The sequence below is a fragment of the Geotrypetes seraphini genome, chromosome 11, assembly GCF_902459505.1.
Source record: "Geotrypetes seraphini chromosome 11, aGeoSer1.1, whole genome shotgun sequence".
Classification (NCBI taxonomy): Eukaryota; Metazoa; Chordata; class Amphibia; order Gymnophiona; family Dermophiidae; genus Geotrypetes; species Geotrypetes seraphini.
In genome coordinates this window covers 70,684,771-70,928,563 of record NC_047094.1, presented here as the reverse complement: position 1 = coordinate 70,928,563, position 243,793 = coordinate 70,684,771, and the positions used below count along the sequence as shown (strand labels likewise).

The 243,793-nt window shown below is 44.9% G+C and overlaps 2 protein-coding genes across 2 annotated transcripts in view; one reads left to right on the top strand and one right to left on the bottom strand.

The window, feature by feature from the left end:
- Positions 1 to 3,809: 3,809 nt before the first annotated feature.
- Positions 3,810 to 211,453, top strand: ARHGEF1 (Rho guanine nucleotide exchange factor 1). Its single transcript, XM_033962587.1, has 35 exons — positions 3,810 to 3,934; positions 27,787 to 27,877; positions 91,766 to 91,863; positions 92,151 to 92,243; positions 100,752 to 100,865; positions 101,270 to 101,293; positions 102,232 to 102,330; positions 109,931 to 109,966; positions 110,308 to 110,414; positions 117,386 to 117,526; positions 119,037 to 119,066; positions 119,956 to 120,058; positions 120,198 to 120,297; positions 121,284 to 121,319; positions 124,200 to 124,367; positions 124,485 to 124,596; positions 126,476 to 126,491; positions 128,017 to 128,471; positions 128,918 to 129,102; positions 129,219 to 129,362; positions 129,446 to 129,525; positions 141,673 to 141,798; positions 141,947 to 142,061; positions 149,836 to 149,936; positions 150,890 to 150,967; positions 151,292 to 151,367; positions 154,698 to 154,865; positions 155,167 to 155,254; positions 158,636 to 158,746; positions 165,146 to 165,213; positions 171,218 to 171,403; positions 184,455 to 184,685; positions 185,609 to 185,757; positions 209,000 to 209,077; positions 209,523 to 211,453. The coding sequence occupies exons 3-34, from the start codon at positions 91,837 to 91,839 to the stop codon at positions 209,069 to 209,071; spliced, it is 3,639 nt and encodes a 1,212-aa protein (XP_033818478.1). The 5' UTR covers positions 3,810 to 3,934; positions 27,787 to 27,877; positions 91,766 to 91,836; the 3' UTR covers positions 209,072 to 209,077; positions 209,523 to 211,453.
- A 31,239-nt stretch (positions 211,454 to 242,692) lies between these two features.
- ERFL (ETS repressor factor like) overlaps positions 242,693 to 243,793 on the bottom strand; it is a 15,766-nt gene continuing 14,665 nt past the window's right edge. The window contains exon 5 of the mRNA XM_033962951.1: positions 242,693 to 243,432. Within this exon, the coding sequence (XP_033818842.1) occupies positions 242,891 to 243,432 (542 nt within the window). The 3' untranslated portion in view covers positions 242,693 to 242,890. The remainder of the gene's footprint in view (positions 243,433 to 243,793) is intronic.

Sequence of the window (243,793 nt, the reverse complement as noted above, 5' to 3'; positions counted from 1 at the left end):
AGCTGAAATAGGAAGGTTTTAAGTTTGATTTTTAAATGTGTCGAGGGATTCTTCAAGGCGGAGGTGTAATGGCAGAGAGTTCCAGAGAGCAGGGGCTTAGCGGAAAAGATGATGTTTCGAGTAGAGAGTTGCGCGGGGACAGAAATCCCACCCATCCCTGCCAGGACCCTCTCCGTCCCCACCTGTCCCCGCAAGGAATTACCTCCATCCTCGCCCATCCCCATAAAAAGCAGCAATTACTTCTGACAGGATCATCAATTCCAGTTTCTTTTGTGTTTGCGCTGCCGTTTTCCTTGTGGAATCTCTTTGGTGGAACCCTTTTTTTGTTTTCTGTTCAGGTAATTAACTTATAAACCCCCTTTTTTACTAAGGCTGACGTGTCCATTATATTATACTAGTATTTTAGCCCGTTACATTAATGGGTGCTAGAATATATGTCTGTGTGTCTTTATTTCTGTCTCTCTCTCCCTCCCGCTGTCTGTCTCTCTCCCTGGCCCCCTTTGTCTGTCTGTCTTTCTGTGTCTCTCCCTGCCCCTGTGTCTTTCTTCTTTTCTTTCTATTTATCTGTCTCTCTCCCTGCCTCCTATGTAGCAGCATTTCTCTCCCACCACTTCCCTGTGCAGCAGCCACAGCAGCATTCCCTCCCCCTCCATTTCCCTCCCCCACCACTTCCCTGTGCAGCAGCAGCAGCATTTCCCCTACCCCCCCCTTTCCCTTCCCGCGGTCTGGCCGGCTCCCTTACCGCCCCCCCTTCCCTTCCCGCGGTCCCGACAAACCTTCCGATTCCAGCAGCGTCTGCAGCACTGTACACATGCTTCTTTGGGGCCTTCTACTGCCCAGCAAATCAGGGCAGTAGAAGGCCCCGAAGCAGCGTTTGTAGAGTGCTGCAGATGCTGTTTGAATCGGAAGGTTTCAGGACCCGAAGTGAGCTCTGGGGGTTTTTAAGTCCGTTGGGGGGGGGGAGGGGAGGAGAGCAACTCCTCTCCCTTCCAGCTCCGTGCTTCTTTGCTTTATCCTTCAAACGGCAAGAGCTGCTGCGGCCGACAGGCTCCGCGCCGCCACGCGCATGCGCACTCCTACCTGTGGGTCCCTACAGCGCATGGAAAACTGGAGCACGCAGGTGGGAGTGTGCATGCGCGCTTAGGGCTTTATTATATTAGATGGACGAACCCTGCTTCCAAAGCCTTCCATCCCTGTGGGAGTCTCTTTGGCTAGAGGGGGGTCCCCGTGGGAGTCCCGCGGGTCAGAGGGGAGTCCTGTGGGAGTTCTGTGGGTTAGGAGAGATTCCCGCGGGACCCCCGTGGGACCCATGGGATTCCCGCAATCCCCATTCCCGTGCAGACCTCTAGTTTCGTGTATAGTAAAGTTCATGATTGGGGGAACAGTCAGCAGATTCTGATTGGTGGATCTCAGGGCCCGTAAGGATGCGTAAGGGATGAGATATTTGTCCAAGGCTGGGGAGTGAGTGTTTTATGGCAGTGTTTTGGATCAGTTGTAGTGGACGGATTTCTTTTTGAGTTATACCATGATTTAATGAGTTGCAGTAATCAGTATGCCTAGAACCCACCAAAGAGTTAATCCTGCCCTACTCCCCCCCCACGTGGCCTAGAACCCACCAAAGAGTTAATCCTGCCCTACCCCCCCCTCCACACACATACACGTGGCAGAGGGTTGCTAACTAGCTTTATTTATTTCAGGACAGGTTGAGCCAGTACTGGTTTTACCACGTTACATGCAGGGATTTGTAGTTTTAATTACCATAAGGTCCAAAAAGGACTACTAGTCCCAGGACTGCATTAGGGCAGTGACTCCCAAATCAGTCCTGGGGGACCTCTGGCCAGTAGGGTTTTCAAAATATTCACAATGAATATGCATGAGGTGTGTATTCAAGGATATCCTGCAAACCTGTCTTGATTATGGATTTCTCAAAATAGGTTTGGAACTATCAGTACACTAGACTGGCTTGTCCTGAAACATTGGAACCAGTTAGCAACCTGGAGCTGTACATATAAAGGTCCACAGTTCTGTAATATAGCTCTATGCATCTGCCAACACTAGGAATAGCATATTTTTTTCTAGAATGGGGGAAGGTATGACCACATCAGTTCTCTAGAGCAACTTAGCATATGAAGGACAGGAGTCTGTCCTTGATAGAATATGAAAACAAAGCTTTCAATTCTCAAGGCAATACTTTAACAGTTGCTGTATGAAGGTATTAGTTCCAACGATTCTCATAACATAGTAGCAGAGTAAATGACAGTACTGTAGATGAAAGAGAAAGTCCTGATAGCAGTTAATTGAAAGATGAAAGAGCAGCCTGGAAAAACTGGACACTTCTCAAACATCTGTGGGTGAGCTGAGCACAGAACAGTGTGGACTTGGAGTTCTGTGTCCTACAATGAAACTTAGTTAAAAGTAACAGGTTACATAGTATGATATCCTATTATATATTAACCAGCTACATTCCTTTATATTTTACTTACTAGCCTAACAGGAAGGTAATGAATTTTGGAAAGGAGTGAGCAATATCACCCCCTACGCACACATATTTATTTTACAGTAGCTAAGCAATCTAGTTTTGGTCTTCTCCTAGTCTTTTTTTTCTTTTCAATCTTTATTTACTTGAGTGTTTAGTCTATTCATTTTGAATAATTCAGTGTTGGTTACAACAAAACATAAATATTTCCAGAAATTTAGTAACAACCCTCGTTTATTACACACACACAAAGTAGTCAACAACAATTTTAACAGTACAGAAGAGCACTAGAATGGATAAAGGGAGAGTTGCCTACAGACTTTCCCCTCTAACCAGATCCAAAATAGAAAAGTCCTTAAGGGTTCATCTTTGTCTTTGGGGGATTATTCACAAGGATTTAATTTTTATTGTTTGGACTTTATATCATTGTTATTCTAAGATATAAGCAGTGATCTTTATTAATATTGTTATTGCCTTGGTTTTACTGAATGATCACAATTATAATTGGAAAGTTATGAGAAATATATTTATTATTATTTTATTGGGATAACATTTTCTTTCTTATGGACTAGGAGGGGGTATTGAAAAGTTCTCAGCCCATCCAATCAACCTCCTAAATTCTGAGCGTTATTTTGCTACTGTAGCTGAAAAGAGTGTTAGCTTATTTCGCTAAGTGCCAATTTGCAGAAACGAAATTCTCTGGGTTTTTTTTTAAACATTGTTTCAGATCAGAGATTGAACCATGTCCATATCCACATCATTCTCATCTTTGGTTGGGCTGAGAATTTTTCAGCACCCCACCGCTCGTATTTTGGCAGTTAACTTGGCAACTTTCTCCTGTTTCTTGGGGGCTGTCAATTCATTCGGAACCAGACTATATTGGTTTCCCCACTATTTTTATTACCCGCCATACCCGGTCAGCGATCGGAAGCGGGAAGCCAGAAGCCTCAGATGTGGCTTGAACCCAGTTAACGGGGGGACACAAAGTTTGTCCACTTGGTGCCACTGTTGAGCAACATCTCAGATTCCCTTTCTAGGGAAGGGCTGTGCGTTGCGGCCCCTCTACGGCACCCCAGTTTCCAGTAGCCAGGGGAAAGGTGACCCGAAAACGAAGTACAAGTTCCCAATATGTATTATGAAGTGACGGGGATCCATCACAAGCACATATAGATTTGCTGTGGCTACCTCCGACCCCAGCATCAAATGGTGCTCAAACAATACATCCTGCACACACAACCATTTCCCTACCGGGCAGAAACGCGCCCAACTGCGCCGAAGCGTGAGGTGGGGGCGTGGCCACAGGGAGGGGCGGAGCGTCGGGTGGGGCAGCGCGCAGTGGTGGACGGGATTGTGGCAGACTGGACTTCCAGGTCGCCGAAGGAAAGTCTGCGGCTGGCGAGGGAGGAAATAGCGGCGCCCCCGGCCTGGGGAGCTGACCCTGGACTGGGAGAGTGCACGGTATGGAGTCTTTTCCGTATAATAGCACGGGCGCTGTGCGGAGTGTTAGGATAGGCGGTACTGTGGACGGGGTGCGGGACGGTGATATGCTTCCAGCGGTGTTAGACTGTTATTATTGCATTGAGTGCTGGCAGGATGAGGAACGCTGGATCAGGCCTCGTATTTATTCCGTGTAGTATAAAGATGTTTACAGATAAAGACCTACTTTGGCCTATCTAGTTGTCTTGGGCAACACTTCTCTAGCCTGGGTTATTTCTCTGGCCAGCTCTTTACCCTGCCCATCGAGGAAGTCTCCCAGCTGGCAGCTGTATAACTTGACCGTCAGTTAGGGATTGCTTTTTAGTACTATTAGTTGAAAAGTGTTACTAAGCCATCCAGCTGTCTATTCTAGGCAGTTTGCCACCTCAGTTTGTTACTTATAGACAATTGCACATGAGGCTGAACCAGTGCCCTGCTGTCATTCATACTAGTCACCCTTGCCACACATTCCTGGAATCTTGATGCAGTTCTAGCCCTCCACTGGAAGTCGTGAGTGCATGTATGTATTGGTAATGTCCCATGCTTGGCCACTCTATCAATCTGAGTATTTGGGAACATTTGTTTCCATAGGTGGCATGTATGGGGAGACTAGATAGCACATGACAGCAGACTATAAATCCTACATCTGTTTCATAGTAACATAGTAGATGACGGCAGATAAAGACCCGAATGGTCCATCCAGTCTGCCCAACCTGATTCAATTAAAAACATTTTTTTCCTTAGCTATTTCTGGGCAAGAGTCCAAAGTAAAGGTCTGCACGGGAATGGGGATTGCGGGAATCCCCCCTAACCCATAGGACTCCCATGGAGACCCCCCTCTGGCCCACGGGACTCCCACGGAGATGGAAGGCTTTGGAAGCAGGGTTTGTCCATATAATATAATGGACACGTCAGCCTTAGTAAAAGAGGGGGTTTATAAGTTAATTACCTGAACAGAAAACAAAAAAAGGGTTCCACCAAAGAGATTCCACAAGGAAAACAGCATCGCAAACACAAAAGAAACTGTGGAATTGATGATCCTTTCAGAATTAATTGCTGCTTTTTATGGGGACGGGCGGGCATGGAGGTAATTCCTTGCGGAGATGGGTGGGGACGGAGAGGATCCTGACGGGGCCGGGTGGGGACGGAGAGGATCCTGATGGGGACGGGTGGGGATGGAGAGGATCCTGGCAGGGATGGGTGGGATTTCTGTCCCCGTCTCTCTAGTCCAAGCTCTACCCGGTATTGTGTTTGGGTTTCAGCTACTGAAGTCTCCATCAAAGCTCACTCCAGCCCATCTACACCCTCCCAACCATTGAAGCCCTCCCCAGCCCATCCTCAACCAAAAGGCTATATAAAGACACAGACCGTGCAAGTCTGCCCAGTACTGGCCTTAGTTCTTCAGTATTTACTACCCTGTTTCCCCCCAAGTAAGACCTATTCTAAAAATAAGCCCTAGCGTGATTTATAAAGATACTCCTAATATAAGCCCTACCCCAAAATAAGATCGATCCCTGACACTCCTTGACTCCATCCCTGACACTGGTGCTGCCTGATTCACTGAAAAAATCAGACTCGTAAATTCAGCAACCCCCACCCCTGCAGCTTTAGGAGGCCTTGGAGTGGAGGTATGTCAGTCTCACGGTGGGAGGGTCAGTGGAGTTCTGCTGCATAAGGGGATGGGTGAGAGGGGAGGAATGATCCTGCACATGGGGGGGGGGGGGGGAGAGAGGGAAGAAAGGAAAAAGAAAGAATTGGGATAGAGGAGATGAAGGGAGAGATGATTGTAGTAAAAAAATAAGACATCCCCGAAAATAAGCCCTAGTGCGTTTTTGGGACTCAAAATTAATATAAGACACTGTCTTATTTTCGGGGAAACATGGTATTGTTTCAGATTTTATCTAGATCCTCTGTGTTCATCCCATGCTTTTTTGAACTCTGTCACCTTTTTCCTCTCCACTACCTCTCTTGGGAGTGCATTACACCTTAGTCCTTGCTCTTTTCTTTGCCCTACCTCCTCTTTGCTTTCCCTTAGCAGTAGTGGGCCTGTTTGTCCTAATCATGTTTATTAATTCCACTTTGATATACCGCATGTTGGATGGGCTGTGCTGCTTAAAATCATCTTTCCTATTTTTTACACTGGTTGCTCATACCTGGCGTATCAAATTTAGACCTGGAGTTATTAAAGGTGTGGTAAAATGACATATTACTAAAGAGTTCACTAATCTGTGGTATCTCAATACTGCAGGTTAGTGATTTCTGTAGTAAATATAATTTTGTGTTGCTGTAGCCTTGAAAATCTTGACCTCTGCAAATATAGTGGGTCCACTATCATTTTAAAGGACCAGAACAGTGCTACTAGTACCTCCACACTCCCTTCCTCATTCCCTTGTACATCCCAGCATCCTGTCACACCTACATGTACTCTCCCTAGTGCAATGTTTTTCGGTATAAGGCCTGATGACCCCCCCCCCTCATCATTCTGGCTGTTTTTCTGCTACTCTTTGCCTCTCTACCCAAGCTTATGGCACAAAGAGGAAAGTGGATGGGAGGAAAAGCCACATGCTTGAGGGAGAAGGCATTTCTCAGTAGATGAAGAAAATTCATTTCAAAATGCCTAATTTCTTCAGCATGCGCACAATAAAAAGTCTGAAGACAGGCTTGTGGGGTAGATGTCACTGACACACAGCAGTGGTCAGCAGTGTCATAGCCTCACATGGGAAGATAGTTGACGGCTCTCCTGCTCAGTTGGATCCAAAGTGGCTCCAGCTTAAAAATTAATGAAGTTTCTCCATACAGTCTGTGTCTTAAGTTTAGCTATCAGATACTCTCAATGAGGAAATATAACCACTTCTTGGTTATCTTTTCTGTGAATAACGCTGTTTACAAGATTTAATGCAAACTGTGTTATTCATCTTGCATAATGAGCTGCTTTGCATGCATTTGCTTGTTTTGGATCTATGATTTTTTTTTTTTTTAAATTACAATGCAATCTATAGCAAAAAAGATAAATATAAATTCACCCTTACCTGTTCATAGCCCAAAGCAGTCATGATTACTGCCACTTCTGCAGGGCATTCTCCACCCTCTCAGCTTCCAAGTTTCATTAGTTATTCCATTGAAGCCTGCTAAATATTTAGCTCTTCTGTTGTCTTCTCCCTGCTGTCTTTTCTCACTACATTTTTAGGGTTGTTTTTTTTGTTGTTTTTTTTTGAGATCATGCCTTTCTCAGTACTTTAAGGCAAGTTATATTGAGGTAAAGTAGGAACAGTAATTTCCTGTTTCTGTAGCATTGCATCTGAGATAGTGGAAAGTTAAGTGACTGCTCAAGATCGCAAGGAACTGCAGAGGGATTTGAACCCTAGTATCCCTGGTTCTCCATTGAAGTCTGCTAAATATTTAAGTCTTCTGTTGTCTCCTCCCTGCTGTCTTTTCTCACTACATTTTTAGGGTTTTGTTTTTGGTTGTGGGTTTTTTTTGTTGGTTTTTTTTTTTAGACCATGCCTTTCTCGGTAGTTCAAGGCAAGTTATATTGATGTAAAGTAGGAACAGTAATTTCCTGTTTCTGGAGCATTGCACCTGAGGTAGTGGAAAGTTAAGTGACTGCTCAAGATCGCAAGTAACTGCTGAGGGATTTGAACCCTAGTATCCCTGGTTCTCAGCACACTGCTCTAAACATTGAGCTCCTCCTCCTCCACTCTCTATGTAAGGTTTCTGTTGCAGATCCATCTCTGTTTCAAGACTAGATGTACTCAAACCCTTTGCGGGGCCACATTTTGGATTTGTAGGTACTTGGAGGGCCGCAGAAAAAAATAGTTAATTTCTTATTAAAGAAATTACAATTTTGCATGAGGTTAAACTCTTTATAGTTTATAAAACTTTCCTTTAACAGTTTTACCTTATGCAAAATTGTCATTTCTTTAATAAGACATTAACTGTTTTTTCTGCGGCCCTCCAAGTACTCTATTTTTTCTACAGCACTCACATTTAAAGTTTAATATCTTTTCTTTCTCAAAACTGGCACATTTCTATTACTAAATTGAAAATAAAATCATTTTCCTACCTTTGTTTGGTACTTTCATCAGTCTCTGGTTGCACTTTATTCTTCTGACTGTGCATCCAATATTTCTTCTCTTCTTTCAGCCTCCTGTACGCTTCCTCTCCTCCAGACCTCATTCCCTCCCCCAACTTTTTCTTTCTTTTTCTATGTCTGTCTTTCTCTGATTCCTTGTCCCATTTTTTGCTTTGTTTCTGGCTCCTTGTTCCCCCCCATCTTTCTTTTTTCCTTCTGGCTCCCTGTCCCCCCCCCTTCTTTCTTTTTTCCTTCTGGCTCCCTGCCCCCCTTCTTTCTTTCTTCCTTCCTGCCCTCCCCCATGCCACTGCCGCCGGGGAATAGGCTGCTGCTGCTGCTGGCGCCATCGGGAACAGGCCGAGATCTCCACAGGGCCGACCAACTCTCGCTGCCCGACGTCAATTCTAACTTCGGAAAGGACGTTCCGGGCAGCCAGGCAGCGATTGGCTAGCCAGAACGTCCTCTCGACGTCAGAATTGAGGTCGGGTGGCGAGAGAAGCAGGGAGATCAAAGAGCATGGTGCCAGCGGTGAGAAGGGAAGGGAAGCAGTTGGGCACCCCTGCTCTAGACGAGCTGCGAGCCGCACTCTATGAAGAACAGTGGAGGGTGACCAGTTGTGCGGACCGCCCACCCCTTGGTACGCCACTGGAGCAGCAGCGTGTCTGGCCGGCTTATGCAGGAGCGAATAGCGCAAGGAGCCGCCAACCCGCGGCTTTGGGAACGGAACGAACCGGCCAGACCCGCTGCTGCTCAAAAAGGAAGGAATTATCCAGTCCAGACCGCGGGCCGCAAATAAAACTTGGAGAGCCACATGTGGCCCACGGGCCGCGTGTTTGAGACCGCTGCTGTAGATCAAGGTTTCTCAACCTGCGGTACATGTACCCTAGGGGGTACGCAGACCGCCTGTTGGGGGTACACAGGCTGATCCGATTCCTCTTCCCTCCCGGTCCGCTGCTGCCCCCTGCCACCCGCATTTAATTATCCCCCGCCGCAACTCTGGGAAGGGAAGGGCCATGCGCGTGCAGCAATTGCATGCCGCCGGCCTACAAGCCTTATCCCCAACATAAATTCTGACGTCGGAGAGAAGGTCCAGTCCAGCCAATCTGCTTGGCTGGCTCAGACCTTCTCTCTGATGTCAGAATTGACATCAGGGGGGGGGAAGGCTTGTGGGCCGGTGGTGTGCAATCGCTGCACATTCCTGGCCCTTGCCTTCCTGGAGTTGTGGCGGGGGATAATTAAATGCGGGGGAGGGGGGGAGGAGGCGGACTTGGGGGAGGAGGAATCGGAGAGAGGCAGGCTGCGGCATGGCAGGCGGGCAGGCTTTGGCGAGGGAAGAAGGACAAAGGCTGGAAGGCAGTGAGGGGGAGGGGGCACGAACTCGGGACATAGGAGGGAGGGAGGAAGAGGGCACTATCTTGGAACATAGGAGGGAGGGAGGAAGGGGGCACCAACTTGGGACATAGGAAGGAGGGAAGGAATAGAAAGGGACAATTGTAGGGCTTGAATGTGTGAGTGAGATGGAAAGAGATTGTGCACATGGGGAAAGGAAGAGGAAAATTGGGCATAGAGGAGTGAGGTAGAGATGCATGGGGAATAGAGGGATGAGAGGGAAAAATGTTGGATATGGTGGTGGAGAGGGAACAGAGGAATAGATTGAAGAGGATGCAAGGGGAGGAATATTGGGCATAGTGATAGAGGGAGAGATGTGGCATGGTGTTGGAGAGGGGTGATAGAAGGCGAAATAGGCATGGAGCTGGTGGGCAGTGGTAAAAAATTATCTGGGGAATGAGAGAGGAAGAAAAGTTGGACTCATGGAGGGCAGAGAGAGATGTTGGTTGGGGAATGGAATTAGGTCTGGAGGAGAGGAAGCATGCATGAGGCAGAAAGAAAGAAATATTGGATGCACAGTTAGAAGGAAGTGCAACCAGAGACTCATGAAATCGCTAGGCAACAAAGGTGTAAAAAATGATTTTATTTTCAATTTAGTAATCAAAATGTGTCAGTTTTGAGAATTTATATCTGCTGTCTATATTTTGCACTATATTTGTCTATTTTTCTATAGTTGTTACTGAGGTGACATTACATATTTTAAAGTCATCTGCCTTGACATCTTTGAAAACCCGCCAAATATAAATGATAATTAACATTTTCTCTGCATACAATGTGCTTTGTGTTTTTTTAATTTTGTGTTTACCCTTATGTATTAATAAGATATTGTGTGTTTATGAAAAATGAATGGAAAAAATTGCATTGCAATTAGTATTATTTTTATGGGGGTGGGTCTGGGGCGGAGTTTGGGTGGGGTACGGTATTTGTTAGGCTTAGGGGGTACTTGGCTTGAAAAGGTTGAGTAACACTGCTGTAGATACAAACTGGGAACAATTCTTTATTGCATCTGGTCCTTTAAGGGGAAAATGTTTAGTACCAAGTCCCTAATAACAAAGGTACAATCTCTAGAATCAAGTTTGGTGCACGAGATGGATTCTTACTAGTGATCTAAACAGGGGCATTATTAGCTCCTTTCCCATAGCTTTCTTTATGCAGGCGGTTGCATTTAGCTTTCCTTCTATCATTATGACATTGATTGACAATGTTCAGCCACCACCTAGGATGAGGAATTAAGATTTTGTGTGCTGGTGCATACTGTGCCCTGAAGGACAGTCTCGGCACCGGCTCAAGGGGCTGTGGCATCCTGAGTTATATTTTGGTTTTGTGCTCCATCTTGGTGTCAGTTTTGCAGTATGAACCACAGCATCAGCCCCACCCCCACCTAGTATAATCCTCTCTTCAAATCCTTCCCAAAGTCCTCCCCTTTCAATCCTAGTATCAGCCACCTTTCCTAGTCCCCCAGTATGAACCCTCCCATCATTAGCTCCCAGCCCAATCCCAAGCATGAGCTCTGTTTCAGATAGCATTAGATCCTCTTCAGCATCAAACCCCTTCAAGTCAGGGCCCCCTAATCATTAGCCCCTTCCAATCAAAGCTCCCTCCCATTAAGCCTTTACACAGTGGTAGATGTATACTCCTTCACTTATGCCACTGTGCTGTTCTGCATTGTGCTAGTTTTAAACACGAGAATCAGCACTTTGTTGTCTTGCCAGAATACAGGAAGTATTTTTCATGTTTAAAATCAGTAGCAATGCTGGTACCTGCACCTACACCAGCATAATACAGAAGAAGAGTCCAATAACAGGAGTGAAGGAATCAGCTCCCACTCGTGACACTTTTCCAGTCCGAGTATTGTCCATTCACCCCTACTTTCTGCTTCCTAGCTGCCAACCAGTTTTTAATCCACGTGAGTATATCACCTTCTATTCCGGGCCTCGCAATTTTCTGAAGTAGACGTTCATGTGGAAACTTGTCGAACACCTGAAAATCTAGTTATATGATGTCGAATGGATCACCTTTGTCTATCTGCCTATTTACTCCTTTGAAGAAGTGCAGTAAATTTGTCAATCAAGATCTTCCTTTGCTGAAGCCGCGCTGGCTGGTCCTCATCATTTTGTGTCTGTCAAGGTGATCGATGATGCAGTCCTTTATCAGAGCTTCTACCATCTTTCCTAGTACTGAAGTCAGACTCGCTGGTCTGTAGTTTCCTGGATCTCCCCTCGAACCTTTCTTGAAGATCGGCATAACATTCGCCACTTTCCAGTCTTCTGGAATCTCTCCTGATTTGTTTGACAGATTGGCTATTAGTTGGAGCAGTTCAGCTATAATGCCTTTCAGATAATTACCCTCGGGTGGATGCCGTCCGATCCCGGGGATTTATCATTTTTAAGCCTATCAGTCTGTCTGCATACCTCTTCTAGACTTACCGTCATCCCTGTCAGTTTCCCGTCTTCATTTCCTGTGTATAGCCTGTCGGCTTCAGGTATATTGGATATATCCTCTTCGATAAATACAGACGCAAAAAATGTGTTCAGTTTGTCGGCGATGGCTTTGTCCTCCTTTAGTACTCCCATTATTTCCTGGTCCTCTAACGGCCCCACCGCTTCCTTTGCGGGTTGTTTCCCCTTAATATATTGAAAGAATGGCTTAAAGATTTTGGCCTCCTTGGCTATTTTTTCTTCGTAGTCTCTTTTGGCCCCTCTTACCGCTTTATGGCACTTGCATTGATGTTGTTTGTGCGTTTTCCAGTTTTCTTCTGTTTTTGTCCTCTTCCATTCCATAAACGAAGTCTTCTTGTCTGTGATCGCTTCCTTCACTACTACAGTGAGCCATGCCGGTTCCTTGTTCTTCTTCCTTGTTGATACGCGGTATATATAAATTTTGCGCCTCTGTGACTGTGTCCTTAAAAAGGGACCATGCTTGCTCTAGCTTATGTACAGTGCTTATCTTCTTCTTCACCATGGCTCTCGTCCCTTTGTAGTTCCCTTTTCAGAAGTTCAGTGCCGTGGCTGCCGTTCTGGATCGATTTTTTGTTCCTGTGTCTAGGTTGAAGTAAATCATGTCTTTTATTTAAGTTCCGTTTGCTGTCTTGCTTATAAAAGTATTGAATAGGACTGATTCTAGCATTGAGACCAAAGTGCCTACTGGTCACTCATCAGGTGAACTCCATTACCAGAACCTAATGTAAAATTTTGGTGTCAATAGGCAACAAGGGCTTCCCTCTCTTGAAGTTCGGAAAACAGGAGAAATCATCCCCTCCCCAGATGTGAGAAAAGGCTCATCCTTAGTCCATCAGCACTGCTCCTTGTCCTAAGCGTTTGGTACCTTCAAAATTTAGAATCCAAGGCAATTGCCTACCTTCAGACCTGTCTGTTTATTCAGCCTTCTGATTCCTCACCAAGTTAACAGCTTTCTTTTGGTCGCCTTCTGATTAGAGTGTTTATTAGTGTTCTAAGAGAAACTTTGTGAAAGACCTTCAGGCCACATTCATTGCAGTCCCTGATCTTTCATTTTTATCAGGTCATCAGAGATCACATTCAAGTACTTCTTCCAGTGTATCTTGGGTCTTGTAATTTCTTGTTTCAAGATACTATACTTTTTTTATTTAGTAGTGTTTGCATAGGTCTGTAATTATCTTTAATCTGCACCACTGTAGTCCACTCATGATTCCATGGTTTATTGTTTATCATTTTTTTCTAGTTTGCTAAACTGCCGTATTTGTAAAACAAGATGGTTTTCAATTGTGAAATGGAATAAGGAAAAGAACTCCATAACAAGGGCTGTAGAATTATTCTCTTCCTGCAGAACTGTGTGATCACTTACCGAATCATGGGAGCTGAGGGTTGTCAAGCATGCAGGTAGGCACAATCCCACCCCCTTCCCACACTGAGAGATTGGGAGGAGAGAGCAGTGGTGCCTCAGATTGCGTCTTCCTTCTCTAATGCCCAACCAGTTTAATTCGTTTTCCTTCTCTAATGTGCTTCTGTTGAGGATACACAGGAGTTCATACTTGAGCTATTGATTCCCATTTCCCATGAACTGCAGAAGGATATCCATTTAAGAACTTGAAAACTCCTTCTCTTCTGCAGTGGAGCACAGCACCCTCCTGCAAGTGAACTCAGAAGGTGTGTTTTGCTCTTATGGCAGTCATCTTGGATTTTTAGCAATTTGATCTTAAACTCTTTTTTCCTACTTCAAAACTGCTCGTTTTGACTGCCTCTGTTGGATGCCCTAGGCCTTTCTAATCCCTGATCCTGGGTCGGTTGTGCAGAGTTGCCTTTTGAGAAACGGCCATGTTTCACATGCTGAGGGATGGGAGCTTCAGGCTTGGCCCCCAGTCAGTCCTCCAAGGCCTTAGAACCCCTGAAATCTCAGAAGAACCGGTCTATAGGGAAGAGATCCTGCTCGGAGAAATGGACAGTGATGTGACAAAATGTAAGCGTGTGGTGGCAGAAGATGCATCTCCTCTCCTCAAGTCTGGAGTTACACAAGAAACCTCAGGTCCCCCAATGCAAGCCTTATCAGACTTTATCATCCTTTTATGGAAAGCCTATTTAATGAGATCAGTAAGTGCTGCCTATAGGCATGCCTTCTTTATCTAAAGGGGATCCTTTTCCATGCCTCATACCATGCTGGCTCCCAATGTTAGTGACCCTTCAGAGCAGGATTAGGATGATTGAAAGTTCCTTTCCATGCCTTTGTTTTTGCAGGACTCTTCTGTGATTGTGGATGATGTGGGATCCCTTTTGGGGTCCAATATCCAGTAGTGCTGCCCAATTCAGGGAAAATTTTTCATTTTGATTTGGCCTGTTGAAATGATTTTTCGATTCGATTCACTTTTCCTGCCCAATAGGGTATTTTTCTCAAATGGATTTATTTGAGAAAAATAAATCTGGCGGATTTATTTTGTAGCTTCTTCACCTACCTGGAATGGTTCTCTTCTGCAGTCCATGCGGGTAAAGGGAAATATCCCTATGGTCTAGAACAGTGGTCTCAAACTCAAACCCTTTACAGGGCCATATTTTGGATTTGTAGGTACTTGGAGGGCCTCAGAAAAAATTGTTAATGTCTTATTAAAGAAGTGACAATTTTGCATGACGTAAAACTCTTTATAGTTTATAAATATTTCCTTTTGGCTAAGTCTTAATAATAATATTGTAATTTATAGCCTAAAGAGACATATGATCAAGAAACTGTTTTATTTTGCTTTTGTGATTATGATAAACATACAGTGGTGCCTCACACAACGAACTTAATTGGTTCCAGGAGCAAGTTTGTTATGTGAAACGTTCGTTATGTGAAACGCGTTTTCCCATAGGAATACATGTAAAAAAAAATAATTCGTTCTGCAGCATAAAATATGCTAAGATGACATAAAAAAGATAAATTTTTTGTTATTATTTTTATTTAGATACATCTAAAAACATACATCTCCCTGTCCTTTTACTTCCACTATCTTCCTATCCCATCTCTATTCCCTTTTGTCCCTCTCCCCATGATCAATCATCTCACCACCTCTCTCTGCCCTCACCCTCAGGGTTCAAGATTGCTTCCACTCTTTTTCCTGTTGTTCTCTCTGCCTGTCACCCTATGATTTAGCATCCCTTCTGCCCTTGTCCAATATTTCCCCTTCTCTCCCTCCCTCTCATCCCCTGCTCCAACATGTGCTTTCAGGGGCCTTCTCCCCCCTTAAGCGTCTTTTCTTCTCCACTCCACCTTTCCTCCCTCCCTGCCTCCACCTTTGTGGCGCTTTTGCACCCGACCGACAACAGAACAGGCCCGGTCGGACAAATCTCCCTGTCCTGTAGCCGCGAATCTAAATTACCTTCTTACAGCAGCTGGATTATTGAAGCTGCTGTAAGAGGTAATTTAGATTCGCGGCTACAGGGCAGGGAGGTTTGTCGGCCGGGCCTGTTGTCGGTCGATCGGGGGACCTGACCAGCTGTGCACATTCTTCGAGGCGGACCGCCCCCTCCCCCCTCTTTCGTTCGCCATTGCCTTCTTCCTACTCGTAGACACTTCTCAATTCTTATAAAGCAAAAAAGTATTTGGCTATTAGTACTTAGCTTTTATCCGGGGCCCAGGGCAACTGATGATTAAACGCTCAACGGAGCGTCTCCGTTTCGCTCTAACTGTAGGTTCCTCGAGAGATGAAGTCTTCCTGATGTCAGCGCTGACGTCGGAGGAAGGGAGGGCTTTGCTTAAGCCCTCCCTCCGACGTCAGCGCTGACATCGGGAAGATTTCCGTTCGGCTGTGTGCTGCGACAGGGCAGGTAAGGAGAAGGAACCCCGGAAGGATGCAGCTCGGGCGACTTCGTTGTGTGAAACGAAGTCCGTTGTACGAATCACGACATAAAGTTCGTTGTGCGCAGCGTTCGCTGTGCGAGGCGTCCGTTATGCGAGGCACCACTGTACTGAGGACCTCAAAATAGTACCTGGCGGGCCGCGATTTTGAGACCACTGGTCTAGAATGTCTCACCTATCTACTGGAAAAGACCTTACATAATGTTTTACATAAATATCTCCAAGCTATAAATGCACAGGAGGTGGGCCTCTTTCAGTTGAAAGAAAGCTCTGGTACAAGGCGTTATAAGATGTAGGTGAAAGGGGTAAGGCTCAGGAGTAATCTAAGGAAATAGTTCTTTACTGAAAAGGTTGTGGATGTGTGGAATAATAGCCTTCTAGTAGAGTTGGTTAAGACAAAGACAGGATCTGAAGTCGGAAAAGTATAGACAAACAGAGATCTCTGAGGAAGAGGAAGGGATTGTAGCGCTTTAGTAGTGGTGTGGACCGGCAAATTGGATAGGCCATATACTGTACTCTTTCTCTGCCATCATTATTCTGTTTTCTAAGTTATGTTTTAGGTAGCAGAAGGTGACGGACACAGGCTAAGACATTATCTCTCTTCCTCCTGCTTGTCTGTAAAGCATAGGTTAAGAGAGGAGAGAGCAGAGTGAGTTTGGGAATTGGCAGGGGAAGATGACGAGGAGGAAGAAAAGGGGATAGGTCACACACGATGATTGTGTGAGAGAGGATGGTCTTGAGGGGGAGGTGAGAGAGAGAGATGGTAAGTGGTAGTGTGTATGTGTGCATGCTTCTGAGAGAAAGCGTTTGGTTCCAGTCTGTGTGTGTGAGGGGATATCTACCCTCTGTCCTGTTTTCTCTTTTCTGACACTATTCCTCTATCTCCAAGCCGATTCTTCTCCTTATCCCTGATATCCCAGAGAGCCCATTCTTACGTTAGTTCACCTTATTCCCTTCACCGCATCAATCACTACAAGCTTATTTAATCTATCTAACCTACCCTCCCTGTCAAAGTCCAAATTAACAGAAGAGGTCCGAGAGGTAAGGAATGTTGTTTTTATCAAGTAAAATAGTTTGTTTTTAATAAGCAAGTATACTGACTAATTGTATATATTTTATACATATTTGTTGTGGTGAAATCTGTTTTCATGTGCCTTCTCTCTGAGGGAACTGTATTGCCCTACGAGACTGGGTTGTTTTATATCCATTGCAAGGTAATTATTGATTTGTATTTTATTGCCTTTATTGTTTAAGATAGGTTGCTTATTAACTACCAAGAAAGGAAGTGAGTTGAAATGGTTGATTGTCTGATGAATTTGTTAAGGTTTTATAAAACTATCGGCCTTTTAATGGTCTTTACAACAAGACATTCTTGTAGTACTCACTTACCCAAGTATTCCTTGATTTCTAAGTGGAGTGTGTACCAGTGTTGTCATGTTGTCTCTATGTTTTTGAGATTGTGGAAGCAGGTGAAAACCAACCTGATTATTTTATAAAGCATTTAGGGGTCCTTTTACTAAGGCACACTAACCGTTTTAGCGCGTGCTAAACACTAATGCGTCCTTAGGACATTAACGTTTAGCGCACCTTAGTAAAAGGCCCCCTTAGTTATTTTTTATGATTGTATTAGAATGGCAGTGAGATAGGTCAGCACAATTTTATTTCTGGAAGGGGAGAACAGCAGCAGGAAACAGCCTGGTGGTAGGAGACATGGCTACATGAACCCTGACACCTTACAGGTACACACTTTCTTATCTAAAATTCTGAAAATCAATAAACTCTCCAAAATTATTTCCAAGGAAATGCCAAGAATGGGAGAGCTGTAGGGAAGATGCCTGGGGGATTGTTAAGGAGATGAGAGAGAGGATGAAGCCGAGTATAGAGGGTAGAAGTACAGTAATGGAACGGAAGAAGGGAAAAGACAAATGAACAGCACTCACTGGAAAAAGAGTAGAAGACAGGAAAAGAGAAACTGAGAGCATGATGCTTGGAAAAATAAAATTACCAGATATAAAAGGAAGAAAATATGTTTTATTTTGAATTTAAGTGGAATACATTAGATTTTGGAAAACTTTGAGAAATGTGCATCGTGGATTTCTTTTTGTATATTCGTTCAGTAGAAGAGGAAATGCATTTGTTTATATTTCTCCCATTTTTTGATACAAGCCTAGTTTGAATACTTTGGGTTCCCATGTTAATTCTTGTCTTCATATTTCTAATTTGTAATGCTTGGTTCTTTATTTGGTGAGGATCTGTCTGTAATTTGCATGTGAGCTAGGTATGGTATTCTGTTCATATGTAGTTTCTCTGTAGAACTGTGGAGCAGTTCCTCTTCTGTTTTATCAGTAGTAGGTGTATTGGTGTTTTAGAGCAGTGTTCTTCAACCTTTTTACACCTATGGACCGGCGGAAATAAAAGAATTATTTTGTGGACCGGCAAACTACTAGGACTGAAATTTTAAAAACACGTTTACGCCCCGTCCGCGAGCTCGGTCCCCGCAAACCATCTGATCCCATCCGCACAAACCTCAGTTATTTATATTAAATGTATTTTATTAAAGTACTAAAAAAAAACAATATTCTGTACAATTGTCATTTTATAAATACAAATAATACAGAGCAAGGATCAACAAAACCCCTGTCTCCCCTCCCCTTCACATATATCCCCTCTACTATCAAGAAAACTGAATAAGCCAAATTATTACAGAATGCTACACAGAAATACCATGCTAATAGAATACTGCAGTCACACATGTTAGAGGACTGCAACTAGGGCAACTGCCCCCTGGTCAGAGAGAACTCTAAGCCAGCTGAAAGCTAAAGAAGCATTGCCTGGACTTTGCAGTCCCCAGTTATGTCTAACACCTGCTCTAGCAGGATATATATTTCAAATCTGATATATTCTAATCACAAAATAGAAATAAAATTATTTTTTTCTACCTTTTGTTGTCTCTAGTTTCTGTTTTCATCTTCTTTTCACTCTCTTCCTTCCAGCGTTTGCCCTCTCTGTCTCTTCAATCCAGCATCTGCCCCTTCCATCCAATGTCTGCCCTCTCCCCCTTCCATATGGTATCTGTCTTCTTTCTATGCCCCTCTCCCCTTTCCATCCAGCCTGCGGCCCCTTTCTCCTTTTTACATGATTCATTCCAGCTTCACTGCTGTCATTTTTATCTCTCCTACACCAGAGCTAGCATCTTTGTCCCTCTCTGCTTATTTCTCTGCTGACTCCCTTCCCATCATCAAGCTCTCTACTTTCTCATTCCTGTCTTTCCCCTTCCCCTCTTCTAATCTCCCTGCCAGCTGTTTCTTTCCTTTTTTCCTTCTCCCTTCCCCCCTCCTCCTGTCCAGCAGTAACTCTTTTCCCTTCCCTTCCCTTTCCCTCCTCCCCTCCCAGCAACATCTCTCCTTCTCCCTTCCTCCAGGTCCAGTAACAGCTATCCCTTTATTTTCCCTTGTCCAGCATCTTCCCAGATGCCTTTCCCTCCTCCCCTCCCAGCAGCATCTCTCCTTCTCCTTCCCTCCAGGTCCAGTAGCAGCTGTCCCTTTTTTTCCCTTTTTCCAGCAGCTTCCCAGCCTCCAACAGTGGCTTTCTCCCCTCCCAGCAGCTCTCTGTACTTACCAGCGCAGTGATTCACTAAGGCAGCCTTGGGTCCTTTGATGGGTCGCGCCGCCTCTGAGGAAAGAGGAAGTTGCATCATCAGAGGCGGCCGCGACTCAGCAAAAGCCCCAAGGCTGCCTTAGTGAATTGCTGCGCTGGCAAGTATTGAGAGCTACTGGGAGGGGAGAAAGCCACTGTCGGAGGCTCCCCATGATCTCGCTGGCCCTGCGCAGACCGGCAGGAAATTGCAGCTCGTCGATCTCGCCGGCCCTGCGCAAACCGGCAGGAATTTTCTACAGACCGGCTCCAGTCCACGGACCGGCGGTTGAAGAACACTATTCTAGAGCCCTGTGTAACATTTGTAGTCTGACTTTAATAGGTAGGAGGGAACTGTTGTATGAATCAAATGAGCTAGTGCTACAGTTGTATGATAGATTTGGTACATATAAGTTCAGTTAGGATACTTTGTGACTTTGTTTATCACAATGTGCCTGTTAGTGGTGAAATTTGTTATTAATCAGAAGACATTTATTTATTAAGATTTATTAACTGCCTTTTCGTGAAGAGATTCACCCTAAACAGTTTACAATATATTGAATAGGGAAAATACTTGAGTACCTATTACTATCTGTCCCGGCAAGCTCACAATCTGACTGTGGTACCTGGGGCAAATGGAGGGTTAAATGACTTGCCCAGAGTTACAGGGAGCAGACTGGGATCAAACTCACAACCTCAGGGTGTTGAGGCAACAGCTCTAATCACTAGGCCACTCCATCCTCTATGAGACTCAGAGTGTGTCACACACATACAGCTGAAGCTTCTCTTTTCATTTCCACCTTATTTTCAAGCCTTGCTCAATTGAATAGATGTCCACACCACTGACACAGAGGGAGTGTGGTGGTATTTCTCAGTTTATCTGTGGGTTTTTGGTTTATTTTTCAGACTGCTTCTAGCTCTCTCCTCACATCATTTAAGAATCTCTTCTTTGGTTGTCATGCCTGATCTCTCTTTTTAAGCAGTAGTTTTCAGACATTTTTCCATATAAGAGCATTGCCGCCTTTCTCCACCCTCACTTCCCATTCTTGGCATCCTGCTTCTCTCTAACCCCCCCCCCCCCCCCAATTCCCTGTTACTTCAGGCTTCTGCAGCTCAGCATGGCTCAGTCACTTGAGCTGCACAGTGTCTGTATCCTTGTGGTTCTTGTCCCTCATCATGAGAGCAACCCTTAGTACTGCAGGCTCTAAATTCCTGAAAACCATATGGAACAAAAACTTGGCAGCTGAAGCTACACTTTGCTCAGCAACAGTAACCTAGTCACCAAGTGTGTCTTGATTCCTGGGTTGAACACCACTGTTTAGTGTAACATTTCACACTTGGCCTACCTACCCTGTCCTCTAGATTTGTGCATCCACTTACCACTTAAACTGGTCCTCCTGTCACCCAGAGCAGATGGCAGAGGAGCTGGTTTTGTCTGGGACTTTCAAGACAGCCTGAGATTTTTCAGCCTTAAGGAGAAATCTGTGGAAACATTAAGAGCTGAAAGCAGGAGTTAGCATCAGCTGGGGAAATACAAGCAGCACATTTCTTGTGAGTGAACTCAAATTCTAAGTACCTCTGTTTGCAGTGCTGCTGGGGTGGGCCGTTGCTGGGTGTTTCTGGAGTTTTGAATATGTGTGTGTCCATTGACTGGCGTCCTGGCAGCTGAGCTCTGAATGAACAAAGGTGGAAAAAAAGGCTAATGTTGATCCAGAAATAGCATATCATCTGGGGACTGGGAAGGGATTTCTCAAAGCAGGGGTCTCTTAGACTCTGTCACCTTTGTAGTTTCGTTAGGGTCCAGGTGGGCTTGGGGGGGGATGGTAGCTGTATCAGACTTATATGATTCCTCCCTAGAATGTTGATTTGCTAAGCACCGTGGCTGGAATTCTATAATTGACATCCAAAGTTAGTCACTGGGAAGATTCTTGCTAAACTAGTGTTCCGCAAAGGATGCTGTCCATAGATTGCCTTTTGCAGAATACTAACTTATTGTGGATTTTGTACCTAACTTTGGTTGCGAGCACTTACTCCTGCCGAAACCTGGTGGAGATGCAGGACTAATGTCAGTTAGGTGAATAAATAACCATATTCTGTAACATTATGCCTCAAATTCTGGGAGCACCCCTGACATGGCCAAGCCCCCTTTTGAATTGTATGCTACAAAATTTAGGTGCGCATTTTATAGAATGGGGCAGATCTACTAATTATTGTAAATGGCTCATTAAAATTAACTAGTTTGCATGTCAATCTGGGATCCATGCCAAAATTTGGGTGACTTACATAGAATCTGGAGGCTAGTTTTCTACTCCCAAGCTAACCTCAGATTTCTAGTCAAGAAAGGGTGGCCTGAGTGCCTATGTGTACCCTGAGCATCTAAGCTGACCTTTGCTCTCTGCTTGAAGGCCAGTGACCTGCTGAACTCTCAGCTCTTACAGTTCACTTTTATTTCATACTGGCTGATCACCCGGCGCTGCCCGGACATCCCAATCTCAGCAGCAAGAATGGCCCTCTCTAAGGGGCTGAACTTGGACTTAAACGACATTGGAAGAGTCTCAGCGAGCCCAAAAACTATGGATTAGACACTTATCTTTCATATTCTGTAGTTGGGCCTCATGCTGCTGTACTGTCTCTGAAGCTCTACATGTAGCAGCTCTCTCTTTCATATCCTGTAGTTGGGCCTTATGTTGCTGGACAGTCTCTACATGTAGCTGTTGGAAACTTGCTTTACGTTTCTTTGGAGGTATTGTTATAGAAATGAAAAAACAGCACAATGTGACATCATTCCCCAAGCTTCACACAATTGGTCAAAGCAATATCTCTCTTTTTCGATGATTCTTTACATGTCACTCCTTCCCAACCCCACAGTATTTTTTCCCAGATAGTAATTGATATGTATACTAAGTTTGGCTGAAATCTGTTTATGTGTTTTGGAGTTATGCTGGAACATACATACATCTGATTTTATATACAGTCAAACCTCGGTTTGCGAGTAACACGGTTTGTGAGTGTTTTGCAAGCAAAACACTCGAGCAAACTGTAACTTGCAAACTGAGCGTTGACTCGATTTGCGAGCCCCCACCCCGGGAACCGGCTTTACTGCTCCCCCGAGGCCCCTGGCGCTGCTCCCTCCCTTCGCGACCACGATCTCCTCCTACCCCCCCACTGACTAGACTGGCCCTAAAAGTGCCTGCCGCTGGTTCTCTGCTGGGCTGCTGCAGGGCCTTGAGAATCTGCACATGCTCAAGGCCTTCTGGCTCTCACCGTCTCTGAAATTCTCATGAGATCTCAAATCATAAGTCAGTGAAATGAATCATCTGAGTTGCCATTATGGCCTATGGGAAAATTGCTTTGATATACGAGCACTTTGAATTGCGAGCATGCTTCTGGAACAAATTATGCTCACAAACCAAGGCACCACTGCATATATATATAGATACTGTACTGCCCTTCAGATTTTGTTATAGGTTCTACCCCAGCACCAGTTTTGAGGCTATAAGAGTAATTTTAGACTGATAGAAAAATGAAAACGAAGTTCTGGTATAGATACCTCTAATGTAGTTTATGATTGCTTTATATGTGGTAGAGTGACTGTAAGCACAGTTACTGTTCTTGAAGTGAAGCAAGAGTGCTATATATTATGGGATTTTTTTGATGGTGGGGAAAGGGAGGCTGGGAATTAGTTTGCCTGCTGTGCTGTATTTGACACCCTTTGCTTGCTCTGGAGGCGTAGCCTAAAGCTTAGTGCAGTGGGCTGAGAATTATGGCAACTAGGTTTGGTTTTCACTCCAATTCCTTGTCTGTAACCCTTGGCAAATCACTTAACCTTGCATTGCCTCAGGTACAAAATTTAAGTTGTGAACCCACTAGGGACATAGAAACATGATGATAGATAAAGGCCAAATGACTGGATAGTCTGCCCATCTGCTGCATCCACTATCTCCTCTTCCTAAGAGATCCCACATGCTTGTCCCACGCTTTCTTGAAGCCAGATAAGCAATGGAAGTAAGGAGAACAGATTGAGACATCTTGGTTGCTTTCAATGGAAGTAAAACCCGGATGTCTCAATTCGTCCCTTTTTTTCTGCCATATGGTCACACTAGGTATGCTGAACCATAGGGTTATCCATCTGTGCTCGCAAGCATACAACAAACGATGTCAATCACAGATTTTCAACTCCTCCTCCTTCTCCATGATCTCTGTTGCCCCCTTCAGTTCTTCCTTCTGCAGGTGAGCATGAAGGTGATTTGATCTGTTTCTTGTTATTTTGGGGGGCTTTGGGGGGTTTTGGGGGAGCTTTTTTGTGAAATTTTTGTGCATTGTCAGAGATCCTGGTTCAAAGGATCTACTCTGCCTGCTCAGAGAGGAGCAGACATTTTAGTCTGCAGCTGGCAGATGTATCCTAAAGGGACCCATACAGCCAGCTTGCTGAAGATTTGTGGATCTCAGGGTTCAGGGATCTCAGTGCTTGCTTCCTTGACTCAGCCAGGAGCTGAGTATAAGATGTTAGGCATCAATAGCAGTTCTGTTATATCCCTTCTGGATTCCATATGCTAGGTGTTCAATCACAACCTGCAGTCTGGGTATTGCATAAATCTACAACTTTTTTGAGCACATGCTCCACCCTCTTAGCCTGAGAGCTGTTAAACCAGGGTCTCAAAGTCCCTCCTCGAGGGCCGGAATCCAGTCGGGTTTTCAGGATTTCTCCAATGAATATGCATGAGATCTATTAGCATACAATGAAAGCAGTGCATGCAAATAGATCTCATTGGGGAAATCCTGAAAACCCGACTGGATTGCGGCCTTCAAGGAGGGACTTTGAGACCCCTGTGTTAAACAAATCCAGTTTCACTTTCTGCAAGCAGTCTGTGCAGAAGTCTTTTGCAGTTGCTCTGCTTCTATTTCTTATTTTTTGCTTAAAGTTTGTTTCTTGGTGGCTTCAGTACCTTGAGACCCCTTCCCAGTGGTCCCCTGTCGGAGCAAAGAACGCAGTTCCGTGGTGCCAGACTGCAGTTTCATTGAGAAGCTTTGGTGGTCTGTGGAGCCAGCCTGCTGTATGCCACCATTTACAGTCGATTGCACTTAAGTGCATGTTGGTTAAGCGCACGCTTCGGTTATCCGCACCTGACCACCAGGGCCAGTAGTTTTTTTGATTTTTTTTTTACATTAAGGTCAATTGACGTAAACTCTGGATATTTGCAATTCTGATAAGCACACAATCTGCTTATGCACACTGATGTCATAGGTCCCACACTATTCTTTCACATTACATTCACTCCGGTTAAAAGCAATCATGTTCTGACGTGGATGAGCCATGTGTTTCAGAATAGCAGTCTAGGCCTGGTCAGGTGTTTGAAATTTTGGAACTGCACCATGGTGTCACATGGCCTAAAATCATTGTCTTTAGCTGAATGTGTCCACCATAAGGCTGGAAAAGTTCAACAGGCATTGCTGCGATGGTTTGCTGAAGCTAGAAGTCGACAAGCTAGAAGTGGACCTCTGCTGATGGAGAAAGCGGCACAGTTATATGAAAAACTGAGCTTAGAAGACTTCAAAGCAACAAACGGATGGTTAGAAAGGTGGAAAGTTTGTAAAGGCATAAAATTTAAGAAGCAGCATGGCGAAAAGCAAGACGCGGATGAGTTTGATGCAGAAAGATGGGTCATGAAAGATATGTCATTGGTGGATATGAGCAAACAAAGCAAAAGCCCAGATGTTCCAAAGTCAGAGTGAATACTGACCAGGACCCCTGAAGAATGCTTTTTGCCGAAACATTGGCCGTGTAGGGTCTGTATCAAACTACACATCAGTATTCATGAAGTGGAGATTATTTCAGTTTGGATTTGTACTTTTATCTGATTCGTAATAATAAACGCCTCATCAAGATCATTGTTTTCCGCAGTCTGTTCTTCTTTTTTGTGTATTGGTGGATAAGAACCATGTGATGTTTTCAACACCGATGAGATGGGCCTGTACTGGCATGCCATCCCTGATGGAACATTGGTTTTCAAATGCAGCAAAACTGTTGCTTCAAGATGCCAAAAGAACAATTGACATTGCTATTTAGTTGCAATTTGGACAGTTGTGAAAAGCTCGAGCCACTGGTGATTGGGGAGAATTGAAATCCTTGGTGCTTCAAAAACATTAAAACGCCTGCCTGTTGAATATGAAAGCAACAAAAACGCGATTGGGAAGAATCGAAAACCTCGGTGCTTCAAAAACATTAAAACGCCTGCCTGTTGAATATGAATGCAACAAAAACGCTTGGATACAGAGACATTGTAGATTGAATGGTTGCAGAAGCTTGACAATCTGATGAGAAGGCGTAGAAGGCACATTGTAATGTGTGATAACTGCACAGCACATAGCAATGATGTAAGGTTAACCAACGTCAAACTCGCCTTTCTGCAGCCAAACACGACCTCTTTGATCCAGCCGATGGACCAAGGGATAATCACAAACTTCAAACGTCATTATAGGTCACTCGTCCTATGATATGTGATGGCAGTGATTAATGCAAGCACGGAATCCAGCCCCCGAGCAGCTCAGCTCGTGAGAAAAATGACGGTGCTCGATTCTCTTCATATGGTACGAGGGGCATGGAGTCGAGTCTCATCAACGATTTCAAATTGCTATCGACAGGTGAGTTTCATTCATGCATCTGATAAGACAACTGAAGCTGACACTTTGTCCATTGAACTCCCAGTTGGACTCTCGTCACAAGAGTTTGAGTTGTATGTCGCCATTGACAACGATTTGCCCACATCATCTGACAGCACTAATTCCGATATCTGTACAGTCTTAAATGACACTGCAGACAACCAGGAGTCTGATGAGGATGGAGATACTGCTGCTGTAATCACAACTAATGAACCACCTGCAGAGATTGTTTCCTTCTCGGACGTGCTGAAGTTCCTACACACGCTGCGTTTTTCTCTGGAGATAAATGGATATCACAACTATGGACAGTTTTACAGCATCAGTAGTCAGAAACACAGCCTGAATTGTGCAATCTGCGTGCAGAAAATGACAATTGATTATTTCAGTAGAATGTTGGTTTAAAAAAAGGTTTACATTGTATTGCATTAGATGGAACAGTGCTGTTTCTATAACTGAACCGTATTACATTGTATTCGGTGTGCTTTTGTTGAATAAAAGTTTTATTGCATTTGAATACAGCGTACTGTGCTTTTTCATGACTAAAATGTATTACTCTGATTAAGCGTACACTCCATTTAAGAGCACATGGCGATCCAGTCCGAAGAGTTTGCACTTAAGCCAAGTCAACTGTATCTGCAATCAGGTCTTTATCAATTTGCTGCGATTGAGTTGGAGGTCTGTAGACTTAGATAGAAGTTCCATCTTCTCTTTTCAGATTGATCCATATCACTTCTTTCTCTCCCCAGGTCCCCTGCATTTCTGTCGCTTGGTTATCGATCTTTACATAGAGAGATACTCTTCTACCTTTTTGACCATAATATGTAAACCACTTTCATTGTACCACAGAAAGGTAGTTTATCAAATCCACAACCCTTACTTTCTGGCCCTGGACACTTCTCTGTGTCATGGGAACTGCTCCATCCTTTCTAACTCCAACAATGGTTCTTTCAGCACCATTATTGGAACTTCTGTGCATATACATCCCACTCAGCCTTTCCTCTGCTGAGCCTGGAATTATTTTTAATGTTATTTTTATTATTTTTTTTAAACTGCTTGATATAGTATTGTAGCCCTTTATTTGGCATTGTTGCTCAGAAGCAATGTGTGTTTTACATGGCTCTTATGGGAGATTTGCATTTTCAAATGCCTGTTACTTGGTACTGTTGCTCCCCTTCATCAAGTTACGTAAAACAGCCATTTAAACATCTGCCAATTAAAGGGTTAACCACAAATAATACCAAGGTAAAAAAATGACATGATGTGAAATGATGTTGGGCAGCCAGTGCCAAGTTTAAAGTGTTTGAGTGTCCTGGTACCTAAGCTCTGAAATAGCACCTGGCAGATGAAGTAGGATAGTTTTTTTGACTGAGTGATCATAGGCTTGAAACTAGGGAGGGCACTAGATATGGAATGCTTAGATTTCAACAAGTTCTTTGCACAGTTCTGTATAAGATGACATAAATAAACTTTTCTGGGCCCTAAAGTGACTTACTGACTGGGAAGTGACAAAGTACTCGTAGTAGTAAATGGAATTCATGCCAAGGACAGGGAATTACTGGTAGTTTGCTGCAGGCATTGATCCTCAGTTTGGATCTTTTCAACATTTTTTAAAAATTTTTAGGAAAAAAAAATAAAAAACAAGCTAAAAACTTGGTGTTTGGTACAGTATTGGGAGGGGGAGATAGGAATGAGATTGGGATGAATATATTTTGACTTTGAGTGGGACTGTTTATGCCTGAGATTTTTACTAATAATATTTTTATAAACAATATTACAGAAGGGATTTTTGCATCTGATACCAAAATCTGGAAAATTTGGAAACCATGAAGGAGAATCTTACAAACCTTGAGGAATGGTCTATAGCAGAGGTGAGCAAATTATGGTTTGCATGCGAAAATCAGCCCATGGAATCTGACTTGTCCATCATAAAAAAATCATTCAGATAAATAGGGTCATTGGTCTGTAAACTAGTAGCTACATGACTGTTCTTAAAGGCCTAACAATGCCTAATTAAATCTCTCTCCATTTCTTCTGGTTGTGAAACAGATCTGCATAGCATTCTAAGTTGTATATATCATTCCCTGGGGTGCTACTTTCTTACTTCATGAGGTCTAGAATTCTGTTGCTTTAGTATTATGTTTAATATAAAATGACGCTCCTCCATCTTTTTTTTTTTCTAATCTGATCTGTTTTTTTTTTTTTGTATACCATGTCTGTGTAACCACTGTTAAATTCAAGCCATCCTTTCTTATTAGGAACATAATAAAAAAAATAAATTATGTCCCAAAAAAACCCACTAAAATTGGCATTTGGACATCTAATTGCTGGGATGTCTAGACTGTTTTCCTGGAAATCTAGCAAGACATTTCCTCCGCTGTGCATCCAGAATTCAAGGGGTTGAGGTGCTTTGGGTAGCTTATGGGCATGCTAGACTTGAACTTCTCTTGTTAGGATAATCAAACCTTTCCCAAGACTTCATAAGCGTAACTTAGACGTTTGGGCTAGACCTCTTTTTGGAAGCATCTAAGTGCCAAAAAGATACCCAACAGGTGACTAATGGAGGGATTACGTAATGATCTTCGCACTCCCCCAGTGGTTACTGACCCCCCTACTACCACCCCAAAACTCTGAATAAAACAGTATATACCTGTCTCTGGAACAGCAGCATCTTCTATTGGAAATCCTAGTAGAGCATCACACAGGTGTCTTAAGTAGTCAAATGGGTGGGCTAGTGAACCATAGAGAGGAGGAGCCAAACCCATAAGGCACTCTAACCACATCTATGATGTTAATTATGACCCCATTAAAGCCCACCAAAACCCTACTACTGTATACTGCTTGTGATGGGGTATATATCCCATCACCAGCCAGCAGAGGGAAGTCTCGGTATTAGAAGAAGGAGCTCATTTGCATAGAAATGCTGCAAAGACACTTGGGAGCTGTCTAAACCTTGAGTGAAAAAGAGAGCTGAAACCAAATGTCCCAGAACAACGAGATGGGAAAAGCAAGAACTCTTCCTTAGGTGACCCTCGAGGGGAGGAATACTGGCAAAAGCTTAACCCTCAGTAAGTCTAACCTTGGCTGGCCGTGCCTGATAAAGCTTGGAGTAACTAGGGAGCGCTCAAGCTTGATGATTGACCATGTCTAGAGGAGAGTGTCTGAGTGACCAGGAGTGTCCTCATGGAGTGACTAGCGGCAGGAGGGTCCTCATGGAGTGACTAGCGGCATTTGGGTGATAGCCCAAATGACAGGGGCTGGTGGAATGACCGTTGGGGAGATCAGTGATGACCAACGGAGGAATTAGAGTGAGTGACCAGTGGGGATCAGAGTGGCTGGCAACTAGAGGGACCATTGGTATCTAGGACTGGTGGGGATCCGAGGTTGTGACTGAGAGTGTAGCGGCTGCTGTGTTTGGGTCCAGTTCTGCCCTGTGCTCTCTCTTCTCATCTTCTGCTTGTTGGCTGCGCTGTGGATGCCGCTGTATGCATTGAACACTGAGTTGGAGTGGTTCTTGGGGACTGCAGCTTCCCTTTCGTGCTGGTGGGACTGCGTTGTACCTGATGGCTGCACTGTTGGCTCCTTCCTTCTTGTGCCAGAGATTGTTGTGCACCACTTTTCTGGTGGGCTGAGACCAAGGACAATTGACGGAGGCTGTGTTGTTGGCTTGCATCGGTGGGGCCTGCCTGGATGGTGTGTAGTGAGTTGGTGACAGGGTGGGATGACTTTTCATGGCCTGCCTCTTCTTCCTGGTTTCTTTGCCTTCTGCTCTTGGGCCCAGGTTGCAGCTGTTGATTCCTTCACCTCTTGCAGGGATGGCCCCACAGCCCACCATCACTTTTCTGTGTCGATCCTTCCTTGCAGATGTAGAGCTCTATTGTACCGGATTGATGATTGAACTTAGCACCAGATTGGAATTTATTTTGCTCAATCTCCAATCTCTTAAACTTATTTGTATATTTAAATTTTATTCTTTTTAATTTAATTTTTTTTATTTTTTATCTTTATCTTTTTTATTATTTGAATTGTACCTTTCCCTCACAATTCTTGGAATTTTGTTATATCTTTTCTATTTTAATAATTGTTTAAATTAGATTGTGAACCTTCGAGACAGATAGGGAAGTTCTATAAGTACCTGTATTTTATTGTAAACTACTTAGATCTGTAATATGCTTAAGCGGTATATCAAATATTAATAAAACATAAAATTAGCAACTAGAGTGACCAGCAGTGGCCCCAGAGTAAGTGACCGGTGTTGATCATGAAGGGACTGGCCACCAGAATATCCAGGGATGACCACCAGTAGTGCCCAAAGTGACCAAAATAACACCCAGAAGTTCCATGAGGCTGGAAAAGGATCTGGTGACAACCAGAGGAGCCAGTGGCAACTGAAGCGATCTTTGGTGGCCAGAGTGACCAGAGAAGTGAGTTCGGAAGAGCCTGGTCTTATGGAAAGAAAAGAAGACCAGAGGAACCTAATGGTGGTGAAGTGATGGAAGTTGACCGCTCGACCCATTCACACAACCATATTACCGTATTTTCGCGGATATAACGCGCACCATTGTAAAACGCGCACAGGGGTATAGCGCGCAGAAATCACGATGATATGTACAAAAACTTTTCTATACCGCGCTCAGGCATATAACGCGCATGCTGCCCGACTCTCCTCTGGCCACCCCGACTCTCCTTTCGCTCTCCCCGACTCTCCTCTGGCCACCCCGACTCTCCTTTCGCCCTCCCCGACTCTCATCTGGTTGCCCCGACTCACCCTGACTTTCGGTGCACTGCCCCGACTCTCCTCTGGTTGCCCCGACTCACCCTGACTTTCGGTGCACTGCCCCGACTCTCCTCTGGTTGCCCCGACTCACCGTTCACCCGCCCTGACTTTCGGTGCACTGCCCCGCCTCTCCGTGCCTGTCCCCCTTGAAGTCCTGTCCCCCCTTGAAGGTCTGCCTGTCCCCCCTTGAAGGTCTGCCTGTCCCCCCTTGAAGTCCTGTCCCCATCCTGAAAGCCTGATGCCCCCCCTCGACGTCCGATTCTTCTCCCCCCTCGGCAGGACCACTCGCACCCCCACCCCGAAGGACCGCCGACTCCCCGACAATATTGGGCCAGGAGGGAGCCCAAATCCTCCTGGCCATGGCGACCCCCTAACCCCACCCCGCACTACATTACGGGCAGGAGGGATCCCAGACCCTCCTGCCCTCGACGCAAACCCCCCTCCCCCCCAGCCGACCCGCGACCCCCCTGGCCGACCCCCACGACCCCCCACCCCCCTTCCCCGTACCTTTGGAAGTTGGCCGGACAGACGGGAGCCAAACCCGCCTGTCCGGCAGGCAGCCAACGAAGGAATGAGGCCGGATTGGCCCATCCGTCCTAAAGCTCCGCCTACTGGTGGGGCCTAAGGCGCGTGGGCCAATCAGAATAGGCCCTGGAGCCTTAGGTCCCACCTGGGGGCGCGGCCTGAGACACATGGTCGGGTTTGGCCCATGTGCCTCAGGCCGCGCCCCCAGGTGGGACCTAAGGCTCCAGGGGCCTATTCTGATTGGCCCACGCGCCTTAGGCCCCACCAGTAGGCGGAGCTTTAGGACGGATGGGCCAATCCGGCCTCATTCCTTCGTTGGCTGCCTGCCGGACAGGCGGGTTTGGCTCCCGTCTGTCCGGCCAACTTCCAAAGGTACGGGGAAGGGGGGGGTGGGGGGTCGTGGGGGTCGGCCAGGGGGGGCGCGGGTCGGCTGGGGGGGCGGTCGGAGGGTCTTGGGGGGGGGGGCGGTCGTTGGAGGGAGGGGGGTTTGCGTCGAGGGCAGGAGGGCCGGGGATCCCTCCTGCCCGTAATGTAGTGCGGGGTGGGGTTAGGGGGGCGCCGTGGCCAGGAGGGTTTGGGCTCCCTTCTGGCCCAACTACACAAAGTACGGGGAAGGCGGGCGGGGGTGTCGTGGGGGTCGGCCAGGGGGGTCGCGGGTCGGCTGGGGGACGGGCGGAGGTTCTTGGGGGGGGGCGGTCGTTGGGGGGAGGGGGTTTGCGTCGAGGGCAGGAGGGCCTGGGATCCCTCCTGCCTGTAATGTAGGGCGGGGGTGGGGTTAGGGGGTCGCCGTGGCCAGGAGGGTTTGGGCTCCCTCCTGGCCCGATATTGTTGGGGAGTCGGCGGTCCTTCGGAGTGGGGGTGCGAGTGGTCCTGCCGGGGGGGGGGGGGATGTATCGGACATCGGGGAGTCGGCCGGGCAAGAAGGCTTGGGCTCCCTCTTGCTCCGATCGTGGATGCGGGTGCGGGTGGGAGCGCGTGCGAGCGGTCGTTCGGGGGGGGGGGTGCGAGCGGTCCTGCTGGGGGGGTGAATCGGGCGTCGGGCGGGGTGGGAACTATGTTTAAAAACTTTTGTATACCGCGCTCAGGCATATAACACGCGAGGGGTATGCGCGGTACGTAAAATCACGTATAACGCGCGCGTTATATCCGCGAAAATACGGTACATCCATAAGAGCTATTGGGGTGGTAGGCAAGTGGTTATAGTAGGTTATAAGGAGTATATGATGAGATGTATATCTAGTACCATTTTTGTGAAGTTCACAGCAGTGCCCGACTGCTCTGCTGGCATGTCCATGTGATATGGCCCTTCCTCTGCAAGGGTTTGTTTGCCTACCTTGCAGCTATGTCCACCCAGCCCTAATAATTCTCAGGGAGCTTGCCAATCTGTTGTTGGAAGATGCTTCACCTCTTTCAACAGGTAAATTCCTCCTCCTCCTCTGCTTTATTATCTTTGGAATATCATTTCAGGATTCAGGAAACTGAGATGAGCTTGTTTATACCATCTATGCAACCATGCATTTTTCTTTACCTTCTGTGCCTATTCTTTTTCCTTGCCTAGGGTATTAAGAAGCACACCATTTCTGCACCTATGTACTTCATCTTCCCTCCCAGATTTGTGAAGTCACTTGTGATAATGTTTGGGAGATACCTTCTCAATAATGCTGTCTCTCATTGTTAGGACTCAAACAAATTATTCCCGTACTTATAATTACCTTAGATGTACTATGCTCTGGTCATTTGTGTTCTTCTTTTGTTTTCTTGTTGATAACTACGAACTCTGTACAGCGCTGCACATGTCTGGTAGCACTATAGAAATAATTAATAGTAGTAGTAAAACTGGGGAACTTACCAGTGTCCTCAGGAATACTTGGTAAGAGGGGAAGGTAAAGAGGGAATAGTTATGGATTGCATTGCTAGAGCATTGGAGTGGTTTAGAACTCCATGGCAGTTATGATTTGATACACAAACAGAATTCTGGGACTACGGAGGTCCTGGACACCATAGCTCAATGGAGGGAGAATAAGGGCTGGGGTGTTAAGAAATTACCAGGGTTTATGTCAGATAGGTGCTTGGTAGAGGTAGAAGAGGGTGGACGAGAGCTACATGATTGTGAGTATTATTTTCCCAATTAGTGATTTTCTACCTTGGCAATTCAGGCTCAGAGAGATATCTTTCCCTAAAGATTGAGAATGTGGTCGATCCTACACTAGGCTAGGGATTATTAGAAATAGAGCAGGGGTGCCGAAACTTTTTTGGCTTGCGAGCTACTTTTAAAATGACCAAGTCAAAATGATCTACCAACAATAAAATTTTTAAAAACACAAAGCACACTGTACGCAGAGAAAATATTAATTATCATTTGTATTTGGGGTTTTTTTCAGAGGTCAAGGCAGATGACTTTAAAATATGCAATGTCACCTCAGTAACAACTATACAAAAATAGACAAATATACCCCCCTCCCCCTTTTACTAAACCGCGATAGCATTTTTTTGCGCAGGAAACTGCGTTGAATTCCCCTTGCAGCTTCTGAAACTCATAGGCTCCCTGCACTAAAAACCACTATCATGGTTTAGTAAAAGGGGGCCAGAGTGCAAAATATAGACAGCAGATATAAATTCTCAAAACGGACACATTTTGATCACTAAATTGAAAATAAAATAATTTTCCCTACCTTTTTGTCTGGTGATTTCATGAGTCTCTGGTTGCACTTCCTTTTTCTGTAAATCCAATATTTATTTATTTCTGCCATTCTTCCCCCTACCCTTTCCTTTCTGTCTCTCTTTCTTTCTCTCTCCCCCTGCCCCCTTCTTTATTTCTGTCTTTCTCTCCCACTTCCTGCCTGTCTTTTTTTTTCTCTTCCCCTGCCCCCCCCCCCCAAGCCACCACACCAATTTCTCCCTGCTTCCCTGAGCCAGGCCAAGTGCGTACAAGCACTGGACCCACAAGCCTTCACTTCCGATGTCAATTCTGGCCAGCCAGGCATCAATTGGCTGGCCCAGAACTTCCTCTCCGACATCGGAAGTGAAGGCTTGTGGGTCCGGCGCTTGTATGCGCCTGGCCAGGCTCGGGGAGGCAGGAAGGACAAGATCAAAAAGGCAACACGATCGACTTGCGTTGCCTTTGCGATCTACTGGTTGATCGCGAACGACCATTTGGGCACCCTTGTTTTAGAGGATAATGAGGTGTTGATGCCAAACTGTGAAAGTTTCAGTGACATCTATAATAAACTGTTTAATGTGTTAAAACGCAAGCAGATTGTGAAAAACTGCAGGTAGACCTTAGGAAATTGGAAGACTGGTTGTCCAAGTAGCAAATGATATTTAATATGGACAAATGCAAAGTGATGCACATTGGGAAGAATAATCCTAATCACAGTTACTAGATGCTAGGATCCACCTTGGGGGTTAATGCTTAAGAAAAGGATGTGGGTGTCATAGACAGTACGATGAAACCTTCCGCCCAATATGTGGCAGCGGCCAAAAAAGCAAACAAAATGGTTAACAAGATTAAAAATGTTATAATGCCTCTGTATTGCTCCACAGTGTGACCTTACCTGGTGTATTGCGTTCAATTTTGGTCTGCTTATCTCAAGAAAGATATACTGGCACTAGAAAAGGTTCAAAGAAGAGCAACCAAGATGATAAAGGGGATGGAACTCCTCTTCTCTATATAAGTAAAGACTGAAAGGTTAGGGCTCTTCAGCTTGGAAAAGAAGGCTGCAGGGAGATATGATTGAAGTCTACAAAATCCTGAGTGGAGTAAAACGGGTACAAGTGAATCGATTTTTCACTCCATCAAAAATTACAAAGACTAGGAGACACTCGATGAAGTTACAGGGAAATACTTTTAAAGCCAATAGGAGGAAATATTTTTTCACTCAGAGAATAGTTAAGCTCTGGAACGCTTGTCAGAGGTTATGGTAAGAGCGGATAACGAAGCTGGTTTTAAGAAAGGTTTTGGACAATTTCCTGGAGGAAAAAGTCCATTGTCTGTTATTGAGAAAGACATGGGGGAAGCCACTGCTTGCCCTGGATCGGTAGCATGGAATGTTGCTACTCTGGGTTTTGGCCAGGTATTAGTAACCTGGATTGGCCACTGGGCTTGATGGATCATTGGCTGAATCAGTAAGGCTATTCTTATGTTCTTATAAAGTTCAAACTCTTACTGTTAGATTCACTAACTTTCCAATCCGTGGGCGATTGGAGGCAGGCCAACCGATTCACCAACCATCTTCATGCAAATGGGGGTGATCGGAGGCATGCCCCCCAACCGACTGCACGGATTGCTAGAGCCTTGACAGCAGTGACAGGAGAAGCAGCCTCCTGTCACTGCTGTCAGGGCTTCTGCCGGCTTTAAAAAATTTTTTTTAATCGGGCAGATATTTTGCGTGTTATGCACACGCAAAATAGCCCGATTTAAAAAAAAAAAAAAAAAAAGATTATACCCCCCTCCCTCTCCTGACAAGTGTCTTGTCCCCCCTGAACCTCCCCAAAAATGTGCCCCGCCGCAGCCCTTTAAAATTATGGCAGGAGGATTCCCACTCCCTCCTGCCATCGGTCCCACTCCTGACTTCCCCACCCACCCACCAACCAAAAAACAAATTGCAGGAGGGATGCCAATTCCCTCCTGCCACCCACCTGATGCCCCGTCCCCTCCCCACCCCTCTCCCCATATCTTTAATGGAGCAGGAGGGGTACTCAATCCCTCCTGCTCTAATGCCTCCCGCAACGAGTCTGAGGCCTTAGGCCCCCCCCCCCCGCCTTGGTGCATCATGTGATGCACGGAGTGGGGCCTAAGGCCCTGATTTGCTAAGGCACCTCAGGCTCCTTCCTTGGGAGGGGCCTGAGGTGCCTCAGCCAATCAGGGACTTCCTTAGTGAGTACCTTAATGAGACCTCACCAGGTCGCTTGTTTTTGGGTTGGTCAGCCAGTCGGTGTTCCAGAAAAATGTTTAGTGAATCAAGCCCCTTCCTACTTTGCATGCCGTTTCTCCTCATTTGTGTGCATGGATCGGAATCGGATCAGATCGGAGGAAAATGGGGTCGCAAACTGATCGATACATGATCGGTTTGCTTAGTGAATCTAGCCCTTAGCAGCTAGGAGTTTGTAGCAGTTAGAGTTAAGTTAAGTTAATTAGAGGCATAGGTGGGGAGGGGTGATAGACTAGTGACTCTTTATATCAGAAGAAGGTTTAAGAACCTAATTATATAGGTGAGGCTAATAGGGTGTATATTTGGATGCAGTTCCTGTGACCATAGTTATCACTATTTGGTACAGCAAATCAGGGTCTTTTCCCTTTTCTAGAGATGAGCTGATAAATTTCCTCTTTAAACAATTTGGCCTGGCCAAGAGCAAATTCTTTTAAGACCAAAAATGAAGTCACATTGGCAGATAAAGCAGAGTGTGAAAAATGTAGACCCATCACTATCCAGCTCTTTAAAGCCAAATTCTTAGAATAGTATACGTTCAATTAAAAGACTTTTTGGATAAATCACAGGGACCAGGTGTCCATCAAGTCAAGATTTAGGAAAAGTCATAGCATTGAGAGAGTACTAGTAGCAATAATGAATGTGGTGATATGTTTGATCAAGGAAAGAAAGTATTGATGATACCTCTCCTCCACTATGTTATCCAAGTCTGTTGATGAGACTGCTCGTCGTTCAACTCCATTCTCTCCTCTGCTCTAGATACCCTTGCTCCATCTGTTGTCCGCTCTGTCAAGCATACCAAACATCAGTCTTGGCTCATTCCCAGTATCTGATACTTAGGTTCAAGTACCTGCTCTGCGAAGCACTTTTGGCTTAAATCTCACACACTTGCTGACTTCCTTCACTTTAAATTTATGCTGACCTCCTTCAATTCTGTTCTAATGCTGGCCAAGCAAAACTGCTGCATCCAGTTAACTAACTACTTTTCTTCCAATCCCTTCTGTCTCTTTGCCACGCTGAGCTCCCTCTTCAAAGCACACCCTTCTCTGTCTCCCCAGACGATGTCGGAATTCTTACATGACAAGGTTCACAAGATTGCCCTTGAATTTGCTGCAGTCACATCCTTCTCCCCAGTGGTGTAGTAAGGGAGGGCGAGGTGGTGGTCCGCCCTGGGCACCATCTTGATAAGGGCATAGGCACATGTGCTCCTCTCTGCCCCCCCCCCCCACCACCACCGTGTGTGTGCACTGCTTCCCTTTCCCGTACCTCTGTAATGTTCCTGGCACGAGCAGCAACCCCCCAAGCTGCTGTCGCACCAGCGTCATTTCCTGGACCTGTGCCTAGGAAGTGATGTCAGAGGAAGAGCCGATGCTGTCGTGGCAGCAGCTTGGGGGGTTGCTGCTCATGCCAGGAACATTACAAAGGTATGGAGGAAGGGAAATGGCATGCAGCAGAAGGGGGTGGGGAAGGAATGTGAGCAGGTTGGGGGGTGTAGAGAAGAGGGCGAGGGAGGAGCAACACTGCCCTGGGCACCTCTCGCCCTTGCTACGCCACTGCTTCTCCCCTTTCCACCATTTGTTCTCATGACCTTCCAGCTTCACCATCTCCTCTTCCATCACTCAAATAACTCAGGAGAAATGTGCACATCTTTCTTCTCCTGACCCACCTCCCCTTGCCTGATCCCACCTTCTCAACCCTCCTTCAACTTTTGTTGAATTTTTTTTTTTTTTCCCTTTTCTGAAATCACGGGGGAAGAAACCGCACAACTTCTGTCCTCAGCCAAGCCTACTACATGTTCCGCTGACCCTATTCCCACCCCTCTTATTTACCCCCATCTCATATACCCATTTCCACTGCAACTGTTCCTGATGCCTTCAAAAATGTGTTGGTTAAGCCGCTTCTCAAAAAAACCCCTCACTGGACCCTACCTGTCCCTCCCAACTATCATCCTGTCTCCCTTCTTCCGTTCCTGTCCAAGCTACTCGAGCACTCTGTCCTCCTTTGCTGCCTTGACTTCCTTTCCTCTTAACAGATTCTTGATCCTCTATGATCTTGCTTTTTTCCCCCTACATTCCACAGAGTCTGCTCATACCAAAGTCTGTAGTGACCTGTTCCTGGCCAGATTTAAAGGCTTTTTCTATCCTCATCCTTCTTAACCTGTCTGTTAACCACTGCTTACTCCTTGATACTATTAACCACTGCTTACTCCTTGATACGCTGCCCTCACTAGGTTTCTGCAAATCTGTCCTCTCCTGGTTTGCTTCCTACCTCATCCATCACAAATTGGTCCTCGTCCATGCAGGATCTATCTCAATCCCTGCTCCATTCCTGCAAGCTCAGTCCTCATTGATATTGCTGCCTGGATGTCCTGCCACCACCTGAAACTAAACATGTCCAAGACTTAACTGCTCCTTTTTCCTCCTAAACCCTCTGCTCCTCTCTTTCCATTCTCCATCTCTGTAAATAATACTGTTATCATTCCTTTCTCCTCCAACAGACTGCTAAAGCTTGTCACTTCTAACTCTACAACATCTCCAAAATTTGTCCATTCCTCTCTGAACACACTACCCGAACCCTTGTCCACACACTCATAATCTCATGTTTAGACTACTGCAATCAGCTTCTAACAGGTCTCCCGCTGAACCGCCTCTCCCCCCGCAATCTGTACAAAACTCTGATGCATGACTTATCTTCTGCCAGCCTCGCTACACTCATCTCACCCGTCTCTTCAAATCATTTCACTGGCTTCCTATCTGCCTTTGTGTATAGTTCAAACTCCTATTACTAACCTACAAGTGTGTTCATTCTACAGCCCCTTAGTATCTCTCCTCTCTTGTCTCTCCTTATACACCTCCCTGAGAACTTCATTCCTTAGACAAATTGCTTTTACCTGTACTCTTTTTCTCCACTTCCAATTCCAGACTTCGTTCCTTTCATCTCGCTGCCCCATTGCCTGGAATAAACTACCTGAGTACCTCCACCATACCCCCTTCCCTTGTTCAAAAGTAGGCTGAAAACCAACCTTTTTGAGACGGCCTTCAGCTCATAACCCTACTCCTCAGCAGTTTAACCATCTCCTCTAGCTGTAACCCCTACCCTGGCATCCTATTTGACTGTGTTGATTGTTTAGATTGTACAGCGCTGTGTACGTCTGGTAGCACTCTAGAAATAATTAATAGTAGAAGTAGTAGTAGTATTATATTTCTCCAGTGCTTTTGACCTGGTTGATCTTCAGGTATTTAAACACTCATACTTCTACTGAAAAAAAAAAAAGCCAAAACATATACAGAGATCTAGAACATAAATATGCCACCAAAAAATTACATGAGGAGTAAAAAGCCTCAGACCTAGAGAATGACACTTGGATAAATGTGTTCTTGTCCCTACGGGATCTGTCTCCATCCTGTACCGTCTCTACGAGTTCTGTCCCATCTCTGAAAGCTCTGTCCTCATCTGCACAAACCTTGAATGAACCCCTCTACTCAAAATCCAACCTCCACCCTACAGAGACCAGATGGTAGGAGTTACAGGGTAAAGCATCTCATAGACATAAAAATCCCTCCTCAAATATAATTGAATTGGTGGCTCTGCAATGCAAAAAAAAAAAATCCACTGATCTAACAAGTGAATCACTGTGCTTATCTGTACCTACTAATTCTCTTGTTAGATCAGTAAGTTTTTTTTTGTTCGTTTGTTTTTTGTTTTTTTTTACTACACAGAGCTACCAATTATATTTGAAGAGTTTTTTTTCTTGCCTAAGAAGTGCTTTACCCTTTAATTCCTGCCACCTGTTCTCTGCAGTGAAGGTTGGATTCTGAGGCTTTTTACTCCTCATGTGATTTTTTTTTTTTCTGGCATATGTTTGTTTTAGATCTTTGTTCCTGTTTTGGGGGTTTTTCAGTAGAAGTGTGTGTGTTTATATATTTAAGTTGCCTACTCTCTTGGATTGGGTTTTGCTATTGATCATCAGGTATTGACCTCTAGATATGCAGCTTTAGGAATTTAGAGGAACAGTGGCCAGTTTCTCTTCTAACCAACAGATAGCTGGTAGAAGTATACAGGTATAGCTCAGGATTTGGCTCTCCCCTTGCCTAACGTCTATATATATATTCTTCAGAGACTTTGATGAGAGGATGGGAGACAGATAAATTACCTCTGCAGATGTCCTTCAACTCATCGTTATCCCTACCCATGGAAAGCGATTTGGAAATGACTAGGATGAATGGATTTACTGTATATAGTCAAATATAATCTGAGATTTTTGGGCCAAAAATAGGGGTCTCAATTTATATTTGAGTTTCTCATCTCTCCATGTCACCCAATGACCGGCATTTTCCTTCAACCCCACCCCATTGTCCTGCAGTTGTCCTCATTACCATTGCCTCCAACCCCTTCACAGCAACCAACATTTCTTTGTCAACCTCACTTCCCCTGACTCCAACACCAGCATCACAGTAGCCAACATTTCCTACCTCCAACAGTGTACAAAACCAAGCCACCCTTACTGCTGAAAACCTCATTCCAGCTCAGAACAGGTTTTAGAGAGGATTTCCCACGATTCTGTCTTTAACATCTTCAGGATTTTATTTAATTTAGAAGTAGAAGGAAGCCCATGAAAGCCTCTAAACACTGGCAGTGAGATTAATATGTGCGAGATCGAGCAAATCCAAAACTAAAAGCGCACATTCTGTTACATAAACATAGGAGTCTGTACTTGAGGTGAACATCCTCTGGTCGTGAACTGTTGCAGAAAGATGTCAATCGAATCTTTCAGCTCCTCCTCCTTAACTGGTGGAGTATAGTGCTTCTTCAGTTTTACCTTGTGCAAGCGAACTGAGAAGGTGTGTTATGATCTGCTTCAGATATTTTTTCTATCTGTTTTATGAGGCTTCGGTGTCTAGAGGTCCTCAATTTGGGGCAGCTCTGCCTCAGAGAGGATGCAGATTCCGCTTACAGGGTACCTGTTGAGCCAGCCTGCTTGGTGCAATTTGGAAGCTTGGGGCTGTTCTCCTGGGACCTAGCTCATCTTCTGATTTATCAGAGACTTGAGTGCAGGCTGTGGGGCCCCTGTATGAGTCCCTTTGTGCTTCACAGAGACAGCAGTGTTTTTCACCCCCCCCCCCCAACATGGCACAAGGATCTGTGGGGGTTGAGGTCTCAGTTGGGTCTGGTTCAACTGGCAACCCGAAGATCTCCAGTTTTTGATCCATTATGGAAAGAATTTGAGGCAGAAAATATTCTCCCATCAATCAGGCTGAAGGAAAGCTGTCAAGGCAGACACCAACACAGCACTTTGAGTACAGCCCATTATTCCCTATGGGGAAAATTTGGGAATTAAAAAAATTTGATTTTTGAGGGTTTTCTGGGGCCAGAGTTAGGGTTGTCCTCTTCTAAAACCCCTTTCCCCCCAAGGGCTGTTTTTGGTGTGAATTTGCTGGCGGTGGCCATCTTGGATTTTACACAATCCTTTTTTTTTTTAAAATAAAGCTTTCATCTGCCTCAAAACCCTTCAATTTGACTCAAAATCAATTGGGATAGACTCCTCAGGCTGTTCTACTCCCAGTTTTGTGCTGGATAGTCGGCTGAGGAACATCCATGTGCCACGGGGCACGCAAGGGAAGGGTGGAAGCCTCAGGCTTCGTCTCCTCTGAGTCCTTTAGGGCTTGACAAAAAAGATTGTGGGATTATGTACCCCATACATGTTTTAACAGGAGTCATCTTTGAAGGAAAATATCAAGTGGGAGGCAAATTAAAAAGCCATTTGCTTGTGTATGACTAGCTAGCCAGGTAAAAGAGCATTTAAAAAATTTGCCATATTTGGATAAGAGCACCCCTCGTAGAGCATTGCTTGTTCTTTTGCCTGCATTTTGAGGCATCGTCCCCAGTAGGGTGGTCCAAAAAATCAAGTTCATGGGACATGACCTCCAGAAGCCTATTTTTGTTCTTTGTTTGGTTACTGTTAATGGTACCAAATTATAAGCCTTTTGAAGAACATTTAGAGGTGCTCAACAATTTTTAATTTAATACGTAAAATGCAAATACAGAATTTATATTAATTTTTCATCTTAAACCTGAATTGTGAGCAAATGCAAATTGAAAGAAGTTAAAACATTGTTACAGCTGAAAATAGGCTTGTTGGTTTAATGATCTTTCATGCATTGTTCAGTGTGCAGTGATGACTGGTAACTAATGTTGTTCCACAGTAAATACAAAATGTTTATGTTCAAATGTTGAATGATAGTCGTACATTCAGTCAGTATTCATCAGTGTGGCTTTGGAGCAAGTTGGATAGGTCTTTCCATGCTGAGCAACAAGGTGAAGGAGGAGCTGCTTCTGCCCCTCATTCTTTGTGAGACTTGAATTACCGTATTTTCACATAGATAACGCGCACCCGTGTAAAACGCGCACACGGGTATAGCGCGCGGAAAACACAAATTTATGTACAGAAATTTTTATATACCGCGCACACCCCGTATACCGCGCATGCTGCCCGACTCTCCCGTCGCCGCCTGACTCTCCTTTCGCCCGCCCCGACTCTCCTCTGGCCACCCCGATTCTCCTTTCGCCCGCCCCGACTCTCCTCTCCCCCTTGAAGTCCTGTCCCCACCCTGAAAGCCTGATGCCCCCCCCAACGTCCGATTCACCCCCACCCCGAAGGACCGCTCGCACGCACCCCCACCCTGAAGGACCGCTTGCACCCCCACAGCCTCCCGACCCCCCCCCCATCATGTAGAAGCTCCTACTGGTGTCCTGCTTCCTCTTGGCGGTCCCGCCCTTTCTCTGACGTCAAGCCCTTTTGCCCCGCCGACTCCCCGACACGATCGGGGCAAGAGGGAGCTCAAGCCCTCTTGCCCCAGCCAACCGCGGCACCCCCGACACGATTGGGGCAAGAGGGAGCTCAAGCCCTCTTGCCCCCCCCCGACTCCCCGACATAATCGGGGCAAAAGGGAGCCCAAGCCCTCTTGCCCCGCCGACTCCCCAACTCCCCGACAATATCGGGCCAGGAGGGAGCCCAAGTCCTCCTGGCCCTGGCGACACCCCCCCCGCTAGTTGTTCGGGCCAGGAGGGAGCCCAAACCATCCTGGCCACGGCGACCCCCCTACCCCCACCCTGCACTACATTACGGACAGGAGGGATCCCAGGCCTTCCTGCCCTCAACGCAAACCCCCCCCCCCCCAATGACCGCCCCCCCCAAAGAACCTCCGACCGCCCCCCCCAGCCGACCCACGACCCCCCTGGCCGACCCCCACGACACCCCCACCCACCTTCCCCGTACCTTTGTGTAGTTGGCCGGACAGACGGGAGCCAAACCCGCCTGTCCGGCAGGCAGGCAGCCAATGACGGAATGAGGCCGGATTGGCTCATCCGTCCCAAAGCTCCGCCTACTGGTGGGGCCTAAGGCGCCTGGCCCAACCCGACCATGTGCCCAAGGCCCCGCCCCCAGGAGGGACGTAAGGCTCCTGGGCCTATTCTGATTGGCCCAGGCGCCTTAGGCCCCACCAGTAGGCGGAGCTTTGGGATGGATGGGCCAATCCAGCCTCATTCCGTCGTTGGCTGCCTGCCGGACAGGCGAGTTTGACTCCCGTCTGTCCGGCCAACTACACAAAGGTATGGGGAAGGTGGGTGGGAGTGTCGTGGGGGTCGGCCAGGGGGGTCACGGGTCGGCTGGGGGGGGGCGGTCGGAGGTTCTTGGGGGGGGGGCGGTCGTTGGGGGGAGGGGGGTTTGCGTCGAGGGCAGGAGGGCCTGGGATCCCTCCTGCCCGTAATGTAGTGCGGGGTGGGGGTGGGGGGTCACCGTGGCCAGGAGGGTTTGGGCTCCCTCCTGGCCCGAACAACTAGCGGGGGGATTTCGCCAGAACCAGGAGGGCTTGGGCTCCCTCCTGGCCCGATATTGCCGGGGAGTTGGGGAGTCGGCGGGGCAAAAGGGCTTGGGCTCCCTTTTGCCCCAATCGTGTCGGGGGGGGGCAAGAGGGCTTGAGCTCCCTCTTGCCCCGATCGTGTCGGGGAGTCGGCGGGGCAAGAGGGCTTGATGTCAGAGAAAGGGCGGGACCGCCGGAAGAAGCAGCGCAGGTGCAGGGCTCACAGAAGGGCTGGGACCGCCAAGAGGAAGCAGCAGGACACCGGTAGGAGCTTCTACATGATGGGGGGGGGGGAGTCCGGAGGCTGTGGGGGTGCGAGCGGTCCTTCAGGCTAGGGGTGCGGGTGGGAGTGCATGCGAGCAGTCCTTCGGGGTGCGGGTGCGTGCGAGCGGTCCTTCGGGGTGGGGGTGCGAGCTGTCCTGCGGGGGGGGGGGGTGAATCGGACATCGGGGGGGGGGGAACTATGTAAAAAAAATTTTGTACAACGCGCAAGGGTATGCACGGTATGTAAAAACCACGTATAATGCGCGCATTATATGCGAGAAAATACGGTATATTGCTGCATTAAGGCAATTGCTCTTTCATCACAGTCATTGACTATTGTCATTGATGAAGCTGACTGCTTCAAAATCTGGTAGTCTGGATCATCTCTCCAGTTTTGCATGATCTTTAGCTTGAAATTCTTAGCCTTTTTCTTGCCCATTTGGGTCAAGAACATCAGAGAAGACATAAGTTCTCTTTGTTATACATGATGCCATGCTGATGGGACCGAGTGACTCAGGAGGGCAGTTGAGATGTTTGTGGATTGTGGAAGTTGAAGGTTTGCCACCAGCTTGGACTTTACTTCATTGCTTAGTCTATCAAAAAAGGCCAGACAAGCCAAAATTTCTGACAACAAGCACAGATAATAATAAATAATAATAGTTTATTTTTATATACTGCCAAACCATCAGTTCATGGCAGTATACACAATAATAATTACACTAGGCAATTAGAAATGCAAAGCCATATAACAATTATTATAAATGAAAATAACAGTTCAGAATAAAATAGCAAAATACAGCCCTATAAAAACTATAAAAGATAGTAATTACACAATACAAGTTGATTATATAAAATAAATAAAAATAGTCTGTAGAATTGTTTAAATGAATGATCATGAGATAGTAGAAACTGACTACGATAACAAATTTAAGAATAAAATCTATACTGTGTTTTGTATTGTTTAAATAGATAAGTTTTGAGATCTTTCTGAAATTGATAATAGGTAAGGGATGGGGAAATGAGAGCATTCAAGCATGAATTCATTACTCCTGCTTGGAATGCCAAGGTCCTATCCAAAATTTTTTTATAACGGCATGTTTTTACTGAAGGAAAATAAAACCAACCGGATCTACGAATGTTTTTCTTAATAGTAAGAAATCTAAAATGGGAAGAAAGATAAGATGGTGCTAGATCAAATAAAACTTTAAAACAAATGCAACCAAATTTGAATAACTCTCTGGCCTCAAACGGCAACCAGTGGAGCTTTTGATAATATAAACTAATATGATCGTGTTTTTTCAAATTAAAAATCAAATGAATTGCTGTATTTTGTATTATTCTTAATTGACTGATTGGTTTTTTTGTATAAGCCCAAGTAAATGACATTTTTTTAATTTTTTTTTTATAACCCCATTGTATTATGTAACATCTTTCTTCTCTCATGTATTCTTTCCCCATGCTTCTCCAATTCATGATGTAACTCCATTTTTCTTGCATTTTGTAAATCGCTGATTGTCCAGCCTTCTTTCTATGTGAACCACCTAGAAGTCAATTTGATTATGGCGGTATAGAAAAATAAAGTTATTATTATTATTATAATATTGAAAGAATTGATGATTGAATCAAAATTTTAAATGATATAAAATCAAAATATTTTTTAATAGTAAGCAACTTAGTAAGCAACTTCCAAAGTACAATGAAGCATCTTTTAACCAATAAATCTGTATAGGCCTTGAATGATAAAGAGCGGTCTGATGTAACACCTACGGCCTCTTTTACAAAGCCACGCTAGCGGCTGCGCTGTGCTAACGGCCCCGAAGCCCATAGAAATTTAAAAAGCCGCTTTGTAAAAGAGGCAACTAATATTTTTAAGGTGGGAACTCTTGGATAATTTTGACCTGCAACAGAGAAGAGAGATTACTTGAAGTTCCAAAAATTAGGCATGGAACTGGCAAACAGAAAGCTGAAGCCTGGCCTGTCTCACAGCACTGGATGAGTGGAGTCTTTGGAGATGAGGCCGGGGACTGGTGTTTGATACCACTGCGAGTAATACAGGCTTGAAGAATGAAGCATGCAGATGTCTGGTGAATGCTATTAATTCAGCTTTGGGAACAGCCCTGTTCAGATATTTCTGGAGTTCTGAAAGCAGAAGCAAGTTACCGAGTGGTTCTTTTACAGGTCAAGGTGCTTCATGCCAGTAGCGGATGTAGATGAGGCTAACAAAAAGAACCATTTTTTTGATGCCATGTCTTTCTTTGGCAGTAATAGAGAACTGCTGGAACAGAAATATCTAATACTTAATAATATTTAATATTGTAAATGGCCTTTACCATCCACCTTTCATGGTGGAAAGCCCTGAGTGCTTGAAATGATGGCTTCACTTTATCTCCATCCAGACAGCCACCAACAAAAATTAAACAGAGCTCAAGAAGCTCTTTGTAGTCTTCCATGGATGTGACCATGGATGTGATGCATTCAAGGCTGTTCTGCAGAACTTAGTAATTTATTTCTGAAGAACTGATATGTCTGCATCAAACATATCGTCTGCAGCAACCTCATATGAATCCTGTCCTGTGTAAGGCCAGTTTTGCTGAAATCTTTTGAATACTGCAACATCTGATCCTCCACTAACTCCAAATAGTTGGGTGAAGATGCTTCCAAGCATCAGTTCCATCATATGATGTTGACAGGCAAGCCTTGCTGTCTCTTGTCTTACCAATGATTCAGTGAAGCTGCATGCTTCATTCTTAAAGCCTGTATTCCTCGCAGTGGTATCAAACACCAGTCCCTGGCCTCATCTCCAAAGACTACTCATCCAGTGCTGTGAGACAGGCCAGGCTTCAGCTTTCTGTTTGCCAGTTCCATGCCTAATTTTTGGAACTTCAAGTAATCTTTCTTCTCTGTTGCCAGTGACAAGTAATGCAATTCTGTCAACCATTTTTTTTTATAACTTTCAATAATGTCCAGGAGGAGATTAACATCCAAATTCAGCAGTAATGCAGTTTCTGTTGTTTCATTAAAGAATTTATCTTTCAGAGTGGCTGCCTCCTCACATTTCTTGCACCGTGAATGTCTGAGTGAACTTCTTGACAATGTCATTTCATTTACGTCATGGCCATGTGCTTTGGCAACCGATGACAAATGTGGCACCCCTGTCTAGCAAATTAACATGATCTAATGTTCCAGCAAATTCAGGATGTGCAAGAATGTTTACCTTTGGCTGTTTTGACTGAGAACTGGAGCAAGGGGTTTTGCTAACTTCAAAATCAGCATCTGAATGTGAACAACTGTCAGTCAACTTCAGCAATATTCTTGGAATCAGATAATCCACTAGTCAGAGAGAGAGAAGTAGCAGTTGGGTGTGTAGAACTACTGACAATGACATTTTCAGTCTGTACTTTGACTGCAAACTTACTAAATCGTTCTTCTCAAGCTCTCATCCTACTTCTTTGTAAGTATAGTATTAATGCTGGCCATACTGCATGACGAAACATCTTGCCTCTGCATGATTAGAAATTGCATGTGTTCTTTGATTTTCATTGTGACTAATACATCACTGGTAGCAACAGCAAAAAGATGGACGAGACATTCTTTGAAGGCTTCTTGATTCATTAGATCACATTTGTTGCATCTGTGCCTGTTCTTTTTTAAGTTCTCATATTCATTATAAAGCTTCATCAATGTGCAAATCCCTGAGTCTATTCGCTGATGTGATATTCTTGCATGCTGCCAAATTTCCAAGCCCTTGAACTTGACCAGATGAACTGCCTATTTCAAAGTAGCCTTTTTGTCAGTGTTTAAGTACATTGTCAATTGAAGAACATCCTCATTGGTTGGAAGATGTGAACTGAACAGTTCATAAGTGTCCTTCCCTAGGAGCTGTACTTCAGTACTGCTTCAAGTCTTTTGGCATGTTTTACTTCTTAGTTTTCATTCTAAAATGTGACATCAACTTGGTTTTCAACTGCCTATTTACTAACTTTCTGCTTTGCAACAGTGCTAAGTTGTTGTTATTAAAATATTAATAAAACTGTTGTTGTCAATAACAGCTTCAAAGAATAGCTATATAGTATCCAACAAATATTAGGTAACAGTTTCTAACCATATTACCACATTGTTATGAATAGCCTAGTCAGCTGCATTATGAGGATATTGTAGGACTACAAGTGACCTTTAAATTTCTCCCATACTATTTCAAATTTTAACCATATCTTATCTACATGAGGTAGAACATATTCAGACTTGTGGAGGCATGTTCTGATAAAGTTGAATTTTTAACATAGTCTTATCGACTACCCTAAGGCAGAACTTTTACAAAAGTATAGGTGTTGGTGTTACTAGAAAAAATACAGGCAGAAAAAGGAGCTGGAGAGGGATCTAATGTAGCCGCCTGAAGGGTGTGGCATGAATGAGCGTTGTTTCGTGCGTGTTCCCTGTATTTCCTGTGAAGAAGCATAAAGGGAAGACTAGGGACTTTCCCTCCAGAATCCCAATTTTCTTCAGCTTACTTGCAAGTGACAATCCCAGAGTTGCTTCTTCGGTTTTCTGAATTTGAACTGGGAAATTCTGGCTTGGACCTGAAAAAAGCATCTGCTCTTTCAGATGCTGATACCACTCTCAGCTCCAACCAATATGCAGCCCCTCCTCCACTGCAGACTGTGTTCTCAGACCTGGAATGTTTCAGTACTACTTGGTGAGCAGTTCTGCAGACTATGAGGAGGGAGACAGACGGATTGATTTTAAGTCACTTGGGGATATCAGCTGTGATGGAGAGAGACTAGAACATTACTGAGATAGATGTGGGGCTGATCGTAAGTACTCCTGGGACATCTTTGAGAAGTGGAGAGAGACATGGTCCCCCTACTGTCGATAGACTATGACTTCTTGGTCGTGTGGTTATTTCCCTTTTGGTTAAACCTGAAACTATGACTATGCCTTCACCATGGGTTCTACTAGCTAGTGTATTAAGTGCTCTTACTAAACTTGTTACATTTATGTGCTCAGCTTTGGATTGGTTGTTAAAGATACAAAGAAGTCTGAGCAAAGGAAGGACACTTTGGAAGGTGAGACTGCTGAATTCAGAAAGCAGAGATTTATTTCAGTAAAGATAAGGAGAAGGTTAATTAAAAAATGGGAAAATATGGAAAATGATTTACGTTTCTTAACTTTTTATCACTTAAATTTTCCTAAACACCCACTGATGCCTTCTTAGGATTTGTTAAAAAAGTAAATGGAAGAAGTTCTCCATAGTCCAAGAGATTCTTTACCACCTTTCTCCAAATCTCACTATGTACCACTAACAGTTAAAGAGCAGCAAGAGACTGCTTTAGAGGGACCTGTTGGTGGTAACTCACAGAAATTCAGTGATCTCTGTATAAATAGTTTGGACTTAACAGCATTGCGTGGACAAAAATCATTGTCTTTGGCTGAACATGCAGATGTCTTAAAAAGACCAAAGGGAGAGTCGGGTCTCTATTGTACAACATTACAGCGTTCATCCTAGCCAGATTTCTTGAATTTACAAAAAAAGCAAGCCATATTGAAAGACTGGCAAAACAACAGCAATCCTACCAGAAAACGGAAAAGAATTGGGAAGGCTGGAAAAGTTCAACAGGCATTGCTGTGATGGTTTGCTGAAGCTAGAAGTTGACAACTGCCAATCAGTGGACCTCTGCTGATGGAGAAAGCAGCACAGTTATCTGAAGAACTAGGTGTAAAAGACTTCAAAGCAACAAACGGATGGTTAGAGAGGTGGAAAGTTCATAAAGGCATAAAATTTAAAAAGCAGCATGGCGAAAAACAAGATGCGGATGAGTTTGGTGCAGAAAGATGGGTCATGGAACTGTTGCCATCAGTCATTTGTGAATATGAACCATGTGACGTTTTCAACACCAATGAGACGGGCCTGTACTGGCGTGCCATCCCTGATGGAACATTGGCTTTCAAATGCAGCGAAGCTGTTGGCTTCAATGTGCCAAAGGAACAATTGACATTGCTGCTCAGTTGCAATATGGACGGTAGTGAAAACCTCGACCCACTGGTGATTGGGAAGAATCTAAATCCTCAGTGCTTCAAAAACATTAAACGCCTGCCTGTTGAATATGAATGCAACAAAAAGGTGTCAGGTCAAAAGCGCGCCGGGACAAAGGCACGCGCAGACAACTGAGCGCAACGTGGAGGCGCGCGCCGAAGAAAATGACTGTTTTAAAGGGCTCAGACGGGGGGTGTTAGGGGGGAACCCACACTTTACTTTATACAGATCGTGCCGCGTTGTGGGGGCGTTGGGGGGGGCTTGGGGGGTTGTAACCCCCACATTTTACTGAAAACTTCACTTTTTCCCTAAAAATGAGGGTGGTTACAACCCCCAAAACCCCCCCCACAACGCTGCTGCGATCTGTATTAAGTAAAGTGGGGGGGTTTCCCCAACAAACCCTCCGTCGGAGCCCCTAAAAACACTCTTTTTTTCGGCGCGTGCTTCCATCTTGCGCTCAGTTGTCGGCGCGCGCCTTTGTCTTCGGCGGTTTTGTCTATGAACCCAACAAAAACGCATGGATGACAGCGACATTGTGGATTGCCTTCCAGTCCGGGAATTTGAATTTACCTCGAGTAGTGTCTACCAAGAACTGTCAAAACTAAAGGTTAACAAAGCTATGGGCCCGGATAATCTACACCCCAGAGTGCTTCGAGAATTGAGGGATGTCCTATCGGAGACGTTAGCCGAGATTTTCAATCTTTCCCTTAGCAAGGGAAGAGTTCCCTTGGACTGGAAAATTGCCAACGTTATTCCGCTTCACAAAAAGGGATGTAAGTCAGAGGCTGAGAACTACAGACCAGTAAGTCTCACATCAATAGTGTGTAAACTAATGGAAACGATGATCAAAAACAGATTAGACACGTTTCTGGATGAGGAAAAATTAAGGGACCTCCCACCAACATTGCTTCACAAAGGGTAGGTCCTGTCAATCCAACCTGATAGGGTTCTTTGACTGGGTAACAAAAAAACTGGACGGGGAGAGTCCCTTGACATCGTGTACTTGGACTTCAGTAAAGCTTTTGATAGTGTTCCACACCGCAGGTAATTGAACAAGATGAACGCAATGGGACTAGGAGAAACGCTGACTGCATGGGTAGAAGATTGGCTCAGCAGCAGACTTCAAAGGGTGATGGTAAACGGTACTGTCTCAGAAATGTCAAGAGTAACCAGTGGAGTACTGCAGGGCTCGGTCTTGGGACCAATGCTATTTAACATCTTTGTAAGAGATCTGACTCAAGGACTTTGAGGCAAAATTACGTTATTTGCCGACGACGCTAAACTGTGTAACGTTGTTGGCCGGGCAACAGAACCTAACTGCACAACCACGCAAAACACTATGGAGCAAGACCTACTTTTACTAGAACAATGGACCAGTACTGGCAACAAAATTTCAATGCCAAAAAATGTAAGGTAATGCATCTTGGTAGCGGGAATCCTTGCACTACATACACCGTAAATGGAGAAAAATTAACAAGAACTGAAGCAGAAAGGGACTTGGGAGTAATCATCCGTGAAGACATGAAGGATGCAAATCAGGTGGAGAAAGCCTCAGCAAAGGCTAGACAAATGCTTGGCTGCATCAGAAGAAGCTTTATCAGCCGAAAGCCCAAAGTTATAATGCCGTTATACAGATCCATGGTGAGACCGCACCTGGAGTACTGCGTCCAGTTTTGGAGGCCATACTACCAAAAGGATGTGAAGAGAATTGAGTCGGTTCAGAGAACGGCCACAAGGATGGTCTCAGGACTCAAAAATCTTCCATATGAAGATCGTCTGAGCAGGCTGCACTTATACTCACTCAAGGAGCGCAGAGAAAGGGGGACATGATAGAAACCTTCAAATACATAACGGGCCACATCGAGGAGGAGGAGGAGGAAATCTTTACTCTTACGGGTCCCACGGTGACAAGAGGACATCTGCTAAAACGTAGGGGAGGAAGATTTCATGGGGACAACAGGAAATACTTCTTTACCGAGAGGGTGATTGATAGATAGAATGGTCTTCCACGTCAGGTAGTCGAGGCCAGTAGCACGCTAGACTTCAAGAGACGATGGGACAAGCAGATGGGGTCGCTATAGAGGATAGTTTCTCGAGGGTGGGAGGGATCTTGATTGGGCAGACTTGTTGGGCCACCAGCCCTTTTCTGCCGTCATATTCTATGTTTCTATTGAATGGTTCCAAAAGCTTGACAATCTGATGAGATGGTATAGGAAGCACATTGTAATGTTGTGTGATAACTGCACAGCACACAGCAATGACGTAAGGTTAACCAACGTCAAACTCGTGTTTCTGCCGCCAAAGGCTACCTCTGATCCAGCTAATGGACCAAAGGATAATCACAAATTTCAAACATCATTACAGGTCACTCATCTTAAGATATGTGATGGCAGTGATTGATGCAAGCACGGAATCCATCCCCCAAGTTACTAAGCTGGCAAGAAAAATGACGGTGCTTGACTCTCTTCATATGGTACAGGAGGCATGGAGTCAAGTCTCATCGACGATTTCAGATTGCTATCAACATGCGAGCTTTGTTCACGTATCTGATGAGACAACTGAAATTGACTGTCCATTGAACTCCCAGTTGGACTCTTGTCACAAGAGTTTGACCTGTATGTCACCGTTGACAAAGATGTGCACACATCATCTGACAGCACTTCCAATAATTCCAACATCTGTACAGTCATAAAAGACACTGCAGACAACCAAGAGTCTGAGGATGGAGATACTGCTGCATCACAACTAATGAACCACCTGCAGAGATTGTGTCCTTCTCAGACGCGCTGAAGTCCCTACACACGCTGCGTTGTTATCTGGAGATAAATTGATGTCACGACTATGGACCCTGTTACAGCAGCAGTAGTCAGATACACAGCCTGAATTGTGCAATCTGCATGCAGAAAATAATGACTGATTATTTCAGTCAAATGTTGGTTTAAAAAAAAGGTTTACAGTGTACCGTATTTGGTGTGTTGAATAAAAGTTATATTGCATTTGACTACAGTGTACTGTGATTTTTCATGACTAAAAAGTGGTATTCCAATTAAGTGCTCACTTAAGCGCATGTGGCAGTCCGGTCTGAAAGGTTTGCACTTATGCTGAGTCAACTGTAGTGACTTATATTATGTATTAATTGGTTGGTTTTTAAAAAAATATATATATATATCTTGTTCATGGGCCAAAGATTTGAATTTTTCCTAATTTGGCTAAAACTACACAGGATTGAAAGAAAAAGTTTCTGAACATCAGGCCACAAATTTTGTATCCTGGTGATAATTTTCAGTTACGTTTTACATGCAAATGTTTGGTTATTTCCTCAAAATAATACATGTTCTATGAACCAGAACAGTTGAAATTTTTATTAGATGCTGTTTGTCTAGTGAGTCATGGGGCAGGTTAGATCCTAGGGTAATATGATCAGATATTCTTCCTTTTTTATATTTCTCCCAGCAACAGGGATTTTCTAATTTTGGATCTCCATATATTATGGTCTAATTAGCAGATATACGAGGGTTCTTGAAAAAGATTTTGCACTTTAATATTTTTGCGGGAAATGTTTGAGGCAGAAGTGGTAAGAGGGTGTGTCATAGAATGTCATGCAATTAGGCAAAACAGGGTGATTATGTGGAAAAGTGGTGTAATTTGCTTTTGAGATATTTAATAGTGTTTTTAAAAAAATAAAAGTGCAGAAAATTTTTGAAGGTCTCTAATATAATTTCCTCTGTTAACTTTACCTATTGTCTTTTAGTTGGATAGTGTTTGTCATTATTGAGTATTATCTGCTTGTGTAATTTTAATTTGAATAAAAAACAAAATAGCAAGGCACTGGAGATTTTGCAGACATTTCTCCTTGGGCAATTTTTCAGAGGGAAAATATGCATGTCCCTTTCCTTTTGAAAATGGAAATAAAGTTAAAGGGTAAAATATCCATGGTATCTACACCAGTACAGATAGTCTTGAAAATTGTCATTGGTTTGATTGGTGTAAAGTAGACTCTAAATTGTCATTGGTTTGATTAGTGTAAAGTAGACTCTGTGGTGGAGTAGGACGCTTTTTCATCTTGTGATTCTTGTCTGCTTCAGGAGCTGAAGCAGGAGGGGAAAAGAAGATCACAGGATGTCTCTTACTCAGGAGGTGTATGTGTACTGTATATGAGAGTAAGAGGGGCATTCCAAAAATAGACAAAACCTGATGTAGGCATAAGCTTGATCAATGTAGTGTTAAGTGCTGTACTTAGGAATGCTGCAATTTGGACTTCTATATTTGTTCTTTTTTTCTTATGAGTTTGCGGTTTTTTATCAGCCAGGAAAGAAGAGCAGAAGTAAGAACTGGGTAGCACAAACGGCCACAGCTGGCACTACTGCTTCCATATCCATGCTTCTCTCTGACCTATGTAACCTGCACCTCTTTTCCAGCCCCCTTTAACTCCAAAGCCATTCCTGTCCCCTGCCCAAATGTAAAATTTTATGCTTATAGAGGCCTTTACTAATGATAATCTGTGTGGACAGCTTTGGAGGTGGTATTGGTGAGCTGTTAACAGTGGAAACTAAAACACCAAGCAGGCCACCTTTGCCTTAAGGAGTATTCTTTCTTCAAAAAACTACATTGGCTACCAGTATCTTACAGGGACAGATTTAAAACTCTGTCTTTGATTTTCTAGGCCCTAAAGTCCTCTCAAGGAGCATCATCTGTACCCTTATCAAAAGAAATTACATAGATGTGATACCCACCAATGAGCTGCCTCAGGAGAGGCTCCCACACTCTGGATCTTACTCCCAGAGGGGTTATGCCAAACTCAAAATTACCTTTTACTTCAGGAAGAAGATGAATGCTTGGCTCTTCTCCCATCTTTTATACATGTGATGATTGACTATCCATTCTCTCCACTCCTGGACTAGCTTGCTGCACATACAACTCAGACTGTATCTTATCAAATATACCGTTTATACTCTAATATAAGTCGAGGCCCCCTTTAACCCCCCAAAAAGGAGGAAAAAAAATAAATAAAAATATGGTTGACTCGAATATAAGTCGAGCGGCTTAATATTCAAGTGCCCTACCCTATCAGGCTCTGTACCCAGCCCCCTCCCTCCCATGTCAGGCACTGCACCCAACAAATTATCCTCCCTCCCCTGTCAGGTACTGCACCCAACACCTTTCCTTCCCTCCCTCCCTTCCCTGTCAGACTTTGAACCCAGCACCCTTCCTTCCCCCCTTCCCTGTCCAACTCTGCACCCAGCAGCATTTCCCTCCACAACTTAAGTGCAAAAGTCTTTCCCTGTAATCAGGGCCGCTATTAATCTACAGGTTTTTGGCCGGGAGAGGGAAGAAACGCATGCACGTGTACCTGTTACCAGCTCCACAGCTTTACCATCCTGAAACCCAGACACAAACACTTCCACCAAGCCCCACACTCCATTCTCTTCCGCAGCCTGAAGGAGAGGGGCGGGGGGGAAGGAGCCACGGCTTGGAGGCGTACCAGAAAGCGCAGCAGCAAAGGCACCGTCCATAGTCGGTGAGGTCGTACGTCGGGGTGAAGAGCGCTCTGCGCTTGTACCTCTCACGGAAGTTTCTTGCTGACGGAGAAAGTTTATTTTTTAGTTCAAAGCCGCCGCCGCGGCTCCTCTCTCAAGCCGCACCTGCGTCGGAGAAGGCTTCCGATGCAGACGTGGATCGAGAGAGGAGCCGCTGCTGCATCTTTAAACTTAAAAATAAACTTCGGCCAGTAGTGCCAAGGCGGGCAGGAAGGAGGAGACTGACGGTTGAGGCTCGGGAAGGCGACGGCAGGACTCCGTGTTCGCTCCCTCTGCAGCCTGTGGTGACGTAGTAAGCGTGCATGTGCACTCTTGCCAGCACAGCGCGACAGAACAGGGATCAGGGAAGCACACGGTGAGAGTGTGCATGCGCGCTTAGCGTTTTATTATTATAGATTGTGAGTATCATATCTGTTATATGAATGTTCTTCCCACACTGTTTATTATGTTATCATTTGTATTTTGCTCTCTGTATATATCTGTTATGTGATTGTTTTAAAGATACTGTTTCATGTTTGAATCCTGGTAACAGGACTGTCTGCCATCCCCACATTTACATGGTTGATGGTGTTTTGCTTTTATTTGGTTATTTTACAGTACTATTATGTCAACAAAATTGTAAGGTTTATATCGAGCTGTGTACCGTGTTTCTCCCTAAAAGTGGTTAATGAATTCCAGTAGATGTTGCTTGCAGGCTCCTGCAGATATTGAGTACTAGTATTTGTGAATTAAAATATGTCAGCACCAACCCGTACCTTGGTCTTAGAAGTGCAGGACCAAGCAGGAAGTGCAAAGGTTCCGCTCCTGCGTTGTGTGTCGCTTTTCTAAGACCAAGGCAGCCGTCCAGGAGACCGCGCTGGACCACCATCACTAAAAGGGGGGATGCGGGTGGTTTCGGGCTTTGTGTGGCAGCGGGCAACTTTGGGCTTCCCAGCGCACCAGACACACTTACGTGTAGAGGAGGAAAAACCAAGGAGAAAAAAATTCTGAACCAAATTTTTTTTTTCTTGGTTTTTCCGCCTCTATAGGTGGGTGCATCTAATGGTCCAGTGTGCCATATGGTCCGAAAAATACGGTACTCTATTAAAGCCGTTAAATGTATTTTACCTTTATTTTTTGGTTTACCCTCATAATTTTGCTCACCATCTTGGGACCTACCCACCAGGCTGTGTTGATCCTCTGATGTGGGATAGTATCAGTAACTTTGTTGAAATCTAAATAAACCATATCCCAGGCCCTTCCCTAAACTAATTTTCTCACCATTAGATTTGTCTGACACAATATCTCTTTTGTAAACCTATGCTACCTATGCCAGTAATCTGTTTTATAAATAATGAAGCATCTATACCATCGTACGTATCCCTGCCACCTATCAGTGGTCTTTCAAATCCTTTGGTGCACATTGTGTAGCATTTCTGCTTGTTTCTCATCTTCCTCCATTTCCCCTTTGTCTTACAAAACCCACCTCTGTATTTCCTCCTTTCACTGGCTCACTTGAAAAAAAATCTCATCACCAAACTATATTTTCTTCTGCTCGCATCTTTGTCACTTTTGATTACCTTCCCTGCTTCCTTCAGCTTTTGCAGATATTCTTTTGTGGCTTCCTTTTTGTCCTCCTGGATCCCCTTTTAAACCTTTGTAATGCTAATCTTTTTGGTCTGACTTTTTCAACTCCTTCCTTTCAAAATTCCATTCTCTCTTCCTCTTATATACTTTAACTACTTATCACTTAAGATGTTGCCCGACCATCATAGCTCCTTTTAAATTTAGCCCACTGTTGTGTCTCACATGAAAAATGTCCCACTCAGCCGGCCTCCTTCTGAAGATACCCCCCTCCTTTTTTTTTTTTTTTTTTTTTTAATAAAATTTATACAATCACTTCCTTTCCCACTTAAATGCTTTATATAGTTTCTGCCTTAACAGTCCTTTTGCTCTGTTGAGCATAAACACCACAACCTCTAACATAGTTAAGGACTTAAGCCATCATGGGACTAATCTCTTGTGGGAGAGCAAAATTTCTCAATTCCAGAGAAATTCAGCCAAAATGCCCTTTAGCCTTTTCTCTGTTGAGCCAGAACTGGTTCTGATTAAGTGCTGTCTGTAATGCCCCTAAGAATCTGAAACTAGGATACCACATAACACCATAAGGATTTGGTCCTCCTAGCTCATCCTCCTCTCATGCTCTGGCATGATTTTGAACTGATCTTTGCTTTTTAAATTTCCAGTTTACTCTGTTGTTCAAAGAAGACAATGCTTAGGGAGCTTTAAAAGGCACTACTGAAAACAGAGCAGCTGGAGAAACAAGTTCATCCTTTTTTGATCGCCTGATCACAGCCAAGCCAGCTCAGATGTGTCCTTAATCCATTTTTGCCCATCTGACCTCAAAGCTGAAAGCAAAGGGAAATAATAATATACACTCAGGTACTTCAGGATGCCTGTAACATCTGTAAATAGTGAATTATTCTGCACCCTGAAAAACATTAGAAATTTATTTCAACCAAATAGACAACATTGTATGTTGTAAGAGGGTTTGTTTTTTTCTTGTGTATATGTGTATTTTTGTAATGTAACTTTGTGTATGCAGGCATTATGTAATTTAACTTATAAAAATTACAGGCTTTGCAATTTATGACTATATACCTTTTGTATCATATGAAAAAGGATGTTCATGTAACTCCATTGTTCTGTCATCACTGGAATTTAGGATTCAATTTAAGGTTTTATTTTTGACACTTAGGGCTAGATTCACTAAAGGTTCCAGTCTTGTCCCGACGATTGCAAAACCGACCCGATTCGCTAAACTGCTGCCCGATCATTCACTGCTCTGATCTGATCCTCCCATGCAAATTAGTAAAACCCCATGCAAAATAGCCAAGCGATTGATTCACTAACAATTGCTTGGCTATTTTGAATCAGGTTTTACTATTGTCAAACCCGACTGCTGCAGACCTGTGCTACCGACAAGTCTGCTGTTTTTTTGACAAGCCTGCCTGGCTTTTTTTTTTTTTTTTCTTTTTATTCATTTTTTTTCCATAGCCCAGATATTTTGCGTGTGTTACACATTCAAAATATCTGCTTCATAAAAAGAATTTTTAAAAAAGACAGGTAGACCTGTCAAAAAAATGTGCCCCCTGACAAACGCGCCCCCCCCCCGACTCACAAATTGCAGGAGGGATACACAAATGTGGCCCCGCTGCCTTCCCTCCCCCAAAGAAAAAGGCAGGAGGGATGCCGACTCCCTCCTGCCATCGGTGCTTCGCTTACAGCGGGCCCAGTCCCTAAAAAAAAAACATACATTCCCAACGCTGCCCCTGCCCCCCATCCCGCAAGAATATAGCAGGAGGGTATGCCAACTCCCTCCTGCCGTCGCCCATCCCCCTCCTCATACCTTTTAAAGTTGGGAGCAGGATGGGTGCTCAGTCCCTTCTGCTCCATTGGGCTCTTCTGTGCAAATGTGGGGTTAGACCCCACCCCAGTGCATCATGTGAAGCACGGGGTGGGGCCTAAGACCCTGATTGAGTGGTCTGCAGTGATTTTTTAGTGGCAAAATGCAGGTAGCAGGTGATGCTACCCAAGTAAATAATTTGATGGTCAGGCTAAATATTTTCAGTTTCCTCTGAAACTGCAAATAATTTAATTTCACTGTGAAGGCCCTCTTGCTGAGAATTCCATTCTACATGTTAGTTTTGCCATCTGACCAGGTGGGACCTGCAACGTTTGTTCTAGAACTCAAGGTATATGCCCTAACCGCTGTTTAACCAGCATCCTAGCCAAATAAGCAGGTCTGTCGCTATACAAAACCAAATGAACAATCCATAGAGCTTGTAAACTATCCTCTGAGTGGCTAGTAGCCAATGTAGTCTCTTCAGATTGCTTTTGCAATGACTGAATATTTCATTTTCTAGATGGAGTTAATGTTCTCGGACCTCCCTCTGAATGAGAAAATCAGAGCAGCTACTGTATTTGTGTTTTGTTATATAAAAATACAATGCTGTAAGTTGCTTCCCCTGCTGAATCCTCACTCTGCTTGCTCACACTGTGCTCTCTTTCTCGGCAGCAGGGACAGCATTTGGCCCATTTCCAATAATATTAGCACTTTCCTGTTTTGGACTAAGGATTTTTTTTTTCTTCCTATTTTCCATACATTGGAGGCAGAGCACAACTTGTATCAGCCCTCACCACCACCACCTAACCTGGCTCAGATTCTGTCTCTGAATCCAGGAGCTGCTGGCTTGACAAGGCCTTCTCTTGTGATTCTAGGCAGCCCTTGCATGATGTCAGGGGCATGCCGTCTGGGGCTGTCCAGGAAACAATTCCACCTACTGTTTGAGGTGAGAGAGGAGTTCCTTTACAGCTGCCCAAGAGGTATCCTGCCTGGCAGGGTGAATAGATTTCCTTTCATTAAGAGGAAACACAGTTTTTTCTGTCTTTGTATACAGGAACACTAAGGTCTTTCTGCTAAATGGTATGTGCTATTAAAACATTCAGTCCTTGCTGTCTTAATAGCAGATAGTTACAGGAGCATTGAGCTCTTCTCCAGAATCAATAATTTTGCCTTTTTTTCTCTGCTTTTAATCTGTTGGATTAATATATGAGGATCAGTTCAAAGCAATTTCCACAGGTCAAAGGTATGTCATCCATATAAACTGGCTGGTCAAAAATTGGAAGAGATGTCGAAGAGGCAGTGAAAGAAACAATCAAATGAAATACCACTTGGAGTGGCGGCTCCAGGAGGGCCTGCAGTAAAAACACCATAAAACATCAATACGGCAACAAGGACAAAATTTATTAGCATGTTTTGGTATCTGCCTGCATTGGGGTAATAGATCTTATTGGATGAGAACGCAGTGCACTGTTGACTATATAGGACTTGACTGAGAATCTTCTGTTCTCAGGTAAAGCTGCAATTCAACCTCAGTATGGTTAAAATTTCTGGGCAGTCTACCATAATAGTCCACAACAAAAACACCAACAGGTTCCACAGAGCAACAAAGGCAAAAAAGTACCGTGGAAACAATGGGATCCTTTTACTGAGTCACACTAGCTGTTTTAGTGCGTGCTAAAATGGCTAGCGTGCCTCAGTAAAAGGATCCCAATGTTCTTGGTGTAAAGGTTTATTAAAATTGTTCATAACAGGTAAAGCTGATCCCAAGTAGTGCAGGAAATATAAAAGTTGACACACAATGATCCACAACTGAAGTATGGTGCAGGACCCGGCATGGTCTATGTTTCGGCTAAAATCGCCTTCCTTAGGGGTCCTTTGAAAATACGTGGATTAGTGCTGCCCGATTCACGATTCAAATCGATTCACCGATTCATTTCGGGTGAATCGATTCGAATCGATGTACCCCCAACAAAAAATCGGCCTTCCGATTTGTTGACTGACCCTCCCCACTCGCCCTCTAAAGCAGGAGCGGCAGCGCTGCCTTTGCTGGCCTGCCGTTCCTGCTTTAGAGGGCGTGTGGGGAGGGTCAGTCAGGAAGTAGGCTGAACCGAATCGAAATTTTTTTTCCTGAATCGGGCAGCACTAATGTGGATGAGATGGATGTATACAGAATGCTAGTAAAGGATGATTGTGAATGATGCCATGACTGAAATAGTGAGAATCATGCACAGAATTGAAACTAATAAGCTGCAAATGAATAAACAAAAATGAGTGTGAAAGTGAAAATGTGATGTGTATGATGTAATAATTTAGAAAACGCTTTGCCAAGCAAAAGTGACTAAGAGTGACAACGAAAAGCTGTTACAAAGGAAAATGGATAAGAAAAGACTAAAAAGAAAAGTGAAATAATATTGTCAAACAGATGTGAATAACTAAAATTGAATAATTAAAACTGAATATTAAGCCAGGGTGCAAAGGTGAAAAACATAAATGTTCAAATTGCTGAATGACAAGCAAATGGGTACTTAATGCATATCATATTGAAAACACCAATAAGTGCAGGTTACTGGATAAGGAGATGGTAGGACTGAAGTGCCAGTCAGGAGCAGAAGTGCTGGTTAAGCCGGGAGATGTAATCTTTGGAGAAACGGTATTTTGATTTATATTAGCTAACATTATAGAGGGGAAAAAAGGGTTTAGAGCAGGGGTAGGGAACTCCGGTCCTCGAGAGCCCTATTCCAGTCGGGTTTTCAGGATTTCCCCAATGAATATGCATTGAAAGCAGTGCATGCAAATAGATCTCATGCATATTCATTGGGGAAATCCTGAAAACCCGACTGGAATACTGCTCTCAAGGACCGGAGTTCCCTACCCCTGGTTTAGAGGGTTGGGATCTAGGATTGGAATATTGGATTTGCAGGATAATTGTTGTCAATGCATGTCATTGTGATATGTTTATGCTGTTTTTGCTCATTCACCATGATATAGTCTTGTCAACACTGATCTTATCAGCTGATTCATTTTTAATATGGCACAATTTCTGTTTTTATTAATTTACCGATTTATTTAACTTTTCACTTAATGATATGTATATTTTACTCTGTAAGGGCATTTTTTATGATATATCGAGTTCATTATTGGATTTATTATTGAGCTATTCATTTATTTGTTTTTAAGTAGTCATACTTTAGTATTGTGGTTATTATCGTATTATATATTGTAATACTATTATTTTTAGTTTATATTTCAGCTATGCCATACATTAAGTGCTTGATTTTATCTTTGATTTGTGACTTTTGTCCATTTCTCTGTGTCTTTTATATGGTGTTATATAGAAAAACGTTTCTCTGTTTTTAAGGTTATGTCAGGGAAGCAAAGAGGTTAAGAGGAGAAATAGTAAAGTTTAATAATATATTAAAACTTATGGCAAGAATGTTTAATCTTTGTAGATTAGCTCATAGTGATAATCCAAATTTCTAACCTCGGTTTATATTCGTCAATCTCCACCCCCCTTTTTTTTGGAGGGGTGGGGGAAGGTTACCACCATTTATTTTCAGGTCAGTTTATATTTGAGTATATACAGTAAGTTTGTTTATTTATTTATTCATTCATTCAAATTTCTATAGCATTCTCCCAGGGGAGCTCAGAACGGTTTACATGAATTTATTCAGGTATTCAAATATTTTTCCCTGCTCACAATCTATCGTACCTGGGGCAGTGTAGGGATTAGGTGACATGCTCAGTGTCACAGGGAGCAGCATAGATTTGAATCCACAACCTCAGGGTGCTGAGGCTGTAGCTTTTACCACTGCGGCACACACTCCCCCAACATGCATATTTTGCATCTGCAGCAATTTTTAAAGAGAATCTGCTGCAAGGCCTGTGGGTAAAAAGTACATCCAGGACTTATTCAACTGCAGAGAATTTCAAAATTGCTCACAATATGAATATAATATGCTGTCTGTTGCAAAATCCATACCCCATAAAACTGCACAGCCATATGAGATCTAACAGTCAAGATTTAAAAAAAAAATTTATCCTATCTATCTACTATGTTGATGGTGGAGAGCAGCTGAACCTCAGCAACAGCCAGAATGGCTCAAAGCAACAAAAAATGAAGCACACTGTTTATTTATATTATTCTTCAAACACTGGGAGCATTTCAAAGCCTGCTATTAAAATAGCACTGCCCGTCACTCCCCTCACTACAACAATACCAAGGCAGAGAGTAGCTCTCAAGGGTGTGCTGAAGCTCTCTCCTCTCCCCCCTCTCTGCCTTCACATCCTGGAAGAGTCCTCTCTTGCTCACTACCTTGGCAACTACTGGAATAATCGAGGAGTAGCCTAAGTGTTAAAAGGTAATACAAAAAAATCTCTTGTAGCTGCTACGATACGGAGGAGGCCCGGGCGTGTCATAAACTCCACATTGTGTTCGAACATTATTTGAATTTTGGGTGGTGATTGTGCCACTACTTGTCCTCATTATCACTGTATGTTTTTTAAATTATTTTTTTGCACATTTGTACACTCATATTCATTGTTAGCATACGAGAGGGTCCTATGATGGTGTGCGGGTTCAAGTAGGCTAAACACTTTGAACCTTCATTCAAACGCTGGGATGGTGTTTACCACCCCTTATGTTTGCCTTGTCACACTTAGGACCATTTTCATCAGGATTATTATTATTATATGCTTCAATTATTATTGTTAAAAGTTTTGCGAGTCTATTGAGGACAATCTAGTGCAAGTGGAGGTTTATGCTCGCTTGTTTTTTTGGTAAGTGTTTAAAGGAGCAGACTAGTAACTAAGGAAGCTAGGCTTCAAATCCCACTGATGGGCAAGTCATTTCACCTACTCAGATACCGTTGTAACAGATAGCAGGTAAAGAATGGCATGGTTCATCTAGTCTGCAGAACATGCTGGTTATCTCCTCTGTACTTTTGCTTAGGGTTGTACCTGATACTAGGTACAGGTTATACCTCTTCGTGTAGGTTTTTTGTTTTTTTTACCATCTCTCTGTGCTTTTGAAGTGTGAAAGTCATTTATTTTGCTTTGATCCCCTCTTGCTATTTAAGGATCATCTGCATTTATCACAACCTTTTTGAGTTCTAGAAACAGAAACATGATGGCAGATAAAGGCCATATAGCCCATCCAGTCTGCCCATCCACAATAACCATTATCTCTTCCTCTTTCTAAGAGATCCCACTTGCCTATCCTACTCCTTCTTGAATTCAGACCCAGTCTTTATCTCCACCAAGTAGCAGCACTCCTCACTGAATTCACCCTGTGTATATCAAGACTTTTTGCAACTCTTTATTATATATCAACCATTAACTTCTATTAAAACCTAGTTTAAACTTCTTTTATCTAATATATTTATCTCCCATTCTTTTCATGTTTTCAAACTTCATGTTGTTTTTTAGGCTTATTCTTTTTAACTTTTCAGTCCTTAACGTTCATAAATAAACACATAATTGCCAGTATAGAATTAATGCTTAGCATGCAGCATCCTAGCACCTAAATTTTGGCTACACTTTCAGAATTACCCACTTAGTAAATAGTCTGTATTGAAAATAATGGGTCTTTGTTGAGTAAAGTATGCTAATTCAAATTTTAACATGCTAACACAATTTATTAAATGAAGGTTTTAGAATGTAAACTCTATAAACGGGGATAATCTATACCTGAATATAATACCTTGTATTGCCAATGAAAAAGTGTGAGCTAAATCCAAAACTAAAATAAACAGATGGGGTGTAAGAGTAAAAGGAATTCTCCAAGGACAAGCAGGCATTAATATTCTCGCATGTGTACAGCCAAGTGCACTATCACTTTAAATCTTTGAGTTGGTGCCTCCATTGTGTACAGCATCTTCACAGGTGTTGGCATCCTTGATGCACTGAGGAGCACTTGCCATTGCTGCAGATCATACCTCAACATCGAGGTCTCCTACGCATAGACAACCAGTTTTGCAGATTGCTTCCAAACCAATGTCTCTTCAGGTACTGATGCTGACTGTCTAGGAGAAGATCCAGGCTATGCTCAGACAAGAGCTTACGAGCCTACTGCAGTCACATTCTTCACAATATTCAAAGGGGAATAAGCCTGCTTCGGCCCAACCCGAGGATACGTTGGAGTGCTGATCAAGGAGATAGTCATGCACTACCACTCGACATCAAGCATTGGGATCAGCACATACCTTTTCGAAGCATTCATCAGCAGCAGCAATGGAGTGTCTTCTGGGTCAGAGAATCGACCCTTGCCTCGATGCTCTTCCACGCAGAGTAGACGCTCCTCTCGATGTACTCTTCCTGACTCCCCTAGAAGAGGATACTTTGAGGAGTCTGATTTTGATTATTCACAGCACTCAGTTCAGGACCTGCCAGATGTTTTGGCTGAAGAGTCCTATGGTGTACCTTCTGATCCTCCTCCACCACCTCAAAGGTGTAAGTTTCCACCAGAAAGCATATCTTTCACTGACTTTGTATGTCAGATGGTACAGGCCATACCTTTTAAAACGGAGACAGAGGAAGAACCCCACTCTGAACTTTTTGAGCTCCTTGACTATGACATTTCTAGAAGAAAATGTATAACATTACCTTTGCATCATGTAAGGAAGTTCTTCTTCACTAAAAGAGTGGTAGAAAACTGGAATGCTCTTCCGGAGTCTGTTATAGGAGAAAACACCCGCCAGGGATTCAAGACAAAGTTGGATAAGTTCTGCTAAACTGGAATGTACACAGGTGAGGCTGGACTCATTTAGAGCACTGGTCTTTGACCTGTGGGCTGTCGCGTGAGTGGACTGCTGGGCACGATAGACCACTGGTCTGACCCAGCAGCGGCAAGTCTTATGTTAAAAAATGGCCTATCCAGTCTGCCTATCCGCAGCATCCACTATCTCCTTCCCTCCCTAAGAGATCTCATGTGCTTGTCCCATGCTTTCTTGAATTCAGCTAGTCTTTGTCTCCATCACCTCTAGTGGGAGACTATTCCAATCATGTACCACCCTTTTTGATGTCTCTTTTTTCAACCATCTGCAGTAGCAATGTATCACTTGTCTTGGCTTAGAATCTCTGATGTGGAGAACTCAGTTCAGAAATGCTTTTCTGATGTTTCATGTAAATGTGATAATTTGTTCAGAGGCAAGGTTGAAGAGATGGAAGACCTAATTAAAAAATATGCAGACATCATTACAACCTTATCTAAGCCACAGGTCTCCACATCTTCATCTTATAAAAGATATACAGCCCCCATCCAGATGCTCATATTATTATAATACTAAGCATTAACACTTAGTATTATAGTAATACTAGTCTTTAAGCCCGTTACATTAACGGGTGCTAGAATAGAGTGTCTGTCTGTCTGTGTTTCTTTATCTCTCTCTCCTTGGCTGCTGTCTGTGTCCTTCTGTCTCCCCCCCCCCCCGAGCAAAGCTGTCTGCCCCCAGCACACACCTCCCACCCAAAGCAGCCCCCTTTCCCTCTCCCTATCTCTCCATGGCCCCTTCTGTCTCCCCCAGCACACCCCTCCCCCAAAGCAGCCCCCTTTCCCGCTCCCTGTCTCTCCATGGCCCCTTCTGTCTGCTCCCAGAGCAAAACTGTCTGTCCCCAGCACACCTCCCCCCCAAAGCAGCCCCTTTTCCCTCTCCCTATCTCTCCATGGCCCCTTCTGTCTCCCCCTAGCATACCCCTCCCCCAAAGCAGCCCCCTTTCCTTCTCCCTGTCTCTCCATGGGCCCTTCTGGCTTCCCCCCAGAGTAAAACTGTCTGTCCCCAGCACACCTCCCCCCCAAAGAAGCCCCCTTTCCCTATCTCTTCATGGCCCCTTTCCCTCTCCCTCTGGCCCCCTGAATTAATCCCCCTGCTTACCTGGCCTGCTCCTCTTCAAAGCAGGCCGTGATCGTGGTGGCCGGCCCCAGCGAACTTCGCAGGCCGCTCCCCATCCCGGAAGCACGCTCCCCCCCGACGCGATCCCGTGCGTCAGAGGGAACGTGCCATCGAGGCCGGAAAGCGGCCCGAGAGGCCCGCCAAAGCCGGCCACGATCGCAGGCTGGCCAGAAGAGGAGGATCAGCGGCAGTGACAGCAGCGGTGAGCGAGGGCGGGAGGTATGGTTCCAGCTTGGTGAGGTGAGGGCGGGAGGTCTGCTGAGCTTCCTTCGGGTTGGTGAGGGCGGGAGGAGGGGCATGGCCAGAGTGATCATTGGCCGGGTTCTAAAATGGAACACGGCCACGGATCACACACCACAGCCGCAGTAATCACGCTTTTTTAAAAGCGCATGCTCCACTAACCTTTTATTATATAGAATAAGCCCACTCTTGCATCTTCTAGGCTTACTAATCAATGCCCTAATGCAAAGTAACAAAAGGCTCAAAAATCCCAGGCTCAGCCTTCCTTTTGACTCTTTCCTAGAGAGCATTGCCAGGATTGCCTTATCGCTACTATGCAACCTTCCCATTGGGGGCAGGTTATTGCTTTTTCACCACAGATCAGTGGATACTTGTACCAAAAATGGTTTCAAGGGTGATGATGCTGAGGAACCAAAAGAAATTTCAGTACATCTTTCAGGATCACTGAGCCAAGAAGACAAAGGCCCAGATTCACTAAAGTCAGCGATCATAGGTTTAGCAACGATTGCTGCTAACTGACCCAATTCATAAAATGGCCCACCATGTGTTTTTCCCCTAGATCGCCCATTTTCCAATCCGGCCATGCAATTAAGTAAAACCACATGCAAAATAGCCAAGCGATTGATTCACTTACATTGCTTGGCTATTTTGCATCGGGTTTTATGATACTAAAACCCAACTGCTGTAGACTTGTCAGTAACTGTGTTGCCTCTCAAGAAAAAAGGGGGAATAATGGATGTTTTAACTATACTCCTTTCCTATCATTTTATTGTAAATCACTGCTATGAAATTATTTCATATTTCAAAACATGACATGCAGTTTTTAACCTTTAACCCATTCTCATTTTATACCTTACCTGAGTATCTAGATTCAAATAGGAGGTTGATATATCATATATAACAGGTTCAGTTCATAGGACCTCCTATAACTTATATGTTATTCCAAGTCCGCATCCTGTATGATGACCAGAATATAATCATTTATATCACAGCCTCCTTCCCATCCCTTAAATAAATATGATTACTTGTAAATACAGTCAAACCTCAGTTTGCGAGTAACGTGGTTTGCGAGTGTTTTGCAAGATGAGCAAAACACTCCCGCAAATCATACCTCGCAAAACGAGCGCCATCCCGATAAACGAGCTCTCAGCTCCCGAATTAAGCCGTCCCGATACTGTGTGAGTCACGTGTAAGCAGACGTTGTGCGTGCTTACACGGGATGGCGGATGGCTTAATTCGGGAGCTGAGAGATGGCAGAGGCATCGCCCTGAAGCGGGTGTGCAGCTGTACGGGGACCCTGAAAGAAAGAAGTCACCATGCTGAAGGGGCTGCGGCACCCAGGCATCATCCAGGCAGGTACCCACCCCCGGGCCCCCATAGTTGTGGAACGAATCATCTGAGTTTCTTTTATTCCCTATGGGGAAATTTGTTTTGCTATACGAGTGCTTTGGACTACGAGCATGCTCCTGGAACGAATTATGCTCGTAAACCAAGGTACTACTTTAAAAGTTCTTCAATAATGTAACTCTATGAGTCTATGTTATTGTGTGTAAATGAGGACTGCAACACTTATCTTAAATGGCTTAATTTGCCAAGTCCAATGCTGGTATCTGCTAGAATGCCTGACGCTCAAGTTTCCTCAGAGTGTTTCAGTCTATAAAGACCTTCATCGGGGGAGAACATAAAATTGCTATGAAAAACTAAAAAGATTTTTAAATATACATAAATATCAATGTATCACACCCTCTTTAACTAACACACAACATAGAGTAAATTGTATCCTTACCTATATAGAACAAACCCTAACCTACAGTGACGTACAGTGAAAGATTAGAGAAACTGGGCCTTTTCTCCCTCGAACAGAGGAGATTGAGAGGGGACATGATCGAAACATTCAAGGTACTGAAGGGAATAGACTTAGTAGATAAGGGTAGGTTGTTCATCCTCTCCAAGGAAGGGAGAACGAGAGGGCACTCTCTAAAATTGAAAGAGGATAGATTCCGTACAAACGTAAGGAAGTTCTTCACCCAGAGAGTGGTGGAACACTGGAACGCTCTCCTGGAGGCTGTCATAGGGGGAAACACCCTCCAGGGATTCAAGACAAAGGTAGACAAGTTCATAATGAACAAGGAGGTACGCTGGTAGGACTAGTCTCTGATAGGGTGCCTGTCTTTGACCAGAGGGCCGCCGCGTGAGCGGGCTGATGGGCATGAAGGACCACTGGGGTGACCCAGCAGCGGCAATTCTTATGTTTTTATGTGCATGTACAATCTACTCTAAGTTCTTCGTCGCACATTTTCTAACTATCCGCCCTTGTGTGCATTTTCACTAACTATCCGCCTTCCGTGGTTTCCCACAGCCTCTTCATATACTCAAAACAGCTCTTGTATTGGGGAATCCTGTTTCAAATCACAAAAAGTGAATCTAGATACTCGGGTAAGGTATAAAATGAGAATGGGTTAAAGGTTAAAAATTGCATTTCATGTTTAGTCACGTTTTGAAATATGAAATATCACAGCAGTGATTTACAAAAAAATTACAGGAAAGGAGTATAGTTAAAACATCCATTATTCCCCATTTTTTCTTGAGATGTATACTGAGTTGGGGTGGGTGTATGTCTGAAGATCCAATTTCTTTGTATTTTTGAATGGTAACTGTTACCGACAGATTGCCGTTTTTGGGTTTTTTTTTATAAATCTATATTTTAAAACTTTCAACAAATGTAACATAAGATACAATCATTTTATACTTTAACATCACTTAATATACCATCAAAGTTTGACTCGCATCAAATATCCCTCCCCCCTTATACCCAAAAATTGTACTTGAGCATAATAAATCATAAAGTATTCCCTCCCCCCTCCCCACCCTGGACGTTTATGAACAAAGGGAAAAAATAATATTCATTCTGTACAATATTTTGTTAATGGCTCCCAAACATCCCTAAATTTCTTAAAATGCCCCTACTGTATTGCTATTACCCTTTCCATTTTGTTTTTAATGGCCCAGATATTTTGCATATATTACAAAATAAAATATCTGCTCAATTAAAAAAAAGAAAAACCCTCCTCAATGACCCATGACAAGGCCCCCCTTCCTTCCCCGAACCCCCAAAACCGGAATAGGCCCAGTTGCCTTAGGCCCCTCCTGTGGGCGGGGCCTTAGGCACATGGGCCCAACCCAGCCCATTCTGGGCCAACCAGAAAAGACCCAGTTGCCTTAGGCCCCTCCTATGGGCGGAGCCTTAGGTACATGAGCCCAACCCAGCCTATTCCTGATGGCCCAGGCACCTCAGGCCCCACCTGTGGGCGGGGCTTGAGTCACCTGGGCCAATCAGGCCCTAAGGCCCGCCATTCTGAGGATGGCGGGCCTACCAGACGGATGGGCTTGGGACCCATCCATCCATCCAACTTTCTTAAGGTACTGGGGGGGTGTCGGGGGTGTGTGCCGTGTAGGGGGTCCACAGGGTTCAGGGAGGCCGAATAGGGGTTCGGGGTGGGGGGCGATCGGGGGTGTGTGATGAGAGCAGGAGCGTCTAGGATCCATCCTGCCTGTTTCTTAGAGGAGGTGGGGATAAGGGGTATCACCAGTGCAGGAGGGCTTGGGCTCCCTCCTGCCCGACCCGATCGGGGGAGGAGGGGGGATCACAGCAGGAGAGATTGGCTATCTCTCCTGCCGTGATAGCGATCCCAAGTGCTGCGGTTGGCAGCACTTCGGGATTGTTATCGCTGCAGGGGAGATGAGCCATCTCTCCTGCCGTAATGGTTGCGGTGGAGGGTGGGCAGGTTGCCGGGGCCGCTGAGCTCATCACGGCAGCCGCAATCAGCACAGCAGCCCCTTTTTCGGCACTTATACCTGTTTTGACTTGGTCTAAGTCAAAACGTATAAGTGCCGAGTTGGCAACCTGTCAAATGTTTTGGTTATACCTGCTGTACCACTATGTCTAGGTCGGCCCACCTCCTGCCCTTTCCCCTCCTCTAAACACGCCTCTTTTCGCTCTATGCTTTTAGAGGCAAGGGAAAGGCCTAAGCTGGTTTTACATACGCCTAAAACCAGCTTTTGTTATGGGTACTTGGACGATCAGGCTTTTTGATCATCCAAGTACCCATTTAGGCCACTTTGTAGATGTTTTTAAAAAAAAATGTATTATGAGCCCCTTAGCGCATATGTTACCTGGACTCACCTTGGAAAAACTGAAGGCAGGAATTTTCGATGGTCCACAGATCAGATAACTTATAATTGACTTACATTTTATAGCATCAGAGATGAAATTTAATCATATGCCTGGTGTTCATTTGTTCTTGTTTATGAAAAACTTTCTTGGCAACAAGAAGGCAGACAATTACACACAGTAGAGGATATGCTGTTTCATTTCAACAGGCTTGAGTGTTAAGTCCATTCTGCACTGACACTTAGATCACAGTTTCTGCTCTGATCTCTTGTATATTTTATTAATATCTTATTAACCGAGTTGAGCGTTTTGTTGGGATAAATCAGTATATAAAATCAAAGATTAGATTAGATCGCTTTCCAGAGAACCTTGGTGATTTAAGTGAAGAGCAAGGTGAAAGATTTCACCAAGACATAAAAACAATGGAAGCCAAATACCTAGGAAGATGGGATGCACACATGATAACAGACTATTGTTGGAATCTTATTTGGGATTGTATTGGCAGATCCCACTCTCGGAAGCCTTGCAAAAGGAGTTTCTTGTGTGTCGAATGACTGGAAAGTTTGTATCATAAACTTGTGCTTTTGGTATGAAATAAGTAGATTTTCATGTTGAACGCTTTTCTTTTAATTTTTAATATGTTTCCTTCATGCTTAAAAAGATATTAATTTAAACACTACATTAAAATATCCTGATTTTAATAGGCGAGCAGCGTGAAGAGTGATTATATGGCACATGTTCTGTATCTCAAAAACTAGAACTGATAGGAGAAAACTGGTGCCATTTTTGGAATCAGCAGGTCAAATATACTTAGAAACAGGTTCAACATTTGAGATACCAGTATGAGTGTTGGCCAGTGTTACTTTCTAATCCCTTTCAATCCCTGTTGCCTGCCATACTGTATGCTGGCATAAAAACCATAGCCATATCAAATCACACAGCAATTATGCTAACACTACAGCTTTCACCAGCAGTACCCAGATGTCGGAGATGACATTTTAATCCTCAGTTGTTAGAAGATGCTGCTTTTAAGGAATATATTGAGCAACATGTGAAAGATTTCAATTCAGTAAGGCAGGTGATGTTTTACAATTTCCTTGTGGGGACAATCATGTATGCCAGTGGGGTAACCAAGCTAGAAGAACGCATATAGGACTTAATTCTGTAAATGGTGCCCAAATTTAGGTGCCTATTAAAAATTAGCACCAATGGCTATAATTAAATGCAGTTCAGAATAGCATGCCTAATTTGGGGACCTGAAACCTGGTATAAATTCTCACACCTAAATTAATCTACCAGTTAAATGACCTTATCCATCCAATATCAATTAGCAAAATGCTGGAGCTACCTACCACTTACACTATGATCTTGTGACCACTATCTCGGGTTCAGAAAATACACTGCACAACAATTTTTTGGTTAAGTCTTGATTCCTGAAAAGTTTTTGGTGATTATGACAGGTACCAACTTGGTATGCTCAAATATGGTTTTGGTTTTACTGCATCACGTAAGAACTATGAGAAATAGACATTTTTATGTTTACTGACAATAAAATATATAGTCAAGTTTACGTTTCGCACAAGCGACTAAATGAAACAGAATTAAAAGTGTTTTGCTCCCGAGTTTCTTTTATATTCAGTGTCTGGTGCATCACGTTGTAGCATCCAACAATAGTCGGCAAGCATTGACGGATTCCAATTGCCCTGGTATCGTTTCTCCATCGTAGCTATGTCTTGATGAAACCTTTCACCGTGCTCGTCACTCACAGCACCGAGATTTGCGGGGAAGAAGTCCAAGTGTGAATGGAGGAAATGAATCTTGAGTGACATATTGCACTTCATTCTCTTGTATGCTTTGAGAAGTTTGTCTACCAGCTGAATGTAGTTTGGGGCTCTGTAATTGCCCAGAAAATTGTCAACAACGTCTTTCAAGGCTTTCCAGCCAATTTTTTCCGGCCCAACTAACAGATCTTCAAATCGCTTGTCACTCATAACATGTCTGATCTGGGGGCCAACAAAAATACCCTCTTTGATCTTGGCATCAGTTATTCTTGGGAACATCTGTCTTAAATAACGAAAACCTTCCCCTTCCTTGTTCATTGCTTTCACAAAATTCTTCATGAGTCCCAGTTTAATGTGAAGAGGAGGCAAAAATATCTTTGTCGGGTCAACAAGCGATTCATGTGCTACATTTTTCTGTCCTGGAACTAACTTTTTACGGAGTGGCCAGTTCTTTCTAGAATAGTGCGACTCTCTGTCTCGGCTGTCCCATTCGCAGATGAAACAGCAGTACTTTGTATAGCCAAGCTGCAGTCCTAGTAACAGAGCAACGACTTTGAGGTCTCCACAGATATTCCAGTTATACCTGGTATACTGGACATACTTTAGTAACATTTCCATATTCTCATATGTTTCTTTCATATGTTCTGCATAGCCAACAGGTACTGAAGGATAAACGTTGCCATTGTGCAACAGAACAGCTTTCAGGCTTAACATTGACGAATCAATGAAAAGACGCCACTCTTCCGGGTTGTGATCACAACCAAAGACCGAGAACAATCCTTCAATGTCACAACAGAAACAGAGACTGTCGACTTGTGCAAAAAATTTGGTTATATCATGATGCCGGTCTCGAAACACAGAAATTTTCGTACCTGGTGATAGCAAACACCATTCCTGCAGTCTCGAACCTAGCAGCTCAGCTTTTGCTTTTGACAGACCCAAATCTCTGACCAAATCGTTCAATTCGGACTGTGTTATCAGATGTGGATCGCCTGATGAGGATGGTTCAAAATCCGGGTCAATGTCACTGTTAGAACCCTGCACTGCAGTTTCTTCATCTGGTTCGTCTAAGGTCCAATCCTCTGGTGGTTTCGGAACTGGAAGACTGTCATCATGTGGCATGGGTCTCATTGCTGAAGGCAGATTAGGATATTCAATTGACTTCTTGTTTTTGGCAGAGAAACCAGACACATTAGTCAAACAGAAATAACAGTCCGTCACATGGTCTTTCTGTTCTCGCCATATCATCGGAACAGCAAATGGCATCGTCTTTCGAGTACCTCTGAGCCAGGCTCTCAGACTAACAGCACATGTCGCACAGCAAATGTAAGGCGCCCATTGCTTGTCTTGATCACCTATTTTGCAGCCAAAATACAGATGATAGGCTTTCTTTACAAGGGCAGTCATCGAACGTCTCTGAGGCGTAAGTGTATATTCCCCACAGATATAGCAGAATGTGTCGCGGCTGTTATGACACCGACGAGACATATTGCCCGACACCAAAACGTCTATAGCATCAAGCTTACTTACTGTTATATTGCTACAGCTACTATACTACTATACTTTACTATACTGATACTATATACACACACGGACTATCTATATTAACCAAATGAGCAGGATCGGTGTATGGAAGCCACCATTATAGCATGGTGAGACAGCGCAAGCTCGTTCAGACCTGCCCAGACATGCCCAGGATGTCATCTTCCATAAAACAGCTTCCAACCTGGCTAGATTTTATGCATGGACATACCCAGGCGGCACAAACCGTTGTTGATAAGACACTTATGGGAGAAAAAATTGTTTGCATCCAAATATAAGAAAAAATCACGACAAAATTGAAGATTTCTCTGAAATGGTACGTGATGGGTAATTTTTGATGTAATATTCATGATCAGCACCCAAAATTCTATAAGAAACACCCAGCAGTGTTCAGGAAGCAAAAACTTTGTTGTGCAGTGATATTTACAAGCATTTCTAAACCAAGTCAGGGAGCCAACCCTGAAGTAACTGAAATGGTAATTGTAAAAGCACATTTCTAGACTGTCTAATGCAGGGGGTCCCCAAAGTCCCTCCTTGAGGGCCGAATCCATTCGGGTTTTCAGGATTTCCCCAATGAATATGCATGAGATCTATGTGCATGCACTGCTTTCAATGCATATTCATTGGGGAAATCCTGAAAACCCGACTGGATTTGGCCCTCAAGGAGGGACTTTGGGACCCCTGATCTAATGCAACTCCTGGGACATAACGATGAGACAATGATGACCTACTTGAACTTGTAACTATATATTTGTAACTATGACCTAACTGTATTAGTAACTATGACCTAACTGTATTAGTAACTGTACTGATCTACCTGTACTAGCAACTGTCTTGAATGTCCATGTCAAACTGTCCATTGTAACTTCCTGGGTAACTGATCCAACCTCTTGTAATGTAATCCAATCTTGAACTGAATAGGTAAAGGCGGAATAGAAAACCTAATTAACATAATATTCCCCCAAATTCTATAACTGTATGCAAATTCCAGGAACACCTTGATCCACTCATGCCCCACCTATGACCCCACCCCATTTTTGGATCCACACACATAATTTATGCATGGATCCTGGGCCTAAAGATATGCATGCAAATTTTAATTTTTGTTGTTACTGTCAAAGCAGTTTACATATTATTTATTATATACCTGAGCCAATGGCGGGTAAAGTGACTTGCGCAGAGTCACAAGGAGCTGCAGTGGGAATTGAACCCAGTTCCCCAGGTTTTCAGGCCATTGCACTAACCAATTATTGCTGCTAATTGGCTCATTTATCAATTAAATTGCATGCCAAATTTTGAGTGCCATATATAGAATTAAAATACAAGAGACTCTTGAGTCTAAAATGGGAATCCACTTCTTGCCTTTGATTGGTTCTATGGAACGTTGCTACTATTTGGGTTTCTGCCAGGTATTTTGACCTGGATTGGCAATTGTTGTAAATAGTAGACTGGGCTAGATGGACCATTGGTGTGACCCAGTATGGCTGTTCTTATGTCCTTAGCAGCACATTCAGACCAGAAGCCTTGCTACTCTTTTGGCACTCCCAGCAACTTCAATAGGACTATAACAGAGCTTTGAGCAGTCAGGCCAGCAATACAATATTCATATAAAAAGCTAGCTAAATATAACAAGTGCTTATCTCCTTGTCTAATATTTGAAAAATAGAAGTATAGATACATGATAAAAAGCCATAATAAGATCAGCTGGTAAATTGATTTTGAGAATTGCAACTAAAATATAACTTGCAATGCAGTTATTTCAGTGGCTGCGACTGGTCCATCGCATACATGGTGCCAAGATACCCCTCCAAGACTTGGAAGATGATACAGATATTTTCACAAGTAAAAATGTGTTGCCATCCTCTGGGTAGTGTTTGCATTATACAAGCTGTTCCACGTCAGAAGCACTAGACCTTGTATTGGCACAGAGAAAGTTTGAGAAAATGAGTGCATGGAGAAACTTGATGATAAGGCTTGAAACTGGCTCTGGTGCAAATCAATTAATCATTTCTTTTGGCATTCTTGACACAGTCATATTTTATGGTGCACAGATCAGTTTTGGTGCTTTCTAAAGTAGCAAAATTGTCTAATGCTTCATAGTAGAGAATGACACGGTGAAAAAATTGGTCCCCGTCACCGCCCCGTCCCCGTCTCACCATCCCCGTCACCGCCCCGTCCCCGTCTCACCATCCCCGTCACCGCCCCGTCCCCGTCTCACCATCCTCTTCACCGCCCCGTCACCGCCACTGCCACCCCATTCACCGCCCCGTCACCGCCACTGCAATCCCATTCACTTTTCTTTATTTACGTATAAAGGAAACATTCTTTAAAACTTTAAAACTTAGTTAAATATTTGTTAATAACTATACAAAAACAAAACACGCAGAGAAAAAATTAATTAATATAAATTCCCTGACTTCCCTGCACTGTCCCCCCTTGAAGGTCTGTCCCCATCCTGAAAGCCTGATGCCCCCCCCCCCGACGTCCGATACATCCCTCCCCCCGAAGGACCGCCGACTCCCCAACAATATCGGGCCAGGAGGGAGCCCAAATCCTCCTGGCCACGGCGACCCCCTAACCCCACCCCGCACTACATTACGGGCAGGAGGGATCCCAGGCCCTCCTGCCCTCGACGCAAACCCCCCTCCCCCCAACGACCGCCCCCCCCATCCGACCCGCGACCCCCCTGGCGACCCCCACGACCCCCCCACCCCCCTTCCCCGTACCTTTGGTAGTTGGCCGGACAGACGGGAGCCAAAACCGCCTGTCCGGCAGGCAGCCAACGAAGGAATGAGGCCGGATTGGCCCATCCATCCTAAAGCTCCGCCTACTGGTGGGGCCTAAGGCGCGTGGGCCAATCAGAATAGGCCCTGGAGCCTTAGGTCCCACCTGGGGGCGCGGCCTGAGGCACATGGTCGGGTTGGGCCCATGTGCCTCAGGCCGCGCTCCCAGGTGGGACCTAAGGCTCCAGGGCCTATTCTGATTGGCCCACGCGCCTTAGGCCCCACCAGTAGGCGGAGCTTTAGGATGGATGGGCCAATCCGGCCTCATTCCTTCGTTGGCTGCCTGCCGGACAGGCGGGTTTGGCTCCCGTCTGTCCGGCCAACTACCAAAGGTACGGGGAAGGGGGGTGGGGGGGTCGTGGGGGTCGCCAGGGGGATCGCGGGTCGGCTGGGGGGGCGGTCGGAGGTTCTTGGGGGGGGCGGTCGTTGGGGGGGGAGGGGGGTTTGCGTCGAGGGCAGGAGGGCCTGGGATCCCTCCTGCCCGTAATGTAGTGCGGGGTGGGGTTAGGGGGTCGCCGTGGCCAGGAGGGTTTGGGCTCCCTTCTGGCCCGATATTGTCGGGAAGTCGGCGGTCCTTCGGGGTGGGGGTGCGAGTGGTCCTGCCGGGGGGGGGATGTATTGGACGTCGGGGAGTCGGCCGGGCAAGAGGGCTTGGGCTCCCTCTTGCTCCGATCGCGGGTGCGGGTGGGAGCGCGGGCGAGCGGTCGTTCGGGGTGGGGGTGTGAGCGGTCCTGCTGGGGGGGTGAATCGGGCGTCGGGCGGTAAATAGCGGTTCCTAGAAGGGGGTACATTGGCCCGCGGGGACAAACCTGTTCACCGTTTCCGCGGTCGGTGAATGGCCTTGTCCCCGTCACCGCAGCGACTGCTAGTTTTCTTCCCCGTTTTCGGCGGTGACCCGCGGCTTAAATGCGGTGGCCGCGGGTAAACCGTCACCGTGTCATTCTGTACTTCATAGCTCAAATGTAAGCTGTTCTGGTGTTTTGAACTGAGCATTCACAAAAATTTATATTTGTAATTTTTAGCTTTTATATATGAAGTTTTTTCTATAATAGCTTTACTTTCTTTGAATTTTGATATTTAGTATTTTGACTTTTGAAATTCAATTGTTTTAAACAGTTTTTGTTCTCCCAATAATTCTCTGATTGGTTGACTCTGTAGTCTATAGCACAGTTCTTCAACCGCCGGTCCACAGAAAATTCCTGCCGGTCTGCGCAGGACCAGCGAGATCAACTTCTTCAATTTCCTGCCGGTCCGCGCAGGACCGGCAAGATCGAGGAGCTGTCCTTCGCGCAGGGTCGGAAAGATAATAGGGAGCCTCACACTGTGCTTTCTCTCCTCCCAGTAGCTCTCCTTACAAACGCAGCGATTGAAGAAGGAAGCCTTGGAGCTTTTGCTGAGTTGGGCCGCCTCTGATGATGCAACTTCCGTTTTCCTCAGAGACGGTGCGACCCAACAAAAGACCCGAGGCTGCCTTACTGAATCGCAGCGCTGGCAAGTAAGGAGAGTTGCTGGGAGGGGAGAAAGCTGCTGGGCATGGTGAAAAAAAAAGGGACAGCTGCTACTGGACCTGGATAGGGAGAAGGAGAGATGCTGCTGGGAGAGGAGGAGGGAAAAGAGTCTGGGAAGCTGCTGGGTAAGGGGAAAAAAGGGACAGCTGCTACTGGACCTGGAGAGGGAGAAGGAGAGATGCTGCTGGGAGAGGAGGAGGGAAAGGAGTCTTGGAAGCTGCTGGGCAAGGGGAAAAAGGGACAGCTGCTACTGGACCTGGATAGGGAGAAGGAGAGATGCTGCTGGAAGGGGAGGAGGGAAAGGAGTCTGGGAAGCTGCTGGGCATGGTGAAAAAAAAAGGGACAGCTGCTACTGGACCTGGAGAGGGAGAAGGAGAGATGCTGCTGGGAGGGGAGGAGGGAAAGGAGTCTGGGAAGCAGCTGGGCAAGGGGAAAAAGGGACAGCTGCTACTGGACCTGGAGGGAGGGAGAAGGAGAGATGCTGCTGGAAGGGGAGGTGGGAGAGGAAAGGGAATAGAGTTACTGCTTGACAGGGGGAGGAGGGAAGGGAGAAGAAAAAAGGAAGCTTGCAGGGAGATTAGAGGAGGGGAAGGGGAGAGACAGGAATGAGATGGGAAGGGGGTCAACAGAGAAATTGAGAGGGACAAAGATGCTAGATCTGGTGTAGGAGAGATAAAAATGAAGAGAGCAGTGAAGCTGGAGTGAATCGTGTAAAAAGGAGAGAGGGGCATAGGCTGGATGGAAAGGGGAGGGGGCATAGAAAGAAGACAAATACCATATGGAAGAGGGAGAGGTCAGACAGTAGATGGAAGGGGCAGATGCTGGATTGAAGAGACAGAGAGGGCAGACGCTGCAAGGAAGAGAGTGAAAAGAAGATGAAAGCAGAAACCAGAGACAACAAAAGGTAGAAACAAATAATTTTATTTCTATTTTGTGATTAGAATATATCAGATTTGAAATATATATCCTGCTAGAGCTGGTGTTAGACATAACTAGGGACTGCGAAGTCCAGGCAGTGGCTTAGGGCTCTCTCTGACCAGTGGGGCAATTGCCCTAGTTGCACTCCCCTAACCCTATTCCTGCTATGTGTGACTGCGGTATTCTGTTAGCATGATATTTCGGTTCATAGACAACCCCACGAAAGACAAAGGCGCGCGCCGACAACTGAGCACAAGACGGAGGTGCGCGCCAAAGAAAATTACAGTTTTTAGGGGCTCCGATGGGGTTTTTTTGGGGGGAGCCCCCCCAGTTTACTTAATAGAGACCGCGCCGGCGTTGAGGGGGATTTGGGCGGTTGTAACCCTCCACATTTTATTGTAAACTTAACTTTTTCCCTAAAAACAGGGAAAAAGTAAAGTTTTCAGAAAAATGTGGGGGGTTACAACCCCCCAACCCCCCCCAACCCCCCCACAACGCGGCACGATCTCTATTAAGTAAAGTGGGGGGTTCCCCCCCACCCCCCCCGCCTGAGCCCTAAAAACAGTAATTTTGTGCGGCGCGCACCTCCGCACTGCGTTCAATTGTCTGCGCACGCCTTTGTCCCGGCGCGCTTTTGACCTGACACCGATATTTCTGTGTAGCATTCTGCAATAATTTGGCTTATTCAGTTTTCTTGATAGTAGAGGGGATATATGTGAAGGAGAGGGGAGACAGGGGTTTTGTTGATCTTTGCTCTGTATTATTTGTATTTATAAAATGACAATTGTACAGAATATTGTTTCTTTTTATACTTTAATAAAATACATTCAATATAAAATCATAACTGAGGCTTGTGCGGATCAGATCAGATGGTTTGTGAGGACCGAGCTCGTGGAGACGGGGCGGAAACGGGGTTTTTTAATTTCAGTCCTAGTAGTTTGCCAGTCCACAAAATAATTTTTTTTCCCCCGCCGGTCCATAGGTGTAAAAAGGTTGAAGAACACTGGTCTACAGGATTACTAGCAAAAAGATGTAGAAGAAACTTAGTATGGTCTTTTCATTTAAATAAAGCATTACAGTTTAAGCATAGTATGTGGAAATTCCAAGCCTCATCAAGATGTCCTTCTAAACTTTTCAGTTTAAGTCCAGTGGCCCTTCAGATTATCTTACATATTTGGAAATCTAGTTTACACATAGAATATAATGTTTGGTGGAATATGATATCCCATGTTCAGCTACCACCATCACTTTATGCTTATAAGCAATGCAGTCAGAAGCAATCCTTTCCCAAAATGTAGGAACCACTGAATGATGGAAAATTCTCGTGTAAGTTTGTATTGCACCAGCTAGCAACTCTATTGTACATGCCATGTGTGTGTTGGTTTGTTTGTTGTTGAACATCCACAATAAAAAATTGAACTAAAATATGGTAGTGGAAGAGACCCCAAAGAAATGTCATGCTGTTCTTGTCTTATTCTCCCCATGCCCTGTTTTTGTGCCCCAGGGTTCTGTGGTTTACCCCTCTTCCGTCCCCAGGTGAGGCTGTGATGCAGTGCGTGTCTTGAAGTTATTTTATTTCTCACTAAACACAGAGTTCCTTGATATGATTAATAAGGCAGGCCTCTGTTTCCTGCCCAATCTGCTGTTGAGATCAGTGCAGTGGGGCTTGGCAGAACAAGACTGTGGTTTCAAAGAGGAGAGGAAACAGCTCCCCCACTGAGAAGACTGTGGCTTCAAAGAAGAGAGGAAACAGCTCCCACACTGAGCAAACTTGCCATGACTCTGTTGCACATCATTGAGCCCAAGGCTCCTACACTGCACTAATCTGTCTTAGCTCCGCTAAGCAACGTGATGCTCAACAGCTTATACACAGCATTAACAAGCCACAGCTCTGTTACACAGTATGACCCTCACAGCTTCTACATGACTTTAACAAGCCACAGCTCTCACTTCATTGAGGCACGGCTTCACAAGTAGTAGTTTACTTTAAGGGGTAAATTGGAGACATGTATGTTTGATCATCTGTGCCTTAGGTGAAATCTATTCATGCCAAGATAAAGAGGGAGGTCAGAGGTTAAAGCATTACATTCTGTATTTACAATGATCAGAATCATTTTGTACTCATGTTAATTCAAGATCAGTATCAACCTCTGGAGTTCGTGTTATTTTTTTTTTTTCATTTTTGGAGACCTCATCCAAGTGCAGGGTGAATTGACTTGCTCAGGGTCACCAGAAAAGGTGGACTGAAGGCAGGAGAGATCATGTCCGCTTCCATTTTGCCTGTGAATGAGATGGAGAAGCATTTTGAGGGCTTGTTGTTTTGCTGGGGTGTGGTGTTAGAATCCCACCCAATTCCCTGCCTCCTTCTGTAAACATTGAAATCTATATATGATTGTTCACTACTCCAAGCTCAACACAGCACCTGTATTCATCAGTTCCTATCATTACATGCCAGGTTAATAGGGCCTTTTGTGAGTCTATATTATATCCACTGCATTTTCCTTCACTCATAAAATTCCTCACATACTTGGAACATATTTACCCTAAGTGTACAAGACCCCTCTCTCTAACTCTGTATATACTTCTGTGGTGTATATGTACCTATGTGCATGCTTCTGTGTTTATATATCCCTATTTATTTATTTCAAAAATTTCTAGACCGCCTATCCCTAAGCAGTTAACAATAAAAACATTCACAATAGTTCAAGACAGTATACATAAAAACATTTTCAATTACAGTACATATAAATGACAGATTCTTAGTTAGAGGTAGCAGAGGGCTGCACATGAACACTCGGAGAAGGTATGTGTAGATTATATTATACAATAGTACATATATGATGTCTCCTAATTCAATCTGTTGCCAACAAATAGAAATCTATGTAGTACAAAGGCAAGCAATACAGTTTTCATAAATTCATTATTCTTATTATGCTTTTTTATGTCTTCAGTTATTGCCCACCACCAGCCTGTCCATTCATGGCCGAGGTCTTTCATGGCATCAGACTTATTTTGTTGCTGATTTTTGAAAATATTTGAAAACATTCTATTTCTATTAAAGTGCTATTTATAATAATCTTGCATAAAAACTTTCTTCAATTGTACTTAGCAAGTCAGGAAGCCACGGATCATAACACTGAAGGGGGGATCTCTTCTTGATAAAGCCAATTGGCGAAACATGTTGGAGTACATAGGTCCTCACCCGACACTACTAGAGAAAAGACATAAAGCAGAAAAAAGCTGGGGGCCATTGATTGCATATTCTAATGATTAGACACCTTGGACACCTTTTTATTACATAGGACTATATTTAATGTGGGGATGGGGAGGTATGTTATGTGATTTAATGGGTTTATTCCTGATGAATGGGATGGGTGGGGGAGGGGTCTTTTTTATATGCATTTGACAATAATTATTAGAATGTCAAGTGATTTGTACGAATTATCTGATTGAATATTGTACACTTGTTGCAAGAGTTAAAACTGAATAAAGAATTTTTTTTAAAAACCCAATTGAAGAAAGTTGTGATGCAAGATTATTATAAATAGCACATAGCACTTTATTAGAAATAGAATGTTTTCAAAAATCAAAAGCAACAAAATAAGTCTGATGAGGATGAACTTGCCATGAAAGACCTCAGCCATGAATGGACAGGCTGGTGGTGGGCAATAACTGAAGACTTATTTTAAAAAAAGCATAATAATAATAATGATTAAATTATATACACATACACTCAAGCATGCATGTGCAGCTATTTGCTACCTCCAGCTGAGACTCTCATTTACACCTATGCCAGGAATGTCTGAGTAATCTTTCTGAGAGCATGTTGTGAAGGCTGGGGAACTGAGCAATGTCTCTCTCCCCATTTCATCACAGTACTTTAATCCAGTCCTAGTTTTGTAAACACCTCATCCCATTGCAAACTGCACAGGAATGGGATTTGAATAAGAGAATTGAACTCCCAAATTAATTTGAATTTATCCTAATTGGGTTTTTATTTGTTTAGTAGGATTGATGTTTTGATGAGATAGAGTAGAGAGTACCATTGGGTGTTTAAGGAAAGGGGAGGGGATGTAGACAGTATTATATGTGTTTGTTATATTATTGTATTTGATGCATCATTATTGTATTTAGCATTTGTGTCTTTTACTGTATTTGTGTCTTTTACTGTATGTGTTTGCATCAATAAAAATTATTTAAACCTAAAATCACTCACCTTTTCAAATACAAGTTGAAGGTGAGTTGCATTCAGGTACAGAGCCCGAGGCCTTACAATGTCATCGCGATGTCTATTAAGTAAAGTGGGGGGGTTCCCCCACACATCCTCCGTCGGAGCCCTAAAAACAGTAATTTTGAGCGGCGCACGCCTCCGCGCTGCACTCAATTGTCTGGGCGCGCCTTTGTCCCGGCGCGCTTTTGACCTGATATCGTGTTTCTGTCATACACAGGACTCCTTGTACCTTTGGCAGTGTCTCAGATCAGCAGAGTTCCTCTCTTGCAAGTACAGGGATATGACTGCAGCACAACAAAGTCTTTATCTTCTTTTTGGAGCTGTTTAAAAAAGTCATTAGTTAGTCAAATGTTATGCTCGTGGCTTATCAGACTTTGTCATTGGTTTCTGTGTGCAATCTGTTAAGGTACATGACTGTATTTTTTTTTCCATATTCTTCCAAGTGTTATTTTGTGTGCCTATATGTGTTTTGCTCATTGTACTGTATACTGTAAGAGCTTGGACACTATAGGACCTACTTGGCTGATGAAACTGGGCTGTGTTCTTCTCTATATACCTCACCTGGTGAACCCTAGGCTGTATTGCTTATCAGTTATGTGTTGTGATATGATGAGCGCTACTAAAGAAATTTCTAGTGCAGTGTGTCTAGTGGTCCTGAACACTAAGATCTTGTATCTGAACTAGCAAGTTGTTTGGGGACAACTGTCAACAATATTTTCCAACTCCACCTCCTTCCCAGGGAGCTTCTCCTGGCCCCTCAGTTTGTTTTCTGCAAGCAAGTTGATCAGAAGTGTTTATCTACCTTACGGTTTTATTATTTTGGGATATTTTTTCTCAGTGTTCTTGTGAGGCTTAGTGCCTGGAGGTTCCCACTTGGTGGGACCTCTTCCTGGGAAAAGAGATAGACTCACACAGCGGAAGTCTGCTACTAGCAGGATTAGCCTTTGGGGACACCTAGCTAGCCAGCCTGCTTTTATATTTTTTGAGCTCGGGGGCTATCTCCTACATAGCTGCTCACATCCCTGATTTAGAGTCAAACAATTTTTATTGATGCATACAATATCAAAAACAACATAAGAGTATCACATTATGTATCACATTATGTATAATACAACATAAGAGTATCACATTATGTATAATGATATAAAAGAAGAAGCAAAGGAGAGGTGATGTTAAAGGATCCAAAGGACCACAAAGTGGACTTGCGTCTCAAGAATCAATTTGAAGCTTTGGCCCTAGGAATTAAAGTGGCAGCTGTGACTTCCTTTGTGGCATGTGCTTGTCACACTTTCCTGTCTCGGGCCTCAGACTCGATAGATGGTGAAGATTCCCAAATGCTCCTTTCTGGGGTGAATTATATTACGGATGCTCAGATTATCTTATCAGAATTATGAGCAAGGTCTCGGCCTATGCTATCTCTGTCCAATGGATGCTCTGGATCAGACAGTGGGTAGGAAATAATACCTCGAAGCTGTGCTAAGCAGGCTTCTCTTTCAGGGGCAGATGCTCTATGGCAAGGGCCTAGATGACCTGATGGCCAGTGTGATGGACCGTTACCCCAAATCTTTACCAAACAGCAGACCCCAGACAGTTCAGAGTTCGAGATGAGGCAATTTTCAAGGCTCCCGAAGATTTTGTATGTTATCAAGAGGCCAGATGATGCAAAGGCCCTTTCTTAGATCACATCAGAGATTCTGTCAGGGGCAGGAGAAAGTAAGCATTAGACTCTTGCCCCTCACCAGCCACTAAAAAAGCACAGTAATGTCAGGCCAGGGGCTGATCTTCCTCAGATAGGGGACAGCCGGTCAGCCTTTTGGTTGGTTTAGTCTCAGATTGGCGCAGACCGCTGGATTCTATACGTAATATGGGAGGGTTACAAAATAGAGTTCTGTGCTTCCCTGCCAGACCATTGTGTAACATCTCTGGCCAGCCGGAGAGAGCCCTCAAGGTTCGGGCTATGGTAAAAAAGCAACTGGCTCTTCGGGTCATAGAATTGGTCCCGGTTGTAGACTTGGCTCGGGTAGATACTCCATATACTTCATCATGACAAAGAAAGGCTCATCCTACTGCAGATTGTTTCTAGACCTCTGGTCGGTCATTGTGGTTCTGAAAATACAGCTCTTCTGCATGGAGACCGTTCGGCCAGTCATAGCAGCAGTGAATTTCTTGCCTCCTTCGATCTGACAGAGGCCTATCTTTACATTTCCATTTTCCTGGCCCACAGGATGTACTTGGCAATTTCATGTGCTGGAGCAACATTTTCAGTTCTCTATGTTCCTCTTCGGCCTGACCACAGCACCTCACACATTTACCAAGGTGATGATGGTGGTAGCAGCGCACCTCCACAAGGCTGGGATTCAGGTGCACCCATATTTGGATGATTGGCTTATCAGAGCTCCATCCAAGAAGGAAAGCGAGTTGGCATTTTTGAGAGTGGTGCAACTCTTTCAAAGCTTTGTCTGGATAGTCATCTTCAAGAAGAGTCAGCTGGAACCAACTCTGTGCCTGTAGTACCTGGGAGTCTTGTTCAACATCGCTTTGGACCAAGTGTTTCTTCCAGAGCCATGCAGAAGCCATGCTATCTCCAGAAGCAAGTTTCAGAGCTGCTCCAGAGACCGGCTCCCACAGCTTGGCATTATCTGCAGATCTGAGGTCAATGGTGACGACCACTGAGGTGGTTCCTAGGGCCCAGAGCACACATGAGACCTCTCCAAGACTCTTTCTCTCTCTCTCTCTCTCTCTCTCTCTCTCTCTGGTCCACTCAGTTGGACTTGCTGCAATAGCCAGCAGTGAAGGCCAGCCTGTGGTGATGACTGAGGCCAGTTGCCCTTTCCAGGGGCATGCCTCTTTGCATCTCCTCCTGGGAGATTCTAATGACCGATGCCAGCCTTTACAGCTTGCTTATGTGTGTGTGTGTGTGTGTGTGGGGGGGGGGGGGGTTGTCACTGCAATGGACACCCACTCCAGGGGCATTGTACTCTGGCTCAGCAGAAGTGGTCCATACATCTTCTGGAGCTCAGCCATTCATCTAGTGTTTCAGCCACTAGAAAAGTCTCTGGAGAGCAAGGCAGTCAGTCTTCTCAAACAATGCGGTGAACACCAAGGCGCCTCATTTTTACAGCTGAAGACCCAAGCTCAGAAGCTTGGTAAGCCTAGTGGTGCTTGATTGACCTCACAGACCATGGTATGTGGTCTTAGTTTATCTCTGGAGGGATAAAGGCTTCAGACTTCATCTCTGGAGGGATAAAGGCCTCAGACTTCTGGTCCAAGTGTATCTTCTCACTCAGAGACCAGTCCTTATCAAGAATCAGGAACACCTTGGGCTTATGCAATGGCTCTTGAGTGGGCGGCCCTGACAAGCAAGGGTTATTCGGACATGGTTGTTACCATGTTGCTCAGAGCAAAGAAGCTATCCATGATGTCAGCCTATGCTAAGACCTGGAAGTTCTTTCAGCGCTGGTATGTGACGAAGGATGTAGGGCCCTGTCGTGGACTTTTTGCAGGAGGGACTTCAGAAAGGGCTCTCAGTAGGTTTCTGAAAGTGCAGGTAGTAGGTTTTTCATGTTTCCAAGCTCAGGAAGAAGCTCCCTGTTCTCTAACCCAGATGTTGCCCAGTTTACTAAAGGGGCTCTGCGGTTGTGCTCTCCAGTGCATTCCCTTTTCCCTTCCTGGAACCTCAACATTGTGTTGCAAGGTCTCAGAACTGCTTCGTATGAGCCCTTATGGGAAGCTTTCCTTTTGGATCTTATTGTCAAGACAGTGTTCCTGGTGGTGATTACATTGTCGAGACAGGTTTCTGAGTTACAAGCTCTTTCCTGTAGGGAGCCGTTCCTTAGGATCACAGAAGCAGGGCTCTCCTTATGCATGGTTTTGTCCTTTTTACACAAAGTAGTCTCATCCTTCCACATCAATCAGGAAGTCTATTTGCCCGCTTTCCACCCTACAGAGTTATGGATGTCTAGCGTGTGCCAGTGAGTTTTACCTTTCTGATCACCTTTTTGTTCTGACCGGTCATGCTAAAAAAGGGAGGTCAGTGTCTAGGGCCTTGATTTCAAGATGGATCAAAATGGCCATTTCCTCTACATATGTGGGCTGTGGTAAACAGCCATCGATCACGTTGAAAGCAAACTCCACTAGAGGAGTTGCTGCCTCTTGGGCAGAGACTAGGGCTGTCTCGCCTGAGGAGATTTGTAGAGCAGCTATATGAAAAGCATATCTTTTTTCAGGTTCTATAGGGTGGATGTAGCAGCCAGGAAAGATACCACTTTCAGGTCCTCCATTCTGAAGACATCTGCAGCAGTCCCTCCCTAGACTCTGGGGACTGCTTTGGTATGTCCCTAGCATTCAGGACCACTAGACACATTGCACTAGAAAGAAAGATTAGGTTCTTAGCTTGGAACCACGGGGTGGAAGGGGATGTCTACTGATGGATTAAACACTGGTTGGAGGGCAGGAAACAGAGGGTTGGAGTAAAGGGCCAATACTCAGACTGGCAAAGGGTCACGAGCGGAGTTCCGCAGGGGTTGGTACTGGGACCGCTCTTGTTCAATATATTTATAAATGACCTGGAGACGGGGACAAATTGTGAGGTTATAAAATTTGCAGATGACACCAAACTCTGCAGCAGGGTTAGAACCGCGGAAGACTGTGAGGACCTCCAAAGGGACCTAACTAAACTGGAAAAATGGGCAAAAAGTGGCAAATAAGCTGTAACGTAGAGAAATGCAAGGTCATGCATGTGGGGAAAAAGAACCCGATGTTCAGCTACAAAATGGGGGGTCATTGCTAGGGATAAGTAACTTTGAAAGAGACCTAGGTGTGTTGGTGGATACAACATTGAAAGCATTGGCACAATGTGCGACAGCCTCAAAGCAAACAGAATGTTGGGTATCATCAAAAAGGGTATCACGACCAGGACGAAGGAAGTCGTCATGCCGCTGTATCGTGCAATGGTGTGCCCCCATCTGGAGTACTGTGTCCAGTACTGGTCATTGTACCTCAAGAAAGACATGGCAATACTTGAGGGAGTCCAGAGAAGAGCAACTAAATTGGTAAGAGGTATGGAAAACCTTTCATACATTGACAGGTTAGAAAAGCTGGGGCTCTTCTCCCTGGAAAAGCAGAGACTTAGAGGAGACATGATAGAAACCTTCAAAATCCTGAAAGGCATAGAGAAGGTAGACAGGGACAGATTCTTCAAACTGAAGGGAGCCACAAATACAAGGGGGCACTCGGAGAAATTGAAAGGAGACAGGTTTAGAACAAATGCTAGGAAGTTCTTCTTTACTCAGAGGGTGGTGGACACATGGAACGCGCTCCCAGAGGATGTAGTAGGGCAGGGCACGCTACAGGGGTTTAAAGAAGGTTTGGATAAATACCTACAGGATAAGGAGATTGAGGGGTACAGATAGACATAGAGATAGGTACAGGAAAGGCAGGGACACTTAGCATGTCATGGACCTGATGGACCGCCGCGGGTGCGGGCTGCTGGGCGTGATGGACCTCTGGTCTGACCCGGCGGAGGCAACTCTTATGTTCTTATATAGATCTCTCTAGTGGTCCTGAAGCCTTGCCTTGTGTATGGGCATTGCCCACCTTCTGCCTTAAGATCATTCTAGATTTGAAGAATTTTCTGTTTGAGGAGCTGGAGAGGATTAAAAAAAAAAGAAAGAAAGATGATGCTTAGGTAAATCCTCATCATGTGAGTGGTTACGAGCTCTATACATAGTTAGTGCTGGTTGCACAAGCTGGGATGTTAATAATGTTATTTCCTGTGTTTGTTATAGAGTAGTGTTGGGGATTTTTCCCTGTTTTCCTCCTTTTTGTTATATCTTTTATTACAGCGCTACTTGATTGCTTTTGTACAAAACCGAGGAGGTAGGAGCAGCTCCCTTGGAAGGAGGTGTAGTTGGAAAACATGATTGACATCAAGCAACTTGCTAGTTCTGCAAGCAACTTGCTAGTTCAGAATCAAGACCCTAGCATTCAGGATCATTAGGCACATGTACAAGAAAAATTACCAAGATAAGAACCTAATCTTTCTGTACTATTGTAAAGGTGAACTTCATACTGTAATGTGGCAGGCACTAAACCACATAAATAATGGCCACTATGTGGAACATAGTGGTGGCCTGAGATATCCTAGGGGCCATTATAAAATCTAGTCCCTATCACAGAATTACGAGATGAGGATAACTATGGTGAAGTATCTCTCTAGTCTATGCTCACTCTGACTTATCCTAACATTTTCCCCTTCTACTTACTCTTCCCCCCACCAGCACTTTCTTTCTCCAAGTACTCTGACTCTTACCCTCCTCTTATCAATCAAATCTCTGGGGAAGCTTTCATTCATATTATCTGTAGGAGAAAATTGCAGACAGAGAGGGGGAAGAGAGGAAGTGGGTTGGAGTACAGCCTTTAAAGGCTCTGGCCCCGATGCTCAAAAGCTTTCCATGCCAGTAAGGCTCGCTAAAGCAGTCTTACTGACATGGAAACACAGCTGATGATTCACGAAAGGGTTCTCCATGAGAACCCTATGTGAATGCATTACAAAGAGCTCATTACTATTGTAATGAGCTCTCCTTGTGAGAAATTTTCTGGCAGTTCTGGAACTGCCGGTAGGTGTTGTATGAATGCACAACAGCTGCACCCCTCTTAAAAAAAAACAACAAACCCACCAAAAAACTAGTCTGCATCTACCTGCCCTTTTCCTTCCCTCTGCCCAGCTGATGGCAGCTCTGGAGCTGCCATCAGCTGAGAGCTGGCAGAGAGGAGAACACAGCTTTGTTCCTCCTGCCCTCTGTTAAACCAAAGAAGCTGAGGAGGAGTTTCCACTGAACGAGTCATGTCTTTTTCCTCTGTTTCTCTTTCCCTATGGCTTTTCTTTATCCCTCTATCATTTATCCTCTGCTCCCTTCCCCCAGCAGATTCAAAGTATGGTACTTAAGTGCTATGCAGCTACTGGAAGCAATATGCCTTCTGCAGCTTTTCCATGTGTCGGCTGCCCTCTGCATATTTTCAGCTGCTGTACCTACAAAGCAATGAATTCCCAAGCTTTGCACTCCCCTTGTAGTAGATCCAGAACCCTGGGGCTGGATCTTTCTGTGCACTATGTGCTTGCTTTTGTCCTACAGCAAAGATGACTGAACTCCCAGCTCCTGTAAAGCACTATGGAAGTTTGTTTTTGTTGATCAACTAGTACTTCAAATCCCAGAGTGCAATGTGGCAGAAGTTGTCAAACTGGTGCTTACTTCAGTAAACATGCTGTCATGCAGTCTTGTGTGTCCTGATCACAGAATGAAAGCAGCGGCCTTCAGCAGTATTCACAAAGGGGATTCTTGGGGAAGGTTTTTATGAATTGAGGCAGATTACTGACTATGACTATTGTTGGCAGGTTTGAGGTGTCTATCTGTCCTGTGACTGATCTTCAGGTGAAGGTACAGTTTACGCTTCTGGAGTGGGAGGATGGACTCTGAGGACACTTATAATGGCGTAAGTGACCTGTTTTGCCTGATGTTCCTTGCCCCATGAAGGGTTCAACCTCTAAAGAAACTTCCCCTTCAGTCTTCTATCTTCATGGGGAAGAGTATAAGGAGATACAAATGAAAATCTAAACTGTTGTTAAATAGATAAATTTAACTCTAAAATGCATATTTCTTAGGTTGCACATGGCCTGTGAATTGGTTTAGCATCCTATCCTAGTCTTGTAAGGATCTGCCTCTGCATATAGCCCTTACTGAAGCACTAATATTTAGTTTTGTTTCTCTCATTCTTCACAGAGCCTCGTGTTTGGGGGCCATGTGAAGGGAACAGGGTCAGCCATGGATATCATTGGGGCTGAAGACGAAGACTTTGAGAATGATATAGACCCAGTAAGACATTCGCTATTTATAGGGAAAGGATCACAGGGGTGAAAATATATTTTAGTAAACTTTGGGGCTGGTCAAAAATTAAAAGTTTGAGAGATATTCATTCAACTTTTTTTTTTTTACTTTTATATTTCTGTTTTGCTTTTGCTTTTAATTTTTATCTGTATTTTGTTAAAATGTGTTTTGGCTATATTTTTATTTATTTATTTATTCAATTTTCTATACCGTTCTCCCAGCAGAGCTCAGAATGGTTTACCTGAGTTTATTCAGGTACTCAAGCATTTTTCCCTGTCTGTCCCAGTGGACTCACAATCTATCTAATGTACCTGGGGCAATGGGGGGATTAAGTGACTTGCTCAGGGTCACAATCCCAGGGTGCTGAGGCTGTAGCTTTAACCATTGTGCCACACTCTTGCTTTTCTGAATTTCATGTTCATGCTTGATACAGCTTCTCAGGCTCTCCTCCCTAGCTTCTGGAAAGAAGAGCAAAATATTATTGGCACCCTGTCTCCAGAGGCCTGGGAAAAAGTTAAAGAACTATTTTAAAAGGGATTTCTTAAGTACAAAGGTGTTTACCCGTGGGAAAAACCCACTTTGAAAATTTCCATCCTCCTTTGTGGAGAAAAGTTGCAGAGCCTGAGATGGACTGACTAATTGTTCTGCAAGATATGGAGCGCTTTGGTGTCATGGCATGGGTCTTGAGTGCTCAACTTTGAACTGGAAGGGCTAGTCAGATATGCAGCCTTTTGAGGGCCAAGAAGCCTGCCAAGGCATGGGATATCTTCCAACATTTGTGCCACAAGGGACAGCTGGACCCTGCCACGGCTTCACTGTCAGCTGTTCTGTCCTTTCTTCAAGAATGTTTGGATATGGGGCGGGTGATTTCCTCACTGAAAGTTCAAATAGAGTTTCCTATTTCTTGTCCCAAGTTACCAGATGTTCTCCTTTTTCACACCTGGATGTTGTCAGATTCTTTTTTTTTTTTCCCCAAAACTGTTTATTGAAATGACAAAATACAAACAAACAAAGCATTTGATATAGCATTTGCAATATACAGAGCACAAAACAATGAACCACCAAAACAGGCGGGGACCTTCAGAGTCCGAGTTGGGTTCTTATACCTGGACTCGACCAAATCCCATCCTACAGAAAAAGCCTCTCCATCCCTCCCACCCACCCATCCCACCCTTAACCCACTGGCAACACGGGTACCACTGGCTTCTGCAATCGGTTGATTACTTGGCTTTTAATCAGAGGGGGTAAAGTATCCAAATAAGACGCCTAATGGACAAGAAAATCTTACTAGAATGTCTAGAAAATCAAGTTGACAGGGATTCCCAGACCTTAAGAAGGTAGAATTTATTGCGCCAATTCCAAATGGTGGGTGGGGAGTCCTGAAGCCAATGATTTAGAATACATTTCTTAAATATAGCCCTTACGAATAAGTAAAGAATCACTCGCAGAGAGCCCACCTAGATAACCCTTAGCCAAAAAGAAGATCCCCTCAACCTGCGAAGGAAGAGTATAACCCACCAGGGTCTGCAAATAACGGACTTCCAGCCAAAAGACAGCACTAACTGCACAAGACCAAAGACCATGTGCTAGAGAATTATCAACCCAGTGGCATTTCAAATACGTAGAGGTAGAGGCACACCCAAAGTGAAAGGCCTGCTTCTGGGAAATATAACCTCGATGAAGGACCCGAAATTGACATTCCTGGAGCTCAGCGCTCTGCACCACCCGAGGGATCTGCTGCACCAGAAGAGACAAGGATGCAACCCAAGGGCGGCAGCCCAAGTCCTGAGTCCACAGAGACAGAAGCTGGTGACAGTCCCTCCGCGGCTGCAGAGCCACCAGCCAGTGATGGTATTGAGACATCGAGAGCCAATCCCAATCATCAGCAAAAAAGAAATCCTGCAAGGTGACCAGAAAAGCCTGCTGTAGGGACTAGAGAGCTGCACGGGAACGAGGACGACGGGAATCCCGCGGGACCCACGGGCATCCCACGGGTTCCCCCTTCGGGTCACGGGGATCCCATGGGGATGCCCCCTAGGGTCGCGGGAATCCCATGGGGATGCCCCCTAGGGTCGCGGGGATCCTGTGGGGACGACTCCGAGGGTAGCGGGGTTCCTGCGGGGCTGGATGTACTAAGTCACGCGGCTTTTCTCCCTACCTGTTCTGCTTGCAGCACAGAGCCGAACGGAAGTCTTCCCGACGTCAGCGCTGACGTCGGAGGGGAGGGAGGGCTTAAACAAAGCCCTCCCTCCCTCCGACGTCAGCGCTGACGTCGGGAAGACTTCCGTTCGGCTCTGTGCTGCAGGCAGGGTAGGTAAGGAGGAGTAGCCTCGCGGCTCGAGTGGCTACCAAGGGAGGAGGCCGGTCCGCCCCGCCCCGGGTGCAGCACAGCCGGCTAGGTCCCCTTACTTTTGTGGCGCTTCCCTGACCGACCGACAACAACCCTGGTCCGACAAACCTCCCTGCCCTTAACCGCGAATCTAAATTACCTTCTTACAGCAGCTGTAAGAAGGAAATTTAGATTTGCGGTTAAGGGCAGGGAGGTTTGTCAGACCGGGGCTGTTATCGGTCTGTCGGTCGGGGAAGCGCCACAAAAGTAAGGGGACCTGGCCGGCTGTGCTGCACCCAGGGCGGGAGAGAAGGAGGGGGGAGAAGGACGCTGAAAGCACTGGGGAAGACAAAGGGTGGAGAAGGACTCTGAAAGGCCATGGGGAAGACGGGGGGGGAGGACACTGAAAGCATTTGTGGAAGACAGAAGGAGGAGAAGGACGCTGACAGGACATGGGGAAGACGGGGGAGGGGGAGAGAAGGACGCTGAAAGCATATGGGGAAGACGGGGTGGAGAAGGATGCTGAAAGGCCATGGGGAAGACAGAGAGGGAGAAGGACGCTGAAAGGACATGGGGAAGACAGAGGGGGGAGAAGGACACTGAAAGGACATGGGGAAGACAGAGAGGGGAGAAGGACACTGAAAGGACATGGGGAAGACAGAGGGGAGAGAAGGACGCTGACAGGACATGGGGAAGATGGGGGGGGAAGAAGGACGCTGAAAGGAAATGGGGAAGAGAGAGTGGGGAGAAGACGCTGGCAGGGAAGAAGACAGAGATGCCAGACTATGGGGGGAGCGGAGGGAAGAAGATGGGTGCCAAACCAATTTGGAAGGGGGAGAAAGGGAGAGGCACAGTAACAGAGCAAATGGAAGATGCAGAAGGAAGAGAGACATTGGATGGAAGGAACTGAATGAGAACATGAGGAAAGCAGAAACCAGGCAACAAAGGTAGGAAAAGAATTCTATTTCTTTTTTTCTTTGCTTCAGGATAAAGTAGTATATTAGTTGTGTTGATAAAAATTTATAAACAAAAGAGGCTATGGTAGAAACCCGTTTACAAAGTATGTATTCTTCCCAATTAATATTTCCAAATTAATAAAGTCTTTTTGCTTATTTGTAAATGGGTTTCTACCAGAGCCTTTAATTCAGTAGCATAATTAAATGAAATAACTATTTCTGAAGTTTATGGGGATGGAGGGGATTCCTCACGGGGATGGGCGGGGACGGAGGAGATTCCTCGCGGGGACGAAGGGATTCCTCACAGGGACGGGTGGGATTCCTCCCGGGGACGGGTGTGACTTTGGCGGGGACGGGTGGGATTTCTGTCCCCGCGCAACTCTCTAGTAGGGACTCCCTGGGCAGAGTAGCAACATAATGAGAGAGCTGCCAGAATACAAAATGATCCAAAACACTCAGGAACCTGGAGAGCTGGGAAAGGAGAAACTCCCATCTGCCTGAAGAAAATGCCCTAGATTACAGAGCTCCTTTCACGACCTTTGTTTAAAAACAACATTATTCTGACCTGGACAAAAGGCCGCATTACCCACTAAGGGCAGTAGAACCGAGCTAGAAGACGAGTGGCCCCAAAACCGCAAACGCACCTCTAAGCCCTGCGCAGTGGTCGAACCAAACAGCTATGAGCCCCAGGGCCCAACTGCTGCTTCCCATCCTAATGTAATAAGGCAAAGCCCAGGGGAAAAAATAATCAGCCTCCAAGGCCACATTAGTGAATTGAGAACCAGCGAAAAGCCAGTCCCTCAAGTGGTGGTGCAAACATGTCAAATTTTAAAGATGGACCGAGGGAAACCCCAAGCCACCCATAGACCAAGATCCATAAAGAAATTTACTGTTCATCTTACCTTTGTTGCCCCTCCCCCCCCAAACAAAAGGAGAGAACCAATCTCTGGAGACTTGCCAAGTCTTTTTTCAAAAGAAACAAGTGAAGTGTTTGTAACAGATATAACCACTTAGGAAAGACGGCCATCCGAAATAGATGAACACGACCCATCAATGAGAGAGTAAAATTCATCCAGCAACACAGGAGCCCCCTAGTCTCAGTCAACAAGCTATCTACATTCAATCAGTATAAGGCCCTAACATCCACAGACAACTGGATACCAAGGTAGCGTAAGGAACAATTTGCCCAGTGTAAGGGGATCCAGGTCCCCAGCCCTCTCGCAGAGAGTCCGGAAAAGCAAGAGCCTCCGAAAAATCCCCATACTCCTGAAAACTCTCCAGGCTTGAGGATCAGTCAAATATACCAAAAAGTAATCTGCAAAGGCCAGATCTCTGCTCACACCATCAACCGCCCCCTGTAAGGTCTCCAGCCTTGCGTCGATACTCTGCAGCTTTTTATCCAGCACGTATTCCATAATTTCACGTATTCATAATTTTTATCCAGCACGTATTCCAGCACGTGCTGCCATAATTTCTACTGTCACCTCGGGGACCCAGGAAGAGGCAACAGGAGAACCCATGAGACTTGAGGTGTGCGCCATCTTACTTTCCTGAGCGCGGATGCGATCCTTATCTTTGCGCACAGTTTTAGTCGCCATCCGGCATCTCACACTCAAAACAAAAGAACAGCTGGGAGCCGGAGGCGTTCAGACGCCAGAGAGTCCTGCTCGTAAGAACAAATGCAGTCAAAAAGACGGGATTGTTATGGGTTGGCGGCCGGAGAGGAAGCACTCAGCCTCCTCCCCAGAGCATGGCATCATGTGCTCTGAGGTTGCAGCCCCTGGTTTGCCAGCCCTGTCCACCCTGGAATCTAAACATAGAAACATGATGGCAGATAAAGGCCAAATGCCCCATCTAGTCTGCCCATCCGCAGTAACCATTATCTCTTTCTCTCTCTGAGAGATCCCACATGCCTATCCCAGGCCCTTTTGAATTCAGACACATTGTGCTGGAAGGGCTCTCTCAAGTTCTCCATTTGAGCTCTTGCAGGATGCCATCCTCATGGACCTGACTATCAAAACGGTGTTTCTGGTTGCCATTACTTCTGCGAGGCATGTCTCTGAACTGTAAGCCTTGTCATGCAGGGAACCTTACCTGTGTGTTATGGAGACCAGAGTCTCCTTGAGGACTGTTCCCTCTTTCTTGCCAAAGGTGGTTTTCGGCATTTCACATCAACCAGGAAGTTCGACTTCCAGCTTTCCAGCCCTCAGGATCTAAGAAGAAGGACAAGGTCTTGAGGGTGCTGGATATCCGAGGGCTATCTTGCATTACCTGGTGATTATGAATTACTTTCATCTCTCGAACCACCTCTTCGTGTTGACGAATCTGGCTAAGAATGAGAGGCCAGCTTCCAAGGCTCCCATTTCAAGATGGATTAGGCCAGCTATTTCATCCTGCTACGTTGTCTGCGGTAGGCAGCCTCCCTTCACCCTTTCAGCATATTCGACGAGAGGGATTTCCTCTTCCTGGGCTGAAGCCAGGATGATTCCACTGGATGAGATTTGCCAGGCGGCAACCTGGTCGTCCCTTCACACCTTCACTAAATTTTATAAGGTGAAAGTAGCAGCTCAAGAGGCATCTCTTTTAGAGCCTCAGTTTTGAGGGCAGGCTTATCTTTCCCACCCAGGGTTTCTTGGACTGCTTAGGTACATCCCTTGGTTCAGCATACCATCCCTATTGAACTGGAAAAAGTAATTAGGTTCTTACCTTGATAATATCTTTTCCAGTAGATAGGAATGGTATGCTGAACCCCCTGCCCATCAATGTCTAGGCGCCTGCTTAGACATCCTTCTACCTGAAGGCTGTGTCTCTGACCTCAGCTATTGTAAATTGGTAGACATTGTTTATTGAATGTATATAGTTACTTAGGGGTTCTCCCTGAGTTCCACAGTTTATTATGGCTTCTGATTAATAAAATAAAGGTTGTCAAGTGCTGATAAATTGAATTTCTGGACATATGCAGGGACTTTTTAGGCCTCTGAATGCTGCTGTGCGCCCAGAGCTGAAAGAGGCGTATCTGGAGGAGTGGTTAGGGCAATATTTGGGTGGGATGTGGGCTGACCTAGACTTAGTTGTCCTGCAGAGATAATCGAATGTTTCACGAGACTTCCTCAACGAAACTTACACATTGTGATTTAGACAATGTAAAAGCAGGTATAAGTGGCAAAAAGGTATCCAAAATGACCAGATAGCCACTGCAGAGACAACCTAAAGACCCCCATACACTCCCCCAGTGATCACTGACCCCTTCACACTGCCACAAATATCAGAATAAAAAAGTACATACCTGTCTCCAGAACATCAGCATCTAGAAAGAATAAATTCGACCACGTGACTCCTTTGCTTTTATCTATACATTGTCTTCCGGTTTATTTTTTAGAATTCAATTTAAGTGTTTATGTATTGTTTTTAAGATTTTAAATGGTATCTTAGCTCCTCTTGTTCTTCTGCTATGGAATGTTTATAGATCTTCATATGCGAGAGGCATACATCAATTTAAACTTTCTCTTCCTTCTAGGAAAGGAATTCAAGGAGTTAAGAATTTTAGCAGCTCTCTGGCGTTTAAATTTCCCCAATTATGGCATGAACTTTCCCTATTTTTGAGGTGTCCCAGTTCCATCCAACTCTTCCGTAAACTTCTAAAAACTTTTTTATTTGCTAAACATTTTGAAAACTAACTCTTGTTTACTTTATTTTTTAAATTTATTGTTAACCGCGTCGAGCTTCCTTTGGTTGAAGACCCGGTATATAAGGTTAAGTTTTAGTTTAATTTAGAGCTGCACACAGAAGAAACATGCAGACTACAACTCATCCAAAACACAGCTTTAAAACTAATATACAAGGCAAGGAAATACGATCACGCCACCCCTTTACTCTGTGAGGCCCATTGGCTCCCTGTATCGTACCGGACAACCTATAAAATACTTCTACTCTCATTCAAGATCAAACTTATAAACTCACCAGCATTTCTTGATAGATATCTTATCCCTTATGTTTCCCCTCGAGCACTACAATCTTAACAGTCAGAATTTAACTATTCCATCGATTAGGGAGTTATTTTACGATACTACGCATAATACTATATTCTCAGTCAGAGCCCCCACTCTATGGAATGCTCTCCCATTGGATATCCAACTGGAAGAATCATTGGACAAATTTAAGACCAAACTAAAAACTTTCTTATTTAAGAAACGTATTTCTAACCTAAGAATGGGCAATTCCTCTAACTTGCTTATTCCGTTCACAATAATGAATACCAACTGCTCTTAAGAAATGCAATCCCTCCTATGTTTTTTTGTCCCTCCCCACTTACCACCCTTTTTTATTTATTTTATCTCAATGTATTTTACTCTTGCCTCCCCTTTGATCCACTTGTTTCTGTTTGTCCAGGTACTAGTTGATAGACAATATATCAAGTGTTGAATAAACTTGGAGGAGGACCCAGGCCCATAAGCCACTCTAACCACTACATTCATGGTGGAAAATATGAGCCCCCCCAAAACCCTACTGTACTGCCATAAAGGTGCCACCTGCAGCCATAAGGGCTATTGGGGTTGTAGACAGGTGGGCTTGGGGGGGCTCACCATAACCTATAAGGGAGTTCTGTTAAGATGTTTATGTGGCACCCTTTTTGTGAAGTTCACAGCAGTGCCCTATAAGGTGCCCCACTGCTCTGTTCCCATGTCTGGGTGGCCAGTCCATTACAAGATTTGCCCCTCCCACATCTAAATGGTCTTGTTCTGGGCGTTTGGGACATGGATGACAATTTGGTCGAAAATGTGATATAAAGATGGATGGACGTCCAGATAAGACAATTTTCGGGGAAAAAAAATTCTAGACATATTTTTCGAGACTGGGCGTTTTTCTACTGCCAACTTTGGGTGTCTAGCGCTATATGACCAAATTCAACTTAGAAGTTTGTTTTGATTATACCCCTCCATGTGTTTGAATTTATGAGCAAATCAAAGTCTTGTTGAGGGCCTCCCCATTCTCTTTCTCCTGTTCTCTCCTTTAGGGCTGTCACCAGCTTTGAAACTAGTTGATTGGGGCAGCAGAAAGCAGGGAGAAAGAAGAGGTACTGAAAACAGTGATCAGTATCTCCTGTAGCAGACTTGCGGGTATGGATGCCATACCCTATCTACTGGAAAAGATATTATCAAGATAAGAACCTAATCTATTTTTGTTTGTTCTTTCTTCCTTCCTTCCTTTTAGGCAGTGGATGACCAAAGCAGCTACTTCCAGAGCATTGAACTGGTAAAAGAGCATCCAGCCTACATCATGGTCTTCCTGCAACATGTCGTTCTACAGTTCGACTGCAGTCCTCTGGTAAATTCCTATTATGGGTCAAAGCAAGCCAACCTATTGCATATGTAAACTTCTTTTGGGCTTACATCTGACATACAGATACATCTCTCTCTCATGATCTCTGTGACAGCCTCTTCCATGCAAAGGGAGGGAGGGAAGGACAGCTGGATAAGTATAGAGATTTAACAGCATAAAGTACTATCTCTCTGCATGTCACTTTAGAAGAGAAAGTTGTCTCTTGTTCTCTTCCCTTTTGGGGCTCTCCTAGTACTGAGAACTGCCCACTGCATGGAATAGGGGAGGAGGCAGGAAAGTGGCTCACAGTGGATCTTGTACAACTGTGGTTTTGAGGGGACACCAGGTCAAACCGCTGAGTGCATTGTCTTCATTGCTATCTATTTTTGTCCTCTCTCCCTAACTTACAGATGAAACATCTTGGAAAACCTCAGGTGTGCTGTGTACTCTTGTGTGTGTTTATGTATGAGAACTATAGACATGCACTGAGAGTGTCCAGGACTCTGGCTCACATTTTTTTCTGTTAATGGCGTGAGCTCGGTTTTAGCTGTTTCTTTATTGGAAAGCTGCCTCCTTTCTGTACTTTTCTGCATGGTGGTGGGATACTTTCACTGCTCCGAATTTGCATTGCTGTGATGGGGGAGTGAGATAATGGGGAGAGGCTTTACAGGGTTATAATAATATTCTGTGAAAATCATGTTTAGTAATTACCTGGGGATGGAACCCTGACAGTTTCTGTTACAATTGTAAGTGTATGATGTTCATACCATAGAGCAGAGTTTTTCAACCCAGTCCTTGGGGCATAGCAGACCAGTCTGGTTTTCAAGCTATCCACAAGATAGATTTGCATACAATGAAGATAGGGATGGGCAGACTAGATGGACCATTTGGGTCTTTATCTGTCGTCATCTACTATGCTACTATGTTTAATGTATGCAGATCTCTTTCATGCATATTAATTGTGAATATCTTGAAACCCTGACTGGGTGGGTGTGCCTCAAGGAGTTGGGCTGAGAACCCCTTCCCTAGAGTGTCTGCGAAATTTGATGGCGCCGATGCCTACTTTTGCATATCCTGCTTTATAGAACTGTAGACCTAGTCATGCTGTTTGGCAATTTGGTGCTGTGGGCATTTGTGGCCTGTGGATTTTGTTTGTGTGTTTCTGCTTTGTTGACTACCTAATTTGGCTTCTGCAACAAAGTTCTTCCCTTGCCCTGTAGATGGCAGCTTTCCATATGCTTGTTTTCCTCTTGATTCTGTACTGAAAGTACAGCTGGGTTAAGGATTTCAGTGACAGGGGATGTCACGACCTCCACCAACACTGTTTATGTGCTTTCATGTATTTAATTCCTCTTTTCTCTCTCTTTCCCAGCTCTGCTACCTCCATGCAGAGCTAATGAAGAACCTCAGTGCCAAAGAAAGCAAGAAGCAGTTTGTAGATTTTTATCATACGTTTTTGGATAAGGGAGCGGTGAGTATTGAAGCCTTTGCTTCATATAATGACATAAGACCTCTGTCTGTCCTCTTCCCAGACATAGTAATATTCTGGAGGCAGACGAACACCTTTTCAGTTGGAAGGACTAAACAAACCAATCTGCAGCCACATCCCCAAGCTGTGTAGTTGTTGATGCTGTGTTGGGCAAAATAGTAGTAGGGCTGTGGCCCCAGGGACCCACTCCATTTTGCTGCCTATGTATGATGGATTAAATGTTGCCTTCCACTGAGTGGAGGTGTGACACAAGTCATATAAGATTAAGGGTTGCACACCAAACACTGTACACAATATCTAGAGGCTGTGCCATCTTTAGGATGAAGCAGGGCCTAGTATTGTAATGAACTGCAGATAACAAACTAGGGTGTGTCTCTTCCTGAAGTCTTTAATCCAGACTTGGATTGTCGTGTGTGTGAGAGAGAGAAAAACACTCTTCCTGCAAAATTAAGAGGGCTTGCTATATAGTGCAAGATCTGAAAGTAACTTTCTATAGTGTCCCTCCTGACTGACAAAGACAAATGGGTTTATGCACTTCTACCAGGAGGTGGAGACTGAGAACAAATGATAAGTATAAGTAGGCTGTGCATTCTTCCTAAAGGCATTCTCTTCTCAATCTCCAGCAGGCGGAGGTGGTAAGTCTGTGCAGTCCCCATCTGTGTTGGCCTGGTTTACAAAGAGAGGATTAGGATTCTGTCTCAGTGCTAAATTTATTCTTTGGCTGGACGAAGGCAGGAGTCTTCTTTGACCTCGGGGGTGGCCAGGTTCCTTCTCCCCATTTCCCCACCTCCCGAATTCCTTAGAGGTGCCTCAGCTGCTTGCTCACTGCCTTGGGCTCTGACAGCAGTTTAAAGAGCCATGCAGTTTTTTTTCCTTCAGGCCTTCTGAGCAGATGTTCTGCTTTTGTTTTATGTTTTGTGATTTCTTCAATGTGCGGTGAGAGACTCAGACAGTGTTCAGTCTGCTCCTGGCGGGGAGTGGAGGTGTCTGGTGTCTGCAAGTTCTGTGCAGCATCGGAAGCTGTTGGGCAGTCAGATTCAGCAGCAGCTCTTGTGGGGGTTTCTTCTAACCGTGGGGATTCCTTTATTGCCGTAGCTGCTGGAGGTACCAGGATTCACTTTTTGCCATGACTGAATGAAATCAGGGGGAATTCCCTTTCTGCCAGATGTGTAAGTGGTTGCAGGGATTCCTCGAATGCTGCAGTAACAGGGCAGGCCGAAATGGCAGTTTCTTCTTCTCCTCCTTTTTTGGCGGGAATGGCCACCATTTTGGCAACGGCTGCTGGCACTTCAGGCTTGGATTGGGGCCCTGGTCTAGAGCAATCTGCAGCTCAAGTCCAAACTTCTCTTCCAACAGAGCTAAGGGGGGACAGGTTCAGGACAAATATCAGGAAGTTCTGCTTCACGCAATGAGTGGTGGAAACCTGGAATGCTCTCCCAGAAGAGGTAATTGCAGAATCCACCGTTCTAGGATTTAAGGGTAAGTTAGATGTACACCTCCTTATGAGTGGCTTAAGGTGACATAGGTAAGGGTAAGCTAGATGTGCATCTCTTATGAGAAGCTTAGAGTGATATGGGGACTAATATTATGCCAGGGTACACCTGGCGGGGCCTCCGCGTGTGCGGATCGCCGGACTTGATGGACTTAGGGTCTATTCTGTTCACTTATGTTCCTCGGTAGGGTTTTCCCCAGATTTTGTTTTGACTATGTACAAAGCTTTATTCATGCAGGCTGTAGAGTTCTGTCCTAGTTCGGGGGGAGGCCTGTGGCCTTTCTGCCACTTTGGCCTCCCAGACTTCTCCATCTCCACCTCTCAAGCAACAGCATTTGTCCTAGGAGGAGGGCTGTGAGATAGAAGATGAGCTTGAATCTGGAGAGGATCCAGAAGACTTGGCAATTCCTCTTGGGCTGGGAGAGTCTGGAGCACCCAAAGTATGGTGGCAGACCCTCTGATGGAGGAGGATTCCTCAGTGATCCATATTTTTCACAGGAAGGAGCACCAGGAGCTCATTGACCAGGTAGTGCCAATGTTACGCTTTGAGGAAGAGCCCAAGGAGGCTCTGTGCATTGTGAATCTGCTCAGTCAGAGAATTCGTAAAGTTTCCAAATCTTTCACGATGTATCATATCATCAGGGATATAATTCAGATGCAATGGAAATCTTCTGATGATCCTTTTCAGGTGCCTATATCATATCCCTGAATTGGACCCCTGTGGTCATATCCCTTGTGGCCCCCTGTGGTGGAAGTAGTGGTTTAGGCTATTGCTAAGAAGAATATGGTTCTGTTGATGAAGAAAACGGTCGGGCATTGGTGCCCCCCCAGTGTATATTTGTAGAGCAGTGAATTGGTCGTCTCTACATTCCTTTGTCAACATTATCAAGTAGACATACAAGTGCGACAGGAGGCAGCTTTTGGCACACGGGTTCTTCAGACGGGCCTCGTAGGTCCCACAAGTAGCGGTCACTGCTTTGGTACTTTCCATTCATCTTGCTGGTCTAGAGAGACACTATAAAAGAAGAAATTTGGGTTTACCTGCTAATTTTCTTTCTTTTGGTCCCTCCAGACTAGCACAAGACCCACCTGAAGATTGGTCATGAAGTTCTTTGTCAGTGATCTTTGTCAGGCCCTGATGTTAGAGACAGACTTAGATATTGTTGCTATCACAGAGACATGGTTCAGTAATTTCCATGGATGTGATGCTAACATACTGGGCTAGAATCTTTTTAGAAAGGACAGGGATGGCCAAAAAGGTGGAGGAGTAGCTCTCTGTGTGAAGAATAATATTCAAGCTACTGAAATGCAGGATGCCTGGGGAAAGGAAGAAGCAATATGGATAGCTTTGAAAAGAGAATATGGAACTTCTATCTATATGGGTGTTATCTACAGACCTATGACAACAATCGGAGCAACTTGATAAAGATCTGGTTGCAAATATCCAGAAGTTAGGCAAGAAAAGGGAGGTGCTACTGCTGGATGATTTCAACCTGCCGGATGTGGATTGGAAAGTTCTGTCTGCGGAATCGAAAAGAGAAAGAGATCGTGGATGCCTTCAAAATGCTCTTCTCAGGCAATGGTTGTAGAACCCGTGAAGAAGGAAGCAATGCTGGACATAATGCTCACAAAAGGGGAAAGTGTCTCTAGTGACCAAGTTGATGCCCACCTGGATGGTGGTGATGATCAAACGGTTTGGTTTGATATAACAGCTAGAGTGGAGGGCGGCCACACAAAACTCAGTCCTGGATTTCAAATGTGTGGACTTCAGTAAAATGAGGGAGTACCTGAAGAAAGAGCTGATTAGGATGGGAGGATATAAGAGAAGTGGAAAAATAGTGGTCCAAGCTGAAAGGAGCAGTAAAATTGGCCACCGACCTCTATGTGAGGAAAATAAACAAAAGCAAGAGAAAAAGGAAACAGATCTGGTTTTCCAAAGAAGTGATGGAGAAAATAAAGACAAAGAGTTGACATTTACAAAATACAAAAAAACTCAAGAGGAGGATCATAGCAAGGAATACTGGATAAAACTGAAAGATGCCAAAAGTAAGATACGTCTGGTGAAAGGGCAAGCAGAAGAGCAAATGGCTAAAAATGTAAAAAAAAAAAAAAAAAAGGGTGACAAAATTTTTTTTCAGGTATATTAGTGAAAGGAGGAAGGCAAAAAATGGAATTGTGAGCTACCAACCACAATGTTGAGACTGATGAGGAAAAAGCTAACTTATTAAATACTTCTGCTCTGTGTTCACAGAAGAAAATCCTGGAGAAGGACTGTGATTGACTGGCAAAGTTACACATGATAATGGAGTGGATACAGCAACCGTTTTTATGCAAGAAAAATGTATATGAACAACTTGAAAAATTGAAGGTGGACAAAGCCATGGGACTGGTCGGCATCTACCTAGGATATCAAGGGAGCTAAGAGAGGTTTTGGCAGGTCCTCTTAAAGATTTGCTCAATAACTCCTCGGAGATGGAATAGGTTCTATGGGACTAGAGAAAAGCAGATGTGGTCCTTCTTCACAAAAGTGGTCACAGAGATAAAGCAGGAAACTACAGGCCGGTAAGCCTCACTTTGGTTATTGGAAAAATAAAGGAAAAATTGCTGGAGGAAAGGTGAATTTCCTAGAATCCAGTGGGTTACAAGATCCCAGGCAACATGTTTTTACTAAAGGTAAATCATGTCAAATGATCTGATTGAATTCTTTGTGTGACCAGAGAATTGGATTGAGATGTAATTTGCCTAGATTTCAGCAAAGCCTTTGACACAGTTCTGCATAGGAGGCTATTAGATAAATTGAAGATCAGAATTTAGGACCCAAAGTGGTTGAACTGGATTAGAACTGGTTGGTGGAGAGAAGCCAGAGGAAAGAAAGGTGAGAAGTGGGGTGCCACAAGATCAGTGTAGGGGGCCAATTCTATTCAACATATTTTGTGAGCGACATTGCAGAAGGATTAGAAAGGGAAAATTTGCCTTTTTGTGGATGATACCAAGATTTGTAACAGAGTGGACAACCCTGGAGGAAGTGGAAAACATGAAAAGGGATCTGCAAAAGTTAGAACAATGGTCTGAATGTTTGATAACTAAAATTCAATGCGAAGAAGTACAGAGTGATGCACTTGGGGAGTAGAAATCTGAGGGAACTGTATATACTAGGAAGTGAGAGACTGATATGCATGGACAGGGAGAGGGAGCTTGAGGTGATAGTGTCTTGAGGATCTGAAGGTGATAAAAGAGTGTGCCAAAGTTTGGCTGTAACCAGAAGGATGCTGGGCTGTATAGAGAGAGGTGTAACCAGCAAAAGAAAGGAGGTGTTGATGCCCCTGTACAGGTTGTTAGTGAGGCCCCACCTAAGAACATAAGAATAGCCTTATACAATAGTCCATCAAGCCCAGTACCCCGTTCTCATGGTGGCCAATCCAGGTCACTATATGTTCTTACCACATCCGCTGGCAATGCGTTCCAGAGCTTAACTATTCTCTGAGTGAAAAAAAATTTCCTCCTATTGGTTTTAAAAGTATTTCCCTGTAACTTCATTGAGTGTCCCCCTAGTCTTTGTAATTTTTGACAGAGTGAAAAAGCGGATCCACTTGTACCCATTACTACTCCACTCAGGATATTTTAGACTTCAATCATATCTCCCTCAGCCGTCTCTTTTCAAGCTGAAGAGCCCTAACCGTTTTAGTCTTTCCTCATATGAGAGGAGTTCCATCCCCTTCACCATCTTGGTCGCCTCTTCTGGATCACCTTTTCTAGCACCACTGCATCTTTCTTGAGTACTTGGAGTACTTTCTTGAGTACCTGGAGTACTTTATTCAGTTTTAGAGGCCATATCTGGCTAAGGATGTAAAAAGACTGGAAGCTGATCCAGAGAAAAAGTGATGAAAATGATATGGGGCTATGTGCCAAAAGATGTACAAGAAGAGTACTGGTAGATCTGAATATGTATACATCTAGAGTAGAGGGAGAGAAAGGACAGGTGAGATATGCTATAGATGTTTAAATACTTTGAAGGTATTAATATAGAAACAAATCTTTTCCAGAGAAAGAAAAAGGAAAAAACTAGAAGGTATGAATTGAGGTTGTGGGGTGGCAGACTTTGAAGTAATATTAGGAAATTTTTTTCATGGAGAGGATGGTGGATGCCTGGAATTACCTCCCAAGGAAGGTGGTGGAAATAGTAACAGTGATAGAATTCAAAAAAGCGTGGGATGAACATGAGAATCTCTAATTAGATTGTGCCTCAGTGGCAACTCCAGCAGCGGGAACCTAAAGACAGTACCAGGCAGACTTCTTTGGCCTATTGCCCAGAAATATTAAAGAAAAAACAATTTAACCATGAGTGTAACTATTGGGCAGACTGAATGGACCGTTTCAGGTCTTTATCTGCTTTCGTTTACTATGTTACTATGATCGTGGAATTTTCAGTGTAAGCGCATGGTAGATGAAGACTTTCTCTTTTCTTTCTTTTGCTGTGGAGAGTGAGGTGCTTCTTTCTGGCAGCAGCCTTTGCTCTACTGGTTAGCTGTGGGCTTTTATTGCTAGGAAAGGGATTCTTGGGGGGGTTTCACTCTGGTTTATATTGAAAATAGAATAGCAATAAAAAAAATTCTGTATTGGAGACTATTGTATGCGCTGGGCTAGCGGGCAGCTTAGTTTGCTGCTTGACTGTTCGAAGACTACTTTAGGACAGTGGTCTCAAACTCAAACCCTTTGCAGGGCCACATTTGGATTTGTAGGTACTTGTGGAGGGCCTCAGAAAAAATAGTTAATGTCTTATTAAAGAAATGACATATTGCATGAGGTAAAACTCTTTATAGTTTATAAATCTTTCCTTTTGGTTAAGTCATTAATAATAATATTGTAATTTATAGCTAAAGAGACATATGATCAAGAATACTGTTTTATTTTACTTTTGTGATTATGATAAAACATACCGAGGGCCTCAAAATAGTACCTGGCGGGCCGCATGTGGCCCCCGAGTTATGAGTTTTAGACCACTGCTTTATGGGGGACTGCACAACCCACTTATACTTATCACTGAAGTCATTTGTTATCGGTCTACCACTGCTGGTAGAGGTGTGTAAACTCATTCATCTGTGCCGGTCTGGAGGGACTAAAAGAAAGACAAATAGCAGGTAAGCACTAATTTCTCCTTTTTTTCATGTCACTTCTTTCTTCCATTGCCACACATTTCACCTCTCATTATCCCAGCATATCTCTCACTTTATCCACATCCCTCCCATCCTATCTTGTGTGTCCTCCTTGCTTCCTCCTAATCATCTGTCTTTACTATCTCTCATCTCCTCCACTACTGTATCTCTCTTGAGTTCCCCTTTCATATCCTTCCCACTGTATCCATCTTCTCCCAGGCTAGTTGTGATATAACACACTAGGGCAGGGGTAGGGAACTCCGGTCCTCGAGAGCCGTATACCAGTCGGGTTTTCAGGATTTCCCCAATGAATATGCATGAGATCTATTTGCATGCACTGCTTTCAATGCATATTCATTGGGGAAATCCTGAAAACCCGACTGGAATACGGCTCTCGAAGGACCGGAGTTCCCTACCCCTGCACTATGGGCTTACAAGTGGCTAGTTCTGTCAACTGAGCACCTTTCCACAACATGACAGTGGCAATGACAGTATGAGTACAGCAAAAATGAATGTGCTCTGACATTGTTTTGCTTCTTTCCTTTGTTGTACTTCTGCTGCTGGTACTCAAAGCCCCATATTTTAGTTTTGGTACATCTACTCTCCCTAAGCAGAAGTTAGCATGATCTCCCCTCTCTTTTCTCCCAAGGGCCCTGTGCATGAGTATGTGTGCTCATTCTCCCCATCTTTCACTCCTGTGCACAGAAACTTGTAGAGCTATATTTAGATTACTGTGGTTGACCACTGTAGGGCTTGCTGTTCCCAGAGAAAAGTCCCTCTCTGGAAGGAATTTCTGCCTCAGTACTCAGTTTTCCTGTTTCCCCTATTGTACCTGGATTATAACTCACCTTGGGAAAAGGCATGAACTAAATGCTTTAAACACTAAAGCCCTCTGTTATGTGAATTGCTTTCTCTCTCTCTATCTCTCTCCTCCTAGATTCTACGTGTATCCAGTACCACCAAGTGTTTCCTTTGAGCTGGGTAAGGAAGTTCTGTATTCACCAATATTGCAGAAGAAAAACTGCATTCAGCAACCTAAAGACTGTAGAGCTAATTAATCCAGTTTTAAGAGAATGATATGATAGTTGTAATCCTCTGCACATGTCTGCTGTGTGGACTGGTGAGACATCCAGTGGCCAGAGCTGGAATTAGTCTGAAGTCCTTGTCATGTTACAGAACATGCAACATTAATTGGCAGGGGGCATTGCAGTGTTAAAACTCAGGCTGATGGATAGCAGAGGTGGAAGCTTAGGCTGCCAGGGTTTAGCTCTGTGGAGTGTGTGACTTGCACATTCCTGATCTATTTCTATATAGATCGCAACAAGACCAGATCTGATTCCTAAGAAAACTCAGAAGAAGTACATCCAGTCAATTCAGAGCCATCAGTTCCAGGAGATTAACCGACAACTGGAGGATTTTAGGTACATTTGCAGGAATTTTTGGAATTGGTATGTGAACCTGTTATTCTTTTCCCATAGGCTGCTCAATAAGGAAGTCACAAGTGACTGACATCATCTGATGGTGCTCTGTAGAGCTTAGAAACTAGTGGAAAACTTTCTGAGTAGTGTGCTGCACCCAGGGAGGTACCTATATTTTCTTATCAGCTTTGCTGAATTAACATGCTGGAAAACTTTCTAAACTCCTTCAATCTTTCTTGTTTTGGTGGGTTTTTCATCTTTCTCCAGTCTTTTTGTCATTCCAAGAAACCCCTCCATAATAATTTCCATTTGTCTCTTCAGAATTACTGTGTTTCCGACTGCTGAATTCTTTGACTTGTCAAAAGAGCAACTGAACTTCATGAGGTGTCTCCTCACCTGTGGTAGAAAAATGGGCCTAAAGTTCTAGTACATAATGTAGAGAACTGCTGCAGCTATAGCAAAAATGTCTGAGGGCCTTGCATTTTGGCATGTTAAGCTGGAAGAATACATGGCATTGGAATCTGCTGCAAGAATATAGGCAGTAAAGTCTTGAATTGTGAAATGTTCTACATCACATGAAGCAATTGGGATGTAGTCATTGTCCAGCACAATCAGATATCAGCAGTATGCCATAACATTTTCATAAGAAAGTTTGTGCCAAAGATAGATGCCACAATATGTACACTGCATCATGTATCAAACTAGTAGGGGCTGCATCCTTCAATGCAGAACCTGGGCATTAAGGTCGCTGAGCAGACTCTGAGAAGAGTCATTCCAGTCACAGTGCAGAACTACAGGTGTGGAAACAGATTTGGTCAGGCACTGAGACTCCTGAGGCTAGGATACAGATCAACTGGCTCATATGAAAAAACCAAAGGCAGGTGACGCGTGATAGGCTAACTACTTAGGCATGAGCTTTTGAGGACCAGAGTTCACTTCATCAGACAAACTTCCATCAACAAAGTATCATAGCAATGTCATAGTATTAGAGAGATCCTTTTTCTTCCAATTGTCCTTCCACTTCATATTCAAATCGTGAACTTCCACTAATGAGTTCATTAAAGGTGCTCTTTGGTTGCCTGCCCCTTCCCCTCACCCCGGAATCTTAACACCATATTGCATAGTCCTCGGTGGATCTCCATATGAGCCCTTGGGAAGGAATTCCCTTCTGAATCTTAATGTAAAAGAAAGAAGATTATTGTGGTAAGAACCTAATCTTTCTTTATAGCAGGGTCCTGGAAGCAGCAACAGGTCTCCTTCCAGCTGGTGGTTTTAGTTTTTCTAATCATTGGTGAGAGTTGCAGGCAACATGGGCCTAGAGTTTGCCTGCCTGAGGCATGTCAGTTGGCGTAGCAGCTGCCTTAATTGCTTTTGTGCTAGGAGCGGCTGTCCTGCTTTCCTTGCCCCACAGTCATCTTTTTTTCTCGTGGTCATGCAACTGCCTCTCCCATCGCACCTTTAGTGTATGTGCTGGTGGGTCTTCCTCTGCTGCTATCCTGCTAGCAGTTGGCGTACCTCAGGGCTCTGTCTTAGGACCTCTTCTCTTCTCTTTCTACACCTCTTCCCTCAGTGCCCTGATCTCCTTCCATGGCTTCCAGTATCACTTATATGCTGATGGTTCCCAGACTGACCCTCGGGCCTTGCATTGAGGAATGCTGGTGTAGAAGGACTGAGGTTGAGATAGACACAAAAGAATAACACAGGATTGTTTCCCGCGGTTATCCACAGGGACGGGAACAGTGATGAATTTTGTCACTGTGCCATTCTCTATGAGAAGGGCTAAAGTGGCTAGGGAGTGTTTACTCTTCCAAAAATATCAGGTCTAGGGGGCATGCAATGAGGCTACTAAGTAGTAGGTTAAAACAAACTGGAGAAAATATTTTTTACTCAACATGTAATTAAACTTTCAAATTTGTGCCGGAGAATGTAGTGAAAGCAGTTAGCTTAGAAGGGTTTAAAAAAGATTTGGATAATTTCCTAAAATAAAAACCCATATTAAGATGGGCTTGGGAAAATCTACTGTTTATTCCTAGGATAAGCAGCATAAAATCTGTTTTACTCTTTTGGATATTGCCAGATACTTGTGACCTGGATTGGCCACAGTTGGAAACAGAATACTGAGCTTCATGGACCTTCAGTCTGACCCAGTATGGCAACTCTTATGTTCTTATTTCTTTTATTATGTCCTATTCATTCTTACCCAGGATACCTTGCAGAGAGGTGCTAGTATCTTTGAGTTTTCCCCAAGGAAGCACATTGCTAATTTGGAGCCCTGAATTGTCTTCTCTGAATTTTTGAATGGAGGAAATTAGTTTGGTTAGTCCACGTTTGCATTTGTTTATAGGAATACTGGTGAATTGTGCCTGCATGGTGCCTCTTAATAAGGAAGAGCTCATACTGTAGCTGTCTCCATCTCCATCTGCATGTTGAGAGGTACAACCTATGCATTCTGATTGGTCTGGTTAGACTCAAGGAAAGAAAATTAGCTGAAAGGATCAAAATTGTCCCCTTATCAATTGGCCTATATGGTACTGCTGCTTCTACCTCTTGTTTCTTCACTAGAAATTTGTAGTTGTACAGGGATGCCTCCTTTTTTATTTTTAAATTAGTAGCTGTGTGCACCAGATCAGATACCATGCAAGTTACTCAGATAATCATCTACTTTCTTCAGAATCTGGATTTTTTTTGATAACTTGCCAAAAATTCAATCTCACAACCTCCAGGAAATTAACATTCATAGAGCTTGAGCTAAACACATTAAAGGCCAAGGCTTTTCTGTCAGACAGCCAAATGAAAGATCCACTAGAATGCACCTAACCAGTTACATCTGCCACCAACGTAGACAGCAATATCTTACACGAGGATGCATTAAGATGCTGCACTCAGCAATATGACCTATGTCCTCTCAGAGCTGCATTTGTTCAAGATCATGTAACATGAGGAAAAGAAAGTGTGAGGATACTGAGGAAGAGAGGATAGAGTACCTCTACAACTTGTTCCCATAAAGCAGAAAAAATGTGAGAGAAAGTCCTGAGGACATCAGGGTCTGATTCTATAAATGGTGCCCTAACCATGGATGCCTAATGAAAATTTGCATGCAATGTTATTTAATTGGATTAATTGACATGATAATTGACAATGCCATTAAAAAAATGATTAAAAATATGAAAAATTAATTAATTAGGGTTGCGCATGGATTACTGCATTGGCGCCTAACAATGCTTAAGTCAAGGTGCCTACCTGAAAAGTAGGCATGGCTAGAGGTGGAGAATAGCATGGTTGATTTAGGCTTTCGCTAGGCATCTGTGTTAGGCACCAGTAAATTAGGCCAGGAAGCCCTGGCCTAAAGGACACCTAGCAGCACCTAAGTCAACCATGCCTAGGCACCACTAAGCGTGATTATATAAGAGGCGCCTAGTGGTTGATTGACAACCGCGCTGACTGGTGTCTACAAGTTAGGTGTTGCTTAAGAATCAGGCCCTCTTTCAGGTCTGTGCTTTTTAGTCAGTCTTAACACATAGAAAGAAGTAAAGATTTACACTAGAGACCCCCTCACCCCCCCCCCCTTTTTTAAAGAGGTAAAGATTTACACTAGAGTCCCCCTCCCCCCTTTTTTTTACTAAGCTGTGATAAAGGTTTGTACTGCAACCTGGAGCGCTAAATGCTTTGATGCTGGGTCTGAAGCTCACTGAATTCCTATGTGCGTTGGAGCAGCGTCAGAGCATTTAGCGCCCTGGGCTGTGGTAGAAACTAGAGAATGACACGTGACAAAATTCATCACTGTTCCCGTCCCCGCGGATAACTGCGGGAAACCATCTTCATGTCATTCTTTAAGGAGAGAGGGAAGAATCAGAGTATAATTGGGCACAACCACTGACCCGCAAGCTTTGCTTTGAAGAATGCTGGTGTAGAAGGACCGAGGTTGAAATAGACACTAGAAAATGACATGAGATTATTTCCTGCAGTTATCCACGGGGACGGGAACGGTGATGAATTTTATCACCATGTCATTCTCTAGTAGAAACCTCTATCGCAGCTTAGAAAAAGAGGGCCTAGATGAAGAATAACACAGTGGATCAAAAGAGGGCAAGCCAAAACTGGGTAAAAACCTTTTATTAATTAAAATAATTGGAACCCAATATGGACATATTTCCAACAATCTTCCTCAGCATTAAAAACTGTAAATACGGTAACAAAAACGAATAGATTTATACTACTTGCTTAAGTTATGTGGACACATGGTAGCTAGACGACAAGATTTATGTTAATAAATTTAAAAACATCTTATACTAAATAGCAAAACTGTGCTTACCAGTTGTTGCAAGATGTTCATTCTAGTCAACTTATCGTTTATCATTTTATTGTCATTTATTAAAACTTGATATACCGCCTTAGTTGCAACACAATTCAAAGTGGTGTACTTACCAAAAGAATAGTATACATATCTACCATCAAACATTTCCTCAGAAATACATATACATTTTTTAGTTGTTCTACTGCACAGTCTTTTGTGACATCTTTTTATAATCATTAAAAATTCTGTAACATATATGCAAATTGGAAACGTGGAATTTTATTATAACTAATGCTTCAAATAGTTAAATATAATTTAATCTATTTTTCCTCCTTTTTAAAAGAAAGCTAAAAACTTAAATAAGCACTGTCTTAAAAGCAATTCTGATACATCCCACACTAAGGGTAAGATGCTGTACATATGCATAATTCATAAAACTATAAACATATATATATGTTTATGCATATATATATATATGTTTATGCAAAAACAAATTAATTTGTCTATATCTGCCTTCACTCATACTAACATTTAAATTGCTTCTTAATTCCAAACATTAGAAATGGATGTCATGCTGTCACACAACAAACAAATCCAATTCTTTACTAGTCCAGTGCAGAACATTGCCTTTCCCGTGCCTATTTAATTTCCTCAGGAGTCTCTCATGAGAGACTTTGTCAAATGTTTTCTGAAAAATCTAGATAAACTATATCAACTGGCTCACCTTTAATCCACATGTGTATTCATGCCTTCATAAAAGGAAGATTGGTTAAGCAAGATTTCCCTTGGCTAAATCGATGTTGCTGTCCCATTAAATCATGTCTGTCTATGTGTTAGTAATTTTGTTAGTGGGCTACATTTACTTTTGCATCTACAAGCTGGATTAACTGGCCAAGACAAGGTGAAGGTCCATCAAATCTGAGTCATGTTTGTTTCTGTAGCCTAGAGCAGTGTTCTTCAACCACCGGTCCATGGACCAGTGCTGGTCCACAGAAATTTCCTGCCGGTTCACAGGGCCAACATGTGCATCAGGCCCAAAACAGTGTTCTTCAACCGCTGGTCCATGGTGCGATCGATGCGGCGTTATCTTTGAACCAACTCCCTCTTCCTAACTGATTCAGTGCACAAAGCCACGGGCATCCTGCGCCTGAACCGGAAGCCTTCTCTCTGACGTTGCAACGTCAGAGGGAAGGCTTCCAGATGAGGCAAGGGATGTGCATGGTACAATTAGTACTATTATGGGGGCGGGGTCTGGGGTGGAGATTGGGTAGAGATGGGCGGGGTCTGGCCCACGACTTAGCCCCGTGTTCTTCAACCGCCGGTCCACGGAATAATTATTTTATTTCTGCCGGTCCATAGGTGTAAAAAGGTTGAAAAACACTGGCCTAGAGAATGACACAGGGACAGGGACAAACTTTGTCCCTGTGTCATTCTTTAAAACTTTGGGCTAGTATCAGTATGTAAAAACTTAACACATCTTAGACAATTGGCAAGTGAAACTAAGCAAGCAGTGGCTTCCCCCATATCTTTCTCAATAACAGCCTATGGACTTTTCCTCCAGGAAATTATCCAAACCTTTCTTAAAACCAGCTACACTATCCGCTCTTACCAAGAGCTTAACTATTCTCTCAGTGGAAAAAAAATTTCCTCCTATTGGTTTTAAAAGTATTTCCCTATAACTTTATCGAGTGTCCCCTAGTCTTTGTAATTTTTGACGGAGTGAAAAATCGATCCACTTGTACCCGCTCTACTCCACTCAGGATTTTTTAGACTTCAATCATATCTCTCCTCAGCCATCTCTTTTCCAAGCTGAAGAGTCCTAACCTTTTTAGTCTTTCCTCATACGAGAGGAGTTCCATCTCCTATCGTTAAAAGCTGGCAAATGGAATAAATGTCTAACCACCCTCATTTCAAGTGCACCCTCCTACCAATCTTTCAGGAAATCAATAAAAACCTATCTCTTTGATAAATTTCTCTGACCCCCCCCCCCCCCTTTTGTTACATCACTGATATACCTACTGTGCCTCTGTCATATTTCCGGTTACACCCAACCTCTCATGGCCCACCAATGTAATTGATATTTATTTTAATGTTCTTCACAATACTTCCTGTAACATCGCTGTACATGAACAGTCTCTTCCTTTGTAAACCGCTCTGAACTGCTTGTGGTATTGCGATATACAAAATAAAGTTATTATTATTATTATCATCTTGGTCGCTCTTCTTTGAACCTTTTCTAGCATCGCTATATCTTTCTTGATATAAGGAGACCAGAATTGAATGCAATATTCCAGATAACGTCGCACCATGGAGTGATACAGGGGCATTATAACATTCTTAGTCTTGTTAACCATCCTGTTTTTAAAATAATTCCTAGCATCCAGTGGCCAGTGCAAACTGTACTTGAGGTTCATTTAATATTAACTTTTAGAAATGGAGGAGCTGGTGTGAAGTGGTCCCTGGACTCTGCTTCCTCTTTTAAATGAGGGGTACAAAGATCACTTTGGATGACAGGAAATGCTGGAATTGACCATGGGCTCTGTTTCTTCTCTTTGAGGTAGAAAGGTGCAGATGTGATGGGTCCCTTGTCTTAGTTCTTTCTTGTTTTGAAGAAAACAATGTTATGAGGAGTGTTGTAGGATATACTGTCTCCAATAATTGTAACTGTTTTCCCTCTCAGGGCAAAGCGGATACTAGGAATGACTCCAGGGGAGCCGGAGCTGATGGAGCTGGAGTCATATCGAACAAATGACAAGAGCATTCTGGAGGCCAAGGAGAAGCAACTAGCAGAACAGCTGCTTATGCGACTGGATGAGATGCAGTGAGTACCCTAGGCTTGGGTGAGGGAGTTGTTCATACTCCAGTCTGCAAGTCGGAGGAGAGATGATACATATGATTGATTCAGTGTCAACTTAAGAGCAACATTGGTGAAGATAGAAGGCAAAGTCTTTGGGCTAAGCTGGGCTAAGAAATCAAGTGCCTGGGAGCTTCTTTCATCTGTCTCACTGTTGCCTCCTACAGCATGACAAGTATGAATAGCTAGCTTGATAAAAGTTTCAGGAGGCTGCTGTGCCCAGTGACTTAGAGAGGATGGACTATTACAGTTTTATTGGACAGGGATACCTCATTTTTTAAGGTTGGAAAACAGTTTTATCCAGAAGTATCTCTATAAATGGATGCACACTTGGGGTCGATGCAGTGCCAGTGAATGCCTAGGGAACAGGAAGAAAGTGAGATTTATGGTTCTGTTTAGCCAGGCTGAGAGCACTTAAAAGTTCAGTGCAGCTTGTCTCATGCTCTGTAACATCTGCTGGATTCTGAACCTCTTTTCCACCCCCAACCTTGGCTCAGATTCAGTGGAAATGGTACCCTGCTGTGCTTCCTCCTCCCCTCTGCCATGTCAGCAGAGATGACCCTCCTCCTCCCTTCTTTCCAGTAAGGAAGCCTCGGAAACAGCTGTGTTGTTTGAGTAGGAAAACATCTGGTAATAGAATGTTTAATTAAAAGGAGGAAAAGCACATTCAAAGGCAAAACTGGGAATATGACCTTTAACCTTTCATCTCTCTCTCTCTGCCCAAACTGGTAATTGTTAGCAACTGTCTTCCCTGAATGTCTGAGCTGGGATGTGGATGTGCCAGCATCCCCTTTCCCTCGCCTCCCTCAAATGCTCTTTCACTGAGTTGCATCATCCATAGCTGAGATATAAAAGTTGCAGAACTCACTGCCTCTGGCTTTTATTCAGCCTGTGACTGCAACAGTGAACAAGCTCACGCCCTATCCTCACAGATATGCACATCTCAGCAGCAACATCCAAACTCCCTGACAGCCTGCACCATGTTCTGCCGGTGAGTGAACCAGAAGACCCATTTTTTTCTCTGGAGGGGAGAGTGCATCTGTTATTCACCCGTGCTCTGCAACTCTACTACTGTTTATCATTTCTATAGCATTAACCCTATATCATGCCATGCTCTATGTTTTTTAAAGATAGCATGGAGACTTCCTCCAAGGACACTGTGCAGGGTAATAACTGATGCATTCTGGTGGCATTGTACTTTACTGTAGACCTTTTACTGGGAGCAAGCACTCTCAGACTTGGCATCCTAGAGAGTCCTGGTTTCTGTTAAAACAGTTGTTAGACTGGTGTCTTTTATATTCTTCCCTCTTTCAGTCTCTCTCCCTATCTTTCACTTGCTGTCTCCCTCTTTTCTGTCCCTTGCTCTTTTTGCCTTCCCTTCTCTCTTTCTTATTTTCCCTGTATATAAGGCTGTTTCTTTCACCATACATGAATAGGTTATACCTCATTTATATGCGTTTCTCTCTCTCTCTTGCAGCCCAACTATTTCTACGGACGAGGAGAAAAGGTAAAGGGCTCAGCAGTTGTCATAATTTGCATCTAGGTGTTGCCATCTAGGGTGGACTGGTAACTCTATCCAGGAATGAACTCAGTGTAGTGGGAGTTCCTCTGATGTGGCAGATAGAGGAAAATAGGAGAGAGAAGACAAAATTGCACTTTCCCATGCCAGCAGAGCATAGGGTGTGGTCATGAGTCTGTGAGTTGAGCTGAGGCAGTGTGGGTGGGATGGCTGTACTGCTCAGTGAGAACAAGGGGGTATTCAGCTCACTGTCCCACCCCCAGCCTGGGGGTGGGACAGTGTATGACATTGAGCATTGTTCTCTGCATAATGCCAATAAGTAGAAATAAAACAAACCAAAGTAAAATAAAATGATACTTTTTTTTTCTACTGGACTAATAACATTATTGATAGACTTTTGAAGGCAGAGAGCCACCTTCTTAGGTCAGTTATGAGCAAAAGATGACGATACCAAAATATATGTAGTGAAGCCATAAGCAATCCAAGACAGTTTTGAGGGAAGAAGAAAACTGCCTTCAAAAGCTTAACTTTGACCTTTGTCAAAAACTGTATTAAGATAGTCCAATAAAAGTTATCACCTTTCTTTTTTTTCACATTTCTATTATCTTTTAAAGTGGATTAACACAGCAAATGTACTGTGTAATATTGTCATATGTCCAGTATATCACACAAAACACTGTTGTACATAGTCCCAAAAAGTGTTATATGAGCTTTGTCAAAGCAACCTCTCCTGTCAGAAAGACTCCAGCAGTGGGAGCTTCTCATGGTAATGTCCCCCCTTCCCTGTGAGCTGCTGCATAACTGGAGATGTCAGTCTCTTGGAGAGTATGCTGTGTCTTTAGTCTGATTTTTGTCTCCCCGCCCCCCTTCTCTCCAGCTCCACCATATTCAGTGCTATTGTGACTTATATGAAGCACCTGGGGGTGAAGACCAAGGTGGCTGACAACAAGAAGTCTAAAAGGCATTTTTTTCGGAAAAAGGTGAGACCTAAGGACTGAAGTATGCTGTCTGGGGAAGAAAGGACAAACACCCCTGGTAAAGATTCTCAAGATTTTAAGTAATTTTCCTACTCAGTAATAAAAATACCCCTTTTCCTTTTTCTTTTATTCCTCCATTCAGATTTCAGGGAACAAAAAGGGAGATGAGCTGTTGAAACCAAAGAAAGGATTCAGTATCCTGGACCCCACTCGCTGGAATCGGACCGGGTCAGAGTTGCACTGTATGTTACACAAATTGTCTCTCATACTGTTGGTGTCTGAGCTCTCCACACTTCAACTTTTTTGTCAGATTCCTGTGATTTATTTTAAAATTATGCTTCACAGATAAAGATGAATCTTACAGCTTAAGAGCAGCTCTCTTTTGCTGGTCCATGTGGCGTGCATGTCTTATGGGATGAGAGATGTTTTTCAGAGCACTTAGTGACTCATAAAATGTCAGAACCAGTCTGCCCACACGTATAGATACTTTTACTTTGAATAGTCAGGGTGATGAACAGTCTGGGTGATGTTAGAGGTAGTTCTATTCAGTTGGTTTCTGCCCTTGTGACATGCTGATTTCATTGAAGGAGAGTTCTGTCTTTAAAATTCTGGTGGTTGAATAAGATGGAGAATACTTTTTGTTTTTGAAGTACAAAAAGTATTCTCCATCTTATTCAACCACCAGAATTTTAAAGACAGAACTCTCCTTCAATGAAATCAGCATGTCACAAGGGCAGAAACCAACTGAATAGAACTACCTCTAACATCACCCAGACTGTTCATCACCCTGACTATTCAAAGTAAAAGTATCTATACGTGTGGGCAGACTGGTTCTGACAATTTTATGAGTCAAAATGTCAATTGTGTTGAGCATCTGACCATTGGGTTCCTGTTTTGTGACTCCTTTGCTGTCATGGGTTTCTAGAGTTGGTATCTATGCCTGATCTGTTTGTTCTGCTTGTTGTGATCCTGGTTGTATGTTCCCTTTGCAATTGTTAATAAAGATAATATATTTAAAAAAAAAAAAAAAAGATGGAGAATACTTTTAAAAAACTGCCCCTGTCTCTCTGTAAGGCTGTTAAACCCCAAGTCCCTTTTAGCCTTTCCTTCCATTATGACCTCTTACTGTCTTTGAGCTTTGCTCAGGTGTAGGACTCCATTTTTCTGGCTTTCTTCACAATCGGTTCCATGCCATCTTTACCTCATTTATCTTCCTTTATTTTTACAGATTTTGACAACAAGCCATCAAAGGTTGACCCTGAAGGTATTCCCTCCCATTCTCCCCCACCCCTTCAAATCAGGCATCTGCTCTCCCACTTCCTCACCAAAGCATGATAGTACGTACCAGAATCACTCCTGGCTGTGGGGCAGGGGCAGGATGGTATCGCCTCTCTTAACATCCATAATTAACTCCTCTTCCACCAATATTACTCCTGACGGAATTCTGCGCAAACATTTTGAAAATTCTGTGCACACTATTTCAAAAATTCTGCAAAGTGTATATGCAAATCATTTTTATTAAAGACCACAAATAAACAAGAAATACAACAATTTAGAGAATAACAAACCCTACCAACCAATCCTCCACCCCACCCACCAACCAAAAAGAAAGAAACTAGGGTGCGAGATGAGCAGAAACTAAACAATCCACAAATTATAAATGCAGCAAATAATTACGCAAGTACAGTGGGAGTGAGTTCCAAAATGGACTCCAAGCGAGTCGAAAAGCTCGCCAAGCGCGACTATCAGAATCTTTCACTTGAGCCCATTTCAATTTCAATAAAGTGAGCATTTGCATATGCCATTGTTACAGAGAGGGAGGTTGAGAATCTAGCCATTGCAACAATATCACTTTCCTCCCCAAAAGAATAGCTTTCCGCAAAGAAGGAACAAAACCCCGGGGAGTAGGTGTCTGTAAAGAAAAAGTATCAAAAAGCAAAAGAGGTTCCACTTTCATGCCACAGGACCACAAGGAAGATACCATAATAGAGATTGCCAAAATTCTTGGATGAAGGGGCTCAGCCAAAACATATGACCCAAAGAGGCTTCAGGGTGTCGACACTTCAGGCAACTGCTGGACAAAGCAGGATCCAAACAACGAACTCTAACAGATGCAATATAAAGTCTTAAAGCAAATTTATATTGAATCTCCCAGTGCAACATATTAGCAATGAGACGCCGTGAGCTAAGAAGAAAAGTTTTAAAGGTGGTATATTGAAAAGAGCGTGCCAAATCTTCATTCCACGCTGCCGCATATTTGGTACAATTTAGTTCAGTACAAGAATCTTGTAAAGTTCTGGTTCTGCAAAGTTTATTTGTAATATTTTGCATAGAATTCTATCCAAAGACCTGAAATTCCTTCCTGCCTTTTCCTCTCAGGATCCAGCCTCAGTTCCCTCTCTCACTCCAACTGCAGTTTTCTCTTCCCTTTAAATCCTACACCTCTCTCAATTGCACCCTGAATCCCCTCCTTGGCCTCCATAGTCTGACATCTCTCTCTCTCACTCTCCCAACTGGCTAAGAATCTCTTACTCCTTTCCCACCCCCTTTCTGGTCTTGGTCACTCTCTTTTTCTCTTTCTACCATACCCCACCACCACTTGTGGGTCTAGCATCCATGTCCTCTCACCCCACCTACCACCACCTCTCGCTTGAACCCTGAATCCCTTCCCTACTCCCCATGGTCTGGCATCTCTCTCTTTCCCTCTCTCTATGATCAAACATTTCTTCCTTCTCACCCCACTTTCTAGCCTGGATTTTCTTCTCATCCCCTTTCCCCACTACTTATTGATCCAGCATCCATGCTCCCTCCCCCTGCATGTCTAGCATCCATATTCCCTCCCCCTCTCTGTCAGCCTAGCATTGCTAGCAGTCACACTCTCCTCCTCCCCCTGCAGATCTAGCATCCATGTCCCCTCCCCCTCTTCTCCTCCTCCTGCAGGTCTAGCATCCGTGTCCCCCCCCCTCTCCTCCTCCTCCTGCAGGTCTAGCATCCGTGTCCCCCCTCTCCTCCTCCCCCTGCAGGTCTAGCATCAATGTCCCCTCCCCTCTCCTCCTCCCTCTTCAGGTCTAGCATCCATGTCCCGTCCCCTCTCCTCCTCCCCCTGCAAGTCCCCCATGTCCCCTTCTTTCCCCCCCAAAAAAAAAATAAATAAAATTATGGTCTAGCATCCATGTACCCTCCCCACACGTGTCTGGTCTCACTCCTACTCACCCTCTATGAGATCAGACATACCTGCGGACCTTCCAGAGCACAGCAGTAGTGGCTTCAGCCAGCTGGCAGAGGCAGTGCTGTGAACAGGCTGCTTGCAGCCAGCCCTGTCAGGGCCTTCCCTCTGCTGCATCATCCATCTACATGAAGTGATGCAGCAGAGGGAAGACCCTGGTAGGCCGGCCGCAAGCACCCTGTTCATAGTGCTTCCTCTGCCAGCCAGCTGCTGCCACTGCTGCTTCTTTGGGAGGCCACAGGTATGTCTGATCTCACGGTGGGGGTTGGTGAGAGGGAAGGAGGCCAGACTCATGTGGGGGATAGTGGCAAAACTGAAGGTTTGTATAGAATTCTGCATGAATGAGGAATTCTGTGCAAATTCTGCGCTGCACAGTTGCGCAGAATTCCGTCAGGAGTACAGTATAAAAGTTCATTGCTTCCCTCCTTGCTCTCCTTCCCCTCTCTTATCTGCTCTTTGTTAAAATGATTCTCATATCAATAGCATGGACACAGTGTGCTGCTGTTAACCTGGAAACTGGTGAGATCTGCTGAGGGCCCTTTCTCAGGGTTTCCCCTACCCTCACCTCACTCCAAGGTGCAAAAAAATAAAAACCACTGCTGCCATTTTGCTTAATAGCATAAGTATGGCACACACAGGAGGGGCCTTCCCATACTTTTCATGCATCAGTCATTTGTCAAATCTGCAACTTGAGATTTTGTTGCTTTAAATAGGGGTTGAACTGGAGAGGAGTTACAGATCAAACCAGATGTGACATGTTTTCAGAAGCACCTTAAGATTTACTGTCTGGGGAAGAATCTTAGACATGAATATTGTGGATTTTGGAGGAAAAACTTGCATGTGGGTGGTAGACCCAGTATTTGTTAGTATTTGGATCTCACCACTGGAAGAGGCTGTAAGTATCTGCACACATTTCAGGTGAAAAGTCTGGAATGGCTGAGAGAAAAAGCAGCACTGTGAAGCCTCCAGACCGTGGGGAACTTAGCGTCGTGCTTCGGAAGAATACAGCCAGCAGCGAGGGAGGTGAGACAGCGGCTGTGGCAGTTGCTGTCCATCCACCCAGTGAAGCTGCAGATGATGAAGCAGGTCTGTAATTACAAATCATTGAAAGGGAAATGGGGCAAGAAGTTGTTGAGGGATGTGCATAGATCAGGGACATGCCTGCTTTGACTACAGCAACACTTCAGTCTCTTACTATTGCAGGATCCGAGGGGACACCCTCATTGGATGCTACTGATGCTGGGAGAGGGGCCATTTCTGTGGAGCAAGCAGTGTCAGGGGAGCATCCAGTTGAAGATGGAGGAGAGAACGAGAGGTGAGATGTGGTTGCGGAGTCGGGGGTGGGGGGGAGAGAGATGGTAGAGTAAGGATGAAAAGGTAGTCACGGGTTGATGCAGAGAATGCAGGCACATGGGAGAGGATGAAGACTATGCATAGAAAGAGGAAGGTATTAACGGCTGCTTGCGCTGCGCTCGCTTCTGCTCACAGTTTTCCTCATCAGTGCTTGAGGCTTCTCATGGTATTTCACCACCCGCCTTTTATGGTTGCACTTCTCAGCTGTTCTTGAGGCTTCTCATTCTGTCTTTTGATTCTTGACAGTCATGACTGCACATCTGTTGGGGTATGCTTGCACTCTTGTCTCATTGTGCTTTCCTGCTTCTGTCTGAGTCGCCATCTCCTCATCTGTGGCAATCCGCAGGGCTATAGAATATTTGTGTATTGGGTTTTTGGTAACACTACCTTTTGAGATCTAGACACAGAATACAGCCTTGTAATAAACAAGTGTTAGTGAAAACGCTCCAGGCAGAACCTGACTTGTGCATGGCCTGGCTTTCATCTGGGCAGGGCACTCACTTCAGGTGATGCAGTTCCTGGGACAGCAGAAAGAGTAGGCCCTCACTGTGTCTCAAGAAGTTACCTGGGTCCGAGGTGCAGCAGACCTCTACCTTAAGCTTATATCTGCTGCATCCTTTTGCTCTGACTGCTCTTTTATAGAGGATATCTTCTTTGTTGCTGAAATCCTTACTGCTTTTGTGTGACAAATTCATTTTCCATCCTGTAGTTCTAAGTTGTGAACATTCCTTGCCCCACAGTGTCGCAGTGTTTGTATCATCACAGTGCTATGCCACAGTGCAAGTGTATTAATTATATAGTGCGCTGTGCTAGGGCACCTTTTTAATAAATTGCGTACAGGCATGAGTTCCTTTCTCAGCTGCCATCTTAAATGGATATCTGAGGCAACAGACTTGTCTATGATCAGAACACATGTAAGTGGCAGAAGCAGGATCTGAGTCCTCTTCTCTGGGTTCCCAGTCTGTTACTCTAAGCACTAGGATGATTTGGTGTTATTCTCAGGGAGGGTTATATTTGACAGAAATGTATGTTCTTACTTTTAATACTTGACACTGTGAGCCTGCTTTTGCTTCCAAAAAGTAAAGTACCTACACAAAAAAGCAGGCCTAAATTTGTGCGGGTATTTTTTCTTGAGCATTAAAGCAAAACTGCACAGTTTTGCTTTGATTATTACGGCAAAGCCCACATGGTTTGCTTGGCTGTGGTAATTTATGCCTTCTCCCAGTGCTGTGGGCCCCCTGCTTGGTGCAAATCTATCATTTGCTGTGACTGTTTAGTGGGGTATGTATGTATGTACCGCACATTTGTGGCCGTCCGTGTGTTTAACTGATAGTGTTCTGCTGAGAAGTCCGTGGAAACTCTTGTTTGAGTAACCAAGTTCTTTGTGAATTGTCACTATTGTGCTGCTTTCACTTTTGCCTTTCGCCACATGTCTGTGCTGGGGTGTACAGGTGTATCCCCCACCCAGTTATCAAGTGTGGTATATGTATGTTTAATTGCTGGTGTCGTATGTGCGTGAGAACTCTGTTTTGGGGGTGAAGCCTTGCTGCCTTACCTCGGTGATGTGTTGCTGTGGTGTGGCAGTCGTATGCTGCCCTGTGGAGGAATCGCCTTTTGCTTCTTTTGCCCCAGCCGCTGTCAGCAGCAGCAATGTCCTTGGCCTGCTTTGTGCGCTTCTTCATTGGACTGGAACTGAGATTCCTGGCCACCATCACTTCAGTACCTTCTGCCAAGACCGTAGCAGTTTCTAAAGCTGGGATCTGAGAACTGACTGGTCTTTAGCCATAGCTGAAGCATTTCCCTACCTGGTCATTAACCTTCGCTTCCTGCTTTGTTTCCAGAAGGAGAAAAAGGTTGGTGACTTTCACACACCCCACTCCTCTTTGCATGCTTTGAGTTTGGAGTGGGAATGGAAGGAAAAGCCGGGGCAGACTGTAAGTAAAGAGCACAGGAGAGGGGGCAGAAGCCTCCACAGCAGATCCTCCCACAGCTAAGTACTCTTTTAACCGGCTCAAAATGACTCGTGACATCATTGTAGCCAGCGGGACATTTGTCAGAAACATCACTTCACTTTCCTGTGTTCGTTTTCAAAATATTTTATGTAACTGGTGCTTAGATGAAAAATGTAAAAAAAAGGTGGTAGGGTTGCCAATTATTAGAGCCACCTGTGTAGAGACAGGTCTCATGTTTTGGAGGCTGTGGTATAAGCTTTTGGGGTCTTCCTTAGGTGCCTCCTATAGGATAATATTTATAAAAATGTACCGTATATACTCAAATATAGGACAAGATTTTTGGGCCAAAAAAATGGCCCAAAAATAGGGGTCTTCCTATATTCGGGTCATCACCCGACCCCCTCCCGAACTTGATGCAGGCCTCTGGTAGGCCGGGACAGGAGGGATCCCTCTTGTCCCAGCCAATACTAACAATTTTTTTATTCCCCTACCCCGCATACCTTTTCTCACTTCCCTGGTGGTCCAGCGGTGTATGGGCAGGAGCGAACTTTCCTGCCCTGTGACCCTCCTTTCGATCTCGTAGCTAGCGGTTAATGGCACGCAGGAGCAACCTTCTCAAGCTCCTGCCCGGCCCTGCGTCGCTCCCTGAATGGCTTCCTCCAGTTCTCATGGGACTCGTGAGAACTGGCTGCAGCCATTCAGTGAGCGGTGCCAGGCAGGAGCTTGCTCCTGCGTGCCTGTGCACCGCTGGCCATGAGACACGAGATTGGAAGGAGGGGCATAGGGCAGGAGCGTGGAAAGTTCACACCTGCCCATACACCGCTGGCCCACCAGGGATATGAGAAAAGGTACACGGGGGGAGGGAGGTAAAAAAATTGTTAGTATTGGACGGGAGATGGGAAGGATCCCTTCTGTCTTGGCCTACCACTAGATCACCAGAGAGGGAAGCGAGTACAGGACAGGAAGGTGGGATATGTTGCAGAGCCTGGCAGGGAGGGAGGACAGGGTGCAGAGCCTGACAAGTAGTGAGGGGGGCTGGGGTCAGAGCCTGGCAGGCATGGGGACTGGCTGTATAGCCTGGTAGGGCAGGGGGGGCTGGCTGTATAGCCTGGTAGGGCAGTGAGAGAAGGGGGCTGGGTGCAGAACCTGGCAGGGAGGGGGGCTGAGTGCAGAGCCTGGCAGGGAAGGGCATGAGGGAGAGGACACTGGGTGCAGATCCTGGCAGGGCATTTCACTTGAATATTAAGCCCCCGTCTTATATTCGAGTTAGTCATTTTCCCTCCTTTTGGAGGGAATGGGGTCTCGACTTATATTTGAGTATATACAGTAATTTTTTTGTTGTTGTTGTTCAATTAGATATCCTCTCTGTTAGAACAATAAATTTTGTTATCCTGAATAAGTAAACAGTAACCTGATGTGTCATACGCATGTGCTATATCTCGCTGATCTTGCCACACTTAAGGGGCTCTGTCCTAAGGTGCACATATCAATTAGGTACATGCATGCTTCCCCTCTCTCCTTCATACTCTCTTCTGAGAGATGAGTATGTAGCTGTCTCTGCCATTTATCTATTCTCTCTTTTTCTCTTCCCCTATCCCCTCACTGGTTGCATGACTACTTCTTCAACTCTGATTCTCCCCCTCCTCCTCCTCCCTGCTGTGTTTGGTATGATGATGGCCTCCATCCTGGGGGGGAGCAGGCTGCCGGGCCGACTGGGGCGCTCTGAGAGCCTGCGTGTGCATGAGCGGAAGCGATCGCAGCGTGGCTCTGCCAAGGGCAAGCAGCCACGGTCCCGGAGTGATGTGGACCTAGATGCTGCAGCCAGAGCCACCGATCTGGGAGAGAAGCCATTGCAGCCACAGCAGCAGAAGAAGCAGAGCTTGACGTAGGTGTCTGGGAGGGGAGTGGACATTGACTGGTGGAAAAGGGGTGGAAGAGAGGGCAAAGAATTGACTTAGTGTCTGTTCTCTAACTCCAAGGTTACCTGCAAACTTTGAACTGTCCTAATATTACAGTTTTTACCCCTACTGCAAGGCATTCATGGACTGATACTGCTGTTCTTTCCAAGGCAATGGAAACTACAGTTTAAGAATGCTTCAGGTTGAATAAATGAATCCCTATGCTTACAAAAGTGCAGCTGCAATATTTGCAGTGGCCACCTGGTGTCAGACTTACCCTCCTATTTCAAGAAAGACTGAGCCATCTTTTAAAAGCACATGGTCAGGGCCTGGGTGTGCAGCTTCTCTATGGCTTTCTGTATAATATCTCTTACTCCAGTATGATGATAGTAGATCTTCAAAGCTCAGAGGGTGTTCATTTACTTCTCTGCAGCCCTGAGCCAGGAGGGGGTGGGGGAGGGGACTCCCCGCAGTCCTTTCTGCCTCCCCAGTCTGAGGAGATTGAGCCGCGTGTTTCGGAGCTGGAGCTGGACCCGCCCAACTGGCGCAACCTTGCCGGTCCCGAGACCCTCCTCAGACTGAAGAAAAGTGAAGTCAGGCGGCAGGAAGTCATCAATGGTAGGAAGCACTGACAATTGCAAACAATTCCTCTGCCTGTCTTTTTCCCTCATGTAGAAGTGAATGCAGAACCCCTGACCGGTCCCTCCTGTGTGTCTATCTCTTTCTCTCTGCAGAGCTGTTTATCACAGAGCATGCTCATGTGCGCATGCTGAAAGTGCTTCATGAAGTTTTCTACCAACCCATGCTCAGTGTCTGGATCCCGCATACAGAATTGCACAATATCTTCCCAAGTCTGGAGGATCTGATTGAGGTGCACGGTAAGAAGATTCAGCCATGACCCATTCCCCATTCTGCCCATCTCTACATGCTGCAAAGTCCTCTCACTTTGTTTCTTTCTTAGCTCTGTTCCTGGAAAGCCTGAAGAATCTGCGGCAGGAGAATGGTTGTGTAATGGAGATAGGAGATGCCCTCCTAGCTAGGGTAAGACTATTAGATGAGAAAAACTCTACAGTGCCTCATTTGACTGGGTGAGTTTGGGCACTGAATTGATTTTTTTTTTCCATCCTAGTTCTTCTTTCTGAGGTTTAATAAAAGGTCCACTTTGGTTTTCCACCATGTCATTTCTTTTTATTGTTTCCAATCCAATGGAAGTTGGAAAAAATTATTCAAGAATTCTGTCTGTCTTTCTCTCTGGGGCAAAATTATTCTGAAAACTTAATGGAATGGGATGACACTTGGCATGTGTAAAATCTTAATGAAAAAACACACCTTAAACTGCCTCTATCTTTCCAACCCCTCCTAAACTTCCCCATGCAAACTGACTGATTCCCTAAAACTATCCCCTTGCAACTACCCCTCCATAAAGCTATTCCTCTGAAACTGCTCCAAAACACATGTATACATTAGGGCTGTACATCGGTTAACATTTTTAATTGCACAATTAATTGCATAAAGCACCCCCTGTACTGTGCAGTATAGAATTAGCAGATGTAAATGCTCAAAATTGACATATTTTAATTACTAAGATAAAAATTATTTATCTTAACTTTTTTGTCTGGTGATTTTTCTTTCTAATCTCGTTTCTTGACTGGTTCTTTCCCTGTGCTTGCAGCACAGTTCTGTGCTGTCATATCTGTTCCCAGGGCCTCCTGTCTGCATTGTTTCTTTTTTTTCTGCTCCTTTACTTCCTGCTGTATTTCAGTCTTTCACATTGTTTTCTTCCATTGTTCTAACTCCATCTCAAATCTATCTATTTTCATCTCTTCCATTTCCTTCCGTTCTCCATTCATGGGCACCATCTCCTCCCATCTCGTTTTTACTCCCTTTCCTCTCCTTTCCATCTCCTTCTATCTCCCCTCCCCTCCATGGGCACTATCTCTTCCTTTCCCTCCTATGGATCACTCTCTCCCTCCTATGGATCACTCTCCCCCCTCCCTCTCTTCACCACTCCACTTTACAGTCACCATTTCTCCTTTTCATCTATGGTCATCATCTTCCTTCTTTGGTTTTTCATCCTCTATTCCCAGCATCTGTACCCTTCAAAAATCCCCCTGACATGTTTACATCTCTGTGTGTCTCTTCTTCCTTTTTCTTCCTGCACTTCTGAACCTTCACTCCTCCCCTAGATTCACTTTTTTTAACTCTCCTACCTATCCCTCTCAGCTCTCTCACCTTGTCTTTAATGCTGTAGCGCTGAAGGCATTCTGCCTTTCTCACCTGTCCAAAACCTCTCTTTCTGTAGCGTCCTGCTTCCTCTGATAGAATATCCTGTTTCTGGGGCAGGATGCTTTAGAGAAAGAGAGGATTTGGGCTGGTGAGAGAAGCAATATGCCTTCAGCACTGCAGCGTTAAAAGCAAGGTGAGAGGGACAAATAGGAGAGTGAGAGAATGCAGACCGAAAGCAAGGGCTGAGGCACTAAAGTAAGCAATCATCACTAAACCTGTTTTTACAGCTTTAGCAACGATCACTGTTAGCGACTTGATGCACAAAACATTTTTTTTCAATGGCACAGATATTTTGTGTTACACATACAAAATGTCTGTCCCATTAAAAAAAAAGAGAAAAAGTCCCCACCACCACCACAGGCCCTCCCCAGTGACACATGACAAACGTGCCCCCCCCCCCAAGTCACTGTCCCCCTGAAAGCAAAAAAATGGCAGGAGGGATGCCCATTCCCTCCTGCCACCGGTCATCCCCAACCCCACCCTGAACCCCCAAAAATGGCAGGAGAGATTCCCACTTCCTCCTGCCACCGGATGCCCCCCACCGAACCTCCAACATACCTTTTTAAAATGTTGGAAGCAGGAAGCCCTTAGGAAGGTTCCTGCTTCGACTGCCAGTCTCAAATGACACACCTTCCCCTCCCTGGTGCATCATATAATGCACGGGGAGGGGCCAAAGGCCCTGATTGGTTCAGTTGCTTAAGGCCTCTCCCAAGGGGTGGGGTTTAGGCATCTGAGTCACAGGCCTTAGGCACCTCCCTCTGTATCCAGGATACTGAGGGAGGAGCCTAAAGCCCTGATTGGTTAGGCTTAAGAGTGGCCATATATGTTTTTGTGTGCAGGTTCCACACCTAACAGCTGTATTTAAAATCATCATGGAACTTAAAAAAAAAAAAAAATACTCCTGAACTCACAGTAGCAAAGAGGCTTCACCTGTAGGTTTTCTGGTGCAATGTGTCTAGGAGTCCTGACTGTAGATGATTTCCTGTATTCACAAGTTGTATTGCAGAAGGATGAAATTTACATTCTTCAGCTCCACTTCCTTCTCCAGTGGCTATAGTGCACCCTTCAGTTTTTCCTTCGGCAAGTGAGTTAAGGTTTAATTCTGATCTGTTCTTTTGTGTGTGTGTGTTTTCTCTGAATTTGAGACTTTTCGGTGCTGGAGAGGTCCCTGGTAATCCTGGGGCAGCTCTGCCTGGGAGAAGGCGTAGACTCTGTGAAAGAGGTCTGCAGCTGGCAAGACAACCCTCCGGGTTCCTGTCGGCCAGCCTGCATTGAGACTAGTGGAGTGTGGGGTCCACTGCCCTTAAAGATAACTTGCATCCTGATTTATCAGGTGCTTGACCACAGGCTGTTTGGCTTCTGTGTCAGATCAGCAGGGCTTAACAGATGCCAACTGCGTGGATTCCTCTCCCTGCTCGTGCATGGATCTGTGGAGGTTGAGGCCTAGGTCGGAGTTTAGTCTGACTGGCAGCCCGAAGATCCCAACTTATGGACCTGGTCTGAAGAATTGAAGCAGTGCTTTCTCCATTTCCAGTTTCCGTGAGAACTAGCAGGCTGTCACCAGCACAGACAGACGGTGAGTACTGTCTGTTATAGTCTAGGGGAAAATCAGGGGGGGGGGTCTACATTTGCAGATTTTGAGCATACCTGGGGCTGTATTTAGGGTCCCCCACCCCCAAAAACACCATCCTTGAATTTTTTCATTCTTTAGTGTGATTTCTTGGGCCGTTTTTGGTATGACCATCCTGCCACTGTGGCCATCTTAGGTTTCCCAATTTTGCTTAAAAAGCCTCTATGTGCCTCAAAACTCATTGTTTTGCCTTAAAAATACTAAGAATGAACTGGAGATATCCCAATATCATGTGAGATTTGTGATGGATGACCGGCTGAACAATCATGGGACATGAGGGAGGGATGGGAGACTCAGTCTATGGCCACTTCCTCCCCCCCACCCCCAGTATCACTAAGGTTGGGGAATCACAGATGGTCTGGGAAACCCCCCCCCCAAAAAAAAAACCTTTTAGAAGGAGACTGAGCAAAGCACAGGTTTATGGACCCTGCAAAGCCTAGGAACATAAGAACATAAGAATTGCCGCTGCTGGGTCAAACCAGTGGTCCATCCTGCCCAACAGTCCGCTCACGCGGCGGCCCCCAGGTCAAAGACCAGTGCTCTAAATGAGTCCAGCCTCACCTGCATACATTCCATTATCCCAGGACAAGCAGGCAGCATATTCTTAACGTATGGGTGACGTCACCGACGGAGCCCCGGTACGGACACTTTTAACTAGAAAGTTCTAGTTGACCGCACCACGCATGCGCGGGTGCCTTCCCGCTCGACGGAGGAGAGCGTGGTCCCCAGTTTCTTCGTTTCCGCGGAGCGAAGAAGACGCATGTGCTTTCAACGGCTGTTGAAATTTTCTACTTTGCCTTCCCGCTCGCGTAATTTTCTTCCTTTTTGCTTTTTTCCCTTCGGGTTTCTTTTTCGTCTGAAAAAAAAAAAAATTTTTTTTTAATTTGTCTTTTCCTTTATTTTTCTGGCCGGCCCCGGCGGGGCCTGTTGCCATCATACAGGCCTCCGGGTTTGATTTTGCGGAGGCCGTGTTTCCATTCATGCCCCCTCAGCCGGGTTTTAAGAAGTGCCAGCGGTGTGCACGCCCGATCTCTCTCACTGACCCGCACAATTGGTGCTTACAGTGCCTGGGTCCAGAGCATCGGGCTGACACCTGCACCCGCTGTGCTACTCTTAAAAAAACGTACGTTAAAGAATAGGCAGATCCAGCAGAACATCCTTTTTGGCACCGGATCTGCCATGGAGTCTGCCACACCATCGACGGCGCCGCTAAAGTCGGCACCGACTACCTCCACACCGCCTGACCCTTCCTCGGGGTCGATGGCGTCAGGTAAGCCGGCTAAGAAGCCTTCCACTTCCCTTGAGCGCCCTCCTGCCACGGCGGCGACACCGGTCCTCCCGGCATCCAGCCGACCCCGTAAACGCTCCGCCCCGATTTCGGTGAGTGCCTCGTCATCGGCCTCCTCATCGCCGGGGCGTAGAGCAGCACCTACGGTACCGAAAAAGAAAAAAGCGGTACCAGTGCCTGGACGACCGCATTGCGGCCATACTCCAAACTCAATTACAGGAGCATCTACAGCAACAACTACAGCACCTGTTGCCAACAATATTGGCCCCGCTCCTTCCGGTACCGGACCGGCCCGAGCCTCGCACCATACCACCGGAGTCGACTCCATCGGTACCATTAAATACGTCCATGCCGGTGCTCGCGGCGGAACCCATCAACCCTCTCGTGCAACTGCACTCTGATGCCGATCCTCTCCGACATCGGGACCGTCGCCAAGCCGACCGAGACCGGCACCGCTCCTCTTCTCCCGGTACCGTCTCCATGCGTTCTGGCAAATCTCTCTCTAAGACTCGCCACGCAGAACCATCCACACCATCGTCCCGCCCTATACACACCGACGTCAGGGACCCGGACCTCTGGGAAGAATCCCAACCCGGTACCGACGATGAGGCTTCTTCAACCGACGAGGAGCCCTCCACAATCGATACCGGTTCCAAGCCTGAACAATCCTCGTTCTCCAAATTTCTTCGGGAAATGTTAGCGGCTCTCTCTATCCCATTAGAATCTGACTCTAAGAAGTCACAGGCTTTCTTAGATGCCCTAAACTTCGAGCAACCCCCCAAAGAATTCCTAAAGTTACCCATCCACGACATCTTACGGGAAACTTTCTACAAGAATTGGGAGAACCCTCTCTCGGTACCGGGGGCCCCTAGAAAACTGGATAGTCTCTACAGGGTCATCCCTATCCCGGGGTTTGACAAACCCCAACTACCCCATGAATCTCTTCTTGTCGAATCCACCTTGAAGAAAACCCAGGGATCCAGTATTTATGCTTCTACCCCTCCTGGCAGAGAGGGCAAAACGATGGATAAATTTGGCAAGCGCCTTTATCAAAATTCAATGCTTGCAAACAGAGCCAATAATTACACCTTTCACTTCTCCTTCTACATGAAGCATCTGGTTCAACAACTCTCTTCATTACAAAAGTATCTTCCTGAACTTAAGGTCCCTCTGTTCCAACAACACATTTCCAGTCTGCTCCAACTCCGCAAATTCATGGTGCGCTCTATTTATGATTCTTTCGAGCTCACCTCTCGAGCTTCAGCCATGGCGGTTGCCATGAGACGTCTGGCCTGGCTGAGAGTTTCCGACCTCGATGTTAACCACCAAGACCGCCTGGCTAACGCACCTTGTCTTGGTGATGAACTTTTCGGAGAGTCCCTAGACTCCACCACCCAGAAACTCTCTGCTCACGAGACCAGGTGGGATACTCTCATCAAACCAAAGAAGAAGACTCTGCCTGCTCGCCCCTATAGACAGCAGTCTTCATACCAATGCAGATTCTCAGCCAGACCTCTTCATCCACCTCCGCAACAACCTCGCCAACCTCGTCAGCAACAGCAAACTCAGGCTCGCTCCCAATCTCATCAACCTGCCAAGCCTCTCCCTCAGTCAAAACCTTCTCAGCCCTTTTGACTCCTTTCTCCAGGGCATAGCCAGTCTCTCACCAGCGTTACCTCTTCCTTAACCTATCGGAGGACGCCTGCAACTTTTTCTCAGCCGATGGGAGGTCATCACGTCAGACCAGTGGGTCCTTACCATCATTCGCCACGGCTACTCTCTCAACTTCCAGACTCTTCCACCAGACAATCCTCCCGTAGAGTCTGCTTCTCACTCCTCTCAAACCCTCCTCCTTCTCAAGGAGGTTCAATCCCTCCTTCTTCTCAATGCCATCGAAGAAGTCCCCCAAGACCAAAGGGGTCAGGGATTCTACTCCCGCTATTTCCTGGTACCCAAGAAGACAGGAGACCTACGTCCCATCCTCGATCTCAGGGACCTCAACAAGTGTCTGGTCAAGGAGAAGTTCAGAATGCTCTCCCTGGCCACGCTTTACCCTCTTCTCTCTCAACACGACTGGCTATGTTCCCTAGACCTCAAGGAGGCCTACACTCACATTCGAATCAATCAGACTTCACGTCGCTACCTCCGGTTTCAGATACAGCACCATCACTACCAGTACAAAGTGCTACCCTTTGGCCTCGCATCATCGCCCAGGGTGTTCACCAAGTGCCTTATTGTGGTGGCGGCCTTCCTCAGGTCTCACAACCTCCAGGTGTTCCCCTACTTGGACGATTGGTTGGTGAAAGCACCTACGTCTCCGCTTGTGCTACAAGCCACTCAACACACCATCTCTTTCCTCCATCTTCTGGGGTTCGAGATCAACTACCCCAAGTCGCATCTGCTTCCCACACAGCGACTTCAGTTCATTGGAGCAGTTCTCGACACCACTCTGATGAGGGCGTTTCTCCCCTCCGACCGTCAACAGACCCTGCTCCATCTTTGCCGCCAGGTGCTCCTTCATCACTCCATCCCTGCTCGGCAGATGATGGTCCTCCTGGGCCACATGGCTTCCACGGTCCATGTGCTCCCTCTGGCACGACTCCACCTCAGAACACCTCAGTGGGCTCTAGCCAACCAATGGTCTCAGACCACGGACCTTCTTTCTCATCCCATCTGTGTGACATCGTCTCTTCAGCGATCTCTTCAATGGTGGTTGAACTCCTCCAATCTTTCCAGGGGTCTGCTTTTTCATCTACTCCCTCACTCCATGGTCATCACCACGGATGCCTCCCCCTACGCATGGGGAGCCCACCTGGGAGAACTTCGCACACAGGGTCTCTGGACCCCTCAGGAACGTCAACATCATATCAATTTCCTGGAACTCAGGGCCGTGTTCTATGCACTCAAAGCTTTCCAACACCTTCTCTACCCTCAGGTTCTTCTCCTGTGCACAGACAACCAAGTCGCCATGTATTACATAAACAAGCAAGGCGGCACCGGTTCTCCCCTCCTCTGTCAGGAGGCCATCCACATCTGGACCTGGGCCACGGCCCGCAATCTCTTCCTCAAGGCTGTCTACATCCAGGGCGAACAGAACTCCCTGGCCGACAATCTCAGCCGCATCCTTCAACCTCACGAGTGGACTCTGGATCCGACCACACTCCACTCCATCTTCGATCGGTGGGGCACTCCTCAGGTGGACCTCTTTGCAGCTCCTCACAACCATCAACTGCCCCTTTTCTGTTCCAGACTCTACTCTCCTCATCGTCTGGCCCCGAATGCGTTCCTGCTCAACTGGACGGGTTGGTTTCTCTATGCCTTCCCTCCACTTCCTCTGATGTTGCGGACGTTGTTCAAACTCCGCAGAGACAATGCCACCATGATTCTCATCGCTCCTCGGTGGCCTCGCCAACACTGGTTCTCTCTCCTGCTCCAGCTCAGCTCCAGGGAGCCCATTCCTCTTCCTGTGTTTCCTACTCTACTTACGCAGCAGCATCAGTCTCTACTACATCCCAATCTGTCCTCGCTCCACCTGACAGCTTGGTTTCTCTCGGGCTGACCTCTCCACAGAATCTGTCTCAGCCTGTCCGTCGCATTTTGGATGCCTCCAGGAAACCGGCCACCCTCCAATGTTACCATCAGAAGTGGACCAGGTTCTCCTCTTGGTGTCTACTGCATCATCACTCATTGGCGGTGGAAACTGTACTGGACTATTTGCTCTCTCTGTCCGACGCTGGCCTCAAGTCTACCTCCATCAGAGTCCACCTCAGTGCCATCACTGCGTTCCATGAGCCTATCCTCGGAAAACCTCTTACGGCTCATCCCCTGGTTTCCCGGTTCATGAGAGGCCTCTTCAATGTCAAACCACCTCTGAAGCCTCCTCCAGTCGTCTGGGACCTGAATGTGGTTTTGTCAACCCTCATGAAACCTCCGTTTGAGCCTCTAGCCACTACTTCACTCAAATTTCTGACATGGAAGGTGCTTTTCCTCATTGCCATCACCTCTGCCAGGAGGGTTAGTGAGCTGCATGCACTGGTTGCCGACCCACCTTTCACTGTTTTTCACCATGACAAGGTGGTTCTGCGCACCCATCCTAAGTTCCTTCCCAAGGTGGTCTCGGACTTTCACCTCAACCAGTCCATTGTTTTGCCTGTCTTTTTTCCCAAACCCCACTCTCATCCTGGGGAACAGGCGCTGCATACGCTGGACTGGTAGCGTGCCCTTGCTTACTATCTTGATCGCACCAGGGCTCACCGCTCATCCCCTCAGCTCTTTCTATATTTCGACCCTAACCGTTTAGGTCGCCCTGTCTCTAAACGGACGCTTTCTAACTGGCTTGCTGCCTGCATTGCCTTCTGTTATGCTCGGGCCGGTCTCTCACTGGAAGGCGCTGTCACGGCCCACTGAGTCAGAGCTATGGCTGCTTCCGTGGCTTTCCTTCGTTCCACGCCCATTGAGGAAATCTGCAAGGCTGCCACTTGGTCCTCAGTTCACACGTTCACTACTCACTACTGTCTGGATGCCTTCTCCAGACGGGATGGACTCTTCGGCCAATCTGTGTTACAAAATTTATTTTCCTAATGGCCAACCATCCCTCCTCCCCCTCTGTTAGCTTGGAGGTCACCCATACGTTAAGAATATGCTGCCTGCTTGTCCTGGGATAAAGCACAGTTACTTACCGTAACAGGTGTTATCCAGGGACAACAGGCAGATATTCTTAGGACCCGCCCTCCTCCCCGGGTTGGCTTCTTAGCTGGCTTATCTTAACTGGGGACCACGCTCTCCTCCGTCGAGCGGGAAGGCACCCACGCATGCGCGGTGCGGTCAACTAGAACTTTCTAGTTAAAAGTATCCGTACCGGGGCTCCGTCGGTGACGTCACCCATACGTTAAGAATATCTGCCTGCTGTCCCTGGATAACACCTGTTACGGTAAGTAATTGTGCTGTTTAGCAGGAACTTGTCCAACTTTGTCTTAAATCCCTGGAGGGTGTTTTCCCCTATAACAGACTCTGGAAGACTCTCTGGGTGAAGAAAATCTTCCTTATATTTGTATGGAATCTATCCCCTTTCAACTTTAGAGAGTGCTCTCTCATTCTCCCCACCCTGGAGGGTGCTTCGGGATCCTCTCATCTGGGCTTTACTCCTGATTTTGTCAACTTGCTGTGGAAAACCTATTTAAATTGTTATAGGTCTACTAAATCAGTCAAGGGAGCACTGAGGACTGTTTGAGGGGACTTGGCTTCTCCCAAGTACATTCTCTCCAATGGAGCATTCTGAGCAGCAGCCAGAGGACCAGTCAGATAATGACTGGGGAGACTGGAAGTTGGATTCTATGCCTTTACTGTCTGAATAGGCTAATGGGAAGCATGGGCACGGATTAGCTCAGACCACTGGGTGCTGGATATAATCAGAAAAGGGTACCAACTCAAATTCAGCTACTCTCTGGTGGATCACTTTGTGCATCCATTGTGCAGGATAGCCAGTAAAGGCAGTCAAAGTCCAGGCAACAGTGCACAGGTTTTTAGCCATTCAAGCCATAGAGCCTGTTCAACAAGCAGAATTGGGCTTGGGAGATGATAATAATAATAATAATAACTTTTTTCTTCTATACCGCCACAATCTTGCGACTTCTAGGCGGTTTACAATCGCTTTGTATTCTTCATAGTGCCCAAAGAAGACTGGAGGCCCATCCTGGATCTGAAGTCAGTCAATGCGGCCTTGAAGTTGCCACGGTTCTGCATGGAGACTGTTCGGTCAGTCATTGCAACAGTTGTCCCAAGGAAATTCCTGATATCCTTGGATTTGATGGAGGCCTATCTCCATATTCTAATTTTTCTGGAACACAGGAAGTTTTTGAGATTCCGTGTTCTGGGGCCAGAAGTTGGGTCCCTTAGAGTGCAAGTGGCAGGTCTCTCGTTTCAGAGGCTGGTTGGGCAAGGGTTCCTTAGCTCTGCATTCTGACGTAGTCAGATTTTTGAAGGAAATGCTCAGGTTGAGGCCACCAGTAAGATGCCCCTTTTCCTTCATGGAACCTTAACATCATTTTGAGTGGGCTCAACAAAGTGCCTTTTGAGCCTTTGCAGGAGGCATCATTGCTGAATCTAACAGTGAAGACAGTTTTTCTCATAGCCATCATCTCTGCAAGAAGAGTGTTGGAGATACAGGCACTGTCATGCAGAGAGCTGTTCCTTAGGTTTACAGAGGCGGGTGTTTTTTCTTCACACTGTTCCTTTGTTTCTTCTGAAGGTAGTTTCGTCATTCCATGTCAATCAGTTAGGTTGCCTGCTTTTCAGACCATGGGTTCCAAAAAGAGGGGTAAAGCTTTGCAACTATTGGATGTCCAGAGAGTTCTTCTCCAATACCTCAAAGTAACCAATGAATTTCATCTTTCAGATCATTTGATTGTCTTAACCAATACTTCTAGGCTGGGTAAACCAGCATCTAAGGCAAATGTTTCCAGATGGATTCGGATGGCTATTTCATCAGTGTATATTGACTGTGGGAAACAGCTACCAATTTCCTTGAGAGCACTCTCCACTAGGAGTGTGCGTCTTCATGAGTAGAGACTTGGGCAATTCCTCTTGAAGAGATTTGTAGAGCACTCTCCATATATTTATAAAGTTTTACAGAGTGGATGTGGCAGTACGAGAGGATTCTGCTTTTGGGTCCTTGGTTTTAAGGGCAGGCTTATCAGTCCCCTCCTAGGCTCAGGAGACTGCTTTGGTACATCATCTACAGTTAGGACTCCTAGACACATTGCACCAGAACAGAAGATTAGGTTCTTACCTCAATGATAATCTTTCTGGTAGATATGTCTAGGAGTCCTGATTAGTTCCTCGGACAGAGTGTATGTCCACAGCTGGAGATATTCTCCTGCCAGTCTGATATGAAGAGTAAAATATCTATCTAACATATAATAATAATAAAATATCTATCTATCCATAAGTGTTAGTGTTGGTCACACTTTGACAGGTGGGGGGTTCATTCCACCTTGAGTTACATTATGTGTTCATTAACTTGATTCAATTTTGTTTTACAGAGCAGAATAGAAATGTGTTATCGAGGATGTACCCTGTACCCCTCCTTATTTTTATGTTGTAGTGAGGATCGATTGCTTTGGTACAAACTGAAGGTGGCATTACAGCCACTGGAGAAGGAGGTGGAGCCAAAGAATGTCAATTTCATCCTTCTGCTATACAACCCACGAGTATGGGAGATCATCTACAGCAGGGGTGTCAAAATCCCTCCTCGAGGGCCGCAATCCAGTCGGGTTTTTAGAATTTCCACAATGAATATGCATGAAATCTGTTAGCATACAATAAAAGCAATGCATGCAAATAAATCTCATGCATATTCATTGGGGAAATCCTGAAAACCCAACTGGATTGCGGCCCTCGAGGAGGGACTTTGACACCCCTGATCTACAGTCAGGACTCTGACACACATCCACCAGAAAAAAGATTATCAAGGTAAGAACCTAATCTTCCATTTGTTTTTGCTTTTTCTGCTGCTAGCCTCTTGTTCGAAACTCCAGCAATCATGATTGTGCACTCACTTGGTCTGCGCTCAAGAACTGGGCCTACCCCTCAACTCTTGTATGTAGGTGCTAGACGTGTTCTTCTCTCTTTACTGCCAATGCTTAACACAGTATGCATATAATTTGCATGCTGTTTGTGTTGAACATCATCTGGTAACATAAAAATGCGATGTAACTCAGTGTTTAGTATCGGTTTGTGGAGTTCTGAGCATATGCCCCTCTGTCTGTGCTGTAAAACTTCATCAGTCCATCAGAAAACCTCCTGTGCCAGAACTGTTCTGTGCTCTGTTTTTGTAAAGGATTAAAGGGTAGCATGATGATCAAAAGAACACAAAATAACTTATTTGTGGAAAAAAAATGTCCTTATTTATTGTTTTCTGTTAATCTCTTTATTTCCTCTCCTTTTTTCTGTCAACTTGTTTTTCTTATCTCCTTCCCCATCTCAGTTTGATGGCACAGAGGGAGGCTGGTTCCAGAAGATTTCCTCCCGATTTTGCAGTCACCAGTCCTTTGCACTAGAGCAGCTGAAAGGAAAACAGAAAAAAGACCCTCGTTTTAACCAATTCATTCAGGTAAAAGTAACCCCTCAGTTTGCACCTCTGGTGGTGATGGAAGAGGTGCTCCCAGTCTGTGCTGTGTGATGGTGGAAGGGAAGCCTTTCTTTGTGGGGAAATGAGTACTCATTCTTGCAAATCCTTGACATTCCTACATTCTCTGCAGGAAGCAGAGAGTAAACCTCAATGCCGGCGGCTGCAGCTGAAGGACATTATTCCTATTGAAATGCAGAGACTGACCAAGTACCCTTTGCTTCTGCAGAACATAGCCAAATGTACTGGTGAGTGAGGGGTATTCTTTATAACTACCTACACTATGGTGCTATTTAAACATTATACAAGTGTTGCATGAAACTTTGGTCTGTGATTGCACACACTCTTTATCAGTTGTCCAGCCTCTTACTAGAGCTTCGATCATGACCCTTCCGCTCCTTCCAGGTAACACTCTACTTAATTGAACTGTGTTTTCCAGTGCAATAGGTGAGGCATTCTATACAGTAGGGTTATTTCCCTATAGCCACATGCTGCTGCAGAAGGAATCCACTCCAGATTTTTCATTCTGTCTCTGTTGTACTTCACTGGGCTCTCTAGCTCCACCTTCAGTTCTTCTGCGTGCATGTCTGCAGGAGTGTTTGTTCTGCTCTCCCCATTTTATTATTTTAATTCAATGTAATTTTGTCCCCTTTTCAGATAATTTAGTTTTTGGAGGCATTGTGTAACCTTATGCGGGTTTGGCAAAGGTGTCGGCGTACTCCATCTCTGCCCGCAGACTGCTTTGGTTCAGACAGCATCCTGATGTTTCCACTTCCAAGGTCACTTTGGTTGGACTGTTTTTGCAGGAGCAGTTATTCTTTGGCTAGGGTCTGGATGACCTCATGGATTCTAGAATGAGCTGTTACCCTAAGACTCTGTCTGATAGCAGACCCAGACCATCCTGGGGTTCTGGTCGTTCTAATTTTGTGGCTCACAGCGATCCTGACCGTATTCAAGTGCCACATTGCAGATTTCTTCACAGTGCTACTGATAAGAACATAAGAACATAAGTAGTGCCTCTGCCGGGTCAGACCAGAGGTCCATCCCGCCCAGCAGTCCGCCCCCGCGGCGGCCCAACAGGTCATGACCTGCCTTAATCACCAGAAAGGGGCCCCCTTGCCCCCTAGGTTTCTCATCGAAGTCCTATCTTCCCATCAATGTCCTAACCCTCCGGCCTTGCACCTGCACGACCTGGTGAGCTATCTATACTTATGCAACACCCCAGCACCTCCCTCAGTACCCCACGATCCCCTTTTCCCTCAGGAATCTGTCCAATCCCTGTTTGAATCCCTGTACTGTACTCTGCCGGATCACTTCCTCCGGGAGCGCATTCCATTTGTCCACGACCCTTTGGGTGAAGAAAAACTTCCTTGCATTTGATTTGAACCTATCTCCCTTCAGTTTCTCTGAGTGCCCCCTTGTACCTGTCGTCCCTTTTAGTCTGAAGAACCTGTCCCTGTCCACCCTCTCTATGCCCCTAAGTATTTTGAAGGTCTCTATCATATCCCCCCTGAGCCTCCTTTTTTCCAGAGAGAAGAGCCCCAGTTTATCCAGCCTCTCAGCATATGGGAAGTTTTCCAGCCCTCTTACCAGTTTCGTTGCCCTCCTTTGGACTCTCTCAAGAACTGCCATGTCCTTCTTGAGGTGCGGCGACCAATATTGAACGCAGTATTCCAGATGTGGGCGCACCATCGCTCGATACAGCGGCATGATGACTTCCCGCGTCCTGGTTGATATGCCCCTCTTGATGATGCCCAGCATCCTGTTGGCTTTCTTCGAGGCTGCTGCACACTGTGCGGATGGTTTCATGGATGGATCCACTAGCACACCCAAGTCTCTCTCAAGTCAGGTGTCTTCCAGCAATCTCCCCCCCATTTTATACTCTAACAACGGGTTCTTTTTCCCTATGTGCATGACCTTGCATTTATCTACGTTAAAGCGCATTTGCCATTTGTTTGCCCAGTCCTCCAGCTTATCGAGGTCCCTTTGCAGTTCCTCACACTCCTCCCTGGTCCTAACTCTGGCGCAGAGCTTGGTATCGTCTGCAAATTTTATAACCTTACACTTTGCCTCCGTTTCCAGGTCATTGATAAATATGTTGAAGAGTAGCGGCCCCAGCACCGATCCCTGCGGCACACCGCTCGTGACTCCCCGCCAGTCAGAATATTGGCCCTTTACTCCGACCCTCTGCTGTCTACCTGACAGCCAGTGCTTGATCCATCTGTGTACATCCCCGCCCACCCCGTGGTTCCACAGCTTCCTAAGCAGCCTTTCATGTGGCACCTTGTCAAAGGCCTTTTGAAAATCGAGGTAAATGATGTCTATGGGTTCCCCTTTGTCCACCTGACTGCTTATTCCCTCAAAGAAGTACAGAAGGTTTGTCAGGCACGACCTTCCCTTACAGAATCCGTGCTGGCTTGTCCGCAGTAGGCCATTTTTCTCGATGTGCTCGCAAATGCTGTCCTTGATCATTGCTTCCACCATCTTCCCTATAACTGAAGTCAGGCTCACCGGCCTGTAGTTCCCGGGGTCACCTCTCGATCCCTTCTTAAAGATAGGTGTGACATTCGCCAGTTTCCAGTCCTCTGGTACCTCTCCAGTTTTCAAGGATAGGTTGCAAACATGCTGGATTGCGCCCGCTATTTCCTGACTTAGTTCCTTTAGAACCCTTGGGTGGATCCCGTCCGGTCCCGGTGATTTGCCGCTTTTCAGTCTGTCAATCTGCTTGAGGACATCCTCCCGACTTACCTCTATATGCCCCAATCTTTTGGCCTGCTCCCCACTCATGAGCTCCTCTGAGTCCGGTATATTGGACGTGTCCTCGCTTGTGAAGACCGACGAGAAGAACGTGTTCAACCTCTCAGCTACCTCTTTATTCTCCTTAATCATTCCCTTCCTATCCCCATCGTCCAATGGCCCCACCTCCTCTCTCACTGGTTGCTTCCCCTTTACGTAACTGAAGAATGCCTTGAAGTTTTTCGCCTCCCTGGCCAGCCCCTCCTCGTATTTCCCTTTTGCTTTTCTAATCTCTCGGTGGCATTCCTTTTGGCATTTCCTGTGCTCCTGGTGATTTTCCTCCGTTGGATCCCTTTTCCATTTCCGGAAGGACACTTTCTTGTCACTGATTACCCTCTTTACTTCAGGTGTCATCCAAACCGGGTCTTTTGACCGCTTGTTCTTGCGGCCTTTCCTGAAACTGGGGATGTACAGTTTTTGCGCTTCCTGCAGTGTGTCCCTGAGAAGGGTCCAGGCGCTCCCTACAGTCTCCATCCTAAATCCGTTCCTGAGCTTCCTCCCCACCATTTTCCTCATAGCAACATAGTTCCCTTTCCTGAAGTTGAGCGCAGTCGTTGCGGTCCTCCCCACTATGGGTGACCCCCTTTCTAATGTGAATCTGATCACGTTGTGATCACTGTTGCCTAGTGTTCCTCCCACTTCTACCCCTCTTGCAGGCCCCCCTAATCCGTTAAGGATGAGGTCAAGAGTAGCATCCCCTCGCGTCGGTTCCTTGACTAGTTGCTCCATGAAGCAGTCCCTCACAGCTTCTACGAATCCTGCTTCCCTCGTGGAGTTGGAGTGTCCCGTACTCCAGTCTATCCCCGGGTAGTTGAAGTCCTCCATCACTGTTACACTTCCAGTCCTGCATTCCTGTCTCAGTTCTGCTTCCAAGTCTTGTCCTATTGTTTCTGACGCACCAGGCGGGCGATAATACAGCCCCAGCTTTATGTCTGCACTCTTCTTTCCCGGCAATTTGACCCATAGCGATTCTAGCTCCTCTGCCTTTGTTGCCGTATCGATCCCAATCGAGTAGATATAGTCCTTTATATACAGCGCTATGCCTCCCCCCTTCTTGTGGGTCCTGTCCCTCCTGTAGAGCTTGTACCCTGGCAGCGCCACATCCCATTGATTTTCCTCTGTCCACCAGGTTTCTGTAATTCCTATTATATCCAGGTCCTCCCCCTTGGCCATGACTTCCAGTTCACCCATCTTAGCCATGAGGCTTCTTGCATTTGCGTATAAGCACTGTAGGTCCCGGTGTTTGTCCTCCACCTCTGCCTTTACCTGGGCCGCCTTCCCTTGGGTCTCGGGCGGTTTTCCCGCTCCCGGTGCCTCTGCTGTGCCCTCTGCCTTTACCCTCGCAACTCTCTTCCTCCCCATGTCCCCTCCCCCTTCCTCCTCCAGTTCTGCGCCCCCTGCTGAAGAGGCAAAATGGCGCCAGGTCAAGGGATGTTCCTCTTGAGAGAGGGGGCCGGCTCTAAGTCTGTTTTTACACCTAAATGTGCATTACATCTGACAAGTGAGTCTTGGATTTTCTTTGGTCGGGCTACAAGCTGGAATTTGCCCGACCTCTGCCAGATTGGTTCGTGGACTCTTTTACAGGTCGCCCGATCATAGCGCTCAAGACTCCAGCCACCATTCAGCACTGGCAGGATATTCAAGCTCTAGAGCTGGGGTCACACAAGCTCTCTGGCTCTGGCAGATACTCTACATACTTTCTCGTGCCCAGAAAGGCTCAGAAGATCTTCAGCTCGTGAATCCGGCTCTCAAGGTTCCAGACATTCAAATGGAGGCAATGGTTTCAGTTATTGCAGTAGTGGCTCCAGGGGAGTTTCTTGCATCTCTGGTTCTCAAGGAAGCATATTTGCACATTTACTTTATTTCGGCTCACTGCAACTTTTTGCAGTTTCATGTTCTGGAACAACATTACCAACTCTCAACTCTACTTTTTGGGCTGGCGACAGCGCCCCAAACTTGCACTGAGGTGATAGTTGTTGTAGCGAGTTACATGCAAAAAAAAAAAAAGCCATCTGACAATCATGCAGTCACTGGAATACCTGGGAATTCTCTGACTTGGCTGCGGGCCATGTCTATCTACCAGTAGTCTGCTGGCAGAATCTGTGTGCCCAGGTTTCTCCCCTTCTAGAATGACTAACTCCATCGGCATGAGTTTATCTTCAATTTCTGGGACCCATGGTTGCCCCACTAAATATGTGGTTCCTTGGGCAAGGGCGCACAGGCATCTTCTTCTCCATGCTTTGCTCTCTCACTGGATTTGGCACAGGGATGCTTTGCAAGCCTATCTACCTTGGACTCCTGAGCAAGCATAGACTGGTGGCTTCCCCCACAATCGCTTCACGGGGGCGTACCACTGCACATTGCCTTTTGGATTGTGGTGCTGTCCGATGTCAGCCTTCGGGGCTGGGGAGCCCATTGCAATTGCTCTTCTGTTCAGGGGAGTTGGATGCCCTCTCAGCAAAAGTGGTCCCTCAACCAGTTAGAGCTCAGAGCCATTCGGCTAGCTCTGATGAGATTGCAGCAGACTCTGGAGGTCCAAGCGGTCAAGGTCTTCTCCGGCAATGCGACGGCAGTAGCCTATGTCAATCACAAGGGAGGTCCAAGAGCACTCCTCTAGCTCAGGAAGCCTGCCTTCTTTTTCTTTGGGTGGAGCGTCATAAGAATTGCCGCCGCGGCCCTTAGGTCAAAGACCAGTGCCCTAACTGAGTCTAGCCTTACCTGCATACGTTCTGGTTCAGCAAGAACTTGTCTAACTTTGTCTTGAATCCCTGGAGGGTGTTTTCCCCTATAACAGCCTCCGGAAGAGCATTCCCGTTTTCAACCACTCTCTGGGTGAAGAAGAACTTCTAGTGCTGCCAGCAGCTCATGTGATGGGAGTAGACAGCATTCAGACTGACTTCCTCAGCAGACGAACTCTATATTTGAGCAAGTGGGTCCTGTCCCCCGAGGTGTTCCAAGCGATAGTGGGGCACTGGGGACGGCTTCACTTCAATCTCATGACCACGGCAAGAAATAAGAAAGCGGAATGCTTCTTCAGTTGAAGATCCAAGCCCAGCTGCACAGGTCTCAGTACTCTGGTGCAGTCGTGGTCTCAGGATATTCTCCTGTGTACTTTTCCTCCTTGGCTGATGATCGGCTGGGTCATTCAGAGGTTCATGGCTCATCTGGGCTGCGTCATTCTGGTGGCTCCAGATTTGCCTCGTAGACACTGGTATACAGATCTGATGCATCTGCGCAGAGGTTGCAGCCTTTGGCCGAGCACCTCTCCAGACCTTCTCTTGCACGGTTTAGTCTCCACTGAAGATCTGGGTCACTTTGCTCTTACAGCATCGCTATTGAATATGCAGTCTTGGAGTATAAAGAATATTCTGCCCTAGTTGTTGATGCTCTTCTGTAGTCTAAGAAATCGTCAATGATGTCTGCTTACTCTTAAGACGTGGAAGGCATTCCAGCATCAGTGGACCCTTATTCATCTCCAATTTTTCTAATTCTGGGAGAGTGTGGCGCAGTGGTTAAAGCTACAGCCTCGGCACCCTGGGATTGTGGGTTCAAGCCCACACTGCTCCTGTGACCCTGGGCAAATCACTTAATCCCCCCATTGCCCCATGTACATTAGATAGATTGTGAGCCCACTGGGACAGACAGGGAAAAATGCTTCAGTACCTGAATAAATTCATGTAAATCGTTCTGAGCTTTCCTGGGAGAACGGTATAGAAAAATAAATAAATTTCTCACCTTTCTTCAGGCTGGGTTGGATAAAGGCCTCATTATGGCTTCTCTTAGGGTTTAAGTGGCTGGGTTCTCCTATTTTAGATCCCGGGAGCATCAGTCTTCTTCGGCATCTCATTCTGATGTCCCTGGATTTTTGAAGGGGGCTATTCGTGTCCAACCACCAGTTAAGCATCCTTTCCCTTCCTAGGACCTTAACTTAGTGTGGTCTAACCTTCTCAAAGCTACTTTTGAGCCCCTTTGAGATGTGGAGTTGACGCTTAAGACTGTTTTTCTGGTCACCATTACGTTGGTGCGTCGTGTCGACATTGCAAGTTTTGTCATGCAGGGACCCTTTCCTCCGTATTTTGGAGGTGAGGGTTTTCCCTTTGGACGGTTCCTTCCTTCCTGCCAAAGGTAGTTTTGGTTTTTCATGTCAATCAGGAAGTGTACTTGCTTGCCTTTCAACCAACAGGTTCCAAGACACAGGACCGCCTGTTGAAGAAACTGGATATGCGCAGAGTTCTTCTGCGTTCTCAGGAGGTCACCCACGAGTTTCGTCTCTCTGATCATTTGTTTGTGCTGACTCATTCAGTTAAGCGGGGCGCTCCTACTTCCAAAGCCACGATTTCCAGATCTATCGGGCCATTTCATCATACTACATTCTTTCACAGAAGCAGTTTCCTGTTTCCATCAAGACGCATTCTACCATGAGTGTGGCTTATTTGAGCGATGAAGCTAGATCTGTCTCTCCTGAGATTTACAGAGTGGCGACGTGGTCTTGTCTTCACATGTTTGCCAAATTCTACAGAGTGGACGTTGCGGCAAGACAGGACTCCACCTTTGAGTTCTCGGTCTTAAGGGTCGGTGTGGCAAGCCCTCCCTAGTTTTTTGGGGCACTGCTTTTGCATGTCCCTACTGTCTAGAATGTCTCACCTATTGCACTGGAAAAGGAGATTATGTACTTACCCTGGTAAGCTCTTTTCCAGTAGATAGATGAGACATTCTAGACTGCCGCCCAGTACTTACTGCACCTGTCTACAGTTTTAATCTGTTTTATGTTTCTCCAAATTGACTCTTGGATGCCTGTCAGCCATTGTGGGCTGGGAAGAATTTGTATATATATTTTAATTTATTAGGGAGTAGTTTCTGAGCTCCTTTGAAGCCAGTGTTGGTGGTTAACGATACTGTCTAGTTACTTTTGAGCAGAACAATTTGTTTAAGCCTGTTGCTACAGTTGCCTCTACTTCATGTGTATTGGGTGGCACTACGTACTTGGGTACTAACTGAAGGTGGAGCTAGACATCCTAGTGAAGTACAACAGAGGCAGAATGAAAAATCTGGAATGGATTCCTTCTGCAGCAGCACGCGGCTATAGGCAAATAACCCTACTGTCTAGAATGTCTCGCCTATCTACTGGAAAAGAGCTTACTAGGGTAAGAATATAATCTCTTTTTTGTTAGAAAGATGAGGAGGTAAAACTTTTGGATCTGATGAATCTTCCGTTTCTGTTTTTAGAAGAGGTAGATGAGAAACACAAGGTACTAAAAGCTGCTGAGTGCTGCCGGAAGATCCTCAATCATGTCAACCAGCAAGTGAAGGAAACTGAGAACTTACTGGTAAGGAATATAGGGGTGGGGGCATGATTGACCTCTGTACAGTGTGCACAATGAAGGTAATTCTTTAAGTAGGCATCTTCATTTAGGCACACTGTGGAGTGAGCGCTTATTCTATAATGGTAAAACCCAATATTAGGATGCCTAAAATCTAGGCACACACAGTTACAGCAGCCATAGACACAGAGGGCGCAAAAATGTGCAAAGGGTGCATGTGCCATACAGTATTCTGAAAAGTGCATGCAGAAGTGATGTCCCTGTCTATACTCTGCCCCTGTATACTCACCCTTGCATTTGGGCATTGTTCCCCTTAAGCACGCCCTTTCAGAACAGCGCTTAGGCACAATATTGACATTTATGTGCAAATGTGCCCACATTCACATATCAGTGTCAGAACTCCGTACATTTATGCAAATAATGCATGCATAAATGTAAGCATCCTGTTATAGAATTGCCTCCAGTGTTTTGCACGGCAACATTCTGTCTGTTTAGTTTCTATATAGCACACATCTGTGTTGTATTACATATGAAAATCAGAGGCACTGCTAAGATCCAGTAATTTTCTAATCAACTTGGCTCTGTAGCCACCGTGAACTTGTAGAATAAGATGTCTGCTGAAAACAGCAATTGTGCAAATGATATAAAGAGCAGAAATGTTCCCAGAAAGTCCATTCAGAAAAGGCACTCAAGATTGCTGCTTCTAGAGCAGGGCTGCCCAAGTCTGGTCCTTGAGATGTACTGGCAAGCCAGGTTTTCAGGCTATCCACAATGAATATGCCTGAGAGAAAGAGATTTGCATACCAAGAAGGCAGTGCAGGCAAATTTCTCTCAGGCATATTCATTGTGGATATCCTGAAAACCTGGCCTGCCAGTAGATCTCGAGGACCAGACTTGGGCAGCCCTGTTCTAGAGCATCTTCAACTATCATCACTTACGTATTGCTTTTCTCCCAACAGAGACTTAAGGATTATCAGCGACGTCTGGACCTGTCAAACCTCAGGCAGATCAGTGATCCCCTTGTGAATGAATTCAAGGCAAGATGAATTTGTGTTCCTAAATGGAGTCTACCTCACTGTTAGCTTTGCTATAGGGAAAGTTTTGTGAAGACTGTCTCTAAAGAGAGATGTAGGGAGGATGAAGACAACTCTATTTGTGGGGAACCTGTAAGGAATGTTGGAGAAGCAAAAATGGAAGAGTTGTAGAGAATAGCGCAAGAGCATTGGTTGGGGTGGAGGGGAACTGTTTGGGAGCAGAGGAGGGGTAAGTTCAGGAGAAAGTGTAGTAGTGCCACTACCATATATTTAAGCTTTCATTGTGCCAGTGTTTTCTTCAGACTCAGGACTGTCCTCTTTTTTCAGAATTTGGACATCACTGCTAAGAATATGGTCCATGAGGGACAACTGATTTGGAGAGTTTCCAGGGACAAATCTGTTGGTGAGAACTCTTGTGATTCTACTAAGATCTTAAGATCTGTCCCCGGTCAATCCCACCTCACCATTTTTTCTGTCTGTATATAATAAATGCCCCTTAGTGCTTGAAAGCTATGATATTACTTTGTCAGTGCTCTTCCAGTATTTGCTGTTAGGGGAGAGCTTTCCATAGTGGAACACATTGTATATATTCACACCATTTCCCAAATGCAAGAGAGCTGAAGAGATCTATGGGGCTGGAAGCAGATAGCAGGACTAGCAGCAGGAAGAGGGAAAACATTCCAGTAGGAGTAGGAGTCGAAAAGGGAAGTATGCGGGGGGGGGGGGGGAAGAGACTTGCAGGGCTGGCCTAACCAGTAGGTCATACTAGGCACTTACCTAGGTCACCAGTTTCTAGAGGGACAGCAAAAAGCAGCTGTAGTCCTGACAACTATATCAGTTCAAAGAACCATCAGCATGTATTTGTATCTGCAAAAGAAAGTTTAATATTTAAAATTATAATGTCCAAATATGTGCTTTTATAGAATTGTTATAGGATTAATACAACTGTAGAGTTTAATTGTGAGAATTTGAAGGGAGCAGAGGCTATGGGCTAGGGACTTGAAACCTGAGGGGGGAGGAACATAAAGCTGAATGTTCACCTAGGGTGCCCAGTATCCTTACACTAGGCCTGGGGACTTTTACTTGGGGGTACAAGGCATAGAGATCTGGTGTCAGCATGGCATACGCTCCCACCTATCCTGTTAATTTTTCATCAGGTATTAAGTTGCTAAGCCAATATTCAAAGCAAATTATGCATTTTCTGTCTGCCAGTGAACTTATCATGTGCTTATCTGTACAGTTTCAAACTTTAAAGTAATAATATTGGGCTGGTTTAAATCACCAATTAGCCAGATACTATATAGACCAGGTTAGGGGTGAGGCAGTGCTAAAAATGATCAATTTAACAGTAGTAATCATCTGGTAAGTAGATAAAATATCCATATAACAGGTCTAAACAGATAGTGCTGGCCAGGTCACTGCTCAATTGGGGGCAATTCTATAAACAAAACGTTAGCATTTATATGTGCATCATACATAAAAATGTTTAGAATTCTAGCATACACATATGTTGCTAGCATACCTTCTAAATACTCTTTTGTAAATATCTGCCTAACTTGCATCTGCAAGGGACATGCAGAGAGGTAGAACATGGGCGAGACAGAGACAGGGCTCTCCTTCCACCTGTAATTTACAGAATATTGGAAATTATGTTTGTCCTTGCTGCACTTAAGTACTCACACTTTAACACCACCTGTGTAAATGATGTAAGTGCCTAAATGTTAGGTGTGTATATTCCAGGTCACATTAGTATTCTATAATGGAACCTAGGCACTTAGAACATAAGAATTGCTGCTGCTGGGTCAGACCAGTGGTCCATTGTGCCCAGCAGTCCACTCACGCGGCGGCCCCTAGGTCAAAGACCAGTGCTCTAAATGAGTCCAGCCTCACCTGCGTACGTTCCAGTTTAGCAGGAACTTGTCCAACTTTGTCTTGAATCCCTGGAGGGTGTTTTCCCCTATAACAGACTCCAGAAGAGCATTCCAGTTTAATACCACTCTCTGGGTGAGGAAGAACTTCCTTACGTTTGTACGGAATCTATCCCTTTCAACTTAAGAGAGTGCCCTCTCGTTCTCTCTACCTTGGAGAGGGTGAACAACCTGTCTTTATCTACTAAGTCTATTCTCTTCATTATCTTAGAAACATAGAAACATAGAAAAAAGCGGCAGAAAAGAGCTATAGCCCACCAAGTCTGCCCATTCCAAGTATCCCCCCCCTGAATTCACTCCCTTAAAGATCCCACGTGAGTATCCCATTTTCTCTTAAAATCCGTCACGCTGCTGGCCTCAATCACCTGCAGTGGGAGTCTGTTCCAATGATCGCCATGAAACTTCCCTCCCCTGATTTTCAGCGGATGCCCTCTGGTGGTCGAGGGTCCCATGAGCCAGAAGATATCATCTTCCGACTCGATACGTCCCGTGATATACTTATACGTTTCAACCATATTTTGATCATGTCCCCTCTCAGTCTTCTCTTTTCAAGGAAAAAGAGGCCCAGTTTCTCCAGTCTCTCACTGTACGACAACTCCTCCAGCCCTTAACCATTTTAGTCGCTCTTCTCTGGACCCTTTTGAGTAGTACCGTGTACCTTTTTCATGTATGGCAACCAGTGCTGGATGCAGTACTCCAGGTGAAGGCGCTCCATGGCCGGGTACAGCGGCATGATAACCTTCTCCGATCTGTTCTTGATCCTCTTCTTAATCATTCCTAGCATTCTGTTTTCCCTTTTCGCCACTGCTGCGCATTGCTTGGACAGCTTCTTCAACTTGTTGATCAGAACTCCCAAGTCTCTTTCCTGGGAGGTCTCTCCAAGTACCGCCCCGGATATCCTATATTCGTGCATGAAATTTTTGTTACCAACATGCATCACTTTACACTTATCCACATTGAACCTCATTTGCCATGTCGATGCCCATTTCTCGAGCTTGATTTTGTCACGTTGCAAATCTTCGCAATCTCCCTGTGTCTTCACTACTCTGAATAACTTTGTATCGTCCGCAAATTTAATCACCTCACTTGTCGTACCAATGTCCAGATTGTTTATAAAGATGTTGAAGAGCACGGGTCCAAGCACCCCACTGGTGACGCTCTTCCAGTCCGAGTATTGTCCATTTACCCCCACTCTCTGTTTCCTATGCTCCAGCTAGTTTTTAATCCACGTGAGTATTTCACCCTCGATTCCATGGCTCGCAATTTTCTGAAGTAGTCGTTCATGTGGAGTGCCTAAATGGAGAATTGTTCCAAACATGTATAATGTCTAGCTGTGTTTCTTATCTGTTTAGAGAAGCATTTGGAGAATAAAGAACTTAATGTGTATGTTGTTGCACTGATCAGTACTTTCACACAAGAGGATTTAAAGAATTTTGTAGAACAGTTGTAATTTGTATTTATGATTTTAATATTTTTATTCTGTGTTTTGTTTTTATTTTAATTTTATTGTGTTTTATTTTTGCAATTGTATTATGTTTGTATATTTGTAAGCCTTTGAGACTGGTAGATTTTACAACCTATAAATTGATAAATAGATGTATTAATTTAAACTCCAGTGTTGGTGCTTAAATTATTGCAATGACTGAGCCAACCGAGAATTCATCTCATATGCTTGGCAGTTGCTTCACTAGAGGCAGGGGAGAAAAACGCAGGTGGGAGGTGGAGGCAGTAAGAAGCAGCTCTCTCTCCTGCAGGTGTGCACAGGACTGTCCCTTACTTTTCTCTCTTATACTCTCTCTTTCCAGATGTCCATGTGCTCCTTCTGGATGATATCTTGGTGCTTTTACAAAGACAGGATGACAAATTGGTGTTAAAATGCCACAGCCGAACCATGACCCCCACCCCAGATGGTAAACAGATGTTGAGCCCCATCATCCGACTTAACTCTGCCATAACCAGAGAGGTGGCCACAGGTAAGGCTAAAGGTCACAAAAGGAGGCGTGCAGGGGTTCATAAGTGATATTAGGGGTGCTCATGAAAGAGGAAACTGCAGGTGAGACTACAGCTCAGGAGGAGGAGGTGGCTGCAAGTAAGACCCCATTAGTCTTGGAATGGTAGGGTCATGGGTATGATAAGAGATCTCTAGGAAGTAGTCATTCAGGTTGAAAGGACTTAGACTTTTTGCTGACAATGAATGTTACTGAGTCTAGGGGATGTGATGAGTTCTTCATATCTCCTAACCCTCATCTCCTCATCTTCTTTTCTCTGTTGCAGATAACAAAGCCTTCTACGTTATCTTCAGCTGGGAGGACAGAGCACAGATCTATGAACTGGTAGCACAGTCCAGTTCAGAGAGAAAAATGTAAGATGTGATAATGTAGCTAGGGAGGGTAGGGGAGAGGAAAGAAGAGGGAACTGTCAGGACAGAGCACAAGAGAACCTCGGCATTAATATTGAATGAACATGAAAAAAGCTACCTCAAATGTACAGTATTGTACAGAAAACAGGCATAGAAGACTAAGGCAAGCTGTGATGTAAAATGCTGCCTCACACAGGGTGCAGGAGACAGGGGTACCAAAATTGTGCTCTGTCCAGGGGCACTGCCCCCTCCTTAAACAATGCAGCACAGAGTGCCTCTCTATTTCCATCTTTTCCCTCTCACCCACCCCTGAAACACATGATTCAGCATCTCCAACTCTCCCTCCCAGAATCACCAACTCTTCAAACTTGATGCATAGCAACACTCTATGAAGCTTCCCGCTCCAGCACATAGCTAATGATTATAGCAGATAAAGACCTGAACAGTTCATTCAGTCATCCATGTAATTACATGCATTAAAATTTCTTGATTAAATTGTATTTTTTTCTTTGTTTTTTTTCTGGGCCATAGACCTTAGAAGTCCACCCGGTACTGTCCTTAGGTTCCAACTCCTGGAGTTGCCGTTGAAGCTCATACAGCCTATCTAAACCATCTCCTTTGTGGGATTCAGACCGTGAACGTTTACGCTTTCATATTCTAATTAGAGATCCTCTATATTCATCCCATGTCTTTTTAAAATTCTATCACTGTTTTCCTCTCCACTACCTCCCTTGGCAGGGCATTCCAGGCATCCACCATTCTCTCCTTGAAAAATAATTTCCTAACATTACTCTTAGGTCTGCCACCCCTGAACCTCAATTTATGTCCTCTAGTTTTATCAATTTCCCTTCTCTGGAAAAGATTTGGTCTTGTATTAATATCTTTCATATATTTAAAAGCTTGTATCATATCACCCTTGTCCTTCCTCTCCTCTCCTCCAGAGTATACATGTTGAGGTCCTCTCGTCTCTTCTTGTACTTCTTTTGGCGCAGACCCCCTACAATTTTTGTTGCTTTCCTCTGAACTGCTTCAAATCTTCTTATATCCTTGGCCAGATATGGCCTCCAAATTTGAACACAGTACTCCAAATGGGGCCTAACCAATGACCTGTACAAGGGCATAAACACCTCCTTTCTTCTGCTGGTTAAGCTTCTCTATACAGCCTAGCCTCTTTCTGGCTACAGCCATCCAGTGGCGTACATAGCATATGTGGCACCCGGGGCCCATCATTTTTTGACCCCCCCCCCATCTGTATGAAAAACATGATTTTTAGTAACAGTCTGCACGTCACACAAGAGTGTACCTAGGAAAAGGCAGCATCTTACATATTGCAGTGAGCAGTACAACATCAATACACCCACATCAATACACCCATTGTAAAACTAAACAAGCCAGATTAGTACAGCCCAATTCTACACAGTCAATCCTAACAGAAAACCATGTCTTTCGAACACACAGAGCACAGAAAACACCTTCGCCTAGTATGTAATCACAAACTAACCCCTCTATCTTTTACAAAACTGTAGTGTGGTTTTTAGCTATGGTGGTAACAGCTCAGATGCCAACGCTAAAAAACGCTCTACAGTTTTGTAAATGGGGAGATAGAATAAAAATATATAGACAAAGATTAAACTGAAGCACCAAGAAGCTGGACTCTGCACACAATGCAACACCACAGAAAAAGCAATGCATCTCCCCTAAAGCAAAAAAAAAAAAAAATAGAATTTTTTTCTACCTTGTCTTCTCTGGTTTCTGCTTTCCTCATCTTCTTGTCACTCTCTACCTTTCATCCACAGTCTACCCTCTCTCTGCCCCTTCTATATGGCATCTTCTCTCCTTCTATTCACTTTTCAGAAACTTTATGCCTCCCCCTTCCATCTCTCTCACACCCCCATGGTCTGGCATTTCACTCTCTCCTCTCCCTTCCCCCCACTTCCATCAGCATCTGCCCCCTTTCTCACCCTTCACCACGCTTCCATACCACTCTGACCCCCTTTCTCACCCTTCACCATGCTTCCATACCACCCTGACTCCCTTTCTCACCCTTCACCATGCTTCCACACCACCCTGACCCCCCTTTCTCACCCTTCACCATGCTTCCATACTACCCTGACCCCCTTTCTCACCCTTCACCACGCTTCCATACCACCCTGACCCCCTTTTTCTCCTTCCACCACCCTTCTATGCTTCTTTCTCTCCATCAAAATCAACAAGGTCCCGCGATGATTACTTTTGCTGCCGCTGCTTCAGAAGAGGTAAGTGATGTTGGAGGGGGCTGGGCCGGCAGAGGTAAGGTCCCACGATGACTGCAGCTGCCGGTCCACCCCCATCCGACATCACTTACCTCTTCCGAAGCAGTGGCAGCAAAAGTAATCATCACGGAACTTTCGTGCACTTCAGCGCGGCTGCTGACTCTACTCTGGAATAAATACGGCAGCCATGCTGAGGTGCCGTTTTCAGCAGTGTGGGAGCTTCCGAACCCAGCCTGCTGTGCACCCCCTTGGAGAGTGCGCCTGAGGCTGACCGCCCCCCCCCCCCTTGGTACGCCACTGCAGCCATTGCCTTGTCACACTGCTTTGTCGCCTTCAGATCCTCAGACACTATCACCCCAAGGTCCCTTTCCCCGTCCATGAATATCAGCATCTCGCCTCCCAGCACATACATCCCCCTCAGATTTCTACTCTCCAAATGCATCACTCTGCACTTTTTTGTAGTGAATTTTAGTTGCCAGACATTAGACCATTCTTCCAACTTTTGCAGATCCTTTTTCATGTTTTCTATTCCTTCTGTGATGTCCACTCTGTTACAAATCTTGGTATGAGCCATAAAAAGGCAAACAATTCCTTCTAACTCTTCGGCAATATCGCTTACAAATATATTGAACATAATCAGACCCAGCACCGATCCTAGAGGCACTCCACTACTCACCTTTCCTTCAAGCAAATTCCATTAACCACCACCCTCTGACATCTGTCTGTCAACCAGTTTCTAATCCATTTTGGGTCCTAACTTCAACTGGTTGAGTTTGTTCAAGATCCTCCTATGAGGCACGTTGCAAGACAGTGTCGGGATCTGTCCCCTTTAACACACACTTCCTGTTGCTGTGTGAGCGAGACCTGATTATACCTCCCAACATGCTGGACATAGAGGCTTCATAAAGCATTGCTGTGTGTTTTGGATTTGATCTACAGCCCTGCTCATACACGTAACAGTCATGGCCTTTCCTCATGCTATGGCTGACCTGACGCTGCTGTTACTATCCAGTTGTTTAGTACATAACCACCAGTAGTAAATACTGCCAGATGTCTCCTGCCATCTTGTTTGTTTTCTCCCTGTGACTGATTATAAGGATTGAATACTTTTCCTTTATTTCCCTCTCTGTAGTTGGTGTTCGCTCATCAGTGAGACTGCAGGATCAATAAAACTACCACTGACCTGCCAGCGTAAATACCTTCGGGGTTCATCCAGTGGGCCCAGTCAGCGCAGCCCTGGATCGTAAGTACATCCCTAAGAAACCACATGCGCACACATACACCCCACCTTGGGTGTGCGTTGCCTCAGTAGGTCATACTTCATCACCTGAGAGTACATAGAAGATAACTTAGTGATACACATGTGGATAGACACCATATTTTACTTGTAGTAGCTGAAAAGGTAAGGAATAAGAGGTTTGAAACATGATGACAGATAAAGGCCAAATGGCCCATCTAGTTTGCCCATCTGCAGTAATCATTATCTCTTTCTCTCTCCAAGAGATCCCATGTGCCTATCCCAGGCCCTTTTGAATTTAGACACAGTCTCTGTCTCCACCACCTCTTTTGGGAGACTGTTCCATGCATCACCACCTTTCCTGTAAAAAAGTATTTCCTTAGATCACTCCTGAGCCTATCACCTCTTAACTTCATTCTATACCTTCTCATTCCAGAGCTTCCTTTCAAATGAAAGAGATTCGACTCATGCACATTTACATTACGTAGGTATTTAAACGTATCTATCATACGTTTAAATACCTACGTATCTATCAAACGTATCTATCATACATCTATCATCTCCCCTCTCCCGCCTTTCCTCCAACGTATACAGATTGAGATCTTTAAGTCTGTCCCCATACACCCGGGCTGGATTTAGATGAAAAGAGGCCCTAGGCTATTCCACTTAAGAGGCCCTTTCACCTCCCATTTTTAAGTTTGTAAATTACATGAGAGATAATAAAATACATCATTACTGTGATATATATCAATATGTTAAATGAAACATGTTGTTATTGGTACTAACCTTTATTATTTATTTATTTATATAATTTTACAATATCACCAAGCATATACATCTTGTACAGTAAAGTGAGGTCAAACAACATACTAAACTGAAATTCCAAAATTAAGATATACCACAATCATAGTTCAATTGAAAAATAATAATGGATAAATAAAATAACAATATCCTAGCTGATCTCACACTAGTCCTCAAAATTATTGGATCCAAGATTAAAGAGTAGAACAAATGTAATTCAAATTAATTTAAAAAGAAAAAGTCCATGTCTTACTAAAGTGCAGGGAGTTAACCTTCCATGGGCGCTGCTGTTGTTATTCCTTTTTCAAGACGTTTCCCTGAGAGAAAACCAATTAATTGAGATGGTTCTGTAAAAATATACTTCAATGATAAATATCTAACCACACATTTACATGGATATCTCAAGAAGAAAATGCCACCTATTTGAGTCACTCCAGGTTTTAAAAGTAGAAATTCTTTCCTTCTTTTTTGAGTCTCTCTAGAAACATCAGGGAAAATCTGAATGTGCTGTCCCAGGAAGTCTTTGGACCTATTTTTAAAGTAAAGTTTCATTATCCAATCCTTGTCTGGGGCCAAAGCGACAGACAACAAGAGAGTGGCTGGAACGGCCAGTTCTCTATCTGATTGTTCTAATATTACGGAAATGTCCAGTGACCTCTCCAGGGGTTCTTCAATTTTTTCTTCTTTAGATTGGGGTTTGGCAGGAAGATAATACACTCTTGTAAGAGGAGGTAAGGAACTTTCAGGAATTTCCAATATTTCCATAAAATACCTTTTCACCATTTCTCTAGGAGAAATTGACAGGATCTTTGGAAAATTTATAAACCTCAAATTATTAATTCGACCGTTATTCTCCTGTGCTTCCAACTTCTTCCTGAGTATTATATTATCTTTAACCAACAAATCTTGATTTTGTTTCATAAGCATTAGCTCCTTATTTGTATTTTGTGACTCTGTTTTAAGTTGTGACATATCCTGCTTTAGGTCATTTAATTCTTCTTTTTGTACTTTTAATTCTTTATCCAAACTTTTTATTTGGGGATTTAAAGAATTCCCCAAATTCACTACCAAATCCCATAATGCATCAAGTGTGACTTTAGGTGGTTTTGTAGGTGAAAAAAGTTGTAATGGTGTAGTATCTAAATGTTCTGAAATTAGCTTTACCTCGGTAGCGTCTTGTATTTCCCCAGCCTCTGTTGTCCCGGTCGCAAGTCCTTGCAGAGATAACATATCACTCTGCGTTGTTATTTTCGGCGAGCCCTCCATGCTGGCCTCTGGGAACGAAGAAGAAACCACCTCTTCGGGTGCATTCTGGTCCCGTGGAGAGCTAGCTGCTTGCGGCGTCGGTTGAAGGGGTGGCGTCCTAACGTCGGGGCTAAGAGTGACATCAAGCTCAGGGGATCTCCCCACCATTCCACTCTCTGGCGGTGTCCCCAACGAGCTAGCACCCGACTCTTCTTGCTCCCGTTGTAGGCGTCAGAGAAAATCATCAATTGTTACCACTGGGGTTAAGGGTCGTCGGGAGGCTCCTCCGGCGTTCCTTCCCCGTCTTTTTGGCATAATTAAAGAAGAAGAAGAAAGGTCTTCGCCGACGTCCTCACTGCAATAGGCATGGAACAACCATCTTAGATCCAACTATGGGGAGCAGGATCCGGGTCGGGTCAATTTTCCCAAATTAAAAGTTACCTCAATTGGATTCCCGGACTCCTTGTGGCTCCTAAGGGGCTCCCAAGGGGCCTTGCGTGCCCCTTAGGGCACGCCCCTTTGGCCACGCCCTTTGGCCACGCGGCTGCGGCCGCAACCGCAGCAGCGGTTGCCTTTTACGATGTTGGAGACGGACCCAATGACGTCAGGGGTCCATCTCTGTGGATGCCTGTCAGCGTTGCAAACCGGGAGGAAAAGAAGCCGCTGATGCTGGAGTCTGAGACCAGCCACGAGTCTCCTCACAATATCCTCCAGTCCGGTAACTGCTCCCAGATTGCTGCAGCAGCGGCTGCCTTTTACGATGTTGGAGACGGACCCAATGATGTCAGGGGTCCGTCTCTGTGGATGCCTGTCGGCGTTGCAAACCGGGAGGAAAAGAAGCCGCTGATGCTGGAGTCTGAGACCAGCCACGAGTCTCCTCACAATATCCTCCAGTCCGGTAACTGCTCCCAGATTGCTGCAGCAGCGGCTGCCTTTTACGATGTTGGAGACGGACCCAATGACGTCAGGGGTCCGTCTCTGTGGATGCCTGTCGGCGTTGCAAACCGGGAGGAAAAGAAGCCGCTGATGCTGGAGTCTGAGACCAGCCACGAGTCTCCTCACAATATCCTCCAGTCCGGTAACTGCTCCTGGTACTAACCTTTATAAAAAATGTGACACGGATAATAAATAAAAAAAATTCGATAACACTTATTTGGACATTTATTCTCAGCACCATATATAGTACTTGTAACAATAACTAATCAAACATAACACACAACATTGCCCCTTCCTATGTCCATAGTGCCCCCAGTGCGTCCTTCCTCACCTCACCCCCCCTCTGATGCCCGCCTGCCTCCCATCCCCCTTCCATTGAACACCCCCCCATGCCATCCTGCCTGCCTGCCTTCCATTAAACCCTCCCACTCCGATGCCAGCCTGCCTGCCTCCCATCCCCCTTCCACTGAAACCCCCCACCCACCCCCGATGCCATTCTGGGCCGCCCTGTCCTGACGGATCCACGTTTTGCCTCTCTCCCTGCGGGGCTGGGCTTTGCCCAGCTGTTTCCGGATTGACGTCTTTCCCTCCCCGATCCTCCTCACAGGGCGAGAAAAAGGAAGGGAGAAGCCGAGTCGGCGCCCCGTTGCGACCGGAGCCGGTTCCAATCCCGAAGCGTAGAATTTCTCCTTATTTTCGGTTCAGTGTTTTAGTATTCACTGTTTTTAGAATAGTGTAATTTTAATTTTGCTAACAATTTGAATGTAGGCCCCTCTTGATCTTGAGGCCCTAGGCTGAAGCCTAGTTAGCCTTTAGAAAAATCCGGCCCTGCATACACCTTATGATGAAGACCACATATCATTTTAGTAGCCTTCCTCTGGACCGACTCCATCCTTTTTATATCTTTTTGAGGGTGTGGCCTCCATAAACTACAAAAGATCACTGAAAGAGGAAGACAAGCAAAAATATCTGGAAAAATTAAGAGAGGCTGACCGAGTAGTCAGGAAAGCAAAGATACAAATAGAAGAAAAAATAGCTGATACTGTAAAACGAAGAGACAAAACATTTTTAGATATATCAGTGATAGGAAGAAGTGCAAAAGTGGCATTGTGAGACTCAAAAGTGAAGGGGAGAAATATCTAGAAGCTGATAAAGGCTGAATTTCTTAACAAACATTTCTGTTCTGTGTTCACGGAGAGGGACCGCAGAACACAAAAACAAATAGGGATAGAGTAGTGGTAGACCCTGATCAATTTTCAGAGGATTGTGTTCATGAGGAGCTAGCTAAATTAAAGGTAGACAAAGCGATGGGGCCAGATGGTGGCTCCACTGACTGAACTTTTCAATGATTCTCTAGACTCGGGAATGGTACTGGAGGACTGTAGAAGGGCAGATGTAGTCTCTCTACACAAAAGTGGAAGTAAGGAAGAAATAGGGAATTACAGGCCAGTAAGTCTGACTTCTGTAGTAAGCAAATTAAGGGAAATGCTTTTAAAACAGAGAATGGTGAAGTTTTTGGAAACCAGTGGATTACAGGACTGAAGGCAACATGGATTCACTAGAGGTAGATCTTGTCAGATAAATTTGATCAATATCTTTGACCTTGTAACCAGAGAATTGAATAGAGGGAGTGTGCTAGATGTGGTGCATTTAGATTTTAGCATAGCCTTTGACAGTGTTCCACACAGATGTCTAATAAATAAACTGAGTGCCCTTGGGATGAGCCCCAAAGTCACGGGCTGGGTCAGAAATCAGTTGCGTGGAAGATGATAGAGGGTAATGGTCAATGAAGATCGCTCAGAGGAAAGGAATTTTACCAATGGTGCGCCTCAAGGTTCTGTTCTTGGCCTATTCTTTTTAACATTTTTATAAGCGATATTGCTGAAAGTCTGTTAAGTAAGATTTGCCTCTTTTTGGATGATACCAAAATCTGCAATAGTGTAAACATCCAGGATGATGTGAATAACATGAAGAAAGACCTAGCGAACCTTGAAGAATGGTCTGAAATTTGACAGCTAAAATTTAATTCTAAGAAATGCAAGATCATGCATTTGGGCTGCAAAAACCCAAAGGAATAGTACCGTTTAAGGTGTGATGAACTTATATGTACGACAGAAGAGCAGGACTTGGGTGTGATTGTATGTGATGATCTTAAGGTGGCCAAATAGGTTGAAAGGTGATGGCGAGAGCGCAAAGGATGCTAGGATGCATAGGAAGAGGCATGGCCAGTAGGAAAAAGGAGGTATTGATGCCCCTGTATAAAACTCTGGTGAGACCCCATTTAGAATATTGTGTACGATTCTGGAGGCTGCACCTTCAAAAAGATATAAAAAGGATGGAGTCGGTGCAGAGGAAGGCTACTAAAATGGTGCGTGGACTTTGTCATATGGAGTATGGGGACAGACTTCAGTATCTCAATAGGTATACTTTGGAGGAAAGGCAGGAAAGGGGAGATATGATAGAGACGTTTAAATACCTACGTGACATAAATGCGCATGAGTCAAGTCTCTTTCATTTGAAAGGAAGCTCAGGAATGAGAGGGCATGGGCTGAAGTTGAGAGGTGATAGGCTCAGGAGTAATCTAAGGAAATACTTTTTTGCAGAAAGAGTGGTAGATGCATAGAACAGTCTCCTGGAAGAGGTGATGTAGATAGAGACTGTCTAAATTCAAGAAAGCATGGGATCTCATAGAGAGAGGAAGAGATAATGGTTACTGCGGATGAGCAGACTGGATAGGCCATCATGTTTCTATGTTTTCATGCACATTGAGCATTGTGATCTGTCTGTACCATCTGTGCAGAAGTTAAGGCTTTCCTCTTCCAGGAACAGTGTCTTTCACTGCATCGGCCCCTGGGAGTGGAACAATCTTCCAGAATACATTCGCCAGCAGCAAAATATTCAGAACTTTAGGAAACTGCTGAAAAGACATCTGTTCTGTGAAATGAAATATAGGGTCTGAGTTTGGCTGAGGGAGAAGGAGTGATGACTGTTGAGTGCTGATCACGGTGGTGTTCAATGGTCTGGTTTGTTTTATTTGGTTTAATGATGTCTGTTATTGAGGCATCTTGTATGACTTATGGAATTTTATATTTTGATGTTTGTGTGGGTTTGGCCTTAAATGATATTCATCGTTGATGCAACATGTATATTATATGTAATTTGATTTGATATGTAAGTTTGTAATTTGTTACAGTATCTCTCTGAAGTGTTTTGTATGATAAATGTAAGTGTTTTATTTTTTATGTTAATATGTAACTCACCCTGGATAAGGGCGGTTGAGAAATAAATAAACATAGACCGGATCATCTGTCTTTTACCATGCCTTAATAAACATGAGGAGATATCATATTTGTCTTTTCTACAATAGGAATGTCTCATTTCTTCTAAACTAGCTCTGTTGTCACATCTTTCTTTCTTTTACAGTTTTCAGGAGAACCTTCTGACTTCCTCGGAAAATGGAGGTTCTGTGAAGGAGGCACTGCATATAGATGGTAAGTAATCATTGGTTTCCCCTTCACTCTGTTCTGAGACTATCCATGCTGTGCAGTCCCTGCTCATGAATCCACCTCAGAGATAACTTAGTACTTCGTACAGCATTTTATTCTTATATACCGAAAAAGCTCTAGGCGGTTCACAACAAGATGAGCTAATACATGGGATACAGATAAAATACAAATTAGAATAATGGACTTAAAAACAGATAAAGACAGAAAGCATTTACAATATAATGCAGAAAATACTGGCATGGCAGGGAAAGAAGTAATACATAGAACAGATAAAATACATCAAGTTGAATATAAGGAACTTGATTGAAAAAATGAAGCAGAATGCATTAAGATACCAGCCTATCAAAGAGTTGAGTCTTTAACAATTTTCTAAAATCAAGATAGGAAGAAACCTCTAACATAATTTTTCTAAGCCATGCATTCAATTTAGTGGCTTGAGATGAGAGGGTTCTCTCAAAGAACTTCTTATAATGACAGGATTTTAATGAGGGATATGAAAACAAGTGCACTCTACGTGTGGTCTTTTTGGCGTGACTCAAAGAAAAATGAGACACAAGATAACCTGGTAACAAACCTGAAACTGATTTATAAAAAATATACAGGAAATTTTGAACAGAATTCTCGACTTATCAGCAACCAATGGAGTTTCAAATAAAAAGGAGTGATATGCTCCCATTTAAACAAAAAATGAGGCGAACGGCAGTATTCTGAATCACTCTCAATCGAGAATACTTAAGATAGAAGACTGTACCAGTAAACAAAAGGAAGTTTCGTCAAAATACTTCTTAATGGTACGAAGCTTCCAAAGTCTTAATGCATGACCCATCTCACTTTGGGCTGTTATCTGTTTTTCTTCAGTAGAGCTAGAGATTTCTGAGGACAGAAATGTAAAACATAATGGCAGAAAAGGACCATATGACCTTTTCACTCTGCCCATCCACCCCAGTTGCTCAACTCTGTAATGACTCCCTCTTGCTCAGAGATCCTTTTTGTTTGACCCAGGCAATCTTGAATTCTACTTCTTTCCTTGACTCCTCCAACTCCACTGAAAAACTGTTCATTAAAGAAATATTTTTTGACTATCTTCATTCCCTTCCACAAAAAAATTCCATTAGGGTAGGTGTCCAAATAAACTGCACATTCAATTTTCCAAAATAAATCCAATAAAAAAGGATTTTGTACTGTTGAATTTACTTATAATAGGTTCAGAAAAGCCTCTGAGTATATGCCCACAGTGCAGGTGCTGTGAGTTTTGCTCTGTCAAACAGAAGTAGCCGATGGTATAATTCTCTGATGTAGTGGTGGTAATGCCACAAAACCTGCACTACGTTGAAGTGTAACAAGCAGCAGAGAAGAAAGTACATTTGACAGCAAGTAAGAACAGAAGAATAGTCTTACTGGGTCAGATCAGTGGTCCATCTAGCCCAGTATCTCATCTTCATGATGATAATAATAATAGTTTATATACCGCTGGACTGTTAAGTTCTATGCAGTTTACAATGATTAGAAAATGTTACAAATTGAGTAGAACTTACATAGTTGGGGATTAGTGACTAACAGTTTATGAGATCAGTTGTTGTGGGAGAAATTGTGCAGATCAGCTACCTAGGTACTTCAAGAACAGGTGGAGGGGCATAATCAAAAAAACTGTCTAAGTCCCTTTTTGGCCTAAGTCCTTAAACGTTCAAAGCAGAAGCAGGGAAAGTGTCCATAACCAAACCAAACGTCCTTGTTTTGATTATGGCCTTCCTCTGCCTAAACGCCCAATCACCACTACGTCTAAAAGTACACCCACACGACGTCTACACTTTTTAGCCATAATGAAACAAAAAAACGCCTAAGCCCCAAACGTCCAACAGAAGGGCTTTTAGGCGAAGGAGGAGCCAGGCCTTCGCCTAAAAGCTGGATTCTGTAACCGGTGTCTGTCAAAAACAACACCGGTTACAGAATCCCCCCCCAACGATCCATGCAGGAGGGTGCCCAAGCCCTCCTGCTATGTCGAACCGCCAACCCCCCTCCCCCCGACAACATTGGGGCAAGAGGGAGCCCAAGCCCTCTTGCCCCGCAGCACCCCCAGCAATCGTGCCCCCCCCCCCCCGCCGAGTACAATCAGGCCAGGAGGGAGCACCAAACCCTCCTGGCGTGCGGCGACCCCCGACTCGAGTGGGCCAGGAGAGAGCCCAGGCTCTCCTGGCCGATGGCGACACCCCCCCCCCCACGAGTACGATCGGGCCAGGAGGGAGCCCAAACCCTCCTGGCCCCGGCGACCCCCCCCCCCGCCGCTACTGGAATGGGCCAGGAGGGAGCCCAAACCCCCCTGGCCCCGGCGACCCCCCACCCCCCACTACAATACGGGCAGGAGGGATCCCAGGCCCTCGACGCAACCCCCTCCCCCCAACGATCACCCCCCTGCCAACCCGCGACCCCCCCCGGCCGAACCTACGACCCCCCCACCCCCCTTCCCCGTTCCTTTTCCAAGTTGGCCGGACAGACGAGCTCCAAACCCGCCCGTCTGGCAGGCAGCCAACTCCAGAATGGGCCCGGATTGGCCCAGCCGTCCCAAAGCCCCGCCCACAGGTGAATATGTGCCCCATTAAAAAGAAAAAAAGTACTACTACCAATGACAGCTTTCCACGGTGAACTGGCACCAGGAACCAACCCCCCCATCTCGTGGCAGCAAAAACAGTAGGAGAAATGCCCACTCCCTCCTGCCATGCCAGCCCCACCACCACACGTGAGAAAATATGGCAGAAGGGAAGCCCACTCCCTTCTGCTAATGGAGGCCCCCCTAACCATCTCCTCCTCCCCCCCCAAAAAAAAAGGTTGGAGGGATGCCCACCCAATTTCCCAGAACCTTCTCAGTACCTTTTTCCTTTGAAAACAGGAGGGAAGCACGATCCTTCTACCTTCAAGACCCGCTGATTCAAAATGGCAGACCTTCCCTCCTTGGTGAATTATGTGATGCAAGGGGAGGGGCCCTAGGCATCTGAGCCAATCAGGGCCTTAGACTCCTCCTTCGGTAGAGGCATCTACAGAGGGAGGAGCTTAAGGCCCTGATTTGCTCAGATGGGAGCATCCTGTGGTAGGAGGGAGTGAGTATCCCTCCTTCCTTTTTTTTTGGGGGTGGGGGGAGGAAGGGTAGGGTAGGGTAGTATATGGTTCAGTGGGGGGTTCCATTGGCAGGAATGAGTGGGCTTACCTCCTGACAATTTTCTCTTGCACGGAGGGGGAGTCATCATGTCAGGAGAGAGTGGGCTTCCCTCCTGCAAATTTTCTCTCGCGCAGGGGGATAGGAGCAGGAGCTGCCATGGCAGGAGGGAGTGGATAAAAGGTGAAGTGAAAGAGGCTATTAGAGCCAAAAAACATCCTTTAAAGAATGGAAAAAGTATTTGAATGAAGAAAATGAAGAAACAAGCACTCACAAGTTAGATACAAAGCATCTATAAAGAAAGCTAAGAAAGAATATGAAGAGGAACTTGGTCATTTTTCTCAGTGGAGGACAGTAAACAGTGGTGTGCCTCAGGGGTTTGTACTGGGACAGGTGTTATTTAATTTATTTATAAATTATCTAGAAATTGGAACGACGAGTGAGGTGGTTAAATGTGCAGAGGACACTAAACTGTTCAAAATTGTTAAAATGAATGCGGATTGTGAAAAATTGCAGGCAGACCTTAGGAAATTGTTATATGTTACATTTTATGTATTGCACTATTGAAGTTTGAAAAATCAATAAAGAATTTTTTTAAAAAAAGAAAGACTGGGCTTCCAAATGGCAGATGAAATTTGATGTGGACAAATGCAAAGTGATGCATGTTGGGAAGAATAACCCAAATCACAGTTACCGGATGCTAGGATCCACATTGGGGGTTAGCGCCCAAGAGAAAGATCTTAGACATTATGATGAAACCTTCCACCCAATGTGTGGCAGCGGTCAAAAAAGCAAACAGGATGCTAGGAATTATTTAAAAAGGGATGGTTAACAAGACTAAGAATGTTATAATGCCTCTGTATTGCTCCATGGTGCGACTTCACCTGGAGTATTGCGTTCAATTCTGGTCTCCTTATCTCAAGAAAGATATAGTGGCGCTAGAAAAGGTTCAAAGAAGAGCGACCAAGATGATAAAGGGGATGGAACTCCGATCGTATGAGGAAAGACTAAAATGGTTAGGACTTTTCAGCTTGGAAAAGAGACAGCTGAGGGGAGATATGATTGAAGTCTACAAAATCCTGAGTGGAGTAGAACAGGTACAAGTGGATCGATTTTTCACTCCGTCAAAAATTACAAAGACACTCGATGAAGTTACAGGGAAATAATTTTAAAACCAATAGGAGGAAATATTTTTTCACTCAGGGAATAGTTAAGCTCTGGAATGCATTGCCAGAGGTTTTGGTAAGAGTGATTAGCGTAGCTGGTTTTAAGAAAGATTTAGACAATTTCCTGCAGGAAAAGTCCATAGTTTGTTATTGAGAGAGACATGGAGGAAGCCACTGTTTGCCCTGGATTGGTAGCATGGAATATTGCTATTCCTTGAGTTTTGACCAGGTACTAGTGGCCTGGATTGGCCACCATGAGAATGGGCTACTGGGCTTGAAGGACCATTGGTCTGACCTAGTAAGGCTATTCTTATGTTTTTCTCACATGGGGGGTAGAGTCGACATGGAAGGAGGAAGTGGGCATTCTTCTAACGTTTTCGCTACTGTGGTGGGGGCGGAGGGGGGGGTGCCAATTTGTTAGGAAGGGCTGTCATGTGCGGGTGGGGTGCTTTTTATTTTCTAATGGGGCGCATCTGTGCCCATTAAAAAAAAGGGGGGGGGGTGGGGGGCTAAACTGAAGTTAGACTAATAAGCAACTGGTCTTGATAAATCGCTTTTTTTGGATCACTAAAAGCGATCACTTTTTGTGTGCATCAGAAAGCCATGTTAGAGTATCAATCACTCTACTAGTTTACATGACATTTCAGTATTAATGAGCTTATTTGCTTGGTTGGAACAGGGAAAGAGCGATCATGCGGTGAGCTGTGTTCTGCATCGGGTCAGCAAATGCGATTGTCACTAAAGATGTTAAAACAGGTTTAGCGATGATCGCTGGCTTTAGTGCATCTAGGCCCTGATTGGGAGTTCTAACTTCATTAGTTGCTCAACTGGGAGGGATATGGCAGCCTGGAAGGCAGTTAGGGCCATGTGCTGGAGAGAGCCCAAGCTCCCAGCTGAGTGCACAGACAGTGTTGGTGCTGTTATGCCTTTATCATACATTCCCAAAAACTACCTCTCATAAAGTCTTACCCACTTTAAAATGATCAGATATGATCATCCCCAGATCTTGCTTTCCTTTCATATACAGAGGAACTTCATCCCCTATACTGTATACTGCATCACTTCTGTGGGTTTTTGCAGTCCAAATACATGACAGTGTATGTTTTGTATTAATTCTTAACTTTTGAATTAGGCATGCCTTAGCTAGTCCAGTTCATCAGTAGCAAGCTGGCTGAGTGAAGATAATTAAAGGAGTACTCTCCTTGATCAAATTGATAGCTATGTTTTTGCACTTTCACAACCTGTCATGTTGCAAAAATTCCAGCTGTACATGCAGGAGTTGAAGTTAATAAAAGGTTTAAAATGTGCCTGGGATCAAATAAAAGCACCTTCCAGCACAGTGTGCAGTTCCTGCTTGGAACCCTATCACATCACTCATATCACTGAGAAGCAGAAGAAAACTAACTCCACAGATAGTCCACAACAGAGAGAAGCAGAGATGGAACTACAGGAGCCTTACAAATAACCACAGGAGACATACGAAGTGTTAAAAAAGAATGGATTTATTGAAAGGTTAATAATATCATTCTACAATTCCTCATTAGGTTAGCCTTTCAATAAATATATTATTTTTTTAATGCTTTGTGAGACTCCTGTGTCTGTTCATTGTTACATCTCAGCCAGCACCTGGTTTCTTAACCACTGCTTGCATCTTTTTCTCTCCTTCCACTCACAGAGAAAGAGAAAGATACATCCCTAGAAGCTGGGCCCTTTGAACAGAGATGCTCCCAGGGAGATGAAAAGATAGGGAAAGAGGACAGATCGCAGGACCTGACAGACTTCCTGCTCGCTAACGGCATTAATATATATCGACGGAATGATTTGGCAGAGATGCAGGTGGCCAAGGCAGCCCTAGATGAAGGTGAGAACCCTGAATTGATGGCGGTTCTTCTGAGCTTCTGGGCTGCACTCTGTTCCTCTTTCTTTTCCTATAATCCTACTACACCTACAGTCTCAATGAGGAAACCCTGTCTGAGTTCACTGACCCTGTAACATAACATAACATAAAAATGTATTTGTATAATGCATTACCTTCCAGTTCTATGTTGTTCACAAATCAAAAAGACTGAGCATATGCAGGGACTGGTTAACAGTGAGAAAGGTGGGGGAGGTGGGGTGGAGATAGGCTACATAAACCCATCAAGAGCTTGTATGTGGTGCAGTGGTTTTGCAAAAAATTCTGTAGAGTGAATTTCTCAAGTAAGCTGAGGAAGATAGTAAAAAGGTCATTATTCCCCCTGTTGCTGATAGTTGTGGACAATACTCTCCTCCTCAGATGCCGCTGGTGGAGGATTTTTTGGGTTCCGCCAGCTGGCGAGGATGTATTGATGGTACTCATCTTTCAGCAGGAAGAGCTCCAGGAGCTTATTCTTCAGGTCTCCTTGGTGTTGCCTTTCGAGGAAGATGAGAAGGAGCCCCCGTGTGTGATGGACCCCCTGCTTCGGGGATCCGCTCAGCATCCTGCTCTTTTCATATGTATCTGAAGGGGGTCAACAGGAATCTCCAAGTTCTGTCCTGTTGCATGGAGACCCTGAGATCTGTCATTCTAGCGGTTCCGCTTGGGGAATTCCTGACCTCTCGATCTGACAGAGGCCTACTTGCATGTTCCGCTTCATGCCTCCTATCAGCGGTTCCTTCGCTTTGCGATCTTGGTACGGCACTGTCATTTTTGTGCACTTCCTTATGGTCAGGCCATGGCTCTATGGACGTTCACCAAGATTATGCTGTTCGAGGCGACAGCTTTGCGCAAGGAGGGCACTCTGGTTCACCCCGATCTGGATGACTGATCCGAGCAAAGTCCTGTCAGGAGAGCTCCCGGGTTATGGCTCGGGTGGTGGAGTTCCTGCAGTCGCTGGGATGGGTAGTCAACCTGTCCGAGAGCCGTTTGGCTCCGTCTCAGTGCCTGAAGTACCTTGGGGTTTCCTTCATTACCTCCTTGGGGAAGGTCTTCCTCCCAGAGGCCCGAGTAAACAAATTGCAGACTCAGATTCACTTTCTGATGGCTTTCCGGTGCCCTCGAGCGCCGGATTTTCTCCAGGTCTTAGAGTTAATGGCGGCTTCCTTGGCCATGGTGCATTGGCTCTGGCTCAAATGCATCTGTTTCAGTATGCTCTGCTTTGGTGGTGGTTGCCTCAGGTGCACTCTTTGGACTCTGCTGTTCCTCTTTGGGAGTTAGTTTGTCGCAGTCTCCATTGGTGACTACAGTCCTCCCATCTGGTACAGGGAGTGAATCTGGATCAGCCCCAGTGGACAGTACTTCTCTTGGACGTCAGTCTCCTCGGCTGGTGAGCTCAGTGTCTTGGTCACTCCTCTCAGGGCAGCTGGTCTCCAGAGGAGTCGTCTTGGTCAATCAATGTTCTGGAGACCAGAGCCATCCGACTGGCATTGCTGGCGTTCCAGATATTGACGGGCAAGTCTGTTTGGGTTCTCTCGGACTATGCCATAGCAGTGGCCTATGTCAATCATCAGGAGGGGAACCAGGGGCTGTCTGGTGGCGCAGGAGGCAGCTCTGCTCATGACCTGGGCAGAGTCTTATCTTCTGGACATCTCAGCTTTCCACATAGCAGGAGTGGAGAATGTTCAGGCAGACTTCCTCAGTCATCATGTGCTAGATCCCAGAGAGTGGTGTCTCGGTCCTGCAGCCTTCGAGTTGGTTGTGCAGACTTGGGGTTGGCCAGTCATAAGAACATAAGAAGTGCCTCTGCAGAGTCAGACCAGAGGTCAATTGTGCCCAGTACACTCGCGCAGCGACTCAACAGGTCCAGGACCTGTGTAGTAGTCCTCTATCTTTACCCCTCTATCCCTTTTTCCTCCAGAAAATTGTCCAATCCCTTCTTGAACCCTAATACCATACTCTGTCCTATCACTCCCTCTGGAAGTCTTGGACCTGATGGCCACGAGTGTCAATGCCAAAGCACCCCGATTTTTCAGTCGGTGCAGGGATGTTCAGGCAGAGGGGCTAGATGCTCTGGTACAGCCTTGGCTGATGGTGGGTCTCCTGTACATGTTTCCTCTGTGGCTGAAGGTGGACAGAGTTCTTCAAATTGCTTGGCATCCCGGCTGTGTGATCCTGATGGCCCCGGTCTGGCCCAGGCAACTGTGTTATGTGGATCTGGTTCATCATCTCGTGGCAGATCCTTCCACTGCCCCTCTTGCCCGACCTCCTGACTCAGGGTTCCTTTCCAATGTTCGATCTGGGTCCCTTTTGTCTTTCGGCTTGGCTCTTGAGCGGGAATGCCTAGGTTAAAAATGTTATTCAGATAAAGTGATCACTCTCTTGGGGTACCGGAGGCTTGGGCTTATGGTGTGTTTGACGTATGTTTGAGGAGTGGTGTCCTGCGTGTGGAGTGGTTTCCTTTCGTGCCTCTTTACCCCACATCTTGGAGTTCTTGCAGGATGGCCTGGACAGGGGGCCTGGCCTGGTCTTCTCTCTGAGTTCAGCTTGCGGTTTTGTCCACTTTCCACGAGTTGCTGCAAGGTAGGCGCTTCACATTTTTTCTGGACATGGTTCGCTTTTTGAGGGCAACCAAATTGCTTCAGCCTCCGGTGCGGCCTTCTGTTGCAGCTTGGGATCTCAATCTGGTCCTGTTTGTGCTTGTGCGCCCTTCTTTTGAGGCCCTGGGTTCCTGCTCGTTGATGGACCTTACTCTTGAAGCACTTTTTTGGTGGTTATTACTTCTGCAAGACGCGTGTCTGAGCTGCAGGCTTTCTCTTGTAGGCTTCCCTTCCTGGAGTTTTCTAGGGAGTATGTTGTGCTGCGGCCTGTTCCTTCCTTTCTGTCGAAGGTGGTTTCGCTTTTTCATGTCAATCAGTCTGTGGTCCTCCTGGTCTTGGGTTGTCAGGTGGGCTCTTCGGAGCAGAGGCAGTTGCGCAAGTTGGATGTCTGTCGGGTCATTTGCTGTTATGTTTAGCGGACCCAGGACTTCCGGAAATCTGATTATCTTTTTGTCCTTTTAGCGAGTCCTCGTAAGGGGGATGGCATTCCCAAGGCTACCATTGCGAGCTGGATCAAGGAGACTATCGCTTCCGCATATCTTCTTCAGAAGAAGTCTGTTCTGAAATTTATCAAGGCTCATTCCACTTGAGGTCAGGCAGTTTCTCGGGATAAGTCTTCACTTGTGCCTCCAATGAATATTTGTAAAGCTGCGGTTTGGTCTTCTCTGCATTCCTTTGTACGACATTAGCCATGTGGACATTCAGGCGCGTCGGGACAGTGTTCATTGAGCGTATTCTGGTGGCGACCCTCTGGGGGTCCCACCTGTGATGGGTACTGCTTTTGTACATCCCATCACTGAAGCTGTACCAGAAGGAGAAATTTGGTTCTTACCTGCTAATTTTCTTTTGTTTTGACTCTCCAGACTGGTACAGCACCCCACCCTATCTGTCTGTTGTTCTCACGGTTTTAGCGTGAAGAGTGGGTTTTTTCTGCGGGTTCTAGGATATTTCTAGGGCCAGGGAGATCACAAGAACATCGGTTTTGGCTCAGCTGGCGAGCTGTGGGGACCTTTGCTGAAGGGGCTTCTCTCTGCAGCTTCCAACAGTATTGTTTTATGTTCCTTGTTACTCCTGTTCGGAGTGTTGTTACTGTTATAATTAGCAATGTTTAGTTCTGCTTGGCTATTCGGTAGACTGGTCAGATTAGGAGGAAGCACAGCTACTTCTATTGCAACCAAAGGTTTTTGTCTCAGTTTCCACCTGCTGGTCATGAAGCTGTACTAGTCTGGAGAGTGTAGAAGAAAGAAAATTATCAGGTAAGAACCTAATTTCTCCTTGCTTTTTCTTCTATAGTACCAAAATCCAACCTCTCCTTTCCGAGCACTCTACCAAAACCCTTATTCACACTCTTATCATCTCTCACTTAGACTACTATAACTTGCTTCTTTCAGGTCTTTCACTCAACCATCTCTCTGCCCTTCAATCCATTCAAAATTCTACTGTATGACATTCCACTAGAGCTATTGAAAAGGATTCAGGTCCCATTCCTGCCCCATACTTTCTCTGTCTCTGTCATTTGTAAGTCAGGTACCTGGGGACACATCTTAAAGACCAGAAACCATCTTTCAAATATGTCCAAAGTTTATTATGAGTTTCACATCTTTTATACGAATCAGGTTTGCCAGCATGTGTCAGCATGTGACGTAAATACAAACCATATATGGAAGGTCACATGAAACTTTAAACACATCAGCATTTTTCCTATCTAGAGATTGAAGTCCACAGAGGGTCAGAAAAAGCCTTGACCAGCAGAGCTTCTTAACTAAAGCTGTCTGTAAATACGGCTTAACAAAACAATTGAATTCACTTCACATTATCTCTGTTTAAACATTCATGTCCTTGTACCATCTTCAAAGAAGGGAAAGATAAACAGGGCCTACCTTTGCATCTTTAAACAACATATGCCTAAGGACACTTACTAAAGTTCTGATACGTGTCCGTTCAATTCCCCTCTTACGTCATGTAAATGACGTCACAAATACACAGCATGAGCTGGAAGGGAGTGATACCCTAGGTATGTCTCTCAAGGAGGGGTCTTTTAGGAGCTGTAATACGAATAACACAGTACATGAGCAGTCAAGACAAGAGTGCAAATAATAAGAGATTATAAAGTGCTGATCCTAAGAATTAGATAAATCAGAGTTACATTTGAACTCAGCAAAGAGGTCTGCTAATTTCTGAATGTCCATAGGAGGACCTATATTGTCAGAAAGAAAAGTACAACAGCATAAAATACTGGGAAGAATTTAACAGAATTCTCAGCTAGAATCATATCTAGGGCCACATGATTTTGAGAACCATCTGAGAAGTGGAGCCCAATTGATCAGTAATACCTTGCAAGGCGTCCCTAGAATAGTTCACAAAGCGTTGCTGATTATAATAATTTTAACTAATCCGATCAACATTCTTATTAATAGTAATAAAGGGAATAAGGAACTCAAACCCAGCCTTAACCTGAGCTCGGGCCTTAAATTCATCTGGGACCCCTCTTGGGACCCCTATAGCATCTTATGTATACATGTGATCAGATTTATATCAAGACAAATAAAAGGAAAAACCATGTGAATAGGAAGGATGCCTTTCAGAAAGAATATGCAGAAGCATGGTAACCTTAACTAAAGTGCACTGGCCTATCCACTGGCTGGGTAGCTTAACAGGGAGCCAAAAGTCTCCATAAAGCCAGTAAATATCAAATCTGATGCAGCAACAATGGGGCATACCTATGAGCCAAGACAGAACAATAACCTGGGGGTAAATTACCTACAAAACTACTCTGTGTCAGATTAGAAACATGACATGTGTAATTGCCCTTATAGATGGTAACGGCAATATCAAGCTTTTGCTGTCCTGGCAACAAAGGGTATTTAGAACACTGCAGTGCACAAAGAGGATAGGTAAAATTAGAGGAGATATTGGTAAATAACCCAAAAAAGCATGGTTGGATACCAGGAGGGAGGTCCAGATGTACGGTTCCTAGATGGGGTCTAGCTTGAGCACATATGTAACAATTACTCTTATTATGTTGATCAGCAGTGAATTTCATCCATTCTAACCAAAGGTTACGTTCTGAAAACCCTACCTCAACAGCCACAATATCTTCAAAAGTGGGATTGGCAATAGCCATCATGTCAGTAAGTTTATTGAATGTAGGGGCCAGTGGGTTAGTATTTTTTGGGGCCCCCACAAAATGACGGGAGAGGATGAGTGGAGGTAGATAGATCCCGTAAGAAAACTGATGGGTCAGATAGCTAGACCCACCCTTAAACCACATGTCCATAATGTACATACCTTCATCAGTAGGTCTAGGGTTGTCAATAGTAAGAGAAAGCTTAATAATTTGTGCAGGAACACTTTTCCTATAACAGTGTCCAATCTTATGAAGGGTCATACAAGTAAGCAGTGATTTACCATTTTGGTCCACTGTTTTTCAGGGTATTTTCTAATTTATAAGCCCAGTCAGTATCAATATTCCACCCTACCACTCCCCAGAATGCACACTTAACCCCCCAACGTGAGTCAGTAACATATATATATATATATATGTCCTTAGTTTTAGGAATCTCTGAGGACCAATGGCACAGCCTTGGGATATCAATTGATGAACAGTCCACAATGTCACAATACTCAAAGGAGAAGGTGGCAACTTGCACACTGCTGGAATTATACCAAAGGGTAGCATACTATCGGTCTTTTCTGGATTCCAATTGAAGGACAGCCTTTGCGAGGGAGTAGTCCAGCTTGACGTCGTGTTTGCAAAGAGGTGTCGGGGGTGCTGTTTACAGTAGGAGTGTCATTTACAGATGGGTATGGGCAGAAAGTGTCGTGGACCCAGAACACATCATCCCTGTAGACCCAGTTAGAAATGATCCATACAGGGAGAAAAACTAGCAGCAGCGGTGCCAGTAAGAGAATGATAAAGTTGGTAGAATGCTGCAATGAGATCATCATGTTGTTCCACTGGAGGAGGTGAAATCTGCGCAGGGAAGACTTGCTTCTGGGGTTTTAGGTTAACCCTCTTCAAGCGACTTGCGTGGATCCAAACAGGAAACTCCTCAGTGAGTGCAGCGGGCCTGATCACAGCGATCACAGTAGTGGGAAGGCCAAAGGGGAAATCCGTCTGCTTCTGATCCTTGGAAAGCTGCTGGATAATCACCAGGCTGGAAAAAATGGGTAGGAATCTGTGGAGAGAAAGGAGAAGTGCAAGACACGTTTCTTTGAACAAGCCCTAATATTTCAATTAGCTTTTGGACGTATTCCTCCTGTATCAAGGGAAAATCTACCCATGGGGCGGGGAAAGGTCATCCCGTGAGAATCTCAAAGGGAGAGCAGCCAGATGTCTGTGCATACAGAAAGCGATACTTGAAAAGAAATGCTTGAAAAGCATTCCAAATATCATTCAGCAGCTGTACTCCAATGTGATCCAAATAAGAGATAGAAAACAAGAGAAACCATGTTGCCTGTACTGAATGTGGCAACATGTAACAATACCAATTCATTCACTTAGCATAGCCATGGCAAAAGAGAGACAATACTCAGTTACTTAAGGTTCTTAATTGAACAATCCAAAAGGATATGTTTTTGTGTGCTGCATATAACTACTATGCACCTCAGAGAGACCACACTGATGTACTGAATGTATTCAGAAATGTATACTGAATGGATCATATGTAGGGAACACCACGAAATAAACGCTGTATAAAGTAAAACTTTTTTCTTAAACATATAACCCTTAACTAAACTATATTCAGAATATAAAAGCTAAAAGTAAAAGAACATTGCGCAGTTAGGCTAGTAAGAAGTGGAAAAAGAGCTCTAGAAATGGCCAATATTATGTATCCTGGGGTACCCACTAAACTAAAACAAGTAGACATGACACAGACAAAACATAAAGTTTTAAGCGTGGAGCTATTACTCCATCTGTCAAGTGTGCAGGGCTGAATTTAACTCTGCAAATAAACACATTGATATAAAAAAACCAAAACAACAAATAATGTATATCATAACCATCTCATATTTGGAAAAAGGCATAAAGCTAATGTCTCTTTGGAGCGTCTCTATCTCTGCAGTGATAAAGAGGACCCGTGGAAAACATTAGAAATATCTGTGCCAAAACTGATCTGGGATGGCTATGTATAAATCCGGAAAAACCCTTTTAAATTAGCAACATCCTAATTTCAGCTAAAACAATAGAAAGGGATTGTATTTTCCAATTTATTTTCAATTCACAACCGTGCCAGTTGTAATTATTGAGCTATATATATCTGTATCAAGGAGCAAAAGGTCAAGAATGAAAATATCACTAGCAAGAAGTTAAAATGTCGAGCGAGCACTACGATAACCAATACCATGATATTGGGCAATGAATAAGGGAGAGCTAGCAGCTGGTATCCAGGGTTTCCCCTCTTTGCACCAAAGTCCGTCTAAAAGGGCGGCTTTGGGCACCTGCCAAACGCCAGGCATCAAATTCAGAGGAAGCTGTGAAAAAAGAGAGGAAGAGAATCCTGTTCACCCATGAGACCCAAAAGCCCATTTAAAAGAAGGGCTTGAACATCGTGAAGAGTATGAAGGGTAATGGGGTGACCAAGGGTCAAAGAAGTAACCATCTCTACCACCATAGCACAAGCAGCCAGGGAACTTGAACAGGAGTGACTATAAAAAAGGCAACAGAGCGTAACTTACCGCCATGTTCTCCCTTCATGGTGTTACAATAGTCCCAAACAAAGAGATAAAACATGTGGGCATAAGCAGGAAAACCCAAACTTGAGCTAGAAACCAAAGCACATCTTAAATGTCCAACATTTCATAAGTCCATCTGATAAGAGCAGTCATTTCAGAAACCAGGGTCTGTCTCAAAATCTGGTCATAGAAGGAACAAGCAGAGATCCATTGGCGGCAGTGACCAAACATAGCAAGAAAAGTAAGCATGTCTTTCTTGGTAGCTGGGCGGGGCAGACCCAGAACAGCAGCAATGCAGAAAGTGCAGATTTTCCTCTGACCATGAGACAGGACAAAACCCAGGTATTTCACTTCAGATGTACACCAGTGCAGTTTATTTCGTGACACCATGTGACCACACACAGACAACCATTATAAAAGGTGAAAACTATCAATCGGACAGGTCTCCTGAATTATGGAACACAAAAGTTGTACAAAATGAGAATAGGACCATGAGGGGCAGTGCATGACTTGTAGAATAGCCCAAAGGACATTCCACACTAGGTATACTGTTGCTTAAAGGTGAAGGCAGCCTCACCAAAGGGACTAAAAATAAAACATTCTTTAGGACAATGACAGAAAAAATCATTGGCTGCCGGTGGAATGGTGGAAGAAACATAAGTGCAATGAGAATTACCAAAACACTAACAGCCCTAAATCTAGGACGAAACAGGGAATGCCATCAGCTTTGACAACAAGAGCGATGGGCGTATTATAAGAAGAGATGGTGGTTTTGATAATGCCGGAGAAAAGTCAAGAGACAAGCAGTGGAATCTCACCTTACTGCTTGATAAAACCAAGAATGAGTAACTTCAAAGAAGCACTATAGGGGGTCAGTGGAAGCCCAAACAGAGAAGTCTGGGGGAAGGGACAAAAACATTCATACACGGATCCTGATAATGAAAGCAAAGAACAGATTAGCTTTGCTCTGCACAAGAAAGAAAACCTTTAAAACGGAATTTTTTCTTTTTCTTGTTTTTTATGATCCAGCACAGAACACAAAGCCGTAGAAGAAACGCACAAAATTAGTCAGGATCAAAAGGAAGACAAGAAATAGTGCTTGTGTACAAACTACAAGGGAAAGATCTTAGACTGATTCAAACAGCGCTTTCAATTCATTCCACATAACAGCATGTCCTACCTCAGTATTAAACATTGGTGACACAGAAAGATGGGAGCAAAAGGAAAAATGTCATACACACACAGCCGTACAAGTCTCATTTGTCTAGGAGTAAGTGCCTTATGACTCATTACAAAGCCAATATAACAATGCAAAAATATTCGCTTATCTTACCTTATAAGCGAGGTACAGTAATAAGAGACAATAAAATCTTATACTCTATAAAAGTTTTAACCTTACAAATGACAGAGTGGGCAGGGGGGTTCTATAAATAATTTCATTCTTTCCGAAAGAATGGCAGCTGCTTATATATTCATGAGGGGCGCTTACCGAAAGTACCCCGAGATTTTTCCCAAAAAAACTCCATAATAGAACCCAAAGCTTGAACTTAAAATAAAGGGTTGGGTACAGGTCACCACTACCCAGAGAGTATTAAAGAACAGAAAAAATTCAGAAATACTCACAAAATATTGGTGATATCATCTGCCCATCCCGGACGAGCCCCCAACTGAAAAGGATTCAGGTCCCATTCCTGCCCCATACTTTCTCTGTCTCTGTCATTTGTAAGTCAGGTACCTGGGGACACATCTTAAAGACCAGAAACCATCTTTCAAATATGTCCAAAGTTTATTATGAGTTTCACATCTTTTATACGAATCAGGTTTGCCAGCATGTGTCAGCATGTGACGTAAATACAAACCATATATGGAAGGTCACATGAAACTTTAAACACATCAGCATTTTTCCTATCTAGAGATTGAAGTCCACAGAGGGTCAGAAAAAGCCTTGACCAGCAGAGCTTCTTAACTAAAGCTGTCTGTAAATACGGCTTAACAAAACAATTGAATTCACTTCACATTATCTCTGTTTAAACATTCATGTCCTTGTACCATCTTCAAAGAAGGGAAAGATAAACAGGGCCTACCTTTGCATCTTTAAACAACATATGCCTAAGGACACTTACTAAAGTTCTGATACGTGTCCGTTCAATTATCGTACTCGTATCGTACCCCTCTCCTCAAGTTACTTCATTGGCTTTCCAGTTTAAACTCCTTTTACTGACTTACAAGTGCATTCACTCTGCAGCCCTCAATGTCTGTCCCTACTTATCTTCCCCGTGAATTCCGTTCATTGGGTAACTTCCTCTTATCCGTACCCTTTTCCTCCACTGCCAGCTCCAGACTCCGTCCCTATAATAAAGTTATTATTATTACATTACATTACATTACATTAGTGATTTCTATTCCGCTTGTGCCTTGCGGTTCTAAGCGGATTACATTAGAAGATGGCTGGACATTTCCAGGCGATGACAATACAATTATTTGTATAACTTTACAAACTTTGCAAACCTAACTTTACTTAACTTTTCGTACATAACTTTACGTACATAACTTTACATAACTTTACGTGGAGTTACTTTGTGTTACTTTACATTATCCTTACCGTGCTTGCATAACTTGCATTAAGTTTACATAATTTATCTTACATAATTTATCTTACATAACTTTACAAGACTTTACGTAGAGTTATTTTATGTTATTTTACCTTATTATTCCAGTACATTGCATAACTTACATTACATGATATTACAAAGCATAACCTTATGTTATATTACAACGCATAACCTTATGTTACTTTACATAATATTACAACGCATATTCTTATGTTACCAAAAAATCGTCTGTTCCTAGGTTGCTATATCTGATTTTTTCGGTATTTGGGGAGACTGTGTTTCTAGATATGAATTGGCTTTACGCCCGATGCAGCTAGATTAGATGTTGCCTATGGGGACGAAGTTGCAGTTGGTTGTGAGTTGCAGTAGGTTATGAAGGGAGAGAAGATGATGGTAGATTATAATATTGGGATGTGTTTTTTGAATAGTATGGTTTTTATATCTTTTCGAAACGCTTTGTAGTCCGTTGTTGTGGTCAGCAGCTTGGATATGGTGGGGTCAGTTTTCGCGGCCTGTGTAGCAAGTAGGTTGTCATATAGCTTTTTGCGTTTTGTGCCTTTGAGTGAGGGGTAGGTGAATGGAGTCTGGGTTCTCCTTACTCTAGTTGAGAGGTTTCGGGTTAGGCGGCTGTTTAGGTAGAGAGGTGCTGTTCCGTTTAGTGCTTTGAATAATAAACAGTATAGTTTGAATTGAGTTCTTGCTTGTATCGGTAGCCAGTGTGAGTCGAGATAGGCATTAGTGATGTGATCGTATTTTCCTAGCGAGTAGATAAGTCTGAGTGCTGTGTTCTGTACTGTCTGTAATTGTTTGGTCATGTAAGCGGGGCAGGGTAGATAAAGGCTGTTGCAGTAGTCTACAAGTCCTAGTACAAGTGATTGGACTAAGATCCTGTATTGAATTTTGTCAAAGAATTTTCTTATTTTTCGCAGGTTGCGCATGGTGTAGAAGGCTTTTTGGATGGTTTTGTTAGTATGAGTCTGCATTGTGCATCTCCTGTCTATTGTTACTCCCAGGATTTTGAGTGCTGGCTGTATTGGGTATGTGATTGCATTTGTCGTCAGATCAGTTAAGGTAGGTTCTTTGTCTTTTTCTAGCAGCAGGAATTTGGTTTTATCCGTGTTCAGTTTCAGTTTGTGGTTGGTCATCCATGTTTCTACCGTTTCCAGAGTTATTTTCAGTCGTCCTGATGAGTTGGGGTCTTGGGTATTGAAGGGGAGAAGGATTGTTATGTCGTCTGCGTAGCTGAATGAGACTATATTTAGGGAGTCTAGAGTGGTGCCCAGTGAGGATACGTAGAGGTTGAAAAGTATGGGTGATAATGGAGATCCTTGTGGTACTCCACAGGGGTTTGACCAAGGGTCAGATATGTGGTCTTTTGTCTTTACTTTATAAGTTCTAGTTTTTAGAAAGCCTTGGAACCAGTTGAGTACCAAACCTGTGATCCCTATGGCGTCTAGTATCTGGAGTAGTATGTTGTGATCCACTAGGTCGAAAGCTGCTGAAAGATCTAGTTGGATAAGTAGTATCCTGTTCCCTTTGCTGAGGTGTTGGTGGGCTATATCCATTAGAGATACAAGTAGTGTCTCTGTGCTGTGGTTTTTTCTGAAACCTGATTGTGATGGGTGTAGTATGTTGTGGTCTTCTAAGTAGTTGGTGAGGTATTGTGCCACAAGACCTTCTTGTAGTTTGATATATAATGGGATTGAAGCGATGGGTCTGTGGTTGGCTGGAACAGACTGCCTGAGTCAATATGTCTAGCTGTCTCTATCAATATTCAAATCCAAGCTAAAAGCCCACTTTTTTGAGGCTGCTTTCAACTCCTAACTACCACTTACCATAAGGTACCTATGTCAATTCTATCATTCTCTCTGCAAGAAACTCCCCAACCCCTACCTGTCCCATTTGTTCTTTCTGTCTGTCCTAATTAGATTGTGAGCTCTTCTGAGCAGGGACAGTCTATAACATGTTGAATGTACAGCTATAGAAATGATTAATAGTAGTAGTAAATTTTTTACTGATGATAGAGAATTGGTTTTGTGTATGCACTTTAAGGTTTGTGCATAGTGTTATCTCGCTGTCTTATTTTCACTCTCTTCCCCTTGCCTCTCCTTCTCCTCTTCTCATTCCCAGTGTCTATGTTGAAAAGGTTACTTGTGCGGGGCATTCGCCTTTCGGTGGATGATGAGTTCTTTCTGAGGAGAAGGCAAGAATCCCCAGAGCACAGACAGTGTATGGAGCCACCACGCTCAGAGTTGGATACCTGGATGGGAACAGAGGGCACAGAGAAAGTAGAAAATGGACCAGATGGAGAGGGAGGACAAGATGAGAATTGGAAATATTCAGCAAGTGAAGAACAAGACAGTAAGTCATGTTGACCTTAATCTGCACCTGACCCCAATGAGTATAGGAGATCAGAGGTTAGGGGGCCATCAGAGCAGGTGATCCAGCTAGACTCCAGTGTAAATAAAAAGACTGGCACAGTTTGGGTGAAAGCTGTTTTGAAGGTCAAATAATGAAGATTGGGCACATGTCTGGCTACATTATAATTTTGTTAAGGGATTGGATGATTGCACTATAGAATTAAGGATTGGAAGATTGTCCTAAAAGATTATTATGGATTAGGTATATGTGGCATTGGCTGAATGTTCAGTGAAACTAGCATAGAATTTGATTATTGTGGCATTAGCAGGGAATTGGATGATTGTGTGGGATTAGGAAGAATTGAATTTAGAATTGCTTAGCATGCCTTGGGGATTTGCCAAGGAGTTGGGTGGGATTTTCATGGAATAGGTTAGCGTACTGTGAGATTAACAGACATTTATCTTGTAAACTTTAATGAGAATAACATATAATTGGAAAGATTGGAAAAGACTGAATTATAGTTTTGGGTGGAATTCAGTGTGTCACATGTATAAAATGGAAAGAGCGTTAGCTGTTCAAAAAGGTTATTTTAATAAGTTTAAGGATGTGTGGGGGCCATTGATAAACTATTGTAAAGAATAGTTATCATTTTTCCCTGATTTTAAATAAATGAAAGATTTGGGAGGGGGGGTTGACTTTTTAATATTCGATATGAAGAGTACAAATGATTTTATTATATTGTATGTATCAACTGATATTAGTATGGTGGGTGGGAAGGGGATAAATTCTATTTTGGGAACATGTGTGGTATTTCAAGTGATGTATTAAGTTAATCTGTTATTATTTTCATTACACTTGATATAAATATAAAATGAATAAAGAATATTAAAAAAAAGAGAATGAGGATCTCTCTTCACACACAGATTCTAAGGAAGAGAATGGGGCAAGCTTTCCCATACAGCTCGAGGAGAGTACAGAACTTCTCAGCACCCCTATAGTGCTGTCCCAAGAACAGTCAGAGGAAGCAGATAGAAGAATCCTCCTGCTGGAGGACCAAATTAAACAACTGAAGGTAAGAATCTGTCTTCATATTCAAGAGGGGTCTAGTGGGCATATGCTACTTGTAACATAGTAGATGATGCCAGATAACAATCTGCATGGTCCATGTAGTCTGTCCAACAAAATAAACTTGCTCAGAAGTGCTTTTATTCACCTCCTATAAAAGGATGTTCATATATAATCAATATTTATTTATTTGAATTTAGCTTTCATCTCTTCCAGTAATAGCTCAAGATGAGTTATAGTCAGGTATACTAGGTATTTCCCTGTTCCCAGAGGGTTCACAATTTAAATTTGTACCTGAGGCAATGGAGAATTAACAGGGGGATACACAAAACTTACCGATCGTATCCCAATCATTGCTAAACTGGTTTGACCAGTTTAGCGATCGGATCGGATTCCCCAATGCACAAAACTGCCCTACCATGTATTTTCCTATCTGACTCGATCCTACCCATGCAAATTAGTAAAACTCCATGCAAAATAGCCAAGCGATTGATGCACTAACATGGCTTGGCTATTTAGCATCGGGTTTTATCAATCCTAAAACCCGATTGCTCTAGACCTGTCAGTAACTGTCTGCCTGTTTTTTTTGTTTGTTTGTTTTCATTTTTTTTTTCAATGGCACAGATATTTTGTCCCATAAATAAAAAAATGAAGTCCCCCCCTTACAAACATGCCTTCCCGAACCTCCTAAAAATGGCAGGAGGGATGCCTGCTCCCTCCTGCCACAAAGGCACCCCCTCCTCCCTCTCCCCCCCCAAAAAGCAGGAGAGATGCCCACTCCTGCCCCCCACCCTGTACCTTAAAAGTTAGGAGCAAGAGGTACTGAAAACACCTCCTGCTCCTCCTCCGTTGACGACGACACAGGGTCTTAGGCCCTATCCCGGTGCATCATGTGATGCATGAGGATTGGCCTAAGGCCCTGATTGGCTCACTTGCCTCAGGCCCCTCCCAAGGGAGGGACTTGAGGCATCTAAGCTAATTAGGGCCTTAGGCCCCTCTCCGTGCATGGGGCAGGGTATGGGGCAGGGGGGCCTGGAGGGAGAGTGGGCGCCTTCATGGCAGGAGGGAGTGGGCATCCCTCCTGCCTTTATTTTCGGGCAAGGCGGAGGGAGGGAATTCCTTCAATGGCAGGAGAGATCAGGCATCCCTCCTGCCATTTTGCTGTGGGTCAGGAGGGGGGGCAGAGACGGTAGCTCAGGGTGCCAGTGCAGGGGGGGAGAGCATGGTGTGGGGGGAGGAGGGTTTTTCTTTTTAATGGGACAGATTGTGCGTGTTAACTCGCGCACAACTTCTGTTGCATTAAAAAACATGCAGAAGCCCTTACAGCAATGACAGGAGGCTGCTTCCCCTGTCACTACATAGTGCATCGATCGCTATTGGGGAATCAGCCAGTGAATTGGCCAACAGCGATCCAGTCGGTAATACTGACTGACTTTTGTGCATCTAGGCCTAAGTGACTTACCTAACATCACAAAAAGCAGCAGTGGTTGTAAGCCCAAACAAGCATTGCCATATTAGAACAGACTGAAGGTATGTCAAGCCCAGTATTCTGTTTCCAACAGTGGTGAATCCATGTCACGAATACCTTTCCAAAAATACTAGGACTAGGGGGCATGCAATTAAGCTATTAAATAGATTTAAAACAAACCAGAAAAAATATTTCTTCACTCGATGTGTAATTAAACTCTGGAATTAGTTGCCAGAGAATGTGATAAAAGCAGTTAGCTTAGCAGAGTTTAAAAAAGGTTTGAATAATTTCCTAAAACAAAAGTCCATAAACCATTATTGAGATGGCTTGGGGGAATCCACTGCTTATTCCTAGGATAAGCAGCATAAAATCTGTTTTACTCCTTAGGATCTTGCCAGGTACTTATGACTTGGGTTGGCCACTGTTGGAAACCAGGATACTGGACTCAGTGGATCTTTGGTCTGTCCCAGTATAGCAACTCTTATGTTATCTTCTTGTTTTATACTATTTAGCTTAGAAATAAGCAGGGGATTTTTCCAAGTCCATTTTAATAATGGCTGAAGGACTTTTCTTTTACAATATTATCCAAACTTTTTTAAATTTCTGCTAAGCTAACTGCCTTTACATTCTCTGGCAATGAATTCCAGATTTTAATTACACATTGGGGGAAGAAATAATCTCCGAGGACAAGCAAGACAATGGTATCCTTACATATGGGTGACATCGTGCCAACTACCTGATGCAGATGCTACCCAGTGCTTGGCCTCACCATGCATATGCAAATGTCTTCATGCCTGCTGCGTGAGTGTAGAACACTTAGCCCTTCATTTACGGTTTTAGCGCCGGCAGTGGTGGTAACTACTCTCACGCTCATATAAGTGTCAGAGCAGTTACTGCCATTGCTAAAACCCATGCTATGTGTTCGTAAAAGAGGGGGTTAGTCTTGTTTTTTCTGTGGAGCTAGACGGTCATGTTCAGTTGATCTTCTCCTTAGCTCCTTTTTCCTTTTGATGATCTTCCTTCCCATTCTAATATTTTTCCTTACTCAATTTTATTTTTTTCTCTGCCTTGTATTTTTCTAGTTTTTTTTGTATTTTAAGTTTTTTTGCAGCTCCTGAGGACCTCATAGGCTGGAGCATTGAAGTCAGTTTGAGGTGAGCTCGTTTTTGGCCTCACAATTGAGTCTTTTGATTTAGCCAGTGTTCTTTTTGATATACACCAGAGGACTCCCAGAGGCTTTCAAGGATGTACCCCAGTGTAACTGAGTATTATCCCAGGACAAGCAGGCAGGTATTCTCACTAGTGGGTGATGTCATCCGACAGAGCCCCGATACGGACGTCTCACAAGCATACTTGCTTGAAGAAACTCAGAAGTTTCGAGATGCCCGCACCGCGCATGCACCAGTGCCTTCCCATCCGATGGTCCGGGCGTGTCTCCTCAGTTCTTTTTCTTCCGCGGAGCTGTGAAGTCTGTCTTCAATTTCGCGCCCATTGAATCTTTTTTTGCCTTCTATTTTTGCCGCGGGTTGAGTTCTTTGGCTCTCCTGTGCATTTGTTTCTTTCTTTGATTTCTTTTTACAAAAAAAAAAAAATTTTTTTCTTCCGACACCGGGTCGGCCGCGTGGCTGGGGCCCCACGCCTTCGACCTTGCAGCGGAGCTTTTCCGGCCTATGTCCCAGCTGATCACCGGTTTTAAAAAGTGTAGCAAGTGCCAGCGCGCGATTTCGCTCACGGACCCTCATCGACGCTGCTTACAGTGTCTGGGACCGGATCACTTTCCGAAATCGTGCCGGCCTTGCTCCACATTAACAGCGAGAGCGTTTAAGTGCTGCTGTCTGCTGTGGGAGTCCATGTTCAAGATGGAAGCTTCGTTGGATCCGTCAGCTTCGACATCGACATCGACTGGTGCTTCGACTACATCGGCGAAGCCCTCTGCCTCCCCGGCTGCTTCGAGCCTTCTGAAGCCGGCATCGTTCACGCCGGTTTCGGCCTCGACTTCGGCGCCGGTGCCTTCCTCCGTCTCCTCGGAGCAGATCTCGGCCCCTACGGTTCCACCGGTGGTGCTTAAAGTGCCGAAGGCTGGCAAGCAGAAGCACGTGGCACCGAAAGAGCGCAGAGACCGTGCGGAAGGGCCCCCTTTTGGTGCGGATCCCTCCATATCGGCTTCGTTGCGGTCCATACTGGAGGCTCAGTTTGTGGAACTCATGACCACCATGGGACCCCGGCTGATTGCCTCGATCCAGGGTGACCTCCCCGTTCCGGTTCCGAGGGGCGGACCGCCCCCTCCTCCGCCGCCGCGCCACACAACCTCGTTGCTCGGCGAGGAGGAGCAGCGAGCGGTGTCCGGGTCCTCGAGGTGGTCCTCGGTTGGTACTATGCCTCCTTTGGAACCGATTCCCTCGAGGAAGGCCTCCCTTAGTGATATGCCTCCCTTGGAGCCTATACCCTCGAGAAAGGCTTCGTTTAGTGATTTGCCTCCGTTGGAACCTGTGACCCCTCCCCATGACACTGTGTGGCGTCCACCTTCGAGGCCTCCCAGTCCGGGGCATAGCAGAAAGCAGGACGAGTTCTTCCGGACCCCCTATCAAGCATGGGTGGCGTTGGGGGAGGCACCAACTCTGCCGCCTCTTCGTTCAACGACCTCGAGTCCGATCTGCTCCTTGGAGGCTTCTGATCCGGTTTCTCACAGACGGGCTCGATCCCCTTCCAGGCATCGTGAGGGGCATCGATCCAGACACTCCTCGAGGCATTCCTCTCGACACTCGACCGTCTCGCCTCAGAAGAAATTGCCTCGGTTGGGATATGCTGCTTCAGCTGGGTCTCCTCCTCCGGGCCCGGAGTTCGAGGACCCCGAGGTTTTCTACTCACCCTGTTGCTCACAGGCCTCTATGGAGCCCGAAGCCCTTCTAGCCCTTCTCGTAAACCGGCGACGGCGGACCAACTGTCCTTTTCCTCATTTCTCAGACAGATGGCGGATGACATGGACATTACTCTCGATGCTGGCTCTCGATACTCCAAGGAGTACCTCGACACCATGCACTTGCCTTGTCCTCCAGCCTCCCTCTGCACAAACTCCTCGACCAGACCTTCATGAGGTGCTTTGAGTCTCCCTATTCTATTCCTGCGGTCCCTGGAAAATTGGATGCTCGGTACCGCACGGTGCATCATAAGGGCTTCGAGGGTCCTCAGCTTTCTCACCAGTCCCTTCTGGTCGAATCCTCGCTCAAGCGGTCTCATCCTGGACAGGTTTATGCTTCAGTGCCTCCGGGACGCGAGGGCAGAACCATGGATAAGTTTGGTCGACGCATCTATCAGAATTCGATGATGACGTCCCAAGTCCTGAATTACAATTTCCACTTCGCCGCCTACTTGGAATTTTTTCTGCCTGTGCTTCGGAATTTCACACCATACATCGAGTCCCAGGCTCGGTTTGAGTTTGAGGAAGTAGTTGCTTCGCTGTCCCAGCTTCGTCTGCAGTTGATGCAATCTGCCTATGATGCTTTCGAGCTCTCGGCCCGAGCAGCGGCCTGTTCTGTGGCGATGCGCCGGTTGGCCTGGTTGCGGACCATTGACATGGACCCGAACCTTCAGGACCGCCTGGCAAACGTCCCGTGTGCTGGGGCGGATCTTTTTGACGAATCCATCGAGACAGTCACGAAGAAATTGTCCGATCATGAAAAGTCCTTTCAGTCCATTCTTAGGCCGAAGCCTAAGCCTCAACAGTCTCGACCCTCTCGTCCACCGTTGATTTATCAGCGGCGTTATCAACCGAGGCAAGCTCCGCCTGCAAGGCAACCGGCGAAGCGACAGCTTCCTCAGAAGGGTCAGCAAAAGTCTCAGCCGCCTGCTGTCCCTAAGGCCACTCAGCCTTTTTGACTGTTTCGTCGAGGGCATAACCAACCTCGTTCTGCCTCCCCCTGTTTTTCCCATCGGAGGGCGCCTCCGTCATTTTTACCATCGCTGGGAGGCCATCACCTCCGACCTTTGGGTCCTTACTATCGTCAGGGAGGGATACTCTCTTCATTTCCATCGGGTCCCTCCAGACCACCCTCCAAGAGAGTATCCTTCCAACTTGACACAGGCCGCCCTTCTTCTTCAGGAAGCTCAGGCTTTGCTCCGGCTTCGTGCCGTGGAGCCAGTCCCGTCGGACCAACAGAACCAGGGGTTTTACTCCCGGTACTTCCTTGTTCCGAAGAAGACAGGCGACCTGCGACCCATTTTGGACCTCAGGGTCTTCAACAAATTCCTAGTCAAAGAGAGGTTTCGCATGCTGACCCTTGCTTCTCTCTACCCCTCCTCGAGCAGAACGACTGGTTATGATCTCTGGATCTCAAGGAGGCCTACACTCACATTCCCATTCATCCGGCCTCTCGCAAATTCCTCAGATTTTGGGTGGGGCATCTGCATCTGCAGTATCGAGTGCTTCCTTTCGGCCTGTCCTCGTCTCCCAGAGTATTTATGAAGTGTCTGGTAGTGGTGGCCGCTGCACTCCGGAACCAGGGTCTTCAGGTATTTCCCTACCTCGACGACTGGCTGATCAAGGCTCCCTCGGCCTCGAGGGTCATCTCGGCGACCCTGTCCACGATTCTGTTCCTGCAGAGCTTGGGATTCGAGATCAACTTCCCCAAATCTCTTCTACAGCCTACCCAGTTGCTCCCCTTCATCGGGGCGGTTCTGGATACCGTTCGCCTCAGAGCATTCCTTCCCCCTCAGCGCTTGGATGCTCTTCTTCATCTCTGCCAGTCTGTGTCTTCTCGCCAGTCCATCTCAGCGAGACACATGATGGTCCTCCTGGGCCACATGGCCTCTACAGTTCATGTGACGCCATTCGCCAGACTCCATCTCAGAATTCCTCAGTGGACCCTGGCATCTCAATGGACTCAGGTGTCAGATCCATTGTCTCGACACATCCTCGTCACTCCTGCTCTTCGGCAGTCTCTACTTTGGTGGATGACCTCTTCAAATCTATCCAGAGGTTTGCTGTTTCACACTCCACCCCACCAGAAGGTTCTTACGACCGATTCCTCGACCTATGCCTGGGGGGCACATCTGGATGGTCTTCGCACTCAGGGATTCTGGACCAGTGTGGACCGACTCCATCAAATCAATCTTCTGGAACTCAGAGCCATCTTCAATGCTCTTCAAGCGTTTCAGCATCTGCTTCACGACATGGTGGTCCTCATTCGCACAGACAATCGGGTCGCCGTGTATTATGTCAACAAGCAGGGGGGCACGGGCTCGGCCTCCCTCTGCCAGGAAGCTCTCAAAGTCTGGGATTGGGCGGTTCGCCACAATGCCTTCCTCAAGGCTGTCTACATTCAGGGGAAGGACAATGTCTTGGCGGACAACTTGAGTCGTCTACTCCAGCCTCACGAATGGACTCTCCATTCCAACCCCCTTCATCAGATCTTTGCACAGTGGGGGACGCCTCAGATAGACCTCTTTGCGGCTCCCCACAACGTCAAACTGCCTCAGTTTTGCTCCAGGATCTACACTCCTCATCGCCTCGAGGCGGATGCCTTTCTGCTGGATTGGGGGAATCGTTTTCTGTATGCGTTTCCTCCATTTCCTCTCATTCAAAAGACTCTGGTCAAGCTGAAGTCCGACCATGCCACCATGGTTCTGATAGCTCCTCGGTGGCCCAGACAACCTTGGTTCTCCCTTCTACTTCAACTCAGCAGCAGGGAGCCGGTCCTTCTTCCAGTGTTTCCTTCACTACTTACTCAACATCAAGGATCACTGCTTCATCCCAACCTGCAGTCTCTCCACCTGACAGCTTGGTTCCTCTCAACTTAACCCTTCACCAGTTTTCCCAGGCGGTGAGGGACGTCTTGGAGGCTTCCAGGAAGCCTGCTAGATGAAGTCCTCTAACTGAGCCTGTATGTCAGTGTTCTCCCCTAGCAATAGTAAGCCTTTGGGCTTATTGAGCATGTGCAGAGGATCCTGCCTTCAATGGCTTCTCCCCTCGCCATGAAAGTTTTTTTTTTCTTCTGTATGCTTTCTCTCCTCCAGACCTCATTCCCTCCCCAAACTTTTTCTTTGTTTCACCCTGCCCCCTTCTTTCTTTTTCTCTCTCTCCATAACCCCTTTCATTCTGTATGTCTGTCTTTCTCTCTCTCTCCGTGCCCCATTTTTCTTTGTTTCACCCAGCCCTCTTTCTTTTTTTTTTTTTTTTGGCTCCCTGTCCCCCCCTTTCTTTCTTTCTCCTTGCCCTCCCCTATGCCACCACCATTGGGAAAATGCTGCCACCGCCACTGGGGAATAGGCTGCCACTGCTGCTATCGGGAACAGGCCGGCGCCGAGTTCGCCCTGCTTCTTTTCCCCACAGGGCCGACCAACTCTCGCCACTCGACGTCAATTCTAATATCGGAGAGGACGTTCTGGGCCAGCCAGGCAGCGATTGGCTGGCCCAGAACGTCCTCTCTGACATCAGAATTGACGCGGGTGGCGAGAGTTGGTCGGCCCCACAGGGAAAAGCAGGGAGAACTTGGCACCGGCCTGTTCCCAATGGCGGTGGTGGCACTCAAGTGGCTAAAGAGACGCAGTTTGCCAGCCTAGGGAGAACACTGGAGGGTGGCCAGCTGTGCACCCCCTTGGGGCGTAAAACCGGGGCAGACCGCCCCACCCCCACCTTGGTATGCCACTGTCTGTACCTCACTCCCTCCCTATGACCAAAAATTCTCCTTTCTTCTATTCCCCGTGTACACAACCATCTCTTTTCCTCCCTTCCTCTCTCCCAAGTCCTTGCCTTCTGTGTCCAAAAACACATTCCCTCTCCCACCTCAGCATCTCTTTCCCTCCCTTCCTCTCTCCCAAGTCCATGCCTTCTGTGTGCAAAAACCCATTCCCTCCCCCACCTCAGAATCTCTTTCCCTCCCTTCCTCTCTCCCAAGTCCATGCCTTCTGTGTCCAAAAACCCATTCCCTCCCCCACCTCAGCATCTATTTCCCTCCCTTCCTCTCTCCCAAGTCCATGCCTTCTGTGTCCAAAAACACATTCCCTCCCCTACCTCAGCATCTCTTTCCCTTCCTTCCTCCTCTCTCCCAAGTCCATGCCTTGTGTCCAAAAACCCATTCCCTCCCCCACCTCAGCATCTCTTTCCCTCCCTTCCTCTCTCCCAAGGTCATGCCTTGTGTCCAAAAAACCCATTCCCTCCCCCACCTCAGCATCTATTTCCCTCCCTTCCTCTCTCCCAAGTCCATGCCTTCTGTGTGCAAAAACCCATTCCCTCCCCCACCTCAGCATCTCTTTCCCTCCCTTCCTCTCTCCCAAGTCCATGCCTTCTGTGTCCAAAAACCCATTCCCTCCACCACCTCAGCATCTATTTCCCTCCCAAGTCCATGCCTTCTGTGTCCAAAAACACATTCCCTCCCCCACCTCAGCATCTCTTTCCCTCCCTTCCTCTCTCCCAAGTCCTTGCCTTCTGTGTCCAAAAACCCATTCCATCCCCCACCTCAGCATCTCTTTCCCTCCCTTCCTCTCTCTCAAGTCCTTGCCTTCTGTGTCCAAAAACCCATTCCATCCCCCACCTCAGCATCTCTTTCCCTCCCTTCCTCTCTCCCAAGTCCATGCCTTCTGTGTCCAAACACCCATTCCCTCCCCCACCTCAGCATCTCTTTCCCTCCCTTCCTCTCTCCCAAGTCCTTGCCTTCTGTGTCCAAAAACCCATTCCCTCCCCCACCTCAGCATCTCTTTCCCTCCCTTCCTCTCTCCCAAGTCCTTGCCTTCTGTGTCCAAAACCCATTCCATCCCCCACCTCAGCATCTCTTTCCCTCCCTTCCTCTCTCCCAAGTTCATGCCTTCTGTGTCCAAACACCCATTCCCTCCCCCACCTCAGCATCTCTTTCCCTCCCAGGGTACAGATAGAGGTTTACCGTACAGGACATTGAGCGAATAGGGTATGGATATTTTAGGTTAGGTAGGGAACACTTTCAGGTCATGGACCTGGGGGGCCGCCGCGGGAGCGGACTGCCGGGCACGATGGACCCCTGGTCTGACCCAGCAGAGGCAACGCTTATGTTCTTATGTTCTTCCTTTCTCCCAAGTTCATGCCTTTTGTCCAAAACGCACTCCCTCCCCCTTTTGTGTTCCCCGTTTGTCTCCCAGCCCATCTTAGCAACTTTCTCAGCAAAATGTAGCTCGAGCCGCGTAGGCTTGTCTTCTATTTCCTGCCTGTCCCGCCGCGCACACATAGCCGATCGGAAATCTTCCCCGACTTCAGCGCTGACATCGGAGGGCGGGCTTTGCTTAAGCCCTCCCTCCGACGTCAGCGCTGACGTCGGGGAAGATTTCCGATCGGCTGTGTGAGCGGCAGGGCAGTCGGAGTAGAAGACGAGCCTAGCGGCTCAAGTTATATTTAACCCCGCGGGTCCCCCATCGTCCCCGTTCAGCTCTCTCTCCTGTGCACCCCCTGGTAGTACTGCCCTGATGGCGGCCCTGCACGTGCCAGCTGCAAGGCCTTCGCGTGCCACAGTTGGCACGCATGCCATAGGTTCGCCATCGCTGCTCTAGGGTATATATATTCAGGGCTTCCAGTCTCCTCATACATCTTCTGGCGCAAACCTACTATTTTCGTCACCTTCTGGACCACTTCAAGTCTTATGTCCTTTGCCAGATACGGTCTCCAAAATTGAACACAATATTCCAAGTGGGGCTTCACCATTGACCTGTACAGGGGCATCAACACCTTTTTTCTTCTACTGGTCACGCCTCTCTCTAGAACAAACAAACCAAAATCTGCAGACTTTGTACACGATGCAGGCAGACTTTATTGTGACAGGTGAATCTTAAATTAAAAACCTTTTACCAGGCAAGGGACCCAACACGGTCCGTGTTTCGAAACACGGACCGTGTTGGGTCCCTTGCCTGGTAAAAGGTTTTTAATTTAAGATTCACCTGTCACAATAAAGTCTGCCTGCATCGTGTACAAAGTCTGCAGATTTTGGTTTGTTTGTTCTGGATTGTTTTTTACTGCAGATAGTTGGACCTTTGGTTTTTTTCCTTTGTTTTGCTTTGTTGTCACGCCTCTCTCTATACAGCCTAGCATCCTTCTGGCAACAGCCACCGCCTTGTTACACTGTTTCTTTGCCTTTAGATCTTAAGACACCATCACTCCAAGGTCCCTCTCCCCATCCATGCACATCAGCCTCTCACTTCCCATCACATACGGCTCCTTCCAATTTCTAATCCCCCAATGCATTACTCTATACTTGTTTGAATTGAATTTTAGTTGCCAAATATTAGACCATTCCTCTAACTTTTGCATATCTTTTTTCATGTTTTCTACTCCCTCCTACTCTGTTACAAATCTTGATATCATCCGCAAAAAAGCAAACTTTTCCTTCTAACCCTTTGGCAATGTCACTCACAAACATATTGAACAGGATCGGCCCCAGCACCGATCCCTGAGGGACTTCAGTACTCACCTTTCCCTCCTCCAAGCAAATTCCATTAACCACCACCCTCTGGCGTCTTGTCCGTCAACCAGTTTCTATTCCAGTTCACCACTTTGATTCCTAACTTCAGCCCGTCAAGTTTGTTCAAGAGCCTTCTATGAGGAACCGTGTCAAAGGCTTTGCTGAAATCTAAGTAAATTACATCTAGCATATGCCCTTGATCCAATTCTTCGGTCACCCAATCAAAAAAATTCAATCAGATTCATTTGGCATGATTTACCTTTAATAAAACCATGTTGCCTTGGATCCTGTAACCTATTTGATTCTAGGAATTTCACAATCCTTTCTTTCAGTAACGCTTCCATTATTTTTCCAGTAACCGAAGTGAGACTTACTGGCCTGCTTGTCCTCAGAGAAAGTGAAGTTACATGTATCGGGTGTTCTCCGAGGACAGGAGAACAGGTCCTTACAACTGTTCTGCCTCCCCTAGGAGTTGAATTCTTTTCTAGCTATCAAGTTGCTGAGGGTGTTGGGCACATGCACAGTGAGGCTGTTGCCAAAAGCCTTTTAAAGTTTTAGAGCACTCCATAGCATCTGTACTGGGCTCTATCAGGATGACATCACTCAGATGTAAGGATGCCTATCATGCTGACCTTGGAAAACACCTGCTACAGGTAAGCAATTTCACCTTTTCTCCTTTTATTTTAAATTTCCAACTTAGTAGCTTCATTCCTAGTATTTTTGAAAAGGGTAAACAAGCAATTCACATCAACCCATTCAACTCCACTTAGTATTTTATAGACCTTTGTTATGTCTCCTCTTAGCTCTCTCTTCTCCGTGCTGAAGAGCCCTAGCTACTTTAGCCTTTCCAGATAGGAAGTCATCCCATCCCCTATATCATTTTTGTTGTTCTAACCACTAGTCTACTCTTTCATGCTGTTTCAAAATTCTGTTTCTCTTCTTTAGCATCTCTCCAAACCGGTGCAGTTCACTGATGGGTAATAGCTCACCATGACCAGCAGGTGGAGACTGAGACAAAACTTTGGCTGTAATACTAATAGCTGAGCTTCTCTCTAGTCTAGTAAAAGCGTTTATGAATAATATGGCTTCCCCATACCTTGATAAAGAAAAAGCGAAACGTGTTGGTTAAGCGGACATACCGATTGAAAGGCTGAAAAGTTAAGTTATTTATATTTAATGCTTTAAATCAGGGGTGCCCACACTTTTTTGACTCGCGAGCTACTTTTAAAATGACCAAGTCAAAATGATCTACCAACAATAAAATTTTAAAAAAACACAACGCACACTGGGTTTTTTTCAAAGAGGTCAAAACAGATGACTCTATGCACTGTCACCTCAGTAACAACCATACAAAAATAGACAAATACCCACTCCCTCCCTTTTTACTAAACCACAATAGCATTTTTTAGCGCAGGGAGCTGCGCTGAATGCCCAGCGCTGCTCTCGACGCTCATAGGCTCCCTGCACTAAAAAACCACTATTGCGGTTTAGTAAAAGGGGACCATATTGTAAAATATAGACAGCAGATATAAATTCAGACACATTTTGATCACTAAATTTAAAATAAAATCATTTTTCCTACCTTGTCTGGTGATTTCATGAGTCTCTGGTTGCACTTTCTTCTTCTGACTGTGCATCCAATCTTTCTTTCAGCCTGTATGCTTCCTCTCCTCCACACCTCATTCCCTCCCCCAACTTTTTCTTCCTCTCTCCCTGACCTTTCTTTCTTTCTCTCTTCATGCCCCCTTTCTTTTTTTCTGTTTCTCTTCTTTCCTTTTGTTTCCCTGCCTGCCCCCTTTCTTTCTTTCTCCCTGCCCTTCCCCAAGCCACTGCCACTGCCGCTGCCATCGGGGAACAGGACCCAAACGCCACCAATGGATAACAGGCCCCAAAGCCGACGCCACCCCATGCTCTCTCTGCTTTGGGCCGATCAATCTTCCTCTTCCCGACGTCAATTCTGCCGTCGGAGAGGAAGTTCCGCCCAGCCAGGCAGCGATTGGCTGGCCCGAACTTCCTCTCCAACGGCAGAATTGACATCGGGGAGAGGAAGATTGATCGGCCCGATAGATCGCCAAGGCAAAGTGAGTCCTGGATGATCGACTCACTTTGCCTTGGCGACCTACCGGTCAATCGCGATCAACCTATTGGGCACCACTGCTTTAAATTATTTAAATTATGAAATAAGTGAAAAAATGAAAACAATAAAATTTTATATATGTTAACTGCTCTTGCCATACAGGGAAGAATGAGGAACTAAACCCCAGCGAGTTATGCTACTCGGGGGATGGTCTGATATCCCACAGGCATCAGCATAAATTATCTGTAGCGTGACTATATTGTGTTCTCAGTCTCAGCAGGTGTGGTAAGCTGTGCCAGTTTTCCCTGAAAATGGTTAATATAGGCCTGTTGAAAATTGTTTAGTGGCCTTCTTGTCACTGTTTGGTGCCGGATTGAGCTTGGTGGTACTCTTCCGGGGTCCATCCATTCTTGGGGATATCGCATCCCTCCCCCCATTTCCTCCACCCCTCCAAAATTTTTTCTAGAGGTGCCTCAGCTGTAAGCCTTGCCACCGATACCAGCAAGGTATATCGCTTAGAGAGCCAGTGAAGTCTGTTCTGACAGGAAAAAAAAATCCTGAAACAGTGCTGGTCTGAAGGGAGCCTTCAGTTCATTTTTATTGCTAACCGGCACTTTTTTCCTTTAGCTAGGTCGCGTATTGCGCAATGAGCACTTTTAAAGGGAAAAAGTGCTCATTGTGCTCCAGATGCGAGGTCGATACAGCCGGCCTATGCTTGCAGTGTACTGGCCACCGCGAAGGGAAATCCTCATCGGCTTCAGTGCTGGCTTTCAGGGATCCCCTTCGTGAATGCCTTGCATGCCGGCAGCTGAAAGCGAGGAGGCCCGGGCTTCCCTCGCCACCCACACAGGGATTCCCTCAGCTGCCGACAGTCAGGGAAATAAGGTTTCTCTTACCACTGAGGCTGCTGGGGACTCCCTTACTGCTGCTGCTGGTTTGCCTGCTTTAGCTTCTGGGATGGTTCAGTCTTCTCGCTGCTACAGGCCTCGGGGGGGGGCATGTTTTTCGGCAGGCTTTGCTCTGATTTTGGTGGGAAGTGCCTCCATTTTGTCTGCAACTTCAGGTGACCTTCCCCCTGTATTGGAGAGACAGGGATAGGTTTCTGCTGGGTCCTCTGCTTTGGCAGTGAGTCCCATTGGGCCACCAGGGATTTTCCCCCCTGATTTTGTTTTTGCCTTATGTAAAGCTTATCTTCAGGCGGCAAGGGGTCCTGCTTCACCCCGGGGGGGAAGAGGTCCCTTTGCATCCACTCCAGTTTAGAGAGTTGCGCGGGGACAGAAATCCCACCTGTCCCCGTGAGGACTCCCACCCGTCCCAGCGAGGAATCCCTCCGTCCCCACCCGTCCCAGCGAGGAATCCCCTCCGTCCCCGCCCGTCCCCGCAAGGAATCCCCTACTTCCCCGCCCGTCCCTATAAACTTCAGAAATAGTTATTTCAATTAATTATGCTATTGAATTAAAGGCTCTGGTAGAAACCCATTTAAAAATAAGCAAAAAGACTTTATTAATTTGGAAATATTAATTGGGAAGAATATATACTTTGTAAATGGGTTTCAACCAGAGCCTCTAATGTTTATAAATTTTTATCAACACAACTAATATACTACTTTATCCTGAAGCAAAAAAAAAAAAAGAAATAGAATTTTTTTCCTACCTTTGTTGCCTGGTTTCTGCTTTCCTCATGTTCTCATTCAATTCCTTCCATCCACTATCTCTCTTCTCTCTGCGTCTTCCATTTGCTCTGTTACTGTGCCTCTCCATTTCTCCCCCCTTCCAAATTGGTCTGGCACCCATCTTCTTCCCTCCGCTCCCCCCATTGTCTGGCATCTCTGTCTTCTTCCCTGCCAGCGTCTTCTCCCCACTCTCTCTTCCCTATTTCCTTTCAGCGTCCTTCTCCCCTCCAATCTTCCCCATGTCCTGTCAGCATCCTTCTCCCCCCTCTGTCTTCCACATGTGCTTTCAGTGTCCTCCCCCCTGTCTTCCCCATGTTCTTTCAGTGTCCTTCTCCCCCCTCCCGTCCTCCCCATGTTTTTTCAGCGTCCTTCTCCCCCTCTGTCTTCCCCATGTCCTTTCAGCATCCTTCTCCCTCCTCTGTCTTCCCCATGTCCTTTCAGCGTCCTTCTCACCCCCTGTCTTCCCCATGTCCTTTCAGCGTCCTTCTCACCCCCTGTCTTCCCCAAGTCCTTTCAGCATCCTCCTCCCCCCTCTGTCTTCCCCATGTGCTTTCAGCGTCCTTCTCCCCCCTCTGTCTTCCCCATGTGCTTTCAGCGTCCTTCTCCCCCCGTCCTCCCCATGTCCTTTCAGCGTCCTTCTCCACCCCTTTGTCTTCCCCATGTCCTTTCAGCGTCCTTCTCCCCCTCTGTCTTCCCCATGTGCTTTCAGCGTCCTTCTCCCCCCCATCCTCCCCATGTCCTTTCAGCATCCTTCTCCACCCCTTTGTCTTCCCCAGTGCTTTCAGCATCCTTCTCCCCCCTCAGTTTTACCCATTTTCCTTAAGCGTCTTTTCTTCTCCACTCCACCTTTCCTCCCTTTCTCCCTCCCTGCTCCTTACCTTTGTGGCGCTTCCCCACCCGACCGACAACAGAACAGGCCCGGTCAGACAAACCTCCCTGCCCTGTAGCCGCGGATCTAAATTACCTTCTTACAGCAGCTGGAGTATTGAAGCTGTTGTAAGAAGGTAATTTAGATTCGCGGCTACAGGGCAGGGAGGTTTGTCGGCCGGGCCTGTGGTCAGTCGATCGAGGGAAGCACCACAAGGGTAAGGGGACCTGACCGGCTGTGCACACTCCCCCCCACCCATGGCTGCACCCGGGGCGGACCGCCCCCCGCTTTGGTACGCCACTGCCTTCTCCCTACCTGCCCTGCCGCACACAGCCGACCGGAAGTCTTCCCGATGTCAACGCTGACGTCGGAGGAAGGGAGGGCTTTGCTTAAGCCCTCCCTCCGACGTCAGCGCTGACATCGGTGAAGACTTCCGATTGGCTATGTGTGCTGCAGCAGGACAGGCAGAAAATGGAAGACGAGGCCTCGCAGCAGGGCAGGTAGGAAAGGCATTGAACCCCGCGGGATCCCCGAGAGCATGAGGGGCGTCCCCACAGGATCCCCGTGACCTGAAGGGGGAACCTGCGGGATTCCCGTCATCCCCGTTCCTGTGCAGCTCTCTACTCCAGTTCATCCCCCCTCAGCGCCGACTTTGTCCCTGTCTCCTCTCTCGTCCAAGCGGCCAAGGGTCTCTTGGGATGATGTTTTTTTCTATGGGGAGCAGTTTTCTCTTGATGAGGACCTAGACTCTTTAGAAGACCTCCAGGATCCTCTTGGGGGGATGGATGCCGCTGGTGATGGTTTTTCGGTTCTGTCAGCTGGCAAGGATGCGTCAGTGGTGCACTCTTTCAGTGGGAAGAGCTCCAGGAGCTGCTTATTCAAGTCTCCTCGGTGTTGCGTTTTGAGGAAGACACAAAGGAGCCCCCGTGTGTGGTGGACCCTCTGCTTTGTGTAATCCGCTCAGTATCTCACTCTTTTCCTATGCATAAGGATATTGTGCTTGTGCAGTGAAAAGCTCCAGAGGCGCCCTTACGTTTTGCACGCTCTATGGCTCACCTGTATCCCATCCCAGAGGGGATAGGAATACCTTGAAATCACCAGTGGTGGACGCTGTGGTCTTGGCCATCGTGAAGCAGCATACGTGCTCGTTGAGGGCAGCTCAGCCTTGAAGGACTCTGAAGAGCATATGTTAGAGTGCCTCCTTAAGTAAAATTTTGATATTGCTGCCCTTGTGGTCCACTCGACGATGTGTGATGGTCTGGTAGCTTGGGCTTGTTTTTGGTGGGATGAGCATGTCCTTGACCGTGAGTCTGATGACTGGTCCTTGGTGGAACAGGAAATAGCCAAAATTGAGATGGGTGCTTCTTATCTCTCTGATGCCATGTATGACTTGTTGCAGGCGTGAGTCAAGTCCATGGCTCTCGGGGTGGCCACTGGTCATACCTTGTGGCTTCGGGCTTGGTCGGTGGATGCAGCATCTAAGGCTAAGCTGACAAAATTTCCCTTTCGGAGTTCTTTTTTGTTTGACGAGGATTTGGGCAAGTTGGTTCGGACCCTAACGGACTCTAAGGTGCCCCGTCTTCCTGAAGACTGTGCCCGCCCGCTTGCGCAGGATGGCATTGCTCAGGTGTGTTTGCATGATTTCTGCAGATATCGCTCTGGTCAAGGGGTTGCTTCTTTTTCTGCCTCTGGGTCTCCCCAGGGCCGTGAGGACTTCCAGGCATGTCGGGATGTGGTGTTCAGTGAGCGTGTTCGGTGGCGGCCCTCCAGGGGGTCCCACCTATGATGGGTATTGCTTTGGTATGTCCCATCAGTGAACTGTACCGTTCTGGAGAGATGCTAAAGAAGGAGAAATTAGGTTATTAGCTGCTAATTTTTTCTTTTAGACTCTCCAAACCGGTTCAGTCCCCACCCTGTCTGTCTCTCTGTTGTTCTTATGGGATTCGTGTGAAGATTGTGGTTTTTCTGCGGGTCGGGGAAATCAAAAGAACAGAGGCTTTGGCTCAGATGGCATAACCGGTGAGCTGTGGGGACATTTTGCTGAAAGGGCTTCTTCTATGCAATTTCCAGCAGTATTGCTCTATGTTAGTTGGTACTCCTGTTAAGAATGTTGTTACTGTTATAATTAGCACTTCTTAGTTCTGCTTGGCTATTTGACAGACTGGTTAGACTAGAGCAGGGGTGCCCAAAAGGTCGATCGTGATCGACCAATAGATTGCATGAGCAACACGAGTCGATCGCAGAGCCCATTCCAGGCTCTGCGATATTCACGTAGCCTTTGCGTTCTCCCTGCTTCCCCGACACCGCAAAAGCCAGGCGCATACAGCCACTGCACAAGCGCCAGGCCCACAAGCCTCCTCCCTGTCGGAGAGGAAGTTCCAGGCCAGCCAATTGCTGCTTGGCTGGCCCAGAACTTCTTCTCCGATGTCAGAATTAATGTTGGGGGAGGAGGCTTGTGGGCCCGGCGCTTGTGCAGTGGCTATACGCACCTGGCTTTTGCTGCATCGGGAAAGCAGGGAGAAATCGGTGGCGGTGGCTGGGGGAGGGGGCAGGCGATGGTGGCCTGAGGACGCAAGGAGAGAGGAAGAAAGACGGTGGCATGGGGGGGCAGGAAGAGAGAAAGAAAGACACAGAGCTTCAAGTTTCCTGGAACTAAACAGCCTGTTGTTCCTCCAATGACCAACTAACAGTGTTGCCTTCTCTGAAGAAAGACAAGGGAGAAACACACAGACAGAAAGAAAGAAAGGGGGGCAGGGAGAGAGAAAGACAGAAAAAAAGAAGGGGGCAGAGAGAGAGAGAGGGAGAAAAAGAAAGGGGAGGGGAGGTAGAGAGAGAGGAAGAAAAAGGACTCATGGAGGGACAGAGAAAGATATTGGTTGGGGAATGGAATGAGGTCTGGAGGAGAGGAAGCATGCAGGAGGCAGAAAGAAGGGAAAAAATATTGAATGCACAGTCAGTAGGAAGTGCAACCATAGACTCGTGAAATCATCAGACAACAAAGGTAGGAAAAATGATTTTATTTTCAATTTAGTGATCAAAATGTGTTTGTTTTGAGAATTTATATCTACTATCTATATTTTGCACTATGGCTGCCTTTTACTAAACCGCAATAGTGGTTTTTAGTGCAGGGAGCCTATGAGCGTCGGGAGCAGCACAGGGCATTCAGCGCAGCTCCCTGCACTAAAACCCACTATCACAGTTTAGTAACAGGGGAGGGGTATATTTATCTATTTTTGGATAGTTATTACTGAGGTGACTTTGCATATTTTAAAGTCATCTGCCTTGTCAAGTTTCAAGTTTTATTTATATTTGATTAATCGCTTAATTAAAATTGTTTCTAAGCGAATTACAATATATAAAAGTAACATATAATTAAACATAATATTAAAATAAGAAATAACATACAAGATATAAAACTAGTAATTTATACAATGAATACAATTTAAAAAAAAAAAGGATTTACATAATAAGTATATATGATGGGCTAATAATTTATACAATGATGAAAAAAATATAAACATAAAAAAGGAAGAATTAGGAAAAAAGCGTACAGTGTGCTTTGTGTTTTTTAAAATTTTATTGTTGGTAACATAGAAAATGACTTCAGTAAAGGGCCACGGCCCATCAAGTCTGCCCACTCTAATGACCCACCCCCTAACTTCCTCCATGAAGAGATCCCACATGCCTATCCCATTTTTTCTTAAAATCTGGCACGCTGCTGGCCTCAATTACCTGTAGTGGAAGATCATTTTAGTGATCAACCACCCTTTAGGTAAAGAAGTACTTCCTGGTGTCACCATGAAATTTCCCACCCCTGATTTTCAACGGATGCCCTCTTGTTTCCGTGGGTTCTATAAGAGAAAAGATATCTTCTTCCACCTCGATATGGCCCGTGACATATTTGAACGTCTCAATCATGTCTCCCCTCTCTGCGTTCCTCGAGTGAGTGTAGCTGCAACTTACCCAGTCGTTCCTCATACGGAAGATCCTTGAGTCCTGAGACCATCCTGGTGGCCATTCGCTGAACCGACTCAACTCTCAGCACATCTTTTTGGTAATGTGGCCTCCAGAATTGGACACAATATTCCAGATGAGGTCTCACCATGGATCTGTACAACGGCATTATGACTTCGGGCTTTCGGCTGACGAAACTTCTACGGATACAACCCATGATTTGTCTAGCCTTGGATGAAGCTTTCTCCACTTGATGGGAAGCCTTCATGTCTTCACTAATGATCACTCCCAAGTCTCGTTCTGCTGCAGTCCTTGCTAAGGTCTCACCATTTAGGGTGTAAGTTCTGCATGGATTTCTGCTGCCAAGGTGCATGACCTTACATTTTTTGGCATTGAAACTTAGTTGCCAAGTTTTTGACCAATGTTCCAGTAAGAGTAGGTCCTGCGTCATACTGTCGGGCACTGTGCTTTTGCCTACTATGTTGCATAGTTTGGTGTCATCGGCGAATAATGTAATTTTACCTCGAAGCCCCTCAGCCAAGTCTCTTACGAAGATGTTAAATAGGATTGGACTCAAGTCTGAGCCTTGTGGCACTCTACTAATCACCTCTGACGTTTCGGAGAGGGTACGTTCATCACCACCCTCTGAAGTCTACTTCCAAGCCAGTCCTTAACCCATGCAGTTAATGTTTCACCTAATCCCATCGAACTCATCTTGCTCAATAACCTGAGGTGTGGGACGCTATCAAACGCTTTACTGAAGTCCAAGTACACGACGTCCAGGGACTCCCCCATATCCAGCTTTCTTGTTACCCAGTCAAAGAAGCTGATTAGATTTGATTTGCAGGACCTTCCCTTTGTAAATCCATGTTGGTGGGGATCTCTTAGATTTTCCTCGTTCAGGATCATATCCAATTTGTGTTTGATTAGCGTTTCCATGAGTTTACTCTCTATCGATGTGAGACTCACCGTAATTTGCAGCCTCCGTCCTGCATCCCTTTTTGTGGAGTGGAATGACGTTAGCTGTTTTCCAGTTCAACGGGACTCTTCCTGTACTCAGAGAAAGATTGAAGAGCGCGGATAACGGTTCCGCCAGGACGTCACTCAACTCCCTAAGCACCCTGAGGTGTAGTTTGTCTCGTCCCATGGCTTTGTTCACTTTGAGTCTTGATAGCTCATAGTAGACACTGCTGGGCATAAACTCAATTTTTCGAAATGGGTCTTCCGAGCTTACCTTGTCTGCAACTGTGGGCCGGATCCCGGCGCCTCACAGATGAAGACTGAGCAGAAGTATTCATTTAATAGTTTGACTTTATCGGAGTCCGATTCTACATAATTCCCGTCTGGTTTCCTAAGGCGTACTATCCCATCTGTGTTTCTTTTTCGCCCTTCTTAATGTTCTTTGCTAGATTCTCTTCAATTCGGAGTTTGGCCTCTTTGACTGCTATTTTGACAGCCTTAGACTTGGCCAGATAGTCTTCCTTAGTCTCCCGTTTTCCTGATTGTTTGCAGGAGATAAATGCTCTTTTCTTCTTTTTTATGAGGTCTGAGATCTCCGCAGAGAACCACTGAGGTTTATTGTTTATTCGCTGTTTACTTACTATTTTTATATAGCTGTTGGTTACTTTTTGTAGGGTTGATTTCTGAGTTGACCACATTACCTCTACATTATCTGTTTCGACTTGGTTTTGCAGCGCTCGGTGGACGAAATCTCCCATGCTTTTGAAGTTAGTGCCCTTAAAGTTGAGGACCTTTGTTGATGTGTTTGATCTAGTTAAACTTTTCCTGAGGTTGAACCATACCATGTTGTGGTCACTGGAGGCCAACGTATCGCCTACCGAAACCTCTGTGACACTTTCTCCATTGGTGAGTATCAGGTCCAGTATCGCCTGATCCCTAGTGGGCTCTAATACCATTTGTTTGAGTCATGCTCCCTTTATGGAGGTTAATAGCCTTCTGCTGCCACTGGTCGTAGCGGAAAGTTTGTTCCAATCTGCATCAGGCATATTGAAGTCCCCTAACAATACTGTGTCTCCACGCAAAGTGATGTTCTCTATGTCTTCGATTAATTCTATATCCATGTCTTCCTGTTGTATTGGAGGTCTGTATACTACATCAAGATACAGGCATTTGTCATTCCCCCTGGCCAAGTTCACATAGAGGGATTCCCTGGTGTACTTGACATCTGCGATTCTGGTAACTTTGATGTCCTCTTTAGTGTATAGTGCTATCCCTCCTCCTAATTTGCCCTCTCTGTCTCGACGAAGTAAGTTGTATCCCGGTATAACCATATCCCAACCATGGGAGTCCATGAACTAAGTCTTGGATATCACCACCACATCTAGGTCGGCGTTCCTCATTTCCGTCTCCAATTCCAGAATTTTATTGCCTAAACTGTGGGCATTAACATACATAGCCCTCCATACCTTATGTTTGCTAGGTCTCTGGAGATTTTCCCGCCTGAGTTAGTTTGACTCCTATAGTACTGTTTGCAATGTGTTTACATTTTGACTTGGTCATTTTAAAAGTAGCTCGCAAACCAAAAAAGTGTGGGCACCCTTGGACTAGAGGGAAGCACAGCTATTAGTATTGCAACCAAAGTTTTGTCTCAGTCTCCACCTGCTGGTCATGGTGAGCTATTACCCATCAATGAACTGTACTGGTCTGGAGAGTCTAAAACAGTGGTTCCCAACAGGGGTGCTACCGCACAACAGTGGGCACTGAGAAGTCTAAGGGAGGCATTTTGTGTCCAAGTCATATTGAGGGGGTGTTGAGGACCAGCAGCCACCCCCTTGAGCAATTGGAAAATCCATTGGTCACAGATAATAATAATAATAATAATAACTTTATTTCTTCTATACCGCCATAATCTTACGACTTCTAAGTGGTTCACAGTGAAGAGAGCTGGACAGTCAGCGAATTACAGAATACAAATGGCGAGGATGATACAGTACAGTCAGTGAATTACAGATTACAATTAGTAAAATACAATACGATACAATACAGTTTGTACAGTACACGTATTTCTCAAGTTATCAGCATGGAGTTAATCGTTTAGAACTGGTAACTGATTAGGAGATAAATCTGTTGAATAGTGCTGTCTTAATTTCTTTCCGAAATGCGATGTAGGTCAGCCTAGCTCTGTTGATGTGGTTGCCCAGCCAGCACTGTCATCTTTATTTTGATTCTTCAACTTTTTGCCGCCATGTGTCAGACACTTCAACATTATTATAAATGGATGAAAAGTTGTGTATCAATTCTTACAAAAAAAACCCAAACAACCCATCCAGGAATCTCTTCCCTTCGCCTAGCCATCTCTCTCCCTTCCTTTCACCTTTCGCAGACGCTCTTCATAGTTTTCTCTTTCTGAGGTGTCCGGACAGGGCAACGTTCTCACCAAGTCCCACACAACTGCCCCAAAGCTTCTTTTCTGACACAAGCCGCCCAGGTGGAAACAGGAAGTGTGTCAGAGGAGAAACTTTAGGGCAGTCATGCGGGACTTGGTGAGAACGTTGCCGTGTCCAGACACCCCAGAAAGAGAAAATTATGAAGAGCGCCCGTGAAGATGAGGGGAAGGGAGGAAGGTGGTTATCTTCTAATAAAATAATTTTAAAAATGTGTCCTTGTTTTTCAATATATAGTATGTATACTATAGTTTACCCAAGGGGGGGGGCACTATCGAATCATTCACTGAAAAAGTAGGCTCTGATTTTAAAAAAAGGTTGGGAATCTGTGATCTAAAAGAGAGAAAATTAGCAGATAAGAACCTAATTTTTCCTTTCTTTGCCTTGCAGGTGACTGAAGAAGACTACTACCACCTGCAAAAAGTGATATCAATGTTCACTTCGCAGCAGAGTTTCATATGAGTGCAGGTAAGTAATAGAGGGCAAGAAGGCAGGAAGGAAAACTGGTGGAAACTAGTTGTGATGAATTGAAGGAGAGCCAAGGAGCAGTTTAGAATATGGAAGACCCAAAAATTGATAAGGCAGGAGAGAGGGAGATCTGGTGAATAATTGCCTACCCCTGATGTAGATGATGGGAGACCCAAGGTCTAGCTAAAGTGGAGACAGGATACCCAGAATGATTGTGGTGTGTGGGACACACAAGTGATTGACTGAGGAGAAGGGAAAGAGACCAGAGATTAAGGGCTGACCTAAGAGAGAGATTGGAGAGTAGATCAGTAACCAGTAGAGGAGGAAAGCCAAACAGGACATTGCAGAACATGGAGAATAATGAACAAGTCAGCAGCAGATTGGGTCTTGTAATTTAGGTGAGTTTGTAGTTCAGATGTTCTCTCACACTCTGTGCTCTCTGCAGGTTCATCCCGCTGGAGGAGTGGAGGAGAATGGCTGCAGGACCCTGTGCTAGGATTACAGAGGCACTTATAGGGGCGCCACATGGTCCCTGACGCTCTCCTGTTCCCGCTTCTGAAGACTTTTTGCTAGGCCCTGGACTTATGTATATAACAGACACTTATATATAGAAAGAGAGCTCTGTACTTTGAGACGGAGAAAGCATATGGTATTATAAGAGGTGGAATTGGTGGCAAAATAACCTCAGGACTGTTTGAGAGGGGTGTGTCTTGATACTTCCTAGGAATGGGTGCTTATGTGGGTCTAAGCGCTCATCTTGTGGGAAGTGTGGATCTGGACACCAGTCCTCATACAGTAAAATGGGAGGCACAGCCTGCCCTGCACCAGCTACCACAGCATGGTTAGTATCAAACCAGCAATAATGGACATGTTGCCAAAGTGCCTTAGTGCTTTTTTATACTATTTGACAATTTGTTATATAAAGCGCACACGCATGGATGTATATATAAATATAGACATGCACGTGCGTGTGTGTGTTATCCTGGAGATGTTTTTATATATTATATAGATATATATACATATATATATATTTGGAATTGTAGCTGTATAGAAGAGAGTCAGGAAAATCATGTTTTGGAGATACTATGGATTATAATATAGAGTGGTTATGTACTCACTCTCTCCAGAGATGTATAAGACAAGGAACCCATCACTGGGTTTTTTAGCAGGCCAAAGATCTGCGACTGATGGATGGGGGAGTAGGAGATGAATGCTGACTTGGAAAAATTGTAGGTTGTTTTTGTTTTTTTGTCTTCATCCAGAGCCTATGTAAAAATCACCCTGCTACTCCTGTTGGTCTCCTGGTTCCCCCCTCCCACCAGCACAGGCCACTACAGCTGGCTGGGAGTTCCAGTAGCATTAGTTCAACTGGGAGGGGCATGACAGCCTGGAAGGCAGCAGGGGCCATCTGCTGGAGAGAAGCCAGGCTCCCAGCAGAGTGCTTAAAGTGTTAATGCTGTTATACCTGTGACATACATTCCTAAAAGCCATCTCATAATGTATTCTGTTTGGCTGAAAACTGATCCCTTCATGTAATTATCTATGTGTATGGATGGTCCTGTACAGCTGCTTACTCACCATTACCTTAGATGGCTGGTCAAATAACCCTTTCAGTATTAGCATTTTCACATGTTCTACTATGGCAGAGTGAACATAGCTGGTGAAACTGTGTTCTCTTTGCTCAAGATATTAAAAAATGCCCGGCAAAATCTGAGTAACACAGGCTGAAATGTCCCCCCCCTACCCCCAACAGTAGCACAAGGATTTGAAAAAAACACACTGAAGCTTTGCATGCAACTTTTACATAACTTGGCCACGTCTAGGGCTCATTTTTCAAGTAGTATGTTGCATTCCACATTGTCATAACCACATCAGCATGCTCAACACCAAGCCTTCTTATGTTAACTATGTAGTGTTCTTTTTTTTCCCCCAGATGTTTCCCTTGCCACTGGTTGTGTTACCTAGATGTGTAATATACTGTGTGCCTGGTTTCGGGAAAAGTTTCCAAGTTGCTTTTTGATTTGTGTATTTTATTTCAGAACACCCTGGGGACCAATTTTTTTTTTTTTAAAAAAAGAAAAAAGACAAATCAATTTCATTAATGAATTGTATAATATAAATATTTGCCTATTTTGTCTGAAAAACCAAGTTAAAGGTTCCCTGGGAATTTTCTCTCTCTTTTAAGATTAATGTAACTGCTTTACTGCCTTAAGTAACAATGGTTATTTAACATTATCCCCAATATATATATATGTTTATATATTTGCGCTTTGTGCAAGGGTGGGTCGAGAAGCAGTGAAAGCTGAGATATCCAGTCAGCATGAGGATAGGTACTGCAATGGGAATTTTAAAATAAAACAAAACAAAATTAGCATACTCCGTTTGTTATATCCAATCTTGGTTTCCTTAACTTGCTGCTGCTACCTCACTTCCTCTAAGGGGGGTGGGAGGTGAGGTATAAATTACCACTTGCTGAATTCACACTTCTGCCAGGAATCTTCATTACCTAAATATCATTGTGCTGATGTTGAACATTAAACAAAACTAGGGGAGTCACCTCCATAGGTCAATAACAGGCAAACAAACAGTAGAGATGTCCAGAAACGCAGATGTGCTTGGTAATTAAAACAATCTTGCTTTATTAATACGATGATTCGACACACACGTGTTTCAGCCCAAATGGCCTGCCTCAGGAGTCTTTCCAGTCTGCTAAATCATCTTGAATAAAATCATACTTGATGCCGGTACATATTTGTGCTCATGGCTCTGCAGAAAATGGCTAGCCACCCCAGGCTTCCTCTTTATGCATTAATGACCTTGCTTCTGGTTGTGACCCGAACCCTCTAGTGTTCTCTGGATAGGTTCTTGGCTAGCTTTCTCACTCCAGTCCTCCCCAGGGCTTGCATGCAGCCACAGCTAGGAAAAGTCTCTCTTTCAGGGGTAGTCCCCTGAGAGAGAGGATCCTGAAGGAGAGACATCTTCCTTTAATTACCAAGTACACCTGTGTTTCTGGACATATTGAACATTAGCTATGCCAAATTCTTGTGGTACTCCAGGATCTGCTGGGAAAGCTTGCTGAGCTATAAGAGAAGATATTGTGAAGACTAGCAGAAGGGGAGGGGTGTCATGGATTTGATATACACTTCTCCCTCCTTATTTGCAGTTTCAGCATTCGCGGTTTCGATTATTCACGGTTTTTAGCTTGCTGGCTCCTCTCCCAAATTACGTCAGCTTGCATAGAGAAATCGCTGATTCCCAGCACTTTGTTCACTATGTTTTGCCTCTCCTTCAGAAACAGGCCAGGTCTCCCACCATGTTATTCGCGGTTTCACCATATTCATGATGGTTTTTAATAGTAAACAGCAAATAACATAAAAAAGTTATTTGCGGTTTTTCTGTATTTGTGATTCTGTTAATCCCCTATCACAGCGAATACGGAGGGAGAAGTGTACCATGTTTTTACTATATAACCAAAGCAATTTACATTTATTCTGTACAGGTACATTCTCTGTTCCTAGTGGGCTCACAATCTTACGTTTTTGTAACTAGGGCAAGGGAGAGTTGGGTGACTTGTCATAAAGAGCCATGGTGGGAATTGAATCTAGGTTCGTAGCCCACTGCCCTAATCATTAAGCCACTTGATTCCCCCTGGGCCAGGTTGTGACCTCAAATCTGCAAGCTGGGAATAACACTGCCTGTTTCTGCTGGAAGCATACATTGGTTGATATCCACACGATCTTGGAATTAACTTTTAAAACCATATAGCCTACATTCCTGGAGTTGGTGATAGATTTTTCCTCCTATAGTCATTAAGCATTTTCTTTTTCAAAGTTTAAAACAGCTGTCAAACCTTCATATTCTGTGTTGGCTCTGGTGCCAAGAGGTGATGCTGCTTGCCTGCCTTTTTCTTTACCTCTGTTCTTTTTAACTACTTGTCCTTAGTTTTACTTCTAGCTAGCTGACTTCTTTTTGTTTAAATCATCTTGAGTATTGTGTAAGTTCTGGTCATCGTATCTCAAAAAGATGTGGAGGGGCATTTTCAAGATGACTTCCAAATCTGAGTTTGGACATTTTGTGGAATATGCACAAAAATCTAGTACCAAACATGGCCATTTTCAAAACTGCAAAACGTCCCTTTTTTTAAAAAAAAAAATAACCATTTTCAGATGTGTGTTTATCTTTTTGAACCATTTTCGGAAAAAATATGTCCAAAAGAAAAATGCACAAAACAAGCTACTGGGATATAGGAGGGGCTAGCATTTGTAGTAGACTGGCCACACAGAGATCCCAGCAGAGCAGTGGAGCACCTCAGGGAGAACTGCAGTGAAACGTCACATAAAAGGTCCCAGGTACCTCACTATAACATAGAAACATAGAAGATGGCGGCAGAAAAGGGCTACAGCCCATCAAGTCTGCCCACTCTGCTGAAGTTAGGACCCAAAGTGGTGAACTGGGTCAGAAACTGGCTGTCGGACAGACGCCAGATGGTGGTGGTTAATGGAAGTCGCTCGAAGGAAGGAAAGGTGACTAGTGGAGTCCCTCAGGGTTCAGTGCTGGGGCCAATCCTGTTCAATATGTATGTGAGTGACATTGCTGAAGGGTTAGAAGGAAAAGTGTGCCTTTTTGCAGATGATACCAAGATTTGTAACAGAGTAGACACCGAAGAGGGAGTGGAAAATATGAAAAAGGATCTGCAAAAGTTAGAGGAATGGTCTAATGCCTGGCAACTAAAATTCAATGCAAAGAAATGCAGAGTAATGCATTTGGGGATTAATAATAGGAAGGAACCGTATATGCTGGGAGGAGAGAAGCTGATATGCACGGACGGGGAGAGGGACCTTGGGGTGATAGTGTCCGAAGATCTAAAGGCGAAAAAACAGTGTGACAAGGCAGTGGCTGCTGCCAGAAGGATGCTGGGCTGTATAAAGAGAGGCGTAGTCAGTAGAAGGAAGAAGGTGTTGATGCCCCTGTACAGGTCATTGGTGAGGCCCCACTTGGAGTATTGTGTTCAGTTTTGGAGACTGTATCTGGCGAAAGACGTAAGAAGACTTGAGGCGGTCCAGAGGAGGGCGACGAAAATGATAGGAGGCTTGCGCCAGAAGACGTATGAGGAGAGACTGGAAGCCCTGAATATGTATACCCTAGAGGAAAGGAGAGACAGGGGAGATATGATTCAGATGTTCAAATACTTGAAGGGTATTAACGTAGAGCAAAATCTTTTCCAGAGAAAGGAAAATGGTAAAACCAGAGGACATAATTTGAGGTTGAGGGGTGGTAGATTCAGGGGTAATGTTAGGAAATTCTACTTTACGGAGAGGGTAGTGGATGCCTGGAATGCGTTCCCGAGAGAGGTGGTGGAGAGTAAAACTGTGACTGAGTTCAAAGGAGGTGGGATGAACACAGAAGATTTAGAATCAGAAAATAATATTAAATATTGAACTAGGCCAGTTACTGGGCAGACTTGCACGGTCTGTGTCTGTGTATGGCCGTTTGGTGGAGGATGGGCTGGGAGGGTGTAGATGGGCTGGAGTAAGTCTATACAGAGATTTTGGCATTTGGAACCCAAGCACAGTACCGGGTAAAGCTTTGGATTCTTGCCCAGAAATAGCTAAGAAGAAAAATAAAAAAAAATAAAATAAAATAAAAAATTTAAATTGAATCAGGTTGGGCAGACTGGATGGACCATTCGGGTCTTTATCTGCCGTCATCTACTATGTTACTATGCTTACCCACCCCCTGTCTCCTTATCTTGACCCTCGTAGGGATCCCACATAGGTATCCCATTTATTCTTAAAGTCTGGCACGCTGTTTGCCTCGATCACCTGTACTGGAAGCTTATTCCAATGATTAACCACTCTCTCTGTGAAGAAATACTTTCTGGTGTTGCCATAAAATTTTCCGCCCCTGAGTTTGAGCGGGTACCCTCTTGTGGCCAAGGGTCCCTTGAGAAAGAAAATATCCTTCCACTTCGACACGTCCCGTGAGGTACTTAAATGTTTCGATCATGTCTCCCCTCTCCCTTCGTTCCTCGAGAGTGTAGAGCTGCAATTTGTTCATTCTTTCTTCGTACGAGAGACCCTTGAGCCCCGAGATCATCCTGGTGGCCGTCTGCTGAACCGATTCAATTCTGTGCACATCTTTACTGTAATGTGGCCTCCAGAATTGCACACAGTACTCCAGATGAGGTCTCACCATGGCCCTGTACAACGGCATTATGACTTCAGGCTTTCAGCTGACAAAACTTCTATTGATACAACCCAATATCTGCCTTGCCTTAGATGAAGCCTTCTCCACTTGATTGGCAGTTTTCATGTCTGCACTGATGATTACTCCTAAATCTCGTTCTGCTGAAGTCCTAGTTAAAGTTTCTCCGTTCAAGAAGTACGTCCTGTATGGATTTCTGCTTCCGAGGTGCATGACCTTACATTTCTTAGCATTGAAGCCTAGCTGCCATGTTGAGGACCAACTTTCCAATGTAAGCAGGTCCTGTGCCATATAATTCTGTAAACTGCATTCACTTACTATATTATATGGGGAGCCCTCCAAAACCCACCAGACACTCAATGCACCCAACTGTACACAACACAAATAGCCCTTATGACTGTAGGCGTCACCTATATGATGGCACAGTAGGTTTTTGGTGGGCTCACACCTTCTATCATGAGTGCAGTAGTTGGAGTGGAATATGGGCCTGGATCCCCTTCTCTGCAGTCCACTACACTGACCACAAGGCTACTCCAAACACCTGCTTGCTGCACCACTAGAACTGGCCATAATATCTGCAGCTGGCATACAGTCAGGTATTTACTGTTTCATTTAAATCTTTAGGGGCTGGGAGGGGATTGGTGACCACTGGGGAGCTGTGAGGAGGTCATGCCTTCATCCCTCCAGTGGTCATCTGGCAGATACTCATTATTAAAATGTCTAGCCCCAAACTTCCAAATTGTGCTCTGGGCATATTAAGTGTTTGATTATGGCATAAACCTGCCCAAACCATGCCTCTTAATATGCCCCCTTGAGATTTAGAAGAACAGCATAAAAATCAGTTGAGAAATTAGATTTTGAAAATAATGAATTGAGTTTGGTGAGAAAAATGTCCATCTACCCCTTTATGCCACTTTTTGGACATTTTTCTCTTTCTCTGATTTCCATAGTAAAATTAGAAAGGTTCAAAGAAGAGCAACCAAAATGATAAAGGGGATGGAACTCCTCTGGTATGAGGAAAGACTAAAGAAGTTGGGGCTTTTCAGCTTGGAAAAGAGACATTTGAGGGGGGATATGATTGAGGTCTACAAAATCATGAGTGGTGTAGAATGGGTAAGAGTAAATTGATTTTTCACCCTTTCTAAATACAAAACCCAGGGGACACTATGAAATGACATAGGAATATTTTTAAAACAAATAGGAGGAAACTTTTTTTTTTTTACTCAAAGAATAGTTAAGCTCAGGAATTTGTTGCCAGAGGAGGTGGTTTAAGCAGTTAGCTTAGTTAGGTTTAAGAAAGGTTTGGACAAGTTCCTGGAGGAAAAGTCCATAGTCCACTATTGAGACAGATATGGGGGAAGCTACTACTTGCTCTGGATTGGAAGCATGGAATGTTGCAACTATTTGGGTTTCTGCCAGGTACTCTGACCTAGATTAGCTACTGTAGGAAAGAGGAAACTGGTTAGATAGACCACTAGTCTGACCCAGTTTGGTTATTCTATGTTCTTATGATATACTTTTTAGCCCAGAGGGCAGTGTAACAAATGTTCATAATAAAATAAAGCAATCCTACCCAAACCAGTGTATAACAATTATGGGTAGTCATTGGTCATCTTTTTTGGATCCAGGCCTGTGTAGTCTTGGATGTGTTGGGCTGTAGAATTTTAACTCTGTGCCCTTGGCATTCTGGCAACGAAGCTCTCTATGAATATTTGTGGTATTTTTGAGTAATGATATATTTCCCCTGCATCTCAGCCAGAGGAGAGAAGGTTGGAATTCCATCTCTTCCCACCACCTTTACCTCCCCTGACCTCAGGAAAAGCTCTATCGGCCTGTGAATCTGCAGGTTTTTCACAGTTTTGTGCATAGAGTTCATCGACCTTGAGACTACCCGTTGGTGATAGAACTAGATTTGGTTTCAGCTGGGTGCTTCTGTGTTTTTCAAGGCCAGTGGAATTGGATGTAAATGCTATAGTCTCCACTGCTGATACAATTTATCCTGGTGATGGGAGAACACAGGAGCCAAAGGATGGGAGGGGGTTTCAGACTTGCTTGATGTTTGAGGTCTGTGTGTGTGTGTGTGTGTGTATATATATATGTGTGTGTGTGTGTGTGTGTGTACATACATACATTAGCTGTTTACCTGATACAATTTTCCATGCCATCCTGTCGTGCTCTCATATATGTCAGGAGGTGCATGCATGTGTGAATTGTTGGCTCTGACAGACCACATTTTGGGAGCTTGCACAGCTTCTGGCATTTACATACATGGATTAAATGTGTAAATGATTATTTCAAAATGCTGGTCAAGTTATGTGCAGAATTGATAATTATTGCGTATCAACACCAATTATTGATAACATCTCCAATTTAGTGCAAATTTGCTAATTATGTTATGCATGTACCTGAGCTTATTCTATAACTGGGCATGCACACCTAAATGTAGGTGCCACTTGTAGAATTTGGGTGATGGGGTAATCCTCTACATGTTACATATGTGCCGATGCTCAGAAGTCCAATGCTTTTTGAGCAATGCCCGAGCTGTGAAAAATAGCTCCCCAATACTCACCTGTAAAAAGATAACAAATGATATATAAGCCTTTTGAAAGCAAGGGAGAACATGCCAGGTGCATGCGCACACATTTTGTGGTAAGCAGATCTCTTGTATGCATGTGCCAGGCATACGCAAAAGCAAAGCAAACATTGATGCTTCGCTTTTGCACCTTTAAATATAAGCTTTTCAAAAAAATGTTTTATCTGAAAAGTTTGTGTTTAAGCGCAGAAAATAAGTGTCAATGCATGCTTTCACTTTTGGGTTTGCACCGACTTGAACACATTTGTCTTTTGCTCCCAGCACTTAGGCGCTTGCATGAGGTTCCTTCTTCCAAATTAAATAACTGCTGTTTTTAAAGAAAATAAATCATGGAAAATCCTCTCTTCAAACACCCCAATGCCAGATCCAAGCTGGCATTTTCAGCAGTAAGTGTGGTTTCGTATTGTGCACTACACTTTGAGCAATGGGGGTGGGGTGGGGGGTGAAATAGGAGATGACCTCATTAAGATCCGTTTATCTTTGTCACGCTTGTTTCCTGTGCTAGAGCCCTCAACATTTTGTGCAGATTTATGCCAGTGCTAATCAGCTCTAGCTCTGGCGTTAGGTTCTGATCATCAGCCCAGTAAAGTGTGTGCACTAAGCATGAATTCCATAGTGCTAATTAAGAGGGTAATTGCTGATATCAAATACTAGTGTGAGTCCACATTTTGCATGTAACATTAGGAACGAGCACTTATGCTAGCTTGATGACAGGTATAAATGCTTTTGCCTAAATGCAGCAGTCATGGATGTAACTGACAGTATTCTAATAATGAAGTGCTTTGCACATCCTTGCCCTTCTTACAGGTAAGCCCCTCTCACAATTAGAATAGCACATAAGTGAAGCTAAGTGTGTAACTGCAACTTACCGTCTATACTCGAATATAAACTGGGATTTTGGGGCCCAAAAATGGGGTCCCAGTTTATATTCGGGCCAGCACCCACCCGCCCCCTCCCAGACATTGCAAGCCTCCGTCAGGCCGCCAAGCTCTGCACCCTGTCCCCACTCCTTGCCCTGTCCATCCTACCTTCTCTGCCGGTGGAATCCCCAGAGGTATAGCGGGCAGGAGCGACCTTTCCATGCTCCTGCCCTGCTGCTGTCAGTCGCTGCCGTGAGTTCTGGCTTCAGCCGCTGAGCGGTGCCGAGCAGGAGCACGCTTTGGCGCTGCTGCTCGGGGCTGAGTGATTTCCTGAATGACTTCCATGAATTCTCGTATACCCAAGGTATGGCCCTGCCCTTCAGGATTTCACAGTTGGGCCAGTCACTATTATTCTCTTTAACGTATATTAAAGGCATCTTTGAAAAAAAGTCTTTAGGATAAATTGAAATTGAGTAAGTGATGTCTGTAAGTGTAGGTGCAGTAAGGTCCCTGTACTAAGAATATATGGCCCAGATTCATAAAAGATAGCAACTCAATTGCTGTTGGCCGATTCTCTGGTCGATTTTTAAACCGTGATTGATTCACTATCAAGTTTGCATGCAAATGATTTGCACATAAACTCACTGATTCAATCGCTCAGTGAGCAATTGAGTCGGTGCAGAGCCCTGAAAGTAGTGACAGGAGAAGCAGCTTCCTGTAATTGCTGTCAGGAGGCTTTTATTTCATTTTTTTTTTTTAATGGCACAGATATTTTGCGTGTATTACACATGCAAAATATCTGCCCAATTTAAAAAAAATGAAAAAAGGACTTCTGGTGGAGTCATGGAGCTGTGAGGATGTGAATCACTTCGGCTCTGGTGGACTCCACAGTGAATAACCTTATCTACTCATCTAATTCCTTCTATTTTGCTTGAACACGGTGTTGGAGTGTCCTGGAAATTTGCGGAATATCTGTGGGGTTTATCTGCATTTTGGATCCGCAGCTAATGGCTCCAAAACCAGCACATAAAGACAAGGAGAAGGGGAACTTGACTCCAAGATGGCGGCAGTAGCATCTCCAGCCTCCCTCGAGTTCATCTAATTCTGCTTGGGTGGCACAGGTGACTGCGGAGGTGCAGGCAGCAATGGTGCTGATGATGGGGCAAGCAGTTTCAATTAATTCTGGATAAGTTGGAGGCTATGGACCAGCGTTTTACAGTGGTGACTAAGGATCTGCAGGAAGTGCAGCAACATGTGGAGGACAAGGTCCAGGGTCTAGTCATGGACTCTAATCCACAGCGGCCTGTCTTCAGGAGCTTGAGGCCAAGCTGGAAGTTCTTGAAAATTGATCTTGGAGGAATAATCTGCGCTTGGTGGGCCTTCCAGAATCAATACCTACCCAAACTTTGGGGTCCTTTTAGGAAACTTGGCTTGTGGACGCTTTGCAGCTTACTTCCTTGCCTAGGCCTCTGCATATTGAATGAGCGCACAGACTGGATCAGCAGTGCAAGGCCTCAGAAAGGCCCCAGATTGTCATCTTTAAAGTTTTGAACTATGCACATAAGATGGCCATACTCCAGGTGCTTCGTGCGGGGCACTCCCTTAAATATGAAAATCAGATTGTGCTCTGTTTCCAGGATTATTCATCAAAAGTACAGTAAACCTGGCGGGCCTTTTCCCCATTGTGCTCTCAGATGTTCCAAGAAGTACGCTTTAGCCTTATGTATCCAGCCAGACTCAAAAATTTTCACAGTGGAGCAGTGCATTATTTTGAGGATGTGTCAGTAGTGAGTTCCTACATCCAAGCTATGTCGAAATTCTAGCTGTGCTGCCCAGCTAGGGCATTGCTTGGACTCATGCTTTGTGGGGGGGCTTCAGCTTGAAGTTTGGCTGTGTGCTACCCCTTGCTTGGGGGGCGCGATTGCTGCATCTCTTGTTTGTCCTGTGTTTTCCACATGGTGGTGGCCTTTGGGGAGAGTGTTGATGCTGTACCTGCTTCCTTGTGCCTTTTATGCTACCAATTGATCCTTTGGCACTATCACCTTTCCTATCTGAGTTTGGAGCCTAGACGGGTTTGTGGACTGTGTGGCTGTCTGGTTCCTGCGGTCTTGAAGTGCCTCCCTGGTGGCTGCTACTTGGACTTTCTGGACTTCTCAGGGCTGGTTATGTGTTAGGGGGAAGCAGTTGAGTTTCCACCCCTGGATGGGCTTCCCCTAATTTTTTTGAGGGTTTCTTGGATACTTTACTTATTCTTTTAGGGGTGTCTTTTCTTACTCGATTTCAATGCAGGGTCCCTAGGCTCCCATAGAAGTTGCACTATTGTGGTGCTTTGGGATGCTAGGTCCTGGGGGTATTGGGGGAGGGGTTGGGTTGGGTTCTGGGGATGGAGGCAAGCTGAGTATCTGGGTATTGTGGGGTTACTGATACTGGCTTCTGTATGGTTGAATCATGGGGGGAGCAAGTTGGGATGCCTCCTCTCTGTACTTTGGGAAGACATTTCCCTCTTTGGTTCCTTTTTTTTGTTTCATTTTTATGTCCTGGAATGTGGGGATATTCATTCCCCTATTAAGAGGCAGAAGGTGCATAGGCAACTCCGATGAGGCCGAGGTGACGTGGCTTTTTTTTTTTTTTACAGGAGATGCATTTGACTTCTTTGGAGCATGCGAAGTTGCGTACTTGGTGGGTGGGTACAGTCCTGGACTCTCCAGCTCAAGGGGAAAAGGCTGGGGTGGCCATATTGGTGGGTAAACACCTCCAGTTAGAGGTACATGACACCCTTAGCGACCCAGAGGGTAGGTACATTAGTGCTTCAGTTAGTCTGAATTCTAAGCCTTTTATGTAACATTTATGCCCCCAATAATCCAGGGGTGGTTTTTTCACCATTTGTCAGATCTTCTGTCAGTCTATGAGGATATTCCTCTGGTGTTGGGCAGTGACTTCAATGAAGTGGCTGATCCCATATGGGATCACTTGAAATGGGTGGGGAGGGAATCAAAAAGCCTACTATTAGAGTTGCTATCCTTTGTGACTCCTTGGACTTGGTGGAAGCCTAGAGAGCCTTACATCCTTTGGAGAAAGATTTTACCCATGTCTCACGGGCACATGCGTCTTTATCTCGCATTGACTATGTTTTGCTTTTGCACTCTTATGTTCTCTGAGCTTACTTATTCAAAGATTGGTCCTATTGAGATATCTGATCATGCGTGGGTGGCGGCTGAGTGGTAGTTGCATCAAGTCTTGGGGGTGCCCATGGGTAGCGCTTCCCTAGTTAGCTCTACAAGGATAGTAAGCTTTATGCACATCTTGCGGCCCGGTGGCATTCTTTTTAGGAAACTAATGTGGCTCATTCTGATACGCCTTTATTGGCTTGGGAAACGGCCAAGGCGGTTCTTCAGGAAGAGATTATTTCCTATGTCAGTTTCCAGTGTAAAGCACATCAGAGGGAGATGCTTCGCTTGGAGCGCCTAGTGTCTTCTTTGCATCGGTGGTATGGTCATACACATGCTCTTTCTGATCAGGTTCGGTTATTGGAAGCCCAATGTTTGCTTAATGCCTTATTGCATCAACAGGCAAAGCGGTCTATGGAGCATTGTAAGTTTCACCTCTTATCATTTTTCTAATACAAGTAGTAAATTTCTAGCAGAATTAGTGCAACAACATCGGGGTAATACTCGGGGGGTTGTGAATACTGATAGAGACATTGGGGTAATACTCGGGGGTTGTGAATACTGATAGAGACATCAATCAGGTTCTCAGTGATTTTTTTTCGCATATATGTTTTCGTTATATTTGGCCCCTACTGACCCTAGACTGAATGGAGAGATGTATTTATCAGGCCAGGATCTTCTGACTCTTTTGGCCTTGTCTAGAGAAAAGTTGGAGGCATTTTTCTCACCTGCAGAAATAGAGCAGGCTATCCAGGCTAGTGCCATGGGAAAGTCCCTGAATATTGCCCAAATTATAGTTCTGTTGAAGCTGGGTAAGGACCCGATTAAGCCTATGTTGTACAGACCCATTTCTTTGCTGAATTTTGTGGTTCTGGCCAATCGCTTGGCGATGGAACTTCAGGGCCTTATTTCGGATCAACAGGTTGGCTTTGTGAAAGGTCGAGCTATTGCAAAAAATGTGCGGCACATTTTGGCAGCTTTGGAACAGGCGGCGCAGGATCAACTCCCCTCTCTAGTGATCAGCTTTGATGCCAAGAATGCTTTTGATCAGGTAGATTGGGGCTTTTTGTTTGCGGTCTTGTGAGTTTATGGCCTTGCTCCTTGGTTTATTCAAGCTGTTCGTAACCTGTATGCAGATCCATTGGTGCGGGTGTGGGCGAATGATATTCTTTTGGACCCTTTTATGATTTGCAGGAGTTCTCGCCAAGGGTGCCCCTTCTCATCCCTCTTATTCATCGTGACGCTAGACCCCCTTATTCGTGACATTGAGGACAATCCAGGGGATGGTCGTGGGGGCCCATCATTTCAAAGTGACGCCTTTGCAGATGATCTCTTGGTTTATTTGACTGAGATTCAGGTCTCTTTGCCCATCCTTTTGGAGAGCTTTTGGGAGTATGGGGACTTTTCAGTTTTTGCCTTAATCCTCAGAAGTCAGAGGCCCTTGTTTTTCCGAAATGCCTGTGCATGGGTTGGGGACTAGGATTTCCTTTGCGTTGGGTGACTCATTCTTTTCGTTACCTTGGCATCCAGTTGTCCATTGATGTTAAGGCTTGTATCGCTTGAATGTAGATCGCTTATTGAATGAGACCAAAGTGCTCATGCGTCGTTGGATGAATCTTCCTATTTCCTTGATGGGTCGTGTTCATCTTTTTTGGATGATTGTCTTTCCTAAGTGGTTGTATGTGTGCAAATGTTACCCCTGTTTCTCCTGAAAAAGGACCATGCAAGTCTTCAGAGACTGGTTCTCTCTGTTGGGGGGGGCAAGAAGGGTATGATGAATGGTAAATTTCTTCAGGGATCCTAGTCTACAGGTGGCTTGGGTCTTCCCTCGGCTCACATTTATGATTTGACCTGTTTGCGTCGTCATTTGCGGGACTGGCTTATTGATGGTTCTCAATATACTGATGTAGCAATGGAAACTGACTTATTTCTTCCCCTGGGCAGCAGTTGGACCCCAGGGCTCATAGCTGTTTGGTGGGGCTGCTTCGTTGTGCTTGGAGTTGTCTTTCTGGATTTGGGGGCCACTCATCTTTTAGTTCAGTTCTGTTACCTGTAATGGATAATGCGGCTTTTTGCCCTGGTCAAGATAATATTGTCTTTAAAAGATGGGCTTGGAAGGGTATTTGTAATTTGGGGCACATTCTTACGCCTTTCTCCTTTCCCGACTCTCCAGGTGTCCTGGTCCCTGAGTGTTACTGATCATTTTGTTTATCAGCAGCTCTCCCATTATGTGGCTTCCCTGCCCAGGAAGTCCCTGAATAAGGCCTTCCTTGTCACCTTGCAGGATTTCTTTTTTGCTGCTCATTGGGATTGGCTTTCGGTGTCTCAGTATCATCGTTGGCTGGTGGCACTGCAGCCTCGGAGGGACTATCAACAGCTCTCGTCCTTACGGACTCGGGACCTGGGTTGTCGCTTTCGGTTGGCGTCTCTTGTCTCCTCTGATGAAGCAGCTCCCCGGGTGGTGCAGAGTGCTGAGCTCCAGGAATGCCAACTTAGAATAATACACAGGGGTTACATTTCTCAGAAACAGGCCTTTCATTTTGGGTGTGCCACTACCCCTCCTTGTCTGAAATGTCACCAGATGGAAAATCCCATGACACATGGTCTCTGTGCTATTGCTGCCTTTTGGATGGAGGTTCAGTGTTATTTGCAGACCCTGGTGGGATATACCCTCCCGTCGCATGTTGAGGGGATTGTCTTTTTGGCAAAGTGCCATTTGGGTGGGGGGCGCTTTCTGAGGGCGATAGTTTGTTTATTCGTAAAGGATATATTGTGGGGAAGAAGTATGAATCATTGGCTTCAGAACTCTCCACTCTCTCCCCCCCCCTACACACACACACACACACACTATTTGGTATTGGCACAATACATTACATCTTTTAATGGTGTGGGAATCCATGTCAGCTCAGTTTTTTAGACATTGGAGTAAGATTTTTCTATCCGTCTGGTCCTCTTATTTAGATATTTTACCCCCTCTGATTAAAAGTCAGGTTGTTAATAGGTTACGGAAGCCAGTGGTACCATCACTGCCAGTAGGTTGAGGGGGAGGTGGGGGGTTGCTTGCCTGAGTCCAGGTTATAAAAACCCAAGCCTGGACTCTGTTTGTCTTATTCTGTTCCATGTGTTAGCTGTTTGTTAGTTGGGTATTGGAAAATGCTGTATCTGCTTGATTGTATCTTGCCTTTGTTTTTTTGGGGAAAAAACCTTCCGACAGAAGCCCCCTCCCTCCCTGAACCCCAAAAAATGGCAGGAGGGATGCCCACTCCCTCCTGCAGTCAGGTCAGTCCCCCCCCCTCCTCCCGTACCTTTAAGATGGGAGCAGGAAGGGTGCTCAGTCCCTCCTGCTACTCCAGCCTCCTCCTGCACAATGTGGGTCTTAGGCCCCATCCAAATGTATCAAAACAGCAGATGATGTGTAATGTGAGCAAGTGCAAAGTGATGCATGTGGGAAAGAGGATCCTGAACTATAGCTACGTGATGCTGGGTTCAATGTTAGGAGTCACTGCCCAAGAAAAGGATATAGGTGTCATTGTTGAAACCTTCAGTACACTGTGTGGCAGTAGCTAAGAAAGCAAATAGAATGTTAGAAATTATCAGGAAATGAATGGAAAACAAAGATGAAAATGTTATAAGGTCCTTGTATTGCTCTATGGCAGTGTTTCTTAACTCGGTCCTGGAGTACCCCCTTGCCAGTCAGGTTTTCAGGATAGCCACATTGAATTTGCATAAACTTGGTTTGCATATATTGCCTCCATTTTATGCAAATTTCTTTCATGCATATTCATTGTGGATATCTTGAAAACCTGACTGGCAAGGGGGTACTCCAGAACCGAGTTGAGAAGCACTGCTCTATGCTACGGCCTTACCCTCAAGTACTGTATGCAATTCTGGTCAACATATTTCAAAAAAGATATAGCAGAATTAGAAAAGGTACAGAGAAGGGTGACAAAAATGATAAAAGGGATGAGATGACTTCCCTAAGAGGAAAGGCTAAAGCTGCTTGGGCTCTTCAGCTTTGAGAAAAGACAGCTCAGGGGTGATATGATAGAGGTCTATAAGATACTGAGTGAAGTGGAAAGGGTAGATGTGAATCACTTGTATACACTTTCCAAAAATACTAGGATTAGGGAGCATGCAATGAAGTAGTAGATTTAAAACTGGAGAAAATATTTCTTCACACAACATGTGACTAAACTCTGGAATTTGTTGCCAGAAAATGTGGTAAAATTAGCTTAGCAGGGTTTAAAAAAAGGTTTAGATAATTTCATAAAAAGAAGTCCATAGGCCATTATTGAAATGGCTTGGGAAAATCCACTGCTTATTCCTAGGATAAACAGCATAAACTCTGTTTTACTTCTTGGTATCTTGCTAGGTACTTGGACCTGAGTTGGCCACTGTTGGAAACAAAAACTGTGGATACAGATGTTCTGGAGATAATTTATTAAACACTGACATATAAAACCATAAAAATTCAATTAAAAAAGTACAATGATAAAAAATACTGTGATAAAAATCCAACCGGACCCTACACGGTCTGTGTTTTGGCGAACACGCCTTCCTCAGGGGTCCAATGGTTTGCAACCTCATATATAAAGAATTGGACTGAAAACAGTCTATTGTCTTTAAACATGTGAGCAAAGAACACCGCAGACAAGCAGAAGTAGCAAAAAAAATGCTAAGAATTTATATGGTTTTATATGTCAGTGTTTAATAAATTATCTCCAGAATATTTGTATCCACAGTTTTTGGTTTCGTTTTCATCGGTGGATTGTTTTCACTGTGGATCATTGGGTCTCCCCATTTTTCTTTGTTGGCCACTGTTGGAAACAGGATACGGGGCTTGATGGACCTTTGGTCTGTCCCTGTATGGCAATTCTTATGAGTTGATTGATGATTCAATTTTCTACACTGTTCTCCCAGGGGAGCTCAGAACAGTGTACATGAATTTATTCAGGTACTCAAGCATTTTTCCCTGTGGCCTCACAATCTATCTAATGTACCTGGGGCAATGGGGGGATTAAGTGACTTACCCAGGGTCATAAGGAGTAGCATGGTTTTGAACCCACAACCTTGAAGGGCGGAGGCAAAGAACATCCTTCAGATATGAAGATAATAGGAAACAGCATACAAATGTGGAAATTAGATGCTTATTCCATACAACGCAGCTAGAACTCTTCGATCATCCTCCAATAATTTATTAACAGTTCCATCTTTAAAAATAATCGGAACCAGAAGACAGGATATGTTTTCGGTCACAGCACCTCTTCTATGGAACTCCATTCCTCAATTTATTAGAAATGATAAAGACTTTGCTTCTTTTAAAAAATCCCTGAAAACCTATCTTTTTAAAGATGCTTTTAATCTATGATTTTCTTAATCAAAATTTTCTTAAACTTTCTATTTTAAAGTCCTATTTCCCTTATGTTATTTTCCTTTATATGTTCCTTAACTCTTGAAAAGAAATTGTAACTTCTCCTTTTCTTCCTCCCTATTCGTGTATTGTCTTTTTTTTTTTTTTAGTTTGTCTTTTAATTTATTATTGTATTACTTGTTATATTTTAAATTTGTAATGTACATCGCTTAGGAAATTAAATAGGCGATTTATCAAGAATTAATAAAACTTGAAACTTGATAAAGAAAGGAGACCTAGGAAACTATAGACTGGTGATCCTGACTGCACTGCTGAGCAAAAAGAACATAATTACTGACCATATATGTAAACATGATTTAATGGAACAAAGCAAATTAGATTTAGCCAAGGGACATTTTACCTCACCAGTCCGTCCATATGTCTATTCATATCTTTTTAAAAATGTAGCAAGGGTGAGCCAACTGATACAGTGTTTCTGGATTTTCAGGAAGTATTTAGCAAAGTATCTCAAGATTATGGGATAGGAGGCCGTGTCCTATTGTGCATTGAGAACTGGTTTAAAAATAGAAAACAGAGAAGGTTTAAATAGTATTCTCCATGGAGAAGAATGGGTTCCGTAGGGATCTGGACTGGGACTGCTGCTTTTTACATATTTATAAATGACTTGGAAATAGGACTAATAAGTGAGGTTATCAGATTTGGTGATGAGCCAAGCTCATTTTAAGCTGTTAAATCACAAGAGAATAGTGAGAAATTGCAACAGAATCATGGGAGACTGCACATCCAAATGGTAGATGAAATTTAATGTGAGCAAGTTCAAAAAGTGACACCTAGGAAAGAGTAACCCAAACTACAGCTTCAAGCTGCAAGATTTCACACTAGATGCCACCTTCCAGGAAAAGGATCTAGGTGTCATCATTGATTGGACGTTAAAATCCTCGGTTCATTTTGTAGTGGTGGCCAAAAAAAACCCCCAAATAGCAGATTTGATACTATTAGGGAAGGAATGGAGAATAGAACAAAGTATTATCATGCCTCTATATTGCTCTGTGGTGCAACCACCCTCAAACACTGCAATTCTATTCATTGCATTTCTTAAAAAAAAAAATAAAAAAAAAGGTATAGCTGAATTAGAAAAGGTCCAGAGAAGGGCAACTCAAATGATAAAGGGGATGGAACTGACTCTGTTATGAGGAAAGGTTAAAGAGGCTATGGCTCTTCAGCTTAGAAAAGAGACAGCTGAGGAGAGGTATGACAGATCTATAAAATAATGGGTTGACTTGAATCACTTGTTTACTATTTTCAGAAGTAGGACTAAGGGGCATGCAATAAAGCACTTAAATTGGAGAAAATATTTCTTTACTCAGTGTATAATTAAGCTCCAGAATGCATTGCCAAAGAATATGCTAAAAGCCATTATCATAGGCTGGTTAAAAAAAAAAAAAAAAAAAAGTTTGGGCAAGATTCCCACGGAAACAAGATTCTGGATCTAGAAGCTGTGATGGAAGAAGATGAGTTGGATATAGTGGTGATCACAGAGAGCCATGACTGGAATGTAGTTATATTGGGCTATCTTTTCAGGAAAGAAAGGAGGGGGAGTAACGTTATGTTAAAGATTATATTAAAGCCACACAATTGCAGGATCTGCAGGGCAAGGAAGAGGCACTGTGGATCAATTTGGAAAGAACAAATGGTGAACATATTTACATTGGTGTGATATACAGGCCTCCTTCACAGATGGAAGAAGTAGATAGAGATTTAATAGTAGACATTCAGAATATGTCTAAAAAAGGGGAAGATTTACTAATAGGTGATTTTAGCATGCCAGATATTGATTGGAGTATCCCTATTATGGGGTCTTCTAGAAGTAGGGAGATCCTGGATTCTCTATAAGGAGAACTGTTCCAGCAGTTGGTAATGGAATCCACGCGAGATGGGGTCATACTGGACTTGGTGCTTACAAATGGGGAAAGTGTTTTTGATGTTACAGTGGGTGATCATCTGGCATCCAGTGATCACTGCATTGGACGGTTTAATATTAAGACGGGTATAGAGAGGGCTCATTCAAAAGTAAAGGTTCTACACTTTAGAAAAATTAATTTTGTTCAGATGGGGGATTATGTCAAGGAATTGTTGTCTGGGATGGGAATGTCTGGAAGAAGTAGAAATGGAGTAGGCAAAACTGAAAGGATTTATTGTAAGGGCAACAAACTTTATTGTGAGGCAAGTAAGTAAAAGAGAAAAAGAAGGCCGCTTTGGTTCTGAAAAGTAGTAGCTGAGAAGGTAAAGAATAAGAAGTTAGCTTTCATAAACTACAAAAGATCGCAGAAAGAGGACAGGCAAAAATATCTGGAAAAGTTGAGAGGCTAGTCAAATAATCAGGAAAGCAAAGATACAAATGGAAGAAAAATAGCTAACAATAAAACAGGGGGATGGCATTTTTCAGATGTATCAGTGATAGGAAGAAATGCAAAAGTGGTATTGAGACTCAAAATTGAATGGGAGAAATATGTAGAAGCTGATAAAGAAAAGGCAGAATTACTTAACAAATATTTCTATTCTGTGTTCACGGCTGAAGCACCAGGAGCAGGACCGCAGATGACAAACGCGAATAGGGATGGAGTAGTGGTAGACCCTGATTGATTGATTTTCTGAGGGTTGTGTTCTTGAGGACCTAGCTAAATTAAAGGTGGATGGAGCCGGATGGTGTACATCCAAGGGTGTTGAAGGAACTTGGGGAAGTTCTGGTGACTCCGCTGACTGACCTTTTCAATGCTTCTCTAGAGCTGGGAGTGGTACCAGAGAACTGGAGAAGGGTGGATGTGGTCCCTCTACACAAAAGTGATGTGGTTCCTCTACACAAAAGTAGAAGTAAAGAATTACAGGCCAGTAAGTCTGACTTCTGTGGTAAGCAAATTAATGGAAACACTTTTAAACAGAGAATGGTGAAGTTTCTGGAATTCGGTGGATTCACTAGAGGTAGGTCTTGTCAGACAAATCTGATCAATTTCTTTGACTGGATGACCAGAGAATTGGATGGAGGGAGTGTGCTAGATGTAGTATATTTAGATTTTAGCAAAGCCTTTGACAGTGTTCCACACAGATGTCTAATACATAAACTGAATACCCTTGGAATGGGCCCCAAAATGACAGACTGGGTCAGGAACTGGTTGAGTAGAAGATGACAGAGGGTAGTGGTCAATGGAGATCACTCTGAGGAAAGGGATGTTATCAGTAGGGTGCCTCAAGGTTCTGTACATGGGCCTATTATTTTTAACATTTTTATAAATGATATTGCTGAAGGGCTATCAGATAAGATTTGCCTCTGTGGATGATACCAAAATCTGCAATAGAGTAGACACCCTGGATGGTATGAATAACATAAAGAAAGATCTAGCAAAGCTTGAAAAATGGTCTGAAATTGGCAGATAAAAATTTAAAGCTAAAAAATGTAAGATTATGGGTTGCAAAAACCTGAGGGAACAGTGCAGTTTAGGGGGGTGAAGAACTTATGTGCATGACAGAAGAGCATGATTGTATGTGATGATCTTAAGGTGGCCAAATAGGTTGGAAAGGTAACAGCGAAAGCTAGAAGGATGTTAGGGTGCATAGAAAGAGGTATGGCCAGTAGGAAAAAGAAAGTATTGATACCCCTGTATAAGACTCTGGTGAGACCTCATTTAGCATATTGTGTACAATTCTGGAGACCGCACCTTCAAAAAGATATAAAAAGGATAGAGTCAGTCCAGAAGAAGCCTACTAAAATGGTGTGTGGTCTTCATCATAAGGTATATGTGAACAGATGAAAGATCTCAATATGTATACTTTGAAGGAAAGGCAGGAGAAGGAGATATGATAGAGATATTTAAATACCTACATGGTGTAAATGTGCATGAGTCGAGTCTCTTTCATTTGAAAGGAAGCTCTGGAATGAGAAGATATAGAATGAAGTTAAGAGGTGATAGGCTCAGGAGTGATCTAAGGAAATACTTTTTTACAGAAAGAGTGGTAGATGCATGGAACAGTCTCACGGAAGAGGTGGCGGAGACAGAGATTGTGTCTGAATTCAAGAAAACATGGGATAGGCATGGGGAATCTCTGAGAGAGAGGAAGTTATGGTTACTGTGGATGGGCAATTTGGCCTTTATCTGTCATCATGTTTTTATGTTTAAGTCCATAAACAATTATGTAGCTGGAGTTGGGGGAAAGCCACTGCTTTTTTCTAGGGAAAAACAGCATAAAATCTGTTTTACTCTTGTGGGATCTTGTCTGGTACCTGTGATCTAGATTGACCATTTTTGGGAATAAAATATCGGGCTTTTAGTGAACCTTTGTTCTAGTCCAGTATGGTAATGCATATGCACTTATGTAATTTAGAACAGAAGCTGACAGTAAGCAATGTGGTGGGAGGAAGGTGTGCCTCATCCTTTAGGAAGACACTGGTGGTGAGAATAAGCAGCAACCATGGGAAGACAGGAGTAGATAGTGCTTGGAGAGCCCAAACACCATGGAAATAAAACAGATCTGGTGCAACCAAAGCTATTCTCACTGCTACTATCTGTTGTAAGGGCTCCAAACCATGTGCAAAAGGATGATGTGGCCTGCTGCAGATGGAACAGGGGTTCTCAACTCAGCCCTGAGACACAATCCAGCCAGATCGATTTCCAGGATACTGCCAATGAATATGTATGAGATGGATTTGCATGCAAATTTATCTCATGCATTTTCATTGTGGCTATCTTGAAAACCAGACTGGCTTGGTGTGTCCCAAGGATTGAGTTTAGAAGCCCTGAGCTGGAACACTTGACAGTTGTTGCTGTCTGGCCATGGGGGAGCCCAAACTTTGAGGCTCAAGAAGAGATGACCTGGTTCAGAGTAAAAAGATACTTGAAAAAGGCAATGAGAGCAGAGAGAGAAACAAGGAGATGGGGTTTTTTTTGAGTGGGGGGAGGATATAAGAGGACAGCAGACTGGGCAAGAAAGGACAGAGGGAGCATCAGAGTGCAAGAGGGAGGGAAACAGGGAAATATAAGAAAGAAGGAAGAGCTGTGAAAAGGCACAAAAAGTACACCCACTATCCAAACAAACCAAAATCATAAACATACCGCATAGAATGCACTTCTGTAAGACATTTGCACATCACACACACACTTCTCCATTTCCCATATGTGAACGTTTCACATTCACTTATCAGTCATCCTGCCTCACTCCTTTCTATAGAGCAGGGGTGTCAAAGTCCCTCCTTGAGGGCTGCAATCCAGTCGGGTTTTCAGGATTTCCCCCAATGAATATGCATGAGATCTATTAGCATACAATGAAAGCAATGCATGCAAATAGATCTCATGCATATTCATTGGGGAAATCCGGAAAATCCAACTGGATTGCGGCCCTCACAGAGAGACTTTGACACCCTTGCAATAGAGCAGGGGGTAGGGAACTCTGGTCCTCGAGAGCCGTATTCCAGTCGGGTTTTCAGGATTTCCCCAATGAATATGCATTGAAAGCAGTGCATGCAAATAGATCTCATGCATATTCATTGGGGAAATCCTGAAAACCCAACTGGAATATGGCTCTCGAGGACCGGAGTTCCCTACCCCTGCTATAGAGACACCAGTCACAGACATTCAGGAATCAAATAGGCCAGTGTTTCCCAAGTCAGTCCTGGAGTACCTCCTTGCCAACCAGATTTTTGGTGCATCCTTAATGATTATGCATGAAACAGATTTGCATACAATGAAGGCAGTGTATGCAAATCAGTCCCACACGTATTCATTGTAGATAGCCTGAAAACCTATCTGGCTAGGGGGTACTCCAAAACCGATTTAGGAAATACTGATATAGACCACCGATTACAAAACAAGTGTCATATATTTCCTCCCCTTCCCTGCTTACCCCAGCACTCACTACTTGAACACAGCTTTCTCCAATGAGTTCTCCACAAAGACATTCCTGAGTTTGTGCATGGAGGAAGTGTACACTTTTCAGTTTGTTATAAATCAGCTTCCATTCTTCAGGTGCTGTGGCCTTTTTAAATGTTAGAAACAGACGTAGAAAATGACAGCAGATAAAAACTATGGCCTATTCTCATCTGTCCATCCACATAATCTACTCTCCCTTCCTCTGAAGGCCTGCAAGATGTGATATATGGCTTTGAATTTCAACTAGTTGATAGAAAGGGTCCTTGTGTGGTTTGGCCATAGCATAACTTAAAAACTAACAAAAACATTCCTATTCAAAGACGCCTTTGCACTGTGCTTGTCCTTTGTAAAGATGTTTTTACATGCATTTTAGACCTGCATTACCATTGGTTGTTGTGTTTTCCCGCCCTCTTGTTCCTCCCTACTTCCTCTTTTCTCTACAATTATTGTACTTCTTCCCCATTGTCCTTAGATTTCAGTCCTGTCTGTTGTTTACTGTGTTCCATTATTAATTGTGTCCTGTCCAATTGATTATGTATACTTTTATGTTTTCCTTTTTTTTATTTATTTATTTATTTATTTTTTAAATCTTTATTCATTTTCAGAAATTACAACAAGTGTACAATAATCACTCAGAAATATATTAATTAATCACTTGACAATCTTATTTGTAATCCTCCAAATATATAAATATAAAAGAATCCCATCCCTCCCACCCATATATTAATAGTTAACAATTATCAATTATTGTCATTCATATTCCCACCCACCCTTTATCTTAACCAATACTGAGGTGTTTAAGATGTCTGATCATTAGAATAAATAATCAATGGCCCCCAAATCTTTTTAAACTTATTATAATTACCTTGTTGCATAGCAAGCACCCTTTCCATTTTATAAATATGGCATACTGAATTCCACCAGAAAGTATAATTTAGTTTAGTATAATCTTTCCAATTTCCTGTAATCTGCTGAATGGCAACCCCTGTTAATATTAATAGAAGTTTATTATTATTCGCTGAAATTTGGCTTTTAAATCTCATTGATGTACCAAATAGTACAGTATCATATGAAAGGCCAACATGATTTTTTAACAATGAATTAATTTGGGGCCAATTAACTTCCAAAAGGCTTTTATATAGGGACAGAAAAATATCAAATGATCTAATGTCCCAGCTTCTAAACCAAAATGCCAACATCTATTGGAGCTTGAACTATCCAACTTCTGTAAACGAACTGGGGTCCATAAAGCTCTGTGCAACAAAAAAAACCAAGTCTGACTCATAGATGCTGCCCTTGTAGTTTTTATTCTCCAAGACCAAAAACGTGGCCATTGAGAGGCAGAAATTTGGTGCTCAAGCTCAATGCTCCAAATATCCCTAAGAACAGTTTTTTGTTTTTTATTCAAATATCCATATAACAATTTATACCACTGTGCGGCTTGGTGGCCCAAGAAATCCGCCTGAAAGCACAAGAATTCCAAACTATACTGAGAATTAAAAACTTTCCGCCAAGTCCGAGACTGGGTTTTGGGTACGGATCTTTATACTGATCTATTTCTGGAGCGCGATTATTACTATCCTTTTCACCTTCTCTCTTTATTGCATGCTAGGCTGGCGATGCTGCTCATGTTCTGTCGGCGGAGTATTTTGTTTCGTCCCCTTTGGGAGGTATGGCGACGGCTGCTGCCGTTTTGGCGGCAGGATCCGCATGTTAGTGTGTTACTGCCTTTGACCGGCAATATCTCCTTCCCTCCGGGGCTCTTCCCCTCTCTCTTTGGGCGTTGGCGAGCTAAAGGGTTTGAGTATCTTTTTCAGTTAATGCGGGAAGACGGCACACTCTTTTCATGCGATGAGTTGTTGGGTAGGGGTCTGCCTTCTTTAGGTCTTTCATTTGCTCATTGTCAACTGTGGCATTACGTGCGGTCTCTTCCTCGGAGCTCTCTTTCTTTGGATTTTGGGATTTGTTTTCGAGACTTTTTGGAAGGGGGGGAGGACTCAGCTTCTGGGATCTCGGTTTCCTTGTATCATAAGCAACTTGGGGCGCTTGGTCCACTGCGGGAGTTTTCCTTGGTGCTGATGGCTTGGCAGAGGGATTTGGGGCGGGAAATCGGAGCGGGCTTCTTGCTTCAGGCTCTTCGCGGGGTCCCTGCTTTGGTGCATAGTGCGGAGCTTCGTGAATGCCATTTTCGGACCTTGTTGAGAGCCTATGCTTCCCAGAGCCGGGCCTACCATATGGGCTGTGTCAATACTCCCTACTGTCTCACCTGCCATACGGAGGTGAATTCTTATTTTCATGGTCTTTGGGGTTGTGAGAGTGTTCAGAGCTTTTGGGGGGCCTTGGCTTCCTTTCTTCAGGGTCTCTTGCGAGTTTCTGTTCCTGTTTCTGTATATCATATGTTATTCGCTCATTTTTCCTTGTTTTCTGTGTACACATCTGCGGAGAAATTGTTTTTGAGCAAATGTTATATTTTGGGGGAAAAATGTATCTTGAATTTCTGGCTGGCGGAGGTTCCTCCCTCCTTCTGGTACTGGCGGAATAAATTACATGCCCTTCTTGGATGGGAGGCCCTCCTGGCTTCTTCCTCTCGCCGCCGGAGCAGAGACTTTGTTCACATTTGGACTCCTTATTTGGACAGTTTGCCTCCCCGGGTGCGCAGTCGTATCTTGAATAGACTACCTGCGTATTCTATCCCGCCTGTCTGATTTGGGGGTGTGGGGTTGGGGGGAGTGGGGTGCTGGGCAGGGTTTTTGGGGGGTATGGGGGGGTTGGGATACTCTGTAACCTGAGAGGACATCAGAGTCCAGTCCTCTTGGGGGTAGGGAGCTCTGTTTTCTATATTTGAAATGTTTTTGCCCTGCTGTTTATTTGTGATCTGGTTGTTGCTTAATAAAAACAGATTTCACATAAAAAAAACTTTCCATTCAGGGAACCCTTCCTGAATAGCCTGAATAGCCATTTAAAACTTTGTGATTTATTTAAACCAAATTTATGTTGCAATTGTGAAAAACTAAGCAATGATCCATTTATAATCACATCATTTAAAGTTCGTATACCTGCAATAATCCAATGCTTCCAAACGATTTTAAACCCGCCAATTTTGATCTTGGCGTTTACCTTTTTTTTTTTTTTAATCTTTGTACACCTCCATGAAGCTTGATTAGGCAGTATAACAGATTTATAATAAACTTGAAACTTGACATTAAGGGACTGGAGGTATTCGACATGCCAACCTGCTTCAAAAGCCATTTGAGCTTCAAAGGCATCTGCCACCACTGATGGGGTTTGTTTTAAGTAGAGGTCTGCACGGGAACGGGGATCGCGGGAATCCCGAGGGTCCCGTGGGACTCCCACGGGGATGGAAGGCTTTGGAAGCAGGATTTGTCCATATAATATAATGGACACGTCAGCCTTAGTAAAAGAAGGGGTTTATAAGTTAATTACCTGAACAGAAAACAAAAAAAGGGTTCCACCAAAGAGATTCCACAAGGAAAACAGCAGCACAAACACAAAAGAAACTGTGGAATTGATGATCCTGTCAGAAGTAATTGCTGCTTTTTATGGGGACGGGCGGGATGGAGGTAATTCCTTGTAGGGATGGGTGGGGATGGAGAGGATCCTGGCGGGGACGGGTGGGATTTCTGTCCCCGCGCAACTCTCTAGTTTCATGGTTGATGCTACTTAACCCCTCCCCCTTTTATAAAACCATAGCATGGTTTTTAGTGTCAGCCGCAGCGGTAACACAGGAATTCTATGAGCGTCGGAGCCATTACTGCCACAGCCGGCGCTAAAAACCGTGCTACAGTTTTGTAAAGGGGGGGGGGAGGGATAAATTTGTTGTCCAGGGCTGATGGTTTACAGATTATTAGTAACAGGCTAGCTATTACATGTTTGAGTTCTTTTGAACTCTGGGATGAATGCTATCTAGTTCTGGTGATTTATTGCTCTTTACTTTGTCTGTAGGCCCTGTTACATGTAATCTGCCTTGTACATTTTATCAAATGGAAAAGGAGAAATAGACACATTTAAAATTAAACCCATTTGCTCCAAATTATCTATGCTCTTTGCTGTCATCCTATGAGCAAACAGCATTGCCTCCACGGACAGCTAGGATCCACAAAATATGTGGGATCTCTTAGGGAGAGGAGGAGATAGTGGACGGGCCATTTGGACGTTATCTGCCATCATGTTTTTATCACTTGGGGCCCTTAAACTGTACTTATGGAGGCTTGGAGTAGGTTGATAATTAGGGACAGTGGATCCTGTCTAGAGGTAGATTGGATGAAGGGTAATGATTTATCATCCAATCTGGGAAAGAAAGCTTTGTGAGTAAAAAGTGGCTGTCTGTGATTTTCCTTCCCCATGTTTGAAATGTGATTTCTTATGCTTAATGTGAAACTCAGGGAGTACTTATTGATTCCCCGTTGACTGGTCAGTCACACATTCATAGTTTTTCTGCTTGTGCTTTGCCCAATTATGTATTCAGAATTTGAGACTAGATGTAGCCCATGGCTATAGAAAGTCATGCACTAGCGATGGGCTGTCTCAGCTATCGCTATTCCCTTTATATGAGACTAATGAAAGAAAAAGGCCAAAGAAGTTGCCTTCAGTTCCTATAAAACATGGCTGTTGTTAGCTTGAAATTGTATGATCATATTATTCCAGTATTAGGTCACTTACAATGACTACTGGTGGTAGCAGAGTTAAATTTAGTTTAGGGTTTTTTTTTACAGCACTTGAATTGCAGAAGAAAATGAAATGGTATATCCCAAGCACATCCTGCTATTCTTCACAAGGAGGCCTATTACAGGCTACCAAAACAACACCCAGTTTAGAAGAAATGGTAATAAGGCCTTCTCACATTATACTCTAAAACTGTGGCCCGCCCTTCCTAAAGAGTTGAGAAGAGAATGCTTAGGTGCTGCAATTTTTAAAGTTTCAGTCGGAGACTTGTAGGGTGGCATGCTGCAATCAAGACGTTTCCTGACCGACAGGCCCAACATCCTACAGCCATCATGGCAGGAGGAATACAAAGTTGCGACTACTTGAAGTACTCCATTTCCTAAGACACTCTATAGCAAAGGGGTTCTGACGGAAACAGAAGCTGCTCAGGCACTGTCTCTATAGATGTGATAATATATCAATGGTTGGAAGAGGTACAAGGATTGCACCAATAAAACAAGGGAGCCCACCAGAAATCACTTCTAGCAAATGCTTAGTGAAAACCATTACCTCCTCTAGGTAAAATGCTATCATAGGAAAGAAATAGCACAAAAGGAAAGATTTCATACAGAAATATTCATACTATACAGGAACCAAACCTGTGTATTAAATATACATGGTGTGGTCAAATCATACACAGTAATTTTCTGCAAGATTGGAGGATCCTTATAGCTCATCAACATTAAAAAAAAGTCCTTTACACATATAGATTTCAATATGACTGTTTCAAAAATTCTTTATCAGGGATCTAACAAATCTGGGTTCACGTATAGAACCTAAGTGTCAGTATTTAAACAGGCAGGCAAAATCTGTCACTAAGGGCCTGTTTTACAAAGTCGCGCAGCAACAGCCCTGAAGCCCTTTAAATCTCTATGGGCTTTGGGGCCGTTAACTGTGGCTTTGTAAAACAGGCCCTAAGACTGGGGTACCTGAATGTAAACCGCTTGATAATAGGTGGTAGTTTGTATCAGCAAAAGAGTGGTACCCTGGGTCTCAGGAACTCCTGTTATTGATGGTTTCTGTTGATTTCTGTGCTGTGCACTTTGACTTGTTATTTTTATAGCGTGTGATGCATGCATCGTACAACGGTTGAAGCATGTTTGACTTACTGTAAACAGCTGATAGAAAAGAAGCAGGAATTCTGCAGCTTCCTTCTAGCTCTGTTTGACTTCTGAGGCCCTTTCCAGCCCTCTCCGTGGTCCTATGAAGCTGCAGTGGGAGAGACTTCACACCCCCCATCAATCACAAAATAAGAAAACATGTGTTGTCATTTTTTCTATATGGAAACAACATCTTGTAGACTTTTATTGCTTTTGGCGAGGTCACTGCTGGTGACCAGAAATTTCTCTTTACAATTGGTTCAAACACTTCAACATCTCACATTAGAATTTAAATGTAATATATGTATATAGATGTAGATATAATCTGTATTTACAAAAATCAAACTTCACCCCCCCTAAAAAAAGAAAAAAAGCTACTTTTTTGTTCAACCACAAATACATTAGTTTTTTTGCTTTTTAAAACACGGGAAAACCACAATTTTACGGGACAACCACCACATGTGAAAGTCACAGAGAACACCAGGAGGGGAATAAAATGCAGTATTGCATTTTGATAAGAGGCTGATGCCAAGAGGGGTGGGAGGGAGGGATTATTTGTGGTTCTATTGCATTTGCTTCTCAGCTTTCAAGGGGGGGAGTTTTGACTCCCTGAATGAAGTAGCTGCTCATACAAACTTTAAAGGGACAAAACTTGCCAACTCAAAACAAATGATGCCATCAGATATGTGACTTACAGCTCAGATGGTTGCTACTGTTTGCAGTTACTGTAGTGAGGAAATGGCTTCTTGAAGTAGCAGCTGATGATAGTTTCCTGCCATTATATCATCTGATATAACATGGTCTTGTGCTCTGTTACTATTCTAAAGGTACCCTATTTCTTATTCATTCTGAGTGCAGCAACCCCCTTAAGAAAGTGGGGCTATAATAGGAGTTGGTGGTCAGGACCTGGAAGCTACATTTCCAGGCATTACCATCTTTTATCTCAATTGCAGGGAGAGGGTCTATGAAACACCTCACCAGTCACTCTAAGGCAATGTCTCTCAAACTTTCTTGAGCTGGGGCACACTAAAGGTAGTGGCTGAGGCTCGAGGCACCCGTAAGTGCACGGACTTCACCGTGATGGCATCACATCGACATTCACACATGTGCAGAAGCCCTCCAGATGGGACCTGAAACGCCAGTAGGGGGGTGCCAGCAGGGAAGCGGGCCGGAGAGAAGGAGAGGCGCTGGCACCGGCTGAATCCCTACAACAGTGTTTCTCAACTACTTCAAGCTAAGTACCCCCTAAGTCTAACAAATATCAACCACAGACCTCCCAAAAGACCCACTCAAGCTCTGCCCCAGATCCCGCCCCCTTTACTAATTGTAATGCAAATTTTTCCATTCATTTTTCATATACATAGCAGATATAAATTCTCAAAACTGACACATTTCAATCACTATATTAAAAATAAAATCATTTTCCCTACCTTTGTTGTCTGGTGACTAATTTTCTGTGTTTTTAACTGTTTCCAGTGCCTTCTTATCCATTGACTATTATTCTCTCCTCCTTCACTTTATGTCTTGCATCTATCTTTGGCATTAACTAACATTCAATTTTTCCATTTTTCTGCTTTCTTCTCATAATCTACTTTTCCATGTCTTACCTTCCCTTTCAATCTCTCTCCCCTTTCCTCCCCATTTCCATGCTCTGACATCTCTCGCCTTCCCTCCTTCCCCCTCCCTCCCAGTAGTCCAACATCTCTCTCCTTTCCTTCCAGTACTCCAACATCTCACTCCTTCCCTCCCTCCTCCCAGTATTCTGACATCTCTCTCCTTCCTTTCCTCCCTTCCCAGTCTGGCATCTCTTTCCTCTCCTTCCCATAATCTGGTATCTCTCCCTACTACTATTACTATTACTACTACTACTACTACTACTATTATTATTATTTCTATAGCACTATCAGACTCCCCTCCTTCTCTTCCATTCATTGGTATGGTATCTCTCTCTTCCTTTAGTCATCTCTCCTCTCCCCCCCAGTGTAACATTTCTCTCTCCCTTTCTCCTTTCTGCCCCCTGCAATCCATCTCCCTTCCCGTCCTCATTTCTGGCCCCCCTCCCAGTCCAACATTTCTCTCTCTCTTCCTCCTGCATGCTGCTTCTCCTCCAGTCCTCCTTCCCTCCCCCAATCAACTTCTCTCCATGAGTCTAACTTTTCACTTTCTGTTCTCTCCCCCGTTCCCCGAGTGTGACATTTCTCCTTCCCTCCTTTTTGTCCGCTCCATCCATCTCATCCTCTCCATAAGTCCTCCTGCACAATTTCTCTCTCCTTGCTGCTTCCCTTGAGTGACATCCTTCCTTCCCACACCCCAACCCAATATGATCTCTCACCATTTATTCCTCTCCTTCAGTGTGCAGCACCTTTCCCTCCCCTTCTGTCAGTGCCAGCAGTACCTCTTCTCCCTTCCCTTCCCCTGTCCAGCAGCACCTCTCTCTCTCCCCATGTCCAGCAGTACCACTCTTCCCTTCCCTTTCCCTCTGCTCCAGCAGTACCTCTCCTCTCTCTAGCAGCAGCTCACTGTGCTTCTAACTTCCCCACATAGCTATCGCTAGCATTAGTTTAGTTGCGGTTCCATCAGGCAGCCTCAGGGCCTTTGCTAGGCCGGCCCGCCTCTGACGAAAGAAGAAGTTGCATCATCGAAGCGAACCAGCCTAGCAAAGGCCCTGAGGCTGCCTGATGGAACTGCATCTAAACTAATGCTAGTGGCAGCCATGTGGCAAAGTTAAACACACACTGAGCTGCTGCTGGTCCGAGGGTGGGGAGAGAAGAAGAGGAAGGCAGGAGTCCCGGGAGATATGCGACGGCAGCAGGAAGGCTCTAGACATGCAGCATTGGCACCATACTGTGTGTTGAGAACCTCTGGCCCTACAGGACATGCCTCTCATGGCGAGAGGCACGTCCTGTAGGCAAGTCAGCTAGCCAGTGCCTTTCTTACTCCTCAGTGTACCACGGCACACTTGGAATCTCAGGAGGCACACAGTTTGCGATACACTGCTCTAAGGTAATCAGATAGCTCCATGTCTTAAGGAGAGCTTGAAGTAGGCCTAGATTTACCCTCCAATTACAGGTTTCAACTTGTAGATCCTATCTTTCATAGAAAAATTGGAACTACATGTTTAACATGGCAAAAACAGGGGAACTCATGCCATACGTGTACAGAAGCCATGGACTGGGGCTTTTATAGTCCCTATCATCTGCTGGCAAAGAGACTGGGGATCTTTAGATTGTATACAAATAAGGAATACCGTTCCATTTCTTGAACTCTACAGAATGCTTTTCCCCCATCACTACCTCCAAGTGACATAGCCAGGATATGTTGATATTGGCCTGTATTTAACTTTACCCCCATCCCTTTTCATGGTGTCTCTGCAAAGGACTGGTGTGGCTCAGAACAATTTCATTTTTTCTGCAGTCAGGAAACCCTGCTGGCTTACAGTGGAATTCATTTTTCCCTCTTTTTTTTGTTTGCCCCATTTGTGAATCTTTGATAAAAGCTTAAGAAAATTCAAATCATGGTTTTCATTTGATTCTTGGAACATATGCGTAAACTTTGTATTTTTTTTTCTATAAAAATATATACATATCAAATGAAATAATTCATTCACTTGTTTCTTTTTGTAACAGTCTGTCTATGTAGATCTCATAAATATTTTTTTTTAAATATATATAGATCTCTGTTTGTAAGTGTCCAAGTCCAACCGCTGTTTCTTCTGGGTTACAAGGTGGAGCATCACTCCCCCTCATAAACCTCCAAAAATAAAAATGACTGACTTCTGAAGTCCTCATTTCCTTTAAACCTTATTGTTGCCTCTGCCTTCCAGAGGGTGAGAAGTCTCTGCTTTGCAGATGTGATCGCTGACCCAGGGACAGCTCAGTTCAGCTCAGCTGGCCTGCTGTGGCCTCCTTGGGCTTGTTGGCTAGGGCCTTGTACTTGCGCATCGTGTGCTGCAGAAGCCCCGGCCGCTCCTCCACACTATCTGGGCTGAAGTCATTCTCTGAGCTACACTCACTCACATCGGTGATCTCCAGCTCTGAGTCGGAGGCTAGATCTTCCTTGGCACCTCCCACAGGGGTCTCTCCCATGGCCTGCCTCTCTGTTCTCCCAGGAAGAGGATGCAGCTCCCCTCGCAGGGGCAGGGTACCCAAAGATGGCGGTAAGCAGACCCGGGCAGGAGTGCTGGGGGTCAGTGCTGATCTCTCCAGGTTGGCCTCCCCAGGGAGGATGGAGACAGGGGTGGGCATCTGAGCCAGTGGGTTGGGGTAGAAATGTGGAGGATAAAGGGATCCAGGGAGCTTGGAGCCGGCTAGCGGGAAGGCACCAGAGAGATAAGGGTTAAAACTCCAGGGGTAGTCAGTGAAGGGCAGGTTTCGACTGTATGGAGCCAGTAAGCTGGGTGGCTTAGAATAACCGGAGACACCTGATGAAGGAAGAAAGAATAAAGGGAAGATATCAGGAGAGGGTGATTATCCCTAAAGGCATCTGTTTTCAGGCACAGGTTTTGCATTTGATTTTTAAAAATGGCCATGTTGACCCTGCTCTTTAAACTGTCACTAAGGTTTTAAAGACACATTCTATAATGTCCCTCAAAATGCTACCCTTGCTCCTCTCTAACTGCCCCAGGGCCCTAATTTTTTTTTTATTTTGGTGGCTCTAACTACCCACTTCTGGGATTAGCTATTGCTGTTTATGTTCTAGAAATATATTCTGTCCGCCCATCCTGTCCTGTTGCCAAATGGATGAAGTGAGGAAAGGAAATAATTAACAAAGACAGTTCTGGT

Excerpts from the sequence above, each read along its gene's own strand:
- ARHGEF1 (XM_033962587.1), top strand. The coding sequence starts at position 91,837 with ATGGACTCTGAGGACACTTATAATGGC. Across the intron at positions 91,864-92,150 it reads CTGAGGACACTTATAATGGC|AGCCTCGTGTTTGGGGGCCA; the intron begins GTAAGTGACCTG and ends CATTCTTCACAG. Across the intron at positions 184,686-185,608 it reads AGCAAGTGAAGAACAAGACA|ATTCTAAGGAAGAGAATGGG; the intron begins GTAAGTCATGTT and ends CTTCACACACAG.